The sequence below is a fragment of the Apteryx mantelli genome, chromosome 3 (genome assembly GCF_036417845.1).
Source record: "Apteryx mantelli isolate bAptMan1 chromosome 3, bAptMan1.hap1, whole genome shotgun sequence".
Lineage (NCBI taxonomy): Eukaryota > Metazoa > Chordata > Aves > Apterygiformes > Apterygidae > Apteryx > Apteryx mantelli.
Genome location: NC_089980.1, coordinates 129,201,831 through 129,438,212, shown reverse-complemented (window position 1 = coordinate 129,438,212; position 236,382 = coordinate 129,201,831). Strand labels below are relative to the sequence as shown.

The window sequence follows — 236,382 nt, the reverse complement described above, 5'->3', positions numbered from 1 at the left end:
CTTTGCCAGATCCCTGCAGTTGTCTAGATACACAAGAACATCTCAGACAGCACTAGATGCCCAAGTTTAGGCAGCTGAATGTAGTTTCTGATGACTTGGCAAATATAATGAACAGCATAACTGCGACAACAGCAAAAAAGCTGACAGCTGAATAGCTGTGGTAACAGCCTAACCCTACTTCTATACTATTTCAAAAAATCATTGTGTCTTGTAAATAGCAACTATGTGCAGTACATCAACAAGCCCCTCTCCTCCAAGGTTCCCAAAGACTATAACGGAAAGTACCTTAAAACATGAAAAAGTACTGCTGAAATGGAATTTCCTATTTTTATTATCTCAATATACCTTGTAACTTAACAGGAGTTTCTTTACAGTTCGAAGACTGCAAGCCAAAGACTAGCATTTATGTATTTGTTATGTTTTCCTCTTTTTAAATAAATATGTAACCCAGAGCAAAAAACAATCACTGCCCCGCACACACCTTCCCAAATCAATAAGCCAGAAGGAAAGTCTGCCATCTTTTGACGTTTGTCAAGAAGAATGAGGTGTAATGTTACAGAAAGTAAGGTGGAAAGATGGAGCAACTAATCCTAGAAACCACTTCCAGACACTTGAAGGACAAGAAGGTGATCAGGAGTAGTCAGCATGGATTTACAAAGGGGAAATCATACTTAGGCAACCTGATAGCGTTCTACAATGAGATGACTGTCTCACTGGAGGAGAGGAGAGCAGTGAACGTTGTTTATCTCAGCTTTAGTAAGGCTTTTGACACTGTCTCCCATAACATCCTCATAGACCAGCTGATGAAGTGTGGGCTAGATAAGTGGTCAGTGAGGTGGATTGAAAACTGGCTGACCTGCCAGGCTCAGAGGGTTGTGATCAGTGGCACCAAGTACAGCTGGAGAGCAGTCACTAGCTGTGTTCCCCAGGGGTGGATACAGGGGCCAATACGGTTTAATCTCTTCACTAATGACCAGGATGATGGGACAGAGTGCACCCTCAGCAAGTTTGCTGATGATTAGGAGGAGTGGCTGATACCCCAGATGGTTGTGCCACCATTCAGAGGGACTTTGACAGGCTGGAGAAATGGGCGGAGGGGAACCTCACGAAGTTCAACAAAGGGATATGCAAAGTCCTGCACTAGGGAGGAATAACTCCATGCACCTGCACAAGCTAGGGATTGACTAGCTAGAGACCAGCTTTGCAGAAAAGGACCGGGGGGTCCTGGTGGACAACAAGCTGAACATGAGCCAGCACTGTGCCGTTGTGGCCAAGAAGGCCAACAGCATCCTTGGCTGCATTAGGAAGAGCATTGCCAGGAGGTTGACAGAGGTGATTCTTCCCCTGTAATCATTATTGATGAGGCCACATCTGGAGTGCTGTTTCCAGTTCTGGGCTCCCCAATACAAGAGAGACATGGAACTACTGGAGCGAGCCCAGCAAAAGGCCACAAAGATGATTAAGGGACTGGAGCATCTCTCATATGAGGAAAGACTGAGAGAGCTGGGCCTGTTCAGCCTGGAGAAGAGAAGACTGAGAGGGGATCCTATCAGTGTGTATACATATCTGATGGGAGGGTGTGAAGAAGATGGAGCCAGACTCTTCTCAGCAGTATCCAGTGAAAGGATGAGAGGAAATGGGCAAAACTGACATACAGGAAATTCCACTTAAACATTAAAAAAAACTGTGAGGGTGGTCAAACACTGGAGCAGGTTGCCCGGAGAGGTTGTGGAGCGTCCATCCTTGAAGATATTCAAAAGTGAAAGAAAACATTTTGCTTTGTCTGTCCTGTGCTTAACCGTAAGAGAAAAATGATATCTTTCAATGTACACTTGCCCATACACTATATTTAACTTTTGTGCAACATTCAGAAATGGACAGGTTGACCTACTTTTCATGTGCTTGTCTAAACTTCGTATTTGCTTTGGAACGATGTATCTTTCCTAAATTAAACAAGAAAACAGAAAATCAATGTCACCAACTCTGCCCTATAAAGTACTGAATCAATATAATGGTGGCATGAAAGGGAGAAAGAGGATTTGTAACTTTCTTTCATGTAACACCTTTCAAACTGATATTCTTTAACTGAAAATTATAAGACACCACAAAATTAAACTGCAGTGGCCACAGTATTCCACCAATGAAATACAATTTTAGAGTACGAAGGCCATGTGTTGTAATATGACATCCCTATACAAAAGCAGTATAGGTAAGAAACCTAGTGCAAACTTTTTTGTCTTTCTTTTTGATAAAAGCTACATTTTTATCTTTACTGTGTCTTCTTCATATTTGATTTATTTATAATTATTAATTTAAATATACCAGTTGATATAATTACTGCATTATTACCTACGACAGACACAAAATACATAGCTTCTGCTATGTATCATATGAAGTGATTCCTAGGGCTTAGGCAATGCTTAGGACTAGAGCTGACTTTCTGCACAGAATACATTCAACACCTGAGCTGAAACCTGCACTTTCTGAAACATCAGAAAGTCTCTGATGAAGACTCTTGGCGAAACCCTCATACGATTTATGACTTATGGTTCTCATGGTCAGTTTTAGATAACAACAAGGCGAGGCAAGGAAAAAAATTAATTATTTCACCAGTTCTCAAATGTACTTATAACCGGAATGTATTTTCATGAAATTCAATGTTTTATTTCATATTACAGTTTGCAGCTATTAAATATGAGGCAGTTGATGTGTGAGTTGTTCCAGTACACACAGCTGCATTAACAGCTAACTACAAATACATTTTACACCAGTGGGTACTTTTAAGAACCAAATGTCCCTTCAGGAAGATTTACTAGCAACTTTTTTCATGTATTTACCCAGTTCCAGCTAATTCTGTATGTTACTATCCACATACGTGCACATTTTTTTCTCTCTGCTGTTTGAAAACTAATTTCCACTCATCTGTGGGGCAAGATTAACAAAGACACTACCATCTGTTCATAGACTGGGTTTGCTATCATGTAACTGTTGACATGTAAAGGGTATTTTATATTTTCATTGGACATTAATTGTGCTTTCTTTGGATTAAGTATTTTAAACTGAACTATGAAAATAGAGCTAAATATATAGGTCATAGCAATTATTGCGTTATATACATTACCAAACAAGTACGCAGCAGATGGCCTCCAGGGCCCTGGCCAGAACAACCTATCTCCTGTAGATTTATTTGGTGCTTTGAGATACTACCAACTAACCTCTAAACCCTTTTTGAATGCCATTGTGCCTATGGTTTGTTGCCAGGAATAATATTCCAGGCTTGTTTGTTTCAACACCAATATTTCTCAAGACTTTCCTAGTATCTGGGTATATCAAAATTCCATACTTGGGCCTTGTCACAGTGGCTATGCCTCTACCATTAAATGAAACAGCACCAGGGACCATTAACTAGACAAGAGGCCAAATGACACACAAGGCTAGATCTACACTTCATAGTACTTGGCCCTGGTCTCCTCTTGAATCCACGTTGTACCTCTGTGGCCTTAAAACATAATTATTGTATTGTGTGTGGGGGGGTGGGGGGGTGCTCATTTCAAAGTGCATGAAAAATAGGAAGGCTGTGATGCAGCTCTCCTGTGTAATGTTTTCATTTCATGAAACTGAGGGTGTATGCAGCATGAGAACATGTGATGGTGGTTGAGAGCGCAAAGCCTGCTAGGACAGTTTTGGAAGACTATGTGAAGTGGAGGATGCCAAATTTGGAGCAGTCTTGTCCATACTTCCTGTTGTGGATGATTTTTGGTGCACACTATGCCCTGAACTGTGGCCAGGATCATTTAAGCAAGTGCTTACAGACACAGGCCAAAACCATGCCAAAGAACAGGCTAACAGTTAACTAGTCTGGACAATCAATGGTCAAGTGCTCAAGCTCACCCACTGGTCCTGTTTTATTTAGCAGTAAAAACATAACTAAGGAAGTCATGCAAAATACTCAGGAATACCGGGCCTTATAAAGCACTACCCCAAACTTTCATGACATAAAGTCATATTTTTTCTATCCCGGAGTTAAATAGGTCTTTAAATATATTTGTTCAATTCAGCCCCGATCCAGGAAAACGTTTATGCTTGCAACCCACTTTAAGCTCATTAGTTTCAATGGGGCTGTGTGCATAAGCAAAGTCTATGCATGCTGGGCAGCTTTGGGACCATTGTTCTATGTGAGACTATTCACATGCTCAAAGTTTTGTACATCTGCTGCTCTCTGACTTTATATACTTAGAAAAGAACAAGCACATGAAAACAATACTATCTTTGCCATATATATAAATATACAACCTTCCATTTCAAAATGCTTGCACTTAATTCTTTAGCATACATAAAAAATATTATTGCTGCTACTTGTATGACATGAACATACCCACTCAAATGCATATGCCAGTGCTGTCCTGGGTGCACATGGAAGAGCAGGCTGAGCCAGTCAGCGCTGTGTCAAGTCCATTTTTCTCCGTAGTGATACAGAATACTAAGGCTTTCCTATTTAATGTTTCTCTTCTTACTTGAACTATCTGTAAAGCTAGTTTAGTCCTTGGAAGAATTCTGTTCATTTACAATCTCTGTCTCAGTTGTTTTGGAAACTCATGAAGCAACTATTTTTTGAAACATTTCACTGTCTTTAGGATGTAGTTTTCTAACTCATCATTTCCAAATACATGCATTTCCATCTGTTCTGAAATTAAGAAAAAATAATTTGAAAACTTGCTACTAGGAATTTGTTGCAGACTTCTTAAAATTTTTATTTAGACCAAATTAGCATACAGAAAATAGCTTAACTGTTATTGTGAAATTTACTTCCATGCACAACTAAATATTTATATGATCCATATATACTTTTAAAATCTTAAGATCTTGGTTATACAGAGATTCCAGATATTTAATTCTGAGCATATGAGTAGGTCCACTGAAAGTCTATTCAGGATCAAAATGTTGCAATCTATTGTTTTCCTTCCCTGTGCAATCAAATTAGTCTATTTAGCTAGCGCAGGGTGTGTTCACAGAACAATAGGAAAGATAATCTACTTTTTAAAGAAAACAGTATTGTATATAAATAAAAATTGGCAAGGAAGCTAGACAAAAAGATGCAGAGAAACTTTTTTCTCTACATTGATTAAGCAGGTAGTTTAAAATGTTAGCAACAGTTTGGACACATGGGTTTCTTCAAATAGATTTATATCAGTGTCCTGAAACAGATCCTATTTATGCTTATTGTAACTCTAACTCTAGTAATAATATGAGAAACCTCACAATCCAATAGACGTGATTGTCTCCAAAAGCACTATGCTAAAGCAACATGACGGCTGATGTTTTAACTGTAAAAGAATCACTGAATTCTTTATCTTGTCTCTAGGCTACCTTTACAGCATCACCTTTCTCTCTATCACTCTTAATTTATTTTATTCATTTCTGTGTCTGCATCAAAGAGGAGCCACACACATCAGAAACATCTTCCCATTGCATTCAAGGCACCAGAGAACAGAAGAAACAAACAGCTGTAGAGTAAAGGCATTAATATAATTTGGTGAATATTAAAGCAAAACAGCTTTTTCATATTTACAGATTTACAGAAAATGTACTGAAAATAATAAACCATTATGTGAGCTTTATTGATATGTATGTATGCACATATACTCTTCTACTTTACTACTAAACTTATAAATTAATGAAACAAGGAACAATTTGTGATCTTCTCCTGAGAATACATTCTGCAGATTGAATCCCGATGTCTGACCACTGCAAACAACTGTACATCATACACAGAATTCTGGCCCTGTGGATACGTGGACAACAACTCCCAATTACAGTGCTTAGGTGAGAGCTGAGTGTGAGGATTTGATGGTGGAATTTGACTTAAGAAATAAGTTCACAAATTGAAGAACAGATCCTTTTAAGGGTTTTTCCCCCTTACATGAGGATATAAGTGATGAAAATACATATCTGAGACTCAATTATGAGGAAGAAAGGAATGACTCTCTAATAGCATAGGTGACTATACAGTGGCTAGGCAGGTGATGAGCTGAGATGATGAGCTATTATGCAAAACATATGCTGCCCTCAAAACACCCACTTCACCAGCTTTATTTACTTCTTACATCCTACCACTGGATTATTGATTCTTTAGCGTAGAGACTGTTTTGATTAACTTTTATTTTTGTTATTTGTTTACTACCTATTAAAACACCCAGACCAACTACAGGTCTGTAATCCACAAAGTTAGTGTATTGTAAATAATTGTTAATTCACAAGGAACACCAATCAAAATGGTATATTAAATATCAACACATAAAACAAACCAACAAATAACTGCCCTATACTGAATTACTCTTATTATTAATAATAAGGATAATGATGCATACGAGCAATGCAAATGTTTGGATAAAATGTGTGTTAGAATGCTTTGAGCCGTACCCCTTACTCCTGAGACTCACGCAAAGTGAAGGAGTCATTCATGCAATCCCTTCCCCGGGGGAAGCCACTATGAAAGTTCACGATAATCAGCAATTTTATGGTCTCAATTAAGAAATTAAAGATTACTGAGCACCTGCTCTCTAAAGAGCATACACCAAATCACACATAAAACTATGGATGTACTTCTCCTGTGAGGACAACAACCACCAATTTTCTCAGCTAGTAAAAAAAATTTAAGAAAATGAGCGCAAACAATTTACAACACAGTCACTGATAAACAGAATATTGGTATGGTCATGCTGGCTGTGACCACACAAACCCTTTCCTCCCACTTTCCATCATCTACGCCCATCACAACTAGCAATCAGATTACAAATTGCTGAGCAGAAGCCTAATGCTTATCCCCTCACAGGGAGCAAAAGCCAGCAACCTTGGAATTTACATCTAACCATTATGACTTAGGTTATTTTTATTCCTACTTTTAAGTGGGAAACCTGAATGTCAAAACACTGAAATGAATGGAAATTCAAGAATGGAAATTTCAAGAATGGAAATTCATGTGTAAAATCCAGGACGGGACGGAGGAGTCCTGCTTCCTTTGCAAGCCCATTCAAAACAGACCAGAACAAACTTTGCACATTCTTTTACAAAATTAAAGAAAATAATTTCTGTGACTTCACTGCAGGAACTTATCAATTCCAGTTGCGACAAAATGCAATGTACACTGTCATGTGCTTACCTTCCGCTGACAATCAAGTTTTATAAACATTGTAATAAAATATTGTACTCTGATCAACAGTATCTTAAGCGCCTAGATCGCCCTTTGTTTTTTTAAACACATATTAGATAAACTGAGGTCTGGAATAAAAAATGGCCTGCAAGACTTGATCTGATTTTCCGAAAGAGCAGTGTTACTCACTATTAGTTGTAACTAGGAACACGAAAACAACCCTATCAAATCCAACCAAAAGTCCGTCCTGTCTCTGACTGCATCCAACAGCAGATACCAAGGAAAGGGCAAGTACCCTGGGATATTTCTTTGGTACGCTCAACCTCCAAAAGACTGGTGAGGCTTCCTGAGCCTTCCAGCAGCATCTTCATGTTTAATAGCCCCTGATGGATCTCTCTTCCCCAAATTTGCCTTATCTTTTTTCAAATCTCAGTAAACTTTGGGGATCTATGACATTCCCAAAAAACTCCACAGTTTAAGGAGACGCTAAAATAATTTTTGTTTTGAAACTGTTACTTGTTTAATTTCCTTTCCACAGTTTTTGTATGAGAAAAAACAATAAGCAATAATTGTCTGTCCAACTAAGTTTCACTCCTCATTGTACAGACTTCTGCCATGTTTCCCTAACCTCTTCACCTTGGCTTCAGAAGAGTTTCACTTCATTTAGTGTTCTTTATATGGAAGAATTTCATACTTCTGAAATTTTTTGTCACACCTTTCTATACCTTTTGTAGCTTCATTATATCCTTTTTGAGCGGAGGGGGGCTGGAATTGCACACCACATTCAAGAAGTGAGTATATCACAGTCATATAGAAAGAATGATGGTCTTTGTTTCCAAATGGTTACTACATCTTATTTGTTTTTTGACCACTACTGAGCACAAAGCACTGAGATTTCATAGAGCATCTAATACAATTCCAAGGTCTCTTTCATGAGCTGCAATAATTGCTTAAGGGCCTATTATTCTGTCTAAATATTCAGACTATTTTATCTCATATATCAACATTAATCAGTCATTTTACTGCAGTGCCATTTGAATTCAGAGGTCCTTCTGCACTTCACAATTTTTACTAACCTGAATAACTCAGTATCAACAACAATTTTTGCTACTCCACTATCCACCTCCCTTTTCAGAGTATTGCTGAGTACATTGAACAGCACTGACCTTTGCACAAATTCCTGTAAAACCCTACTGGTTTGGCCATTTCATTGAAAAAAAATGGTAATTTATTCCTACCTTTTGCTTCCTGTCTTTTCATCAGCTACTTATCCATCTGAAGATCTTAACTTTTATCCCACAACAGATTAATCTTTTAAGAGTCTTTGATGGAAACTCTTAAATGTCAAGTGCCTTTTGGAAATTCAGGTAAAGTACATCAACCAGGCTTTCCTTGTCCACTTGGTCATTTGGCTCCTCCAAAAGATTTTACAGGCATGACGTCCCCTTCATAAAAATGATGACTTTTCTCCATCTTTATTCATGTTCCGCTCATTCTAGCCTTTATTATCCTTTCCATCAATTTGTTCAATATATGCATCAAACTTACTGGGTTTTAGTTCTCCAGATTCCTCTGGGAACCACTTAAATTTCTGACACATATGCTACTCTCAGTCTTCCAATACTAAGGCTGTCTTAAGCAAGTGGTTATACAGCATGGTTAGCAGTTCAACTACTTCATATCTGAATTCCTCAATAACTCTTGGATAAACGCCATCCGATATTGCCAATTTCTTTTTATTCTACCACAACTTCAATTTGAGACAGCTCTTCCAACACGTTTCTCAAGAAAAGCAGCATTCTAGCATGAAAACCACCCGGAGTTCATCTTTGACAGACATGGAAGGAAAACCTCATTTAGTCTTTGCGTTACAGCCTTATCTTCTCTGAGCTCCCTTCGCACCTTGAGCATTTACCAGTCTCTGGCAGGATCTTGAGAAAGGATTTATTGCTACTGATGTCTTTTGTAAGCTGATCCTCAAAATCTTTTTTGGGGGGGCTGCTTTACTGTGAATTTACCTCCCAAGTAGCCGGTTTATGTTCCGATTTCCCTCACTTGGATGCAACTTTGAACTTTTCGAGGGGCGCTTCCCTGTTCCCGGCACCCCCTCCCCCGCCTCAGCAGCGTGCCAGCTTAGCCGGCTCTTTCCAACCCCGATTTCTTCCCCAGAACCGCAGACCGGGAAACGGAGGGCGCCGCCCGGGCGGATCCCCAGACCGGAGGACACCCCCCGACTGCTGTAGCGGGCTCCCGCCCGGCTGGCTGCGGGCCGCCGCGGGGTCCTCGGGGCACCTGCGGGCCGCGCCGGGCGGCGGCGGCGGGAGGCGGCGGGCGGCGGGCGGGGCCGGGCTGCCCGCGGCCCGCCCCGCGCGGCCCAGGCGGAAGCCGCGGCGCCCGCCCTCCGCCCCGCCGCCGCGCGGCCTCGCCGCCTGCTTCCGCCCGGCTTCGGCAGACGTTGCGGGCGCCGGCCGTTACCTCCCCGCCGCCGCCGCCGCGATGCTGGGTGCCGGGGAGCCCGCGCGGGCGGAAGGTACGTGCCTCCGCGGGGCGGCGCGGGGCCGCCGCTCCCCTCGCGGGCCGGGTGCTGCCGGCCGAGCCCCGGCGGCGGCGGCGGGTCCCGGGGGGCAGTTTGGTGAAACGAGGCGCGGGGCCCCCTCAGCGCGGCCGCGAGGCGCCGGTTCCTCCCTCTGTAACGCAGCTGTCGGTGACCCGGCGATGGAGCCGACACGGAGCCGCGCTGAGCCGCGGTGTGTCCTTATATAATGGTAGTGCAGGAGCCGTATTTATAGAATCGCGCTGCCGCGAGCGGTGCTGGTAAGTGGTCGTGCATAGGGCTCAGGCTGGATTAGCGCATCCCGTGCACTAGGTAATGCTTCGTGCCCGCTCCCTTTTGTCTTGTCTTGTGGTGAAACTTCAAGAAACAATTCCTAAGCAGCGTTTCGTTTCCATAAAATACCTGCAGTATAGCAGAAGTGCCGCTTGTAGTGTTTTTTTGTGTGTCAGTGCTTGTCCCTGTGAAACATCCCTTGCAGCTGATTAGTACTCCTTATCTAAGCAGCAAGTTATAAAGCAGGTAGGAGGGAAAAGTCTGTGGCCTGAAGGGCCTATAAATGAAGAAAATGAGGTTAAAAATGCTTAAAAACTACAAGCAAGATGAGACTTATGCAGGGAAAGAATATGGTTTGGAAAAGCAGAGAAGCCAGTGAGCGTGCACACACCCTTCTTCAGGAGTCCCCTGTCTGCCAGTGTTGTTCATAGTATCAGTCCCAAAGCAGCATCGCTGTCGGTAATGTAAGCTTGAAGGTAGCTGATGCGAAAGAGAAGAGATGCCTGCGCCGGATGAGGTGAGCAGCAGGTCCAGGAAGCAGTGTAAATGATGATATGGAAATGTAAAAGAAAATGAAGATGGTGATGATGAAGCATTGTTGAGACATGACAATTGTTGAAGGCTTTCTTCCCGCTAACATTTTTGTGGCATCTGCAACAATAATGAAACGGCTTCTTCTTTTGCAATTTAAGTATAATATGGAAGTTATATCACTGAAAGACTTGAACTACTTAAATGATTCAGGCCCTCATTCTTTAAGATGCAACACAATTCTGGCCCTCGGGGACTTTACAATGTGCAATTAAGGTTCGAAGGGCGTCTGCATTGACCTGTTGCAGGGTCTGGATGTGAATTTGTATCTTGTGTGGCTCAGAGACTTGTAAGTCTTCAATTATTAATTAAGATTATTGCAGTTCTTTATTAGCATAGTGTTATTTTCTTGAGGTGCTTGCTTATGGTGCCAGCGAAGGAAGTATGCACATACTTACAGAAGTTGCTAAGTCATAGCACTAACATTTAGTATTTTCCATCATGGAATTACTGCAAAAAATGTATAAAAGCAAACAAAATTAGGCGTCTGTCAAGAATCTTGCCTTTGACAGTGCCCTAAGCAGATCTTTATGAAAGAGGCAAACATACATGTTTTCACTTCACCTACCCCTACCCCCTAAGTATCCGCTCAGCCTCCAATCACCAGCCCAGGAACTTTCTGGAATAGATGTACTAAAGACATCGAATTTCCCAGTAGATTTCTTCTCCGTGAATTTGTTCTTGCCTTGCACCAATGTAAACTAATGTTCACAGCATCCAGTGTCAAGAAGCCCCGTGGGTCAAACACCCGCTGAATAAGGAGGTGCCTCCTTTTGTTTTGAACTCGCCTCCAGCTCGTTGTATTTGGTACTTTCAACTTCCTATATTGGAAGAGCTACTGATCAGTTATTAGCTGCTCATCTACTCCATGTGATTCATGAAGGCAATTAGAAAAACTGCGCATGGGCAATCATAAAACTAAATTTCCAATATGACTGCCAAGCCAAAGGGTTTGCCGATAAAGTTGACAAGATTTACTCTAAAGCTTTCTAGCACTGATCTTGCTATTAGTTTTGTTGATAGCTTTGTGTTTTTTAGTGACTCTTTTCCTGTTGTTATGTTTCATTGTGGGTACCCTGCAAGGAAAAAGTAGGGGTCCCCATTTTGGATAATGTCTCGGTTATATATGCCAAGTATTAGGAATGAAATTTCAGGGTTTGGGTTTTAATCGTATTTTGCATACATTTTTACAGACAACATATATGCAGGATGTGAATGACAGTTAGTATTTGCCTGATATAAATCAGGCATATGCAGTTAGTAGTGGTTTAACGATGTTTTTTCTGCTCTTAAGTCTGCTGTATAATACTGTGAATTTTCATTAAAATGCTTGACCAAATTTGATTCCAGTTTGCACTTCAAATGATAGTGTTTAGGTGTGCAGTAGGGTTCATAAACAGGTTATAGTGGGGGAAGTAAGTCAGTCTGATGAAGGAACTTTTATAATGGAAAACAAATGTGTAACGTGAAAGGACTGACCCTAACAGAACTGTAACCTCGAAACAAATCTGGAATATCACTCTGAAATACTAGCCTGAGTGTACAGTGGACTAGTGAAATGAATGAAAGAATTGTTTATTTACCTAGCTAGGGTTGCACAACCACCTAACATAGCTGTGCCTTGTGCAGTAAGTGCCTTGTTTTTGTTTGTTGGGTAATTCTGATGAGCCAGAACTAGGTTTAACTAGAGATACTACAAATCCAAGTAGGGCAGGATTTCTTCTGAAAGGAAAGTTTGCATAATTTGCATTTGTAATTTAAAATATTACATATGAGCAGCCTGAATGACAAGTCAGCATAAAGCAAAATATAATTTAGCAATATGGTCCTGAATGGAAGGAAATGCAAATTTGGTTACAACAACAACAAAAAAATGAGTAGAGAAGGCGAGAGTAGCTCAAACTGTAGTACATAGACTTCCTTAAGTGTCCTCACTTCCTACTGTTTGGTCTGCTGCTCCTAATAACCCTTCTGTTATTTTGGTCCTTCCCTTTTTCTGTCTTATCTGCTGCCTCTGTTTAGAATCTGTTCCATTTTCTTTTGTTTAGACAGATCCTTCACTCAAGTCTCTTATTAATTTTTTTGTGGAAATACAGTCTCCTCTTCACTTCCATCCCCCCATATTATCTTTCAAGAAATTAGAGCAGTACTTGGAAATAAAACAGTTATCAGATAATGAGAACTGGATCATTATTTCAGCTTCTGAAGAACACAGGCTTCGTATATGTATTTGTATTTAGTCCAGTGCTGTCAGACTTTGACAGGGTTATTTTAGTGGGAGGATCTGGGTCCTTGTGCAAAACAGGGATAGTTCAAGGGTTACTCTTGTTTTGAGGAACAAGTTATTGCTGGAGTTACAGTGCCTCCAGCACGGTGAATTGACTGGAGTCCTCCACTGGTATCAGACCCCTAAGTCTGCACGTCAGGGCACTGGCATGTGCAGGTCTTCCAGTGGCACTGGTGGCATCTTGGAGATGCTGTTCAGTAACTGCCTGGCTTTTTTTCAGACTATCTGTTCAACTCTGGTCTCTGTCCCTTCTACCTGATCAGCAGAATGATGAACTTCACCATCATGTATTACAAGGCCCAGAATCCAAGTCCTTCCCAATATTAACAGTGCAGATAACATTAGATCTCCTTCTGAGCCACTACAATAATATAATTATCTGATATCTTTCTTTGTAGTCTCTTGCTTGTTATGTCTCATGTTCATTGATTCTCCTGTTAGTTCCTCTGTCCTTTGCTTAAAGCTCCCTATGGCCTCTTTGCCTCTGACTGCTTCATAGCCTGTTTAGCTTAATAAATGATCATCAGACTCTACAGCTGCTGCAGTAAACATAGGAAGGAGGTGGTGAGCAGCAAATACAGGCTGAGAGGAAACTGGAAGATGTTGTTGAGACTGGTAGGTTGATCCACTGTAAATAGGAAGTATCTTGACTAATTCTTTATGACTCTGTCAGGAAGCATGGCAACCAGCAGTACCTAGAGAGGGGGCATCAGTGAAGGCAAAGGCCAGATAAGCAGTTAATATAAGAACGCATGCAAGTTGAAACAATAAAACAGGCAGAAAAAGCCTGCAGTGTGAGCTAACTAGAACTGCTTTGATTTAAGAGGCAATGTTGGCCTAAGGGTGAACAATTAATGTGAAAATGTGGAAGAAACATGTAAGGACTGATACGTGTAGAAATATAGGAAGGCTGATAGCACAGCAAAGGTTGAGGGAATCCAATCAAGGAAAGCCTACTGCTAATTGGATGACCGTATGCTCTTTTTGCTTTGGTATCTGCTTCCAGCTAGTATTCCTTACGTTCTTTGAGCTTTGCCTTATTAAACAAGGACAAAGGAAGAATGCTCTGCTCCATTAAACGGTGAACCTCATTCCAATATGTGGTGGAAAAGTAGGTATTTGACATTAGATGAAGCAGCAACTGCTTTTTCTTTTGCCTGTCATTAGTGCTGCCGAAAGATGGAATTTTTTAAAAAAACTTACAACTTTTGGGTGCTATTGTTTACATGCATATGTAGTTTACCAACACTTTTTTTTGTGCTTGAATGTTTTCTGAATTACCTATATAACTTAAACAGCTGTCCAACAAAAATGTGGGTCTTACAAGTTGTTTGATATAGGAAAGCAAATAAAAAGTATAGAGCATACAGTGTAGAGCCAAGTCTTTTCTTTGACTTGATACTGTTTTTTTTAAAAGGCTGTGCGAAGTTCTTTTTTTTTCCCTATATACAGTAGAAATGAAACAACAAAGAAGCACCACTTTTGTTTAGTGAGCAAGCTTTGTTCCCAGACCCTTAGACCACAAGTGTACGTGTTTGCACATTTATTGTCTCTCTCTCTCTCTCTTTCTTGCGCTCTCTGTTGTTCTTAATGCCATTGTCAACTCTTTCTAAAATCTGTGTCCTAAATTTTCTGCTATTTCACTTTTTCTGCAGTATGTTCTGCTATTTCTCTCTCTCTGCTATGGAAGTAATACCCTTTGCTTCAATACTTGGAGAAGGCCCATGCCAAGTCTTCTCCCACATAGTTCACATGCCTCTTCAGCTTCAAACATGCTTTCTTTTGGGTAGTAATATATGCTGGTATTTGAAGGCCATTGACATTTCATTTTTCTACATCCAGAAATGAACTTAATGGGTTTTTGCAACTTCTTTCGTGAATTGTAGCATTCCTACCTCTAACTTCAGTGAGATTTTAAGCCAGTCTGTAATCATGGTGTTATATCTTAGTTTTTCCCTGCAGTTCCCAAAATGTTGATACTCTGTCCAACATGATTGATACAGAAATAAATAATTAAACAAATTACAGGCTTTGGAGATTTTGTCATCTTTGTGATTTTTTTTTTTTCATGCTATCCGCTCTAAAATATGATTTGTTTCCCTTTGGTTTTCTATAGTAGAATTTTGGCTTTTTGCTTGATTTTCTTGCAGGCAGCTGGGAAAGCTCATTTACAACATGCTCTTGACATAAGTCTGCTGTTTCTGTAAAATTTTCTGCTCAGACGAGACCTGGCATAGTTTCCTCCCTAGAAACCTTCTCTGCCGTGAAGACATTGCACTTCAGCTCCAGCTTTTTACATTCTGTTATGAAGAAATACTGTCTTTACTTGACTGAGGTTTTTGCTAAGATTGCAGTCTAATCCCAGATCATATATCTAACATGTATTTACTAGGTCCACCTGTTACTTACCCCTCTACCTTCAGTTTATTCCTTAGTGGGATTTCAGTTTTAAAAGCCAAGATCTTCCTCTGGGTCCAGAATACTCTTAATGCAGTATTCAGAGAGAAAGATACCTTTAAAAGTGACTTCATCTATCCAGTAGATCTCAAAATTACATGCAAGTGAATGACTGGTTCTTCCTTTAGAATTAAATCTAAGAACCTTCCCATTTTCCAGAAATTCTATTTTCCATTCTGGAAAATAAGCCATATTGCACTTTGCAAATTAATGCATTGGTACCTCCTTGTGTGCACTTGTTTCTTTAAGCTACTAACTTATTGTTTGTTTGTTTTTAGGTCATCAACATTCTTAGCTTTAGCATCAGGCTTGCGTAACTGGTAATTGGGGGAGTTGCTAGGAATATAGCTACAGCTTTCTTGCAGTCTTTGGGATTTCCCCCACTTAATGATGCTTATAAAGTAAATACCTCTTTTTAATAAAACAGAAAGAATTTGTGATGTTTTAACACTTTTGAAAAGATATTATCATATGGAGGCTACCATGTGGGTATGAATTAACAAGCTGATAGGGCATCACATGTAGGACCTCGTCCACCATAAATGCATCGGATAAAGCAAGTTCCAGTTTTAGAATGTCATCTTTTTTTTTTTTTTAATAGCTTTGGGTCTGTTTATAGTTGCTGATACTGTATAGGGTCTCAGGGGACCCTCAGCCACACCAGGGATAACATATCATGATTTTCTTGGCAGCTGCCTTGGCTTGCTGGAGTGTTGATGCTTCATGAGACCAACTTGGTGATAAAGTTGCGGTGCTAAATGGAGGGCCATGTGGTCTACCCAGTAACAGGCATAACTGGGTTTTTGAGACCTTTATAAAAGGAATGTCAGCACAAGCAAAAACTGAGGTGTGTGATTACCAAAGGAGAAATGAGATCAGAAGTAAAAATCAATATCTCATTGCCAGAAGTACAAAAAGTGAGATTTCTTTGCCTATTGTGTAGAGTGCTATAGCCCAACAACTGATGCTTTCACGACTATGACTGTTCTTGTAAAGGTTGCAATTGTGCCTGATACTCTCTTCTTTCATTTGCTGTTTCCTCCTCTTGAGAGTAGTGTGGAAATCAAAACTGAGTGTGCTGTAATAGCTGGATTATAATTATTAATGGTAATTAAGAAGAGCTTAATTTGATTTTTCTATAGTCACTATCACATTCTGAACTTTTTTTTTAAGCCAAAGTTATCTGTGAGATCCAAAGGTTGGTTAAAGTTGTGGTAGGCCTTCTAATCCATTTCTGCAGGGTGTTGATCACCCTCTTCATTACTAGCTTTGTATTGGACCAGTGTAGGCTTGCATCATTTTGGGGTCTGAAAATGTTTTCTGATTTCTTGATCACTTGCCCCCAAAACTCTCCTGAACTGTTCATGTCAGTATGCATGAAGTAGCTTGTTGGAACAAGGTTGATGGGGGATGTTAGGGAAGCAGTTTTTCTTTTGCAGTTGCTCTATACCACGACTTTAATCACTGGTACACATTTGCAGCCATTGATCCCCACTTTTCTCATTGCTGCTTGTCAGAATCATTAAACAGATCCATCTATTCCTGATTTAAATTCACAATCTGGATCTTTTCAATCTAAGACTTTTCCAATTCTTGGGTACTGCTCTGCTTTGCTGAAAAGTTATCTCAGTAATTGGTGGTTTATAATTTTTGGCACTGACAAGAGACTGTCCAGTACAAATTAATACCCAGAAATTATTCTCTTCCATGCTACCCTTCCTCCAGGGAGCACACATTTTCTTGGTGTTCATTAAATGGTCATTAGCCATAATGAATTACAAATTTTGTGATGATACTGTAGGTCCAGTTCTAAAACTAGGTTTCATACTACTTAGATCTATCCACGGTCCCCTGTACAGGGTCTCTATACAGGGTTCAGAAATGAAAACGGCTTCCAGTTTTCTTTCTGCATTTCTTCAGCTTTTTTTATCATTACAGTTCTAACCGTGAATAACTTGTGGCCTGTACCCCATTCCCACACATTTCACAGATACTTTTGCTGTCACCAGTGAAACTTCCCTAGCTGTTTTACTGCTCGGGGAGGGGAGGAGACAGGAGCAAAACAGACTGAAAGCGTTAGATTGCTAGATCACTAAGCGATCCCTGACTATGAGGCCTCCCAGTTACTTTGCTCATTTTAGATAAATGCAGCCTACTGTTTTGAGCTGCCTTAGGTATGCAGGGTTGGTTTTTATGGCATTTTAAAAGACTTTTCAGGTAACTACATTTCTTCATTTGATTTTTTGTACAGTGTTAGTTTTGTAGTTTTACTTGTTTTTACAAATAACACTTCACAGTTTTTATTTAATGCTTCAGAACTAGCACAAAATGGACTAGTATGTCCTTTCCATCATACATCTTTGACACAGATTTGTAGTTTAGAGTACGAAGAAATGTTTATATTTTATCTGCTCCTGGCTGCTTTTTTCATGCAGAATGGTTCAAGATTTGTGACCAGTGTCACAACAGCCTGCAGATTCTTAGGCCTACATTTGCTGTTTTTCTGTCAGAAATCTGGCTTCCGCTGTTTGTTGTTTGTCCAAAGAAACCTTAGATGACATCTAGGTAGTTCTTCCTTTCTTTTTTCTTTTTTTTTTTTTCTCCTTCCCTTATTCATCTATGCAGGTTTTCTACCAAGTCAGTCGGTTTCTTCCTTCTGCCTTCTAGTTTTTAGCTATGAACAGATTAGTTCCAGCCTGCAAATCAAAGAGCTTTGCAGGTCTGGATGATTCTGTTCAGGCGATAATATTTCAGAAATTGTTAGAGCTCAGAATCTAGCAGTTAGCTGTAGGGATCTCACTTTCTATATATTTTTCCAGTTATTCTTTTGCATTGGGGTGTTGAATTGAATCAAATAAGCTCACCAGTGTTGTGTGTGTGTGTGTGGTTTTTTTTGTTGGTTTGTGTTTTGTTTTTTTTAAGCTGGTGCAGTTAATCTGTGGAATACAACTACTTTGGTTTCTTGGATTTCTGGTCTGATCTTGATCACATTCCTTTTCTGACCTATGCAGTTATTATTATCTACTGTAGTCCTGAAGACCTCTGCTGCCTTTGCTAAGGTACTAGAAAAATTGCCTGAGATCCTTGTTGCAGCTCACTTCTGATCCTTTCTGGTAATTTAGGGTGTTGGTTTAAAGAAACCTCTAGGGAAAACTTAGTCCAACCTTCTGCTCAGACCAGAACTATTGCTTTGTTGGAGGTTTCCAAGACTCAGCTGGACAATAGAGATTCCACCACCTCTCTGAGATTTGTCTTCCAGAGCTGCTTTACCCTCCTAGCAAAGAAACTTTTCATAATGTCTGAACCTTTCAAGGTACAACTTGCCTCTTATTTTACCATCGGACACTACTGAAGAGAAGTTTGGCTCTGCTGTCTTTGGTTCTCCTTCAAGCAGTTGTATGTTGCTCTTAGATTACCCCTTCTCCTCCTCTTTGTCAGGCTAAAAAAGTGCAGTTCCCACAGCTTTTCCTCAGAGGTTATTTGCTCTAGGCTGCTGACCACCTTGACAGCCCTCTGTTTGACCATTTCCATTGCCCAGTATCCTTCTTGAACTGGGGAGTAGGAGAGAGAGGACAAAACTAGACTCAGTGTAGCAGGTATGTCCTTACCACTACTGAATAGAAAGGAAGGGTAACTTCCCTCAGATTGGCGGCCGTGCTTCTAATTCAGTCCGATATGCAGCTTGCCTTGTTTCTGTTGAGAGCACGTTGTTGTTTTTTATTCAGTTTGGCATCCATCATGATGAATGTGTCTTTTCAGCTGGGCTGCTGCTCAGCCAGTTGCTTCATAGCTGCTACTGAAGCACGATGTTCTCGGCCAGGTGCAGATCTTTGTACTTCTTGCTGTTGAGCTTCATAAGGGATTTGTTGGCCCAGTCCTTAAGTCTCTCGAGGGAACTTAACCCTCTGAATTGAAGCTCTTCTCTGGCCTCATCAACTGTCCCAGTTGATTCAGCGTTGTTTGCTGAGGCTTCATTTTTCTCATTATCCAGGTTTTTGAAGAACGTGTTGAGCTATATAGGCCCCAGTGTTGACGTGAGAGTACTCACGTTTGACATCCGACTGATAGCCAGTAATTGACTACTTTTCAAGCCTGTTGGTTCAGCTAGTTTTCAACCTATGTAAGTCAGTTTATTTAGCCTGCATTTCCTTAACCTACAAATGAGAAGTGGGAAGTGCTGTCAAAAGTCTTAATAAGTCAAGGTATATTGCATCTATTTCTTTCATTCATATAGCCAATCATTTTATCATAAAAGGGAAACATATTGATTGAGCATGATTTGCCATTGGTAAATTTGTTCCTTATTCTGAATTAATGTCTTTTCTGTGATGTGATTAGAAAAATACATGCTCTAATGATCTTTCCCAAGACTAAGCTGAGTCAGATGAGCCTGTAGTGCCTAGGTCCTCCCCCTTGCCTTTCTTGATTGAAACAGGCCATAACTTTAGTTTGTTTTGTTTTGTTTTACTTTTACTTTTTTTCCTAGCCATCAACAGCCTCCCCTGTTTGCCCTGATTCTTTGATAAACAGCAGCCTTGCAATTGCATCAATCAATTTTTTTTTTTTTTGGGGGGGGGGGGCACACTTAAGTGTATCTAGTCCAGTCTAATGAATTTGAATACATCCAGTTTCTATAAGTCATCCCTAAACTGTTGCTCCCGCTGCTGCCTGCCTCTCGCCTCCTCTAGCAATATTAGTGCACATGGAGGTTGGGATGCAAAGACTGCAACAAAAATGGTGCTGATGGCTTTAGCTTTTTGCACATCTTTTGAATGATTGACTCTCCCATTCATCAATGGGCCCACATGTTCTGTAAACATTCTTTTGCTTATAGCAAGTGTAGAATCCCTTTGTGTTACCCTCTGTGTCCCTAGCTAATTGCTCCAGCTGGGCTTCGCCTTCCTGATTTTGTCCCTAATGAGGAGAGTAACAGCACTGCTCATATACTTTGCCTGTGCTTGTTTCTGCATTTTATATGCACTTTTCTTGTATTTAGTTGATTACATTGATTTAGCCCATTGGGATTTCTGCTGATTTTTCGTGATCTTCCAGCCCAACAGGAGAGTTTCTTCTTGAGGATTCAGTATTATTTCTTTAAAAATCAACCAACTCTCCTGGGTACCTTTTCTTCTCTGAAAGCTTCCCAAGGGGATTTTATCTAAATAAGCTAAAGTCCTTTCTCCTTAAGTTCATGATCCTGACTGCTGCTTGTCATCCAAACCTTCTTCTGGATCCTGAACTTGATTATCTGATGGCTGCTGTACCCCAAGTTGTCCTCTGTGACATTTTCACCAAGTTTCACACCTTAATTATCTTTTCCCGGAAACGTCATGTTGTGTCCAAGAAAAAAAAAAACTTTATTAAATCCTTATATCTGTCTTTCATGTGACTGTCTCCTTGTACATTGCCCTGAATAGATATTGTAGATCAGACTAGAGAGCTCAGGTGAATAGAGATGCTATTAAAGATTTGTCGCTGTTAGGTAACACTTAAAATAATCTAGGCTGGAAAGGATCTCTGAAGGTCACTTAGTCCAACCCCTTGCTCAACTAGGTCAGGTTGCTGAAGGCCTTGTCCAGTCAAGCATTGAATATCTCCAAGGCTGGGGGTTCCGTAACCTCTCTGGGCAACTTCTTCCAAGGTTTAATCCCCATCATGAGTGGAAGGGGGAAGAGAAATAGGAATTTCCCTTGTTGCAACTTGTGACTGCTGTTCCTTGTCCTTTTGCTGAATACCTGTAGGAAGAGTGTCTCTGTCTACACATTCCCATTAAGTAGTGGAAGACTGCAGTAGGATCCCCACTGAGCCTTCTCTTCTTAAGCCTGAAGTAATGCTGCTCCCTCAACCTCTCCTCGTGCATCACATGCTCCAGCATTCTGGTCATCTCCTTGACTCTCTCCAGTATGAAAATGTCTTGCTTATACTGGGGAGCCTGAAACTGGACACAGTACTCCAGATGCAGTCCCTCAAATGCCACACCAGAGGGGAATAATCATGTCCTTCAACCTGCTGGCTACTCTCTTGCTAATGCAGCCCAGTATACGGTTAGCCTTCACTGTTGCAAGGGCACACTACTGGCTCTTATTCAACTTGTCTGCCAATGGCTTTTCTGCAAAGCAATTTTTCAGCCAGTCAGCCCCCAGCATATACTGCTACATGGGGTTATTGCATCCCAGGTGCAGGAGTTTCCATTTGCCTTTGAATTTCATGGTTTCCTGTTAGCCTGTTTTTCCAGTCTGTCAAGAACCATTTGAATAGCAGCCCTGCCCTCCAGTGTTTCAGCTGGTGTCTCTTCCTCCTCCTCCCAATTTGGTATCATGCACAAACCTGCTGAGAGGGAACTCTATACTGTTGTCCAGGCCAGACCCGATCCAATGTCGATCCTTGAGGAACACTGCTAGTAAGTTAGATTTTTCCTTTTTCTTTTGAAATTGCTGATCACAACCCTCTGAGCCCAGCAGTCCTGTCAATTTTCCACCCACCATACAGTCTGTTTACGTAGTCCATATCTCAGCAGTTTGGCTATAAGAATACTATGAGAGACAGTGCTGAAAGCCTTGCTCAAATTAAGGTAAATGGCATCTGGTGTTCTCCCTTCATCCACCGAGCCATTCATCTCATCATAGCAGGCAGTAAGGCTATTCAGGCATGATGTGCCCTTGATGAATCTATGCTGGGTGCTCCCAGTCTTTTTCATGTCTTTCATGTGTGTGTGGGTGAAACTTCCAGGAGGATTTCTTTGATACCTTCCTGGGAACTGAGATGAAGCTGACTGGCCTACAGCTTGCTGTATCCTCCATCTTGAACATGTACATGATGTTTGCCTTTTTGCAAATTTCAGGCACTGCCCCCAACTCGTTATGACCTTTCAAAAAAGATAGAGAGTGGCCTTACAATAACATCAGCAAGCTTCCTTGGCACCCCAGAATGCATTTCATATAGTCTTGTGGACTTGCATATGACAGGTTTGCTTCAGTATTCCCTTCTCCTTTATTTTGGTTCCACCACTATTTTCTGTAACTTGTCTTCTCCCTTGTGATACCATTACATCTATCACTTAGGCATCATCCCCCTGACAAGGTGCACCAACCTGTTTGTCCTGTGTTGTGATTGGATTGTTTGTAGGTCAAATCTTAATCCAGCATCTGGAAAGTGTGCCCACGCCTGCTGTATAATATCTCACTCAGGTTACATTATGCAGTGTTAACTAAGTTTGTGATAATTCTTTCATTAAACACTATTTTGGATACATATCAAAAATGTTGTGATTTCTAAATGATCTTTCAAGTTAAGCCTTGAGTCCAAGTAATACTATAGGACAGAGCAGTTGATATGCTGTCAGGACTGCTGCATAAATCATTAAGCACCATGTGTGCAAAGGAAGGTTGGCTTTACTATTACTTTGGACCAGTCTGCAACAAGGATGTATACAAAGAACCTAGTCATATGGCAGAAGTAATCTACTCCTTATGGATAACTCTCTTTCCAGAATATTGTCATCTGAAACAGTGACAGTAGGTGGAATCCAGATCAGTCATAAGACACCTAAGTATCGATGCTGGTGTGTAAATGCCTGTATGTCAGAGGTGTGTGTCTGAGTTCTCCTTATAGGCTTTATCACCAGTGATTTATCTCATCCTGAGGTTGAAACCTAGGGACTGATGCCATGGATTGCTCATTAATCAGGCCATCTACTGTAGCCTAGATCTCTCTATCCTGGAACAGGAGCTTGCCTCTAGGTAGACACCTGCATTAAGGGTGTGTTAATCTAGAGCTAAAGCTGTAACCAGTAACCTGTATTTATGTATTACAGCAAAACTTTGAGCCATGTCTGTCTTTACTAGGCCTTTCTTGTAATATTTTTTTTCATTGTTTAATGAGTTTATGGGAAAGGGCTTGGAGAGAAGGGAGAAAATATTCCATGGGAGGTAAAGGGGCCTGATTTCCTACAGTCATGTCTCTTTCTCTAGCTCTGTTCCCTTCCCCACCCCACCAGAGTGATAACCCTGGTGAAAATCCCACCAGTCATGTCTTCACTGTATTCTCTCCATATTTTTCTCTATTTGTGTTACCAAAGGCAAAAAATATAAATAATTCCTCCACAGTAAATAAATAAATAAAATACCCTTAGCTATTGTGTAGAGTTGATACTGGGAAACTTCTGGGATTATCTCAAGAGGGCAGCTTCTTTCAGAAACTTAGTAGACACGTTTGCGAGTTTTTTTAACTGTTCATCATTTTCTTCTCTAGTGTGCAGTCTTGCTTCCTGTTATTGCAATATCGTGCGTATTAGAAATCAGAAGATATGTTAAAAACTGAAACAGAGCCACTACAAGAGTCAGTGTGAAGCCAAAAAGCCTACCACTCCAATCTAAAATATATTACTTACCTTCTTTTTGTATTATTTAGTTTATGACCTTATCTTGCAAGTGCTACTTATGAATGAAGAATTGTCAGTGGGATTTCCCATTGGAGTTCTTCAGTGAAATCAGTCTCAAATGAAACTTTGTAACTGATTTTATTGGTCCATAATCAGAAACTTCATATGCAACCTACTTTTGTGAATAAGGACTTACAAATTTTGCTTCCTGGATTGTAAACACCTCAGAAAAGGACTGAGAGACTGAATATGTGTATTGGTTGTTGACATAACTGGGTTTTTCTGTCAGAGATGCTCTTAACTTCTTTCAGCTTTAAGTAATGAAGAATTAAATAATGCATTGCAAAATTTACCTTATTTTAGTTTGACAACCTTTGCTTCAATTATTTTTATTCTAGTCACTGTAAATTAAAAAAGGTAACATGGAGAATAATGAAGCAATAAATATGTCTCCTTCGCAATTAAAATAATTTGGGGGGGGGAGAGTAGGGAGGTGGAAAAAAGCTTCATCCAGAGAATTATGCTGTAATTGAAAGTATTTTGAAAGCATTGAACTCCCCTCCCTTCAGAAGCATTCTCTGTTTGCATTGTATTTTTTCTTTTTTTCTTTTCTTTTTTTTTTTTCTTCCTCCAAGTTACTTGAAGCTTTGTTTTAAATTAACAAAATCTGACTCCTCCGTATTGCACGTTGTTTAGCTCCAACCTTTCAAAACTTCAAATGCAAATTGAGGGAAGAAAGGAGATTTTGTTTCTACAAGTGCACTTTTTATGTAGTCAAGCATCATTATATACAGCTTAATTTCAGGTCTGCTCCTGTAGCACTGACAATTTTCCTGCCCTCCTCCCATAGCTGATCCTGGAAACTCTGGCTGTTTGGCTTTGAATTTCTTTGTTTCCTAACAGATGCTTCACCATACAAGTGGTATAGATGCTTTGAGAGTCTCTATTTAGAGTGTAGTGTTTTAGTACAATAGTTGAATAAGCTTGTTATCAGTAACACTTTGTACTACTTATTCTTCAATTTTCCGGCTCAAAACTTCACCAAGCAATTAGGAAATAGAACTTCGATCCTGGTACTCAAAAACGAATGGTTCTTTTTCACTTAGTAAAGAAATTTGAAAGGGTTAATGTTATTCTTAACTAGATATGTTTGATGTTTTAAAGATTATCGTGGTACACAAAAATATTACCCAGTTATTGCAGTATTTTCTGTTGCATGTCATTTGATTGTATGCTTATCTTGTTTGAATTCTGTCTCCTGATTCCATGTGGTGATGCATTGCTCCCGTATAAATCATAAACTAAATAATGGTTTTTGGACTCAGGAAAGATAGCAATCTTCTCCTTAAATAATATTTAGATGGTTGTGCTTCTGTATTCTCATTTCAAAATGAGGCTTACTAATAAGTTGTCTTGCAGTGGCTGCATGTTTGAGGGTTGAAAATTGCTGGTGTATAAGCCTTTTTTTTTTTTTCTGCTTACTATCTTGTTACATTTTTATCTTTATATAGCATGTATATTTCAGTCAACTTTAATGTCTCTACCCAGTACATCCTAAAAGTTAGACACTTTTTATCAGAAACAGATAGTTAAATTGGACAGCCTTTTCCATTATAGATAGTCATCTTTTGGATTAAAATTCATAGCCATTCCCACAAAATTTAACCAAGTTCTTCAGCCCTGCTTAAGACAGACCTGTTGCTGTCAGAAGCCTGAAATACGGCTCTTACCAGATTAGAGGTATTTTATAGACCTTAAACAACCCTCGCAGTTGTTGCGCGGAGCCTTGCTGACTTGCCGAGCACCGGTCTTGGTTGCAAGTGGAGCATGTGTGTAACTGTGCAGAAACAAGGGCAGGCTGCTGACTCTTCATTTGGTAATTGCACCTATTAGCCCCTGGTAAATGCTCATTTTGGCAGATGCTCGTGTGTGTCATAGTTCATCCTGATGACATTTGAATTCATAACTAGTCACTTGATGAGGAGACTGAGGAGACTTTTTTTTTTTTTTTTAAACTAAAGGGGTGATGAGGGAGTGTGGTTAATCAGCCAGTTCCAAAGTGATATTTTAGCAGGACACGAGCACTTTGTGTATGATAAATATTTGAACTGATGAATGTGATGCCTTTTTTTTTTTTTAATGCTGTAGTGTACTGTTTTATTTCCCATCATTACATTTGGGCAACCAAATAATTTGAGAAAAGCTGTGCAGATGGACATAAAAATCTGCTCAAGTTGATCAAATCTTGAATAGCTTTCACCTTCAAAGACTTTTCCTTTAATTCTTTGAAAATTTCTAGAGAAGTGAGTTCTGCTGGAGTTAAGTCAGAGATCCCACCTGCTGCTGAGAGGCATCCTAGTGGCTAGCCCGTCTGCTGTGGCCTCAGACCTTTGCTGCTGCTGTTGTACTTTGAGGCACTATGTTCCCATAGTTGGGGTCTGTACAGCTTCTGAGGACATTCGTGCCACAGTTCTGCTTGTTAGGTGGTTCTTCTTATGTTTGCTTTCCAATAGGTCTCACTTGGATCTTTTCACTAGACAGAATAAACAAATATAAAATTATTTGCCCTTAGATAGAATAAGCATTATAGTCCAGTTCATCACCATATATTTTTATGACAAAATATGAAAGATACTTTCCCTCACACAGTAATGATGTGTATAAACGTCTACAGCCTATTAAAGCCTCAAATATTGAACTGAGCTTCTGTTTACTAGGGGTGACAGCTATTGGGGGAGAGGGTTGTTTTTTTTAATTATTCTATGGTTAAATTGGGGAAGGTGTAATGGTACAGAGCTAGCTAGGTAAATATTTGCTGGTACCTTATAATATTATCTTACTCTGTCTAACAGCAAACATGAGGTCGGAAGAGCCAGTCCCATTACATGAAGAATTTATTTACTGTTGTGGAGCTGCTACGCATGTCTTAAAGTGCGGGCCCTGGAAGGATCTCTCAAAAGATGAAAGTAAAAATCTACCAAGGCTGCTATTCATGATTATTCCTGGTAAGTGTTTTTTTGTGTGTTTTTGTTTGTTTGTTTTTAAGAAGTCTAGAAATGTGATGAAGTGGAATGGGAATGCTCGATTTTAATGTGTTTAAAAAAAAAATCACTAGCTAAATTGTAGAATTTGGCAGATAGGTATGCCTAGAAACTGATAGCCTTGTAATGGTGTAATTTCTTTGTTATATTTGATTACAACTGTTATCCGTACCAGTGCCTTAAGTTAATAAAGCTGAGAAATTAGGATGTCTCATTTGTTTACTGCGTGATGTTTGTTCACTGACAGCATCACTTTTTTTTTTTTCTTGGTCTCTTTCCCTTTATCTCTTGCACATTAAAGTGGTCCTGCGACGTCAGCCTTGTATGCCTACTCGAAGATGAAAGTTGCAATATTTAAGAGACTGTTAGATACAGTAATTTTTTTTAAGTATAGGGAATGATTATTAACTTAAATTTTTGCACTTGAATGTCTATGATAAGCCTCTTTAAATAAATGAGTGTCATATATGTCTCAGTTACATTTAAAGTTTGTCATCTTAAAATGAAAGTTTTACACTTTCTTATACTCTAAGTTGAAATTAATGGGGAAATCCTCAATTCATTGAAGTCGGTAGGAGTTCTGCTATTAGCAAAAGTAGGCTTGAGCCTAGCCAAAGCACAGATACTGAGACTATTTCACTGGTTTAGTAGAGTTTGTAGATTTCTAATGCTTCCGTTCTGGTTCGATGCATTTCCTGCAAAACACTTCTGTGGAGACTTCACGTGATATATTAACTAGATGGATATCCAGAAATAGACATCAGGGCAATGTTCAGAGTGCTTCTGTTTGTTTGTGTGTGGTCCGGAACCTTTAGAATACGGCTGATTTGTGTTTTTACTCTTATTTTCAGAATTATGTTGGTAACAAGTTGGAAGCTCTCTGTTTTGAGAAGACAATTTAAAAAACTCAACAACAACACAACCCTTAGTCTGCTAAGAAACTGAGTTAGGAAATAATGAATGATGGTGAGGGTACTTTCTGGTAGGCAGTAACCAAATAGAGTAGCTGAGGCCTCTTGGCTTTCCCTCCAGCATTTAACAACCATTTAGGTTAAGGGACTAGGAACAGGAGATTATTGTTGCTAGCATAAACCAGAAAGCAGAAAATCAAAGAACTTTTTACATGTAAAAGTAATAAGTTGAATGACACTATTGTGGACACTGTTTTATTTACAGTGCTTGTTATCGTCTAGCAATTACAGATTGACCACAGAACGACCAAGATGTCATTTTAACCCTTCATTTAGTGATTATATAATAAGTAGGTTTTTATTGCTCTTGAGGTGATCATTATATATATTTTTTGACTTGCAGTGCAAATATTGACTGAGGATAAGCTGATATCAATGTTTTCTTTAAGGAGTAATAAATATTGATGTTCAGGAAAGCAAGGGTGTGCTTATGAGTATGCTGACAGAAGGAGAGAGATTTTTTCCCAAGGTACTGCTCAACACATTGTTTCCCTTTCTTTCAGATCTTGTGCATTTTCCTTTTTCTTTTCTGCTCTGATCTGTCTTGTCATACCAGCTCCCTCCTTAATCCTTCTTTCCTATTCACCTCTTCCTTTTGCTCCTGAACAGTTTGTATTTTAATTGTGATTGGCTTCTTGCCCTTGCAGTGTTAGCAAGGGTAATACTGAGGCAGGTCCTGCTCTCCCAAATTCTAGACGTGTTTTTATTTGTGTTCAAGATTTTCTTCCCCACTGAGAGCTAAAAGCTTTTCTTTTAAAGAAAAAGATTTCTGCCTCCAGGAGCTGGATTTGCAAGAACAAAAGAAAACCCCACCAAATAGTATGTGATGCATAAAATCAATAAAAAACTAGTTAAAAACTAGTTTTTGGCAACATTGCCCTAAAATCTGAAATGCCTATAGCTTTCTAGTACAACTGCAAATACTTCCTTTAATGTCATTTTCCCCTTGAAATTGCAGTAATGACCTGGGGTTGTGTTCCTGAAGGGCCTGCCTTCCACTCCAGTATCCTTGCCTGCCACCTTAGGTTCGCTTTGGCATATGATGAATTAGGCAAGATTTTATTCTGTCCCAAGAGAGCATCTTTATGTGGCCTGAACATCACTGAAGGAAGAAGTCCTAAAAGCTACCGAAGCAGGCAGAGCATTTGACTTGACTTCTAACTTGTTTGACTTGTTAGTACTCAAAACCACTCAAAGAGGGTATATGTTGAAGTTTGGAAAAGCTACTGCTATTATTCTGAAGAAAGCTTCTGTTAGTTACCCCATGTAATAGTGCTGGTTTTATTTCTGCTTCCTTGTCTTTTCTGCTTTTTCCCCACTTGCAATTTGTTGAAGGTTCTAGTTGTGTTGCTTCACACTAAGTCATTTTAGGAGAGAGGCTGCATCTTGTGTGTTTGTGTGGTTCCTCTTCCTGATCAGGAAGAACTGAAATAGCACTGGCAACAATAAATAAATGGAAAGTGTTAGGAAAAGAATTTACAGCATTAAATTGTATACCTGGGAACCACATTTCTCTTTTATGCTTTCCTCTGTTTATTCCCTAACAATGTGTAAACACAAAGAAGCTTTTTAACGCTTCTGACAATCTGACTAGGATCTTTAAGGGTTTTTCCCCCCCTCCCTCTTTTTGTATTTTTCCTGTCCTGTAAAAGAAATGTTTCATTTACTGGCATGCTTTTGGGAAAAATCATATCCTGTCTGACATACCTTACCTACAAAAATAAAGTGTATCTAGTAATATATATTATTGCTAGTTGATATTTAATTTTGAAACTGGATCAAGAGAGTTGGCTTTTTATTTTTTAAGGTATTTACCTAGAATGACTTGGTTTAAGCTTTTTGTTCTTATATGTGTTACTGTGAGATGACTGCCAAGTCCCTTACAGTTGCAATGTTGCAGTTTCTTATTAGAAGAGCAAACCTAAACCCCCTCTTACCTCAAAAATGTGGTGAGGATAAAAGCATGATGTTGCAGTTTCCATTGTAGATATCAAAATTCATGAGTGAATCAAGCCAAACATAAGACCTAAGCTCCTTGCTTTGACTTGCAGGGAGTTAACTGGAAACTGGCATAAAATAATGCAATTTTGCTTCTCATAAATCAAATGCTGGTGCCTCTCACTTTCTTTTTTCTGCTTTGGTGTATGCCTCATTTCTAGCCTTTAGGGAAGACTGTTATTGGCTGGACACATAAAATGCAGCCCTGGGAGAGATCTGGACAGATGACCCCATCTGGCAACATATTGTTATACCTAAACTGTAAGAATTAGATAGCATTCCCCTCATGCTTTTGTGACTTCCCGAGTATGAAATGCGGAGCCCTTCTGGAGTCCAGCAATTTTCACGCTTGAAAGGCATGTATTGCTAGTCATGGTTCTTTGTGAAATGAAGGAAAGAAGGGCAAAAGGATAGCTCCATACGGGTCGGTGGCAGAAGAATCCAGGCTAGGACAACTCTCCCTCAAAACGGAGAGTATGGGCAGCCAAGTAATCACTGGTCTGAACTGAGCATGGTTAGTCCTACTGTACCTGATGGATTGTTCTGCTTATTAAAGTGACCTGGTACATGCTTTTCCACTCTTAAGGAAATTCAAGCATATGATTTTCTTTGCTTGTAATCAGATGATACAGTGGTGCTGGGGAGGGTCGAATATAGAACGGAAAGGTAATAAAAGTCTCCCCTCCTGCGGGAATCTAACTGTTGCAAAAGATTTGAGAATATATTCTGCGTCTTTGTGTCCTTTTCACTGTTTAGTCAAATTTTTTCATAATGGGGGAGATTTCTTTTTGCTCTTGTTTATAAAAACAAAAAAAAGTGATGGGGCGGGGAGGAGGAAGCTGTCTCCAAAACTTTCTTTGACTCGGAAACTGATGGCAAAATTTCTATTGACTTTAAATGAGGCAGGATGCTGCCTCCCAAGAACTGATAGCTAACTATGCCTGATGCAACTAAAATACAGGAAGTTCAGTGGAGTTTAATCTCATTTAGTTACAGCAAGCAAACATTTTTATATATGCCTGTCTCTATATACATTTATAGTAAAATTTTACAGTTAAAGTATGCTTAACATGTACTTTTTTGCTCGGTAACCTTTTTTTCCCCTGTGTAAGCAAAATCTGTGTGTTAGGAGTAGTATTGTGTTTACTGAATTAATTACTGTGTAAAAGGCATGATTTGTCCTCAGTCCTGAATACATGTATATACTTGTCTATCTTTACTAATACGAATTCTTTTCTGTTAAAACCAATGAGATTTACTTATGAGAGTAAAATTAAATGTATGCTAGTTGAAGAATCAGGTCCATGGTTTTCTGGAAATGTAAGCGTTATGGAAAGGACAGGTATTGCTTTTTTCCCCTTATGTCATAAAGGTTTATTTTTTTCCTTTTGCAATGTTTGCTAAGTGTAAAATTAGCAATGAAGTATAAAATCTACTACAGCAATATTTAACACTGCTTGGGTTCATTGGAAACCAGGATCCACAGAGCGTAATGGATTTTTTTTGTACTGTTTTAAGAGTATCTGTCTATTTGTGTCTGTGTATTTGTGAAACATTTAACTTTGTAAATAAATACAGTACAAATTTTAAAACCACTGTGCTGTTTAGCTAAACCATCACAAAGTTTTTCTTGCATTTCATTGTGGGAGTACATTGCCATACCATCCTTCCAGACATCATAACTTTTGCTTCTATTGCTGTAAAGTGTGCAATTTTGTTATATGCAGTCTTGTACTCAGGAAACTTAGTTCACGGTTGATAATGTGTAATGTAAATAACTTTTATTTGTGGTAAAGCATGCTACATGAGTTTAGCTCATTAATATAGAGAAATATTTTCAAAATTCAGTTCTTTGGCATGCATGCAGAGTACTCCCTATGCTTGCCAAGTTTTTTGATCTGCCTGCTTGCAGTTTGATTGCAGCTGGGTTATTGGATCATTATACTGTTTTACCAACTCATGCAGTGACTTGGTGTTTCAGTCCTCATAGACTTTAAACACACACTTTTTAAGTACAAAGATTTAATCTTATGAGCTAATCTTCCAAGTCAAGAGTTGCTTATGGCTTCCTGCACAACTGAAACTTGTAGGGCACTGCAGCTGTCTTTTGGGACTTGGATTCTCGTCTTCTCCTAGGAGTAGTTACATGTACTTCAGCAGAACTACTGTCACAAAGACTACTCAGCTATCTTTCAACAGTGAAAATACTGCAAACAATTTACCCAGATTATGAAAAGTGTCTTTAATGTGTTTTCCCTTGAAGTGAGACTTCCTGCTTGCTTTAAAGTCTTCGAAGTTCTGTTTTTGACTGTAATGTAGGGACTCTGAAAAATTTTTGACACATTATCTGGCTTTTTTTTCCACCTGCTGTTTTGATCTTTACCAATCATCTGCATCAGCATATGCACAAGAAAAGCTGAATCACCGTGTAATAATATTTTGCATTAAAACTAATTTCATAGCCCTGAAGCTGAATTCCTTTGTGTTTTGTTTTGTTTTTTCCTCCCACTAAAACAGCTTTTCCTGAAATTACCTCTGCTGAGCAGTCGTTGGAATGAATAGTTCTTCAGAGGTCTACTGAAGGAACTACTACCACCACTAAGACTCAGGGGTTTGCTTATTAATAGAAGGTTTTGTTGCCTGATTCTACAAAGCACACAAAGCATGCATTTACTGTAATTCTTTCTTAAGTAAGACTTTAGGGTATGCTTTAATTTAAACAAAATTCATGTGCTTAAATGTGCTTGTTGATATGTAACCTGTATGTTGTAACTACTCATCAGCAAGGACTGCATTGGATCTAATAAGGGGTCGTAGTATCAGCAAATTGGGTTGCAGTATCTAGCTTCTGCATACCTTGACCAGAATGTAATCCAGAATCCTGTATGTCGAATGTTGGTATCTAATGCATGAGCAAACCAACAAGAAGAAAAAAGAGCAGAACTGTGCGTGTGAAGCGTAATCTGATTTTGGAGTAGAGACCATTTGAGTCACTTGAGGAAGGTTCCCCCATCCTCTTAGACTCTAGTTTTTTAAACCAGGTGCCATCATTTCCTCCCCCAAGGCAGAGCAGTATTCACCATTTGCTTTAAAATACAGCTGGAGGAAGGAGGAACGCTACTGACAATGAACGGAGAGGGTAGGAGGAAATATGACTTTTTAACTCCTAGGCACAGGAGTTCTGGGTGGAGCATAAACTCCTTGGTGTTTGTGTGGTCAGTAGCCAGGGATGGGCACTGCCACAGGGTGATCCTGCCTACGGAGGAGTCGGACTCATGGGCTGGCCTTCCAGGCTTCCTGTCCAGAAGGGACAGGGAGGGCCCTGTCCAGGCAGGGATTCTGATCTGGTGTGGTTTTGGGGTACCCTCAAAAGGTAGTATTAACATGTGGATGATCTTAGGTAAATACTTGAATAGATCTATCCACTGTTTCAAGAGCTGTAATTTAAGCTACCCTTTTTTATTTGACTTCACGGGCCCACTGCACGTTAAGTACCTTAACACTGAAATTACGTTTGAGTTGTCTGGTACCAAATAGAACTAAAAATTGATAAGGAATGAAATATGGTACTTAAACGTAGTATGGAAAGAGTATGCCAGAAGATGGAGCTATTTTAAAGATTAGAATAAATGTTATATTGTCTTGAAGTTTTTTGCTGTAATAGCCAGCTATACGATGTACTAGGCAGGCTTCAGGTATTGTCTGAATGCATATATAAGCATTGACTATTTCTCTACTGTATGTATATCAAATTTTTCTATATGGATGTGTATTTTCAATCATATTAACATTGTGCTCTATATATTTATCTTAACTGATCTCCATTAGTATAAGTTACAGGGAATTGCATGCACATTCCATTAGCTATGCTTATTTTCACCATACCTTTCCCAATAGAGCAGTGCTGCTATTACCAATCCTCAGCTGAGGAAATGAGATGGAGAGGAACAGGAATTTATGTGCTCAGAAATTAAGGTGATGTTATTTAATATACTTGGTGCAGGGAATCAACTGGAGAGCCTTGTCTTGGCTTCTTTGACAAGTCATGTGGAGAATTAAGTACCTCAGAATAGCAGTTACTCAAACTGGCACACTTCAGTTGTGTTCGGGGCTAATCAGCAGGAAACAGAGGAGAATGTCTTAGTCTTGCATCTAGAATTCTGTCCTGAAGGGAAATGTCTATATTCAAAGAACTGAGCAGGATCTCCTCTTGTGTGTGCACGTAGGGTGTGTTGTTGTGTTTTTTTTTTTTTTTTTTTGTTTTGTTTTGTTTTTTGTTTTTTGTCTCAGATAGCTATAGGTTAGGACTTGAAGCAACCACTTGATGCCTGAATGTATTACTTGCCTGCTGGGCTGCTCTTCAGGATGGCTCTGGGAAAGCTAGCTGGTGTACCTAAACCTGTCGAGGTCATCTTTTCCTATATCCCACCTGTCTATGTAATGATCTTGGGTGATAAACATCAAGCAGTCAGATCCTTCTTGGAAAGCTTCTACCATTCCTTGTTGTATTAGCAGGTGAGACTCTTAAGTAGTTGAACCTCCAGTTGGGTTTGGACAGTCTGTAAGGAGAGTGTGGGTGGCAGGACTGGGGTGTTGGCAGAGCTCTTGCTTTCAGGTAACTTTTAGAACAATCAGCTAAGCTTTAAAGCAGACTTGCTGAGTCTAAAGTAGTGTGGAAGTTGAAAACTGTTTGTAGAGTGTGTATTAAGACCCACCAGGCACTGGAAATCTAAGAGTCTAATGCTTGGAGCACTTAGAAAACTTCCTAAGGCCATATTTTCACAATCCAAAATGTTTGTCAACAATACTGGCATAACATATTCCTGTTCCCACCGCGCTGTGCCACTCCACCCCTCAGCTATGCCAGAACAATAGTTTGAGAGATCATGCTGTGAATTAAATAAATACATACATTTATTTCTAGGGTCTTTTTTTTAAGCTGTAGCAGTTCCCTGTTTGTGTTCACAGCGTGGCCCCACAGAGTTGTGCTGGTGTAATTCAGGGGCTGGAGAGCCATGGTAAGGGGGTTGGAATGACAGTCGAGGAAGAAGGTGGGAGTTCCTTCAACTGGACTTACTGCAGAGCTTTCTGTTGTTAAATTATGGTGTCAGTCCGTAATGCACAGAGCATGTATGTGTGTTCATGTGCTCGGTCTTGAGACTTCTCTGGAAGGAGCTGGTACCCCAGCAGTCACACCAGGTGGTAGTGATTCACTGAGAATGCCCCTCCCTTGTGACTTCTGCTTTTGTTTACACACTGACTTCAGATGAAGCTACTAATTCTGTGGCTTTGACCCTGAGTTCTCAGATTTTGACATGGGGAATTTGTATTTCACATTGCTTTGACAACATTTTTTCCTGAATAAAAAGTTGACAGTGGGAAAGAAGGTTTTCTTACCTTCTGGTACCAGATATATGTGGTGAATCACAAACAATGAGAAGAGATGACACTAGATTTCATAGCTCATGTAGTGTAGTGATCTAGGTAAAATCGTCTATATAGAGAGAAAGTTAACATGTTTTTTCCCCTTCCCCACAATAACAGATCAATAAAGCAAATAAGGTGATAAGAACACAGCTTTATTTTACAGTGAGACATAAATACAGCAGAACACTTTGGATTGACATACTTGCATGGGATGTCTATTGCACGTGACTATATTTTATCAATCTGTGCTGTTGAACAGGAGCAAAAACCATCAACCCCCTCACCTTTCTAATGCTTCCAAATCCCCTTCCTCCAGCTTTTCTAGACATTTATCACTAATGTGAATATTCATGCCCATGGACTTAATTATGTGGTCAGTCATTGTTTTCAGCTGCTCGTGTGATGTACTTTCTCAGATGACAATGCATATATGGTACTGTTAACTTTCTATCATTCTAACTTCACCCAGGCCATTTTGGCAGACCTCAATAGGTGGAGTTCCTAGTGGTTTGTGATGCTTTAACTTTCATGCGTAGATTATCTTGTCCGTTCATTATTTCTGCTTTCTGCTTTTTGTAAAATGAGAATAGTGAAATCTTCCTGTGTCTAGTGCTTGAGGATTTGTCGATGAGATGTGCTATTTGGACTTGACTCAAAGTTCCTATTTATTTCAATGAGCTAAATAGTTTGGCTTCTTGAGAAAATTATTCTTGGGAGATAATTCTGATAGGTATGTGCCTATTGGATTTCTACTTTTAATCCCCATAAAACTTTGAACGCATCAGTCAGTATTAACAAAATCTTGCTGAGAGGAGGAGGACTCAAAGACATTAAAAAATAAGAGTTTGGATAGAAGATAGATACCCTGATAGAGTACTTTCTGAAGGAAAGGTATACAGCTATCCCATATGAGATATCAGAAAAATGTACTTTTTAGGATACTGGACTCCGTTATTTTTGTTGCTTATGGGCTACTTGTTTGTGAGTAATATTTTAAAATATGCTGACAGTTGTGCTTTGTTTACTGGGTCATCCCACGAGCTTCCATTGTCTTTAGAAAAGAAAAAAAAAAGTTTCATTAAAAATAAAAAACTTCCTCATGCAAAGAGGAGCCTATATGTCAGATCCAGGCTTGGAATATGCCACTTTTGTTGAATTTTCCAGTGCTCCAGAAGTACCTCTGATGGGGGTTTGGCACACTTGAGATTGTCATGTTTGAGGAGGCAGAGTAATGACAGGGTGGTTGAAGATCCAGCTGTGCTTGACAGTATTTCACTCTACTAAATCTGGGTGGCAGATGTTATAAATGAAGTGACTTACTGAAATTTCTCAATCTGTAGGCTTCTCTCAATGTCCTTTCCCTGTTAATGAGGTGCTCTTTTTATACTGGGAGAATTCTTTGGAAACAGCAGTCCTTTTGGCCAAACTGGGCCACACAGCATAATCAGGAAATAATCCCTCTCCTATAATATTCAAAGCTTGAATTGTCCTGAATTATGGAAATGTTATGTTCTAGGGTATGTAGTTTCATTTGCCTTTTAAAAAAAGGATAAATTTCTAATCATGTGAGGTCTGAAGCAGAAGGGAAGAAGGACCTGCTAAAGGAACTGTCTGTGAGGGAAATTCAGTTTTTCCTTGTGCATCATGTACAGGTAATTCAATTAAAATTTTTAAAGCAGTATATAATGTACTTCCTTCCTTCCTGCTGCTAGTGGAAATGCCTGAGCTGATGGGGATTTGTACTGATATTAAATACTTTGACCTAGTGATCTCTTTAAGGGTTACAAAAGGTCAATCCTGTACCTCCTTTCAGGTCTAGTTAGCATGCAGACTCATTTACATCCAGATAGTAGTCCCTGTGCATCACTGAAGCTATATTGGAGATAAATTTGACCCATTACGTTCAATATCTAGGTTATGACAAAATAGCAGAGGTAGAAACTCAGTGAGTCATAGCTGTTGGTGTATCATTTTCTTGTACGTGTGTGCTGTAGAATTTCACACTGGTTTCCATTATTGAACAGTAATCTCCGGTCATTCTTGGTGGATTTAAAAACTCCCATAATAATAAATATGTGTTTACATAATGCCTTTCTACTGGAGACTGGTCAAATGTCCAGAACCTATAAGGTTCAGATCTTTAATATCTGTTATCACAGCCTTCTCTTGAGGCAGAGGCTCTTTGCAGTAGGTCTTAAATGACTAAACATCCATGCTTGTGAACAATGACATACTTCTCCTGTGTTTGTGAAGGATGAAACAGTGTTTGAGTTGAAAAAGACTTCACAGAACATCTGCTCAGGACCAGTACTAATATCCTTGTTACCAGTTCTTTTTCCTCAATCAAAAATGCAGTGGTGTTAACGCTAAGAATTTTTTTCTGAGTTTTGTGGATTAGTAGATCTTGGGTTTACTGCTTGGTTTATCATATGTTGTCTTACCATTTCTGAAAACTGATAACAAATACAAAATCACCTTAAACCGTTCCTTTCAAATGTTGCATTCTCTTGATGTTCTTTACTCACACAGTAAATTTTTTTCTTTCTGCAAAAGTTGCAGACATTTTCAGACTTTTTTCTGACATTAATTGTGTTCATGTTCTCTGTAGCTTTGTTTCCTGTTTATAAAATATTTTATATTAAAATCTATCTTGAAAATAAAAAAAACCCAAAGTCTCAAACCTATACTTTTCTTTTCTCGTGCCTCTGACCAATGGTACAGGGTAGACAAATCTCTAATACAGATTTGCAGTTGTAACTTTTGGTGCCTTTTGAATTTGTTTGCTGCCTACTTGTATATTATTCAAGAATGATAGAATCTGCAGACCTATTTATCTGCACGAAACAAATAATCTGTGGTTTTCTTATTTTTGAATTGTTGTTCTTCTCTTTGTCTTTCCTGCTGATGTTGTCTCATCAAGGTTTTGTTCTGTTACTCAGATGTGTTTCAGAAGCTTTGCTGTGAACCCATTTGACACCAAGTCCCATGTCCCTCTTCTGCACACTTCCTTTGTTCTGCAGTTTTCTTTCACAAGGAACTTGTTCTCTGTTGGTTCAATTCTGCTTCCACTGAAGTTGACTACAAATTTCCCACTGGGTCTCGCTGCAGCCTCTTCGTGAAGATCAGTCATAGTACCTCTTGGATCAGACAGACCAACCACATCTAGGAGTGTTAAAAACAGTTATATCTGTTTTTATCTGCATAAGCAGATACTTAAGATACTTTGCATATGCAGATGTGCACCAGGAGATCTAATTAAATGTTTTATCTTTTCATCTACTATGGAGAAAATGGAACTTTAATCTTAACTTTCTTCCAAGAACCAGTAATTATAGGAATTATGAAAAAAGTATTAATAAAATTAAATTGTTTATGTATGTGTCTTACCTGGTTGAGACATTAGAGGGTAAATATTGAAATATATCTGTGAATTTCATGGTGCATTACACCATTGCAATACTACTTAACCACAGTCAAAGTCCAGCAGGTCTGCAGTGAGCAAAATCAGGATTTCAGACTTTAATCTGCCTAGATAGATGCTCTTAATCTTTCATATGAGAAAATAGGTATGTACTGTCCTGCTGGGAATTTTTGTTCACAATCCTCCAGCACAATTGTCACTTTGGTGCAAGCAACTGTCCTGTTAGTTTAGTTCAGGTTTATTAGGCTATCCATGGGGTCCCTTTAAAGGTGAACAAACCCACATTTGTCCTAAAGGTAGAACAGTATGAGATAGAGAACAGCAGGAAAGATGATTTGCTCTGTAAAATGTATTTAAAGAATGTGTATAATAAAATCTTATATGCAAGCTTGATAGCTCTATCAAGACTAAAACCTACATATATAAAGGGAAAAAATGAGATCTGTTCTTGGAAAAAACACTGTAATAAGCTATGTTACAGCAGGCACCTGGTTGAATCCTTCTGAGAGTCCCTGTTTTCACAATTCAAGCAAATATATTAAGTCTCTTTCCAGCCAAATTCATTATTCCAAAGTTACAGAGGATCAGACAGCAATTTAACATATGGTTCTGCATAAGGTCCTTGTAATTGTTTGCTCTTTGGCTGATGTTGCTTCTCTGGTGTACAGCCTATAAACAGAATACAGAACGACGAATTTCAGTCTGAGATGTGCAAACAGGTGAAAGTTTAATTGACATGAGTTTATCATGATCATTCAAATGCTATTTGACATGTTTCATTTGAAATTCCTTGACCCTACATGTCATGGAAACCTGCATGTTTCCTTTTAAGGCCTGATCCTCAGCTGCGGTGTCAGTTTCTGCAAGTTTTTCCCAAGGGTGAGAACATCATTGTGTCTTGTGCATGCTCCATTTAAATCCTCCTGACATCTGCGTGGGCTGCTTTCCGTTCATTAACGGAGGAGAGTTGCATCTTCTTCCATGGTGGTTGGTCAGAAGCCAAAGGCAGATTAAGTTTCCTTGAGCAAGGAACTTGTCAATTAGGTTCTCCAAGTTGGAGCTGGAAGCTTTGGCAGCTCTGCGAAGAGGCAGTTAGTGTTATTGCCACAAAAATGATTTTTTTTTTGTGTGGTCCTGCTGTGCACCCCTGGATTTCAAGCTTGATTTATGGCTGCTCATTTAAAAAAAAAAAAAAAAAAAGTCTGCATTTGGTTTTGTTGCAGCAGATTATCATGTAAATACTGTTGCATATGTACTTAATACTGAAACTGTGAATTATTTCTAAAATTACACTCATGGTAATTGCTGGCATATTTTCCAGTTCCTCAAAGTTCTCTGTAAGCCCACTGTTGGCTGGGTATTTCCCTTCTATTCATGTAGCTCCTTCTATTCTTTACGGTCCTGCTGAGGTCCCAAAGGAGACAGCAACTGTTAGAGCCAGGCATGAAGCACCACAGCTGAATGCCAGCTACTGCTGCTGCAGATGGTCAGACTTCTGGAGACACGACTGAAGACCCTGGGGAATGCCTCACAGGACAGTGCACAAAACCCAACAGCTTGATTTGGAAGAAGGTGCAAGAAGCCTTGTAGTTAGCTGTTTTGGATGATTTAGCTACATGTAACTTTTTTTTTCCTTCATTCCCTTCCCCCCTTAGCCTTCACGGTATCCTGCTTAAATCCTTTTCCTTTTAGACATCCTGCCCAGAACTTCTAAGAATTATTTTCATTTTGTGCTTTAGTCTCTGTTTCATTTGATTAAGATACGTGTGTGTGTGTGTGTATATATATATATATATGTATATACATATATGTGTGATCTACCCCTGTCAGGAATGGGGGGCGGTGATTCCTCTGTGTTTTCAGGTTAGAAAACAAGATACACATCAAGAGTTTCACAGTCGTGGTTCACACTGTATGTTCCTCAGTAAATCTGGGGTGGTTTTTTTACTGTAGGATTATCTCATACTAGTGTTCTCTCAGTTAAAGTTTACATTTTACATTAATATTTTCTATTGCAGAAGAATTCACAGTGTTTGAGAACTTGTAAGCCACAAAAGCTGTCATTGCTCTGGGGATTATTTATGGTCTATGACTTTTTAATGAGCATTACATATATGTTTTGCATTAAGAATTAAGCAGTTAGATTGAATTGCATTGATGGCATACTGTATTTAAATTTGCATTTTCTGAGTGTAGATAACTTCTTTTTCTGGAAGTGCAGCAGCTCAGATACTAATATGTATTTCATTTTAAAATGGACTACGTTGGATCTTATGACACTTTTTAGAGGAAATTGTGTGAAATTAGGACAGAAGTTATTATGTATCAACAATATCCTGGGGCAAATGGTTATTTTGTACAAACTGTCATCTCTCCACTGCTGTCTTCATAAGAAAGAAGTGGTGGGTGTTTAAAATCTCAATTTAATGCAGGTAGCCCTAGCAAGAAACTATCTGAAAGTGAAAACTAGGCAAATTCATGTTAATAAGTAATGTTCCTATTTTTAACTGTGCGAGTGATTAGCCACTTGAACAGATCAGCAAAGGAAGAAACGGATTTTCATTTCTTAAGGTCTTCAGACTAAAAGCAGAACGACTTTGGGTTTCATGCAGAAAAACTGCATGAAATGGCTTGTGCTCTTTGGGAAAGAGCAGAGAAGATGAAAGGAGTTCTTTGGATAGTGAAATTTCAAAGTAAAATAAAGTGCCCCAGTGCATTCTAATTCACTGTAGATTCTTCATTGTCCATTTAACTTAATCTTCATGTGAAATGCTTAGAAATCTTTAGCAAATTAACACAATATACAATTTATTGTATTTGTCTTTGGTGTCTTTTTCCATTACATTCTCTACTTACAGCTATTGTTTAAAAGATTCCTGAACAATATAAATGTGCTTAATTTTAAACTGTGTTTGAGGGTAACTGCTTAAGATGTGCTTCTTGGTTCAGGTGACTCAGTGCAACTTGAGATTCGCTGCCGTGCATGAGTGATTCAGGTGCCCTGAGGTGCCTGAGGATTGTTCTGGTATTCAAATAACAGAAGTAGCCTGAAGGTTAACCTTGCGTTTACTTGTGGTTTCCAGTTTTTGACAGTTGCTGAGTGAAAGAATATTGTCTCGTTGTGCTGGGAGGTCCTTAAAAAGCACAAAGCAGCACTGGGTTGGCTCAGAGCCTTTGTGATGAACCTGCTAGTTCTTTTCCTTTAAAAATAAAATAAAATTTTTGAATTGAACAATATTTTGATTGCAATAGACAAGCCCAAAATATTGTTGATCATAGACCACTGTGCATATTAAAATTCAAATAACTCCATTAGTTATTATTGTAATGGTAGGGGGGAAAAAATCCTTTTCCTTTTTTTGTTTGCTGTTTTGGCAGATAACAGCTAAATTAACACCATATAAAACAACTGAATTTGTAGAAATATGTTTGAGCTGTATTAGTAGGTAAGCATTCTCCACATACATATTGTAGAAACAGGCTTTTCAAGAACAGGGACTGTTACTCTGCATTCACTTAAGTCATTTCAAATCTGGAATAACTCCATTGAAATTGGAAGTTCAATAAGAAATGAATTCATAGGTGTTGATAATTTCTCTATAGAAATCTTTGCTTTTAAAACCTTTCTGTTATTTTCCTTTCCATTTGTGTCAGTGGTTCTTGGTCATGCCCCTTCAAGGCATTTTAAAGTATCAGTAGCAGCTCTAGCAGTTGACCCCTCAGAATCACAGAATGGTTGAGGTTGGAAGGGACCTCTGGAGATCATCTAGTCCAACCCCCCTGCTCAAGCAGGGTCACCTAGAGCACGTTGCACAGGATCGCGTCCAGGCGGGTTTTGAATATCTCCAGAGGAGGAGACTCCACAACCTCTCTGGGCAGCCGGTTCCAGTGCTCTGTCACCCTCACAGTAAGGAAGTTTTTCCTCATATTCAGATGGAAGCGTCTGTGTTTCAGTTTGTGCCCATTGCCTCGCGTCCTGTCGCTGGGCACAAATGTCTTTTACCATGATCAGATGCTTATGAAGAGTGAGGAGAGGGAGTTTGTTTTGCATTTATGGATCTCATCTTTTACCTGTTTAAAGTATACATCCCACTTATCAGAGGATAAAAATCCCCTTTTCCTCAAAAAAATATTAGAGCACTTTGAGCTACATATAGTACTTGATACAAAGCTGCACAGGTACTTTATAAGGACTTCTTACTGTCACTGTACTTCATGATTCAGTCATCAGCTGAGAACAGTTATATATTAGGTAAACATGGCTGGAGATGGGAAAGAGAGCACTGAAATGTGGAAGATGGCTGTGGCCATATTATGCCCTGCCCTGTTTTGCGTTATTAAAAAAAAATAGATTGAAATGAATCCAGAAAAAATGTAACAAAAAAAGCCAGTTTTGAGATTAATATGATTCCTTGATCTCAGAACACCTATTTGCATTGCATTTCAGGACTGAATATAGTGCCAAAACATCTTGACCAGATGTACTACAAAAAATGTACTTTATTTTGGGTTGCTGCTACTTCCGTCTTCTACCTTGCTGAAAGACAGGTTTCCTTTATGTAACATCAATTCAAGGAGCTTGACAAATGATGTCTAGAGTTTATTTTACTGTGTGTGGGGATCTGAATGTGATATATTTTTGAGATATGAAAATGAAAAAAACAAAAATGAGAGAGGGAATTTTTTGTGAGTATACCTTAATAAAAAGAGGGGGATGTTATCAATCATACAAATCTATGACCTCTGTTCATTTTAAATTGTTCTTCTGGAAATCAGCTTGCAAAAACTTAATTGTGCATTCTTGTGTTTGTATATACAACAGGTTTATTTTATTCTCCTTTAACTTCAAGAGATGTTTTTAAACATGAAATAACTGATGTTGTTCACTGTTTTTTCTTTTCAAAATCCATGTACTTCAATAACATTGTTTTAAGAACAGGAATTTAAGGTCTAGGAACCATCAGATGCAGCACACTGTTACACATGAGGATGAAGTATGCACAACATATTATCTGGGGAGTGCAAGGCTTACATACTCTTCCCGTGTATTACCATTACTGTCAGGAATGGCATCAGTTTCGGGTTGGAAGGGACCTCTGGAGATCACCTGGTCCAACTCCTCTGCTCTAGCAGGGTCAGCTAGAGCACATTGTCCAGGACTATGTCCAGTTGGGTTTTCAGCATCTCCAAGGATAGAGGTTCCCCAGCCTCTCTGGACAACTTGTTCCAGTGTTTGACTACCCTCACAGTGGAGAAGTGTTTTCTTACATTCAAGGGGAGTTTCCTGTGGTTCAGTTCGTGCCTGTCGCCTCTTGTCCTGTCACTGGGCACTGTTTAGAAGAATCTGGCTCAGGCTTCTTTACACCCTCCCATCAGATATTTATACACACTGATAACATCCCCCTGAGCCTTCTCTTCTCCAGGCTGAACAGTCCCAGCTCTCTCAGCCTCTCCTTGTCTGAGAGATGCTCTAGTCCCTTAATCATCTTTTGTGGTTCTTTGCAGGACTCACTCTGGTAGGTCCATGCTCAACCTCTGTTACTGTTACAATCATACTGATACAAAGGAGCCGAAGGCGTCTACGCAATTTTAGTTTAAAAAAAAAAATATATATATATATATATATACACACCCTTATAGTAATACATCTGTATTCTTTTTGGATGTCCTTGTCCTTAAAAACTGAATACATTTCCACATAATACAGCTCTCGCTTGCTTCTGCTGCTGCTGATACCCAAACTAAGAATTGCCTGGTGTGCAAGTGAAGGACATGAAACTGTGCAATTCTAGTAATGATGGTGGGCTTTTCTGATATCTGTGTGATTACTAAGAAAACAATAGGATTTTTTCCTAAAAAAGAAATAAACAAATAAGAGAGATTCTTTTTTATATGTCTGGGTGGAATTTTTAAGCATTCTGAGGGAATCAGGAACCAAAGTCAGTTTCATCTCCATTGGAATTTATTCTCCAACTTCAAGTCTTTTGGTGTTTTGCCACTTCTGATATCCAAAGGAAAAAAAAAATAGAAGAGAGATTGAAATTTTGCTTGGAAATCTTGGAATTTCTGCCATGTATATATTTTGATCTTTGACCTCTGGTATAATAATTCAGTTTCCACTTCAGCAGTGGCACCCGACTATAAATATTATGGATTTATAGTAAGTTGGCCAACTCTTTTAGGACAAGCCAACTTTGTAGAGGTACCAGCTTCTGTGCTGAGAGGTTCTCAATAAAGCTGATGAGATGCAGTAGGGAAGGCAGATTCTATAATGAATTCTAGAGCAGAAGGGTTGACAGGAAAGAGCATCTAAAGAGGCTTGGAATAGGGAAGAGAGAATACTAACTTGCTTGCAGAAAAACTCAGTTTAGCCTAGTAAGTTTGGTTAAGGAAAAAAAAAAAGCATCCTCTTTTTTGGGTCAGTAAAGACCTTTTATTGACAGTATACCGCATACTGATTTTAAAGTGATGAAACTGATGTGTTCTAGAGGACTGAGTATTTGGAGGACAGATACCTAGCTCAAGTGGGGAACATAATACTCTTTTGGTTTGGGGGTTTTTTTTGTTTTGTTTTTTTTATAAAATTTGTGGCTGTCTTTATATCTAACTAATTTTCATGCATTTGTAATGTGTTACAATTAATATAACTTGATGGAATAGATACGCTTGAGCTTTAATAGGAAAAGCGAATTTCTCTTGTACTGTGCTTCAATTTTAGCTTCTGTAATTTCAAAGTAATTCTGTAGTATGCTTGTCATGGGTGCTATTGATAAATGGAATTAAAACAGTTCAGCAGTACAGCCCCTAAAATTGGGAGAATAAAAATTAGAAGCATATTAGAGAAAAATAAATTTAACAAAGTTATGAATAATGCTGTTTAGTTTGCTTTGAGGTGTATTGCTTCCTGTTGAAAAGTTAATATTGACTGTGCTTATATGTTTCTTTTGGCAGGTAACCCTGGATTGGCAGGTTACTACAGGACCTTTATACAGGCCTTATATTGTGGACTAAATCAGCAGTATCCAGTTTGGGTTGTGAGTCATGCCGGACATTGTAAGCCTCCTAGTGGTATGGAAATGATAGAAGGTACAATACTATAACTTGTAACTCTCAAATATTTGTAAAACTCCCAGTTTCTCAAGCAGAAATTTTGTCTGTTAAAAACAGAATGTCATATTTTTAAATGCCTACAAATATTTCCACAAAATAATTTTATGAGAAGAGAAGGTACTAAGGAAAAGAGCATTTTTTAGGTACGTTAGATTTGCCAGTCAAATAAGGGCTAGTAAGAGAACAGGTGGGTTTGATGATTGGGATCTTGAGAGGCAAGTTATAAAGAAGGTCCTCTGAACTTTGTCAAGTGGTGGAGATGTTGCAGTAAATCAGTACAATTCCTTAAGAGCAAAAGGTTCAGCAATGTGAAGCAACCTGAAGAATTTGAGGAAGAAACCTTTCAGCTGTTCAGCATAATTTTTCTTCCACTAACCTTTGCACCTGAGCTTTTTGAGCTTTTGTATTGGTTTATTTAATTTCCAGGTTGAAACATGAAACATGAAACTTGTATTTTCATGGGTCAAAGTCCTGCCAGTCATTGTAGTCAAGTGTCAAATGGCCCAGTGCTCCCACTTTTTCCCTGAGACATGAGAAATCCCTAGGCTTATAATTTCTGGTACAGTTTTATACACGGGATGCAGGTAGAAGTGCAGCAACTGAGTGGAGCTACTGAGTTTATTGCACTGAATGCTTATCCTGCCCTGGCGTCATGTCTGTATGTGTTTATTCAGTGCAAAGAGCTGCTGATGGTGAGCGGTGTGTTTGGTGGCTTGAGGTGGCTGAAGTAGAGGAGATAAGTAAAATGGAGACATTTATAGATGAGGCCAACAGGGATGTTACAGAACAGTCCCGTTTCCCCTGTGGCGGACCCTGTGCTGCTAAGGAGAGTGTTAATCTGGGGGAAGAAGGACTTCCAGTGGGAAAGAGGGAGCTGATCCTAAATTGAAACCATACCCCCAGCTGACTTCATGGTGTCCTTTCTCACTGAGATATCCCCTCTCCTGTGAGAGAGGGCATTCTCAAGGATGGTTCATTTATTAAACACATAGATATCTGGACTTAAGATGCCTTGAAGACTGCATGTCTGATCAGTGCAAAGGCAGCAGACCTCACAAGGGAATGAAGGATGGGGATCCAGTAGTCCTAGTAAAAACCCCAAGAAACAAACAAAAAAAATCCCCAAACCCAATAGGAGCAGTCCAAAAGGCAAGAAGCCTGCAAGAAGCCTCCAAGCAGCGTGGATGCTGTTTAAAAAAAAAAGAAACAACCCCCCAAACTTATATTAAAAGCACACGTAATACGTTTGCCACAATTCAAAGGAAATCCAGCTTGTCAAAACCAAACCAAAACATGCATGGATCAATAGAAAACCTAAGGAGACTGATAGAGGAAAAAAATGAAAACTTGCCTGGATGAGAAAAACAGGAAAGCCCATAAAAATGGTATATCAGAATAGAACAAGATGTTAAAAGGGCTAATTTGAAGAGTTATTTGGAAAGACAGCCCAAGCTGGTAATACAAAGTTCTTCAGAAACACCCAAAGCTGGGAATCAGTAGTATCAATTCATAACAAAAGTATAAAAGTGGCATTTGCAGTGACAAGGCCGTATTAAGCCCAAAATAGTAATAAAAAACCCATCAAATACATAAAGCACAATAAATTCTTTGCATTGATCTTTACGCCAGAATATTTTGAGGAGATTTCCATACCCAGTGCATTTTTTTGTGGTGGATAGGTCAGAGGAGTCAAATCAGTTTAAAGTAAATACACAGGAAGTGTTTGTGAGTCTGACTTCCATTCTTGGTACAATGATAAGAGACTGTATCACAGAAAGAACACCGAGCACATGGATAAACACAGTCTCTTGGGAAAGAGGCTTCTGCCAAGAGAAATCTGGAGATCTGTAAGACTGTCAGTAAGAACATGAATAAGGGTTCCAGGAAACAAAATATTTGGAGTTTCAAAAAGCTTTTGAGAAGGTTCCTCACCAAAGGCTATTGAAGAAATAAATTGCTGTGAGACTAGAAAAAAAGTCCTTTTATTAACTGAAAGCTAATTACAGGATTGGAAACAAAGAGTAGTGCTTAATGGTAGTGTTTTATGATGCAGAAGTCAGACGTGAAGTACTCCAGGGACTGGTGCTCAGAAAAATTGTATTCCATATCTTCATCTGTGATTTGGAAGATGAGAGTACACAGTGAAGTGTCTCAGTTTGTGGATGATACTGCACAGCATTTGATTACTGGAAAGATATTAGATGGCAAGGAGCTCCAGAAACACCTCACAAAACAGAATGAGCAGGCAAAAAGGTGGCAGAAGAATGTCAGTATAAATAAATATGAGTTAATGCGTCTGGCAAAAAAAATCTCCTCAAACTGTGCCTGCATGATCCTGAACTTGGAACTTGCTTTTAAAATTCAGGAAAGATCTTGATATCATCATTGACAGCTCTCTAACATCATCTCTTATTGCACAGTTGCAGAAAAAATATCAACAAAATGTCGGACATAATTAGTGTTACAAACAAGACATGAGTTATTTTATTACTATATAAAACCATGGTGGACCCACATTTTTAATGTTAGAATTTAGTTCTGGTATTAGAGTGTCTGAATGTTTGAGTGCAGTCTTAAAGACAACATTTCAGAAGTGGAATTAATGAATATGTGGAGAAATGCAGCTAAAACCAAGTGGATGAAGCAGCTTCCTTACTAGGAGAGATTAAAATGGTTGGGACTCTTCTGTTCGGAGAGCAGAATACTGAGAAGGAGCATGACTGAGATTTACAAAATCATGAAGACAGCAGATAAGGTAAATGCAGAATAAAATTCATCAGATTCTATAACAAAACTAATGGACACTTATTGATTGTAGTTGGTTTAAAACAAGTAAAGTATTTCTTTATGCAGCAGGTAACAAACTTCTGGAACTTGCTGCCAAAGTTTTGTAGGCAAATAGTATGAGCAGACTCAAAGCTATTAAATTCATGGACAATTGGTCCATAAACAGGTGCTGAAAGAACTAGATTCTTAGTTTTGTAGATCCCTTGCCCGTATCACTTTGAATGCTCAGGCTCTCCACATTTGCTGCTTCTGGTCCCAGTGCCATCTGGTGGCAGGGTTGTGACCCTGGGAGGTTGAATGCAAGGGGAATAGATGTGGAAAGTGGCTGTTTCTTGTGTTCTCAGTATCATATGCCAGGATCTGTACTTACTGGTGCATCATGGAGCTAAGAAAAGCGTTGGAAGTCACTGATGGATAGTTTAAAAAATAATGAAAGAACATTTATGAGATTTTTTTCATATTTATTTTATTAGGAGTACAGGAGCAGGAAGTTCACAGCCTGTCATTACTATACCTTTAGAGAGTATTTTAAAATAATCTATAGGGAGCCTTTTTCAAACTAGTCTTGTATGGAAACCCTGAAAAGTTTAATGACCTTTGGAAATAATGATATTACTGCAGTGGCCATGGGTAATAAGCTGTGCTTTGCAGTAGTTTTGAATATCGCAAAAGAAATATAGTTCACTTGATACAAATTCAAGGGAAGCCACGAAGTGGCTAGAAGTCCTCATATTATGCCACTTTATAACAATGTGAGTTGAGTGCAGTGGGAGGTTAGATTTTGGGTAATTTATCTTCATTATAACACAAAGTAAATGAAAAGGAACTTTTAGATATCAGAAGCTGATTCACTTTCTCATATTTATGTATTGACAAAAATGTAGTTTTCATAAATTGACAGTAAAGGTGTGATCAGAACCACCAAACTGAAACTTGAGTATCATTTGCAAATTGCCAGATGATTGACTGGAAGGAATAGGGAACCGTGGACCAGTGTTCATGTTCCACCGCTGCTCCAGCTTCCCACAGGAGTTCTTAATTTACATTTTGTAGCATTATAGCAAATAAAAATCCTAAGGACCAACAAAAGTACGTGCATAGGGATAAAGAACGCTGCTCTTTGCAGCTCTTCATTGCCTCCTAGGTTTTGAATTCCTAAGGCAAAGTGCCTGTGTCAAGGACCACTGTATAGGATTGCAAAAACCAGGTCAATGACTAACATGTTGCGCTAAACTGAAATAGGAGTATTTTGCTTCTGATGGGCATTTCATAAGGCTTCATTTGCATTAGTCTTATGCAAATCCTTGGAGGAAGTTCAGTATTTCTTCCTAAGAGGGTTGAAGGCATAAATCTCCAACACCATTCATTCCTGAGGTTTTTCTGATTGGAGCCTAGCAAATCAAAAATGAAAAAAAAGGTTGGGGGAACAAGCTACTACAAAGGAAGAATTTATATTGATTGATTAGCATATGTAAGTATTTAAATAGTACTCTTGACATAAAAGTTGCTGTCTGTGAAGTAATAAGGGGCTTACAATGAAAGAGAATGTGTTGGAATAATTTATGCTTGTTTATATTCACATCCAGTAGATCTTGAAAGTCTCAGACTAAAGCAAGTTTTCCAATGGCAGCCATCAATCATAGACTACTTCCTAATTTACTGGAGGCATGTCATTTAGTGATCTGAAAATCAAACAAAACTAAACCCTTCATTTTTACTTCTGTATGATATCCTTGTATTCAGAGAGCTCTTGCCAACTATGCTCCACAGGGCAGCATTAGTTGAGCATTTCATTAGTATAGTTCTGCTCCTAGCAATCCATTGTGCAAAAATGTTTGAAATTTACTTTTATCTAGTCACTGGAAAAAAAGTTATGTCCTAATTTAGAAGACTTGTTCTTCTTCCTCTTCAACTGTTAGAAAAGTGATTGTGTTTTAAACACAGTTGCAACTGTTAAATATGCCAACTTCAGGCTTCAGGTATAGTTAAAATTACAAAAAGGAGAACAGCTTACTCACCCCCTCTTAGTCATTCTCTTTAAAATCAAAATAATCTATATTTGCTGTGTAAATGTTCACATAATCTTAACAATGTTTTCCTTTTGAGTGCCTAATATTGACACTGACTCACAGTTTTCCTGATGATTAAGACGTTCAAGTCACTTGAACAGATGCTACCTGTGGACAGCTTCTCTTATAATATCAGAAATTCTAGCTACTTACTTATTCTGAGAGTATACTGTGCCAAACATATTATGATTTTATTACTATATGCCTTTTTAAGGTGCAAGTATTTGTACATCATTTGGTTAATTTCAACCTTAAAGACACATTCATAAGAACAAATGGAAAAATGTATGAATACAAATAGATCGTAACTCAGATATAGCAAATAATTCCTTTAATGTAAAGCAAACCAGCATTGTATATCCATAGTTGATTTATTTTTCTAAGTTTCTGGAGCTTCTTTTAATGTGTCACTCTTTAGAAAAATTTGCATTACTCTTCTTTGAGATTTCTGGTCACACCTGATCAGAATAATCTCATACATCCAGCCAAGTAGTATTTTAGACATTGTGAGAGTCTATTTACAGTATAAGTTATTGTTTCCTATACGAATGTATTAAAAGTACCTTATAGCTCAGTGCCCTGCCTAGCAAACAGAGGCTGCTGCCTGAAAACCAGTATCTATAATTTAATATTTTCCTAGGAATTAAATGGATGGTCTTTTGACTTAGTCACAAGACTAAATGCAGGGCATATTTTCATGGTATATAACACCTGTTGAACATTTAATGTTCTAGAATGCAAAATCAATAGCAACAAGAAAATAAATTATGTCTCATTGCCTTCTCTTTTAATACATGATTTCCCTTGAACAGGAACTGAAAATATTTTGAAAGAAAAGAATAAAAGAAGTACTTTGATAGTTTTTAAAGAAATTGAAGTAAATTATTAAAGAATGCCTTGCTAATCTTCAATACTTTGTAAACTTCTTGATTTAGAAAAAATTCCAAGGGTAAAACTGAAAGATAAAATTCACGTTAGAGATACTCTATGTTTATTCAAAGACACATCATTCTATCAAAATGCCAGTATAGCTGCTCAGCTAAGGGGGCACTATAACAAGTTATGAATGGTGGATACTTAGGCTATAAGCTTTGTGTTATGAAATCCAGTTGAGCAGAAATTCTCGAGTACTGCTAAAGGACAAAAGACCCAAGTTTAGGAGTAGTTCCTCTGGTGGTACTGAATAGTAGGCAGTTGGAAACTTTTCAACAACCTTTTGACTTCTTTTGACAGGAAAAAAAATGCTTGTTAAAACTAACACTTGCATATCAGTGAACAATTCCTGAAATTATTCATTGCTAATTTGATATCAATTGTTAATTCAGTGCTATATTACAAATATCCCATTTTAAAATGAGGGCTGAAAGACTGGATCTTGCCCTGAATTTCTTTAAAAGTCCTGGAAAAGGTAAGATTGATATGAAACCTTTGAAACTCAGTCCTCCTAATGTGTGCCTTTTTAGCACTCTGGTCTGCTTTCATTTTAATGCTGATTTTGCCAGTAAAGGCTGTATAGTCATCTGAGGTACATAGCCATATATTAGAACAGGGTAGTTCTGTGACCTTTTGCTATGGTTTGATGAGAAATAAGAAATAGAACATCTCAGACCAGAATAAGAATAGAAGACCACAGGTTTGGATGCGTTTTGTCCTCAGGACCCCCAATATACTTTTCTTTATAGCAATGTAAGACTGAGAAGTAAAGTGAAATTAAATCATCATTAAATGATTTACCAGTTTTTGGTAATATTCTATATATGCCAAGTGCTATAGAAATATGAAATAGTGATTCATAGCTTAATTGATTAAAGCAACACAATCGATGCATAAAAATATCATACACCTCATAAACAAAATGGCTAGTGATCAGCCATGTCTTAATGATATGATATTTGGTCACGGGATAATTTATATTAAAGAGAAATCTGTATGATTTTCTAAACTATACAGTTGAGTATTGAGCTATACAAAATCTTAATACAATTTTTTTTTTGTCAAAGTGCAATTATCCTTTGGAACACATTGTCTAAAGATTTTCTGCCTTTTTGCTTCTGAATCAGTATTAGATAACTTCTGTATGACAGAGAAGCTTGAGTAAAATTCTTAAGACAGAAGTTGTAAGATCAAATTCTAATTGATCTTTTATATTGCATGGGCTGTAGAAGATAATACTGTGTCTTTGTGTCCTTGAAATTGTTAATTTATAGCCTACTGAAAGAATGTTTTCATTGCTTTCTCTTTATGAGGGAGAGTAGGGTCTTTGCAGACCATTCCAAAATTGGGTTATATCCTCAAGAAGCAGTACGGGGAAGAAGCACAGAAAAGATGGAGGGATATTAAATAATCTATGAAGACATTCATTATGCAAAAATGTTAATGTACCACCAATGTGAAGTAGTGATAGTGTTTTGTGTCTAAAAAACGTATTTCTAGTGTCATGGGAAAATTTGGAAGCCATGTACTGCATAATTTATTTGATTAATTGCATCTTAGCTATGTTCTTCTAGGGTTACTTTTCAGCTGAATGGAGCTTGCTTTTCCAGCCCTCTGACTTATAATGAAACTGCAAAATTTACTAAAGTGAGGTTCTCCCTCCAGCTACAATGATATAAATCTACAAAAACAGTGACTGCAATCATTTGGGTACCACCAAATTTATACTTGAGCAAGCTAATCACTTTATTGGTTGTATAATATGCTAGACAGTTGTCTGCCAAATGACAGGCATGATTACCATCGATGAACCATAAATTTCTATAATCATATGATCTGCTGTGCTGGTAGGAAAGAAGCTAAAATAGTAGCCTGAGCAAGACAAGGAACATGGTGTGCCATAATAAGAGGGTTATGTGTTATTTAGGACAGTGATTCCCAAACTGTGGTCTGTGAGCCACTAGTGGTTCCCAGGACACTTGCTTGTGGTCCATGAAAAGCTGGCTGATCAGATGAGTTGGCTCTCTCACCAGTTTCCACTTGCTAAGCTGAATTAATGACAGCTAAGAATACTTTTCTAATAATACGTTTTTTGTGTAAGCATTTGCTATGGTGGTCTTAGAGATTTTATTCCACACTGAATGGGTGGTGATGGGGGAATAGGACTGTGGTCTGCACTGCTGCAAACAGGAGAGGAGGAGATTATCATGCAAGGTAGATTCTCTTAGGAACTGGAGTCCTAAAAATAGTGACTTATCTTTAGCTATTACCTTTTGTCTTTGTTATTGTGTATAAGCCCAGAAGAGAGAATTTTGCACAGTCACAGAATCACAGAATCGCTGAGGTTGGAAGGGACCTCTGGAGATCATCTAGTCCAACCCCCCTGCTCAAGCAGAGTCACCTAGAGCACATTGCACAGGATTGCATCCAGGCGTGTTTTGAATATCTCCAGAGAAGGAGACTCCACAACCTCTCTGGGCAACCTGTTCCAGTGCTCTGTCACCCTCACAGTGAAAAAGTTTTTCCTCATATTCAGATGGAAGCGTCTGTGTTTCAGTTTGTGCCCGTTGCCTCGCGTCCTGTCACTCGGCACCACTGAAAAAGAGTCTGGTCCCATCCTCTCGACACCCTCCCTTCACATACTTGTACACGTTGATAAGATCTCCTCTCAGCCTTCTCTTCTCCAAGCTAAACAGGCCCAGCTCTCTCAGCCTTTCCTCATAAGAGAGATGCTCCAGTCCCCTAATCATCTTTGTGGCCCTTCGCTGGACTTGCTGCAGTAGTGCCACATCCCTCCTGTACTGGGGAGCCCAGAACTGGACGCAGTACTCCAGATGTGGCCTCAGCAGGGCTGAGTAGAGGGGCAGGATCACCTCCCTCGACCTGCTGGCAACACTCTTCCTGATGCAGGAACCCAGGATACCATTGGCCTTCTTGGCCACAAGGGCGCATTGCTGCCTCATGCTTAACTTGGTGTCCACCAGCACTCCCAGGTCCTTCTCGGCAGAGCTGCTTTCCAGCAGGTCAACCCCCAACCTGTACTGGTGCATGGGGTTATTCCTCCCCAGGTGCAGGACCCTGCACTTGCCTTTGTTGAACTTCATGAGGTTCCTCTCCGCCCACCTCTCCAGCCTGTCCAGGTCTCTCTGAATTGCAGCATAGCCCTCTGGTGTATCGGCCACTCCTCCCAGTTTTGTATCATCAGCAAACTTGCTGAGGGTGCACTCTGTCCCTTCATCCAGGTCACTGATGAAGAAGTTGAACAAGACTGGACCCAGTACTGACCCCTGGGGGACACCGCTAGCTACAGGCCTCCAACTAGACTCTGCGCCACTGATCACAGCCCTCTGAGCTCTGCCGTTCAGCCAGTTCTGAATCCACCTCACTGTCCACTCATCTAACCCACACTTCCTGAGCTTGTCTATGAGGATGTTATGGGAGACAGTGTCAAAAGCCTTGCTGAAGTCAAGGTAGACAACATCCACTGCTCTCCCCTCATCTACCCAGCCAGTCATCCCATTGCAGAAGGCTATCAGCTTGGTTAAGCATGATTTCCCCTTGGTGAAGCCACGCTGACTACTCCTGATCACCTTCTTGTCTTCCACATGCTTGGAGATGGCCTCCAGGATGAGCTGCTCCATCACCTTTCCAGGGATGGAGGTGAGGCTGACTGGCCTGTAGTTCCCTGGGTCCTCCTTCTTGCCCTTTTTGAAGACTGGGGTGACATTGGCTTTCTTCCAGTCTTCAGGCACCTCTCCTGTCCTCCATGACCTTTCAAAGATGATGGAGAGTGGCTTAGCAATAATGTCCGCCAGCTCCCTCAGCACTCGTGGGTGCATCCCATCAGGGCCCATGGATTTGTGCGTGTCAAGTCTGCTTAAATGATCTCGATCCTCCTCCACCAAGGGAAAGTCTTCCTTTCTCCAGACTTTCTGTCTTGCCTCCAGGGTCTGGGGTTCCTGAGGGCTGGCCTGAGCAGGAAAGACTGAAGCAAAGGCGGCATTCAGTAACTCTGCCTTCTCTGAATCCTTCATCACCAGGGCACCCACCCCATTCAGCAAAGGGCCCACATTTTCCCTAGTCTTCCTCTTGCTACTGATGTATTTGAAGAAGCCCTCCTTGCTGTCCTTGACATCTCTAGCCAGATTTAATTCCAAACGGGCCTTAGCCTTCCTCGTCGCATCCCTGCATACTCTGACAACGTTCCTATATTCCTCCCAAGTGGCCTGTCCCCCTTTCCACTTTCTGTAGACTTCCTTCTTCTGGTTGAGTTTTGCCAGGAGCTCCTTGCTCATCCATGCAGGTCTCCTGCCTCCTTTGCTTGACTTCCTACTCATAGGGATGCACCGCTCTTGAGCCTGGAGGAAGTGATGTTTGAATATTAACCAGCTCTCTTGAACACTCCTTCCTTCTAGGGCCCTCACCCATGGGATTCCTCCAAGTAGGTCCCTGAAGAGGCCAAAGTTTGCTCTCCTGAAGTCCAGGGTTGCGATCCTACTTGGTGCCCTGCTGCCTCCTCGCAGGATCCTGAACTCCACCATCTCATGGTCACTGCAGCCAAGGCAGCCCCCGACCTTCACATCTTCCACCAGTCCTTCTTTGTTTGTTAGTACGAGGTCCAGCAGCACACCTCTCCTTGTTGGCTCCTCCACCACCTGCGTCAAGAAGTTGTCACCAATGCTCTGCAGGAACCTCCAGGACTGTTTGTGCCTAGCTGTGTTGTCTTTCCAGCAGATATCGGGGTGGTTGAAGTCCCCCATGAGAACCAGGGCCTGGGATCGTGAGGCTACTTCCAGCTGTCTGTAGAAGGCCTCATCGACTTCCTCTTCCACCTCATCGACTTCCTCTTCACAAAGGTGTGGGGAGTCAATATGCGTTTGGTAATTTTAGCTATCTTGTGGCTCTCATTTATTTTAAGTAGTACAGATGTTTTTAATGATTGCTGTATTTGAAGAATACCTATACTGCTTCTTTAAGGTAAATGAGGACTATTGGCAACCTGTTCAGTCAGTATTACCTCAAAGTTAGTGTCTTCAATTAGTGAATCCTTATCTGGAGTTCAGCACTGTTTGGTTAGATATCAAACAGTATTACAATAGTAATCAAACAGTATTACTATGGTAATATTAGGTATCTGGACAGATTCAGAGTTTGAAACAAAGTGTTTTAAGGTACACAGTGATAACTGCTGTGTTTAAAAGACGTTTACATCTTGTATTAGGCAAGCAAAGGGAAAAAAGCAGAGGAAAGGCAATTGAAATGGCATCTTAAACACCTTTCTTTGACATTAATTTATATTTTTAACAATGTTATCTGATTCCTAGGCATATACATTAAAATATCTGGGAATCACTGAAAGCTAGATAAATTTCTTTATACCTTGTTTTTAATATAAGTTGTTTCCAGGTTTAGTCAGTTATGTATAAATATTACTGACCTTGAGGACTCTATAATCGTGTGTGTGTTCCAGAACACTTAGCACTGCTTAACACAGAACTGCGTGGCAAGATATCTCTCTGTCCAAAGGTGTTATGTCGTAGATGCATTAAAAAAAACAAGTTACAACCATGTCATCTAGGTAGAATTAAGCCAGTTGCGTATTAATTGTGGTTTTGAAATTTATAAAGAGGAGAAACCTCCTGTTTATGTAGTTGGCCTCTGCACTGATAAATCCCACTGAGCTCTTCCCATGGTATTCATCAGCAGTGAGGTATCCCAAATCAGGGTGTATGTGGAGGAACGGGTTGTTTTCCCAAAACAGGATAGGAACTGTCAACTCAGTGCAGTGTAGTCCTGCCGCCCCTCCTGATGCAGCAATTGCTGTTGCTCCTTACTCCTTGCTTGTCTTTGGAAGAGGTACCTTAAGGAAGGAAATGTGCATGCGTGTGGATAGGTAAACAGAAGTTATGATGAGGCATTAGTATTGATAGAAATGCTGGCATTTTTCTCGTTGCCTCGTAAGATCTGTATTTCACTGCATGGTTTTGGTGCTGGGTGTCTATTTTAAGTAAACGAATGAATGTTTCATGTTGTGATCCCACTGGAATGTTTTAAATTAAAATGTGTGAAAAGCAAATAGCACTAGAGATGTAGTCTTCTGTTTACTGTAACACTTCTTTCCTTTGAGCCACATTTGGTTCATTATTGATAGAGGCCCCATAATCATCCAAATAGATCCTTTGAGTGAAATCTTGTCATATGCTGTTGAATTTATCAGTACTATTTAATTTTAAGTATGTTTTAAAATCTTGTTTAGTTCAGAATCAGAAGGAAGAAAATAAAATTTTGCCATATGCAAAGTATTTCTAAGTTGCCCTATTATTTTTCTTTTCTGATCATCCAAAAAGTTAGCAATTTTAACAGCTCATAGCATCATACCTTAACAGCCACATATATATTGATAAAGTTCACTTAAACACTATTAAGTTGATTCTGGTACTGCTTAATCCTGAGCTCTCTATTCTGTTGACTTCAATGGAGTTTTGACCAGCTTGTGTTGATGTTACCAAGAATATGATTTTATCTTTACTTTTCTTATAGCTGTATGAAAAATAGGTTCCCTATATTCTCTGTTTCTCTCAAGGATTTTCACTGTCATCATATTATCTATAGGCATATTATGAACAAATGCCTATCGATAGCTTTCTAATCCATTCTACTATTTATTTGACTAATTCCCTTGTTAAAAGAATGAGAATTTTTAATTTCAATCTACAGATAAGGTTAATACAATTCTATTTTTAAAGATATGTTTTAAAGTAATAATTGTTGAAATGTGCTACAGTCTTCTGGATCCTTATTCAGAAAACAAGAGATTTAAAAAAATTTTTGACATTCATCCATTGGAGAGTATAGTGTCTTTGCTGCCTGCATTCCTGGAAATTTTGGTTAGGTTTTAAGATTGTTTATGGATCATTTTCTGCCTTTCACCCCATGACATAGGTATGTTCTCCAACTGATACCATCACTTCTAATTAGATGCAGATGGCTGTTAGTGGGGGGAAAAGTGTTCAAGAATTTGAACCTTATGAAAAGGTAACATTTATATCTTTCGGTGTCTTGACTTTAGAAGGCATGCCACAGTTCACTGAGATGAGCAGCGCTGCGATGTTTCAGTGTAACTTGTTTGAATGTTTACCATACTATTGTATGGAAAGTAAAACTGAAATAATTTAATAAGCAAAATATTGAAATGATTCTGATTATTTTCCCCAGGGAGAATGCTTAAGAATCTTTTAACCCAAGTCAGTTTGAAAAAAACATTTACTTCTGCCAACAGAATGAAAACAGACTACCCCCATAGTAGGGAATAATCCTTTGTGTCTGAAGGTGTAATGGGTCTGGTTTTGTTTTGATGCTTCAATCAAAAAGTTTATTCACTATATAGACTAGCTGTAGGAAGAAAACTGACCAATAAATTTTACTTATTAATAGTAATTTCTTTATTATCTAGACCTTAGATGACTTAATTTTGATGCCAATGTAGTATGCAATAAATGGTACAGATCAGTTCAGCAGTGTTTAATAGTGGTTTTGTTTTTAATTCACTGTGATCTACAGTCATAAGACTGAAAAACCATCAGCTATGCACAGCAGAATTCCAGATTCTAAAAATATCTGGTTTGGAACATACCACCTTTCTATTTGCTTTGTTATTAGTAGTTTCCCTTTCTTTAAGGGACAATATAGGCATATCAAATGGAAAAAGATATAAGAATATGCAGGAGGAAATAACTGCAAGTGGGCTCATTCTTAGATAATCAGTTTCATTAATGAATTGCTCTTCCCTCTAGTGCATCTAACAAGATCTGTTACCAAGATTAAAATTAGGGCTGTCTTCTTTGAGAAATGATAAAGGACAAAATGATAACAGTGATGTGGGCTCAGGCTGAATGAGGGAGTCTCATTGCTGCTTGTTGGATAAAGGGATTTTTCCTTTTTCCTCCTTCTCATATTCCACAGGACTATCCTTTAGATTTAAGTTAGACGCATTCTTATCTTTCTAAAGGTTATGTTTTGTGCTTTAAGACATCTATTAAAATAATCGGAGTTACTACAGCTATTAAATGACTTCTGATGTCAGGTGACTCTGCGTAGCTGACAAATTAACCTGTTGGCTTAAGTGATAGAACAGAAACTATTAAAATTCACTGGAAATGTCATTATAGGGTCATTTTTTTCAGAATAAAACTGTATTTTTGAACATATTACCATTGAGTCTTTGCTGTCTGAGAATCCATTGATTTCTGTAGCAGTGTTTAGGTGATTTGGAGGAAAAAGTTTGATCCTGCAATCAAACACAAAGAGACCAACCTCAGTATTCCTGAATGAAATTTAGGTTATTTTAAATTCTACGTGATCATATTTGGATCTCTTTATGTGCAGGGCACATTAAATTCAGTTGCTGTCTTTCTGTATAAATTGTACTTTTAAGCCACAGACAGTTTCCAAGAGTTCTTAATGAGCTATGACCTGGATGTCTACTGATGTGAATAAATGAAAAAAATCTGCCGTTGCCTGACTGTGACCCTAGCACTGTTTGTGATTCACAGGTGAATTGATTTGTTTTTTGTGTAGCACCTTTCACCTATGTAAAATGAAGACCAAAAAAACCCTTATTAATCTATAATGAAAAATCAGCTTTGCAACAGTAGCACTTTCGTCTCCATTTCAGCTGTAATGCAAAACTCCAAGAAAAATAAATCCATCACAGTATGTTTGGCATGTTGCCATACCTGCTATGCTATATCGTTCAGCAAGATGACTAAGAATGGAGCCTTCAGCATTTTCTTCATCAAAGTTAAGAATGAAACTACAGTCTTGATAACAGGGAAGAAATTGTCCAATTAGTTTTTAAATAACATAATATAATAGTATAGAAGAGAAGATATAAATCATAAGTTAAAGTGGTTAATCTGACAACAGTGTGTTTCTTTCCCAAAAGTATATAGTTTGCACTATTCAATGCATGCACCTAACAGGTGATGCTTCTGTAATAATAGGATAAATAAACCTACAGTATTTAAAGAAAGTACAAGATGAAACTCTAGTCCCTCTCCATAGTTTTGTCACTGATTTTAATAAATTCAGGCTTTTACACATGGTGCTCTGTTCAGTTCTCTTTTGCCTTATGCTGTGTGTTGGTACAAGTAATGAGAAATGGAATATGAAATGCTCCTAAATCAAAATGGTGGTCTTTTCCACTGATTTTGCACCAGTGCAGGTGATGGCAAAGCGTGAAACTCAGTGAAGAGTGTCAGACCAGAGAATTAGATTCTCCAGTCTGCTGAATTCGCTTTACGGCATGTGAGCCGGCAGCAAAACCCCTGGTGCTCTGACTTCCAGTGCAGGAGTCACTGAGTCACGACTGGTTCCATTTGCTGTCAGTTTGCACTGCTTGTGCAAAGAGCAGACCAATCAAAGGCTTATAATCAGACTTTTCAGAAGGGGAATGTTTGGATTCCTGGATTAAGCACTGTGAGGTAGCATTGCAGTACTAAATATATTGCATATGTTTTATGCTCTATAGCCCACGGTGCCGGTAACGTGGGCTCAAATTCTCAGGTGGAATAAACTGCCGTAGCTTTTCTGAAGTTAGTGTTGTGGCACCAGTTTACAGCACCAGGGAATCTAAGATGTATTTTCGAAAACTTCTTAGAATCAATCAGTCTTGAAGGATACAGATTAAAGATGGAAAAATGTTAGGTTTGCATATGTGGGTTGTTTACTCAAAAAAAAAGGATGCTAGACAGTATTGTTGTATAATTTGGATTTGTTTACTGCAGGTAGTTATTCTAAATATTAAATTTAACATTTTTGTGGGCAAATGAAGATGCAAACCTACTCTTTCCTGTACAGTTCTATTGATGTAGTATAGTCCCATATGAATATTTAGGAGAGTAAGGAAAAAAAGCCTTAAGTTTTATTGAATGTTATACTAGTGCCATTATAGTAGCTAGTTAAGTAGGAAATGCCTTAGTGGTTTTTAAGTATCACTCTAAGACTTTCATACTTCCAGTCTTTGTCCGTAACAAAGCTGTAAATATAATTTTGGGCTGGATTTTCAAAGGAAGTCAGCACTCATCTAACAAATTAAAAGTTTTAGCCTGAATTCGGTAGAAGCATCGAGCAATTCAGAAAGTGTCACCCATTGATCTATCCAGCTATCTTCCTGTTTATCGCTAAAGAACAAATTATATCATTACTTGTGCGGTACAGTATACCTGCCTATCTGGATACCCTGTGAGCAGCTTGCTTTTTCCCCTCTCTCCCTCCCTCTCTCCTTTCCTCCCTCCCTCCCTCCGCTGGGGTGCACTCCTTGCCATTTTCTCCTACTGTTTATTATAGTTCTTTTTACTCCTTATCTGTGGAATAACATGGGTTGTCTTCCTTGGCCTGCTGTCGTACTTCCCACTAAATTTGTGCTCTCCTTTGTTTGCTCTCCCTCCCTCCCTCTCCCTACTTATATCTGTTTAAACTTTTCCAGGTTTGGAAGTGCTGTTTTCAACAGGTGAGACGGCTAGCCTTGCCTGCTATGGTACAGTGCCATCTTTAACGTGCAGCTACTGAATTGGTTCCTGTGAGATGACATTCATAGTTTTTTGTTCATTTGAACACAAATGCAATTGCCACTTCCAATTCTTTACCTCTTAATGTCATCTGCCCAGTCTTGATTACGTGCAGAGCATCATAATTTTGTTTTCCTTGCATTGTTGAACTGTACAAACATGAGTCTTGGTTAAAGTGGACTGTTTACTGAAGTTGTTCATTTGCTACTTCATTCAGTAAGAAAGTTCTGTGCCTCAGTTTGAAGGCTGAAATTTCCCCTTGTTTAATTGGGAGATGTTATATCTGGCCAAACATGAAGAGATATTGATGCTAATATACTTTGCACTGAAGAATGTTCATTACGGTAAATGTACTGCGTGCATGGTTCCTGGACAGATTCATACATTATGTGCCTCAGGCTGATGGTGCAAATTTAAATACCAGTGAAACACATTTGCCCTTGTGAAACTGGGTTCAGACCATATGCGAAAATATTATTTCGGACCATATGTGAAATGAGTATTCCTAAGAGAAACTCATAAGGTGGAAATTTGGAGGGGTGCCACCTGCCAGTCAGTCAAAGCAAGGGAAATACGACTTTTTGGAAAGTGCATGTGAGATTTTGGGGACCTACATTCAATGTTGCAGCCTACCCTTTCTGTGGAATAAGTTGATCAAATCAGCAAGGTAGTGGAAATTGCAAGATTTTCTCTGTGTTGGCTGGACATACATTATTGTTACCATGATGGCATCCACAGGCTCAGGCCCTTTTAAGTGTAAATGTAAACACAGTAATAAACTGCCTTTTTCCTGAAAATCTTTTTATTGACTTCATTTTGTCAACCGCCATATTTTCAAGTATACGAGCTCTGCTTTCTATCATTGTCTATGAAGTCTATGCCACTGCAAGGCAGTAGCCTTCATTGCTTTCTTCCAAATCTCTCTTTTTACCTTATTTTTTTCTGAAGTGAACTTCACTTCAGCAGCTGGTGCGGAAAGGCTGGGACCTGTTGTGTTGACGGCAGCTGTCTTGGCGTGTCTTTGCTCCAGAGTTATCCTGGAAAGTCCAGAGGTCTAAGCACCCCAAAAAGGGCAATGTGTTCAGCAGTTCCCTAGAACGCTATATTGGTATCACTGTTTTGTTTTGTACCTGTTTGCCTGTATGTAGTCCTTACTATTTCAGGCTCTGTTTGGTGATTCTTCTGTAATCAACTTCGGTAGAGGTAGTTTTGTGGTAGAGTTTATTTTGGAATTACTGAAAGAGGGGAGAATTGCTGGAAGATTTTGAAAGATTGTCAGCACCAAAATTACTTGTTATCTATTATTTTGCAAGTGTAGATATGCAAACCCAGACTTAACTTCAAAACTGGGTAAAAGTTTACCTTGGTAAATCCCAGATAAAAGCCTAGCTTATGGTAAAGCCAGAACATAATGTTGTTTTCTTGTGCTCCTTCTTGTTATAAGCAGTCTTTAGTAGTCCAAGTTGTGTGCTGCTGTCAAGAGTGCTGCTTTGGAGCAGCCTGGAAGTAAGGAAATTATGAGATAAATAAAATCATGAGTTTTATACTCCTACTCCTGTATATTTAGATATATCTTACTGTGGTGGTCTGCCTTAGCAAGGAAGTCCCTTCCAGTCTTGTTTACGTGGGCAAGTGATGAAGGGAATTCACAGAATTCACTAGAACTGAGAGTATCCAGAAAACAAGAAACTTGCAGGAATGATCAGCTTCTCATTGACTCAGACCTCTTAGCTTTCACTCCTGGAGGTGATTCTACAATGGAAATTTAGATCTGTTTTTCCACAGTGATGGTTCTTTAACCCCTCCCCAGCCAAGTTTTTTCTTTATTATTGCTTTGTTTTACTTTGCCTTTTGTTATGTTATTTTAATTGAAAATTCTTGTAACTTGCACTTTCTGTAGTCATACAGCTTATTTACTGTAAAATACAATCATCTAGATATGGTAAAAATTTTTACCTGTGTTATGTAAAACACCTATATTGGGTTTACTTTATGCATGTAAAAGTGATTATGCTGCATATAGGTTGGCATAGAACTACACCATAAAATCACAATCTAATGGTGCTTGCCTTGCCATAATTGGGCACAACTGCAGAATTTTATCTCAAAGCTTGTACTGTTACCTTATTATACCTTGTTAATAGTTGCCCTGATCTGTTAGGAGGAAGCAAGAATGCACACACGGAATAAAAACAAGTCTCTCTCAGAGGTCTTGATTTAATAAGTTCAGTGTGCTCTTGTATGTTTTTAATCAACAGTTGTTTTTTAGTATTTGTCATGTTTATTAGTTCATTCTGTCAGATTATGCCAGTAATGATTTAATTATAATAGAGCTTCCTTTGAAAAACAGATTAGGTGTTAAAAAAGTGTCCCAGAAATAGGAACATATATAGCAAAGGAAATCAGTAGTTTAATTTGTAAATTAAGGTCTCATGTTAGTTTTCTAATAAAGAAAATAATGCATATGACCACTTCAGTTTCTTGAGTAAATGGTAATTTATTTGTGGAGGATACCTTTACAAAAAGTAATTACTCCAATAAACACTAATGAGTGGTGTGTTTATCTTAAAAGTTGCATGAACAGTTCCTGAGGGTACCAGGGCCAGATTAAGGTCTAAGGGTTAATCTAAAACACAATGCTTTAAGACCTGGTTCCTGGTGTCAGTAGGAGTTCTTCAGTATTTATTGAACATTTTTTCTGGTTTCCATCCCATTACTTTGGCATTTTATTGCTTGCTGATACAAATTATCAAGGGCTCAATAATCAAATCAAAGTTTGGGTGAAGCATTTAGGCTTTAAGCAATATATCTTTAGGGGCTATATTTTCTAAAAGGTTTACCTATCTTAGACATGCGAACCTGAAAGCTCAGTTTTTAATTTTACAGTTCTATTTAAACATTTTCATTTGGCATCATTCAGTGATATGGAATTACGGTGTTTTGCCATACAACAAAAACAAATGGGTTATTTACTTTATAGAATTAAACTTCTGACTCTGCAATCCAGTTTAGCAAGTGTTCCTTCTAAGTAATTTAGTTATGGGGCTGCTTTCTGCCTGCTGCTGTGTGAAAGCAAAGATTAAACTTGATTTAATTTAAGCACAAATTGCCTCATATAGACAGTAGTTACTCAATCACAATTGCTGCTTTTCTCTCCAGTGTTGTATATAGGTAGAGTGGAAAGAAGAGGTGGGGCATAAAGTCTAAAACACTTGGTCCTTTATGCTGGATGCACTTAGAGTCTTTGGTGAGGGCATAGTACACTTAACATGACCTTGGATTAGCTCTCCTGAACTATTCAGTTGGCCTTACTCGATATCTTGTGCCTTACCCACTCCCCCCACACACACATTTTGATACCATGGCTGACCTTTCAGTACCTTCCCCAATTTTGCTTTATTTCCTTTTGATACTTTCTTGTCATGTTATTAGATTTTCATCTGTTAAAACTTTTTTCTTTCCTCACTGTTAGCATAAAGGAGTATGGTGATGTATCATGCAGCTGAAATGAGTGGCATATTGAGAGAAAGAGGTGAGTCTCTTTCCAGTTCCCTGATTCAGTCTCCAGATATTTACTTGTCTTTATCTCATACAGGATTCATTTCTGAAAACTCCTGACCATGAAATTTGTATGCTAGGTTCATTAGAGTTTGTCCTTTGATATCCTGGCACTACCTCCTCAGAATAAATGATTTAGTGAAAGAGAAGATACAGCTCAGGTAGGTTAGGGGATTTTTAATTCCCTTTCCTTCATGGCATATAATTGCAAGTTACCTTTTTACACAGATCGTGATGCCAGATTCATTGATGCTGTTCACATCTTTGATACTGTCTGTCAGCTTCATGTCACAAGGTCACATACAATATTTTCCTCCTGGAAGGGGGATTTTTCTCTTTGCTTGAATTGATTCCTTCATTGTAGACCACAAATCTAGAGGAGCCTAGTTCCAGATCTTGGAATCTTGTTGTGGCTGAGCTGTGAATCTTGTGAGTACTTAGAAGAATCCATGAAGGTTTATCTGCCTCTTAGTAATACGGAAGCTCCTCGGCTTTATTCAAGACAGGCCACATCACATTCTTGTGATCTGCAATGTATTAAGAGCAGCAATACCATTTTGGCATATGGGTTCCATGGTCACAGGCTACATGTCTTTTTCAATATAGTATATCCACAGAAGCAAAGAAAATGACTTTTTTTCAGCAGTCTATTGTTGGCTCCCCCAACTACTTGCTAGCATTCATTGAAACATTAGCATCTGCCTTTCTCATCATTTCTTTTAGGTATTTGTTGTCCCATCTGGGCCATTTCCAGATGTCTTCAGATGTTGTTTCTGAGCAAGATATGGAGACTTATGGTCACCCTCAACAGTCCAATGCAGAAATTCTCATGATCATCTCACTCTTTAATCAGCATCTTGCATCTGCGATCTGTGATCCCTGTTAGTGGTGCCATTTAGAAACGTAGACTCATATGGAAATCTTTTATCTCTTGTCCTCTTACTATGCTCAGGGCAAGGATTCCAGATGTGCACCTTGGTATTTTAGCTTGTTTCTTGTCCCTTCTTGTCCATCAAAATAAGGATTTTGATGTCCATGTTTGTTATCCTTTTTTTTTTTTTTTTTGGAAGAGATTTTGACAATCCTAGTTTCCTAAGAGAACAGAAGCATTTAACAACTGAGCTTATTTGTCTGTTGTCTTGCAAAAGATAGTGGGTAATTACCATACCTCTGTTAAGTTCATTATGGCCGAGGTCGAATTAACTGTCTGACTTTTGTGCTGTATAGTTTTTTACGTATTCCCAGTATAGGTACCAAATATCCTGCAATAATATGACTCTTCCTTTTTTTTTTCTTTTTTTTTTTTTTAAATCTTCTGGTATGTTGTTAATGAGATGAAGACCGCCATGGAGATCCTTTCATTACAGGGTACTAACCCATTTGATTGGAAAACTGATGAGACTGCTTTAAATTCGCAGCTTTGTGCATGTGCTTTGACAGTGGTTAAACCTAAGCCAAGAAGACAGGGAAAGGAGAGATTAATCTCCACTTTCAGTTCTTATGCATCAGGACATTAATACTAGGTTGAGAGAACTTTTGCCCCTTTCTTCTAAGGTGTTAAAACCCCAACACATAGACATTGTTTTACCAGAATTGGAGATGTGACATTAGTTAAAGTTGTGGCCTCATGGATATCCAGATAAGATCCTTGAGACCTTTTTCTCTGTGTGCGCACCTCTTTCTCTTCCCCTTCTGTCTTTGACCTTCCCTTTCTCATCTTTTGAAAATCATTAGCTTTCACTAACATCTGATTCCCTATTTCCTCCAATAAGCAGGTTATCAAAGTGTCTAGTCATGACAATACTGTCCAGTTTTGCCTCTCTGCCTCTCTCTGGCCTCTTTTTTTGCCCTAATCCTTCTCCCAATTCCTTTAAAAAAAAAGGAAGATTTATAAACAGTCTTTTTAGCACTTTACCACGGTTTTGTCTGTAATCATGGCTCATTTCGACAGAAGGAAGTGGGTGGCCTTTACATTTATTTATACAATTGGCTGTTAAGGGACTCCTCAGGTACCCTGTTCATTTAACATCCTGGAGATAACATTCCAGGACCTTTGATTCATTAGGGGTTTCATGATGTTTTGGGACAAGTCCACTCCTAATCTGAATTTATTGTTTTAGACTTTATTTTCCAGGACTAGTTTGCTTCAAAGATCCCACTAGTGGCAAAGGGAAAGCAGTCAAACATCTTATTTTCCTCTCTCTGGATAGGTTAAATAATTTTGGGGAAGAGCAACACAAGTGTACTATTCTCAGTGCAGTTTATGTACATGCAGCTGAGCTCTTAGCCTCTCCAGAACACACTGTAAAGCCTTTAAAGTGGCTTCTGATGTGATTCCTCCTTGAATGTATAAATTAAATTATATAAATTATAAAATTTATATAACTTTTTAAATGTAAATTATTGTTTTGGATACTTTGAATATGATATATATTCATATTGTCACATTTTTATTTCCCATTATAGCATGACGGTATGATCTTTTGCTACCTTTCAAAGTGCTGTATTTCTTCCTAACTCAAGAATACTCTGTAGCATCTGTATTCTGCTAGAACAGATTTCTTAAATAATTGGCATACACGTATGACCACAAGGGATACACTTCATGGAAGCCAGGCTATTGCACTGTAATGATGATACACTATTATAAAGAGAAGTACTGGGCTGTCTTCATAACCTGATGTAAATCCTACCATTTTGTCCCCTTTTCCCATACAGTTTTTATCCATTCTATGATTAATTTGTTATGTAAAAACAAAGCCAAGAAAGTTAAAACTTCTTTTTTGCTTGTTTGATTTTGAGTATGGAGGTAGGAAAGAGACATGAAACAGAGGTGAAATGATCTGTGGTTCAGATAGGTTTTCAGATTCGTAATAACGCAATAAAATGAGTTGGATTGATTATTTCAAATGTAGTTTTAGTTGTAATTGATTTGTAATTAGTTTATTCAGTTTGTTTTAAACAGGAAAGATTTTCTTTCCTGAAGAAGCTACTTGTAGCAGTCCATGTTTATAGTAAGTCAGTGATTCAGTTAGTCTTTGTCGTGCCACAAGAAATGTTAAATAAATACATTTGTGCTGAGGATAAAAAACAGCATTTTCTTTTTTTCTTTTCTGCTCCATAACTTGAAACATGCTTGATCTTCTTTCTTTACTTAAAAAGTAAACCAAAACTATCTTGTGCATTACTTGTTCATGACTAATTTGTAGGCCTTGTAGTATTCCTGTATAAAGGAGTGTATGAGTGGGTGTCCTGGGACAGACTTTTCTGTAACAAATGCACACAAGTGTCTCTACGTATTGAGCTTAAATGTTCAGTCACTCACTGAGAGCAGGGTAGCTGGGAAGCTGGACACACAAGCGTTCTTCTGTGAAATTGGGGAAGGACAAAGGCATGCAGAAATTAGATGCACAAATTTAAGTAGTGTTGGCAAATCTGGCCCTCCAGTATCTTTTTGAATCATCCAGTTAGAAGGAATCTATGATTTTTGCAGAATTTTAATGAAAGGCTAAATCTTCCTCAGTCTAATGTCTGCTCATAGCTGATGTTCTTTTTCTTCTGCCTAAGAATTTCACTTGCGTACACATCAGGAAAAAAAAAAACAAATTTCTCTTGTTATTTCCCTGAACACCAGAGTTGTCTTTCCTAGCAGGATTAACACGTCGACTAATCTTAGAGCAAACACTTTATTTTAATCTATCATTGTTTTCTGACTGTGGGTTTAGCAGAGGTCAGAAAAAGAGATTCATTAAAGTGATTGCACATTTGTTTTTGTGAAAGCACATCAGAAGATTAATGCTTTGCCAAAGAAAATACAGAAATACAATATTTCTTTTAATAGACTTTAGCTAAACAGAGCCTCAAAATCACATGCCTGGGCCCAGATGGGGTGTTTGCAGCATAAGGATACAACTCGTATAATTACTACTATCTGAAAACTGCTTAAATGAGCTCTGTTTCAGCCATGTCATTTATTCCACACCTGAGGTGGAGTAACTCACCCTCTGCTCCCTTCTCTGATGTAGAGCCATTGGAGAGCTAACTGCCAATGTGTTTGTGCAAGTCTATTTGCTTATATAAAGATCTCATTTAAGCTCCTCCACCCAAGAAATTCATGTTGATTTTGGACAATCCCTGGACGATTTTATTCCATAAAATAAATAAATAAATCTTTCAAACCTGTGACACAGCCCTGCTCTCACATATTTCGGACTATTATAAGTGTAACATTTGTGTTGGGGAGACGTGAGCTAACATGAGACATGGACGGTTTTATATTTGTCCAGAAATAAGATAGAATATATATTTCTATATAGAGTTATGTGACATAGGAGTTTCACTTGACCAAAGAGTGCTGGATCAGTCTGTGATGAATAGAAAGCGTATGGATCCCCAAACACTCCACCACTTGCTTATCTTCCAGTGTGGCTTTTCCAGAAGTATAACCAATATGACTTGATTTGGCAACATACCAGCATTTGAGAAGGAAAGGAAAAGCTGCATTAAACTGCTGAAACAATTCTCTTGGGTCAGCATTGGCTGTCAAGAATCGCTTTCAATCTAAGAGAGATTGTATGTGTATATAAAATAGGCCAATAGACTTGGGAATCTAAATAACTAACCATCTTACATGCAATCCTGCGCAGCACCATGGCTTGGCCCAATGCAGTTGAACTGGTGTCTGTAATCATAATCAATCATAATAAAACTGGCTGTTTAAAAAACATTTCTTGCAAGCTCTTTTCTCACTAGCATTGGCAATGCCTGAGAAATAAAGTATGGAAATAATAGCAAATATTTACAAAGGAAAATTGACTTGCTCAGCACAATATATGATAACATACATATGCTCAAGGTGACATACCCTGTAACTTGTTGCTGTATCCACTGAGTCATCATATTTCTGGTATTCTTTGTGTTATGTGGATTATATATACCCCTAATTAGACTTGTGATTTAGACAGCCCACTCCTGCATGACGTTAAGCTGCTGCACAAATAAATAAAAAGTAGGAAAGACAGCTTTTGCTAAAAATAGAAGCTAAGATTAGAAACAATGTTTTGGCCTTAGGCCCTTATTTAGGGTTTTGGAAAACAGAACAGGCTTTTTTTGTTTTCCATTACCTGTAGAAAACCTAATAGGCAAAATATTAATTCTCATCTCATTTTGCATTCTTTGAGTGTGTTTTAATAAACCCCTTTTTCATTTAAAGTAAACTACTGTAAATTACGCTGGAATATGATCATCAGTGCTTTTAGTAGAAATATTGGTTTGGTTGAAAAAAGCTTTTTGTTGTGACCTCTGTGATAAATGCTTAAGGTTCAGAAAAAAGGCATCAGAACACGTTCTTTAGCAATTGTTTTGCTTCAAAACATTTTATTTTATACATTGATCGTTTTATATGATCAAAAAGGTAATATTTTGGCAGCCCACTTAGACTACCAATTAATACTATTGCTGTTATGTTCCTGATAACTTCAGTACCTTAATAATTTTAGCATGTGAAGTTATTGACCCGTTGCCGTCAAATTTACTACCTGCACGTTAAAAGACTAGGTAGCATTAATAATGTGATGAACTATGTTCATAGTTAAAGGGAGAAAGACTCCTTTTAGCACTTTCTCCAAGCAGGCGCAAAACCAGCTATACCTAAAATAGGCCTACATTACTAGCTAACTTTCTCTTAAAGTAGTTTTTGAATGCCTTTGTCTCCTTAAATGTATCTTTACAGTATCTCTGCCTGATGGACACTTTTTCCACCTGTATTTTCCAGGCAGGGAACTGATGCACAGGACCTCAAAAGAAGCTGACGGGGAAATTAAGCACCTAATACTTGGTGGGCCACTTAGGGCTGTGTGTGTGCTACCCCCATTAGCTGTTCCTGAGCCATTAGAGGTGGGTGGCTCTTGTCAGGAACCTACATGCTGTCTGTAGGACCGGAGCTCAGTGATGAGCCAGTCCCCATCAGACGTCTGAATCTTGCTGCCAGGACTTTTGCCTCAGTCCGGATAAAGCTGCATTGCAAGTCATCATGTGAGGAGTGTAGCAGATTAGGGGTTTAAGTCCAAGTATAAAAATGAATTCAGATAATAATATGGATTTAAGCGACCAAGTGATATTAGTGCCAGTACATCTCTTTTAAATAAGCTATAGGAATATGTTGCTTTGTGCTTGATGTCTCTCTTCTTTCATTCTTTTTTTCAGTATTTCTTCTTGCAGTCCTTTCTATACAGTGATCCAGCTTAAAAAGGAGGAATGGTATATCCTTAGTATAGCTTTTAGTTTAGTCGATAGAGCACTTTCCTAGAAGATGAAAGAGGAAATCTTACATTGAGGAACTTTAGAGCCATGTCACCCACTTAATGAGCTAAAGGTGCCCAAGTTCTCCATAAGTTGTGCTTCAGTCACCTGATTGTCCTTGTCTTATTGGTTGGCCAGAGAGAGAGTAGTGAAGTTCTCATCATAAGTTATGCACAGTAATGTGGAACCCTGAAGCTCTAACCTGATCTTTCTCTTTATGGCTGGATTGACAGTGATAAGAACCTGCCTAAATACATGTATTTTATTGAAGTGCTAGTGCTCCATATTGACACATCTGATCTTCATATTTTTCGTCATTCTATGGGACTTCTGTGAGTGTCTTTATTTTAAGACAAGAAATTTTCGATATATGAAGGTCCTCAGTGCACAAGGACATAGGTGACAGTTTGTCTTGAATGAAGGGTCTCTTGTTCCTGTGTAACATTGCTGGTCCTGATCTCACAAGGTAAAGTTGCCTCTTTTGAAGAGGTTGGATTGGTTTAAGTTGATCGAATGCCTTGAGTTTGGTCTTGTATTGAATGAAAGAGAACATAATGCCAGATGATGTGCTGTCAAGCTCCATGTGTTTCTGTATTTTTCCCTGCTTCCCCAATTAAATGTCAGGCTTCACATCCTGAACAGGTGATTCATCAGTCTGTGTTTACCAGTGGTGCTAACATAAAATTAAAATTTTTAGGTCTTTATTTATTTATTTATTTATTTATTCTGGAGTTTTCCAAAGAAGTGAAGAAAAATGAGGTACTTGAAATTTCCAATATTAAAACAAAGGACCTTTTTTCTTTTATGTTTCAGACACAGATATTAAGGAGCTAGAGGATGTTTTTGGACTTAACGGACAAGTAGAGCATAAGCTGAACTTCCTCAAAAAGAATGTGTCAAAAGATATAAAGCTGGTACTGATTGCTCATTCTATTGGTTGCTACATCACACTGGAAATGATGAAGCGAGCATCAGAACTTCAGGTACATCAACCTTACAGCCTGAAAGTTTCATTAATAGCGAAGCAGAGTACGTGCTTAGCCTATGGGTAATGCCATGTCTTTCCTGTGGAAGCTATATTCTGCTATACACAAACTTTTAGTCCCAGTTCTCATTAAAGTAAAATAAAAAAACATTAATGACTAACCCTAATAAAATATAGAAAAGTTGTCTGGTGTAAAGTTCTTATGTTGAATTGAGACCTCTAAATGCCATTGTAATATAAAAGATTAATAATGGTGATGAATATATTTAGGACTTTCTTATTGTCTTCTCATCTTTAAATAATTTATAAACAGTTAGATCACTAGATGTTTGGTAATTATATTATATTATTACATCAAAAGTTAAGACTGGTTATGATTTTAATAGCATCTTCTTAGCTCAAGGCAAGCAGATTATTAACTATACATGGGGAAATATAAGGAAAAGAATAGTAATACAGATTGCAATGAGTAGTAGTATAAAGGATATTGTTTTTAAAATTTAGTACATATGCGTATATCCTTGCTTCTGCAGATCAGCCTTGGTTTGTGTAATTTGAAGAGATGGAAGGTGTTATTGCATGTTCTTGTTATTGTGCCTCAACATTTTTCTTTTCCCCTATGAAGCAATACAAAGGCTGAGGCAGGACAGTGTCCTTGCAACTCTGGAAATAACTACCAAATTCTTAGTGCTCAGTAATAATTCACTCTAGTAGTGGATGATGAATGAAGAATACTGAATTGTTGTTGTTATTTTGTATCCGCTGTCTTTTTATATTCGCTCTTCCTAAATCACTGCCTCTTCTGTTACATTATACAGTCTTCAGTGGAAGGAAGTACAATGTTAGTGTAAGTCTGCATTTAATATATTCTTGAGTAGGTTCTTCCACTTCTTCATAACCATTTCCGCTGCCCATCTAACTTTTTCTGTCCTTTAAAGGAAACAGCAACTAAAAAAATGAAACATGAGGTTAACTTGATATATTACCACAGGCTTATTTTATTTTGTGATTATAAACAAGGGCCTTTTTGAGAGAGCTTTTATTACTGCTTTATCTTTTCAATACAGAAGGTTCTAGAAAATATCATATGCATTAATTTGTCCAAAAACATCAACTTTTCTTTGTTCGACATCCTTACAATCTTTATTATACAAAAGGTTTTATCTGGTTTCAATTAAAATATGAATTGTTGTGTAATTTTTTTACACCCGGTCCACTTGATGCTGGCAGTATGATATTTATCTGTGTGTTGAAATTTAGGTATCTTTGGGACACTCTTAAACTGCATGGTGCACTGTGCACATGAAGTTACCATATGACATGCTACATTTAAGATGCATTTAACAATAGAAAATATTTGTGCAAGCCAGAGTGTTGTGCAACCTTTGTCCCTTTGCCAAAAATAAGTTAACTGTTAGGCTTTATAACATATGAAGTGTGATAATAAGAAACTTGTGTTTCCATCCCTCCCTTTATTTTTACTGGAATATTTGATTCCCACAAGATTTTGAGCACATATGTGTATTTTAGTAGCTAGATCATTTGATTTTATTTTTGTGTAGTTCTTATGTGATATTCTTTTATTATATGAGTTTTGGTTTTGGTCTTAAATTCTCTGCTTTTAAGAGCCTCTCACTGCTTACAGTTTATTATTCTGAGCTAGAGGTTAATGTGATGTATTTATTGTTCAAATAATTCAGTAAACATTTATATTTGGAGTGTATGTTTAGCAGATTTGATTTTTGGTACCCAATTTAAAGCCCTTTCATAATCTAATCAAATATAGACTAGATTGTCCCTCTCATGAGCAGTGATGAAGGAACCTGATAAACTAGACTCACAGGCATGAAATGGAGAAAGTGCTATGTCCTCTTCTGTCCTTCTTGGTTGCTCTTCAGCTGTTGTTTTGAATGCTGCTAATTTCTTGGCCCCTGCTATCTTCTGCAGGTTAATTATGTTCTGCATTTTGTTTTGTTTTTCTTAAAGTTTGTTTTCTACCTTTCTGTTAAATACTGCCTTACTTTTTTATTACAAGAGAAATGAAACCAAAATTGCCAATATACCCCTGGGATAAATTCAATTTTGGACCCCATCCCTATTTTCCTGCTGACTCTCAGGGAGGCTTCTGTTAACGGTTTCCACAGGAGACCCCTTAACACAAACTTAGTGTCTCATGTTGCCACCTTTGATTAAGTCTAATTAGTAGAGAAGTGCCACACGGGGTTACCTGTATACTTTTAACTAGCTGGGGCTACAGCATGAGTTTTAATGCTGGCAAATAGCCAACTACGCAGTTAAACTCTTGGACTAGTCCCTAAGACACTTTTGGCCTCAAACGGGGAGCTGCTCCCAGACAACACCCTGGCATGGTTCTGGGCTTGGCAGAGGCCAGGGACCATTCCCAATGGTCCGTTTGGATGCAAACAACCTGTTTGGAAAGAGGTGGATATTATGAAGGGGGCCACGTGGACACAGGCCATCCCATGCTGTTCTGCTTAATCTTGGGACCAGAAAATAGTCCCTGGCCATTCTATTTGCTGGTACGGATGTAACCTTGGAGACTTCTCAGTTACTGTGGTGGGTATCAAACCTAATTAGATTCACCTGTTCGTGGGAAGTGAAGCATCCAGAGTTTGTCAGACCACTGGGAGACAGAAAAATGCAAAAATTACTCTTCAGCTTACTTGATACTTGTTCTTAACCTCATAATCTTTTTTTGCTATTTATTCAGCTGGTAGAACTGAGAAATGAAGCTAACTGACATAATGATTTTCTCAGTTTTTGGAGCTGGGGCCTAAATCATAAATAGGCTACATTGTCCAGGCACTATCTTCCAAAATATGAATCCTTGCTTGGAGCCCTTCTGTGTGCGTTGCTGGGGACACCACTAAGTATTTCCTAAGGTACTCAGTTTGATCATTAATTTAATGAGAAGATTGACATGTTACCTTGCTAATGAAATTCAGTATGTTACATCATTCATTTGTGGTGGTGCTTTTGAAACGCCAGCACCTTTGTGGGTATCCCAATTAACGCTTGTTAATAAACCCATCATATGATGCAAGAATAGTTGTTCTTGTAAAACTCATTGATGAGTAAGAGTATAAAACCTCTCAGTTTAAGCAAATAACATTTCTGTAATATGTGATTCAAAACCATGCATTGTACCTATATCTCAGTGGTACCAAAGAATAATGGATATTACTAGAACTTGACTGATTTTAGACATAATAGCTAACAATGTATGTGTTGGAATAGTTGTGTATAAGACAAGTTAACATCGTGGAAAGCCCACTACACCATTTCTGTGCATTGTTCTTTTGCATCTACCATATCTCCCCTTCACCATGTTCTCTCTCACAAACAGAATTCCTTTTGGTCTATACCTTCCTTGTGAGAAATACAATGAGCATAACAAAATATTATAGTTCATATTTAATGATTCCAGAAATGTATACAGTGGCATAACCATATATTCATGTTTTTTTTCTTTTGACTATATACAAATTGCATTCAGGTCTTTCTCTTGAGGAGCTACAGCTGTTTCAGAATTCGGTAATGTACATGGCTTAGAAGGTTTTTCAGTGTGTCTTATTCTTCATAAATCAGTAGACTTTCACCCATCACGAGGTTGTCCACTAACTGAGATTTCCTGAGTTAAGCAAACATTTCTTCATTGCTAACTAATCTGAATTATTTTATGCCATATAAAATGTTGGTGCTATTCATTCCCTTTTATAAATAAATTAAAGATGCCTAGGAGGGGTTACTGGGTATTTCTCTGTTAACCTTTTGCCATACTAAAATTTTCTGTTTGTCCCTGCTGTCGGTTTCTGTGTCCTTAACCAGTTTCAAATCCACATGAAAATGTTCCTTTCACCCATTGTTAGTATTACTAATGGTCTCATGAATTAAATGACCACAATGTGAGGCATTTTGTCAGAGCTGATTGAAGCATAAATGCATATTAAATATGTTATTTTAGGTGATGCTCCTATGTGTGCGTGAAAGCTGTTTTTCTTTCTTCTTGTATACATTCTTCAAAATATTTAGTAAAAAAAGAACTTTCCTCTATAAAACACTATTGCCATTATTTCCGATATTAATAAAAAAAAGCAGGAATATGTTTTATCATTCTTTATTAAATTTAGCTGATTCTAGAGTAGTCTTTCTGTCCTGTCATTCCAAAGTTTCTGTTGTTGCATTGGTAATAATACGGTCTTTCACTACCCTTCTTGCTTCCCTAAATCACACCTTTGCTTTGACATGTATTCCTTATTTTCTGGTTTCATGCCTGAACCAAAAGACATTGTTCCATCTGTTATGAACAGCTTGCTTAGAAACGTTAATGGCCTACAGATACACAACAGAATGACAGATATCACAATCCTGTTAGGTTTTTTTTCCCCCCTTAGTCTAAGGGTCTGCTTCTTCATGATTACCTGCAGCCCTTTGCAGCACATCTTAGTGGAAGGAGACATCTCTGCACATGACCCTTCTGACAAAGATATTGGTTGGGATATAAGGTTTCAGAAGCTCTCTACTCTTTGCCATCTCTTAGCCAGGACATTTCTTTTTTTCAGGGTGTGCGAGAAGTTATCTGTATATATAAAGTCAGTTTGTTTAAACTGTGTTTTATTTAAACAGTAAAAATGACAGTAAAAGAAAATAATTTGCATTGTGATGTATCTTTGTATACTATGTAAAATGCAATAAATAATTATTCAGTTACAGAAGAAAGAAAATATAGAGACTATGTTTAAAAAACATTTTGTCCATGATCATCTCCATGCAGCCTCTCTCTCTCTCTTAACGGTGTGTGATGGTCTATTCATGAATACTAATTTGCAGTAAGACAGAAAGTGATGTTTAAAGCAAAATAGTTATTGCTGCATAAGTCGTGTAAAAACCTTCTGGTTCTGAACTGAATGTCTTGTTCTGATATAACTTGATCTATTTTCAAAATATATTAAGGTAGTAGTTTTAAATGTACTCTAGATTCACTCTGGACTAGAGTATTCAGACATGGAGTTATTCTGTAGTATTTCCATGTGTAGATTTTCTTTACTCAGGCTTTCATTTATGAAATCTCTTTGTCAACATCAATTCTGTAAGTTATCAGAGTTTTTCCAAAGTTTATTGGCAAGGATAATCCTTTTCAGTTAAAGTTCCCTGAAGACAAAAGCTTCAAGTAGATGTCTTTTTTCTTTTTTGGAGATGTTCTCCTAAGAGCTGAGCGAGGCAAGGAGAGGTTATTTTGCTGATACTGGCAAATGCATAATTTGCCATCATAGCAAAGATATCCCAGCTGCTAAATGAGCTCTTTTCACATCATTTTGGGTTGGTTAGAATACTAACTTATGGGAGAGAGAGGAGAGAGAGCATGTAAATGGTTTTGCAGTGGTTAAATTCTCACTCAGACAAGTATAAGAATCTCTGCTACCTATATCTTTATGCCTTGAATATGCTTCTTTTGTGTCTGGTTAATACCTAGTTCCTTTCTGTTGAAGTGTGTAGAAAACTCCCCCTAGCTTTAGTGAAAGTAGGATTGCACCATAAGAGAGACAAATATGTCAATTCCTCTGCCAAGTGATTTATTTTGATACAAAATTCACTCTAGTGACCCTTTTAGATTAATGATTTATTTTCAATTGTTTTGAAAGCTTGATCATGAATTTGGGAAACACTTTTTTAATGACAGGAAAGAGGGAAGTAACCATAATTTTAAACAAGTGTCCCCTACAAGAAAACAAAATTCTTTAGTATAGAATTACTGGAAATCCACAGAGACTATGAGATTAAAAGAGGGAGATTTATTAACAGTACAAGAACTGCTAGAACTATCCTTAAGCATTTCTGACCTTTAGATGATAAGAAATGTTTTCAGCAGCATGAACAGATGAGGGAAAAGACTGCATGAAAGCCATGACATTTGTACAATCTCTATTTTGCTGAGATTAGTACCTATATACATTAATCAAGACAGGTGTCATCATTACAGAAAACATGTTTTGAATGGACACTAATTTATCAGATTTGGAAGTCTTTAAAAATTATAGTGCATTTTGGAAATAGCAAATGAAAATCTAAAAGCGCCTGAGATAAACAAAAATACAAATTTTGATTCTTTTTTAGCATTTCATTTAACATTGTATCCTCTAATGCAAATATTGATTATCATTTACCTTAATTACTTCTCATGGTACTTTCAACAAACTTGGTTGATGTTGCTGCTGTCTTGGTAAGATCACTTCTGATGATCACCTGGCTGACAATTTTAAAGTTTAAAATATGCTCAGTGGACAAATATATTTTTTTCCCACCTTGTACTTTTTCTCTTACAAAAGTAATCTTGTCTTAAATCTTTTGAAGAGCACAGTGAGACTTCATAAAATCAGAAAAATAGCCAGAAGATTTATGAAGACAGGTGATATGTACTCTTATGTAGAGGAGTACGCTTTGTAGACCTGTGTACCCATGTGTGTTGTAGCCAACAGTACAGTAGAAATGTGAATAAATGTCCTTGGCTTGTGCAGCCTTGTTTTGATTTGTCCGCACTGGGAACTGCTTGTTCTTAGTTCCTTAATGGATTGCAGGGATGGGTGGGGATATAGATATGTGGTTATGTTTAGCAGTAGCAATCATGATCTGGAGAAGCAGAATGGAAATATAGTATTTTTATATAAATTTTTTGTTACTTGCATGCTTGAATGATAAAGCACAAAAAAACCCTAAAAGAAAATAAAATGGGGAAAAGACTTACAGTAACACAAACCCAATGGCCACATGCACAAAATTATTATGGAGGGAAAAAAAAATACAAGGTTATATTTAGCCTCTCTCACAAAGGAATTGGTACCCATTTCAAATAATTACGTATCTTAGGAAGAAAGCTGTGAATTGTTAGACTATAATGTAAAGCTAAATTAAGTGTGATGTATTTTTCTTCTCCTTCAGTCTATCCACTCCAGGTAACTGAACTTTATATTAAAAAATTAAGCAACTTAGTGTTCAGCTAATGTACACCTATCTTCATCCCCCTTCTACCATTGAGGGCGTAAAAAAAGAAGGAATCTAATACAGTTTTGCACAGATTTAATCAATCTTCCACTGTCTTCATTGAGACTTATATGCTAATTTAACTTTACGCATGTCTTAAGCTGGTCTCTGGATTGGACTCTTTCTATAATATATATTTTTGGCAGTTCTCTTCATCAGTTCTTGGTAAATAGCAGAGCTTTGGGAGCATATAAAAGGAGGCACAGGTGGTCTAAGCCACCAATTAGACTTAGGTTTGCTTTAGTTGACAATATACACATTGCAGGGGCTGCATAATCCACTTTGCAGCAGATGACAAAGTTCTGCAGAGTATCTTCTCTCAGTGAAGCCTCAGGCAATACCAGTAAATCCAGTGGAACAGTCAATAAAGCAAGCAACAGGAGCTTGGTGCATATGCTAAGATTATGCAGGTCTGTCATTTGGAAAAAGCAAGAAATAACATAGATGATTTATTAAACCTGACCAAATAAAATAAATAAGATAGTATGTCTTTGAAGCATCAAGGGAGTTTTTACAAAGATTTTTGGAGAGATTTGGGGGGGAAAAAAAAGAAAAGAAATAAGGGAAAACAATCTTCATATGAAAATCTAAGATAAATATAAAACCTTCCCTCTTTGGGGTGGAGTGGGGGTGAAAAGCAAAGAGCAAGAATGGGTGAGTCTGTGGCAAACAAAGATTTGTTAGAGAGATACTAACTTTTGGCTGAGAGACACTCCTAAAAGCCCACCAGCCTGAGTTAAAAGCTCAACAAAACTTCAGAACCTTATCAGCAAAAGGTCAGTAACTATGTAACTGAGTTGAGAGCGTCAGTTCACCCAAGGGACCCCTAACAACCATTATTTTCACTGGCCTGATGACAAACTCTGTAATCCTAATGGTCCCAGTCATGTTCTTTTCTATCCCTCCCCGCCAAAAAAAAGCTTTAAAAAATGTAAACTCTAAGAAAATGCAGCAATCAACAGGCAGACAGGATTTTTGTATAAACCTCACTGGACACCACCTTTGTGAGTAGAAGCGGACGTTGTCTAGATTGTCAGGTGCTGTGTGTAGGTCTGCCTCAAATTGCTCTTTGCTTCACAGACAAAGAAAAAAAAATTGCAATTTGCAGGACAAAAGAATGTGAATTGTCTCATGTATATGAAAAAAGTGTAGGAGACTTAAAATGACATGTCTTTGAATGTAAAAATGCCTAAGGGCAAATTAAGGAGGCAAATCTGTGTCTTTTGCTTTCACTGGGGAGAGGTGTATACATCTTTCTTTGCAATAAGAATACCATTTTTATAATGGAAAATTGACTTCAAAGCCAAAGTGGCATGATCTGTTAATTATCAGCAAATAGCTAAACCTGTCAATAATTTCAGAATAGTTTTCAGTCATACTCTGTGAAGATAATGAACATTGCATTGTGTCTATTTGCTTTTTTGCTTTCATCTCTTAAGCAGAGAAAATAGGTTTTATTCATACTTTGTGTGGTCTCTTACACATGGTACCAACTTCTGAATCTTATGTTGACCAAATATGTTGTGGTCAACAGGGTATAACTGCCTGCTAGTTAATGTTAGATTTCTTTATTAGACATGCTTTAAAGTTACTAAAAGAAAGAGAGACAGATATTGATTTACTATTTCAGTTGTGGCAAGCTATAGATCAGAGACTTTCAAAAAGAAAAAAAAAAGCATCTCCTTTTCATTTAGTCACACACTTGGTTGCTCTTTGTGGACTTGTCTTCTCTAAGTGGTTGTTTCCAGAGACAACTACTGAGTAGTTCCATCTACCTGCTTCTGGGGAAAGGAATTTTCAAGTTTTTGTCTTTTAATGTTCATCTTTTTAATAAATGCTCTCAGGTTTTCTTCTTCCAGGATTCCAAAGAAAATTAAAATTGATATCTGGTGCAAATGAAAGACTGGTTTGGCAAAACCAGCAGCAGTATGTATATCCATCAGAACATAATTACCTAGCATATGAATATACGTTTCTGTTTAATGTTGATTCACGTTTTTAAGAGATAGGATTCAGAGTCAATAATATCGTTGCTTTAAGGTTAACTCATTTAGATCATAAGCCTGTGATTAGGAGGTCTGAGGAAAAAGGGAAAAATGAGGTCACAGAAGTTTCTAAGGATAATCCTGTTTAGTTCCTAATGTTCGCTAAAACTTACAACTTCTGTCACCTTCCTTAATGGTTTTGGTTTACTGCTTAACTGTATATAGAAACAATATGGTGACCAAGTTTTTTGTCTCTGTGGTAATTCAAAGTAAGGAAACATAGGAACACTAATTTTGATTTGAAGAGGCTCTTGAATTTTTAAAACACATTTGTGTTTATTTCGTTACTAATGAAACATCTGATTTCTTTTCAAATGTATGCAGTCAGAATTCAAATAAACCTATAAAAATTATTTTTTCTAGGAAGTTAAAAGACACTAAAGTAGCCAAATGTACAAACAGCAAAGGAATAAAAATAAACTGAAAACCAGAATCTGTGATCATTCATCAAGAATCCAAAGTAAAACATGAGAATGAAGAGGAAATGAAGGACTAAAAATAAAAAGATGGCTATAATGGTAAATGACAGAATAACAGGATTTATTAAGTACTGTGGATTTTTACAGATTTGTTCATAAAACTTTGTTATTTTGCATCTCCAAAAATTTGGATTCATATTGTAATAGCTAAATTAAATGATTCTATAAAAATGAGAGAATCATAAACACATAACATAACAAGAAGTGAATCTCAAAAACAATTAGGATTTATAGCTGATATTTTCAAAAGAGCTCAACACCCTTTTGAAAGCCAGATTTCCCAAAGAACTTTTTATGCTGGGTGGTGAGGTCTTTTGAAATTCTGGCTGCAGATGTGTATGCGGGGAAATACTTGAAAGTGTTCCCAGCTCCTTTGAAGAGCTGGACCAACTGATCAAAATTCAGTATCAAGATATGTTGCACATACCTTGCACTTGTTTGTTTTTTCTCCTGCATTTAATATGCTGCTACAGAATACAATAGAGCTAGAAATCAGCAGTTTTCACACTAATTTAAAATTGAATAGAGAAAAGGGGAAAGCAGTCAATTAAGGCATTAAAGAATTGTTCTCGAAAGGAGCATGTGAAGGGATTTTGTGGAGACCTTAAACACAGACTGTACAAACATGCAGGTAAACTCTGAGTATGGCCAGTATCTCTAACAGCCAGTGTCTGTTCCTAGAAGCTCTATGTTAAACTATAATTCTGCCTGCAATCCTGAGCCCTTAACAAAGAAGCTGAACTCCTGCTTCAGCTCTTGCATTTCATTGTATGTGATAACAGCTGTTCAGGCTGTGGAGAAGAACTTGGTTTGGGTCTTCTGGTTAGAAGAAATTGCATAGGGTGAGATAGTATTATAATTAAAAATATATCCTACTGTGTTGTACTGTTACTTTTTTTCATTCTTCACAGTTTACAATGAAGTCTTGGGATGCTTACTTTGAAAGCTAAAGAGAAAGTGGAAGAATATATTTCTCTGCCTTAGCTTTTATATTTATTGAGAAAGTTGTGTCCTGTTTGAGGAGTTTATTGCAGGAGTAAAAGGAATCAGTAGCAAGAATAAGTTTTATAGAAATCAGTCAGATTTCACAGAATCACAGAATCACAGAATGGTTGAGGTTGGAAGGGACCTCAGGAGATCATCTAGTCCAACCCCCCTGCTCAAGCAGGGTCACCTAGAGCACATTGCACAGGATCGCGTCCAGGCGAGTTTTGAATATCTCCAGAGAAGGAGACTCCACAACCTCTCTGGGCAACCTGTTCCAGTGCTCTGTCACCCTCACAGTGAAGAAGTATTTCCTCATATTCAGATGGAAGCGTCTGTATTTCAGTTTGTGCCCGTTGCCTCGTGTCCTGTTGCTGGGCACCACTGAAAAGAGTCTGGCTCCATCCTCTTGACACCCTCCCTTCAGATACTTGTACACGTTGATAAGATCTCCTCTCAGCCTTCTCTTCTCCAAGCTAAACAGGCCCAGCTCTCTCAGTCTTTCCTCATAAGAGAGATGCTCCAGTCCCCTAATCATCTTTGTAGCCCTTCGCTGGACTTGCTGCAGTAGTGCCACATCGCTCTTGTACTGGGGAGCCCAGAACTGGACACAGTACTCCAGATGTGGCCTCAGCAGGGCTGAGTAGAGGGGCAGGATCACCTCCCTCGACCTGCTGGCAACACTCTTCCTGATGCAGCCCAGGATACCATTGGCCTTCTTGGCCACAAGGGCACATTGCTGCCTCATGCTTAACTTGGGGTCCATCAGGACCCCCAGGTCCTTCTCGGCAGAGCTGCTTTCCAGCAGGTCAACCCCCAACCTGTACTGCTGCATGGGGTTATTCCTCCCCAGGTGCAGGACCCTGCACTTGCCTTTGTTGAACTTCATGAGGTTCCTCTCCACCCACCTCTCCAGCCTGTCCAGGTCTCTCTGAATTGCAGCACAGCCCTCTGGTGTATCGGCCACTCCTCCCAGTTTTGTATCGTCGGCAAACTTGCTGAGGGTGCACTCTGTCCCTTCATCCAGGTCATTGATGAAGAAGTTGAACAAGACTGGACCCAGTACTGACTCCTGGGGGACACTGCTAGCTACAGGCCTCCAACTAGACTGTGCCACTGATCACAGCCCTCTGAGCTCTGCCATTCAGCCAGTTCTGAATCCACTTCACTGTCCACTCATCTAGCCCACACTTCCTGAGCTTGTCTATGAGGATGTTATGGGAGAGAGCGTCAAAAGCCTTGCTGAAGTCAAGGGAGACAACATCCACTGCTCTCCCCTCATCTACCCAGCCAGTCATCCCATTGCAGAAGGCTATCAGCTTGGTTAAGCATGATTTCCCCTTGGTGAAGCCATGCTGACTACTCCTGATCACCTTCTTGTCTTCCACATGCTTGGAGATGGCCTCCAGGATGAGCTACTCCATCACCTTTCCAGGGATGGAGGTGAGGCTGACTGGCCTGTAGTTGCCTGGGTCCTCCTTCTTGCCCTTTTTGAAGACTGGGGTGACACTGGCTTTCTTCCAGTCCTCAGGCACCTCTCCTGTTCTCCATGACCTTTCAAAGATGATGGAGAGTGGCTTAGCATGCTTAAAGTAGGAGTCTCTGAAGCTGAGTCCAGCCCTTGTATTTTACCCCTAGTTTCTTGAGCCCAGTTTTTCTCAAAGGATTAGAGGGAAGAAGTACAATTTGGGACTGAGATGACTGGTTTTATGCAGGAAGTGTGAATCAGTGGGGCGTTGAGTGTAGACCTCTGTTAGGGGAGTCATCTGGGATTGCAGCTGTGACACTACAGGAGCAGGCAAAGGAAAACAACCAAGTGGCTGGTGTTTCTTAGGAATGTGTTGCTATTTCATTATACTTCTTTGAGATTCCTAGACATTTTTGTCAATAAAAATAAGCAGTAAATGGGGATCTTCTAATTGAAATGCAATAAAGTCCATTTCCTTTTCCAGGAATTTCAGTCTATAAACATTTCAAATCTTGATTTCTATTGTTTGGATGCAAGTCTACCAAACCGTGACATTTTGGAAAAAAATCATTGAAGTTTGCCCTTTTATGTGGAATTCAGTGTTAAATATACATTTAAGTGGAAATCCAGAAACCACAAATGTATTTAATAAACTTGTTACCTTTGGAGTCTTGCAAGAAAGTTCAATTAATATTAATGAAAATGTGCTTCTAATAACTTAGTTGCAACATTTCTAGTCAGTGTAAAATTGTAACAATTCACTCCATTTCAACTTCCAAAATGCAAAATAATTCCTTATAAGAAATAGAATTCACTGAGTCGTAGGTGTTCTTGAAAGCATTAGAGTGAATTTTTCCTCCTCTGGTATGTTTTAAAGAGCCATATGACTACTGTAAGTGTATTTTACTGAAATGAAAAATACAAAATCCAGATCTGAATAAATATAATTTGAATTGTGACCTTTTTAATGGCAGCTGGCAGAGTTTTGACTTTTTATCTGGCATTGGCAATTGGAAGGTATTCTTCAAATTCATGTTCTCTGTTGCGTTAAAACTCTTTCTACCTGCTGACCAGTTTTATTTGCATGATAAATTAAATATGGTGTGTTTGCTCTCTTAGCATATTCCTACCTATATGCCACTTGTCATAGTAGGTAAGGCTAGGAGTAGTTTGTAACGTGAAGTAGTGAAGTTTGCATTTTTCCCATATTATTTAAAATGCTTGCAGTTCTAGGAAAATCAATGGTGAGATGGAAAAAGTAGGTGACTAAGAGAATTCCTTGCTACTTCCTCTCTCTTTTTCTCTCTGATACCATGACAGTACATTGAGGTGTACATTCGGTCTTGAATCTCAAATATACCTTGTTTCTTTTTTTCCTTTGACGAAAATACAAAGCAGAAGGTTCTGCTTTCTACTCTTTTTCTTCCCGATGTGTAGTTCCTGGCTCACCTCTACTGTTTTTCACTGATTTCACAGGTCAGGATTTGTTCTGCTCTTCTTACTCCACAGTACATTATTAAATTATTCATTTAAAATGATAAGAATAGTAGTGGACTTCTTCCAACTTCTTTCAACAGAAAGTTTCAGTTCATCTTTCCTTATCTGCCTGCCATCCTTGCTAGCCAAGCAGAACTGCACATTTGGGGTGAATGCATGCTTTAGTGAGACCTGACTTCAGTACATGGTGAAGTGTACCTTTTCAAAGTTTCTCGAGTGGAACACTAAAAAATAAATTCCAAAAATCTTGAGGGACTTCTGGAAAATTATGGCCTTCCTTTTTCATCAGCAGAATGAGATTAAAATTGTGAGACTGGTTCTCATTCACCTTGTTCATCCGCTTTTCCTTAAGCTGAATACATTGTCACTGAGATTTATTAGTAGGTATTGCTCTATGGTGGTGCCTGTGAAAGCAGTTGGTTCAAGACAACAGATAAACCGATTCTTAATATTTTCATTATGTTGATCCATCTCTCCATAATACACGTTAAGGGCACATTATTGGTTCATTGTATGTGGTAAGCCTCCTAGATAAGGGTTCGCAAGGATCAAATTTACCAGTCCATGAACCGTCAGGGTACCTGCAGATGCAGTGCAGTGATCTCATGGGAGTGCTACACTGAAAAAAATCCCACCCTGTATTTCCAAAATGAAAGTGGAAAGAATTTCTCCTGGAAAGTGGCAGCTGCTTTCTGACATACGTGTAATGGGAGCAACTGAAAGCTTTATGGTGTGTAACTGTGACACTGCATTCCAACATAAGCTTCTCCCTGCCCTTCTTCCAACCAATAAACTATTCTTCCTCTCTTTTCACTCTCACCCCTCCTAATCTTCTTCTGTTTATATGCTTTAATCATAATAGCAACAAATCCATCCCTGCCGGTATTATCACACTGTTGCAAATTTTGGCTGTCTCCTTTGGCACTTCCCTTGTAGATGGAATGATACTGCCCACTTTGATGGGGCTTAATTCTGAATGTAAAATACTGCTCTGTCAATGAACATTTTCTCTCTTAAACTATTTTCAGTCCAACAATAAGATAGAGATTTTTGGGAGAACAGTTTTCTCATTATTACCTTAACCCATAAAAAGGCTTTTCCTTTTTTTTTTTTAAACATTTTGGGCAAGTCTTCAGTTACCCAAATATTTGTAGTACAGAGTAATTTGCATTTCAGTCCTGTGAGACTTGTAAATGTAATGAACAGTCTGTGTGTTTAATATTTTTAATATTTTTAATAATTCACAAATAGTTCAGTATGCAGAACTGACCTGTAAAGAAATATTTTGTAGTATCTGTAGAGCACAATTCTGAGTTCTAGTCTTTTGTATGTCTAGCAGAATTCTGGATTTTGTCTGGAAAAATTTGAGGAGTACTTTTTTTTTGGAAAACAGCAGATTATTTTTTCCTGCGCCATGACCCATTTATAAGATGTTGTAAGGATGATCTCTCTTCTGTTGCCATTAGACAGGTTTTAATGTTGTGAGACTGATGTTATGAAAGATACTGACAGCCTTTTGAAAGGGATCTGCAACCAAGAAACCGTGATATGATTGAAAGCCTGTTGATTTCAAAGGGAATAATCAAAGGTCTCAATTTACTTCTCAATCCAAGACGATATTCTAGAACTACTGTGATAAGTGAGTTGCAGCAGACTTGGTCTTCATCTGTCTGTTCTTTGAGAATAGATGAGGGAAGCTTAGTCTCTAGAGCTGAGAATATTGTGTCTTTGGTGAAATCTACATTGACTGTAAACTTTTAACACATGATAAATAAATCCTTTAATCAGAATTTGTTTGTGGGGCAGAATTAAGCCCCATGACATTGTTGGAAATTGTACCACTAGTTTCAACTGGAGCAAGATCACACGTCCAGCCTTACCATAGGTGGGAACACACAGGACCAGAAGCATTCAGTAGTCTATCAGATATGCTGTACTCTCATTAGGGCTCTTCTTTTCAGTTACTCTGCTGTGACCAGCCACACTGTTAGCAAAAGTAATTTCTTGCTATTAGCAGCTAAAGTTAGATAATACCAAGACTTCCAGCTTCTTTCTTTCTTCCTACCAAAAGATGCATCCTGAGTTATTTTCATTCCATTCTAGATCTTCTGTAATTAAACTCTACAGAACAGGGGTTAGTATACTTTTAATAATACTACGCAGATTCAAAGTTAATACTGTAGAAGCCTGGTGCTGATTCACGTTTTGAAAGGACTCTTCATATGGCTGCTGCAATGAGTTGGGTCTCAGGATCCCAATACAGAGGGCCCAGATTCATACTCAGTCAGTGAAAAGTGGCCTTAAAGCAGACGTAAATTTAGTCACACTTTGGTGCAAATGACACTCAGGCCTACATACTTTAGGATGTAATCATTGTACGCAGTACTGTACTCATCATTACACTGAAGACCACAGTTTGAAATACAAATACATTTAAAAAAATGCTGGTCCTTGAATTCTGTTTCCATCCAGGTGGAACTGCCAGGAAGCACTGGAGGCTTGAGGCATAAAAGACGTACTTCAAATAAAATTGAATAATGTATGTTAAATAAAGAGGGTGCCAGGACGTGGAAAACCTTATGATCACTGTAGTTTAAACAGATGAGAATCTTGCCTGCTATTTATATCATCAGGTAGATTCTGAAAGGAAATAGTACAAAAATAAACTCCAGTTTTGCACTCATTGGAAAAGTGTGTGTATTGTATGTATTTGAATATAATGGGTCAAATTCAGATGTCGAAGGTGGTGTAGTAATTTACATTGTAATGCTGGATATATTGAATGTAAGGGAGCATAAGTTAGTATGAGTAATGCAGTGAAGAACTGGGAGAAAATATAAATTTAAAAGGGGTGTGGAACAGGTACATTAACTTTGAATTTTTAAGACGTCCTACTAATTACTTTTTCTGCTAAATTCTTCTTTTAGCACGTAGAGTAGAACCTAAACTATGCTAGATACACAGCTGAATTAAAGAGAATCTCTACTGCTGACAAAAAGTTATCATAGTCCTGATGATTTATATGGAACTGTGACATTTTCCATCAGCTGGGAAGTTGAATTTGTCTGTTTTTGAAGTCACTGAATAGCATCAGCTAAAGGTTTAGCATCAACTCATACCTTAAATTACTCCTGTTTGCTTTTTCCAGGATAGTGTGTAAAAGTACAGCACAGGTCATCTGCCTACAAGGTACTATGGTGTATTCATTTCGGTTCTGTATTTCATTGCTAAGGAATGGCATAGTTATTCTTAGCTAGTATTTGTATTGCAGCTGAAAGAATGCTTTAGGCTAACTTCTCCCAGAAATGGTGACGTACCTCGGGCAAAGAATATACCAGGGATACAATATGAAAGCTGTTCATGCTTCTTAAGTTTTTTCTAATAATATTTCTTGGATTAAATCATGAAAAGTTAGGAAAAGACTTTGGTGTAGTGAATCAGACTGTAGGGTGGGGAAAGAGAAAAATGGGTTTGTGTAATCCATTGTATTATATTTGACAGCTTCTAAAGGAAGGTTCAAGAAATCTGATGGTTGGGAAAATCATGGGAAAAGCACACTCAAAAAAAGAGATTTTCCCCCTAAATCTCATTAGCTGTTCTTGGTTCACATATGTCAACAAATGTGCCATTTGCAAACAGTGATGTGGTCTAATATCACTGAGGACAATGTTATTCATATAAATGCTTAATCTTTCCTTTAAAAAAAAAAATCTTAATTTGTCCCTGTATTTTACGACAGTTAATTTCACAAGTAGAAGACTGTGAAGTTGTGAAGATTGCACGTGACTTCACAAGACAAATATCAATGTGTCCTGTATCTTTCCCTAGCCTGTCTCCTGAAGGAAGTTAATGCTGATGGAATATTTGAAAATGATGTGTTTTGCATTTTTCAGGAAGATTGGTATGCATACAGTTTCTTAGAGAAACCTTCCAGGGAATGTATAAGTATATGTATATGTGTAGTATTTCCTGAAGAAGCCATACAGCTTGTATTTCAACATGTATATGTTGAAATAGACTTTGCTAAAAAGCTTTGGCTATATGGTTGTTTGAATTTATGTTAGCCTGAATTCAGCCTGTTGTGATAATAGGTTCTCAGGACAAAATACCCCAAAGTTATGAAGTCTCACTTCTGTAACTCAAAGCAGTGGAGACATATCTGATACTAGTTAACCAGCTCCCTGAAGGTCTGTGTGGTTGTGAAGTTTTATAGAGGCGAGAGGGGGACTGCGTGGGTTGTACCTGTGCTCGCAGAGACAAGAGTGGTCTCTGTCTCTCACGCTTTGGTAATTCTCATTGTGCCTGTTTTGTTCAAGTTCAGAATAGGAATTGAATTCAGACTCTAGCCTAATCTATTAGACTATGATAAAAGTAATTTTAACTGTAAAAACATGACATTAAGTATGAACAAAGGAGAATACATCAGATGCCAAGAAGCAGAGACATCCCTGACATCAGACAAAGATAAACGGAAAACAGCACTCAGATAGGAAACAGCCCTTGTCACCCAGCCAACCTGAGCTTAGGATGTGATGCAACACAATATGGAAGCAGTACTGTTTGGTTAAAGTATGTTATGAATTTCTAGTTGCTTTGCTTTGCAGATCTCTAGAGGAGACGTTGATTGGAGCTTGGCTACCGCTTCTCCCCTGACTCAGCTCTTGCCGACTGTGCTCTAGTTTGACCCTTGAGCGACGATCTGGCCAAGGAACAACAGCGCGAGGGTTGTGAAGACAACCGTGTCAGCGTAGCACTAACGGGAGAGCCTAGTCCTTTGTACACATATTATAAAAATCAAAAGTCTGTTATGCAGAAAAGAGACTAAAAAACCTTATATCTGCATATTCTGCGTATTTGCCGCTTCTTACGCATCTATTGAGTCATATCTGCAGTGAGAAGGTTTAAGAAAACCCTGCTTTTCTTGCTGTATCTTTGGAGTAACAGTGTACAGTAGAGGGCTAAGGCTCTTCATCAGTGAGCTTAAAAAGACCAATGCCAAATGTCACCAGGGAGTGAACTCACCCTAATTTTAGTTAGGCATAATACAGTTTATAGGGCAGGAAAGCATTAGTACTATTGTACAAGGGTTTATTAAAGCTTTTCTGGAATAGTAGGTAATTTCTAACCAACCATGCTCAAAAAAGAGGAATTCAGACTGAAACGACTAGAGGGAAAGCCTGGGCAGGTAATGAGCAACAAAAATCAGGGGAAAAGCTTTGGATATCTTGGCTCATTGAACCTCATGAAACAGAGAATGAGTACGAGTCCCTTTTATTAAGGTTACAAGGAGTAAATACCAGGGAAAGAATAGAACAGTTTGGCTTAAAAGTCAATACTTATGCAAGATCGAATGGATATAAATACATTTAGACAGAAATTAGAAACCAGTTGCTAGGCCTGAAAAAATTAAGTCTGGAATAATCCTCCAAATAAGTAGGAACAAGAAAACTACATTGTTTTTAGTGAATTTGAGGAGCTTATGGAGTGGACTGCAAAAAAAAGGTAAGACTGCAAGACAGTATGTTTGAAAGGCTTGCTATAGTTTTTGCACCATGTATAATTGTATGTATGCATATATATATATATATAGTACATTTTGTATATTTTTTTATATATGAAATTTAATTATTAGTACGTAATGTATCTTACATTTTAGTACCCAGGCTCTTGTTTGTGGACTTTCCCATTGTCCAAGAAATATTTCTTTCCCTAACTCAACGTATAACTTCTGCAGCCTTGATCACCTTCCTTCGAAGCAGTAAATATTGACTGCAGGTAGATACGGGACATTGGTAGTGTAGACAGTGTTCCGCATAATACTGAAAACCTTGCAGAAAGCAACTGGGGTGCCTTGCTTACATGTTCCCAATAAACTTAATTGATAGTTTTGAAATCGGGAAGGAATTCACCATCAACATTACATCTCTGTTTTGTTTTGGTAGTGTTTTCTGGTAGCTTAAAAAAAAAAAATCCTTTCCTAAGCTTTTCTGAACATTTTAATTTAATAAATTTCCTGTCAGAAAAGAAAGCCCCTGACAGTGGTAGTGCTGTGGGTCTGCCACGTTCTCATACTGTGCTGATTTGGGGAATTTGGATCTTTTTCCAGTGTATAACAAGTGTGTCAAAGGATGCTGGAGGTTTTCTTACGGCTTGATGGGAAGGAAATGTCAAGTGGTTGTGGAGGTTGTGGAATGGTTTTAGTGATCCTAGTTTTGTGCTGGACTGTTTCAAAAACTCATTCTGTTAACAGAATTCTTTGAATTAGAGCAACTAGTAGCATCCTTTGGTGTTTCATTCTGATTTCTTTTTTTTCAGAAAATCCTTACAAATAAGGTTTGATTGTCTTTTCCCTCCAAAAGGGGTGTAAAGCAGGAAGTAGAAAGCTAGTTTTTCCTCTATGTGTCTGTTTTTGTGCTTTTGTGATTCTCAGCACCATGATCTGAGTTCATCAGACAACAGGCTGAGTTTACTGTGCAGAGAAGATGTGTCAGGAGGCGCACTAATGGTAAACACTGAGCAGCAACATGGCATTTAATGTTTCTTTTCTGGGCATCGCCACGCTGCAAAGATTCTGCCAGCTCGCTGTATAACAAAAACATGCTTTAAAAATTTACTTTATGTGGTAACCTTTTACACAAAAGGAGGGAAGGAAGGAAAAAAAATGCCATTTTAGGTCAACGCATTTACTTTTCATTCTTCCCGACACATTATTTTAGTCAGTGTATGTAATACACTGTTGTCCCAGGACAATGCAGTTCACGAGAAGTTAATGTATAAACAATACTATCAGTCCTTAGTTAACTTTTTCTACAGCTTCCTTAAACAGTGTACTGGTTTTGCAAATCAGAGATTGCTCTGTCACATCCGTATCAGAGTGTGAAGATGGCATCTTCCTCTCTTGTACCATTCCTATTGATGAGGAGTCTGCAGCTGGAACCTGGTAGTTTTGTGCATTGTAAAAGTCAATGTCAGCACAGAATTCGGATGCCTGGTTTCAGATTTGAATTTTTTAATTTCTTTCTGTCACATGTAGTTATGTCACTTGTCCCACCCAAAATATTATGTCTCATCCTTCACTGTACACCCATTAAATATTTGTGTAGTTACAGTTCTCCACCCTGTTCCCTCTTTGCTCCTTTTTTGCCAAGCTATTCATATTCCTCTCTCTATATATAAATTTCTTCACAAATTTAATCATCCAAACCCTTCATTAATTTTATGCTTTATTTGTGGTTGGCTTTTGGTTGAAAACTTTCATTTTAAAATGTAGAGAATAGGATGCAATCTTCATAGTCTCCTAGGGAGACAGAAATTCCTCTGGAATTTGCGATATGTTTCTTTCCTATATGTAACACTAACTTGCAGAATTTTTCTCTCGCTCACTCTCTCCACCGTATCTTATTGCAGACTTGCATATCATTTGCTGTTCACCATCACCTGTGTGTCCTTTCAGCTGTATTACTTTCCAGGTTTTTTCCCCACTCATTCATACTTTAGATTATTTTTCCTGGGCATGTTTAAAGATAATAGTAGCTTCTGAGTTGGTTCCATGGGCTGAGTGATTAAAATACCAAATTTAACTTAACAAAACCTCATTATGGTACTGGTTTTCTTACAGGTTTTTTTTTTAATGTGCTTCCTCTTGGAAAAATTGCCTTAAATTGCCTTGAACCAGATACCCAGGTTGGATCTCAGAAAGCTGGTTTGGCATTTACTGAAGTACTACATTCATTGAAAACTGAAATCTGGCTACAAAAGAGAGGTAGTGACAGCCATTATGAAATTCTTCTATCTTCTATTTTTCTACTCCCTATCCATAATTTGCAGACCATGTCTGCAAACATTGACCAAATGCACAGTATGTTTCTGACTTTTAGGCAGACCAGTGTCAAAGAAGCACTACACAACTTTTTCCATATTTGACAGTGAAGTTCTGATATAGCTACTCTGCTTCAATGGCAGAAGTAGCCTGGAGCTCAGAGACTATGCAGAAATTGAAATAAAATGTAATACAGTTGCAGACATCGTGCACTGATGTTAATAGTACTAACCTGCATTTTTTGTTTTGATGTACACTTTAAATAGACACTGTAGATGTAGTATGAAATGACATTTAATAATTCTGAATCATTCAAGGCCAGATGCTGGGAATTAATTAGTATCTGCCTCTTTTACAGAAGTAATTCTCAATTCAAGTCTCTATACATTGCCGTGTTAAGTTGCATCAGTAAATTTACACAGCATTTTCAGTGCTGTTCCCAGTACAGTATATATACATGTATATATACATGTGCTCCCTGAAGAAGTACCCAGTGAAAAGTGTGCTCCACTGCTTCTGCCATGGAAGGGTCTGACTTTTTTCTGTGCCGTGAAGCACCTAATCAGAATCTCAGGCCCTCTGTCTAGCTAGTGGGAAGCAGAAAACTCTGCTAGAAAGTGATTTCATTTCATCTGACATCTTCTGCGTATCTGTCAGTGACTATCTATGAACTGACGTCAACTGAGAGTCTCAGATGATTTAGGCACCTCAGTTAGGGGCCAGTAGTGAAGCTGAATGAAGCTGAACCAAAATGAACTCTGTAAAGGGGAAAGGTTTATTCTTACTCATTTTCCTAGGGTTTAATGATGGGACTTCAGCAGCTTTCATTAACAGGTATGAATGTAAATACATATGAAGTTAGTGGCTGAATGTTCTTTTCTTGCTGTTCCTCTAATGAAACATCTCTTGATAACAGAAAGTGAGATCTGTATATAATGGCCATACATGTAATCTAGTGTGTTAGAATCTCACTTAGACAAAATCAATTTTTAAATCCTTCTGAACAGTTGGATAGTTGCTGAAAAGTGGAGCCTAAGTCCTAGCCCAGTTTAGTTTACCAGTATTGAGGCTACGATGGAAACTGGGAGCCATAAGCATAGGCAATGAAAAATTTTCCACTAGTTCTACCAGTTTCTTTTTACAGAAAGGGATGCATGGGGAAAAATTATGTGTATACTGAATTCAAAAAGCTCAAAAATTACGTGTATACTCAACTCTGTGTATATGAGCTTACTTAACTGTTTATAATTATAAATTTGAATTTTTACTGTGAGCTGTCATTGATATTCGTGTAACCAGTGTGCTGGATGGCAGTCTCTGGATTTTGGTACATTTATTCAGTGTAGAATTAAAAGCATGTACCTGGGGTTTGTGTGTGTGTGTGTGTGTGTGTGTGTGTGTGTGTGTGTGTTGGAGTTGGCAGATGCACAAGATGATGACTAGGCCTAATGCCTTATAGCAAACAACACAGAAGTTGTCAAGCAAAATTTAGTCCCAAGTTTATTTGGTAAATGGGTCTTGTGGACTGCTTGCAAGGCAATTATGCTTAGTCCTTAAAGTACAGTTGATATTTATATACTAGTGTTTTCTATGTTAGGCACTGCTGTTTGGATTCATCTGTGTATGTATTTAAAAGCAAAAAATCTTGACTTTGTAAATAATGTTTTTGTCTTTGAACACAATCCTCTTTGCTGTTATCCTGTTACACTTATACTACTCTTACCTACGTAAAATTGCTGACTCGGTCATTGTTTTCTTTAAGGATGGCATCTAAATAGTTCTGCTCAGCTGAACCATATGTTCCTCAGATACTGTGCAAGAAATTCTGCCTTTGAGGATCTGTGCATCCTCCATTTGCCTTCAGAGCCATGTATGTGTCTGTTCACCTGAAGAACTTAATCCTCATGAGTATCCTGAGTATGACTATGAAAACCCTACCAGAAGCTCCTCTGATCAAGAATACTGATACAATCTATTCCCAAATTATGAAAACTTGAATACCCCTTACTAAAATGGAGCTGGCAAACGTTGCCATGATGCTGATAATGGTACTCAGAAATTTTGCTTTTTCTAGGGAGCGAGAATTCCTTGAGCCCATCAGAAGAAACTGAAGTGTATCATTTACAGTTTTAACAGCACACTCCCAGAGAGTTGCTTACACTAACTACGCTTTTGTTGGGAAACAAATTATACTCTGCAGGGAGCAAATTATGCTCCTCATATTCCAAGGGTTTTCTTAGAAAATTCAAACAAAATCCTCCTTTCTGTCACTTAGTCATTCACACAGAGTATATGTAACACAATCAGAGATCTGGAAGAAAAGGAATAGAAAAAATTAAATGGATCTGGTGACAAAATGGAAATTTGGGTACTAATAAATAGAAAGTGCAGAAAACTTAAATTGAAAGTATGAAATCAAGTTCATTACACGAGGAGTGCCACTGCCTCACAACAGCATTTTGGAAGGGGACTATGTGTGGTAACAGAAGACTCTTTTGAATCAAGCAGCTACTAAGCCACCGTGGCATTCATGTTAAAAAAAATGCAAACCCTTCTACAAAAGTTTGGTCATTTGCGCATGTTACCCCATTGATTGTTTTACAGAAACAACTTGGTAGCCCAGAAAAGTAAGTTTTTGGTTAGAGCAGAATGAGTTGCTACACAGTTGTTTTACATCATCTTACTTTAACAATATATATTTTTATGTGGAGTCATTTAACTTTCTGAATTTCAGTTTATTCACCCATAAAATAAGTACAGTAAGACTTCTTTGTGGGGCTTAATTTTTATAAAGCACTTCAGAATTTTCAGTGAAAAGATTCTCTATTAACTGTGTATGAGATATTTGTTCTGTTGCACATACAATATTCACCACAAAGCCAAAACATTCATTTAGGGTCAAAGAAGATCCATAGGGGAAAAAGAAGAAAGTGCACATTTTGTATGTTATTCCTGCAGACTAGTGGTGAAAGTATTTTTTGTAACTTGTGTTCATTCTTTTGTTCTTTTCCTCTTACAAAATCTTTGGATTTTGCATATATTGAGTTGTGATAGACAACTAGCGATACAACAAACAATAGCATCTCGCAATGAACAGTTGAGGAGAAAATCATTAGAGACTTTAAAACATACTTCATTATTGATAGTTAATGTGTACAGACAAAAAAAAACCCAAATATTGGAGTGTGTTTAGCATAGTGGCAAAGCAAACAAATGGCAAGCCTAGAAAATCTTGCTTTGGTGAGAGGAAAGCATAAGCAAATGCTGTCTGTTTTGTCATGTGAGTTTTCTTGGAAAACTTCTCGGCACAGCTGTGTTAATAAACCAGGGTATACTTGCATGACCCTAGTTGTTTTGCCTGCAGGTTTCTGCATACTGAGTAAAAGAAATTGTGATTAATGTGGCACTCTGTGTCAAGGGTAGACTGTAGATTACCATTAAGTGCATCATTATGTTATCTTTGAAAAATTTACTAGGTTTCACCTGACAGATAATAGCTTTTTCTCTGCCAACGCAGCAGATGAATAATAAACTAATATATGGGATGAACTAAAATATATCAATATAAGTGTTACTTTTGACAGAAAAACAGCTTTTGCTTTTCAGAGGTTTTTGAAGGAATCAGCGGTCTATTTAAAAGAAAGCTTCCTCATTCATTTTCTTTCCAACCCTGTGATTTGAAATCATGCCTTCTTCCCACAGCCTACTGGTGTTGATATGGATGTAGGATGTGTGTCTGCATGGATCTGCACGTGAGTTTTAGAATTGCGCTCGGATACTTCTTTGCTTAACATGGGTCAGTTTAAGGGATCTCTTATAAAAAGTAATAGATGGCTTCCTGCTTCTGCCAGCTGATTTGATCTCTGGAGCTTGATGTGATGTGTGAGTTATGTAACTGGTATGGAATCCGAATCTTATGTTCTTTTTGGTGGTGTTTATTGTGTTAACGATTTGTACACCTCCAATGATTAAGAACAGATTATTCCGCAAGAGGGAATACTTTCCAAAATATTTCCCACTCAAAAGTGGAAGTGACCCTCCAGCAACCGTTGACTCTGTTACTAGAGCAGAGTGAGCCAGCAGGTTATTTCTGATCCAGTTTTGCTTTCTTACAATGTAGGAGGGATATTTTTATCAATGTCTTAAAGTATTGTTTTACAATTTCAGTAGAAAGATCTAAATGTGCCTGTGAGGTATCATGGGCAGGGACAATCTGTCCACTGAGAGCGAAGGTATGTGACTATAATTAATGAATTCATCTACTTTGTGTCTCTTCTGAAAAAAAAATCTTTAAAATGGCTCCCATTCCTTTCTGTCATTCAGTATCTGTCTTTTCCCTTCCTGCCTGTTTTTTTTTTTCTCCCATTTTGTTTCTCTTAGTAAAATGTCGTTATATATTAAGAGCAAGCAACAAAGCATCACAGCTCCCATCTCTCATTTGAAATGGCGATATAATCTCAGGAAGTTATACCTGAGATGCCTGAATTTGTAACCAGCATTTCTTATGTGTAATCAAAATTCCTGATTTCAAAAGTTTTGAGCTCCTGTAGTTCTCCTTGGCATCACAGAGCTAACACCTCTGAAGATCATGTCACCCTTTTGAAGGCTGATTGTAGGTGGCAACCAAGTTTGTAAGTATGGTGTTATATCCTCAGCATTATGTTTATCAGTTGCTAAAACAAGTAGCAGTACCCACGCAAACTTCAAACTGTAGCTGGTAAACATTTTCAATTCTTCCTGTGGAAGGCATTAGTGAATAACATTAGTGGGTTTTTGTCTTGATCTGATTTTCATACTTTTATGGCTTTTATGTATAAATCATATAAACAAAAATCCTTTGCTAGTGTGGTTGTGCTTAATAAATTGTGCAGTGATAAAAAAGTTTGTTGTAAATTTAATTGGCTTTTTGTTTTTGTGTCTCTGTTTAATCAAAACAAAACTTTTCAACTGTTTCTACTAATCCAAAACCATGTTGAAATAACAGTTATCCAGTCAAGACTTGCACATACTCAGTTGTCACTATAGACGCTGCTTTGGGCAGTGCCCTAAACTTCTGGAGATCCTGACCCAGGTTCCTGTTCTGGATTCCATAAGGAAAAATATATGTTCTGAGTCTAATAGGGCAGTTATCTGAATGTGGGTCTCTTAGCCAGTGCCTCAAGTGCCCAGCTCTACAGTGTGAAAGAATCTGCATGTGGGATTTTTTCCTGATTTGCAAGTGTATGTTGGGATTTCAACTGGTTATCCCAGTGGAGAGAAGTGGAGAAAAGTAGATCTCCTCTGTCTGTGATAGCTGTTAGCTTTCATACTGCCATCTCCTTTTAGATAGATTAAGCTGGATAGAAGCTTGATAGAAAGCCAAGCGATATATGCATTCTTTATGCTTGTAGTTTGTAGGAGGCATTTGTTTAGTGTTTATATGAAGTAGTGGTCACATGAAGTGAATCTTAACATTCATAGTGGTTCATTTAAAGATCCTGCCTAAACAAAGCTCCCTGCTCAGTACCATGCTTCCCGGGAATGGGCATTTCATATTGTTTCCTTCAGGGCTCACTCTTTCTCTTAAGTAAGTAGTTTCTCTTCTCTCTGCCTTGTAAAATTTACTGTGGGGATCATAAATACATGAAGTTGATGAATTGATAACTGTAGACACCAAAGTACATAAACAGTGACAACTGAAACTCTGAAGGTTCCCACACCTCCCTGCTAGTGTGTTTACTGAAGGCATAAACGGTAGAATATATTTGGGTTTTAGGCCAGTTTGTTCTCTGGGCACATGCTAAGGCCAGCATCCTGTTAATCTTTTCGGTGTTATGTAACCACTTGAGCTGCCCTGGGACCAGGACTGCATTATGTGACGAGCTTCCAGATAATGTTAGCTTTTTGTTGTTACCAGGGTCTAAAACACTAAAATGTGCAAGACTCTACGTCCTGTTACAGTCGCTGAACCGTTCAGTTCTTGAGCCCTGTGTAGTTTAAAGAGTTAAAAGTTTCCGATAAAAATACAAGAGGCTGCCCTTGTGACAAAACAAGAGAGAAAATACACTTTAACTTTAACTGGAAATGTATGCATCATCTTGAGTGTTGAAATCTTGCTTTTTAAAGCATGTTAATTAAATAACTGTTAAATTAGTTAAATAAGTGAAATAGCTTTATTACAAATATTGCTGTTGTCACAACAGTTCACTATAACGTAAGAATATTCATACTGTTTTTTAGCAGGTTGACCAAAGCACAGAAAGGGTAAGTGGTATGACCTAAAACACTCAGACAATCGTTAGCATGGGCCATGTTTGCCTTCAGTAGATTCACTGGCCAACATTTGGAAGTCCCCAAATCCTCTTAAGTCTCTGCAGCTAGTGTTTCTAGCTGGCCAGTTCTCTGCCCTCCTCAGTGCTTAACTAATAAGAATCACTAGGCTTTGAATTAGGGGTAATTCAAACCAGGTGAATCTGGATATGACATTTTTGGTTTTTGATTGATTGTTATCACAAGAAATTTCTATCATAAAGTGTGGGAAGGATTTCCATACACAAAGGGGTAATTAAGCTTTACACATTACTTAATAATATATACAGTGGCTTTCATGACGGTGGCAATACCTAGTGCTTTATAATATGTAATGTTGTCCGTCTTCAAACTGACTAGTTCTGAAATATTTCTAAAAGTTGTAGCCTGAATACACTTCTGGGCCATCTAAGTCACTTCAGCTAGTGTAAATTGCATATAGATAGGGCCTTGGCATGCAACAAAGCAAAAAGTATTAACTGATGTTAGCTGTTTGAATCCCATTGATCTCCTTTGTTGTACCTGTGTATTTCTGATTCACTTGTTTCAAGGCACAAATATGACATACTGCTTTAATGAACATGTGTATCATTCTAATAAAATACTTTAAATCTGCTGTATCCACAGTGGTATTGGAAAGATGTTGAACTACATCTTTAAGCAATTCTGCAGGCAAATGCACATTTCAAAATCCTGGCTCTGCAATCTAGCAGTAAACTAAAAAATAGTTGATGAAAGTTTGAAAAATGTGTTTTACATTTCTCTTTTATTGTCTGCAGAAGATTAAATGAAGAAAGAAATTAAACAAAATTATCCCCCATCTTACCACCATCTTTTAAACTTGTGTGCCATGATATTTTAAAAAAATGCAGGAATGCAAGGGACATTATAACAGCTTTCTTGGTTTGTCCTTCTTTTGCCTTCAAGGTTTAGCAACTTCCCCCAGTGGTTAGTACAGCTCTCCAAGCAACTAATCCTGTATCTATAAACTGTAATGTCAAAGGATTAATGTGTGCCTGGGAACGCAGGTCAAATCTGCTTTAGATCACAAGAGTTTGAGTTCAGCTCCTAGCTGAAATATCACAAAACTACCATATAATTTAGTAGAAGTCTTGCATTCCTATACTTCAGCTGGTGGTTGCCTTTAATAAAAAGAGGCCCAGGATTGATTTCTCTGCGAATGAATTTTTCTTTGTCTAAAACCAAAGTAGTATCAGCTGGAAAGCGGAGAGATTTCTTAAAATAGTTCTGTCTTTGATATAAATAGCACTTTCAAAGTCTACTTTTAAACTGTTGTAGAAAATACAGTATGGAAAGTTCCTGATATTTCCTGAATTTCTTCTATGTGCTACATTATAATGCCCAGAGCTTGTAAGCGTCTGTTCATGGCATGCCCAGGTTTCACCTGAATACCTGCTGAGACCAGTGGAGCTACACACAGATGCAGTGGCATTCATTTGCTGAGTCTAATTTGATAATGAAGACAATTATTTTTATTTTATTTTTTTAAGAATTCATTAATCTAAATTAGGCAGTATGTAGAATAATATGTGCAGTAAGCAGCAACTGTAACTATCTCTTTTTTTTCTTTATGCTGAGTTGTCAACAAAGCATAGTAATTTGCACCTAATTATCTGCAAATGTAATATCCAGAATATCTTTCTCTTACTTCGCTTTCTTGATACTTCTGTTAGGTGCTGTAGTCATGTATCTTTGAAGGCTTTTCCTATATGGATTCTTGTAATATGCTTTTAAATTCCAGGAAAAAGTAGCAGATACTCTTTAAGAATGTTTGCCTGTGGGTTTTTTTATTCATTTCATTCTACTATAAAGCTGAAGTGTATGCTGTTATCACATAGTATACACGTGATAACATAAACACTTTATGTTATAACATAAAATAATTACCAGCCTTGAAATATGTCTATTTCATTACAACATATAAAGGGCAATATTAGAGAGCGTTGTACAAATCTTAGTGAATGGGCTATGTGTCTATACTCTTGTTCTGACCAGGTATATCTGCATTGAACTGCAAATTGAAAAACCTGGGTGTCGTAAAATGATACTGACATTTTGGCCGAAATTTCACAATTTGTTTGTTTTACTTAGAGAAAACAGTTTAACAGATAAAATGAAAATGAGTGTACTTTTGCTGACATAAAAAAACCTGCATAGAATTGCAATGACTACTTCTGTATACTGCCCTCTTGTGGGATCACCACCTTCGTGTCGCAGTCAGCTGCTCGTGCATTACTGGGCACGCGTTTCCAAATCCGGCTCTGGTGTCTTACTGATAGAGCTGAACGTTTCGTTATCGGGTTCTTATTAGCTTCCTCTTTTGAAAAATAAAGTAACCGGGGCGTTGCACAAAGCCTGTCTGCACGTGTGCGATGCGATGCCTCTGACGAACCGAACTGGGTTTCGAAAGGAGGCTCCTTGCAAAATCCTGGCTCCCGGGTGGGGATGCTGCGGCGTGGTGCCCTGGGACTTCCCGTGACGCTCCTGTTCTCGTGGCCTCGCAGGTTCTTCGCTCGGTGCTGCTCTTCCCAACCATCGAGCGTATCGCTCAGTCACCCCAAGGAAAACTCATGACGCCTTTGCTCTGCAAACTTCGTTACATTCTCTACATGCCGGTCTACCTGCTGTCCTTTCTACCGGAGGGAGTCAAAGCTTCCTTGGTGCGGTTTGCCCTGCGAGGAATGAAGTCCTGTGATGAATCCTCTATAACAACCTCAGTAAATCTCTTCAGCGTGGATTGCATTGGTGAGCCCATTATTCTTTTTTTTTATTAGACCAACTTTAGTATTGTTTCGTTTGGTAAATGCTGTTGTAATTTTGGAGATAAAAGCTTAATACTAAAGCATGGATACGTTTTTAAGGAGGGACAGGTCTAGTATTTTCTCAACTTCAGACTATAGGTACAGGAAAATTTAAAATCAGTCAATCTTATTAAAAAAATCTTAATGGGAAAATAACAACTAAAATGTTTTCCCAAAGAATATACATTTGTTAACAAAACTCTGACCTGTACTACTAATGGTGTCTCACGTGATTAAAACAGTGTTTTACAATCTAATTGATGTCACTTGTGTTTGTTTACTTTTTGCATTTCCGTCATATTGCATAATGAAAATACATCAGTAATCAGTTTCACCATGCATTCTTCACATCTTTTTCTTTTTCTTTCTGTCTGTGATTTAGCCAGCTCTATAGAGTTCATAACATTGGAATTAGATTAGAATACTGATAAATTTAGAAAAGGGCCAGCAACCTACAAATGCATATAGAAGTTACTTTATGCACAGGAAAAATTTCAGTGGCTCTTTGGGCATACAAAGAAAAGAAGAAGATTAAAGTTCTTCCAGTGATAAGGCATACTGTATGCCTATTTTGCCTATTCTAGCAACAGAAACAACTTTAAGACAGGGAATAATTTCAGATAAATTATACTAGATTTAAAATGAAAACCAGAACAGGGATTGTTCTATACTCCAGGTATTTTACTAAGTTAGCAGTCGAAAACAATGTGGAGTACAAATTGACATGCTAACACAGTAATAACAACAAGAAGGAAGTTTTGATTGCACTAAAAGTGGTAAAAACACATTCCTAGGTTTCCAGTTGTGTTCTGTCTTCTCTCAGTTAATTCTACCTGCTAATCATCCAAGCAGATGTGCCACAGTAACTCTGTGATTGTGATGAGTTCCTTTAATTTCAGTGGGTATCTGTGAATACGTTGGTCCATATTGGAGCCTCACTTGTAGGACTGTGCAGAGACTGTAGGCAGGATGGGCAGTGACTGTTTTTATTATCAGACCTAGACGGTGCTTCATATATTGTACAAACTCACCATAATACTAGTTGTTCCGTTGCAGTACTCTATACCCAGACAAAATCAGGCTCCTGGTTGATAATTTAAGCATCTAATACAAGTCATATTGTCTGCTGCTTGAGTTCCTATTGATTTATTGTAGTTTTATGATGACTGGGAAGAAAACATGCATATAGCCATACATACTTTGACAATTTAGTCTTGGATAAAGCTATGTGAAGGTCTGTGAGGTCACATCTGTACAACCCAAGAATCATTCTTTGGTCCACACAGATAAACTCTTACTTCTCAAAACAGGTTAGCCACATCCAGGCTTGTATTGGAAATGGTCCTTAGTCTGCATTAACCTCCAAAAAAGCACGGCCAGGCATTTTTCCTGAGTGCTGTTTGGCCTGGACCTCGACAGTGCCAGAAATAGTTCAGCAAACAGATTGTGTGTGCTGGTATTCGAGCCTGAGTCTTCAACCTGTTGTTGTAGACCCCTAGTGTAGATACATCTTGTTCGCCTGTGTGTCAGCCTGTTGTAATTTTCTCTGTACACTAGTGTCTGATCTGTGGCCAAGATGTTAAGTAAACTGAAGCAAGAAACCAGGCTGTAGGGTCTCCTATGATGTGATCTCTGTCTACGTTCAATTTATTGACTTAATTCATTTTACAAGAATGAAAATCCATATGAGTCTGTCTTGTAAAACTTTCATAAGGAGGCCGTACCGGTTCCTTCGGGCTTGTGATATCATCTGTCTTGAGCAGAATTCCTCTTCGGTTTCATCTTTGGAAACTGGTGATATTTTACAGCCCCAGTGACTCAGGACCACATGCATGGATTAATAATCTTAGGGCTTTCTGGATGTTGCCTGTTAACCTTCTCTTCTGTTCTTTGTAGACAATAGAAAATGTAACCATTCAGCAAAAGTTGCTAAATCTAGCACAGCAACGGAGGCTGTTTTGTGGAACTGCTCATCTGTGAGCTAGGGGAGCCTATGAATTTGTGGTAAATGTCATTCTGGTTGATTCCTTGTCCCATAATAAACCGCTAGCTATGGTTCAGAAATGTTGAGCAAATGAAGTTGTTCCTCCTCTCCAGGAAGGCTGCATGTCAACTCATTAAAAATACACGTATTGCCTTTGGCATGTACATCTGTTGCATTACTGTAATTGTAATAAAAGCTGTGATTAAGGGCAGAAAAGATGGTAAAAGTTTCCTTAAAACTAATACGTCCGTTAAAACAGACCAACCTGCCAGGGATTTGTTACCACATCCAAAGCTTAGTCACAACAATATGTTTTCTCTCCTCTGAAAGGAAATGAGATTTGAAAACTTAATTATAATGGGTCTGTAAGACCTAGTGCTACTCCCATTGAAATCAAAAGGCTGCACTCAGTGGGAACAGAATCAGGCCCTTAATTAGGAGAGTCAGTCAGAGAGGTTAGTGTGTTGTGAAGGAAGAATTATATTAATTCTCTGTCTCACTGGTCCTTCAAATTTTGTTTGTTCGTGCTTATTACCCAAAATAATCTTTCCATTGTCCTAACATTATAATTGATGCTAGGTGGGAGCCCCAGTCAAGCAGCAGAACCCGTTGTGGTGACATTGTACAAAAAGGTCACAATATAAAATCCTGTTCCTGAGGGGAAGTAGTACAGAAGCCTGAAGAGGGGCAGCAAGGACTAAAGAAAACTGAGGATAAGGAAGGTCAGGAAGACATAGTATTAAAAAAAAAAAAATTGACCTATTAGAAGCAAGCAAAGGGATCTGAAGAGGATTTGATTACCTGAATTAGACTTATAACAAAGATAGCTTTGGGCAGCAAAAGTATTACAGCTAACAAACTGATATTTGGATACTCGTATTCATGAACCTATGAGATGAACAGAGAGCCAAATGAGACACTAGTGACCTTGAATTGTCTAAAACACAGTCATTCTGTTTATTCAGGCTAGCGAGAAAAGATATTCCCATCTAGTACAGTAATGGTTATCCTAAAAATTGTGTATGGTTGTTCAATACGCGAATACTTTGGCACTCCAGCGTGTTAAAATCCGTAAACATTTCTTCAATGACCAATGCCTGTAGCAGCCTTACAGTGACAGTAAACCATTCTATCTACGTAGGACAGGATTTATTGTCCACCAGTTTGACTGGCAAACTTCCTCCATTTGTTTCTGTAAAATTTCCACAAAAGCACAGACATTACATAATAGGTAAACACCGCAAGGCTTTTTTGAGAGGCAAGCTCGTAGGTCAGAGGTTAACATCTGGATGACAGTGAAGATACAGATAAGCACAATAGCAAGAAAAACCTCCATCTGGCCCAACTGCGGCCGTCCTTTGTGATCTTGAACCTGTGACTTCCCTTGAGGAATCTCCCTGTTTGTTTAACCTCTTCACAGAGCAGGGGACTACTGAAGTCTCAGGGGGCCGGGGGAGAAGGTCTGTACTGTGGAATTTAGACAGGTTGGGAAGGGGAGAACTCAGAAACTGGAAAAAGAGGGTTTCAGATGGTTTTAAAACATCGTACAGATGAAAGCTAGAGACAGTAGATTTCCTTTATATTTTAAGAGTCCAAGAGATGTTGTAAGAAAACAAGGAACTAAGCCTGAACTTCAGAACTTGGATTCAAATTTTATCGTGTTCTAAATGTTGAGACATTTGGATTCCATGTTTAGATTTCACTCATTTTGCACAAAAAATGGTATTAAGACCATTTTAGGCATTCTACTCTGATGCCTAAGTTAGGAAACTGTATACAGTCGGCAACAGTGTATAGGATGAGGTAGATTCCCAACTGAGGTATTGGGGATCGTTTCCCAGCAATAGCTACCTCTCTCCATTGGCTGTATGGGATATCAGACTTCATGCCTGAAGTGACGCAGGGAAATAGCACCATCATAGGATAAGATTTTCAGAAGTGTCAAATAGCATTTGGGAGACTAATTTGTACTGAAAGTTGCTGCAACTTAGGCTTGCAGTTGCTGCTGCCCACTATGAAAATGGAACATAAAGTTTTGAGTTAACTAAGTTATTTTAAAATTTTATCTCCAGAGAACCAACTGAAATTTTTCATTCTGCGTTTGAATTTTCCCAGCCTTGGGAGTTACCATGTCCTGAGATGTCTTTCTGTTCCAGTTCTCTCTTCCTGAACAAAGAGATGTTAAATATGACATTATGGGTGGTCTTCATCTGACCGCATACAGACGTCATACTATCCAAATAGCTGGCATCTAAAGCAGGTCAGATGAATCACACTCTGCAGATGACTGTTTCTCTCTCCTGACCACAAAGAGAGCCTATCTCTACTAGATATCTAAAGTTAGCAGCATTAAATCCCTCTGTGTTTATCTACTGGCAGTTCATTTTGCTGCATAACATCAGAAAACAACGTGAACCTGAACTGCCCATGCAGTCTTCAGTCTTGCTGCTAGAAAAACAGCCAGAATATCCCGTGCTTGGAGTGGATTACAATTTACAACTGCTGGTTTCTATAGTTTGGCCTGTCACTTGTTTCCTACTTTATTTGAAAATTCATTTCACACCTCCCCTTTCATTTCCTGATGAGGAAAATGGGAAATTTGGGGGAATTCCTTTTTGGGACTAACATGCTGTAGATGTAACCATCTAACTAAAATACTGGGGTTAGGACAGTGCACAGTGTTGTTTTCATGGCATTCAATATCTGCCCCTTCTATTTGACTGATATTTTTCAGAGTTTAAAATGTTTTTTTAAAATATTAAGTAAGCAATTCATAAAGAAATATACCTGAAATGGTGAAGTAAGAGTGCTTTGCCCTCCTGAAGAATATTTTAAAAAGCTATATAACTACATAGCTAAAATTTAGTTTACTTTTCTTTGTTTTGAAATTAAGATGGTATTCCTTTCTTTCACTGAAATTAAAATCTAACTCCAAAAGGTTAATGTAAGCTATGAAGAGCATCTCTAATTTCAGCACAGAAGGTAGAGTTCTTTCGATATTAGTTACATGGAAGTGAATCCATTTATGCATGTCAGGCTAAAGAGACATTGCACATTATATTCTGATAATATATTTTCATAGTGATTAGGGAACTGTGCTTTTTATTTACTAATAGTTTCTGCAATATTATACAAGTTTATTTGTTTTTATTACATAAGTCTATCAGTCAGCCCTACTCCAGGTCCTATTGGTTCAAGCACTGTAGTAGCTCATTTTGGAAAAAGAACTTAACGTTCAAGACTAGCGATGAGGAGAGGGAACAAAAAACACAGGCATATAAAGTGGATTGCTCATCATCACATAGCTGATCGGTGGCAGAACTGTACATAGACCAACATCCCAGAGCAATAGTTTGTCTGCTGAAACTGCTCAACAGTTCGTTTAGCCTTATATATGTGTGTGTTAGGAGCACCTTCCACAAACCATGTTGGCTAGACAGGCTGAAGCACATTTTTAAGTAGAGACAGGAACTGATACCACAGAGGATTTCAAGTTGCGCTTTGCAAACCCATACCTACATTTTTCTTAGTGGGCATGGGAATAAAAGCTCCCCTCCCTCTTCCCCTGGACAGCTGTGCAGATCATTGAACCTAGACTAGTAAGTTTTCAAGCTGATTTTCCAAGCTCACTCAAATCAAAGCCCTGGAAATTAAAGTTGATTTGCTTTATTTTTTCTGATGATAACTGTAAGTTTTAAATAACTTCTGGCTATAATGCAGAAATCATTCCAAAGGTATTTTTATACCTTTATAACTAAACATATAGGATTTCAGAGATTATATTTAGCTAGACAAAATGACATGGAGAACAGAAATTAACTGCATGGTTAGCAAATTGCCTTTACAGAAACTAAACAATGTTAAATCAAGACAGTGCAGTGTAGGATATCACAGGTGGGCAAAGAGGATGAAGCTCAGCAGGTCTCCTCTCTTTTTCCTGTATGCATCCTTTGATACTCAAGCCAGTATTGTCACATTTATTTATTTATTGCACTACCCAAGACGAACAGGGCATACAGAGGACAAAATGGCCCAGCATCAAATTTCCCTCCCTATCACTAGCTTCTGCTACCTCTCATTAGCTTCTAACCGACTTAGAGAGAAAAAACCTTTCCTGGAGTCAGAGAAGCTCTACAGCTGTCTTTTGCAAGATGGTTTTTGCCTGTCTCCGAATTTGCTACTGCCAGATATTGCTGGGGCCAGCAGGCGACGCTGAGTAGCCCAGTGGTGTGGCCGGGCGTGCTGAGTCCTCGCCTGCTGCAGAGCTTCGCCGCAGGCTCCTGCACGCTCCCGCAGCTCAGTCCTGTCCACTTCTGACATTTTAAGTGATGATCGTAGTATGTATTTCTGCAAAGTGTTTAAGAGCGTGTTTCCTTACCTGTGGAAACACAGTAATATTTTATCACCTGCCTTGCAGGAAAAGGGGCCAAAGAATAACAGCCTTTAATATTTTCGTGTTTCCTCTGCTACTGTTTATTTTCCTGTGTGATGCCTGACTAAAATGTTTGCTTAATGTTGTCGGACAACTCACCTTACCAAGACAGCACTTAAACTGATGGAAAAAACTCACATCTGCTTTATTCTTTTTGAGAGTGAACTAAAGTTTTCCTTATTTAAGAGTAGGATGCTCATATTAAATAACTGGAGGAAGGCAATGACATTTAGATATTTATGTTCCTGTTTATTTTTCAAAGTTAATTTGCTTCATAATTTACCCCATTTCCAAAAGAAAGAAAGAAAAAATTTAACAAGGGCTTTTTATTACTTGCAAAAGCTTTTACTTTCCTGTGAAAACCTTATGAAAATAATAATAATAATGTGGAAATTTCTCAATGAGTTTATGTCTCTTACTTACTCTTTTTTTTCTTGGGGAAAAACCCAACATAAAAGACTCCCATCATAAATATTACTCATAAGGCATGAATGTTTTGATAGTGGACTTGCTGATCATTTCCATGAAATGTGAGGCACACTTGAGATTTGTTTGGAGGTGGGGGGAGGGATTTTTATTCACCTCCGCTGGGGTTTCATCTCCAGGGATATGATTTACTCCCACAAACTTGCAATGAGTCTAACCATACATTGCAAACAGCATGAAAAAGAAAGGAATAACATCAGCAAAGCAGAAAGGATGTTGAAAACAGGTATATGCCAGTTAAATGCTAGCAGCTACAGTTGCATTGCGTGAGCCAGTGTCAGATGTCGTCATCTGCAGGTTGGGACTTTATTTTCCCTGGGCCCAGTACAAAGGCCACTGAATTCGGATTAGGATTCTGCCTTCCATCTAAGGGGTGTCTGTCTCAGCTCCCCTAAGGAGTATCTCAAGTAGAGCTTGTGGCTCTGCCGTAACTTACAGTCACTGATGGAGAATTTAACTTGATTCGTCTAACTCCTTTGTCAACTGAACATAGACCCTCTGCAAATGTTTTTTTCCAAGCAGTTCCAGCAAAGCACTTAAGCAAGTACTATATCAATACCCATGGGTTAGCTACAGGCATTTGTGTCTTGGAATGAAGTTTTTGGAGAGTAACATTTACAAAGGTGCTAACTAATTCAATACTTGTCATTCCATATGACTAGAGGAACACTAGTCTGGGACGTAATACCTGCACTCAGCTAAAATAGTATTTCAACTTGCTTTGCTGCTGCTGCTTTCATGAAAATTTCCACCAGTGTTCAATTTTTTCCTTGCCTAACTCTTTAACCTGATCATATTGATATGGAGAAAAGTCCTATAGAGCCTTTATGCATCTGCAGAGGAAATGCTGGCTTATCTTGAGCAAACCCAGTGGTGCAGAAGATTGCTTAGTGCAATAGTCAGGTGTATTTGAATTCAGCATTAAAAACAGTGGTTTTATGTTTAAGGAAACAGGATAAAAATGGGATTACAGCTGTACAGAACCTAGGAATGGTTTCTGCAATAATGGATGGAGGGAGGTGTAACGTTCACCTTTTGTGCCGATTAAATGCACTCCGCCTGAGAGGGAATTCACCCCAGTCAAAGGAGGTGATGGTCCGGGCGTTGCTTTCCGTCAGGGCTCCTCAAGCAAGGGTCAGCTTTAGGCCCTAATCCAGAAAAGCACTTAAGCTGACTTCAGTAAAGCTACTTACATGCTTAAACACTTGGCTAGAATAGCACATTAATTTACATTAGAGCTCAGGCAGGAACTGCGATGCGGAGATGCTAAATCACTACGCGCAGTACCCACCCCAGCAAATCCCCATGGGGCTGAGCACCACCTCCTTCACATCGGACCCTTCCATGCCACTCCTGCAAAATAGGAGAGCAGATACTTTGCACTACCAAAACCCTGGACCCTACCAGAACTCCCATCATGGCCATCTGCCAGAGTATGTGAAAGCGTAAACCAGAGATGAATTTCTCCAGCTAAGGTCTAACTCTGCCATTTGAAGATAATGGGAGTTACTCCCAAGTAACTTATGGCAGGATTAAGTCCATAGACATTGCAGTTTCCATCACACACCCCACTTCACCTCTGCATGCGTCAACACAATGTAGAGTAGTATTATTCACTCCTCTCAGCAAAGTATCTGTTGTTTCTAAAGCACCCAGAAATAACTATTGAACAACTTTTTCTTTGTTTTTGCCTTCAGCCCATAGTATGCGTTTTCAAGCGCAGCTGACTGATTTTCATGTATAGTTCTGATCTTGCTGAAACCAAGCAGATTGGAGAAGTCCATCATAACAAGTGCAGCTATTTCTGCCTATTTGTGATGATGTTGACTGTATATTAATTAATATCTTTTCGTTCTTAATTCAAGTGTAAATTGGAGCAGAACCCAAAGTCAATGTTTACATCTTGTAAACCCCTAAACAACATCAACATTTTTTCTAATGTGTATGTGCATGTGCATAGCCACATGTTCCTACTTTGGTCATCCATGGTTCTAAACAGTTCCTTCTGTTTGACGTTTTAAACAATAAGTTAGAAGATATTTCCAACATGGCTGTTGGCAATAATTACCAATAGAAAATGTATTTTCCCCATAGGAGATTACACTGCTGTTTGGTATTATTACTTTGTACCACTGTATTCTGAGTGTTTCTGAGGAATGACAGTGATTGCTTCCTCAAGAGCAAAGGATAAACTGGAAAGGAAACTCATACACTCCTCTGAAGAACCTTACAATAAGATGGGCAGCTAACCAGGAAGAAAATGAAATGATAATAGATTCCCTGAGGAAAATACATTTTCAAAAGCAAAATCTACTTTTCTCAGGGCAATTCAATTCAACCTGCGAACTTAACCTAGAAAGGATTAATCACTTTGCAGTTTAAGTAATTTAGCTTTAGAGATGTGGGGACATTTGAAAGAAAGTGGCATTACAGACTGTTAAAGTACAGCTCTGTGGCTTGTGAAAATAGTAGTCTTTTTGGCAATAATATTCCCACTAGAATTAAATTATTTTCTTCTCCTCTACCCTCTGCTTGTGTTCTCCCAAAAGGATGAGCAAAACTCTGCATGCAGATCAGCAAGTTGATGTTGTACAGTCATGGATTTAGAAATAGATTGTAAAACATGGGGCAGAAAAGATGTTTTTCCTGATAGTTTAAATAGCCTCTGGCATGCTGAAGCCAAACTCCTGACCTTTAGCACTCCCATACAGTACAACTAATTCTTGGTAACAAAAAAAATGCAATCGGGCAGTCTGTATGGACTTTTCCCTTTTGTTACATTTACCAGCAAATTGTCAATTTACTTGTATGTTGTCCAGCTTGCCTTTAAGAAGGCCAGGAATGGGAATTAAAACTTGCCAATGTTTTGCATATTTTAAAATATTTCTCAAGTATTTCATAATACCAGATTATTGTGAAACTGTTCTGCTGCCAGCCAGATTTACTAAGCATTCTGGGAGAGGGAGACTAAGAATTTGTGCAGTTTCTGTGGTAATGCCTTGTGTGACATAAGAAAGCATAATTTCAGGCTTTTGTATGCATAGTACTGCCAGTACCTGACAAAATGTGTCCCCAGTCTTTACTGTGGTCCTTAGGCAACACAAATAATAGTCTAAAGTAATAGCAGTAATAGTAATTAAATACCAAATGGTAAGCTAACAGATGCATTCTGAGAAAAAAAATTAACAATAAATGACAGTCTTCCAAAGCAGAGCATCAGAATTGTCCTGGGAAACTGCACTGTCAAGGTGAGACAAAGATGTATGGAAATAAACTGCAGAGAATGAGAGACCCTGTGTCACAGCTAATGACAGCGGAATGAGGTTGCTTCGTTTTGACAGATTGTAAGACATGCTTGTTAAAACACTCTGCTTCCTCATAAGAATATTTCCAGGTATGCATGGGTGTACGAAGATCAGATCACTGTTAGTCAGAGTGACCACATGGGGGCTTTGGCCTCCTCAGCGATGGGAAGATGATTAATGACAAAACATTTAGCAAAGAAGGCTTGAAGCTGAGTTTGCAGGGAAAGATAACAAAATTACCTATATAATTATGAGCTGAAGCGCCCCAGCAAAGGAACTAAAAATAAGGTAGACAGAGAAATTCATAACAGAGCTCAAAGGAATGCTGGAAGAAAGACAGTAGATGAGCTAGATGATGTACAGGTAATGTAATGTAAATGCCAAAAGTATGGAAAATAAAGTGGTGTTGCAAGTCTTTATAAATTACCAAAACTGTTAGTTAATTTGTATAACAGGCAGAGGTGGGATAACTCACAAAACTACAATATCAATATGAAGGGTTGTAATTTGTTCAGGAAAGAAGGGCAAGGAGGAAAGAGGAAGATGCATGGATTTTCTCTGACATCCAGATGTTAAAGACAGGGAGACCTGCTGAATATTATGTCCACCAAATCAGAACAGTCCTATTCATGAACTTTTTCTGAGAAACTTTTGAGTCATCCAAAGTAGAGTATTTGGTCTGCTTGATGTCTGTCGAGGAAGGAATTGAGCAACATATAGACTGTCCAGCTAGTTCTTGTAATGCATTGCCAGCATTATTTTTTGATACAGAAAGTGGTGAAAGCAATTGGCAGACAACAGTTTGATGTAGCGAATTTGAAGGTGAAAGGCAGATTGACTGAATATATTCACAAAAAGGTAGCGTTTGTGCTAACAGAAATACTTTACATGTCTCATCTGGACTAATCCTCTTAAAATCCTTTTATATTCAGTGCATCTGTTTAGTTGACTACTTTAGGGTGAGATGAATTGTGTTGTTTCTGCTGACTGTAAAAGCAGAAAAATTCAGCTTTAGACATCTACATTTAATCAGGTGAATCCCACAACAGAAACCAAGAAATAATGACCTTCAAAGATAAATAAATTAGAATTGTTTAGACTAAAAAAGGGACAGCTGAAGGACGTGGTAATAGTTTTCAAGAAAAAGAGAATAATTTAGTCTACATGTCCATGGTAGGCAAGATAATGCGTAATGGAGTAGATTGCATCAAAGCTGATTGAGATTAGAGTTTAGTTAATGATAAGAAGGGAATTCTTCACTGGATTTCCTGGAAAGATGATGAAAGTTTCATCATCAGAGGTTTTTAAGAGCAAGATGGACAAGTATCTGCTAAAAATGACACAATATCATTGATATTCCTTAAGACAAAAAGACCATCAGAGATCACTTCCAGCCCTGTGATCCCATACATTTTAATTAAAGATTCAAGAGTATCATCCAGAATTTCAGAGTTCTTATAGGGGATAATTTAACACAGTGAGAACCAAGCAAAAGAGATGAACACAGAATGCTACACAGAATGTTGGAGGAAACCAAAATATAGACAAAAATGTCAGGTAATTGTTAAAAGCAGATCTGAGGATAAAGAAAATGTTCGAATGCAGATTTGAGTGAATCTGCATCTGCAGATTGAGTGCAGGATACAGAAATACTACTAGTACTAGGAGCTGCCAAAGGTAGGTATGGTTACCTCTAGCAATATACTAAATGAGTGCAGGACTCACAAGGCAGCATTTTCTTGTATGGTTTTGGCCTCCACCAGCTAGCATCCTCCCAAATATTCAAGCATGGTTCAGGAGTTAGCATTGGGGAAGACCCCAATAAGCAGTTTGGATAGAGGAAATGTTTAGCTCTGCGAATACAAGCCGTGCTATTCCAGTCAGCCTCAGGGCCAGAGAATGGTTCCTGGCTCCATTTAGTGTAACAGGGTGGATATGCATGTGTACCTAGTGGCAGTTTGATTATTGGAAAGCAATTGTGAGAAAACGAACTGTGGAAATTTGACTTCAGATTTATCAAGGGAGAAGCTGAGAAATTGGTCAGACAAAGCAAAAGACAGTACACTGAATGTCTTGGAGAGTAAGAGAGAAGGATACAAAGGTATCATCAGTAAAGAAAGGAAAGGCCATCAATAGCAAGCCAGTGTGGAAGTGTGTTAGTTACAAAGTAGTATTCAGAGAACAGTAGAGCAGATTGTTCTGTGATGAATGAACACTTAGTGATGAAATAGATACAGGCAGACTGCAAATGGTCATTTTCCAAACCATCAAGCCATTTCTGGAAGAACTTGCAGGATCTCAGAATATGCAATAGAAGTACAGGGAATACCCCCAGCCTCACAGTTGCTAGGAGATCACAGATCTCTGTGGACTACATTGTGCTGACACATTTGTTAGTCTATAGACTAGGGAGAAAGGTACAGAGGTAATGAATAAGTGCTTCCAGAAATATCCAGCTGATCCGCCTGAATATCCAGTGCTTCCAGGCACCTGGCAGTCTGGTGGGGCATGCTGTTCCAGCAAAGCTGCAGGTTATTCTGAAGTCTTATACAAATTTACAAACCTCTCCAGTTCTAGATAAAGAAAATTTCTTAATTTCTTGATGAAAGAAAGAAGACCCCCGCATAGTAAGACTGGAAGGTTTTTTCCACTCTGTTCATCTGCTCACAGGGTAGGTCAAAATATAGTAACAGAGCAGTGGCACCAGATTTTCGTTCAGGAAGCCTGATGGAAGGTAAGACTGTAGTCTCCTTTTCCTCTGAATTTGTCCACTCTGGAAGATCATATAATATGTTTTTCCAAGGTTGTTTTAGTGCTATTGGAACTGTGCTGCCTGGACCCTGGTAAAAATTTGGCTTCGTATGTCTCCCTGTACCCATTCCAGAGCACAGCTCCTACTAACTTACAAAATAGAGCAATATTTTCATGTATGGGACTTAATAAATTTACACCTACAGCCACAGTCTTGTTGATAGAGTCAGCATAATCTGAAGCCAACAGCAGTAGGGAAATGAAATGGGCTCAGGTAACCCTTTGTAGTCTTATGTTCATTTTAGTCTGAGGAAGAAGCTATTGAAGAATATGCATGTGCATCCATTAATGGTTCCAGACTGGTGCTGTCTTCATAACCACATATTTTTGTTGGAAAAGAAACTGTTCTGATTATTGCCTTAAATATTTAGCTAATGAGGTTCGAAAGATTTTTCTTTGTATTGTCTCTGTTGTTTCGTTAGTATGGCATTTCTGTCTGTTCTTTCTGTCACAGTAAATTCAGCTCCTTAGCCAAGCAAAGAATACAATATTGTTCTTATGTAATTAAGATATTGACTATAGAGCAAGACCACATAGACAAGGTCTAGTCATGGCACTAGTATAGTCAAAGGAGAGTTGATTTTAATATAATTAAGGGCATGTATGTCTCTCAAAGTTTATCAAGGTTGTCTGAAATACTTAACCCTCTTTATATTTTATGGATATGGTTGACCATGTGTTGGTCACTTTTTTCTGTCCATACAGACATATTTCAAACTCATCTTGAATTTCCAGAGACAGCATAATGTGACCCCTCAGTTTCCAGTGCGAGTTTACAATTAATCTAGCCTTAATCTAATCTTTTTCTTGCAAGCAAGCACATGTTCTTTGGATATTTAGTAATCAAACAAGTTTAAAGACTTTAAGAAAAGCATATATTTCAGCCCAAGTACAGGAAATGTCTGTATTGCTTCAAGAATCTATTAGAAAGTTTAGCTGTCTCAAGTTAGAATCATATTTGTTCCCTGAAATTAGCACAGCTTTCCAAATGCCAACATAGATCTGTTGATATCTGTAGAGCCAACTGACAGCATATCAGTTCAGGATTTAGTTCTAAAATCTTTAAAAAGTAATAATACTGCTAGACATGTGTTTCTTCAAAAAGAGGAAGTCTTCTATTTCATATTTTATTTACTCAACTTCATTGTGGGTACATCAGTATGTTTGAAATTCAGCTCAGTAGACACAGGTATTCATCTAACAACTGGCTAATTGAATCGGTGGTTAAATAACCCTAAGTGCTGAAAAGCTTGATTGATTTCAGTCATTATTGTTTGTGAAAACTAATAATTTAGCTGAAGGATATTAAGTCTTTGCTGTGACACTTTGGGTTAAAGAGCTACCAATGATATAAAGCAGTCTTTTCTTTTCTGGATCCTTGATTTGAGCCCAATCAGGGTTCCTCTATCACAAAACCACCACAAATAAATCAAACACATTTTGGCACAGTTTGTCGTCTCCGCTTAGCAAATGTATGAAACTAAACTGACACTGATCCTTAATCACCTTTAATCCATGGAGGGGGAATGATCCTACCAGGGCAGGAGAAAGGTCATTGGCAGGATCATGGGGAGAAACTAACTTGGCAGTTAATTTCATAAACCTGACCTGGGAATAAATGAAGGGCTTCCATTTTCAGGTTACTCTGGGAAGCAATGTACATAAAAGATCTGCATATAAAAAGTTAGGATATTTTAAGAAGGTATTTTTCTGTTAAAAGCATGATAAACATGGTATTTCTCTGTTAAAACTTCACTTTCATTTTTAAACTGTAAGTTCTTACTGTTTAGGATAATTATATAATTAACAATACATTTTTTTCATGGAGAAACTCTAGTGAGTTGGTTATGAATTACAAGGGTTATCAGCAACTTGAAATGGAATAAAATGTATTAAAAATGATTTGGGGTTCTACAGTTGTCCCTAATTACCTTGGCCAGTTTCTGTGGGTTTGAAACCATATTTAATGTTTTGGGGGGTTTTTTGAGAAATGTTTTTCCTTAGGTTAGAACTTTTTCATAGTTTCTATGTGAAAAAGCCTCATAAAATACTAAAGAGTATATGCAGCGGCCCTAATCCTGCAGAGACTGATGTTACATGCTTTCTGTGCTTCGGATTATCTGACTGACCCAGGCCAACTCTCAATGTCCAGCATATGCATAAGTGCAGACTGAAGGAATGGAATTAGACCGAGAAAATGCAGAAGAAAAGTACTAAAAATGGCTTTCAACTGTTAAACCAGATTAACAAACAGAATAAGCAAAAATACTTTGGCAGGAAAAGCTGAAGACCTGCTATATTTTCCTCTCATAGTAATCCTAGACTGATTCAAGACTAGAGTTTCTAAAATCTTTGGGATCCTGTCTCTGAGAATGGAATCCAGAACTTAGAGGTACCGTGCTTTGGCCATGCGGGCTGAGGGTAAGAAAACAGTGAACTGTGTTCCTTTCTTCCCAAGTATCTTCAGCAAAGGATTGCAGTTTCCATATCCTCAGTGGCTGGAGATACCTTCCTGAATGAATCTCTGTGAGCCAGAATTTAGGATTCAGCCTTGGTCTTGATATTTCAAACTGTCTGTTCTGAGAAAAGTGGTGTCAGTTCATTGTGTTGGTTTCAGAAGAAGGTTCTTAAGTGCCAACTTTCATTTTCATGAGAAATTAGTTCTCTTTTAGGGATCTAAATATCCGGGTTACCAAAGGAACCAGTACATTTGGTGTTCATCTCATTTACAAATCTCACAATAGTAGTGCTATGGTAGGATTTGTTAAGTGTTGAATGTTTTCACAATTTATCACTGGTTAAATTCCTCCATCAGAAAGGAGGTGGAACTGTCTTGCTTTCAGCAGACAAATGGTGTCAGTCGAACAACTTCTAATAAAGCTCATACAAACACTGATTTATATGCCTTTATTTTGTGATAAGATCAGCTTATTTCAGTTGAACCAAATAGCAGTTATGGATTGATTGAAGTTATATCTAGGTCAAATTACAGCAAGGTTCTGATCCTTCAGATATTTAACATTGTCACTTCAAGTTGCTATTAAAAGCAAAGAGGCAGCAGATAATATGCAGAAGGGAATGTGTGTTTGGGATTGTGTCCTCACAGCCTTTTGCATTGGCTTCACTAAGCCAGTTTGGAGTAATATTTTAAGTGTAACAAGTCCAGTTTTTTCACAGAGAAGAGCTCTGACTTTGGATACTTACAGTGTAGCCCTTAGCTCTGTTTCTGATCTATTCTTCACAGGATAACTTTGAAGATTTTGCTATTTGCTTACCGTAAAATGCAGCTTTTAAGGTAATAATGGCCAATTCTAAAGGACTATAGTAAATTTACTGGTCTCTGTAAATTTAATTATTATTAAATATATTTTTCAAGTACTGATTAATAGTTATTATATTTACACAATGCTTTTCATTTCAAGTATTTTTAAAACAATCTACAAGCACTGTGTCATTGTTATAGCAGCCTGAAGGATGTTTTTAAAATGAGGAAATTGAGACATACAGATTTTGTAATTTCCACAGGGTCTCAGGGGAATTCAGTGATAGTTCAGAAAAACTCCAGGCCTCCTGACCTTTCATCCCACATTCAGCCTTATCTTTTGCATGTAATGATTTTTAAGAAGGCTAACTTCATTCTTACTTTGCTTTTACTAACCCCCCAAAACTTCTCTCCTCACTGCTTAGTGAGATGTATGGATGAATATCAAACAGATTGAAGCTAAGTATTCCCTCGTCACTCCTAATTTTGGCATGGACGCCAAGGTCACAGCTCTGGTACAACTTCTGCACAGTCCCGAATGGGGACTCTCTTGTTTGCACTGGGGGGCCAGGGTCCTGGGCATCCTTTACGTTGTGCACTGTGATTTGGATGAGATGATTGCTACATCATTCATGACGCTAAGTATGGGGGCTCTGTGTTGCATTTTGTATTGTACCTGAAATCATGGGAATCCACTACTGAACACTGTTCCAGGTTGTAGGATTCTTGATAACAATTCTGGGAACTTTTTTAGAGGCTTTCAGCTGAAGCGAGCATTAGCACTTGTCCGAAGCCCTTCCAGAGGCTGTAACACCAGGTAACAAGCACTGCTGATGTAGTCTCACAGGACGGACTTCCTCTGCCTAGCATCACAGAAGATTTCAGTGGCCATTCATTTTGTATGTCTCGGCTTCGTGTTGCCCAGTTTGCAGCCTGATTTTCGGAGCTGTTGAAATGCTCAGAGTAGCAGTCCCTGGGAGGCCACTGAAAGCAGCCCTTCTAATTATGCACAAAAAGGAAGCAAATTCTTTCGAGTTACTTTCTTTGAAAAAGCAGCTCAGTATTCATGAAATACTGAAACAGAACAACTTTTTTTTGAAAAGGAAAGAACTAAATATTCAAAAAATGCCAAGGTTACCAGAGTATAGCATTAGGAAATAGCAGAAGGATTTCTCCCTGAACTTGTGACTTAGCTTTTGAGAAAAATATTTTTCCTGAAGAAGCCCAGTTTGGGCTTAACCATAGCAACAAGAGAGAAGAAAGTCACTGTTCCTGGTCTATAATGTATCTCTTTCAGCATAGCTTTCCACATCCATTAAACATTTTACAATGTAATGTGGATTAAAGTGAAGCAGTAGACTTGGGATTTCTTGACTTTAAGTAAGATTCTTACACTGTATCCCATGATATTCTTATGATGAAGTTTGGGAAATATGACATACTTGAAATTAAGTATTGGAGAGAACTGTGACTGTTTGGAAAATGGGATTCAGGGAGATTTTTGAAACTGGAAAGATGTAGCTAGTGGGGTTTTGTAACAGTCTTATCTTCATTCCTTTACCATTCAATAGGTTTGTTACAGATGTGGCTGATGAATACAATGTGTGTTTACCGAGTTTACAGATAATACCATGCTAGAATATGCTGCAAATAGGCTGTAGAGGGGCAGGATCAGAATTCAAAATGACCTTCACAAAATAGAGAAATGGTTGAGGGGGGACAGGCAGGGAGAGAAGAATGCTATCATTCCTTAAAGAGCCATGTTGTTCTGTGCATAAAATTGCTTAAATGCAGGATGGTAAATAACTGGTTACGTAGCAGTTCTGCAGAAAAAGATCCTGGGAATATAGCGGATCACAAGCTGATATGGGTTTAAATGTTGTGCTATAAAGCAACAGGTATGATTTTGATATTTATAAAGATGTGCATGTGGCTGAAAGAGCCCTAGCATTGAAGAGAGAGCCACTCTCCAGTATAAGCTGAAATACTGTGTGAGTAAAATTCAAGAGGTATATGAACCACTGGAAGTATCCAGAGGAAACCAAGCAAGAACAGTAGAGGACCTAGAAAATAGTACTTCTGAGGAGGAATTGTTGGAAGTATAAATTATCTGACCTTCACAGGTATTTGCCCTAAGATTAATTACATTGATTATATTTACTATTAGGGGAGCTTAGGACAATGTGCTTAGATGTGAATGTCTACACGGCAAGTATGTGTGTTTATCAGTTTCCTGTGGCAGTAAAGTTCATAGTTAATTGCATATGACATTTAGAAAGTACTTCCTTTTATTGTTTTGCATTTTAATGTATTGTGATGTAAGACAGGGACAAACAATGTATCATAAAATATCATAAACATGATGGTAGTCATAGCTCTTTAATCCTACTTCTTGGATTGTTTTCACACCATTCTCAATTTTGCAATATCCCACAGAGGTTGTGACTGTTAATATATACAGTACTTCAGATCTTGTCACATTATGTGATTTATATAATGACATTTCAGAATTCTTTATTATCACCCTCATGTTCTTTAAGTTCTGAGTCCCTTCTCTGCATTGATTTAGAAGCTTGTAATGAAAAAGAATTTTTTAATTTTTCCATGTGTATGTTGCTTACCATTTCTTGAATTTGAATTTCATTTGCTAATGCATTGGTTTTTTACCTCTCTGCTTTAGGTCTCTCACATTTCTCACTGCCTAGTCCTCACTAGCCAACTAGCATTGTGTCATGTGCAAATGTTGTTAATTAACTACTCATGCCTTGATCAGATCATTAAGAAATAAATAACCCATGACTTTCATATGAAGCTGGGCAAGAATTTCAGACCAGGATTCATTCCATTTCAGTTCAGGGATGTAATTCAAGTTGGGCTACTTGAAGTCTAAGGGTTCACTGTATTGTCAGTGAAGAGGGAGTCATCTTAAGAGGTGATTTAACTCACCTCAGAGATGACTGAATCGCTAAGTGTGTTCAGTGACTATCTACAGGTTTTAGTAATAACCACTTCTCGCTCAAAAAATATTTGTGATGAATCTAGACGTTATTCCTTGTTATGATGAAAACCAACTAATCTAATCTAATGCTAATCTATTTTCTTTGCTTCCAGATCAGTCATTAATCCATTACAACCTTTCCTTTCATTTTACAACTGTAAACAACAGATTGTCAAAATGTTCTTTTCCTTTGTAAAGTCAATACCAATTAGATAATATTTCCTACTCCCCAAGCCTCTGGAAGGGATGGTTCTTCTGTAGTAAGATTGTTATCAACTCAACAATTCTGTATTTAAGGTTCTTTAAAACTCTTAAATGTACCTTCTAGCCCTGATTCCTCTAGCATATTCTTTATGCTCCAGCATTACTACTACTTAATACCTCACTACCTGAAGATAAAACATTTGCATTACCAGAAAAAGAATGCAGAGGGTAGAAACCTCCTGAATGTTTTGAACAAGAAGGGTGGATGCAAAAAAAAAGGAAAATCATTTGGCTTCCAAACAATGTAATTACCTTCTTTAGCTAGTCTCTTAGCCTGTGGTTATCTGTTAGACTCATCAATTCTATTGTAGGCTTCTTGTTTCTCATAAACTTAAAGAATATTTTGCTGTTTATTTTTAAATCTTTTAATGTATGTTCTTGGAAACTTGTTATTGCTCTTTGCAATTTCCCCTTCTTAACGCCTGCTAAAGTTTAAGTTCCTGTTTATTGGCTTCCCTAGGATCATATTTCCAAAATTCAAAGGATTTCTGTTTGGCTGAAACAGATTCTTGAACCTTGCCATTCATCCAGTTTAGCTTAATCCTGCGTTTCTGGTTCCCTTTCTTGCACAGTACACAGAGGTGGCTCCTTTTAAAGTAGCTTTGTTATTGCCTTCTTATAGTTTTACTTTTAGGGTTTTTGTGGCTATCTAAGTTTACTAAGTCTGTGAATTCCACTTCATTTCTTATTTCATACAACGAAAACCACACCAGCAACTCCAGGCTATGACTAGAACCCACCAAGAACACGAGGTAAGACAGAGAAACTACTGAGATGGGAGAAGGGGAACACAGGACAACTTCCTGTTCATTTTGCCCTGGTCCCATTTTTGTTATATGATTGAACTGTAAATAGAGAGCTACACACAGAATCCCAGTAAAACTGAATAAATAGTTTGTGTCAGGTTCTTCACTGAGGGGCAGCAGTATTTTTGTCTCTGCCTGCTATCTACTGCTGTTGCTGGAAGGTAATGGCTGCAGGTGTGCTATCCACTGTACCCAACTAACAAGAGCCTCATTCTGGACTGGAAATTAAAGGGCCTGGCATGCTAGAATCCACCTATAATGGGTTTGGGGGTACGAGTGCTATTGCTGCATGTGCCATGCCAAATCCAGGCTCTTGCACGTAGTGCTTTGTGGAGTCTTCTCTATACCAGATCTGTCACCTGAAAGACCAGCACCGAGGGTAGCCAGGGCTGGTCTCCATGTACTGTCTTTCCTTCTGACACTGAGCAGAGCTTTTGACAGCCAGATAGCTTCATTTACAGGTGGGATTTTTAAGCATTAAAGTCATACTTTTCACATTAGAAACAGGAATGGATCTGAAATTGATGAAATACCTAGGGAACTCTTTATTATCTTTCATGCCTCTCATTTAAGCTTTCCTAAACAATTTTGAAAGGTGTATTCTTCCTAAGATGTGTCCTCTTCATGTATGAGTAGTGTCTGGAGCTGAACTGAGAAAAAGACCAATGTGAGGACTTGACCTCAGCAATGCTGTAGATGGACAAACCTCTACCAGATGCACCACCTATCCCACAAGATTAGATGAACTGCTTGATAGACACAAAACTGCACTCAGGCCCCTTGGTCCAGTAGGATAGGATCAGACCAGCAGATTTTTGCAGGATTTGCTGAATTGTCCAAATAGTGTTACATCTGCAACCCTTTCTTCTTGTCTAGGAAAGGAAGAACCTTGCACTAGCTGTATTTGATTTTTAATTGAAAAAGACAGAGCTCAGCAGGCATATGACTAACAGAACTGCATCTTCTTTGGCTGGCTCAGAAGTAGATACTACTTTCTAGGATCTTTCCTCACTTGAGAGCACTGGTTTTGTCTTTTAACATTTGCTCTCTGGAGCCATCGCTCATCTCTCCAGTGGCATTCTGTTTCCTTAGAGCACTGCTGGAATTTATCCAGCTTCATGTTTTGGTCACCACCAAAGACCTATGTGATTGCCATTTCCTCCCCTATCACACATTGTGAGAATGTATTACTCTCATCCCATTAGCAATATCAGGTCCAACACCATCATTAACTCTTTGTGTGCAAAACTTCATTGGTTCAAATTTAAAAATTGGCAGAGCCTTTCAGTTTTCTCCTATTTTTCAGGAGAGGAATCAGTATTTTAGAATATTTCAGGCAGTCTAGGACCTGGAAATTTAAATGATTTAAGCAAATGACTATTCATGGTCTCTGCTGATTTTGCAAATTCATGAGAAAGGAGGCACAGAGTTTTGTCCTTCATTCCCAGGTTATGAATATCTCTGTCATCCAGCGCAGAGGTTTCAGATTCTAACGACAGGAGAGGCATGGTCATCTTATTCACACAGTGAGATGACTGGGCAGGAAAGAGGGCAAAGGAATTGCTTATTCTTTGGATCTGCATGTTTCTTCAGCAAAGCAGGATGGATGGATGGCCCCTATTAAAACTGGCTAAGCCTGTGAACACTCTTTGAAGGACCTCTCGCTACCTGTGGACACAGTGCAACATTGATTATCATCTTGCAGCTCTTCATTCTGCAGTTGAACATATGTGGGCCTCATTCTAGCAGTAAGATTTACAACCTAATAGGTATGTCCTAGTTCAAGCCCAAGTTATGGGCTGTGCACTGAAATTTCTAGCTGAGTCTCCATAGGCTTTGCTGTAACAGAAGTCAGGCTAGGTGGACACAGTATGATCCTACTCGGTCAAAATGTCTAAATATATGAATATTTAGGCATCCAGGCAAACTGACCCCCTTTTCAAAAGTGGTTAGTGCCCACTGCTGTCTAATATATGTGGCAGCAGCCAGAGCTCAACACCTCATAAAATCAGACTATTTTTAATTAGGTGCCCAAATGTTGGACTCAGTCATTTATGTTTCTGAGAGGTTATCGTTCAAACCAACTCACAATAAATTGCACTGAACCGTTTGTAATACATTGCATTCCAGCAAGGTAAGACTTACACAACTGTTTTCCAATCCTGTTTGGGTAAGTGTCATCAGTATTATGCAGGACTGCAGGTCTTAATGATTTGTATTTGCCTTTTTTTTATTATTATTTGTCAGGTTCAATGTTTGAAACATTTGCATATTAAAATGTCAGTCATAATTTAGTGATTAATTATATCTTTTAATGAATGCTTGTACTTCAGAGCCCACTCTTGAAAACATTTCGTGTGTGATTTGTCATGGTTATCTTTGCCGTTCTAAAAATATGTGGAATAAGGTAATCACCAAAGTTTCTTCTGTAGTCAGTGGAGAGAGAGAGAGGCAGCACCAGGGCCTGATTCACAGGTGTGCAAGATAGACGGATAAAATCACGTTCCAAAGGTGTCTTTCTCTTTCCATTAACTATGTAAGGAGCGTGGGTGACTTGATTTAGTCTGTCTGACTTTCTGATGATTAAATTAGGTGAGATAAATTCTGCCATTTCTGCCACTGGGATTCTTTTCAGTGGGATTGTCAAGATGACGAGTGCTGTAATTGCATTACCTGTTTGCAAGATTGGGTCCACAGAGGTTGTAAAAGATTTGCTGTGTATTTACATTGTTGCATGTTTTCTTTTTTGCAGCAAATATCTTGTATATGGCAAGCCAAGAAATGATGAAGGTTGTGGAGAGAGACAGTACAACCATAAAGCAAAATTTAAAGAAGGTAACTATTTAATTTTCAGAGTTTTCATGGGAAGCCCAGTTACATGGGGGAAAATATTACATTACTTCTGTGACTGAGAGTGGAATCCAATCCATGGTATTTTCAACCTGACATCAGTTAATCATGGGAATCTGCCAGCCTGATTTTCCTGTTGCGTCAAAACATAATAGAGAGGAGTCAGAAAAATGATTATGGTTCCACAGTTTCAGCCATTAGATCCTAGTATAAGATACAGGTATAGAAAGCATTCCTAGGAGATTGTGTGCTGTACTGGTGAACTAAACAGTTCCAGGGACCTTCCTCCAGCCCTGGACTTGATTGTCTGTACAGGTTTATTGTTGGAGCAGATCCTGGTACAGTTTTGGTGAGGACCAACTAGTATTTTCCCAATCAATTCTCAGACATAGTTCTGGAGTTGGCATAGGCCAGGAACCATTCCTAACTGGAAGCTTTGATGTGGTCACCCTGTTTCAGAGGCAGAGAGAATTTAATAATATGGATGTGGTCAGACCATTCCATATGTACTAAGAGCCAGAAAATGGTCATATTTAGTATACTACTATTGATGTAGCCTCTGTGAATAGATAGTAAGTATAATATGTATGATTCTGTTGTGTTCCCTCCCTTCCCTCCATTCTTTGTATCATCTCTGTCTTTTTACTGGGAGAATGATTCTAGCGCTTTACACTGGCAGGGATTTTCCTTGGAGAACAGAATTTTCTAGGACAGAGGTCCTAGATCTCTGTAAGATTACTTTGTGCCTTTTAAATAGATATGGAGCAAAGTTCACTCAATAAATCATTCATTCTTCTTTTGGCTGAAAATGGATTTATTTTTACTTAACCCATTTGCCTGCCCTGCACTTCTAAAGGTACGTTCAGATGTACCTAGTTTGTGAGGGGATTAAAAAAAAATTAGCCCTCACGATAGGCAGTTCATGGTGTGGGCTCAGGGCTATTTGCCTGTATTTTAGCACAGTTACTCTTCTCAGTTGTTTGGATATTATAAGTTACAACTTTAAATCATAAAAGCATATTTCAGTTCAGATTTTTTAAAAGGACTTAAAATAACAAACATGAGCACTACACAGCACTAGGCATGCATAGTTTTTTACATTTTTGTTTCAGAGTATTCAGAGTTCTCCACTTGAGGAATCTCAGCAAAGCAAATGAAGGGCAGATCTTCTTCTTCTCTTAAATAAAACTTTCCATGCTTTTTGGACTATGAGGATCCAAAGTCCCTCCAGGAGACACAAAGACATGACGGGGGCAAGCTACAACGAGGGGTCCATCCAGGAGACAAGCTGCCTACAGTGTAGGTCTGAGGTCCACCTAGGAGGCAGGGCTGGAGACAGATGCTCCAACAGTGTAGCTCAGGGGGGCTGAAGTGGGGTGCTGGGCCTGGGCAGGGGTGGGAGAGGCCCCAGGGAGGCCCTGGGGAGGGCCAGTAAGTCCTGGTAGTGCCCTCGGGGCGCTGATGCTGAGTGTAAGGCTGCAGGTTACTATGCGATTAGTCAGGGCACTAAAGTGGAGTAACAGTTTGCAGGATCGGGACTTTCTTTTGGAAATTTTACTTTTAATCACAAGCCCATGCACCTAAAGTTAAGCATAAATGCTTCGCTGGATCAGGACAATAGTGCTGGCAATTGGGAATAGCTCCAGTGACTTCAGAAGGACTACTCCGATGCTTTAGGTTACAGACATTGCTTATTTCCTCTGCTGAATTAAGGCAAATAGCCAATTGTAAGAGTTTGCAGGTGTCTTAGTCTGCTTGATCTGTGCTTTTCTTGACTCTGTCAATCTAAGCATGGCCTTGGCGCAAGGGAACTTTTTTAAACCTGTATTAACTTTGTTTGATTGATTCTTCTATGTCCTCATACTTTTAAAGTGGCAAAAGTACTCAAGAAAACAAAAAGCTGAAGCCAGCTTATAAGCAGTTGGCTAACTGAAGAAAAAACAGATATAAAAATGAAGTTAAATGCTTCTCTTTTTTCGTTCTTCTAGTAATTTCTGGGAATGTAAGAATTAAGGAAAAATTTTTGAGTTGGCATTATGTTAAATTTGAAGTGTATCAACAATAAAAATGGGCTTAACCTATAAAGGTTGGAAGTTTATAAAAACAGGAACTATAGTCCAAGTTGCTATAGAACTGGCAAGTTGTCACTTCAAAAAATTTAGACTGTTTAGTAGTCACTGTGATCATATGCTAAAAGCCAATCTTAACACCTGGCTTTGCCAGCTGCTGTGGAATAGAAAAGTTATTTCTGGATCATATTTACGTTCTGTGATCTGAAAAGAAGGAAGAAGAGACAGTAAATTATTCCGATTTTTCCATATCCAGGTTTAACTATATTTAGGGACAAATAGAATTTTGATCTTCAGATCCCAGATTCTTAATGTAACAATACTAATTGCCTAGATTTATCATGAAAGAATGGGAGCTGGAATATAATTTGGATAAATAATTGAGGTTTTTCACTTTTGGCCTTTTAAATACAGAAGTTATGCACATTAAATAGCAATGGAATTGTATGAAGAAAATGGAGACCTATCTTCTGACAAAATAATATGTAATAGAGCATTTAAAATAAGGACTCTAAAGCTATTCATCTAGATCAAGCAGTACATGAATGTAGGCTCCTTATTGTAATAACACAGAGAGTTGTGATAAATCACAAAATCAAAATAAATAAGGTAGGGGATACTGATATAAGACTTTCTCAGCTAATGATGGTTAATTATCATTACCTGATTATATCTAAGCCAGCTGAGCTATGTTCTTTAACTGTAATAACACCAACTCCCTTTCCTAACAGATACTGGAGGCAAAGATATTACTGTACTAGAGGAAGTTTATTGTGATTCTTGCACAAAAGGAAGTGGGTGTTATTCAGTATTCATAAAAGATGTATCAGCATTGAGTATCACAGACAAATGGAATAAAAATAAAAAAGAAAGGGAAAATGGCTATGTGAGGCTTTCACTAGCATACCCATGATGGACAGTGATATTTCCATATAGCAGCTTCATACAGTATTTAACTTTTTAAGTCTGTGTCATGCCACATTCATTGCCTTATTTTAGGACTTAGCTTTACTGACTCCTTTTCTGGCAAGTAAAATTGTAATCCTGTTGTGATCAAGCGATTGTTGCATTAAAGGCTAAAACTAGGGATCTTACAATGAAAATTTTGTAAAAAAAATCACCCCCTTGGATTTTATGTTTATTGCAACATATTTTGTTCATTGCTTCATGTATAATACACAGTAGTCCTGTTTTTAAGTGTAGGATCTGCTCCAAAGCCCGTCTAAATCAATGGGAAAGCTCCCATAGCCTTCAGCAAGGCCTGGATCAGTTTCACAGTGAACTCTCTGTAGTTCTTCATAATTTCTTAAGACCATAAATCATCTCCTCCAAAGACTGAAAATCATTACTGTTTTGGTTAGCATGTTTAAAAAAAAAAGTTTATATGGTTCTTCAGTTTAGTTTTGCCAGTGATCTTGTGTAGCAGGTACATTGATTGTGTAAGGAAAATGATAGGAATTATCTGAAGTAAAGATGCAAAGATGAAGAATATCTATTATCTGAGAAGGATGGTTTTTAACCAAATGGGAAAAAAAATACATACTGGAAGGTTAATGGATACATGAAATTATTTGCTCTTGGATTGAGGAATTCTTTATTGCAGGTGGCTTACAACTTGGGCTGGGTGATGGTTGGGTGAAGAAGAAATTCTCTTTCAAAAAAATATAAATGAATGAACTACATGTTTACCACTTCCTGCTTATTTCAGTGATGAATTTAGAATTTTAAGCAATGTAAGTTTATGTCTTGGCAGTAATACCATAGAAAATGTGTTATCCCATAGCATCAAATAAACAATGTGAAATTTAGAGTAAAAATTGCAGAAGTGAATCTTTTTTTCACAGAAAATGAAGTGCTAGGTTTTTCTTTTTAAAAACTGTTATCTTTACTAAAGAAAATTAAAAAACCTGAGCAACCAAGAACTCTTTTGACCCTGAAACAGCTGTTTTGATGTTGCCCAGTGTTTTTTTGCCAGTATTTGTAGATGTCCACAGGGGTTTAGTAATTATTCCCAATGAGAGGAGCATGATCTGAAGATAACATGGTTAAAAGAATACTACAAATGCTTCACCTGCCCGCAGCCAGAGTGAGTTAGTTGCCTACATTTGTGAAAAACCTTCCAAACACTCTTTCTGAATAGGTGCAAAGTGCTCTCTTGAGCCAAGAACACCTCTTTTTTGGCTGGCCTCACATCCTTTTTGGCCTGCGCTCCCTGGAGGTGCAGAGTTGAAGTTAGGGAAGTTAAACAAGTGCTTGGGGATTCTGGTGCATGTGTCATTTAACCGCAAAAAAACAACCTTCTCTTTGAAGCACCCAGAATCCCTAATCGGGCATCAGCAGTTTCTCTCCTCAGTGGGAAAGGATCCCAGTGACCACTCAAAAGGGTCCGGTGGACCCCATACACTTTCCTGTGATATTTCACTCGTCGTGTAGTTGCAAGGAGCTCCCACCGCTGTGGTTCACGCTGTGTGGTACTCCACTCAGGAAGCAGTTGCATGGATTTCCAGGATTTTCTGGAGGGTATAAGATGTGTGCTGCTCAAAAGGAGCAAAAATAGCAATATTTCCATACCATTCTGAAGAATGCTTATGAAGGAAGTTACCATCCAGCCCTTCCTATCCCTTAACCACCAATCCCTTGATTACTGAGGGAGACACTAAGCTGTGCTGTTACCTTCCCGTGCTCTGCTGCCAAGCTCATTGCACTGAAGTGGGTGGACTTGCCCTCTCCGGGCAGATGCCGACCCTGTTGCTGCAAGAGTGATCTATCTGATTCACCTTAGATAACGCTCCACGGGGGGCAGAGAGTGTCAGACTCGTTTTCAGAGGGCAATACTATTTGCAGTAAATAACAGAATCTCTTAAATAGCGGTTTCAGGTCTGTCTGTTTTTATTTTGATATTTGCACAGACTGCTGAAATACTCATGTTGCTGACACTTCTAAATATATATCCTCAAAATGGTTTTAACTCTTTAAAAGTAACATAGATAATATAAATAGGTTAACCTCCCCGATATGTTAGTAAACCTTGTGCATCTTTTTTAAAAGCACGTTTTACCTTGCATTGAGTTTGACCCTCTGTTGTCAGTGAGAAAGTGGAAATAAAAGTGGCCTTGTTCAGTCTCTCTGGTCTACGTGCAGGGCTGTCAGTAGCATTGCTGGCAGGAATTATGCACGTGGTCAAACTGAAGCAAAGTTAAAGGGAGTCCCTTTTCCCTACCTCTGTTCACTCCGTTTCCAGTTAACACTGACGGAGGCATGGGCATGGAGAGGCTGCACTTGGCCTACTTCATAGGACACCATACGTGACACCAGGGAGAGGACTAACACATTTTGAATCATGTGCAAAGTAGCCCTTCCATCTGGCTGTGTCTCAGGATTTACACCTTAATTGCACTAAAAGCAAGATGTTTCTCCACTCCCTTTCCCGACGGTGAAGCTGGTTTTGTTTATTATTTATGTTGGTTTAACAAGACAGGTCATGTTCCTTGTGTTAAAAAAAAATCCTCACAAATACTTGAACTGCCCTTTGCACCTTTACTACAACCCCTACAGATTAGCATTTAAAAACTGCATTATATACCCCAAATTGTCAACTGCCTCCTCTCAAAATGGCCCAAAGGAAAAAGTTTGGCTTTGTGCTGTGCTCCGAAAGTTGAGAAATCCCAGTTCTGGTAAAACAAGCCAAGAAATAAGTTCCAAAGCCCTGGCCATCAAACTGGCTGCTCTCAACCACGGCAGGGTCACCAGGGGAGAGAGATGGTGTCTCCAAGAAGCAGATCCCAAACCATGTAGGCCTTCATAGGGTAAAGCCAGCGCTGAATTCTTCCCAGGAACCGATTTGTAAAGCCAAAGCACAACTGAAACAAGTCCAAAAACAAAGTTTGTCCCGTACCAGTCTGCTCCCATGTCATTTATACTATTCTTTTGGCAGGGTAAGGTAGAGGCACTTTCATAATTCCAGAGGAGTTAAGTCATTTTTTATAAATCTTGATTGAAACTAAAACTAATTCTGGGCTAATGCCCTTTAAACCAGTTTTCATCCAAGAGCAAAAGAAACTTTGCTAGTTACTGTGGAGAGATGTCACCCAGAGAGAAGCACTCTCTCATCCAGTGAACACAAGCGGGAGTAATAATGAGAAAAGTCAGTGTTTCTGACACAAGTATTTCAGCAAGGACACTGGTACAAACTTGCTTGCCATTGCACATGTGCCATTAGTTTATATCAATCCTTTGCTCTTTGCCATCAGCTGGAGTGGTGCCTGCCTAAGTAATAAGATCCTGAAGTTGTTATAACATTACCAAATTCCAGAGAGATAGAGGAAACTCAATTAATATTTTTTAACTTTTCAGATTTGTTTTTCAGTGTTGACCTATGACAGCCGCAGAAGAGACATAAAAGAAATCTCTCTGTAATTTATATTTCTGTGAACTGTCATACACACTAAAACAAGTGCCAATAGAGTCAAATGCAGGAAATCTTTATTATTTTCTTAGAAACCCTTTAAAATGTAAACATCCTGTTGATACGAATCTCAGATTCTTCTGCTGTTTACACAGCAGCTGCCATCATTGTGCAGTGTCTGAATACGCATACCATATTACATGGTACACGAGCTGACAGAGCTGTACTCTCGCTTGTGCTTTCTTTTAGAGAAGCTAAGGCTGAAAATACTTTTGAGCAATTTGATTGTAAAACAGCTTATGAGAATATTGTTGTTATTTTAAAACTATTTGAAACTTGGGAATTGCGTAACTGTTTAAAACACAGTATTGAAAGGGACAGTAAAGATAACGCACATCACCTTTACTCTGCCCCTTAGTCAGATCCTGAAAGACTGAACATTTTAGTCACTCATAAAAAACAGGATATCACATGAAGATCATATAGAGTCTGTGTCATGCCCAGTGGTAGTAGATGTTTTCTTTTTGAGTCAGGAGTACCTGGAAGTCTCAGCTTTCATTATCACAAAAGAATAAAAAATAATCTTCTCACCCTCATGGCTGAAAAGTTAAAAAATGCACATCTTAAGAACTTCAAGCCAGAAGACAAATGAAAAGAGCCTTTTATTTATTGTCTTGTAAATCTTGATTATTTTTAAGCCAGTCTCATTATTTGGGGGACCTGATTCATCATTTTTGAATGCTTAGGTTGGCAGCAGTTTTTCATTGCTGGTACAGTAGTTGTGCTGACTCAGGATGTCTTTACAGCCATGCACAGTCCACAGGAAAATATGTACTTTACAGATCCATGCAAATCATATAGTGAATGCCAGTGTTTCCTACTCTTAATGAAGATTCCATGTGCCTCTGGTTACACATGGTTCGTTAATTATGTCTGCTTATGGGCTGCAATAGCAAGCTACCAAAGTTAAAATGAAGATGAGAACATTTGGATTCGGGATAAATATTTTTGTTTAAATATGTTTGAAATGAATCATCTCTTAATATATTAGGAAAATAGGTAAATCCTAACACCTGTACATTTCTTGGCTGTGTTTGGTGTAGGCAAAGAATGTAGATGTTTTGTCATTCAAAGAAAAACTTAATGACAAAAATGTCACTTAAGTATCTGTCAGTTTTCATAGGCACTTTACCACCATCTGGATCACTGAAAATTTCCACCCTAATTACTTCCCTGCATTTAGATTTTATAGCATAGTCCATTAATAGGAAAGCATTTTCAAAAGAATTCTGTTTTTTTGGCAGTTACTAATTAAGAAACATGTATACTTAAGTTTTAGATTTGCAGGGAGGCACACATATACACACATAATGCACACACCAACTTCTGCACACAGAATAAGCAGACAAAATAACTGCAGCATCAAATAAAGTTCCCAAACACTTCCTGTTCTAAGACTGTCCTTAGTTAGTTGGCTGTAATGTACCAAAACTTTAATTACACATATGATGCATAAATGCCTCCCTGTAGTCAATATTTACTTTTTTAATTCAGTACAAAAGGCTTTACAATAAGGCCTAGAGAAAAATACATTGTTTTCTCATGCTAAAAATTCTTGGCTTGGGGAAAGAAGCTATTCATTCCAGTGTGGAGAAGATATGTACAGTGCTAGTTATTGAGGGAACTAGTGAGCAAGGAGGTAGAGAAATGAGGAGGAGGAAACAGGAAGAAAACAAAAGCTCGTGTGGCCAAAATGTAGGCTTCTAGCACTACCTGAAATGGTGTATTTGAGATATCCATGCAAGACCGGCAGATGTGACACAGGAGCTTTCTGCAGCAGCAGCAGCTGGAGGCCAAACGGGTTGCCCTACCTTACACATCTTAAAGTGCATGAGATACTGGTGTGTGCGCTCCTGAGTCAAGCCTTATGAGTTTACCTGTAGGAATCTGGAGTTGTGGTAGGTATCAAAGATGACCCCGATTATAGTCAATAGAAATCTAGTAAAGAAGTCAAGCTAGGATTCAGTTGCCTTAAACAAAGACATCTGGTATCATTTTGGGCACCATGGAATATCCCCATCTGGCCTCTAGCTGCTCTTCCAGAAGGGAGCGAGTCTCCTGTAAAAGCTGTGTCATGCCTGCCAGTCTCATGCAGATGTCTTAGATACCTAGAGCATCTCAAATGACACTAGGTACCTACACTTAGACAACTGAGTTCAGCCCTCTGTGGAATGTGGAGTGCTATTTTACCCATTTTACAGTAGACCCCTGCTGTTTCAGCTGAATAGCTTTCTAAGCCCTGTTAACTTTATTCAGTAAATCTTCCCCGTCTGTGATGGAATTTAAGTACCTAGTACACATGTAAACACCACAATATAGTTACCTGCATTTAGATGTTTTTATCTTGAACTGAATTCTCTCCCTGAGACTAAGAGCAACTGGTGGTTTGAGAGAAAATTGAGGAGTAAGGCTGGAAATAGAGGATTTAGACCGACCAAAAAAGCAGAGTGTTACTAGACAAAAAAATAAGGATGGAATTGAGACTCAGAATGGGTTGGAGAGACAAGAAGACTAAAATTTGGACTTTCAGGGCAAGAATTTGGGACTGGAATAAGAAGCTGAAGTTGTGAAAGTTGGAATTGGCCACGTAAGGAGGATAGAACAGCGACAATGAGTCAAAGAGGGGTAGAGCAGTCCTGAGACTAGAAAGGTTGGATGGAACAAGACAGAAAAAGTCCTACTTGGAAAGACTGGACTAAAGACTGGACAACACAGCCTGTAGTTGGTAAATATACTGCCCTTTTTCTGCTTGGAATAGAACATAAGTTTCCAAAGTCTTAGCAGTCCTTTGTTCTCAGCAGATGCCTTTGGCTATGTTTATGTTAAAAACAGGAGCAACACAATGGAAGAGAATTTGTAGAACAGAAGAGTAAGTTTTGAGGACCTGATGTAATATAGGCATCTCAGAGGATTATTACTTCAGCCTAGAGCTGTCTGGTCCCGTGCACTGAATGACTGGAGCTCACTAAAGAGTGAGCTGAATGAGTGAATGACTGGAGAACATCTTTTGACTTAGTTTCAGCAGCAGGAGTTCAATTCATGCACTCCGAGACTACTCTACAATATGAATCAAAGTATGGTAGATGAGGACAGATGAGAGATTTGCTTCAAAAGCACAGGATGGATCCAAACTAAATCACTGACTTCTGTGTTTGAGACACCCTGTGTGACACCCAGCAGGAAGGAGTCCCATGTTCCTCTGGTCCATCTAGAGTCTCACAGTGCTACTTCTTTCAGTTACACCATTTCCTCAAGGGACAGAGGCCTAAAGCAGCAGATCTGGAAGTGCCAATACTGCTGCCAGCACATTTAGATTCCATATGTAAAATATATGTTTTTCAGTTTGCTTGTTTGAATTCTAGCACATTATATACAAAGGCTCTACTAAAAGCAGTTTATATTGCATTACCAAGCATTTCAAAGTTAGGGAGTGCCAACCTTAATTCAGCCTCATTATGCGTAGGCATTAAGACATGGTCTTTCATTAAACATTGCTTTTCCTTTCTTCACAAAATACCTGCCTCTTTCATTAGCCAAAAGAGTTGTGTCATGAAGGAGAGAGCAGTCTGCACAACTCCCACCTCATTTGTGGCACAAGCTGTAAAATGCATGGTGAAAGAAACTGAGAACTATATGAAAAGAATACATAGCTTCACGGTTAAGGCACCCGAATCTTCCAAGAATGGACTGTCAGTGAAGTCATTTATATTTTTTAAAGATACCACAGTTTGTAGGTTCTCACATTTCTGAGTACCTGATTTAAGACCTTGAAATCTCTTTTACAGAAAGATACCCAGTGTTTTCGAGTACCCACGAATGAAGTTCATGGGTGCTATCCTTTAAACATAATAAATGCTATATATTCCTATAAAATGCTATGCACATTGGAAAATCCATTCCTGTATGTTTCAGACTACACGTTCAAATTAATGTAGTTTGACATCAATCTCACTGCTTCCCACCTGCAAAATAGAGATAAAAATGGCCACTAAGGTGTTGCAAAAATAAATTAAGAAATATGAGCATCCAAATACTGTACTGGTGCATGCCAGAGGAATGCACATAAGAAAATTCTGTCTGTAAACTATGAAACATGTAGTAAATAAATCCTCAGACCACACACAGAGTTTTAAAAGAAAATAAACATACCAAATAGCAGCTCATCAACTGAATGTCATCATTTCAGTAGATTGAATGAGTCAAGGATCCTTTGGATCATGTAAAGAAAGATTACACCATCATGCAGATACACCAGAGGCAAGTTAAAAATGCACATAAGTCTTTTGTTTAGGCATTTCCAAATCCGTGAGTTCTCAAGTTTACAATCCCACCTGGAGAATAGCCCATTCCACAGTTCATGCAAACCAAGCCAAGCATTTTATCCACCTTTTTAAGTGTAAATGACTTTTCATCTTTTTCTAAATGGTCATTAAATGAGATTCTAGGACTAGTCTATCAAAATACCTGATCATTTAAAGGACATTAAAGGACCACTCCATTAAACTAGAGTTGCTCCCATTTCTTTTCTTTGTTCTTTTCTTTTCTTTATATTTTGTATCTGTTGGTAACTGAGCCCAGAGTTAAACATAATGCTGTCGAATGTTTGGCTTTCAAAAGACCTAAATGCAGCTGGCCATTTTACATTGACTTTTTTGAACAATTTTTGATAATGTGATATCCTGTGATTTATGTATAGTCACAGTCTAATGCAAAATCAAAGGAAAATTTCTGCTAAAGCAAACTAAATATCTTGTTTCCAGCAATTAATTAGTGATAACCAAACAGTAATGTTTGTTCACATGGATTAGTTTATTTTTTGTGCACATATACTTAGATGTATAACTTGGGTTAGTTTCTGTCCAACTGAGATGTTATATTTTAGATACAGTCAATATTCAAATTATGTCCAAGATTTGGGTGTGCTTCAGTAAGAGAAAAGTAAATAGGACAGAAACTTGTAACATTTTGTGAAATGCAGTCTGGGCTCTTGGCCCACCTCTATCCCAGTGGATGAGTAGGGTGCATTTATTTATATTTTATATGGCTACAAAAAAGGAGAACTTCTTGTCTCCTAATTTATGTTAGTGTTGCTCAATTATGCACTGAGGTTCAGAAATGAAATATGAAACAAATGAGTGTAATGGAATTGGCCAAGGTGTGTGTGTGTTATATGTTGAGCAATCCTTCTGGTACCTGCATTCAAACGTTTTAGTATAAAGAATCCTCATCATTAATCTTGTTCCTGTATAGTTTTAAATCTGTAGGTTTTAACTTTCTCCCAGACAGCCATCCTCCCTTGAATTACATTATGAAACCTGAAAAATATAGCTACAGCGCACAAATTTGAGATGAAGATGGGATAGAATGATGATTCAGGAAAGAGAGATGTTCATTGTCCCTAACAGGGAGAAAAGTCATGATTATGTCATTAGCCTGGAACTTGGGACTTTTGTGTTTATGCAGGTCCTGTAGCACCTCCTTCATGTATGTCTTTGAACAAGGCTGTTAGGGCAAAGTATGAGAAAAGGACTATGGTAGAATTTTAGTTCCACATTACAACCCAGAAGAAAATTGCTCATTCATCTCCAGCAGGTTCCTGTGCTCCACAGGTGCAGCACAAACTTTGCAAAGGTAAAATTCTCCAAGCAAACGAAGCTTTGCTTCTGAGAATGACCGTAAATGCCATTATTCTGAAAAAGCTGAGTGATTCAGCTCTAGTTTGCATCTAACACTGAGGTTAAGAAAATAGGTGTTCCTCCACCTAAGGCGCCAACCAGGCAAGTGTTTTGAGGTCGCACCTAACATGCCAATTAAACTGAGCTGCTCACAAATGCAGAGGAATCTTGTGCTTTCTTTTAGTTTATAACCAGAAAAAAGCAGCGTAATGGTTAGTCCGTTCAGCTAGAACATAGTATCAAGTTAACTGGTAATTTTGTTATTTGATTAAGTAGTTAGAGAGCTAACATAGAAAACATAAGGAATAGCTAGTGAGAACACAACAGCCTGCCTGGGGAGGGGTAGACTCCATGGACAACCAGGCGTTTTGTTCCATAATAATACATTACTTAAGACAGTTGGACTTTTCATCAGCAGATCTGTGTTTACAGAGATAGGCCCTTATTGTGCTCCACTGTTTTACGATTAACAATTTGCTATGCTTTGATTTCTAGCTGATTTTTTACTATGGAACTGGAGACAGCTGGTGTCCACAACACTACTACGATGAGATCAAAACGGATTTTCCAGATGGGGACATTCGACTTTGTGAGAAAGGGCTCCGCCATGCCTTTGTGCTAGATGCCAGCAAGGAGATGGCTTCCATGATTACAGACTGGTTACAGGATGATCTGACCAAATTATAAACAATGATTCAGTGATTAACAAGAAAATGATGTAATTATTTTGTGAACGTGTAATTTTTTGTGAGAGAGTCTGTCGTACTTTTCTTTGTTGATTATGGCTTATTTTCTACCAAGAAGTTTTAGAGAAAGTTAAAGAGAGACTGGCTGGTCCAAAGTATAGTTTTATCAGTTTAATGGTCATGTACTTGCATGCTGTGTCTTCAGGACTCTGCAGGACTTGGCAAAGTAAGGAACATTGATGGTCTTTAGCACTCTAGACAACACTGATACTAGATTCACTGGCTACAAGTGCACCTGAGTTAAGTTACTACCACATCACTTACCTGCTGAAGGGATTGTTTTGGTGCAGCCCAGCTGGTCTGCCTTAGAGAGAAATATCAGGCTACTCTATATGAGATGGATAAAATCCTTCTGTGGCAATGGATCCTGGTCTGCTGTGAAAGGCCTGACCTTCTCCTCCTGTCTCATCTGTCCAGGTAGCCCTGTCACATGAATAATAGACAGCCAGAACAGCCCAAGGCCCCAGGACAACCCTGATGTTGTCAGCTACAGGTCAGATGGGTTTTGGAGGCAATCAGAGGTCAGGCTGAGTTCAGGCTTTTTTACAAAGGGAATGTGAACATGAAGTATGCAGTTTCTCCAAGTCTCAGGAGTTCAGGGCACTGTCAGGACTCCACAGCATAGCAAACATAGCGTAAGGTAAGTGTGGCTACTCAGCTATGGAATACATTTGGAGCACATGTCTGGAACATGGTCAAATATTTCATTTTCAGATTCACTGTAGAGAAGGTAAAGAGCCCTGGTCAAAAGTGCCAATTTTAAAAGGTTAAAATTGATAGCAGAATCCATATTTAACTACCTACAAGTGCCCTAGCTGTCTGAGGTCAGATTCTCCTAATGAAGCCCAGGTGAACACTGTTTGCTCAGCAGCTTTGAAAAATTAAAACAGTTTTGATACCTGCCTAAATTTCAGTTTCTTGTTGTAAGGACTGAAGAATGAAATTTTCTGCCAAGCCACAAGTTAGATAACTCTGTCCTAAGAAAATGGCTATTACTCTTCCATGATTGCACCCATGAAATTGCATGAAATGATAATATTTAGAACCTTACTGTTGCACATTGCTAACAAGTATGCTGCTCCTCACAGTTGTTCATCCATCTCCTTTTTAGATAGGAAAAAAAACAGCAAAAAGAAACAATCTACCAGTTGTGATAACACAAGAACTTATAGCCTAAAGCTAGAAAAAAAAACAATGTAAGTAAGGGGAACAGAGCCAAGTGTAATCAGGAAAGGCTTTCTAGCCATGAACCTGTGAAATAGTCTCCCAGTGGAGACATTTATAAATAAACAAAATGCTACATAATATAGTCAGGGGCAGTCCTGTCCTAGCAAGCAGATGCATTAGCTGATGCATTAGGCACCTAACTTACATAATTTATTGACAGTCGAGGTACTACTGAGAATGATATTGGAGAAAGTTCTCTGTGATGCAGAAAGACTGAATAAGTAATTGTTTCCTCACTTTTCTTACATGATTATATGCACACCTTCCACTTCTCTCTTTAATCTTTCCCTGATATTTAGAGCAATTTGTAATAGAATTCAGTTTCTGCATATTTTTGGACTTGTTTCTGAACCTGCAGACAACCAGTGGGTTTAAGTGACCTTTTTTGCACCATAAACTAGTTTACCTTTTGAGACTAGCCAGTGAATTTTCAGATTATACTGCCGTATAAAGAAACAGATGATGATGCTTGAGGCAGAAATGTTGAGACCCCTGTTGCTGCAGCATAGGGAGGAGCCAGATATGTTCAGAGCAAAGGGACTGTGCCTGTGCAACTAACTGATTTTGTATTGGAGAGCCATGGAAACTTCCTTTTTTTCTACAGGTCCACATTCAGCAGTGATCAAAACAATTGTTGCACTCACTTTTGAAATCCAGAGTTGTGTGTGTGTGTCTGTGTGTGTTCAAACAGCCCCTAGATGTTGATATGCGATTATGGTGGGTGTTCTTTTATGGCAGATGCTAAATGCATCTGTTGGCCTAGGTGCTTCCTGTGATGGAGTAAGGGGGTGGTGCATACATGTGTATATATATATGTATATATATATATGTGTGTGTATATATACCCACATGTAGGCACGTGTGTGTTAGCAGTGCATAAAAACACAGTTCAATTGGTTGTTGTGGTTTACACATTGATACAGTTGAATAAAACATTTGTTCTTTGAAGTTTATGGAATCAGATAATTGAGATGGAATCAGTCTGTAAAAGTTCAGCTGTTAGAGCAGATCTTCTGAGAACAGAGAAAATTTTGCATTAACCAAAGATGACAGGCAACTATAAAAGCTGGAAACTGAAATACTTATGAAAAACAGTTGTTTACAGCACATTATTCGTATACTTTGTATAAGAAATTAATTTAGCAATACTTGTACTTGACTTGTGTATTCCTTTTATACAAATGTTAATCCATTATAATAAATCCTGCCGCCTGCATTAAGACCTAAAGTGAGGTTAGATCTGGTCAGCAACGACCAGATCTACTGCAGGATAATGCCTTATGATTTTCTTAAACAAATTTTCTCTAAAGTTATCAAAAACATAGTGATTCAATTGCTTCCTTCCTTCTAGAAGCTATTACTGTAAGGCTAAGATCTGAAAATTTGTTGCTTTACTCATTGAAAAAAAAAGAAAAGAAAAAAAAAAGGTCTCGTTTTCACAGCTATATTTCCTAAGAGAAGCAGATCTCACACAGTGAAAATCTAGCTCCTCTGAAGCCAGTGATGTTAAACATGACCCAAGGCAAAGAGTGTCAAAAGTGCTTATGGTCCAAACGTACCAACTTACCATAAAACACGGTGTAATCTTGCTGTTTTAGAGTTCTTGGGAAACCTATTGCAAATAACTTGACTGTATGCAGTAGCACCTGATCTCTGTCATTCACATTTGTGCTTAATTCTCACCATGCAAGTAAGTATTCCTCTGCTAGCTTCAATGAGACTTTGGCTCATGCTCAAGTGTTTTGTTAGATCAATACCTTTTATGAAAAAGTGCACAAATAAAATAACAAAAATAAAAGCACTTATTGTAAAATGTAATTTGATGCTTTATTTTGACAACTTGTTTAGTCTGAATTCACCTTCTTCATTACTTGGTGCATGCAAGATTTTCAAAACTGCCTGCTAAGACCCAAATTTCGCATACTATTTAGACATCTACTAAGTTCAGAGAAAGTCTGTGGGATATAGGCATTTTTATCCAGAGCCACTCCAAAATAATCAGTGTTTCCTCTTGCTCTCTCCAGCTAAGTGTTCACTGCTTTGAATGAGCTATAGAGCTTGTAGATTAGCAAGGTTTGTCCTTACAGGAGGTTTGACAAGTACTTGTCCCGTGTTTATGGTGGAAAGTTTGAAGTTGGACTTCAAGCTAAACAATGATTTCTTAAGTCATAGGAGACAGATTACATACATGAGCCACAGCAGATAATCTCCTCTCTGCAGTTGAGGTCATTTACCTATTTATTTTGCAGAAAATCAGTTTATACATGCATCCTTCCCCCTCCCTTTCTTTGGTCTAGTTAGTTGCCAACAAAGACTTTAAACAAGAGATGAAGTGTTATCATTAATATTAAAAAGTTGTTCCAAGTATTACTGGATTTGGATAAACTTGGTAGGCCCAAGAGAATGTTGTTTTACTTTGTGTCACAGGTCACACTCAGACTCTCAACGACAGTAAGTTCCTGAGACTCTTTGCTTGTAGGCAAATATGCTCTTTTTTTGGCACATTTACAAAATAAGAATCCAGAGAGAGTTTGTGAGCAACCAGGAACTATTAAAACAGCATATATTTCTGGAACAGCTGATGGGGCTTTAGTAAAAGTGAGATGCAGCAGTAATAGCACAGTCCAGCTGCCAGAAGTGATCGCTGCTCTCAGTAGCATCATGCAGAAGTTACGAAACAGGACAACACGTGTGCTCAGGTGGGACAGGAGAGGAGAGACTTAATTAGAGACTGTTTTCAAGAGTTTAAGCTGATTGTAAATGGACTAGGCTTTTTCCATTCCATGTATTGCAGGAACACGCGTGCAGAAAAGTAATTTTGGTTTTTGGGTTTTTTTTTCCAACGAGTTTGCAGAAGCTAATACAATGCAGAATGTTGTTTAAAACATCTAACTCACTCTTCAGTGTAGTGCTTGCAAGTCAGATACTTACAGAAGATCTTTTGTCATGAGTGCCCCTCATTTTCCCTATTTATGAACATCTTGATCAAGCTCACTTTAAAGCCCCCAAGCTCTAAAATACGCTGTGCTTCATTTATTAAGAGAAATCCTTGCATATGAAGACCAGATGGCTTTGAACTGGGGAAAACAGGCTTTCCCAATGCCAGGACTCAGCTACCCCTTTTCCCTAACAGGCACCCTTAAAATTTGTTAAGGATACCGCTGTTCCAATCTAACATGTTAGAAAAAGGAATATTGTTTACAGAATAAGCATGTTTTGAAGTGTTAACATCATCTGCTGTCATCATGCAAGGGGTATTGAAGGCCACAGTGAAGAACCTGTGTTTTCACCCACAAAAGATCAAAATTTTAAGCATCCAGGGTGAAATGGACTGTATAACTCCAATTACAGCCCCAGTACAGTCTCAAGGAAGTCAATAGGATTGCACACAGGGTTAGAGGGACCCATGTGATTAAATGAGAATAGGACAATATAGGTGGAATTTTGAAATGCTGATCTCTTAGCTTTAGTCATTGCAGACATGAGCAAAGAGTTTCAGTACAAAGTAAAATGTGGTATTACCCACAAGATGGGAGGGCTTTTTTTAGCCTTATATCCCTACCAGCTTGTACCAAAATAGGACAGTCCAATGTAGGAGGATTCCTGTGGAACTAACACTTTGTGATAATAAGGATATAAGCTTTTGTAGTAATGAAAACATGCCCACATAATATGCAGTTACTGAAAATGAGCTGGTATTGCTGTACTGTAATACCTGGGGACTGCAGCTGAGCCTCACAGCAAACCCCTGTCCCAGTGATCCCCCCAAGGCATCTTCTGAAATGTACTGCATTACAGGCAAGTGCATGCGATGTTATGCGAGATGCTTCAGGTGAGTGTCTAGCAGATGCTAGATCTTGATCCAAAACCTGCTGAAGTTGAAGTGTGCATTAAAATTAACTTCACTGGACTTTGGATCAGGGCCTAAGAGGAAAAGTTGTGCTCCAGGCAAGGTAGATCTAGCTCACCTAACTCAACTCTAATTAATGAAGCAGTGCTTCCAAAATAAATGCCTAAATATCCTGTCTAGTCTAACTTAGATATCTAAACTTTGGTGTACCAGATCTCCCTCTGGAGATCTCCCTCTGGAGGTTCTGGCAGGCACCAGCTTCCTTTTTATCCAAGTAAGAAACTCAGGCATTTCCTTTAGGATTAAGTCATTAGGTGCCCAAGTCAGACTACATCCCATTTCAGGAATGGTCTGCATGCTCTTCCACTGTATCAGTGTGTGACCTTGGGCATCTTACCTGTCTTTGCTGTGCCTTCAATTTCCCTCAACAATGAACTGACCATGACAGTGCTTGGTTTTCAGAGTATATATAAGGATTAATTAGTTAATGTTGTAAATCACCTGAATAGTCTGAAGTGCTAAGTTAGTACTGTGGACTAAAAAAAACCTGTCTCCACTGGGAATCCCACATCTCTCAGGAAAACCATTGCCTTGGGCTCCCTCTGTCACGAGTGAAGGGAGCCAGGTACTCCCAGAGGCCAAGTCAGATGCAAAGTGCTTCAATCCAGGCATTTGAGTCGAGCTTGAAAGTGGAATTTCCAAAAGTGCTGATGGGTGCTGGATGCCCAGCTCTAACTGAACTCAGGCCCTTCTCTTCCTTTCCTCCACCCTTATCCAACCAGCGAAGAGCACAGCTACAGCTCACCTGAAAAAAAACATTCCCGAGCAGCCTATGCTCAAGTCAAAACCATCCCTGAGCAGCCTATGCTTAAGTCAAAACCATCAGGCAGGCTGTCTGTGATCGTAATCATGACTTGAGCAGGCCATATTCTTCACCCCAGCTCTTGTATTTACCCGTCTAATTTAATGTTTCTCTGTTTACCCCTCTAATTTAATGTTTCTGAGCATCTAAGTCTTCCTGTTCAAGTCAATGGAGAAAATCCTGTTTAGTTGGCTGGAGCTGGAGAGCTACAAGTCAAGGCAGGTGAACTATTATCTACAGCACATTCAGAAACATGAAGAAAAGATGTAGCTTTTGTTGCTTATTCCATGGCAAACACTCGCTGTTCTTCAGCCTGTTTTCCTGGAAAAAAACAGGTCAAGGAAGGCAGCGTAAAATGAATGTTTTTTTCATTTTTGCTTTTGACCTCCCTGGTAAACCAGGAAGTGCATATAACTTACAAAAGATGCTCTGAAATGGGCTGTCTGGTTTCAGTACACATGCACAAGTTTTCAAAAGAAAAATCTTGTGGAGAGCTGTTTATCAATAAAATATTTAATAAACTTATCTGTACAAAATATTAAAAAGGTTATTGAAGAGTATACAAGAATACTTATTTAACAAATATATACTGCTATATAATATATTCAAGAAAATATAGATTGCTGTTTACAGTTCATTTACAATCCAATATGTACAATCTATTTAAATTTTAGAATACATACAAACAATGCATTTACACCATCACATACAGAGCTATCTTCTTTAAAGATATTTCACACACTCAGTTCTGAAAAAGCTGAACAAATACATGGATAGTTAAGAGGCACACACAGGGATACGAGTATTGCTTTAAAAAATTAACTACTAGAGATATGGATATTGGAAACATGAGTCATTTTGATATTTTCCTTTCTAATCAAAGAAAAGAACATATAAATAAAACCATGACTGACCAGCAGAGAGGCTTGTTTTGCCAAGAGAGCTCCAGAGAGCCTTGACTTGACTTCAGAAAAAGAACAAGTGATGATAGGATGTGTAGTAATGTAGCAAACTGGCTACATGAACAGGACAGACATTGCTCCTGCCTGCATTGAAAATGGAGAGCCCCGAGAATGGAGCCAGTGTTGCTGGTGGAGAAATGAGTTCAACTCTTGCAAGCAGAAGTTGCTACCAGCTTTTCCAGCGAGCAGCCACCGTGAGACACGTGGCCAGTGACTCCAGATGGACAAGGCTCAAGTTAAGACCCCTGAACCTCTTCAGAGCTGGTAGGAGCTGGACTTTCAAAGGCACTGCAACTCGTGGCTTTGAGGCACACGGGAGCATGGGTTGCTCAGCACTTCAGAAACTCAGACCCTTCTTTTGAGGTGCTATTTAAAAGCCCACAGATTGATCCACCTACAGCAAATGAGTTGAATATAAGCAGTGTCACCCCACAGACACAGGCCTCTGAGAGAGGATTTCATCTCAGTGAACCTAGGCAGAAAAAGGAGAGCCATCCCCTGGGGTGCCCATCCTCCTCCCCACAACGCCCGGCCCACGATGGGATGAACTGCCCTAAACTTAGGCTCTTCTTTTTTCCTCCTGTGCCTCTCCTCTCTCTTCTCCTTTTCTAAGGTATGATGGAGAAAGTGAATGAAACACCTTGGAGACCACCACCATCTTTCCATAGACTGAGACCAAAGCCAATGCCACGGTTCCCAGGGAGGCTGGGCTGTACCCACGCTCTCGTGCTCATCATTCCTCTGTTGGATGGAAACCTGGACAACACTAGTATAGATTTACACCACCGTAAAATGGAGGGGAGGTCAGAACCAAACACGCCAGCCTTCAATCAGAAAAGCACTTCAATTCACCATAAGTGAATCCTTTACTCCCATTGACTTCAAACTAGCTAGGTACATCGCATGTAGTTGGCTGCTTGTGGCCACAGATGGTGCCCTGGACTCACGCTGCTCAGACTTAGCATTTCCTTCCTCTCGCCCTTCCTTCCTCATCAAATGCTAACTGAGTCTAAATGCCCCCTATCGTGAAAACTCGAAATATAGACACAAATAGAAAAGCATAAAAAAGAACTCACAAAACATAAAAATGAACTTATAAGTGGTGATGAAAAAAAATGAAGAGCAAAACCCAGACACTGAAAAATGGCTAGTTTGCACTTCAGACCATTTCTAGGATTAAGCTTTGGTTTAAGATTTTCAATACCATCTACTTGAAAACGCTCTCCTGCCCAACACTGTTCCTAACCTATTCCACTCAGCCAAAAGTTATACATAAGTACGTACAGTCAGCGTGACCGTGATTTCTTCCCACCACCACGGAAATCAGATTTCTCTCCAATACAATAAATTAGGGAGGACTGCTATAACACCGCTGCCAGTAAAAGGAAAAAGCTGTCTCACAACCTACACATGTCTTGAGGTGCAAGGCTGTAAAATATCCTTAGAGATGTAGGGTTGGGTCCTTGGTTGGTGATTTACACCAGCAGAAGTTCCAACTTTTGGTCTTTTTTGTAAGGTCCAGGACACTTGCCGAAACATCATAACTGAATATCAGAGATATCCATGCATTTCTGTGTACCTAGCAACACGCTATATTATGACTAAAGAGCATTAAAAGACTGAATGCAGCTGGTTTGTCAGCGAAGAGAGAAGGCAGCTCATGACAAATTCTGAAGCATCACATACATCGATATGTTAAAATATCCTAATCTTTTACTGGTGATTAATTTGAAGACAGGAAGGCCAGAAGAACGTGGCCCCACCACCCTCGCTCGCTGGCTCCCGTCCATCAATAGCACCCCATCCATGGGAGATTTAGTCCCCACCTCTCCTCCGTGTCGGTTTGCCCAAGGACACAGCCCCGGGCAGTAGGGACGATGCTGCAAGCGCCTCCCCAGGGAGCTGCTCTGCCTGACACACGTGGGACATTTGTGGCCTTTTCATCTTTTCCATCTTGCTGAGCTAAAGAAAAACAGCACTGCTCTCAGGGCAGGAAGTTCAGTTTGCCCATGCACGTTTTTGGTGCCCATGTGCCTTACTAGAGGGTGACGCGCTACTGGAAAGGGAGAAATTCACACTGCAACTGGGACACTCATGACGGTGGGTGGGGATAGCGAGTAATTTGGTGGAATTGCCCATCCGAGGCCCATGCGATAACCCTTGGCATCCGGCAGGCTTTCAAATCCAGCCTGTGCATAGCTTAGCGCAAAGAATCGGTTTAGCAGGCATTCGGCAGCACGGCCCCCTTTAGGGTAATGCTCCGAGGTTAATGCTGTGTGAGAGCCGTCAGACTGTCACTGTCATCCCCACACACAGTCTTTTTTCTCAACACATGGCCATGCCGCCCCAGTGCAGATAAAAGAATAGGCCCCGTTATTTCAGGGCTGCCGACGTGCTCGGCAGCAGGCCAGCACATTTCCCGCAGGGTTCACTCCAACATAAGGCTATATTAGTAAGCTTGTCAGTGGATTGGTATTTCTGACACACACGTATTTTTTGCAATGATATGAATAACTGTAGATGTTGCTGTTGCACACAACAAGCAGGTCAGTCTGAAGTGGACAATAAAACTCTTGCTGAGTTTGGAAAGCGAGGCCACGTGCATCCCCTCGGTGCTCCGGGGTGCTCCAGCTGTAATCCCGCGGTGCCTCAGCCTCCTTCACCAGCTCCCTGTGAGATCTCTGCCCTGCAAAAGCAGCTATGCAGATGTCTGCCCTCGGGTAGGAGCCCACACGGGTGGGTATCACTAAACACACGCTTCAGGGTTCGTGTGATAAGGGCCTAAAATTGTCAACAGTAACAGTAGCTGCTTGTTTTGCAAAGGGAGTGTGACCAATACATCACTGCAGACCTACACAATTTTCTTCAGCAACGAGAGCTGTGTAATCAAGGTGTGAGTTAAAATCCTTACGGTGCAAATATGCACAGAGCTATTTGGCACTCAGAGTTGAGCAGAAGGCTTTGCTGGTTTTGCTTTTAATCTAAAGTGGTACGTTTCCCGTCTTTTCCTTATGGATATGCCAGGCATCACTGAACAGCCGCAAAGGCCACAGCTCCATCCGCCGGTGCTGACGGGTGGTAAGGCCACCAGGATGGATGCGGCTATGTGGGGTAAAGCTGCTGCGAGGCCAAAGCAACCCCTCCTCCCTACAAACACCTTTCTCTGTGCTAGGGAACAGGCATTTCCCTTCTGCCACTGGATTTGAAGTCTTAGCTAAAAAGTTGGGGGGGCGGGAGGGCTATATGACCCCGTTATTTTAAGAGAATTAAAAAAAAAAAAGAAAATAATAAGGTCTCCGTTTCTGGGGAACTGGGTTTTGGGGGGGCCAGAAATCAACATGAGCACCTCGATGATCAGGCAGTGAAATTGGGCCAAAACCCATTTTGCTTTTGACTGTCCCTGCTTTGGGATGCCCCAGGACAGGGGCCCTCCAGGACACAGCGCAGGCGGTGGCTTCAGCGCATGCTTTGGTTTTACAGCCCTCCGTAGGCCTAACGCAGGGCACGTGCACCAGCCTGGTCCCAGCGGTGCGTGCCTCCCCGAATCGCAGCCCTAACGCTTTGGAATCAAGTGGGCTCCCTGCGCGTTTCCCGGCTCCTAAGCAGTCACATTCCCACCTAAGAGAGGACAGAGCCAGCTAAGCACAGATACACAGTCCTTTTCAAATGCTTAATATTCCTAGCTGCACTGTAATTATATGCTGCAGATAAAAATGGTGCTGAAGGTCAAACAAATCCTCCAGGAGAATATTCGCCGCATGGAAACTGTGTTTTTTACTGGAAAGGTTGTATAAATACTGCAGACTGAGAACCTATAATTATCCATTAAAATCACTCTGAATCTACTGAATTCGCATTTGTCCACGGCCGACCTCTAGTCTCCTATTTATAATGCTTAAAGGTGCCCAAGAATCAGCCCGGCAAGAGGCAACCGGTCAGAAACACATTTTGGGGACTGTCGCTGCGGCTTTGGAGGGTGTTGCAGCGAGCGGGGCCAGCCCTGGGGCTGGCCACGGGCGTCCTGCGCGCCCACGGGCACAGCGGTTAGTCTCCCTGCCCCTCTGCTCCGCGTCTGTGAGGCGAGGCGGACGGCACTACGGACAGAGCCATAAAAAAGCCGTGAGCAAAACCCAGCAGCGAGGCTGCCCGGCTCGCCGGGGCTACAAATCCCAGCGGAAAGCCGCTGCGGTACGGGCGCCCCCGGGGCCGCATCCGCGTGGGGAGCTCTCGCGGGGCGATGCCGCAGGGCGGCAGCCCCCGACCTGGGGGGCTCCGCAGCTGCGGGAACCCCTGCGCCGGCTCTGAGCCCGGGCAAGCTTGTCACACCTAACGCCCACCGGCGACTGCTGCCCCAGCTTAATCCCAGCACGGCTGCTGTTTCGGAGCCGGATCTGCCTGGCGATGGAGGAGCGGCCTTGCAGCCGGCACGCAGGCGCTCGGGAGGAAGGACTCGCGGCTTTTGCTCTGGAAATAATCCTCCGGGAGCAATGGGAGCAATGTGGCCTGCGGGGCGCCGCTGGCCAAGACGCCCTCCCCCGAGGGCTGTTGTACAAGCGTACAACCCCGCTTCCCTCCCGCCTGCAGCCTCCTCTTCCTCCTCATACATCCCCCCGGCAGAGCAGGGCTCTGGCCCTGGGGACCTGCCTCTCCCTTGGCCCCCTTACAGCGGGCAAGTGGAAAGCAGGTGACGTGCCACCCCTCGCCCTTCGGTGGCATCAGGAGGGTTTTTGCAGGGTGCAGGAACAGGGGTGCCCTTAAAAGAGCAGGGTGAGCGGCGGCGGCGGCGCTCGGCAGAGCAGGCGCGAATGCCGGGGGAGACCCCCCACCCAGCCGGGGGAGTCTGCACCCGTCCTGCCTCGGGCCCTCTGCCGCTCTCCTGCGCTTGGCAGGCAGCGCGAGGGCGGCGGGGGCTCTCCTCGGCCGGCCGTGCGCCTCGGGCCCCTCCGCCGAAACCACGCGTGCCTCCCTAGAGAGAGGCGCCCGCAGCCGGGAGAGCGGCTCTGCACGGGCGACACCACGGGTGGCATCACAGCCAGCGGTGGCCCCTCTGCCGCCCCTGGAAACCCTCACGCTCCCGTTTGTTTTCATGATCCAGGCTGCCAAACGGCAGCCAGGAAGCCACGTCGAGCCCCCGGGTCCCCGCAGCACGTGCCCGGCTGCCACCGGCATCGGGGGAGCGTCACGAGACCCAGCCCGGCGTCCTGGTCGCCACCGGTCACGTCCAGGCCTGAGGGGACTCCTGTCCCCGGGGCCTGTCCGCTCCCCGCCGCTGCCACCGGCAGCCACGACGGCCGCGGGGGCTCCTGCATTGAGGCCTCCTCCCCCGCGGCCCTTCGCCCCCGCGGACGGGTCACGGGCCACCAGCTTGGCCGAGAGGCTCGCTAACGGCTGCCAGCTGCCAGGAGCTACGTGCCTTGCTTAGACCTGAACCACCCATGAACCTCCACCGCAAATAGCTGGGGGAAGGAGAAGGGGTAAGAGAAAAGAAAACATAAAAAAAAAAATTTGTTTAAGCAGTGAGAAAAACTATCAAGCAACCAACAGTGATTGAAAAATTAGGTACTTAAACAGCTCGGTGATATTATAAATGACACAATATTTCCAGAACAAATTGCTGCGGAGCTGCTCAAGCCAACATCCCTTCGCCTTAAAAGCCTGTTCGCCCTTTTATTTGCGCTAAAGCTGAAAATGGAAACGCAGCTGGGATTGCTGCTGCTGCCCCCGTCTCACCGCTTGCTACACCTCGTCCTCGCGCGGTGCCGGCCCCGGCTGCGCCCCTCGGCAGCCGCCGACCGCAGGGAGCCAGGCGCAACTGGAAAAACCACAGCGGCAAAAATAGAAATACCGAGAGCGAGAAAACCCACTGGCGCGGAGTCGCTCCTTCCTTCCCTCCGCTAACCTCCGGCTCAGAATAGCCCTGCGCGAGGACACGCCACACTTAATACGTATTTACGTTCACGCCGAGCAAGGGAGCCAGACTTTCCTCCCCGATATGCTGACGGGGAGCCAGAGGAGCTCCACGGGAGCCGCAAGGGCTTCGCTGGATTTATCAGCCCCCCGGAGCCGTCGCCTGCCGAAGCGCAAGGGCGCGCAGCGGCCTCAGCGCCGCAAGGACGGGGGAAGCACAGCCCCGGGTCTGCGTCGGCGGTATTAGCGTTACACGGTTTTCTCTCTGCTGACGTATGATCTTCTCGGGGGGGGGGGGTGTCACAGTTGGAGTTGGACCCTCACCAAGACTCTTCTGAGCTTTGAAATCGCTCGGATCTGCGCAGAGCCCTTTGAGGTTACCCTCCCTAATAGCTCGGCTCAGACCCCCACGCCCGAAGCCCCCTGAGCTGGAGAAAGACCAGCTTCGCCGCCAAGCCCAGAGTTTTCCCGCAGCCATTTGTCGCCCCCAAAAGCAAAAACTTCTGTAGCTAGTGATGTTTGTTTGGCAACAGCTTGACTGCCAGTAAAAAACAAGTGACGCTGGGGTGAGGATCTATTAAATCATCAGAAGAAAAGTCTGTGCAAATAAAATCTCTGACCTAAACAAACCACACTACGAACCCAAAGCTCGGCACCAAACGCTGCCTAGGTGAAACAGAGACACCGCTGATTCCCAGAGTCCAAAACACACCTTTGCACCAAGGCAAAGCTACTCTTAATTTAAAGGAGTAATTTATACTCAGCTCCTGAGTTACTAAAAGTCCTTGGTCCTTCCAGCATCGCACAAAACACCCCTGCTTTACTCTTTGGAAACGTGGTTTCCTCACATTAGTCCCCGACAGCGGCGTGCAGCTGTTTGCAAGTGAAATGCCTGTTCTCAGCTGCTCCGGGCTCCCTGAGCAGGGAGCCGGGAGAGGGACGGGCGCTCCAGGGAGCGATGGAGCTGGCTCTGAAATCGGTGCCAAAGGAAGGTAGGGTGGAGCTTAGCAGTTTTATACAGAGATTATTTGGAAAAATAAGAAACTGTGTTAAATGACTCTTCCCTGGGGGACTCAGGAACTCTGCGTCTTTCCAGATAAGCGGAAGACGGATGTTTTCAGTCGCTGGGCCCAACTCTGCGCGGGGGGTTGTGTCCACAGAGGGAAAGTGAGGGGACCTGCGGGATCCTGCAGAGCCCAGGGCAGGGACAGCACCCGGCCGCCTCCCGCCTGGCCGCATCTGCTATCGGCAAGGACCCGACGGCCGCGCTTCGACGGCACGAAGCCCCCAAGCCCTTGCGGTGTTTCGTTACCTCCTCTACCAAGAACGCGAGCTCTGTTTCTGATCTGACTCCAGCTTGAGCCTCCAGTTACAGGACCTTCTGTCCCATCCCCAAGGACAGGCTCAGAAACCTCTCCCGTGAGCTGCAAACAGGCCCTGATCGAATGATTTCAAGCCCCCGCAGCTGAACCAGGCAGACCTTGCTCTGCAAGCCAGGTTGCCCATCCCACAGATCATTTCTGGAGCCCTTTGCAGCATCTTTCCTCAGAAATGCCACTTCCAGCCCCTGGAAAGCTGCTGCCTGGCCCCCTGCGGTAGTGGGATCCGGCCCCGCAGGGAGTCACCAGGAGCGAGATTGGGCTGGAGGGGGAGTTTTTTTCCCCTAATCCTTTGAGCAGGTTCCCAGTGCTCCACATTCCTCCAGGTCTCCCAGGAAGCCAAGAGTTTTGCTCCCGGTTATGTGACAGCTCCCGGGCGGATAACGGAGGTGAGAAGCTGTGGATTCACAGCAAGGGGCTCCCTCAGACGAGTCGCCCTCTCGCTTTCGGGGCCGGTGGCAGATCTGGCTCCGGCTGAGCAGACCATGTGCAGCGCCTCCCCGTTAGCAAACAGGATTTGCAAACAGCCAGAAAAATTTCCCAGTCCTTTTACACTCGGAAAAGAGAGTTGCCACCCACCGCTCCATCCCCTTACACCTTCCCCCCCACCCCCCAGCAGAGACAATTTTGCAAAAATAACCCCAGACCTTTGAGAAAGAAGGGCTCGGCTCGGCTCGGGCAAACCAGGCAGGTCCGACAGAGCAGGGACGCTGAGCGGGCATCCTGTGGCAGGAGCGGGCAAGGCCGGGAGCTCGGGGCAGGGAGCCCGTCTCCCCGCCGCTGCATCGCCCTCGGCCGAGCCCCGGGCAATCTGGCGCGGGTGGCAGGGTCTCTCTTTCTCTGGGAGGAGCCCGTGGGGGCAACCTACAGCATCGCTGCCTGTGGGAAGGGTTCGTGGTGCCCAGATGCTGCTGCTGGCTCTGCTTTTGCTTGAAGGCTGGATGTACTGTATAGAGACAGGGGCAGCGTGGGGCTCTCCCATCCCTCCCGGGCTCGGCCGCATGGCCAGGGCAGCCCTGAGAAGGCAGGGGACACCTGCTCTTAGCTTGGCTTTCGGAAAAGCACACACCAAAATGTGTACGTATATATATATATATTTTATATATATATATTTATATATATAAAATGGGGCTGGGCTGTTAGAGAGGGTTTGTAGGGGGAAGAGCCACAGAAATTGCTACCTGCAGCCACAGGTCTCCACGACCATGTCCTCGTACTGTTTGTAAACCACATTGTTGCCTGAGTCTATGTAGAGGATGCTGATGGGGCTGAGTTTGGAGGGCACGCAGCAGCTGGGGGGGGTGGACTCGGGGTCCATGGAGTTCATCAGCGTCTGGATGATGGCGTGGTTGGTGGGCTCCAGGTGGGAGCGCAGGGGGAAGTCGCACACCCCCTCGCAGTGATATGCCTCGTAATCCAGGGGGGCGATTATCCAGTCGTCCCAGCCCAGCTCCTTGAAATTCACGTGCAGGGGCTTCCTGCTGCAGCGGGTCTTCGCCTTCTTCCCGTGGCCTCTGCCCCCGGAGCGGGCGGCGATGGTGGTTCGTCTCCTCCTCCGCTTGGGGTGCGTCTCCCGGCCGGGATCGGGGGGCTCCAGGAACGGGGGGCTGCCCAGAGCCTTGATCTTATCCCGGATCTCCTTGAAGAGGTTCTCCTTCCTCTGGGTGCGGGAGAAGGCGACGAGCAGGGCTCTCTCGTGGGGCTGCGGCCGGGGCTTGCTGAACCCCAGCTGCCGGGGGCGCAGGAGCCGCCCCGACTGATCCGACACGATCCGCAGCAGGAAGCACAGCAGCTTGCCCGAGGGCGATTTCTCCCTCCGATCCCGCAGGGCTTCCCACACATCAAACACCTCCCATCTGGAGGAGCCGGCGTCCAAAACGTCTGCAGCCCTGGAGTCCAGCAGCCGGGGCTCCTCGCCGTCCCGGCTGGGGCAGGTGGAGAGCAGGAGGTGGTGGAGGGTGCCTTCGGGCGACAGGGCCAAGCTCCTGTTCTCGGGGAGGGCGCGCAGGACCCGCAGCTCCGCGCCCGTCACCTCCTCCGCCTCGGGCAGGCTGGAGATGTCGAAGAGGTACCGCTGCTCGGGCGCGGAGGGGGAGGCATCTGGCAGAGATTAAACAAAAACAACGAAAAGAAAGAAAAGAAGGAATAAAAACCCAGCAAGCTGAAGCCGAGCTCTCGTTACAGAGGCGCGAGGGACACAGAGCTAATGGGGGAGCTCATCGCCTTGCAGCGGGGCACGTCGAGCATCCGAGCAGGGACAGGCAGGCGGCGTGCCCTGCACCCAGGTAGTGTCACCCCGGCTGGAGACATGGGAAAAAAACGAGGAGGGGAAGGGGGGGAACAGTGTGTGGGGGAATCACTCCAAGCAAGTGACTTCTTAGCACTCTGCCCTGTGTCCTGAAGGTGTTTTTTTTGCCTCCTCCCGGGCGTTTCTGTGCCCCCAGCTGCAGGGCACATCGCTCTGCTGCATCGCTGCTCTGGCACAGAAAGCCACAGCCGAAACTGCACTCTGCACTCCCACTGAGCAGGTCGTCACCGATTTCTTCTGCCCTTCGCTTTTCTTCCCCCCCACCTTCCACCAAGTAAAATGCTGCAAAAGATCTTGTACTCCTTTGCAGGCAGATGTGGGCACGCACACTGGGGACGTACATACTGCCCATGGGGTATCTGACAGAGAAACTCTTCAAAGAACTGATCCACTATTTTTGGTTGATTCAAAAGCCCAAACAGAAACATAAGCAGTTTCTGGCACTAATTAAATATACCAGCTGTGAATTAAAACCCAGAAAAAGGGGAGGAGGAGATGAATGAGTTCTGGGAGGGTTATGCTTTATTTTCACCCCCGCAACAAGAAATCTGATCTGGGAATGTTGCAAGTTTTGCTTCTGTGTCCGGGCATGGCATTTACCCCGACGTGCGAACAGCAATAGTCGTTCCCGATGGCCCGAGCCGCAGCCCCTTCCCGGGACGAGCCCTTCCCGCGGGCATCGCCTCCGGTCGCAGAGCCCTCACCGCCTTCCTGCTGCGAAATATTTTTCTCCCTGTCATTTATTATTATTATTATTATTTTTAAAGCAGATCTAAAATTCCTGCGAGGGGCAGATAAGGAGATCCCTTTGAAGAGCTCATCTGGTTTCGTTTTGCGCTCAAACGCCGAGAGCCCGTGCGCAGTTCTTCCCAACGCTCCCAAGCCGGGCAGTGCCCAGCTTCCCGTCGGGGCATCTCCCCACCCCGGGTTTGCCGCGGTCCCGGGCCGTTTTCCACCAGCTGCACCACGGGGCTTTCGGCAGCGACCCCCAACTCCGTGCCCCGGCTGCGCGGCGGGGCCGGGGGCTGCGGGGGGCTCTGCCGCCGGCCGCGGCTCTTCGCTCCGCGGCAGCCGGCGGGGACGGGAGCCTCCTTTCCCTTTGCTTTTTCATTTTATTCGATGGAGTTTTTCTTTTCTTTCTTTTCTTTTCTTTTTTCCCCGCAGCCGAGGGAACTTCGCCGGGAGGATGCAACGTGCATATCGATTTATGTATGCTTATATGCATTTTATCGTTATGTACATATATGGGTATATATGTTTTTTATTATTATTAGGTCCGCGGACATGAAAGGGGAAAAAAGAAGCAGCCGCGGGGCCGCTCTGCTCTGCTGCCGCGGCCGCCCCGGGGCGCCGCAGCGGAGCCAGGCGCGTCCGCGCAGCGCAGCGCACCGCTGTGCCGGGCCGGGCCGGGCCGGGCCGGGCTTCCCCGTGGCCGCTCGCCGCGCTTCTCCCGGCCCCTCTCCGCTCCGGCCCCGGCGGCCAGGGCGATCCGCCGCCCCCCACGTCTCCAAGCGCGGCCGGCAGCGCATCGGGGACGGGGGGATCCGCGCTGCCCGCGCCCCGGCCGCCCCGTCCCGTCCCGCCCCGCCGGGCTGGCTGCGCCTCGCAGCGCAGCCCCAACCTCTGTCCCTATCCCCAACCCCGGCTCCGCGCACGGCCCCATTCCCAGCACCAGCCCCAAGCCCATCCTCATGCTCAGCCCCATCCTCATGTGCAGCCCCAGCCCCAACCCCAACTCCATCCCCAACTCCAGCTCCATCCCCAGCTCCAGCTCCATCCCTAACCCCGTGCACCAGCCCAACCTCAGCCCCCATGGACGGCCCCGACCTCATTCTCATGCACAGCCCCATCCCCATCACTGCCCGTCTCCAAACCCATGTCCATCTCCATGCACAGCCCCAGCCCCATGCCCAAACTCATGCACAGCCCCGTGCTCAAACCCACGCACATCCCATGTCCATGCCCATGTCCATGCACAGCCCCATGTCTATCTCCATGCACAGCCGCATGCCCATGTCCATGCCTGTCTCCATGCACATCCCATGCCCATACCCATGCACAGCCCCATGCCCATGTCCATGCCCAAACCCATGCGCAGCCCCATGCCCCTGTCCATGCCCAAACCCACGCATAGCCCCATGCCCATGTCCATGCACAGCCCCATGCCCATACCCAAACGCACGCACAAACCCGTCGCCGTCCCGTCCGTCCCCTCGCTGCCGCCCGGCCCCGGCGGGGCAGCCCGCCCCGGTTCCCCTGGCCGCCGCGGCCGGCAGCCCTGCGGCCGGGGGCGGCGGGCGGTGCCCGGCGCCGCGCACGGCGCGGTCCGCACTCACCGCTGCGCGACCGCTCCGCGAAGCCCGTCACCGTGTCGGCGCGGCGGCCGGCGCCGCGGCGGGCGGCCAGGCGCTGGTAGAGGGCCACCATGTAGTGGTGCGGCACCACGGTGCCGTTGCGGAGAGCCCCGTCCCTCCGCGGCGGGGAGGAGAAGGGGGAGGCGGCGGAGGAGGAGGAGGAGGAGGCGGAGGAGGAGGAAGGCGCGGCTGCGGAGGGTCGCTGGGGAGCGGCCGCCGGCGGGCCGCGCACGGCGGCGGCCTCCAGCCCGCGGCGGAGGCGGCAGGCGCCGAGGAGGCAGAGGCAGAGGGCGGCGGCGGCGGCGCGGAGGCGCATGGCGGCGGCGCGGTGCTCGGCGCTGTGCTGCGCCGCCCGCTCCCCGCCCGCTTTTGAACATCGTCTTCGCCCGCCGCCGCCGCCGCCGCCGCCGCCGCCGCCGCCGCCGCCCGCCGCCGCCCGCCGCCGCCGCCGCCGCCGCCGCCGCCGCGCAGCGCCCCCTGCCGGCCCTACGCCCCCGCGGAAGCCGCGCGGAGCGGCCCCCCGCCCCCCCCCCCCGCGGCCTTTGTTCCCAGGTGAGCCCCCGCCGCCCCTCGGGGGGGCTCCGTCCCCTGGGGGCGCCCCCGCCCCTAGCCGGGGGACCCCTTTGGGGGGGCACCCCCAGGCCTATTCCGGGGGACGCCTCCGTCCCCCTTGAGGGGGCACCCCAGCCCTATTCCGGGGGACCCCTTTGGGGGGGCACCCCACCCTTATTCCGGGGGGACACCTCCGTCCCCCTTGAGGGGGCACCCCAGCCCTATTCCGGGGGACACCTTTGGGGGGGCACCCCACCCTTATTCTGGGGGACCCCTCCGTCCCCTAGGGGCACCCCACCCCTCTTCCGAGGGACCCCTTTGGGGGGGCACCTCACCCTTATTCCGGGGGGACACCTCCGTCCCCCTTGAGGGGGCACCCCAGCCCTATTCCGGGGGACACCTCCGTCCCCTGGGGGTGCACCTCACCCTTATTCCGGGGGGACACCTCCGTCCCCTTTGGGGGGGCACCTCACCACTCTTCCGAGGGATCACCTCCGTCCCCTGGGGGGGCACCTCACCCCTATTCCGGGGGACCCCTTTGGGGGGGCCCCCCACCCTTATTTCGGGGGACACCTCCGTACCCTTTAGGGGGGCACCCCCACCCCTATTCGGAGAGGGTAGAAGCTCCGTCCGGTATTGGAGGGAGAACCCGCACTGCAGTGGGCACCCCTGCCCTTATTTCAGAAGTGGTGGGGGGCAACTCCCCAGCCCGATTTTGGGAGGGGGGGGGCCTCCTTCTCCTATTGGAAGGGGGAGAGGCCCCCCATCCTTATTTTGGAGGGGGATACCCCCACCCCGGTTTTGGATGGCGGACCCCCAACCCATATTGGAGAGGGGGCACCTCCATCTCTATTTTGGAGGGGAGGGAGCATTATCCCCCTATTGGAGAGGGGAGACCCCCACATCTGATTGGGAGGGGAGACCCCCACCCCATACTCTGGAGAGGGAAACCTTCCACCCCATATTGGAGGAGGAACCCCCACCCCATATTTTGGAGAGGGGAACCCCCCACCCCTAATTTGAGGGGAGACCTCCACCCCGTATTTTGGAGAGGGGGAACCCACCCCTTATTGGGGGGGGACACTCCCACCCCTAATTTGGAGGGGACACCTCCATCCCACAGCGGAAGCGTGAGACCCCGGCCCTTGTTTTTGAGGGGCTCCTCCGCGCCGCTGTTTCGGAGGGCCCCCCCGCACCCCGCCCCGTGTCGGACGGCGAAGCGCCCCCCGCCGGCAGCGGGAGCCGCGGCCCGGAGCGCCCGCGCGGAGCGAGCGGCGCAGCGGGGCGGCGCGGGGGGGCCGGGGGGGCCGCGCAGCCCCGCGCAGCCCCGCGCCGCTATCTGCCCCGGCAATTCCTCCTCGGGAGACCGAAACCGAAGGAAAACAAAGCCCCGGCCGGGCTGCGGGCTAATGTTTTCCCTTGCACGGAGGGTTTCCTTGGTAAAATTCAGATGTTTCCTTGGGTCTCGATTAAAATAACAAAGTGGGGTATTTACTAGGATGTTATTTCAAGTCTCTTAAGTCCCTGGTTATGTCTGTTGCGATTTCTCCGCAAATACAAAAACAAGTGCTGCGATGATTTATTTGAAGGAATGTAGGTGTTTCGCCAAAACAAACACGGCTTTTTTTCCTCTCCCCCCAAACAATCGCTTCTCACGAGCATTTGTCACTGCAGCCTCTCGGATTTCTTTCTGCTGTAATTTTACAGGTGCTTTGTCACAGTATCGCGAGCGGGTTTTTAATGCCAGCCAGCGGATTTGCTCTGTACATACACATAGCACAAAGCAAAGGAGACGGCTCCGTGACAACGTCCCGAGGAAATCGCTGTCCGTGCCTCACGCTGGGCAGGATCGCTTTGCCCTGGGCCATTTGCACGCCTTGCACGGCATTTACGCAGCGTTTGCATGCCTTGCATGGTGTTTGCCCAGCATTTGCATGGGGTTTGCATGGGGTCTTGTGCGAGGCTTTTTGCACTGCCCGTCCGGTAATTCATGACCACTAGGAGCCCTTGCCTGGCCCGGGCAGGAGGCAGAGGAAGGGCAGGCAAAGGAAGGCTTCATTAACTGTTTTTCTTCTGTCAGCCCCTTATTAAATCCAGCCTGATGCTCTTCAGAAGCTAAAGGTCACCTAGAAAAGCATCTGTCAAGACCTCCCACCCCCTGGTGTCCCCATCCCCTCCAGGGCAGGGTGCCGGGACCCCAGCTGGGTGCTGCACAGCACCAGGGCAGGCTGCACCGGGGCTCCGTGCTCCCTTTGTGCTCCACTATAGGCTACAGAAATGCTTCCTTCCCATTGCTCCCGATGGCGGGGGGCGAAAGGGTCCGCGCTGGGAAAGACTGATGGGATGGGAAGGATGCTGGGCTTTAGAAAACGAGCAGACAAGCCCATCCATAAGCCCCTGGGGCTTCTTGCAGAGGTTTCTCCTGATTTGGATGCCTCTGGCACAGCTGCTTTCATGGGGAACAGTCAAAGGAGCAAACTTCAAAGTCAAAGTCAAAGAAGTCACTGCCTGCCCTGCCATGCGGCCACCCGGGTCTCTGTGCAAGTGCATCCTCGCTCATGCTGATGATGTGTGTGTACTTGTTGCAAACGAGGGACCCCACATTTAAGAGGATTGCAAATCAGTCACTGGGTTTATTCCTTATATGTTTTAAAAAATTAAAATGATATGGAAACAACAGACAGCCAGGCTGCACCCAGTTTTCTCTTTTCCCCCAACTTTCTCATCCTCCGATCAGTACCTCCTCTCAGCCCCTGGTTTCAGCAGCAGGCATCAGCGCCAAACCCCCGTGTGGTGCAAACTGACCGAGCTGAGCAATAGGCTCCTCCATGGCGGTTTGCACCACATCGTCCTCTTCCCTGTGCAGCCACCCTCGCAGTGGAGCTGTATGCTGCCACGTAATGAGAGCCAGATCCACGTCCGAACAGTTTTTGTAAGTCGCAAACACAGGCACGCACACGCACACACACACAACCGAAGCAACGTGCACACCCATGTCTCACTGGGCACACATGCCCACACCAGCACATCTCTGCCTTGGCACACACACATGTGCACGCAAACCCAAGAAGCAAATCCTGCCCGGCTGTGCCAAAGGGAGTCGTGAAATCCTGCAGCCCATCCTCTCCCCCACAGGCTATTGAGGTGCGCGAGCGCAGCCTTTCCCATCTGTTCTGCATTGCAGCTTCATCTAAACCCTTTTGGGCTTTCTTGGATTTCCATCAGCCCAGCCCAGTCCAGCTGCAGGACCTTCCCAAGCTGCCATAAACCCGAGGAGCCCAGAGCAATGCCTCCTGCCCCAGGAGCCCTTCCCTGCTCCGAGGACGGGCTCCCTTCTCTCCGAGTGCAAACCTTTTGCGCATAATTTCACATTGGCAAAACGCCACCTTCTACCAGCCCCCTTCCAAAACCAAATTAGCACGCTGCTGCAGCAGCAGAAATTGGAGAGGAAAGGCTGCAGTTTTATTTTACAACTCAATTAGCGAGTTTATACAGAAAAAACACCCATTTAAGCAAGAGAGATTTTATGTCCGTTTGACTTCACCAGCAAAGAGACTTTTTCCACTTGGGGGCACTCCCCATTGCCACGGGTGCAGCCATGTACTCGTGCCCATGGTGGCCCCCTCCCAATGTGGTGACGCTGGCTCTGACCCCACTTACTGACCCCCTCTCTCCTTTCTCTTACATTTGCGAGTCCTCCTGATAACTCTAGCACAGACCGAAAAACACAATCCTGAGACTGTCCCACTGCCCTGTTCACAGTGTATTTAATGAACTGAAAGTCTGCCAGAACCTAAGGTAAAGGGCCACATTTGCCTCTATTTTTTCCCTAAGAACCTGTCCCTAATAACATGAAGCCAATGGTCCTATGCTAGGGATGGATCCTGACTCCATGATTTGGCTCCATTTAACATCCTTGACAGATGACACTGTGTTTAACCATGATCACTTCCTTCAACAAGATGTGCTCTGGCCAGGTTTTTGGAAGGAGGGGGCAGTCAGCTCACTAAGCCTGTATTTTTAGTGGGAACATTTTGGTATGTTGATTCCTTCATCAGGAAGGAATCATCCCCACCGGCTGATGCCCCCTCCGTTGCAGGCTCCCTCCTCTCTGCTGCCTCTCCTGTTCCCCTGAACTGCCCTGCTTAGCAGTCCTCCACTGCTTGTGGCAGGTCATGGAGTGTGGAGCAGATCCCTGTTTCATTTCTAGGGCTCCATGGCTGAATCTTGGGCAGGGTGAACTCTCCTACCATGGCAACATCCCCTTGTACAACAGTGGGCAACTTTTTGGTGGAACAAAAAAAAAACCTACCAGGAAAAAACCTCCATGCTTCAGAAAGTGTAGTGTTTTTGACTCTTTCCATCAGTGGGGCTCAAGTAAATTTGCAAGTCTCCAGAAAGTTCACAGCAGTGAAAGTTTGATGCTAGTGGTTATTTGGAAGAATATGTTTTCATATAGTGACCACACAGGAAGCCTCTTGTGGCTTCACTTAAAAAAAAGTCTTCTAGCTAGATGGCTACAAGTGATGGCAAGGCCAGCTCAGCTAGTAACCAAGCAACAGCATAATTTTCTTTCCAAATCTTCCAGCGGCTCCTTCCAACACTTACTTAAACTGAAGCCAAGCTGAATTCTTTCTGATTGTCTGCATGGGGATAGTCAGGGAAGATAAGACAAACCAAGGTACAAAGTCAAAGCATGTAACATCAGATGCATTCAAAACCTACAGGGCTGCCTTCCTTCAGGCCTGGAGACCTTATATCACTGCAGTGTGGATGTCTAAAGCTATGCTTGTTTCACATCACTTTCTATTTAAACGATGTACTCTAGCTAAGGGACAGGAGACTTATGAAAATGCTTTGCTGAGAGAGTTCAACCCTCCTGGAAACATATAAGCTTCTTAGATTAGACTTTCCAATCCCCTCAGGGATAGTTATCCTATTCAGCAGCTGGTCTACAAGGTCTGGCATGAGCCACCTCAAGATAACAAGTCAAAACACAGTTGAACGCTCAGATAATTTTTAAAAGCCCATCTGCTTTACAGAAAGTGCAGGGTCAGCAGATAATTTGTCAATGCACCAAACCACAGATGCCAAATCAGGGTGAAGTGTCATTATGGTGGTAGACTAGGCTAGCATCAGGTTGGAGGGGGGTGGGATCCACCTTGTTTCATGTTGGCTTCTTCTAACTAATCACCTTCCTCCTGTTTATAGTTAATGGAGAGAGAGCAACACCTCCAGAAAGTGATTCCAGTGTTAACCAAATAGCACAGCCCACAGAGCTGTTATAGCAATTTTGGTCTTCCCATGCAGAAAGCACCTCAACTGCCTCCTCACCTCCAGCTGTCCCAGATGAGACATGCCACTGGGCAAAAGTGCTCTCCTACCACTCCAGTACGAGCACAGGAATGGCCATAGCGGTTCAGACCAGCCCCCCCAGCCCAGTATCACGCAGTAAGAGCCCAGTCCAGCTTGGCAAGCCATTGCACTGGGAGGAGGGAGCTCGGTGGGAAAGACCTGCAGGCAACTGCAGACCTATTCCTGTTCCCTCCTCCTGTTACGTGTCCAGGCAGGACACCACTGGGCAGCATGCCCCAGCTCCCAGGATGCTGTCAGGAGCACTGCATGCTGTTGGGCCTCCTCTGCTCAGTGGTTCCTTATTTTAACTTATTTCACCTTTGACTTCCACCCAGTCCCCTTTTCTGTTTCCTGGTTCCCAAGGTTATTGCATTGCTCTCTGATTTTTGTTTTCCAGCCCCTTGCCCTTTGTGGAGGCTCCTCAGGCTTGTTGAGGGGTATCAGCCAGTCCCAAAGGGGAGACCTGGCTGGAACAGTGTCTACAAGTGAGTACCCAAGGGAGGGTAAGAAAGGGACATTATACACAGTACTTCCCCCCATCTTTCCCAGTTCCCATCTACTTCCACCAGATCTCTGCTGCTCCCTCTCCCCAGCCTTCCCAAGCTAGCAGTGCTCACAGCTGTCATGTTAGTCTCAGTTCTTTGTTCTTGGAGACAGTGAACTTCTCCCCACCAAAATCAAGTCCTTTGCTCTCTGTCCCAATACAAAGTCTGACCAATAAGCCCAGTTCTGCCTCACTCCTAACATTCAAGATAGAGGTATGCATAGCTGTGTACATGGGAGGAAGGTGAACTTTTGCTTTAAGTGTATTTTCCCATCCTTTGGCATTGTTTATTCCTTGTCAGACAGCTACTTTTTCTCTTTCATTCACTCCAATTCTCTTAATCCCGTGCTCTTATTTTCAGCTAAAGACCAGCTGAATAGAGTTACATCGGCTAAACCCTAAAGTCCTCAAGGTCAGCCCCATAATTCTCCACAATGACAGGGGTCTGGCAAAGAAAGCTTTATCCTTGAGAACTGATTTCCCTCCTTTTTGGTAATAACATCCTGGGAGGGGACTGGCAGGTGGATCAACCCTATCTAAGTACAGATAATGAAATGAGGTACCTAGTCAAAGGTATTGAATTTGTTTTCCTCAGTGGTTACTCTGCAGATGTTAAGGAGATGTGAGGGTAAGTTAAGGCACACAGAGAGCCAGAGCAGACCTGCCAATCCCTCTGTCCCTGGCCAGTACTGTTCCCTCCCCTCCTCCCTGCCTGCACCTGTGCTGGGCTCCAATGAGGAGGAGGACATGTGGAAGAAGGTGTGGGTCTGGATGGAAAAAAGGATGTGGTCCAATGTCCTGCTTTCTTGGAGCTTTCCATGGTCTGGACCACTTCTATCAAAGATGATGATTCTCTGACCTTCTTGCAAGAGCAGCATGTCTGAGCAGCTCAGTGAACTACTTTTTGCTGCCATGGCATCTTCTGTCCTCCTGTCCAGTTTTGTATTTTAACCCCGTGACTTCTGCTTTCTTTTTCCATCTTGCCTTCCATCTTTTTTTGTAGACATGTCATGCCCTGGGCCTCTTTCTCCTTCAGCTGTTGAGTAGCATGAGAAGATTAGTTGAGGAGAAAACCTCCCTCCCACAGGGCCATCCTTCCCCACCTCAGCAGACCTGCTGTGTTGCTCTATGGGACCGAGAACCAGCAGAAACCCCCAGAGCACCAGGCAGTGACTGGGCTTGCAGGCAGGGCTAACTCCAGCTAACTCCCAGGGCAGGAGCACCATCTCCTGGTGAAGGGCTTCATAGCAGCCAGCCTCCGGTACACGGTGTCTTTCTCTGGTGCACAGACGAAATGTGGAAGGCATTAGCAAGCTGGAAGATGCTCATATGTTATGTGGGCACGAATCTTTTTGTGGCATACTGTCAGAGGAAGTTTTGAATGTGTAAGGACTGCAGGATCAGCCATTACATAGCTTTCCCTATAGCTATACCAAATGGGTCTCCATATTCTTTTGCATTCCTCTATCTGTCTCAAAGAGCCCTCAAGTTAATAAAAAGATCAACTTACATCCCTCTTAAGGCTTCTTTGGACAGTCAGTTTTACTATATAAGTCAGAAAATTTTTTTTCAGCCCCTATCTCTCTGTCTAGGAAGATGTAATGAATATTATGCAGAGATAATGCATATGCATTGCATATGCATGAATATGCAATGTATTGAATCCTTCCAACTCTGCACATTCAGTGCACCTATCTGTGAGTTAAAGGCAGATCTCTGGGCAGTGACAGCTGTGTGTACAAATCCACAGATACCCATTACTGAATGCAGGGTCAAATGCCCTATTAGCAGTGACCAACCTCTCCCCCAAAAATATAGTAGCATATATTCATAACTGCAAATCAACAGCTCTTTGCAGAGATTGCCAGTTAGTGTCGGCTTTTTTTGACATCAGTATTGAGGTAACATTCATTTCTACCTCTCATATTTGATGCAGGCAAAATGCTCACTTTGGCTTCCCAGCATGCCTGCTCCTACTCATCTGAACGCTCACATACAGGTTCGGACACCTGAGACCAACTCAGCGGCTTAAACATAGGTGTCTGGTGCCACCTGAGAGATCCTGGGTCCTCACTGTAGGTTAATTTCCACCCTTGTACAGGCACATCCAGTGGTTCCTGATCAAGCCTGGGGAAGAGAAAGCACCTTCCAAGTGATCAGTTTTACATGATTCCTGGCTCTCCCTTTGAACTTCCCAGCTAAGCAGAGCCCTGTTCACTTTAGCATGTAATGCTTGGGTAGCATTCATCATTCTGGTTTTGTAATTGCTGCTTTGAACACCCAGCTGCCTGCTTTCAGCAGGGGCTCCAGACATATGAAGGGAGAATGGATACAGCTGGTTGTAGGACCAGCCTGAGTAATGTGGTCCCTCAAGGAAACTTCTTTTCCATTCTTCTTAGTTTGATTGTTTCTCTCACCAGATGGCAGTTGCTTGTCCTTGCACCAGGGAAATCTGAACACTTGGCTCATGAGATAAATATCCAAGGTGTGTAGTATGAGATTTTATCATAAATGGCTACATCTATCTCTAGAGCTGTATTTTTCTCTGTCTTTCTGAAGGACAATCATCCCTTTCTACAAAACCTCTGACACCCATACTGTATCCTTTAGTCGTTACTGTTTTGCAGTGAGTGTGATAAGGAAGCAGTTAGGGTGGATTCATGTCTACAATGTAAGTGTGAGATCTGGTAGACACCACCAGTTGTAACACTCTTAGCTCCAGTGACTGTGCTGACCTGATTTTCAACTATGTACTGTAATAGGTGCTTATATATCTAATGCACACAAGGGCACCAACATGGTGACACCTATGTCTCAGGATAGGAATTGCAATCCTTTTGGCTTGACTCAGTTGCCTACACATAGACATTGTAAACTGAGATGTACTAGGGATCCAGGAAATCAGCCTAGAGATGGCAGGTATGGCACAGGACCAACTGGAGACCCATAGCCCTCTGGGGCAGCAGCAGGTGGGGCACACCAAGGTATGTCCAATGGCACTAGACCATAGGCGAACAGCTGAATTGAGGTCTGAACACCTGAGCTAGTTGCTAGACTCCCTTTATAGCCACTGGAGGAAAATAAGCACTTTTAGGGCATAATTCATCTCCTCTTAAAGTGAGCATCTGAAACAGGTCAGAATAATTGTGTCCCAGAAACACTCTTTTCTCCATCGACTACAAAGCAAGTCTACCTGATCAGCACAGAGGAAGATGCTGAAGGCTCAATATCTAATGTTACGGCAGATTAATCACACCCTCTGTAACTAGATAGGAAAACTGTTATTGCTTTATAACACCTTTACTATTTTAATCAGAAATATCTTCATTGATAATACTGATAACAGAAGCCCACGAGTGTGACCCTCTGTCCCTGGTGGAACCAAGAGTCATTGCCAGCCACTTTCTAAGTGAGAGTCGGAGGGTGGGAGCAGATGTATCTAAAAATATATGTTGTAAAAAATCAGTGGGCAAAACTCAGCCCCTGAATCAAATACTGTTGATGTGGCGAGACATACACCTACCTACTACTGCTGTGTAGGAGAGACTGGTTGACAAAGTGGGCTGCACTGCTTGTGCTGTGATGCAGAGGCATACCTACAGATCTCCATGGACAGCTGGGTAACTCCATCCTGCCTCTCTGTCACCAAGAAACAGTTGGGTGATTGCAATCTCCCCCTCCTAGCATCTACCAAATTAGTCATCTCAAATTCAAAACAGAGCAGCAGAGCTAATGTAACCCAGTTTATCAAAAACCTGTGATCTACATCCCTTATACTTCCCACGACAGTAACCCCAGCCCCGTCTTTGTACCCTTCTCCAGAAATGCCTCAAGCCCTTCCCATGTTCCCTGCTTTCTCCCCCTGCAGCAATGCCTCCACCTTTGTATCCCCTTCCTACGAGCTGGACAACAGGCGGCTCGTGCTGTGTCTGCACGGAGGAGGCACACAACAAGCCACTTGGCCTACCGGAAAGCCAAACCAAAGAGGTATCTGCTGAGTTTATCCTTCAGTCTTTCCCTTAGTGGGGCACAAATGCCGGACTCTCATCTATCCAGCTGCCAGTTTTTACAATAGTTGGAGGAGCTGCAAGTCATTCAGCCTTCTCCCCTTTTGTTGTATTTGGTTAAAATTGGCAAACAGGTTATTTCAACATTATTAGCTGGGGAGTGGACAGACAGACTGACAGACACATGGAATGACAGGCAGACAGAGCAATTGCACAGACCTTCTTTTGTTAGGAAGAGATGCTGAAGAATAACATACAAACACCCTCCCGCCTCTCACCCCCTTCCTCTTTTTCTTGTTAATTCAAAATGTTGAAATTGTTCCATTTGGGAGAATTTCAGTCAGGTCCAGAATCACTCATAAAATGAAGGAAGCATTCCAGAAATCCTGAAAAAGTAACCTAATTTTAAGAAGAAATCCAGGAACAAAATCTGGGGCCAGCTCTAGCCCCAGCTCAAACTGTGCTGGGATGGGTAAGTTCGGGAGCGGAGCCCTGGCCTGCGTGAGCCTGGCTGTTTCCCACTCCCACTCACGCAGGCAGGATCTTTGTAAGGGGGTTCATCTCTACACTTCACACAGGTGACGAGCATCCAGGACTCAGCACCAAAGCCAATCAGCCTGGGGCAGGAGCTCTCCTCCAGCACCACCATACTCATTTTGATCGGTCCACACTGGTGATGTATTTTCCTCCATGTGCCTGGCAGCTTAGCTCCCCGTTCTTCTTGCGGGATGTGTGAGGAGTCTTTCCCAAGCTCTGCCAGCTGCTTATTGGCCCATTGAGAATGACCAAGGGAAGGGTGCTGGGAGGGTCTCTGTGTCTAGGTTGTCCATTCTGCTGTGAAGCTGGTGGGGTTCATTCCCAGTCTAAATAGACCTTGGACTCTTGCTTATCTCTGGCCAAATAAAGTAGTGTGGGCATAAGCACCTCCAGAGTTTATTCAGTGGGAGTGAGGGAAACCAAGGTAAAGCCCTGGGGAACAGTCTAGGTCAGGTGTGCACTTGAAAAACTCGGTGATGTATTTGAGAGTCTACTTGGAAACTTCTGTGGCTGCTGACTGACCCTTCACTTTTCCTTGACCTGGGGAAATTTTCCTTTCACTGTACTCATATAAAGATCCAATTACCCAAGACTATCCTTTGTCTTTGGAAATAAATTCCATCTGTTGTAGGTGTGTTTGTGAATAATATAAATAATTTGTTGTATTGTAAGTCTTGGTTTTATTAAATTGGGGAAAAACATGAAATCTCATTTTTTCTTCTTCACTGGCTACTGTGAAATTTATCCATGATTTACATAGGATCCCCAAACTTAAGAGAGATGTGGCATTTTAATTCTAGGACTACAGCAGGGAAAGAGGCAGGTCTATCTTTCAACAGGGATTACCTATGGTTTCTACTAGATTAATCCTGATATGTGGCTCCTGATATTACGGGGTAATTGTTTAAAGGGGTAAAAAGTATGAAGCATAATGAAGAACAGCAATATAACTCTCCTCCCTTCTCCCCAGAATAAATCTACCCTGAGTTTAGGAGGTGTGTAGATTAAAAGGCTGCCTTGACAGGCTATCAACAGCCTTACCACATCATATAACAAGAGTGAACTTTAAATCTCCCAATTCGGCTACCTTTGAAACTCGCAGAGAAGCCCAGTTCTAATATAAAATCTCCTAGTGGTTCACATCTGGGTTCTGTAATTGTCATCTGAAAACAAATAGGGGTAGAAATGATAAAGTGACTGGTCTTCTCACTGGAATCCTATTACCCTAGCGCAGCCTTTTTCAGTAATTAAATCATATTGTATTTCTCCCAATATGATCTAGGTCTAAAAAAGTCTCATGTTCAGTTTTTAAACTGTGTTTTCATAGCCAGTTTATTTTGTTTTTGAACATGTTCCTATGTCCTTGTGTTGTTTTTTTTTCTATTTTATTTACTATAGCCTAAGTAGGGCTCTGATTTCTCCACATCCCATCATGATTATGAGCAGAGTCCTTTGCCAGGGGTTCAAAATTTGGTGGGCAATCTCCCCTGGGCTTGTGAATTCACTGTTGCTTGCCTGCTAGCTTGGGACAGATGAAAAACAAATCCAAGAGCTGCCAAGAATCACACACAGCCCGTGCCGGACACCGGCATCTTGCCTGCTGCGAGAACTGGCCCCTGCACCACGGCAAGAGATAAACACAACCCATGGGATGCGATCCTGGGGTCAAACCCCTGTCCTGATGGAAAGCCCCCACCTCTGCATGCCCCCACATTGGCCGTTGAGGAACAGAGAGGGATGAAGCTATCGGGCTGCAGTCCGTTTACATTGCGCTGAAGGAACAGACCCAGCCACCAGTCACTCAAGATTTCAATGGGCTTTGGGATACTTTTCTTCCCTGCTTTAGCTCTTTGTGAGAAGGGTTTGTGGGAAGGTCTGTAGTCCTGTGCTACAGCTGCCCCCAACACACTCCTCATGCTGCCCAGGCCTCCCGTTGCCTGCTCACCCAATGGGCACCTGATCTAGCACCAAGCAGTTGCCAAGGAGGCCATACTCCAGTGTTTAGCTATCTCATAGGCCTACGACCATAAGCTCTGCAGCGTACCACCAGCCCCCAAGCCATCTGAGCTTCCCCAAATCCTTGCAAAACTCTATAAAATATTTCTAAGTTGGTGCAGCAAGGGCCAAGGTGAAAGCTTTGGAGTCATTTCTAGCAAGGGAGAGCAAATGGTGTTTGTGTCCCTTTCTGAGTGCTGGGGAGGGGGACAGTTGTGTCTCCATCGTTCCCCTCTGTATCTTCTTCTCTGTCCTGCCCCAGCCTGGTGGTGGAGCATGACCCATTCGCTGGCAGAAACACCCTGCGCTAATACAGGGAGCTATCATGGAGAACAGAAGCTGTAGGCTGCTGATTTCCAAACTTCGGCATGTCTTTCCTCTCGCCCTTTTCCACCCCACTCCCACTTGGTGCCCATCAACCCTTTTCTCATTGAGGCAGGTGGCTGAGAGAACTCCTCTGGGTTATGTTTCACTGAAATGCTCTTAGTTTAACTATTGGGAGTAAAACTGTGTATGAAAAGTAAATACAAACATCAGCTCTAACAGCAAATGCAGTCATATCATTGTCTGGCATCAGCTTTGTAGAAAATCTCAGCATAACTGCAACCAGAACCAGGTTTTGAACGTGAGCTGAGGGTTAGACTGGAGTCAGTGGGATTGTCCGTGCAAGTAAACTGCTCCCAGACATGAGTTCAGGACGGACAGTTGGCTCCCAAAGGGTTAGACACAGCGAGGGGATTGCAATAGTGGCTGTTAGCACCAGCAACCCGTCCCTGGTTTATAGGTTGTATTCGAGTGCTCTCTAGTGGACAGAAAAATTAATCTGGAGGCAAGAACAGCTAATCCTCACTCGCTCTGAGCCAAATCGCCCTTATCAGGGTGTCTAATGCATTCGGGTCTGCAACAGCTACATAACATGGTCCTGTGCTGTGTATTTGGGAATGGGATTTTGGAAAGTGGTTTAAAGCAGGGTCTCCCTGATGTGTGACCCTGCATGCCAGGGCTTTGAAACGTGAGCGGCGCGGGGTCGTGGGGGATGTACACCTCGTCGGACGCCTCTGATAAAGGAACAAAGTGCAGCCTAGCAGCCCGGCCCCTTACTTGCCGCACGGCCCACAGCAGTGCTTCGCTTGGCGCTGAAGGAAACACGTCCAAGCCCTGCTCCTGGTTGTGCAGTCAGGAGGTAGAAAAGCAAATAGGTACTATGGGAGGAGAGTACAAACAATTTTTTAGTCCCTAGGAGGGATTTAATAAAGAGGTGGGGAAGAATGAGGATAACAATTCATTTACCAGCCACTGCTGAGCCTCTGGGACCCCTCTGCTCGGAGACAGCCTGGCCAGAGCCAGACACCGTTGCTCTGAGCCAAAAAGTGCTTGTTTCATAGCATGGTAACCCACTAGGCATATTGGGAACTTAAACTACTTTAATGTGATGAGAAAGTTTTTATCACCTGGAAGTCAGCTCAGGATACAGGTCATCATGCAGTTTCCTTGAAGGTGCACCCAGATCTCCAGAACCATATTACTCAACCCAAATGTTCAAAAACTGTCCCATAATCATTAAATTTATAAAAATACTGTATTGTAATTGGCACATATATATATTAGGGATCTGAGTTTTGAGTTCTAAGAATAACTCATCACATTTTCCTTTTATTTCTATGCAATAATGACAGCTAAAAGATTTTTGATGATGATGACGATGATGACAGCTGACGCAGTCACTTGACTGCTGAAAAGTGCTACACCAGGTATAGAAGTTACATGAATCTCTCCTTAGATTCCTTGTTTAAAACCCGGCTTCTCTGCTACACCCCTGTTCCAGGAAGCTGCTATTTTAGGTTTTCAGGTTGAGTCCATCTGTCAGCAAGATCCCCTTTTATACCGACACTTTCTAATGCTAAGACATCTTGAAACTTCCACAAATGAAGCTCCTTAACCATCTACTGAGCTTAATTTACCTGTCATGCATTCACTCTTCCCTGTCACTTTCTAGAGACATTTGACTGAAATCTTACGGGCCTCCTTTTCTTCGAATGTCTTCTTCAACTTGTCACAGTTCTCTCTGACCCATCTTAGCAAGCATCTGGTCTGACCTCATCTAGTCAGAAATCACTGAGGCTCTAATAAGTACCATGCATCTCTGCATTAAAAATTATGGAATTGTGTCTGGGCACTTATTCCCAGTTATTAAGAGTTTTCTGACAGAGATGCGGCAGCTATGCATAATGTAGGCTACTGAATGGTGACTGCATGAATATATTTCCATTTGTTAAGGGTCCAGAAAGGAAGAGCAAGCAGAAAAAAAAAGGAATGGATCAAAGTAAACAACTTCTTACCCAACATTTGAGAATTAAGAGGCAGAAAGAAGGTCGCTAGTCCCAAAGAAAAGAGCCCAGGGGGGTTAGAGAGTCCTTTTCTCTCTCTTCAGCTCCTACACAACTGGGTTGAGCCAAGAGAGACCCACACAGGTGAAAGAAGCAGCTGAGGGTAACCCAGATATTGGCAGGAAATTTTATTAATGATGTTACACTGTTATTAGTATTAGTTCTTAGACTTGCTGTGCATCCTCCCATGTACCTTCCCCCAGCATATCTCCAAAAGACGATCAGATTTGCGAAGGAGTCCCACTGCCACTGCACCTGATAGTCTGGGCGCAGAGTGTCTGACCAACACTCATGGGCTGTTCTTTCCTATCAGCAAGAAAAAAGGAAAAGAAAATTGGTCCAACGGAAGAAATTTTCCATGTAGCATCCAAAACAACACAGAAATGTTATTTCAAATATTCTGGGGTGTTGCTTTTGGAAAAGGCAAGGCTGTTACTCAGCTGTCGCTGGGTCCGCCAGGCAGCTCTACCTGCATATTACAGTTTGCTTCTGACAGGTTTGATTTTCATGCACCTTTTATGCTGAGATTCAATCAGAAACACTCTTTTCACAACTACCACCTGATCAAAGACCCTGCTCTTACCACACAGATTAGTCAATTCATTATTTTCTGAACTTCAGAAGTTAGCAACACAGAGAGATTCATTTTATTTTCCACATAAGTGATGATTTTGAAATAATTGTATGATGTGGGCTATGGGTTTATAAAAAAAATGCCATGTATGATGAGACAAATGTGATTTTGTGATTTGACAAATGTGATTTGTGAGAAAATCACAAAAACGGGCAACACTGGGACTTCCTCACAGACATACTAACACAGCGCACGTAGTCTTGTGAGGTCAAAGGCAGAGCCTAGCAGCAGTGCTGGAGCTGAGCAGAGACATCGGTGCGGGGAGAAGAGCCCCAGGTTTTGAGGCATCCAGCCCGCGGTCTTCACACGCACCCGAACGAAGGCCGGAGCGGTACAGCTTCGCGACCGCCACAAGAACTGCCTCGGCAGGTGTTTGCAGTTCAAGGATTCAGCCTGCTCCTTTTTGCTGTCTCAGGTGGCAAACTGCCAGCTACTTTTTCCTTGTTACCATCTGAATAGATTGGATTTTTCAGGAAGTCAATCAGGGATAAAAATGCCATCAAAGAAGTAATTTGTCTAGACATATAACTGTTTAGGATATACCCATGCTTTCGGTAACTCCACTCCAAGGCTTTTTAACCCTCGCCACGCAGAGCAGTGGCTACACGAGAATGTTTCACATTTCAAAAGCTGAGTGTTTTCCAGTTGGTGGTGGACCGCGGCATTGCTGGCAATTGTAATTCCTGTGCCAGGAAGGTTGTAGCTAGAGAGGCAGCAGGGTCCTGGTATTTACACTCTGCCTAACAAAAGGCGTCCATCGGCAGTAGCAAATGAGAGGAAACAAGGAGGATTTAGAAAAGAACTCCACCATGTTGTACAAAGTCTCCCCTTTGTGTTTGCTTTGATTCTGAGAAGTCACAAAAATTTGAAGCTCCTCACTTCTTATTCCATGAGAAACAGTGGATAATCGGTTTGGATTCACCACCTTCACACCTCCCATGATTTTATAGACTTCCAGCACGTTCCCAAACCCTTCAGCTGTTTCTTTCTTTCTGGGAGGAAAAGTCCTAATCTAGTTATCGGGTCCTCAGCTGGAAGCTGCCCCAATCCTGGGGCATCGCTGGTAGTCACGGTGCGGGCACAGCACTCACTGGCTTTTGGCAAACATGCAGATACAGCGATAGCTGCTGGTTTGTTTTCTATTCCTTTTCTACTATTTCCCAGCATTTCCTTAGATTTTTGCTTTGATTTCGAGCTGCGAGCAGTAAATAGCAGGAAGCTGTGCCCAGAGTGAAGCTTTTTTTCTCGGTGTGGAAGAACCTGCACCCGCAAGTGCAAAAATGTCACTAGCTCCCCACCGTGGCTGTGGGCGCTGGTCAGGGCAGCAGAGGGAGTAGCTGTGCGCGGAAGGTGCTTTCCTTTCAAAATGAAGGTTTGAGCACGCATCCGCATTTCTGAGTAACCTGATTTCCAGGGATGGGGGGGGTTGTGTTACTTCCGAGTGGAAGTGCAGCCAGGCCAGAGGCAAGGGCGGGCTCCCGCGCAGCTGTGTCCAGTGGCAGCTACTGCCTCAGCAGTGCAGAGGGCAAAGGTCTGCCCTGCGCTTTGCTGGAAAGATACGATGGCTACCGTGATCAAGGCACCCAGCAGTCAGAATGGTACTGGATTATTTTTATTAAAGTTAATGCTATACAGCAGCCTTGCACTAATTATTTAGGGCAAACGCAGCAGGGGAATCGGTGCAGCCTGTTTCCGCATAGGAGGAGAGCATATAGTTTTTACAGAGACTTAGGGGAAACGTTTTTATCTATTAATAATAAAGAAAAATAAAAAAGGAAAAGAAAAAGTTCTGGGGCTTCCTTGCCAGGCTTTTAATTCAGCGGTGTAGTCGTGGCCGAGTGGTTAAGGCGATGGACTAGAAATCCATTGGGGTCTCCCCGCGCAGGTTCGAATCCTGCCGACTACGGCCGAGCTTTCCCTTTTCCTCCTGCTCCCCAGCGATGCTTTTCAGCCCGATCCGCCCCGCAGGCAAACATCCGGCGGACGGGCCGCTGCCAGGCCGGGGGAGGCCGCGCCGCGCCATGCAGCACAGCCCGGCGCCCGCCGTGCTGGTCACCACCAGGTAACGCGGGGGGCGGCCCCGCCGCCCGCCTCAGCTTCTCCGCCTCCCTCCTTCCCGCCGCGGCGCCGGCGGCCCCTCACGGGAGCCCGGGGCGGGGAGGCCGCGGCGGCGGCCCCGGGCCGAGGCCGAGCGACCGCCGAGGCGCCGCCGCCCTGCAGGTCGCCTCGGCCGCCGCCGCCGCCGCGGTCACCCGCCTTTTGGGGCCACGCAGCAAAAAACATATCGGTCACAGCCTTTCCCTGCGCGGTTTTTTCCTCCTCTTAAGTATTCGTAACGCAGCCGTGGGTTTGGGGCTTGCGGGGAAAAGGGGTGGCGGGCCTAAAATGGAGGGTGCCCGGCGCCTGTGCCGGCAGGCCCTCGCCGAGCCGCCCGTGGTGACTCGCAGTCGTTTTCCTTCGGTATGGACTCTGTTCTCCCGAGCTTTGAAAATGCTTCCCCCCCCCCCCTTGTAAATATTTCTAGGTGGGTCAGAACTAATGAAATTCTGCCGTAAGAGTAAGAAGGAATTTTAAAGCGTAGTTTCGCAGGTGCCTTTGGCTGCCCCGAGTTGCGGCTGCGGTTAGGTGCTGCTGTTCCTGCGCTGGCGAGGCTGCGGGAAGCTGCCTTAAAAGCTGGTGAAACTTGACAGGACGAAGAACAGGCTTAAAATCAACGAGGGATGGGCAAAATAAGCTTCTTCTGGTTTCATGTGTTCCTAAAACCATGACCAGCGGTACCGGATGCACCCTGGATGTCTGCTGAAACACCAGTTTCAGTTGTTTTTAAATTCCTGAAACCTGTATTTTCCTAGATGTGGCAAATGAACCCAGTGCCTCTAGAAGAGAATACTTGCGATTTTTATAGAGAAGTGAGTGATAGAGATTTTTTTTTTCCCTCAAGATGTTTGAGACCACGTGATCCCTATCAGATGTAACGTGAAATTCATCAAGGTCTTGAGTCACAGACCTAACTCCTAGGACATAAGTAGAGCAAAAACTATTTCAATCACATTAATGTTCCATTAACTTCAAAGCAATTATTTTCATCCGTAAATACTGTGCTATATCAGGGCCTCTGGAAGAATGGCCCTGAACCTTCAGACATACTGACTTAACTCGCATATGCACTTTGTAGGGCTGACTTTATATTAGGTTCTCGCCCTGGAAATGGAAATCTCTGCTTTACTTTACAATCAGTAAACTTTGCTGCAAGAAGATTGTCTTACCAATATTGGAATGCGTTCAGTGGTAAAATTAGATGTATGTGTGTCTGCAGGTTTAAGGCTTTGGCAAGTGCATGTATTTTTTTTAGATAACTGCATAGTTGTGACCTTTCACACTCTCTATATAGTCTGTACGCTTTCTATCTAGGTTTTGATCTGGGAATGGATTCCTAGCTATTATGGTAATGCAAATAATAATCTATATACTTGCAGTGAGACTCTACAGAGAAATAACTGCTTGGCAGGCTTGAATTACTGCTGGTTGATTTAAGCCTGCCTTTTCCTCTTGTTTTAGGCATACAACTCTTTTCTTTTACCATGACCTGAGTAGTCAGAGTTTGGTTGGCTTTGGTTATCTGAGGTAGGAGGCGAACACGTTGGAAGTGGGCACTCCTGTGGGGCTGTCTTTATCAAGGCAGGGAATAGAGGGACTGTTTTCCTTGCACACACAACAGTGACGCAGTTTCTCTGGTCACTGCACTTGCATCCATTACTTTGTTTTCCCTCTTAGCAATGGCTGCCTTCCATTCATTCCCATCTTGACCAGTCAGGACTGAAAGCACCTTGATTAAAATACAAAGACCCCATGTTATATGCCAGTCAAAAGACAGGATGAAAAACTGTGCGTCTTCCATGAAGTGTGGAAATTGTTCTGTTCAGCTGACCTGTGCATAATCCCCTTTCTGTTTGCCGTGCTGATCCTGCATGAGCTGATTGTGCAAACATGCTTGTTCTTCAGTATAGCTACTGTGAATGGCCTCATTGTGTTCAGGTGCAGCGATTAAAAGAGGAGAGTTACCATGTGCTTTAGTGTCCCTTGAACTGTCTGTGTTGTAGATCAAAGTGTAACTTAGGGATATACAAACTAGATTTAAATGAGGAGTCAGAGCAATAAAACTATGTGTTCAATATCAATAGCCAGCTTTCTATTTTTTTTTCTTTTTTTTAAGCTACAAATGTAAAATAATTGTGCATGGTGTGAAAAGTACAGCAAAATGATATTCTGTCTTGGCATTTGTAGCTGCTGCTTCCATTTGAGTGACAACAATAATAGTGTAGAAAGAATTAAAACTCTGGGGTTTGCTTATTTTGTAACTAAAGCATTACAAGAACTAGAGCATGCTTTGGATATTATACTGTATCTGTCTGAGCTTCCTTGCTGGTTTCTGTTGGTTTAGAATCATAATTTCCTATTAAAACAAAAAAAAAATTGTACTCCTGTTGCTATGGAAGAGATGGGAGTGGCAGACTTGGTGTGAAGGAAATGATAATGAAACCCCTCACGAGGCATAAAGCAAACAAACAAAAATGTAGCTATTCCTCCTCCCTCTATTCTCTTCCCAGTACAGATGTTTTAGCTGAGACTTAGCAACTTTAAAATAAAAAGCCCAGACACAGGTAAGGTACTTAACTTCATGATGTTTTTAGAACTCTGATACAGCAGCACTTACAATAAAGTTGTGTGGTCTCAGTACATTCGCACCTGGTAGATGTTTTAAGCTAAATAAGGCTGTCAAGTTGCTTCATTTCCTCCAAAGCAAATAATCATTTCGTGGAATTGGGAGGCCGGAAAGGATGGCTTACTGGCGTTTTTTCCTTCTGTTTATCTCAGAGGTGAAAAGCAGATGAATTTGTCATTTATACCCTGTCTGTGGCTGTGTTAAGAGGAATGACAGTCACTTCTGACTACCAGCTGACAGACTTGTTCGCTGACTGTCATAGCTGCAGTCGCAAATTTTGAGTGACTAACATCTGGAGAGCATTTTCGCTGCTATAGATATATTCTAAATAACCCCAGATCCAGCTGTCTTACTGGCAGCTGTCCTTTTAGTCTGCATTTTGGCTGCTACTGAAGGACACGACTGTTATTTACTTATGGGTTTGGCAGGCCCTTGTGCAAAACACAGGCAGTATGGCCTATATATTCTAAAGATACCTATGTATTTGTACATATGCACTACTGAGTCTGCTTTTCAATCCTGACAGTGTGTAACTGGGAACAAAATTTGGTCTGTTAGTGCAAAGATAAGTCTGTGGTTGTCCAGAAAATGAGAACCGAATTTGAGCAAGACAGAATGACATTTAGGTGCCTACTAAAAAATCTTGGTGACAGTGAAGCTATTGTTAGAGCCCTAATGTTTTAAACATGGCTTGCGAAGAGGATTGGGTAAAAAATTGGGCCTGTGCCCTTGGTTGTTGCTATTTGATTTATAGAGAACTCTCTAGACATTCTGTTAAAATGACACTTTTTACTTAGTTTTGCATTGAAGATTCAGAGGTTGCCTTCTTGGGAAAACTCGAGTTTCAAAAGAACTTGTCAAGTTTTGACATGATGAGAAATGTCTTTTGAAACTTTGCTTGAAACTAGATTTTTTTTAACCTCTTTGAAGTGTATTTTAAGCCCATATGTTTAATGTACCCTAAGGTGAAAGGATACCTTTGTTAATGATTGTAAACTTCCTAAGGAAGATATGAGAATTCCAAAAGGTACCTGTGATCCACAGAAAGTCCAGGGAAGATGGGATTTGACATTCCCAGTAACTCAAAGGTTAAAAAAAATAAGCAGAAAATAAATGTTTACTGAAAAGGAAATTGATTTTTTTCAACAGTCCCTTCTGATTTCATTAAAAACCGTTCACTCACACATAGGAAGGAAGCACTTAGAGATGTATTCAGAGAATATTTAATGCTCTGGATGATAAACTTCTTTCTACTTCTGGTAGAGTATTTGGCCTCGCTAATAGCACTACTAAATGTGCTGTGGTTTGGCATGGGCGTAGCTCTGGGGAAAACATCACTAATCAGTTTTGGTTTCCAGTGCATTGAAACAGTTTATTTCGTTAAACATATTGTTCTCTTCTGCCACAAAAACAACTGCTCATTCATACTCTTGGTGCATGAATAGTATAATATGATCTTGGCATTCCTCTTTCAAAAATGTCATCAGTAATTCCTTGGGTGGGAATCCAGGGGGAAGGGGATACCACAGCTCGGTGAATCTAAAGGTGGCAGGAGAAGAAAATGCACTGAGAGTATCTCAACAAGCCTGCTCTTTGTGTATGTCTTGTCGACCTTTTAAAGCGGGCTGAAAAAGTGTGTGCGTGTGAAAGAGAGAGAAAGTGTGTATTTTAACTTTCCGCAGGCAGTCCTTGGGAAGCTAGTGAATGAGGTATGGTGCTCTGCTCAGAAACAGTCCACAAGTGTGAGCATTTCCTTGTAACTTATTGCTGTGTGAAGTTTTACTCTCCTAGCTCTTTCACAGGCAGGTTTATAGCTGGATTCTCTCACTACTGTAGAAAATTGAAGTGGTAACCATGCAGCTCAATACAAGAATATTATTATGCTGATTAAGGTTTCTAATTTAAAAAAACAAAACAAAACTATGTCTTAAATGTGCACTAGAAATACAGTCTATATTTAATAGTATCATTTATTTGGCTTTCTTGTACCTGTGAGACGTGATCCTTTTTCTAATAAATTTTTAGTTTGGTAGGTAGAAGTATGCCATTGAATTTGAATTCTAAGAGGTCACTTTGCCACTTTCATGTTTGCTTGGAGATGTTGCTCTCTGTCTAATCCTTTCACTCTCAAGTCTAAAATTTTTTTTGGGGAAAAAAATCCTATTTTTAACCCAGACTTTGGCTACTTATATTGTGTTGGTGCAGGTAGCAGCATTTTGGAAGGTCTGGTGCTTGAAAGCCAGCTTGCAGTACAGGACCCAACTCAAAGCAGATATAAGTCGGTGAAACCTCGCAGGAGTATGATGAGCTGCACCAGTCTGTGCCATATAAGGTTTTGGCCTATCCATGTTTAACAGAGTGCTTGTCTTTACTGATAAAGCAAATGCACTCCTAACCATTCCTTTTTCTCTCTTGCTTCCTTTCCCCTGCTGCAACCCAAACAACACTGTTTTGCAGTTCTCAAAATTGTTGCATGCTGGGCTGCCTGTAGAGACCTGTGAATCTCTTGTGTGTGGGGCAGAGAAGCAGGAGTGCAAGGGTTGATGTGAAGACCGGAAAGTATTGCGTACTGCACTGTTTAAGGTACTTTGCTTTTCAGACCTTTGCTCCTCATTATAATGGAGCACCGCAGAAGAACAGCAAAGCGATATGCAGTGGGCATTGCACTGCTCATGTGAGGATGGCCGGTGATTAAAATACTGCAGTGGGAAGTGGGATGGTCAAGTTCAGTCTCTCGCTCCTTCAGTGTGACTGTGGGCAAGCTGGTTTAGGGCACAGTGGGGTGTAATTGAAAGATAGCCAAAACCAGAGGCAGTATAATTGTATCAGCGTGGTGCCCTGCCTGAACTGATAGGCTCATAAAAAGGGGTGAAACCATTCTGCTCAGGTGCAGCCTGGAGTTGCAGCGTTTGTCCTGCTTTTGGGACCAAGACAGTATTTCTGTGCAGGATTGTGCTTTGTGTTATTTTTTTTAGCTTGAGCGTCTGTACAGTGTCCATTGCATGGAGTAGGCATCATGACTGTACCCGCAGTTCCCACCTGTAAAGCAGAAGTAGCACTAAGAGTGCTCAGGTAAATACACTAAGGTCTATGAGGCGTTTGGTAGTGTGGTCAGTACTTATGGTAGGTAGATTAGGTAGCGGACAATTGTTTAAATTATTTTATTCTCTTTCCTTATGGACAGGATATTAAATCCAATCCTGTATCAAGCCACCAACGTGTATGGTGGCTTAAACAAGAACGGGAAGAATGGTTTTTGACTCAGCACTGTCAGTCTCCTTTTCCTCCATGCACAGGACTGGAGACACTGCAGATGTTCTTGGATGCAGGGTGCAATGCTGGTGTGAAATGGAGCATTTTTTCTGTCTGGAACTGTGACTGTTCCTATTTCCTTTTGAAGTAGTAATAATTTCAACTAGATTTCAGTAGATAATTTGAACTTCACTTGAATATTGTTTCAACTGAATATTGAAGGTGTCAAGAATCATCCCGATTAAGTTTTGAGGAAGTCTTTAGTTTGGCTTTACTATTTTTTTCATCTTGCCTATCCAGTTCACTTCCAACCTCCATCCAGCACTACTCCAGAGATCACAGGGAGCCTTTGAATATTTGAGTATTTGATGTTGGAGAAGGAACTCCTTGGAAAGAACAAGAATCTCACTTCTGGTACTTAAAATAAAGGAAGAGCAATTGCTTGTTTGAAGCATGCTAAGTGGAGTAGTATCCAGTTCTTCTGCAAGCCCAAACTCTGAGTTCCCACCGAGGGTGATAGAATAGCTTTGCCACATGGCAGCCAAGCTTTTGTCTTCATTTCCCCAAAGTTAGGGCTGTTTTACAGGAGCAAAGTAAAGCTCAGTAGCAGTAACCTTGTTGAATTATCCTCTGAGATGAGACATGGATGGTTCTAACTGTTGGCAACTCTCTGAGGTTAATGTTGTGATTCTTTGTTTACTTTGGGAAACCACAGGTAGTATTGTTTTCAGGGGTATTTTCAATGGGAAAGCTGATATACTTTAGTTAGCATACCTTTTCTGCTTTTTAGCAGCAAGATGAAGTTTTACAGTCAAGGCTGGAAGGCAGCTCAAAGAGATCATATAGTCCATTAACCTGCTCAAGTGGCCCAAGTCAAACAGATTTAGGGCCATCCTGGTAGGTGTTTATCTCATTATCCCTAAGGGCCTCCACAGATTGAAACTGTCTGGTTGGCCCAGCAGCCTGCACCGGTGTCTTCCTCTCTTTGCATTTGAAGTTTTTTCTAGTTCCCTGGTTGGCTCTTACAAACCTCAAGTTGTCCCTACCTCCAAGCTGGCTCCTTTCTCCGCTCCTTGCTATTCTCTCTGCCATTCCTGCAGATTTCTTACGACGAAGGAGAGATCAGTGGCGTGAACTGTAGTGAACAGAGCTTTGCTTCATAGAAAGCCATTGAGAGAGATTATTGTGATCTTCTAGTCTACCCTGCTGGGTAGTACAGAATCCTGAACTCTCGCGAATGAATTCCTCCTTTCTTCAAGAAAACCACCCCTTTTTCTGCTCCTGGAGATGGTGAGTTCATGGCATTCTGTCCACCATAGACACAGTTTTGTCCACAGTGGCAGATGCTTTGGAACAGATTATAAGACACAGGCCAAGTCCTTTCCCTTGTTTTATCTTCGTGACCGCCAGCCCTTAGTTCCACTTCCGATGCCTCGGTACCTTTGAAAACATCATCACCAACAAAAGTCTCAGAGCGAGCTTATTTTTGGAGCAGCCATTTTTAAGCCCCTGATTAAAACTGGATTAAGTCTGTTTTTCAGTCTTGATGGCTGAAGTGGATAAGACTTGTAAAATATATGCTTAAACTGAATGTATTCATTGAGACTATAAATGTGCAAAAGCAATACATATTATTTCTTTCATATTGTGGAGGGTGATGTCTGTGCAAACTTGTATCCTCACAGAACAGGAACAGTATCAGGGGTAGGGTCTGTCCGGTGTCCTGTTGAAATGGGAGTCTTTGCGTTGACTTTCTGGAGTTTTGAATTGGATACTCCGAGAGGGTCAGTTAAAAGTCTTTGTGTCAGTGCCTGAACTTTGCATGTCCTTTCCTCCCTAGGCAAATTCAGAATACTCACACGGGGCTGGATTTGTCGGTGCCAGAACACCAGGAAATCCGTGGGAAGATGATGTCTGGCCACGTAGAATATCACATTGTCGTCGTTACCCGACTGGCTGCCTTCAAATCAGCAAAGCACAAGCCTGAGGATGTGGTTCAATTTATGGTAAATGTTTAATCAGTGCTTGTGTTAGAGATCAGGGTTTTTTTCTCTTTCTTAATCAGCTTTGATTATTTTGGTCCTGATGTAACAGATACTTTGTCATCAGCCTCCCTGTTTCAAGGTCCTTGATAGGACAATGCAATCTGTACCATTCCTGCAGTAGCAATATTATACAACTATTAATTGAACTTTTCATTTCAGGAGCTCAAAGCAGCATTGACTGTTTGTTATTGCCTTTGAGGCTTTTTGCATTATGGGTGCAATAAATAGAAACCAATTAAGGTTTTTAGAAGTCCTGCTAGAAAATTAGTTTCTCTAATATGTGTATAAGTAGTAGGACTTGGTACATAAACACGAAACGTGAAATAAATATATAATAGTTTTACTTGAATGGAAAGAAAGTCACGTGGGGTAATAAAAAGAATTAACCTTGCAGTAAATTCATGTGTGAGGCTTGATGTGGTTATTAAACTCATTAATAAGAGTGTTCTACAAGTAAGTGTCCCTGTAAAATATGAGTGAATTGGATTATCTTTTTCATGATACCTGCAGACTAAATGTTTGAAAATGTGGTGCATGAGATTCATTTCACCTGGTTTAAGTCATCTATAGCATGTATGCATCCATTTGAGCTGTCTCACCCTGGACTGTCTTGCATTGATGGGAAGAGGTGCATTCAGAGTGCATTTCATTGATCTGCTTTAGATGTGTGCTCTAGGCTGGAGCTGAATCATTCCCTAGAAGTGCCTTTCTCTGCTGCTGACTGTAAAGGGACTCTAAGGTGCTGGACCATCCTGTACACTGTGAGCTTCTACACTTGTCAGATGTTTTGGTGATAACTGTTATGTTGGAGTGATGAGTGTGGTTACCTGGTAGACCACAGGCTGCTAGCCCTAGTGTAACTCCCAGTCACTAAGATGTAGTTCATAAGCACATATGTAAACAGCCTGATTTGCCAGTAAAGCAACATCTGTCAATCTTGTGAAGAGATGGTCTCCATCCTTGGAGATATTCAAAAGCCATATGGGCACAATCCTGGGCAACATGCTCTAGGTGACCCTGCTTGAGCAGAGAGGTTGGACTAGATGATCTCCAGAGGTCCCTTCCAACCTCAACCATTCTGTGATTCTGTGATGCACAACGAGGAGAGAATCTCTGACATTTTTTGTGCTCCTCAGGCTATAGCTTTATGGCAACAATGCTGGCATAAGAGGCTGTCTTGTTCATCCCCTTGTTCCAGACTGCTTGTTCTTCCCACAGTACTTCCTTCTTTGTGCCCATGCTAGTTGTCATGTGGCCATTCTGTAAAGTGAGCTGAGGAACTGGTCCTGGCTAAAAAAGGGCATTTAAGGGTTTGCTGCTTGTTTTGATTTTTATCTGTTTCTTGAGTCTGCATGTTGCGCAGCCGTGTTAGTTTGCACTGGCACAGGGGATGGGCCAGAGATGGGCAGTTGAGTAGGGAATGTGGAATCACTTTCTTTTGCAGCCCTGCTTGCTTATGTTATGCAACATTTCCATGCAGCTCTGTGGAAGAGAGAACCCAACTGAAAAACAGGTACTTAACTGGCTTACTGTCATCTAACAGAAAAAATAGGTAAAATCATCTCTTCTATAAAGAGGGAAAAGAGATTTCCTACTGTGGCCCGCCTGCGTGCTGAGGCTGTCCATTCCCATGTCTATTTTATCTGTGTAAGGAGATTTTCTGCATTTAATTGCTCTTTTCAAGTGAAATGAACTTTTCTGATTTCTTTTCTGGTCAGACCTCCTGACATTTCACTCTTCCTGAAGAAGCAAATTGTGCTGTAGTCTGACAGGAATAACATTTGTCTCATCAGATATGTTTTGTTCAGCTGACTAAGTCTGATATGCTAAATAGTTTTGGTGTATGAGAGTAATTTAAAACTCTGAACTCAGAGGTTGGAGGATGGATGCTTTGCATCAGTTCATTCCACTGAGTCTTTTCTATATGTATTACTGGGAGGAATGGAGAGGTTCACCTGTCCTAATTTATCTCTGTAAGATGGATATTTTAATCTAAGTCTGCCACTACTTTTATGGTCAATGGGAAGAAAGGGAATGAGGTGACTCATCCTTTGAAAATGCCTCTCTTCTTTGACGGTAAAGGGAGCACCAGTCTGAATTTTAGACAGCTGGGGTGGGGGGGGGCTTCAACTCCAGACTAAAATGCTTAAGGCTCAATCGAGTTGCACAAAGCTAGCTGTCTAGGCTATCTGAGGTGCCCTGGGGTTTTCCACCTAGCTTTCAGAAGGTTGTGGGTGTCCTACAGGTCCTGTGTGATATCTGCCTGCCCCACGCAAGTGCGTTGGATACCCCAAGGCATCTCAAATGATGTCAGATGCCTGTGTTTAGGCAGATCAATCTGGTCTCTGCAATTAGAAGCCTGTGTCTGCTGCAGATGTCTAAGCTCCCATCCCAGTCAGTGCAGTGCTGTTGAGAAGGATGTAGCTGAGCAGCTACAGTGTGGGGGAATTCAGTTTGCTAGATGTGGATGTCTGATATCATTTGAGAAGCCCTAAGTTATCCCAGATGCCTGCACAGGCCTAGCAAATAAGGCACAGGACATAAAGACACTGGCACCATTCTGGAAGAGAACGAGGTGAGATACCCTATGCCATCCTATATACCTCTACGTGCATGTGTTTAGGCAGCTGAATCCCCCAGGTGCCTATTTTGGGGTTAAATCTGACTATAATGAGAGCTGAGATACCTAATGTGTAAGTAGACACGTACGTTTAGGCGGCTGTCTTAACCTGGAGATAAATCCCCACCCTGTGACTACGTGAGGTGAATTTCGCCCATTGCGCTTAGTGTCTGACTTTACGTCGTGTCCCCACTGTGCTGCATGTGGCAGCAGCCCGAACAAGCAGTGAGACCTTCCCCAAAGGGTTTGCTGGGTAAGTATAAGAGAACAAGGCAACGGGAGGAATACCAGAGAGGGATGAGGTAACATTGGCAGCAGGACTAAAATGTGAAATTTGTGCAGGAAAGGTGAGTGAGTGAGATGAGACATCTGAAGGAGGCAAAAGAAGCCCCACTATGGATGTTCTGCCTTCCCAAGCATGTGAACAGAGTGGGAGAGGGCGTGTTTTTTGCTACTGTTGAAACTATAAAATCTGGGAGGTCGGAGGAGGGAGTCAGTGTCACACTGCTGAGATAACAGGTAGGTTAGAGGTGATTGGTAGGTAGGGTAGGATTTTCATTGGCTCTGTGCAGGAGAATCTGATTTTGGTGGCCTCAGGAACCAGATATATGTCTTTTGGGAGTCTCTGCTTTTCTTTTTCTTCCTCCTGCTTTCCCTCTTTCTCTACCAGAAACATTAGCTAAACTCATTTTCCATACCTAGCTGCTCTTTCCCCTGCTACCAGTTGAAGTCGCTGCCTGCCGCACTCTCGTGCCCTAGGTGGCAGCTGTGAAGCTGGCTTTCTGCATGCTCAGCTGTGAGCGACTGCCAGCAGTATTTATTGCTCAAAGAGCTTTTCTGTGTCCCCTAGAAAAAGATGATGAGTGAAACAGGGACATCCTCTAAGCTAGCTCTGATCTCTGGGCTGCCATTTAGACCACACTGGAACAAGATATGTTAAGGGCCTATGACCAAAACTAGATGAACAGCAAAAACAGATTTCACACCTGACTTGTGGAATTACTAGCCTTTACTGTGGGTTTGAGCAATACAGTGATCCTTATTCCACAGCCATAACGGGACTATGCAAAATCAGTATCATAGCATTTACAGTTGAAGTATTTGAGGCATCGACAGAAGAAGAAAATCACCATGATGACCTTCAGATCTAAATTCTTAGAAACTGGAGGGATTTTTTAATTAAAAAATGTCATTTGTAAAATACAGCAGGTGGGCTGTAGAACTGTTTAACCTTGAGGTTATATTTGATAAATTAAAGGAAAACTCAGCTGTGTTTCTTTCAAAGGTCAGAATCCTCTTGCCCTATTGAAACAGTGGAATTGATTTTATCTTTCATACTGGATTAGAGTTACCATTACAAGGTAACATTTAATTATTGCCTGTAGATCTGCCATTTTCTTTGAGAGAGAAAAAAAAAAGGCTTTGTTTATCTTAAATGCATTTCTTCTAGTCACACCTCATGTTTTTAGTAATTAACTTTTCTCTCTTCCCAGCCTTATTAACAATCCACCCATCCTATAGTGCCTTCTCTATGTGTGCCCAATATAATTACTTGTTTTTTTTAAAGTTACATTTGTTAATCAAGCTTTTTCTTTCTCAAAACTGGACAACTACTACTGCTGTTTGACAGTCACAGCAAATTTTTAGGGAGGGTTTACTATGAACCTTTCTTTCTCTCATAAAATTAGGGAGTGTATGTATGTGGCTGCATATACATCTAAGTTTTGATCATTGAATGTTTGCATATGTTTGCCTTCTTTCTTTGGGCCTCAAAATCTGTCTGTGAGTTGGGGTTGCTATTTCCTGGCTGTACAGGTGAAGATAAATTCCTTTTCGTGCCGACCATCCTGTCCTGTACAGGGAGAATAGTCTGTGATGTGAAGGGGGGGAAAAAAAATTCCTGCTCAATGTAGCAGTTGGTTCAGGAGCCGCTAAGAGTTCATGTTAATTAAAAAGAAGTATTAGAGTGTTTGCTCTTCTGCTGGGCAAAACAGGTGGGGAGAACAGCATGTGGTCATGTAATTAAAGTCTACCATAATACATCCCCACAAGGTCACCAAGGAACATTAATTCTGGTAGGGCTTAACTGGGGCGTGTACAAGTGAAAGCTTGGTTCACATTCTCTGTGAGAAGGGATGCTTTTTATTCCTGTGTCCAAAGCTTGGTAGTTGTTTTTAAAGGATAATGCTGCTGTAGCTCCATTTTCTGATGGTGTTAAGAAGTTAAGAAAACCACAATAGCCATCTGTATTTCATGAAATACTATAAAATGAAGAGCACTCTCCACTACTGTGCATTGGCTGGCCAAAGGGGTTGAGTTAGCTTTATCTGAGTCCCCCACTTAATTGAACTCCTTGCTGTAAATAAAAAGCATATGAAGACAAGTTTGAGGTCAGAAATGGGGCACTGAATGGAGGCATTAAATCCCGTTAATGCTGAGTGGGATCAAATTCTCTTATGCACGTTTGAGAGTCCCAGGTTCATATCCTACAGGCATTTTGGTGTGTGTACTTTATTCATGGGGCTTTCATGAAAAAGGATGCAAGGCACATGTATGAGATCTGAGGGATTAACAGCAAACTTCAAGCTTTCACTTTGAACTTCCTGGTGGTTTTCTTAACCTTCTAGCTATTTTTGATCATATTGAACTTACTTATCTTTTCCTACTACAAAAAACCTTCAACCCATCCCTGACTCTCTTTCAATTCCATATTGAATGTTAATTGTTAAAGGCAAATAAGGTCTTGACCTGGCAAATACACACATGCTTTGCTGTATTTGCATGATTAATTCTTTTGAAGTTAAGTAGATGGGGCCTTTGATATTGTGACTTGACAGAACTCCCTTGAAGTCAGTATGCTCAGGCTGACTTGCAGCAGGTGGGGATTTAGCTCAATAGTATTCATGCGAGTTCAGTTAGAGGCATGGGGAGGTGTGAATAATTACAGGATCAAGACCTAGAGGAATTACAGGTAGCATAAGAAAAAAAATTGAATATTAATAAAATGGGATTTTATTTACTTAATAGGACTGATAAAATGTTTTTTTAGAGCAGCAGGGTTGGTTTTTTTCAGCCTGTGGTCTTGGGCCATAGAATCCACAGATTGTTTTCAAAGGATTGTAAATAGTAACCAGAAAAGCAAGGTTTAATTTGCTACGTGCTGATCTGTCTTTCTCCTGGAAAATTGTTAGAGGGCATCAAATTGGAAGTGTCGAAAATTGTCACAGTAGCGCAGTGCTTAATGACTGGAAAGAAGTGAGAATGCTCTGGAGGAGGAGTGGGATAGGACCCAAGAAAATGCACTCTCTGGGACCTGGCTGGCTCTCTGAAGGCCGCTGCAGTGCCTCTGTGTTGCTTCCTTGAAATGGGAAGAGCCCAGTGCATCCAGACTGAGGAACCTGGATTCAACCAGCCTTATTAGCTTGGTTTTGGTACTGGTAATGCAGCAAAAATGGCAGTAGCGCTGCTGAGCAAAGGGGAAGAGAAGCCAGTGGCATCCGGGGGCTGAGGCATAGGGACAGCAGGCAAGCAGCTGGACCCAGCAAGGGTTTGCTCCAGCCAGCTTGGGGCTTAGGTAAGAGGGGAATGGCTTGGTCTGGAGGATTAATATCTCCAGTGGTAGGTTATCCCAGCAGAGGGCATCCCCGCACAGTTGGAAATTAGTTTGCATGGTGTGTCGCAGGGTTTTGCGTAGCGTATTAGTATGATTGGGATATAGTATTAGCACACTTTTTATGCTGTACGGTGTGTTATGGGTGGTGGTTGTTGTTCAAAGCCCACACAGATTCACAATGACTCAATTAGTGATAGGATGTGAGGGTGTGCATTTACTTTAGATTCAATGGTTTAATTGGACGTAAATTGAGACTTATGAATATTTGGCAGCATTTGATAGAGGAGGAATGAAAATTAAGAGGGAAAAGAAGTAAGTTTGTATGTCTCTGTTCAGCATTCCTTTTTGACTATTTTAAAGCTGTTTTGGCATAGTCTTGCTGATTGGCTGCTGACTTGTAATGCTTTCAGACATTAAGTTGTTATTTATTATTGCAATTAATTACACATTAAACATTTTTTGCAAATCAGACTTGATTATTTTTCTGGGCAGAGGGTAATATTGCTTATTCTTTTGAAAAAAAAGCAAGTAGATTCCTCACTACCCTTACAGTTGTGCTCGCTCAGTGTGTCTGGAAGGGGCTCTGGTATCATGGTTCGTGGTGCTATTGGGACCTAGCAAACTAGAAATGTATAGCAGTTCTGAAATTTCAGGATTGCTTTCCTCCGTCTTGTGGGCTTCTCAAAAGGAAGATTGTCTTATTCTGGGAATATCTCTTTATTTCCATCACTTTGGTGCTTGGCTGTTGAATTGCATTTCAGATGCTGCCTGCAGAGCACAGTGTTGCTTACATTTGCCTGTGTTGCTCACAGGAGGCAAGTCTAAAATTCTTGTTCATTCCCCTGTCAACTTGGGTTTGTTTCTGTGCTTCAGATCTTTCTGATAGAGCTGCTTACTGTTCTTTATGGCTATGTCTAGTTTAGTAAACTAGTCTAGGTGTGCATTTTAATGTCAGGACCTGTTCTTTGGCCTGGAGGCCAGTTAGCACAGTCTGGCTGCATCCATACTATTAAACTCTCTTACCATCCACAAGTGGCAGTACCCAAGCTGGCTACTGAGAGGTGTCTGCACCAGCCTAAATCCTGGACTGAAAAGTTACTTAGAAGAGTGCTAGTTGCCTAGAGGCAAAACAGTGCCAGGGACTATCAGGTTCCAGTAGACACTATCAAATTCCAGTGCTTGGAAATATGCCCTGACACTGTTTAGCTTGCTAGTATAGATGTAGCTTATGCATTCTAGATTAATTTGTTTCCCCCTCTGTTTCTGTGCTTTTGGTTCGGTTGACTTTCTTTTATGACTGTGTTGGTGGAAGTGTTCTGCCTTCTTCTGTCCCAAGATCTGGTGCTTGAGTCTATCTTGTGTGTTGTAGTGTTAATTAAGAGTCACTCCACTGAAGTTCACCAACACATGTTACAGGACAGGGGTTGTACCATAGTGAAAGATCTGTCTCAAGCACTCTAAAACACTATTTTTTTTTGTTGTTTAAATAAACACAGAGATCAAAAAACACATTAATAGATTTGAGGGCTGTAAGGGGTCGTGATGAATATAGCCTGTGTATAATACTGTGGTCACAGAGCATGACAGTCACTCTCCATTATGCCTGTAATGTCAATTAGAGATAGTGGGTTTTTTGTGTTTTTTTTCTTCTTTTTTTTTTTTTCTTAAGGTGTCCAGCCTGGAATTCAAAACTTAATGTGGCATAGACTCCACCTCATTTCTAGCCAGTGTTGCCATGGTTATTGCTTTCCCTGTAGTATCTTGGGCCACATTTTTTCTCAGACTTCCCATATTTGTCTGAAAAAGGAATTGCTCTATTCACTGCTGCCATCTTCTCCCTGTATAAGAACCTGTAGGCCACGGCCAAATTGTTGTTTGTTTGTTGTCATTTTTGTTGTTTTTTTTCTCTTCCCCCTCATGGGTAAACTGAAGAGTCAGGGGTCACTTGAGGTCTGTGTCCTGGTTTCTGTATTAGGTGCTACGCAGGACAGCAAATGTGCCCATTGTTCAGGCCTTAAGAGCCGGAAGTGCACGGCAGCCCACCAAGGCTGAGAAATCTACCTTCTGGCACAGTGGTGAAAAGATTCCTGCTGCTTTCTCAATCACATATCTACTTGGCTAGGCTTCTCTTCCCCTCACGTCTTTTGGAGCTAGGCATCAAATAGTTCATTTTTATTGGACAAGAATTTTTGCTGTCAGAGAGAAGTATCTGGAGCTCTGATCTTCCCTGTATTTTATTAGCTGGTGACTTGGACAAATGGACTGTAGGTATCTGGCAATGAAATTCTATTTCATTAGAGGAGCGGATCTTAATAACTGAATTAGAAAACAGGCAACAATACTTGGAGATGGACTGTGTAGATAACAGGCTTTTACCAGGCCATATGTAAAGCTCTTTGGTAATGCGTGTTTTTCCAGTTCAGTGTCTAGGGTTAATGCTTCGCAGTGCTTAAACTGCTGCTTGATGCCTGTGTCTTCCCCTTGCCTGTAAAGAAACTTACCTAGGCAGTGTATTTCATTGCAGGTTTCCAAGAAGTACAGCGAGATAGAAGAGCTTTACCACAGGCTGGCAGCACGATATCCACAGGCTTCTCTTCCACTCTTACCTAGAAAAGTTCTCTTCGTGGGGGAATCTGACATTTGTGAGCGAAGAGCAATGTTCAATGATATAATGAAATCCATCTCGAAAGATGAGGATCTAGCAACAAGTCCTGAGTTACTGGAATTCTTAGGTAACTAAAAGATGTGAGTGTCCCCTCTCCCTTGAGCATGCTTAATAAAAGCATTGTTAAATTCTTGATGCAGGTAGTAAAAAACTAGAGAATGCCAGAATAAAGGCTGTCATTAGAAACAGTCCCTTGTGCATCTGCACAGTCATGGTTGTCAGTATTTTCCCATCCTCCTCAGAGGGCACATGCCTCATTCAGAAGCATCAGTGCCGTGATGCTTGCTTTGAAGGTATCCACCCCACCATCTCTAATTTCTATTAGGCATATAGCTACGCTGTGATTTGGAACACCCAAGTTTAGAAGTCTAAATAATCATCTATCATCAGTGGAGAGATGAACCCTAAATGGACAGTGCAGGAGCTCCCTTAGTGAACAGCTGTTCTGTGTTTGCTTGGTTTTTTTCTTCCTAATAAGATTGCTAGGCATTGCTGAAGAGGGTCCTGAAGCAGATTTTGGACCCAGAAAAAGATTTGAATAACAGACTGATGCTTTACTAATTAAACCCATTCTCTGGCCTCTTATCCTCTTTTTTTCCTTGGCCTCATGTCCAGCTCTTGTTGCATCTTCTAATGATTGTGATAGTTTATTTCTTTGTGTTCCTTGGGCATATCAGGGAGTCACTGAATGAGTGAAACAGATAGGCTCTCTGCTCTTAATTCAGCCGAGAACTGTCAAGCAGGGAATACTCCAGCCTGGCACTGTGCGGGATTTTCAGCACAGTGTTAGTTTTAAGGAGGTGAAGTTGCAAGGTGCTAGCAAGTCACCATGTGCGAAAGTGTCGAGTGCGGCCATACTAGAAGTTTTGTGAAACTGGCAAGGGTACATCCCTTTGACCAAAGCCTTGTCAGACATGAGGCTCACAGTTCAGAGCGGCTTCCTAAAGTCTGAAGGTGGGCAGAATTGCATAACACAAGCAAAAAGATTTTGCCGAATAAAGATAGAGAGTTTGTTGGGTTTTTTTCTTCCCCCTCACAGCATTCTCTTGAAAATAGACCCCTTAAACAGAAAATTCAGAAATTGTCTTGCTTAACCTTTTCTGTATATGGTGTAGATGTCTACAGTTGAATTAGTCTGGACTGTCTGCATAGTCAGTGGACAAACTGGGTACAAATAATGTGACCTGTTCATGAAAATCTGCCATAGAGTAATATGAATCTCGCCCTATAAACCAGGTGGGATTCATCTCACTTAATTACATATGAAAATACATACACTGTAGATCCTCAAGCTAGTTGTGTAGACTTTCCTTACAGATACGGGAGATGTAGTCAATATATTCAGGGGTGTTTATGGAGAATTCATGTTGTAAAATGTAGGTGTCTACATGAGGATAAGATATGAAGTGTCTTAATCTCCACTGCGTAACCTGATCAGCACTCCATGCCTATAAGGGAGCGTAGGCTCACTTGCTCAGTGTAGATGCCCACACTTAGTGAATTCCACCCTAGATGACTAGGCAGATGCAGACATGTAAAACTGTGTGAGATGAGTCTCCCACACAGTGATACCTTAAGATGAAACCATGAATTTTATCTGTCATGGTTTTCACTAGCCTATTTTTAGCTAGTCTTATCATTTTAAATTGCTTTCCTAAACATCCAGAGACACCAAAGCAAGGAATGGTTCTGTGTTCCTTATTCTGCTGGGCTTTGCATATAGCAAGTGTAGTAAGAAGACTTAGTCAAAGTAAATCTTTTCAGCTTGCTCCAAAGTTGATGGATCTTGCATACTGAAGAGAGTTAAAACGTCAGGCTTCATTTGTGAGTGTATATTGAAGAGCTGCCATGGAAACTGCTTTTCATGCTGTCCAGAGCTGTACTTTTAGCTCAAATGAATTAAATCAGTAATGAAAGGTGGATTTTATCTCAGCTACCTGTATAAAGTTAGATACCTACATCTAAGTGTAGTATTTAGGCCCTCTCTGTAGCCAGTGGAGAGAAACAGGCACTTCTAGAGGGAAGTACTCATCTTTGGGTGAGTAACCATCTGGAAATTCTGTTGTTTCCATTGACTATAGAAGGAATGCAAATAAGCAGTTCAGACATATGCTGCTCTGTTTTAGATAAAGTTCATTTCCTCTATCTTTCTCTACTTAAATACTTCAAATTAGCAAACAAATCAGACATACAATGACGCATCAGTGGATGGAAGGGACAGTCAGGAACATTGAATGAGTTTCACAAAAGCTGATCGTATAGTTTATTCCCCCCAAAGAATAATCGGGAACAGGTGCAAGATATTAAGTAAAACGTGGCTGTTATTCTGTGTGCTCAGTTTTGCGTCCATGATTGTATTTTGCAGGAACAAAATCTACTAGTGTCATTGACTTCAAGAGTAAAAACATTCCTGATGACAAGGAGAAAGAAGATGAAGAAAGTGAGGCATTGGATTTCTTCAAAGAGGAGAAGACACCTGACTTAATCTCACAGCTTGCATCAGCGGAAAATGCCAAAAAGGGGCAGAAAAAAGAAGAGGAAGAGGAGGAAGAAGAGGAAGAAGTTTTAGACCCTCTTGGTATAATCAGGTATGGCTGACAGTGCCTTTGTTATTTAGGTTTTAGCTTGTTTTTCTAAATAAACAAGACTGTTCCTTGTCACTGTCCCCTCATCCTGACACTTTCAAACAAAAACCAATTTCACTAAATTTCACAGAGGAGGAAGGACCTCCAATACTATGTTCCTATCCAGTTCATGAAGGAGGTATCTTGGTAGAGGAAAGAGACTTCATAGCAACTCTTTAGGGCATTCATCAGGAAATCCAAAGAGAGGAGCACTGTGAATGTCTCAATAGTCTCAGCTGCAGTATGCGCTTTGCTAGAGACTGAAGGATCCAGTCACAAAACATAAAGCCACTAGGCTTCATTGGATCTGCTGCTCTGGAAGCACACCAGTGTGTGCGCAGTGTCTGAAACTGCTTCTGAGTTAGCTTGCATCTAGAAGGAGGTGAGGTTAAAGCAGCGTAAAGACCAGATGAACAACATTTCAATTATGACATCCACATGTAGCCTTTCCTTTTCTTCTTCCTGTATCTGAAGAGATGACATGCCAGATGCCTTTAAGGCATAAGCAATAATAGTTTAAGAACCAAAATAATTGAATCAAACCTTGGTGAAGTTGGTGTCTGGCTTTGCTCACCTGTCCAATAGTTCTCAGACAATTATTTTCTTCACTTCCTGCCGGAATTTGCCAGTTCGCCAAACCACTTCTAAGTACTGAAGCCTGGAAACAAACTTTCTCAGTGGCTGGGATTGTGAGTAATGACTACACTTTTTTAGGGTCCTAGGCTTAAATGACCAAATAAAACAGGCTTAACTGTTCCTGATCTTCAGCAAGCACTGACTGACTCAGTTGAATTGGTTGTCACCAGCCACTACTGATTTATTTATTTATTTATTTTGTCTTGGACGCCTTCAGTGCTTTTAACATGCTCCTTCATAGTAATAGCCAGTAACTGATAGTAACAAGCCAGAACCCTCTCTTGGAGTTTGCCACTTACCTTGAATCACTTCCGGAGTGATCATTCACTCAAGGTTGTTTCTAAGCCTGAGTCTCCCACACTAAAGTTGGGTCAACCTAGAATGATTAATACTGGAAGCACCATTTGAACTTTGTTTATGCTATTATAATCACATATAATTGTTGACTTCCAGATATCGTTTTTTTTACTTAAGGTATTTCATCCTTTCCATGTCACCAGAAAACTTTAAATATTATTCTTTTGACAAAGCATGTGCTTAATTACTCAACATCAAAATTATTCCTGTGTTGAAGAAGAATTTTAAAAAATTAAGTAACTATTTACAATGAGAAGATAGATAAAGCAGTACTTCCCGCAAAGTGGTCCTTAGTTGGTAAGCTTACAAGAGAAACTGTCCTTTTTTGGATAGGAAAATGATCTATTGGGTTAGAAAATGCAGTGTTGTATTTTCCCACTTACAACAAGTATAAGCTGTAAAGAATTTGCCATGCCAAAGAAAGCAAGAAGTTTGCTTTTCTGCTTTGCACAGTTTGACATAGCATATGAAAGTCTGATTATTTTGGTCTTTTAATGCATTGAAGGATGAAAAGATCTGGTATTTAATCCTCATTTAGTTTATTGCTTCCATTCCTTCTGAGAACACAATTCATACTGAATCAGAATAGTCTGGTTTAAATAAGAAAAAATAGAGTCTTTACTGATACAGAGTTGCAGTCTGATGTGATACAGTCAGATTTTTTCTTCCACTCTAAACCCATGTTTGGCTATGTATTTTAAAAAATACAATGTATTTATAATATTTTTGTAAATCTCACATGTACAGTGTTGAGGCAGAAATGTGAAAGTGGAAATGGGAATTCTGAACCTGATTTTACATTGTCTCTATCATCTCTATCTATATTCATCTAATTCACCCTACTTTCGTGGAAGATATTTGCAATTCCCATCAATGGAGACTGAATAGGACTTAAACATTGTATCCCAGCTTTTTGCTATCTAGTAATAGGTGTTCAGGTAAGAGGCCAAAGATAGGAGCCTAGCTGTTGGTGGATGGGCATCTCTGGGGTGACCATTTTAGGGTGTCTTCCATGCCCATTAAAGTCGTGGGTGCTGACATGTAAGCTCCCTCTTTAGAACAGGACTGACAGATTCAGTGCTTCAGACACGCTTGAAAGTAGTTTGGGATGGGGATGAATAAAAAGGAGTTGCCGCAGGCTAAAGAAAGATGTTTAGTAGTAAATTCCTCTCTAATGCATAGGACCAGGTGTTCCAAGGGTTAGTAGTGTAGCACTCTTTTAAAAAGGTCATTTGGCTAGAGAAAAACAACAACAACAAAAAACCCTTCCACAACCCTTTTTCTCTGTGAAAAACATTTGAAAAGATGTAAAGTCAGCACTGAAACAAGCCAGTCCATTCCAAGCAGCATCAGTGTCTAAGGTGTTTTGAGCAGCAGAGCTCTGACCTAAATTGAATCATGTGTTTGGCAGAATCTTACAGGATTTTTTTCCTTTTGGATGAGGATGAAGACTGCTCCAGTAGCACAGGCCTCCATATGTTGTCAGCACACCTCATCTGGTAACAACTTTTTCTCCTGGGCCAAAAGATGGTGATTTGGATTTGGCCCAGCACTGTCACAGTGCTGCTGAACCACCAGATATAAGTCAAATGTATTGGTTTTAGGAGTAGAATGCTAAACTAGGGTCTTTTTTGTCTTGCTGGTGATCATCCAGGTGGAAGCTCATGATGGCCTGGTGCCTTCTGCCTGGAGGAGATATCCCAGTTGTTCTGATTCCCTTCTTCACATTCAAGGCTATGTCTGAGTTGCTTTTGCATGTCTGGTGGGTGCCTCGCCAGTTCTGTGCTCTTTGGCTTTTGTGGGTATAAATGAAGGTCTGCAAACCCACTGTGTTTCTCTGCTACATGATTCTTATGCTCGAAAGCTTGTTTTCTGTATTTGCAGAGTGATCTTGAGCCATGTCTGAGATTCTTAGCAACAGAAAGGGTTGTTTGTTTGTTTGTTTGTCCCTTGCCCAAATCAGGGACACTTCCAAAGTCACAATATATGTTTGTGATGAACTTTTAAGCTCCCCTGCCTATGTGGGTTGTTTTGTTTTATTTTGTTTTTTTTTGTTTTGTTTTTTGCTTCTCCAAGACATGGTCCTGCCCAGAGTGGAGGGTGCTCAAAATTAGGTCTGTGGGGTGCAGTGATGTAATTCAACTTCAGTATGATTTCTGGGGGTGAGCTTTCTCCTTGTCTCTCACTCCCCATCTTGATAGTTTGGAGTATTGTTATTCTGATGTATTGTTATTCTGATGTACTGTCACCAGTTGCTCTGCAATTTTTCCTGGACATCTGTAGAAATCCTTTCAGCTCTGGACAGAATATACAACTGCTGTAGGAACAATCACTCCTAACACTGAGTAACCTGGTCCTTTGACATCAGCTATGCAATGGAGAATGAATGTAGTATGCTCCTTATTGTAGCAGTGGCACATTTTTAGCTCTGTTTCGTTTTTCTTTGCAGTGTAAGTGTACAGTTACTTGTAAGTTGCAAGGCTCTCTTAGTCAAAGGGGGTTTTTTTGTTTGTTTGTTTTTGAACAGTTGGCATCTCCTCTTTTTCTGGTGAGCCAGAGTCCTTTGAATATCCCTTTGCTAAAAAGTTATAATTCCTTTATGGTGGGAAATCAGTTACATATTTCACCCCACAACACAGGAAAAACATTAGGTATATTGATTCATTTTTTCTCCCCTATTGTACTCCTTAAAGCGAATGCAATATACTGCTGTTTATCAGTCTTTTTAAATCCATGTATCTTAACATTTGCAGATACGTGTTTTTAAGTACCCACCAGGCTACCACAGCACTTTAACAATATACCTGGGTTTTTAGAGGCGCAGTGTCTTTTAATGGCTGCCTCTTAAAGGACTTCCCTGGCAAATTATAAAATATTACAGTGTGGCTAGTCACAATTACAAGGAGTTCTCCAACTGGAATACCCTTAAGGATGAAAGAAGCAAGAGTAGTAGATCCAAAAGAGGCTAACCCACTGAAGGGAAAGGCATCAAAGACAGCCACAAGATAGAGGAGCTATTTTGTCCATAGCCAGGATATTCTTGATGATACTACCAAAAATTCTGCAGCGGAAAAAGGTGTAGTTTGGCAGTAGTTTGAGAAAAGATCTGCATGGAGTGAGGAGAGACGTGTTAAACAAGGTTCTTGAGTGGTATCAGTGCTAGTACACTAACCAGTGCCAGGGCGCATTCTCTGAGGCCAACCAGGCACTATGTGGCCATGTCTAGACCAGTACGTTCCCCTGTCCTCCAGATTAGGTTTGCTGCATCCAGACTGCCCACTGGAACTGGCTGCTGGCCTGTGCTGGCTCCTGGGCTGTGGTTAGGATGATTTAGGAGAAGACTGGCTGGCCTGTCCCAGGAGAGCACCAGCGGCTGTTCTAACAGCTGATCTGTAGAACTAAGCTCCTGTGCTCAGGCCCAGGGTATGAAATAATTGCTAAAATAAATAGTATAGCTAGAGCCCTTCTGTCCACAGGGGCATTCTTTCTCCCTACCACCATGTTTGCTCTCTGTCTGTCCTCAGAGGTCTTTAGGGTTTTACTTTCTGTAGGGAATTCAGACAACCAGATGTGGATGTTTTTCGTTGTTTTTGCTGGTGGTAGGAAGAATGTTTGAGCATGACCAAGTATAACTTTCTAGCTCTGACTCTTATAACAACTTGACTGAAAAACATATCACAGTAACTGAATGAGCTGGGTTTCGTCTCTTCCCTCTGTGGATGAACTATGCAGTTTTCTCATTTGTAGGCTGAAGCCAGGGTCTTCAGCATCTCTCTTCTCTCACTTGGTATGTTAAACCAACTGAATTTAGTACTTGTAATCAGTTTACTCCAATAAACCTCAGGTACCAGCTTCTCTGAACAAAGCAGCATTGATTTTGCAAAAGGAATATGAGTACCTAATGGGTTAAAACATGCAGCAGCCCTCTGCATGCGTTTTTTTAGCTATGATTAAATTTTGAGGTAATTTGCGTTCACCAGCTTGAGAGAACCCACCTTTTCCTGTGCTTCCCTGCATCCATCAGCTCTTAGCACCCATCATAGCAGCTTCTCTACACACACGGTTCCCTCCCTTCGGTCCTTTTTCCTTTGCTGCCCTAAATCTTTTTAGTGACTGCATATCCACCCTCAGTTCCCCCCCCCCTTTTTTTTTTCTTTTCCTGTAAAACTGTACAGAGCGAAGAGGTGGGTATTCCCCAGGCAAGAGCTTTTCTGTCTCCTCATGGATCCTTGACAGTTCTTGCCTCCGCTCTGTACCTTTGCTATTGTTTCAGCGGATTTCCCCTCATGGCTTATCCTCATCCAATTTTGCGCACGTGGGTAGATTGAAGCTTTGCATCTATTGTGGATAAACACAAATGCAGCTAACTCCTAACAACGGTTAGGAAAGGATGAGGCCAGTGAGAGCAGACCTCTTGGGGGCCTGCTGCCAGAAGTATTTTTAAAAGCTGTGTAGCTAGTTGTTGCTGAGGTCATGATCAACCATTCTTGGTGCCAAAGGTTTGCCATTGCTGGGTTTAGTCGTTGAGGAGATTAATAAAGGACTCGGGGCCCCTTCTGGCTGCAAAGCGGGTGATTGCTCTGAGTAACAGAGTGGTGGGGAGGGAGTAGTCAGCCAGTCCTGGCCTTGCCGGAGCCCTACAGAGCCAGGCAGACTGCAGGAGGAGGTATGTCGGGACACGAACCAGTGGTTAGTTCTGGGTAGCTATCCACCGGACAACTGGTCTGGAGCAAACTTGTCAAAATGTGTGTTCAGCAGTGTGCCTTCTGGTCTTTGGTCAGCAGAGTTGTTACTCCTGAGCTGTCACTTCCACTCCTCAGGCATCCTCCTGCTCTTCAGTCACTCATAAATTCACAGCTCTCGGTCTGGCCAGGTAAGCACATGGCTTCTGCTCTGAATCCGGTAGGATTCATGTACAGCAGCAGAAACACTTACCTATCTGTCCTGATCAGATGAGAAAGGGTGGAGGTGCCAAAATAGCAAAGAAGAGAGAAGCTCCAGGTTATATTTTCTTTAAAGAATTTCAATACTTAAAACAATGAACAAGGGGGGAAAAAAAGAAAGAGCCTTGTTTTCCTAGCATGCTGTTTTAAGGCACTCTGTGCATCCATGCTCACAGCTGTGAGGCCTTCAGAGATTTAAACAGGCAGATCTTTATTTTCTGTCAGTTGTTGAGTCACAGTTTTAGGTTGCAAGGCATGCTTGACTGTCGCTTCTGCCAAGTGACACAAATATTTGTCGCAATTCCAGTCCAGCTGCTGTCAGATTGGCAACTTGTGAAACCCCAGTAAACCACCCTGTTGGTCTTCCACTGAAACATTTCTGGTAGTTGAAACTTTTTCTAAAAGCCAAGGGCATAGTCTCTTGTAGTGTTCTTCTCCATCAAAGAGAGGAAAAAGAAGAAAATGCAAATAAAAGTCTGCATTACCCATCCAATTAAAGGATGAACCTTGCTTACTTTCCACAGGAGTGTCTGCTGTCAGCCTTTTTTAGAGGCAACCTTCTAGCCTCTCCTTGGAGATGTCCTAACCTAGTGGATAGGAAATAAAGAAGGACAGCAGGGATACGCTCTCTGCAGGAATTCAGTCCCTCTAGTTTGTCTGTCCTGAACTTTGTTTGTATTTATGGATGCCTTGTGAGTGTTCATCTCCCATACACAGATCCCGCAGGCTTTCCTTTTCCCTCTGTCTGCAGTCCCATTGCCTTAACGCATCTTCCCACATGCTTCTTTACTGTCCCTCCACAGATGGAAGGTTGAAGGTAATTAAAAGCAAACAGTGGAAAATGAAACCATGTTGAGCTAATGAATCTCACAGCATCGTCCGTAGTTGTCTGGTATTGTCTCTTCTGAGTGATTGCTCTGGGGTCTGGCAGGATATTTTCCTTGGGAGGGCTTTGCCGAGGCCTGGGTGACTCAAGGTGATGGAATTGAGAACCTTTGCTAGCTGTGCTTTCCAACCAGGGGTATTGGGATGGATGTGAGAAGAACTCAGCCTTCTTCTCTCTTTTCTGTCCTTTGGTAGTTGCCAACTTAATGTACATGCACTCAAGAAAACTTGGAATTTTCTGGAACTCCTGGGCTTCTGGCTGAAGTGTCCAGGTTACATACATATATGCTCCTTCAGGAGACCATATTTGACAGGTGAATGCAAACAAAACAAAACAAAAAAAACCCTACGGCTATATCCGCTTCCAGCAATCAGCTAGAACTGTAACTGGTGAATCAGAGCTAGGGTGCTCAGACCGACAGACAGGTTTGGAGAGGAGTGGATGCCCTGTGATAACTTAGAGATGCGAAATTGGCTGCTCCCTTTGTTTTCTTTCATTTTGGACCTAGTCACTTCCGTGACCCAAGGAAAACTTGTGAGAATCACTTTCTCCCTCATACCAGCATTGTCCTTATCTGCTTTCCTATTTCCTGATCTAGTGTTGGATTTCTGGTCCTAAAAGATTATGCAGTCATTATTTCCCCCATTATTTACCTTGAAGCAATTGCCTTGCTTAAACTTCAGTTGTGAGTTCCTTTCATGCCTGGCTTGAGTGATTCCAGTACGTACACAGCTGCAACCTGAGGATCCTCTGGGAAGGAATTTAAGTAATTATTTTAATGTGCTTCATTTTCTTTCTGATTAGAACACTGAATATATTTTAATCAGGTTTATGAATAGTGATTTTGTGTTTATACCATCATTCTAAACCCAAAGGATTGTGAATAACTCTGTGTAGTGCTATAGCTATGTATGCCATCCAGCAGTGTTTTCATGCAGAACCCAAACATAACTACACCTAGGGTAAAATGCAGGAAAGACTTCATAGCTTAATGCAACACCTCATTACAGCATCAGACGGTAAGTGAAGAATGTGTAATTCAATTGGTAACACACAGATAATTGCACCAATGTAAATTTAAATACCCAGTTTGGAATTTGACCAGCTCAGTGAAGTAGAGTCTGCTTTTGAGAAAAATGTTGTGGGATTTTTAATGGACCTGCTTCATTGTTTGCAATATATTAAAGCAATAAAACTTGCCACACACTTTTCTGTATATAGAAGAATTGGAAAGCCAAGTAATGTCAGGGAAGTGGAATGAAATAACATTGCCACTAGCTGGCACCAGTTTTCAAATAATTCCCATAGTCCTTTAAGTGAACTCTCTGCTTTTGATTTTCCCATCCTGTTCAACAGCAATGTGCGGTTATTTGTAGCGATGTAGAACTAAACAGTGGTGAAGGCATGCAGAAGCTGCCATGAGGCATTCTGCAGGCACATTAAGTAAGTCCTTAGCTAACCGAGACAGATACATAGGAAGCAGCCGATTCTTAATGGGTACAGGATAAATTTACAACTACACAGAATCAAAAGTTTCTTTTTTTTTTTTTTTTTTCTCCTCCTGCTTTGGAAAAGGGTTGAGCATGAGGTAACTGGGCAGATTTAAACATGCTTTGTTTCATGGACTTTAGAATAATAGGATGACTCAAGTCCTTAATTAGAATGAAAAAGCATTACCTCATCGATTAGCCTGCTCCTTTCACCAAGGCATGGGGAAATCTTTAGTCAGTAGACCCAAAGAACTGTTTGTAGATGAGACAGACTGCTAATGAGGGACGGATTTAGAGCTGCCCTGTTTTTTTTCCTGTTCACTATGTTTAACAGAATTGTTTGCTCTAGAAGAAGCTGTCTGTGGGGGTGAATGTGTGCTCAGTTTAAATCAAGATGGGAGACTTGCTTTTCCTTTCATCTGATGCTGTCAAGTTCCCAACTTAGCAGACTTATTAAAGCCGTTGTTGCCTTTTCCCCATAGACCTGCTGCAGAAGTTTCTGTCTTGGTTTCAAAAGATCAAAGAATTAGCTTTTGGAAAACTGTTTTTGGAAATGAACTATATAACCTTGCCAAAAATGCATGAATTGTCCATTGTAACTGTGGGCTGGTACTAATTAACACACCTGGGGAGGATCAGATCCCCTTGCTACCGCCCCTTGCAGCAATTAGCTGGATCTGGGAAGGTCTAAAGTGCCAGCAGCAGGAGGATTGTTCTGAAGGACAGACATAAAGCTGGGATTCAGCAGATCTTGATGCTGCTCTTGAATTCTCACAAAGGTTGCATTTTGGGTACAGTGTTTAGAAGCTAGATCTCTCTGCTATCTCTTTGGTAAAAGGAATAAAACAGATTTCATAAGTCTGCCTGTGGAAAAGTTCGCTTTTGCTTAGAGATCTGAGGTCTTGTAGGGGAAGATCTATTAGAAATGTGACATTGAGATCGTTGTTAATGACACTTGTCCTTGAAGTTAAAGAAATGCTTTCTATCACCTTCCATAGGTTTTGGACAAGGCTCCAAAGCTTTCTTTTCATATTGCCTGAGATACCTGACATCAACATGTTCTGTCCAGGTCAGAAGGGGTAAGATTTATCATCACAGTGAACTGTGCAGCTGTGGAAGATGATTTGGCTGTGGCTTAACTAGTAAATAAAACTGGACAGGAACTGTAGTCTTGCTGTCTGCCAACTAGGATGATGTAGTTCCTGACCATACTGCTAAACCCTTTTGCTCCCCAGGACAAGCTGACCACATCCAAAGTGGAAAAGGCCCTGAGCTTGTACTGATTCCTAAACTATGTCCAGGCATCGTTTGGGAAAGCAATAATTAGCCTGGGCCAAATACATGCCAGGAAGCATGCTAACAGCTCGCAAGAAGGTCCCTGTGGGCAAGTATCTAAGTTGAGGCCCTGACCATATTTATCTGCAAGTAGAGATGGTGGGCTTTCCATTGTGAACAAAACAGCCTGAAGAAGGAGCACATTTAGGAGTCAGGATTGGGCCCTGTAACAAGGCTTTTCTCTGTGCAGGCTGTGCTGAGTGTATGTCTGGCACTTCAGGATGCTCCGTGAGCATAAAACACCAGGGATATTTTGCAGCTTTTATCATTGTTCAATTTAACTGTTGGCCAGGGAATTGTGAGGCTGGGAGGACTGGGTCCCTTTCACCTCAACCTTACTCAGACCAGATGTATTTGCTGAACACTGCCAAATAAATCAGGGCAATTAAAGGGCTACTTAAAACAACTGTCCAGTTCTTGGAGGATGTTTCTACACAAACAAACTGAACAGGGCCAGGACAAGGCCCCAAGCACTGTCATCCATATAGTTAAATAAGTAACCTGGTTGCAGTGACTTGTTCCAGCCATCAGTCTTTTAGACAGTGATGGGCAAAGTTTGGGAGTTAGCCTGGGACCGGACAGACACAGCCAGCCTGTTTTGGAGCATAACACAAGTTCAGCTGTATGGGTGCGAGCCATGCCGTGTCAGCTGGCATCAGGGCTGGGGAAAGGTTTTGGCCTGGTTTATTTACTAGTATAGTCTATTGCTCTGAGGTCTGTTCTCTGAACCATGATTTTCTGTAATAACTGCTACTGACTTGGCACAATATACAAAGTGGTCAGAGTGGCTGGAATGGAAGATTTCCAAGACTCTTCTCTGGCTTTTTTTTTTTTTGCTTTTTGCCTATAATAGCTTCTTAGGCATTCTTGAAGGCATCATTAAACACACAACACAGCGTCTTGGCCTCAAAACCACCTTACAACATTATCTAGACCCATTTGCTAAAGATGTCTTGTTTTTCACCTCTATGATGGGTTATCTGCCATCTTAGGCTGCTCCTCTGTATAACAGTCTTGTCGTGGAAGCTCTTGTTCCAGAGTCATCCTTGTTTCTTGTCTTGGCTATGAGTGACAGAGCCATGGCCCTGCAGTTCCTGTAATATGATAAAAACAAATATGTTCTTAAGAGGCTCTTAAGGGCTAACCCTCCCTTCCTCCCTCAGGGGCTGTTACAGCAAACCCTCAACTCATTAGGGTTGTTTTTATTTGTTTTAGTGATGGTGCCAGGAGACAAGGGCAGTGCCACACCATTCAGGATGCTCAAACAGGAAGGAGAAGAGCGTGGTCCCGAATTGCTGGCCAGGATCTCTGGGGAATTAGTTTCAGTTCCCTGTTTTAAAGACTTCCTGTTTAGGCTTGTAGGCAAGTCACTTCTGTTTTTCAGGACCTAGTTTAGTTCCCTATCCGTGAAAGTGGGGTATTGGTATTCCCTGCCATGCAGGGGTGCAGTGAGAGTGAATTTGGAAGGGTTATGAGGCATTTGGGAACCATCTAAATACTGCAGTCTGTTGGCAACAAGCATCATTTTTGTTGCATTTTGGGGTGGTGGGAGATGTAACTAGGCCTGTCATATTCCTTGCTCTCCCTGAGGAACTTGCTCAGTGTGCCAGTCCTCTGCCAGCTGTTGGCAGCACAGCACTGTCGTTCAAGGGAGCGGAGGCATCGTTGTGCTGCTGTGCCCTACAAGACAGGCTGTGAGTGTTACTGATGAATGTCAAGATATCCTTAAACCCTTTGGACAAAGGGACAATATGGCTAAGGACACAGTCTCCTTTTCTTAATCACTAACCCTTCTGCTCTCCACTTATCTGTTCCCCTGGGAGGCGCTGGGACTCATGACCACTTGCAGGGGCCTTGCCCAAAAGGCAGCAAGGAGGAGACTGCATCAAGCTTGTCTCTGTAGGCAGTCCTCTGGCAGGATCTCATCAGGCTTTGCACCTTCCAAAACCACCACATGCCTTCCATCCATGCCCAAGGCATGTCACAAGCACCCTCCTTTTCAGGCTGTCACTTTGCTGGGCTCCAGCAGACCCCTCACATTCTTTCAAGCTCTCAACTGAAAATCAGATGCAGAATAATAATTCCAGGAACACTACATGGGGCCAGGGAAAACCTATTTAGTGTGGATATAGCCCTGCTCCAGCACTCTTTCATTCAGCAGCGTAGCCGTATGTGCTGCCTCCTGTTTCTGTGACACCTCTGCTATGGGATTTTGCCGGCCGTGAGAAGATGGGTAGCCTCCAAACCCTTCCCTTCCTTGGCGAGACCACAGGCAGGTAGCAGAGTCCTCACTCTGGGGGTCTAAGGAGGATGAGCGGAGACAGGAGCAAGGTCAGGAGTTGCAGATAGAGGCTGGGTGGGCAGTGCAGAGAGGCACAGAGAGTGGCACAAAGCAGCGGCATGAGTGATAAGAATCAGCACCTGGCATTTTGGCAGTGTTTGATGTGCTGCATGTTTACAGTCACAGTGATCCAGTGGTGTCATTTCTCTTTCCTACCCGCATGGCATGTCTCCTACATTGCACGGCACGGTCTGCTGCAGCGTTTCTCCTTGTGGACTGGGATCCTGAAACACCCGGTGTGTGCATTTTCTTGTGGCACGTGAATCTTCAGAACGTCTAATCCATGCAGCCCCAAGGGGAGCAGCCAGCGATAACAGACAGTAGCACGTCATCAGGTAGCGAAGTGGGAGTGCGGAGCAGGGTCTGTAATGAATCGGCTGGGTAGATCTTCAGACTCGGGTAAAGTAGTAGTTCTCTGGGGTATGAGGCAATAGTTGGAGGCCTGGCTGAGATCATCCATCTGCAGTCTCTGAACAGGGCTGTGGGAATACAAGTGTCGCTCTGGGTGAGCTGCACTTTGAAGGATTTTTGTCAACAGAAGGGGAAGCTATTTTGGTTATGATTTCAGAATGCCACCATGGTTGTTAAATAAAACTACCAGTTCGGATCTCATGTGTGAACCAGGACACTTCTAAAGACTACTTAATATTATTTTTGTCATGTGTTCATGAATTTCTTGTATTTATCAGATTTCTGCGATTTGGTTCTCTTCATTCAGCGCCTGCCCTCACTGAGCTCTCAGTGCTTCCGAAGCTGAACCCTTTCATTCCATGTAGCAGCCAGCTGCTGGGGATATTGAGCTCAGTGCCCAGCCCCTGAAATTACTTGTGTTGAAGAAGCTTGAGAGCTAAGAAGTCAGGCCAGTTAGTGATAAAATGTAAATAGGAATCCAATTGAAAAAAAAAAAAAAAAAGAACTATGTCAGCTATTTTTCTGCTTGCAGCAGAAAGAAGCTCCTTGGCAGCTGCCTCTGCAGAGCCTCGGCGTTTCACACAGGAGGGAGAGTTTTGTCTCTCCGGTGTTCCCTCCTGTGACTGTTCCTACAGTCTGAACTGCAGCAATGTCTGCAACATCAGAAGTAGAATTTGCTTCGTGCAATAGTCATATCCATGGCCTGGGGAATATTTCACCCAGAGCAATTTTAACTTCCGTCTGTAAAAATAAATACCTCGAGGCAGGAAAGTCACATTTTTATTTTTATGGGAGCATGTTTGATCTTGTGATCAGCAGGAGGAGACAGCAGCCAGAGCAGGGGGTGCTGTGCGCAACAGCAGTAGCATTTAGCTCTGACAATGTCTCACTGTGTCCTTCTCTATTTTACTTCCTATGGAGCCATCTCTGTTTTGTGGCGGTAGGTTTATTTTACCCATTTTGTGGCAGGCAGAACAGCAAAGAGGAAAAAGTGACCTCTGAACAGCGAGCTGTGGGGGAAGGACCCTGACTGAGGAAGATGATGGAAAAACAGGCTCAACTGTGTCTTCTTTCCTCAGGCTGTTCCATTAACCAGTCAAGACATGACACTTTTAAAGCAGTCTGTGTCTGAGCACAAATTCTGCTTGGCTACTGCAGGAATCTGCTCACCGCCCTGGTAACCAGCCCTTCTCTGGCTTTTAACAAGCTCTCTAGATGTAGTGTGACAGGTATGTCAGGCAGAATTTTAGATGATTTGTATTTTGCCAGAGGTTTTCCCGGACTGCGCAGGTACCAGGCAAAAAAGGAAGGGCGCTCTTGAGACAGTGTTTTCCACAGAGCCCCTAGAATTAGAGACCAGAGGCTTTTAGAAGCAAACATCCTTTGTTGTTATTTTATGTATTAGAGGCTTCTCTGTTCACAGGCAGCTAAAAACCAAAGCTGTGCTCACAGCCCTTGTTCTTATAGCCGTTCCGCTTTTGGATGCAGTGAGGAGGGAATTCATTTGAGACAGCAGCACCATGGGAATCGTCTCCTGCTGAGGAGCGCAACATGAGTCCAGGAGATGTCAGTGGCCAGTGATGACATTCTGACTGTGAGGAAATGAAGATTAGGTAGAGTGAAATTAAACCTTTGCAAAATAGTTGTAGAACAGTCGCAGGCTGCTCTTCCTTGGGAGGAAGCACCAAGCAGTTGCAGATCCTGTTGATTTGACTTAAGAGCTGTGAGTGTCCACCACTTCCGGAAATGCGACATCGGCTAATCACATGTTCAAATGTATTTATTAATCCAATGTTTTTCCAAAAATTACTCAAACATGTTTAACACGAAATGAAGTTATATGTTCACTGTGTGCGTTTGGCTTTTTTCACCATTTCACTGTTGAAAGAACCAGTCATTTCTCTCCAAAATGGTTGTTGTTTGCATTTGTCACTCATAAGTTCTAGTTGTAAGAATTCTTACTAACACATTTAAGATAATTGTTGCTCTAAGTGCATGCATTTGGAGACCTTTAAATGTCTCATCTGTCTTTTTCCAGAATGTTATGTCTATGGAAGTAAAATGGAAGAGTCTGAATATAAAGATGAATGGAAGATTTGTTAGCTGTGAGCCGGTACCTTAAGGGATGTCATACTGTAGAATGAACGGGTTCCGTATGGGGATTGGTAGATTTCCATTATGACCCCTGGTTATTGCTGACATTTTATACACTTCCATTAGTATAAATTTCTGATTTGTGAAGCCTTCTTTTTTGTGTTTGTTTCTTAGTCTTTTGAGCACGTGGCAGATACGTGTTCAGTAGATAGCTTTTTCACGCTATCTTTATTTTTGCTTGATTGACTGTTTGTAAAGCTGCTCAGACATTTTGTGAAGAATGTTTCATAAAGGGACAATGTTGGTAGGCTGATTTTGTTACAGTTGTCATATTTATATTCTTGTCATGTTCCATGTTTTATTGCTGAGTTATTCGGCATGAAGATGCCACTATACAGATATGCAACACAATCCTTGTCCAAGACGTCACTATCTTAGGAGCTACAGACCAATAGCAATCATTAATCAGTATAAGAGAATGGAATTTTTTTTTCTTGGGAGTGTAATTTTTATAGGGTCAAAACATAAAACTGGGGCTATTCCTGGAAGTAACTCCATTCACATGGCTAGTGACCTTGAAGGAAGTAGATCAAGGATTAACATCTGGTAGAATTAATATTAAGTCTCAACTGTTCTTCCTAATTCTTTCCTGATAAAGCTTCCTTTGCTCAGAAAAATTTTACATTTATTTAAGATTTAACATGTATTTTATTTTTTATCAAAAAGTAACTGTTAAAATCCATGTTTATTTTTGGTGGTCAGCAGTTATAGCTGGTTATCATTTCTGTTTAGGTGCAACCTCTTCTGTTTCTCTTCATTCTCTAACCTGCCTGTTGTTATTTCTGCTCAATTTCATCCTTTTTTCTTCCCCTCCCTTCTCCTTTTTTCCATTTTCCTATTGCAGCTTCCTGTTTCTCCTTCAGTGGCAGCTTGTGGTCTTTTTCAGAAGCATAATAACAATAATAACCTTTAGACTTAAAGGAGGAAAAAAAAAAAGAGTCCAGAATAGAGGTCAGCAGAGGAAAAGATGCATGATGCTGGAGCAGAAAAGAAGAGGGCTGAAGATGACCAAGAGATTTAACTGGTAGTCTGGGGAAGAAGGCAGTACTGCAGATCCTGGAGATCAAGCAAGGAAGTACCTGATATTGGCCAGAAATCTGGGGAAGCAGATTGAGGAGGGATGAGAAGGGGAAAGAGGATGATATGGGAGAGACAAGGACTAGGCACAAGGAGAAGAGAAGGTGCTGCAGAAGAGTGAAGCAAAGCAAAAATCAATGTTTCACTTCTCTTATCAATTTAAAATCCAGTCTTACCAAGCATAAAAATAAAGAAAGAGAGTAATTAGAGATGATATACACCAAGCCCAGATCTTACCATTATCGTTCCTGCCTTGTTGCTGTTTTACTAATCCATAGCCTGTACAGCAAGACATGAGATTCTCTCCTCCTGGTCCCACCACAGCAGCAGAGAAGAATGAAAAAGCGTTCTGGTTTCACCCCTCCTTGCCTGAGGTGTCTAAGGTGCCTAAGGTACAGATACGTCCAGTCTCCCTCTGCAGAGAAACAAATACAGTGAAATCCCTGTCAGCAGGAGACAGGCTATAGGAGTTTCCATTCTCCCAGTCCCATTTTTAAGAAAAAGGTGTACAGTTTCAGGTCTGTTATGTCAACCTTTGGGTAAGTTACCATTATTAACCAAACCTGTAGTCTTATAAATAGAAAAAGGCAGCATGGTTCTAGCAAGACTTTAGTAATGATCAGTCTCTTAATTATTTCCTGATTACATCTGTTATCTGCCTTTCTTTGACTTTACCCAGCATTAGGGCAATGCTCACCAGCCCATGGTTCTTTGTGTTGTACTTTTCTAACACTAGATTTATTTTTAGCTCTCTGGAAGGAAACTTCCCTGAAATTCTAAAATGTGTTGAACAGGTACATCCAGGATGCAGAAAGACACTTGGCCATTTTTTTCTGAAACTCATTAGTGCATGTTATATGGTTTTGTGTATTTGAAAACATGTATTATTAATGTGAGTATCAGGATAAGAACTATTTTGCTGCCATCAGAAACCCCAAAAGTGCCATTCTGCTTCTTTTGTAGGCAACCCCCAAAATACTTGGAAATATTTCTGGCTTTTTCACATCTTATCAGCAATTTTATTATGCCTGTCTTCTTCTGGATCAGTGTCTTTGCTGCGGTTTAACTTAGGCCTGATTATATTTTGAAACTTTTCTTCTTGCCCTTGAGTTGTTTCAGCAAATCTCACATTCTGGTTTAGTCTAGAAAATCGAAAATGATAAAGAATTTTCCTACATGATAATCTTCTTTGCAATCTACTGTGCAAGTCTTGTTCCCTTGCTGAGCATATTAATGTCTGTGCATTTTATTAGGTGTTTAAATGAAAGCTTTTCAGGAAATGTTCCTATATTATGATTATTGCTAATGAGCTGTATACTAAACAAAGGTTGTCAGTCTGTGGTCTTGTTGTCTGTTTTTAAATTACATTGAAGAAGAGTATCATCAGAAAGTTTAAGGTCAGTTTTTAAAACTGTTTAGCTTCTTTTAGGAATAAGAGGTACTCCTGAGTGCTGAGCCCTTTGGAAAAAAGTTTTTCCACTAAAGCAGGTCCTTAGGTGGGAAATGAACTCCTGAAAATCTGGTACTTCATGCTTTCTTTCCATCTGTTGTTCTGTTGAAACAACTAATCTGGAGGTTGCAGCAGCAGAAATTTTCCCTGCAATTTAATGTTCTTATTTTAAATGATTTCTAATAGATTTACTTCATCTCTTATGAGTTATCTTATTTTGGGGTATACCAGGTTCATCTAAAACACTGTAAGCTACTGTGACATCTACCATGGAAAAGCTGACTGTGTGAGGTAAGGTATCCCTGTGGCCAACACTTGTCTCTGGATGCTTAGCAGTCAGGCTGTGTTGAGCTGACTGGCTTAGATTTTTCTATTCTGCATCCCTTGCCCGAAGCAGATGAGAATGACCCCTTTTGTTCTGCCGGTTATTATCAGACAGCTTTGGAAAATGAACAATGTTGAATGAAAAGAAAGCAGCAGATGACATTTTGTTTTCTGCATGAGCTGGTGTATAGGATCCTTGTTTTTCAGAAATGGTTTTCAAGAATATGCGCTAATATTATTGCTATATTAGTAGTAGTTCTTTTGTTCAAGCCAGAACATAGAGGTGTTGTGAGAGTTGGGATGCCTGTTTATATTAGTGAGCTCTTTCCTTGTCAAACTTACAACATTCCTAAAAATATGCGTATGTATATTTTGAATAATTCTTTTCTGTATTAATAGAGCATTCTTTTCCTGGAGCGTTTCCTAGGAAAAAAAGAGATGGTCATATTTTTCGAATAATGAATGCTAAAATACTTGTCTGTCTGTGCTCTGAGATTGCACTTACTCTGAATAATTACATAAACAAAAGTGGATATTTATTACATGTCTTTTAACCCAGTTGTGAGTATGGTTTAGGGACTCCTGCCTTACTGAATATGATGAGTACTGTTACAGAGCCTGGGCTCTTTGCTTTAAGCTATGTGTCAGCATGTGTTAGATCTGGAGGTGCAGTGGTTCAAAACATAGCTATCACACATGCAGATCTGGAAATCTTGTCCTCTCACTTTGGAGTGTGTTAATCCTCCCCACTGCAGTTTTCTACAGCTGATCGAAAAGCTTTGCTGCGTTATTGATGTGCCAGTGAGCTATGGAGACTTCCATACAATTGACCTATATTGTGTCTGCAAGCAGTAACAGGAGAATTGTTTTGCAGAATGGGTTAGTTTTGAAAATGGTTGCTTCTGCATACAGGGTTTTATGGACGTTTTCACAGGTGATTGAGAGTCTTTTGGGAGCCAGGAATTTCTGCTGGATTTCCAAGTGAGTCAGCAGTCTGACTAGGCAAATTCATATTCCCTAATTTTTGGATATTTAGTTTTGATCCATGTCAGTTAGGGGGCTGGTCTTCATTTACAGTCACTGATGGCTCCTTTTGGAATGACTCAGAGCAGAAGACTGTAGTGTTATTGGAGTCATTCTCACAGTGCTTCCTGTATAGAAACCAGTAGATTCAACTGGGTAAATAGATAAGTTTCCAGAAATCTCTTCAGCTGAACAAAGGATACATCAGTTTTAGGGTTAGTATGTTTTTTTGGTAAGATTTTTAAAATTCACTAGAATGGTGCCTGAAAAGCCCACTTGTTTCAGGGCCACAGAAATAGCAATGACATAGGTCATCTTATGCCAGCTGGATGCAGGTAGTTTCAAGATGTCAGATGCCAACATTGTGAGTGTGATGTTAGGAGATCTACTGCATGAAGAAAGTACTAATGGCTTTATGACCAGCTCATTTCAAGCTAAGTCCCTGGTGCTACTGCAAGTGGTTGTCCTTCCCTTTTTTGTCCCCGCATGTGCCTTTTTGCTTTTCCTCTGTGCTGGATCTAGTACTTGTGGGACCTCCTGGCCAGCCAGATTGGTTCCTGGCTGATGAGAAGGTGGCAGGAACATACAGAGAGGATTTGAAGGGACAGACAGAGCTACCTCTTTCAACACAGTCTCAGTCCAACTGAAGCTGATTGTGAAACCGGGACCTCAGACAGACTCCGAAACTTCTTACACGCCCTTTCTCATCTCTTAACCTCTGCTTAGCAGTGCACAGCCTGAACCAGCACAGCTAAATACAGAACCGTGGGAATTCTGTTTCCCAGTTAGAGACTGACCTCAACAGAATCCCTCTATGGATATGCTGGAATTACTTGGCAGTTCAACTATGGCTTCCTTAGACGGTCAGTGAGGGGAAACGACTTGAAGGCAGAAAAACAACTTCTTCATGTTCCTACTGGTAGCAGTCAAACCCTGTGGGTTTGGCCCTATGCCCTGGAACTGCCAATGGAGTCCCCTGGCAAAACAGAAAGCAAATCAGTGTAAGTGGGCTGGTTTGATGGCTAGACTAAACAGAGGTTTATTACCAAGACCTTTCAGTTCAGTTCATTTTGTTTTACATAGTTTGTTACGACATTGTTTTTATGGTTCTCTTCCCTTTGCTTGATGTTTCCCACCATTGTGCTACTCTTCGCAGCAGATATTTTAGCTAATAATACTAATAGTAATAGCTAATAATGCTAATAGTAAACCCCTTGTTAACTTCACTGGGGCGGAGAGCTGTTGCTTGGAGATGTATTGGCTCATGAATAAGTTCCTGTGGTGTAACAAGCCCTTGTGCATCAGGAGAGCTGTTGTAACTCTCTGGATGGATAGGGATCTTGCTGAAGGCCTTGGACACTCTGTAGATGGGCAGTCCTTACCTACACGCTGATTCAGTTCTCCAAAGACTGCTAGTACATTGAAAGGCATGAATTCTGCAAATAAAGGTTGTTCTTTCCCCAGAAGATGTTATTTATTTGTGTCTACTAATTATGTTTTTTAATAAATTTGCCAACTCCATAAGACTCAGCCTTATTGTTCTTTTGTTCCTGTCTTTTAAATAATGGCTTTCATTTATTACCATTTGTTACCTATTCCTTCAATGTTTAGGCTCATTTCAGTGTTAGATTACTTACTGCAGTTAATAAAGCAATAATTTTGAGTTTGTGTTAGAAATCCTTGGTGAAAGCCGTCTAGTTTGTATGTATTGTTACTTTAGATTTTGTCAGTTTGTGGAAGAAGCCTCTTTTATAAATGCCTCAGTTTGAGGTCACTCCTCAGAGCTGACCATGCAAAACTAGCACAAACACAGAAGTCACTCCAGGCATATCCATAATGAGTAAAAACGCGAAAAAACAAAGCCTTGGAAGTTTCTCCTGTTTTAAGAAGGAAGTTGTTTGTATCATAAGTAGCTCAGCAAACTGGTCAGTGAAAACCACAGGTATCATTAGTGTACTGAATAGGGTATGTTTCCGAATAAGGCTGTATTTAAGTTTTGCATGAGGCTCTTAGGCCTCTGAAGTGCAGCATTTCCTGTTGCAAAGAGATGAAGTGTTGGTAGCAAGGTATTATCATCCAGAAGTTCTATTTTGTTGATAATAAACTTGTGAAAATGGAAGTAACAGGTCTCTATTCTCTGTGCACAGCTGTAATTGGAAGAGGTTCTTCAATGTATCTGGAATGTATGTGTAATCTTTTGACCTTAGTTTTTGATGACTACAGCATGTTAAGTGCTGATAATTGGGTTTGCCCTAGGCTGAAACCTGACCTGCTCTCTGCAAAGGAGAACTTCAGATCTTCTATTGTAAGAGGTGCTCAAAGAGGCTGCCTTAGTAATTGCCAAGCTGTGCCTGGTAAGAGTAAAAATCTCTAAAATCTGGAGATTTCTTAGGAAGCACATGCTGTGCTAAGGAATTATTTTCTTTCTATTTAGCTTTAATTGGACTTTTCATCCAAAAGCTTTTGTGCTGTGCTCTAAATTCTTATTTTTTTATGCCACTTTCTGCCTCATAACTCAAGCTACCCTACTGTGAAAGCTGCCTTGTAGCTTCATCTCATGGAACATGACTCTTAGTATGAGAACATGAGATGTGTTTTTCCCTCTGTTCTTGGAAGGAGATTAATCTCTCCTAGTTTAAGCCATCTGCAAATGACCTCTAATCCAAAGCAGTTTTTAGCCTCCTCCTCTAGTCAGCAGAGAGACATACAGAGAAATCTGCAGAGATTTATTGCATCCAGATATCAGTGTTCAAAATAGATGGAATTAATTGTCCTATGGAGATATCTGTCTCTTTCCATTGACTAGAAAAGTCTAAAAATTAACTTTGTTTCACTGTCAAACTTTTAGAAGGCTAAATTTAGAGCAAGTTAATCCTACTCTTGCTGCCAGAAAGTACTGACTTTTGTAAATTCTGCATGCAGTCTGTCCAACGTAGTATCTACCAGTCCCTGCTCACTTCACCTTAAAGGTGCTGTAGACTTCATACCATGTCTCCTTCGGAGCATATGAGGATGTTCTGATAAACTGACTAGCACCTTTATGCAGCAATCAAAAACTGCAGCAGTCACTGGCAAGGGAGTGAAACCGAAGAAACCTTTTAAAACCCATTCAAAGGGATCAGCGCAATGGTTCAGCCTGCACTTTGTTTTTCAAGCCATTCCTTTTCTGTCTGTCTATAACAGTGTTGCTGGAACGACTGTTCTTTCTTATTTTAAGCTTTCTGCGGGGGAGGAGTAAAACTGTTAAAAACAAATGTGATAGGTAGTTTTCACAGTATTGTTAGCACTGCTCCTCCAGTTCCCATTGGATTCCTTTATAGTTCTTAATACAAAATGTGAATACAGTTAGAGTACATCAGACCAAAAGTTCATCCAGCTCAATATCCTGCCAGTGACTGTAACAGATGCCTACGTACTTTTCTCTGATGCTTTCCCAGCATCCTTCTATTTTCAGTTTATGGGACTTTGTGAGCCATAAATCTTTCTTGTTAAATCCAGAATTGCAGCTGACTTTCTTATGTCTTATGTTTTTAGAACTAAAAAAACAAAGAAGGTATCTGCTTCACCAGCCAAGAAAGAGAAGCCCAAGTTAACCATTTTTGAAGAGGAAGTCGATCCAGAGGAAGGACTGTTTGGCCCAGAAAAAGATTTCTCATCACTTGGTCCCAGGAAGAAGATGAAAGAAAGTAAATCTGTTCTCCGTTCATATACACAGATTGTTTTTTCTAAAGCATTTGCATAACTGAGCTTTTAAAGTGTAATGGTACAGGTTGGATGATGACCTGGGAATATTAAGACTAATCTTTCACTGGGGCAGAATCATCTAGAGGGAATAAATATGACCTACAGTTTCCATAGCTGTTCACTATTGAAATTTTGGGCTTAGGTATTCTAGGTCTGTGGGAGCTGTCTATCCCACACTCACTCATGACACTTTAGCAAGAATAAAGTGACCTACTTTTGAGTGCAAGAAGGAAGCAGATTTACCAAGTCCTGAGAGTGCAGTGTATCGCTAATGTGTTTAATGGCACTTTGTGGACTGGAAGTTCTTGTGTAAAAATAATTTTCTGCATCACCTTTTTTTTTTCAGCCCCATCACCAGATTACCTAACTAGTGTTAATGCAGTTACTGTATCATGTAGCATTATTTGACTATAACTTCTTTTGGTTCCCCTTTCTAGATCTGAAATTATTTGAAGACCCAGACCTTGGTGGGGTGGTAAGACTGGGCGACTCACTACTGCTACCAGCTGCCATTGAGAGCAGGGAGTTTGTGCTGAGCAGGAGTCCTCAGGAGGACACTGAGGAACTGTTGAGGTACTCATCTCAAATCTGTCCTGTAGGATGAAGGTCCCTTGCGGAGGGTGTTGTTTAGATCTCAAAATTTGAGGGCAAAGCTTAAATATGGTTGAATGCTAACTGTGGATCAGTACTTATACTTAACAAAGAAAAAGTAATATCTGTGTCACGAAGCTTGGAAATCAAGCACATTAAAAGGGAAAAATAGTGGGACCCTTTGTGAAGGGTAGGGTACAGGATATTATCCTGTGACTCCAAATGAAGGATCTTGTAGGCCCAAGACATGCCATCCAGTCCCAGGTTTCTAACATGGCACTTCTGCTTTCTGCAAGCGATCCACAGGGGGGTAGAGACTGACCTCCGTTAGGAAAAGTGAGAAACTGAGGCAGGGGACTGAAAAAGTCCAGAAAGAAAGATGAATTCTATTTCAATGCTCTGACATCAGGGGCTTTTCTCTCTTGCCACTAGAGGAATGATTTTCTGCTGCTGGCTCACAGAAGTCCATGCCCACTTCCAGGAGGATTTCTGTGCACGTCTCCACAGTCATAAAGGACTTGCATTAAAATCTCCATCACTCTGCATTTAATCTTCAACACAATGAATGGGAGGGCTGGAGCTCACAGTTTCAGAAGAGAATAATATATTTGCTGTCAGACTTAACTTGCCCCCTTGTTAGTGTAGCTCTGGAACATATCATCACATAACATGTTTTATTCTCAATATCAGTCTCACAAGACTGCTTTACCTGCACTGCTAATCCTCATGAGATCAGACAGGGAGCCAGTACTCAGAGACCAGCATCACTAGGGAATCTGTGCTGCAGTGAAGAGTCAAACTTGCACCTTTTGGATCTCAGGCTGATGTTTGAAAGATGAGGCCAACCTGTTTTAAGTGCTGATTCTTGCCAGCCAGCTCCTGTTAGGATGTATGACTTCAACAACTGGTGCTAAACACGAGAGAATCTGTGTGTGGATTCCTCTCCTGAAGCAGGTAGTTTTGCAGCTATTGCTTTCTACCTGTGCAAAAGTGCTAACCTATCTGACTAGTAATACTTGATTTAATTTAAACAGATGTTAAATTGGATTAGGTGTCACCTCCCATTACAACTTGACAGCCCCCCTGATGTTTATAAAAGCCAATGGGGCGGGACATGACTTGATTTAGTGCTGTGGTACAGTGGTAGCAAACACGTATGTGCTTGCAATATTTTCACGTCCGCTTTCTCCTGTGCTAGCAATCTCAGCATAAAGTTCTTGACACAGATTGTTTATATGGCTAGAAAAGAAGTGCCTCTTTTAAAGGAGTCCTTGCATTATTATTCACCAGTGGAGAGAGCTTTTCCATCTGTCATGTTAATGTCCTTTGGATTATATGGTTGCCCTTCCTTCATTGCAGAGAAAGGTCTCTGAAGTCTGCTTTGAGAGCAACAGACCATGCCTTCCGGTCAGTTTGGGGTCATCAGTGTTAGCAGCACACCCAGATGGTAATGGAAAACCATGGGAAAAGATTCCACTTCTTTTAAATTACAATCATTTTCATTTGTTCTTGACTTATTCCAATGCTTTCAGCAGTTGGATATGAATACGTGTAACGAAGCAGAAAATCATGCCTGCAGTTCAATGGGAAAGTTGCTGTCGCAATCTAGAGCCAACTCATGGCTATGCCAGAGGTATGGGCAGATAGGTCAGGATCTGTCCACTTGCTTAGGTGCCTAAGACCCTCTGAAATCCCTGTGATAAACCTAGCCCACAGTGTTATCTGCACATCACTGAGAGCAGATAGACTGAGTCACAAGCAGACTGGGAGTACAGGAAAAACTGTTAAAGGGGAGGAAGGGAAGAGAGAGTTCTGCTTTAACCTAGTAGAATGCTTCTACTCGCCTGTAGGTACATTCATTGCAGTCATCTGAGATCCTGTAGCAGAACTGTCAGGTCTCATAAATATAAAGGCAGCCTTTGAATCAGCTCCCACCTTCCCTTGCCAGCAGGCTGGTATTGCATGTACTTGCATGGCAGTGCCAGTGTCTCTTTCCCAGTCAGTGACCCTTTGTGGTGAGAAGAGCATGAGTTGAGCCTTGCTATCTGTCTGGCACAGGGGCTTGAGCATATCCTGAGGCCTGAGAGTAAATCTAGTCTTTACAATGCAGATGTCGCAGTCCCTCTTGTCTCTTAAAGGGGACTGAAGAACTCTCTCCCCAGCTCTCAGATCAGTGTGAGAGCTCTGACAATCCACTCTTCAGTGGACTAGAGCTGGGTAGGCTACTAGAGAAGGCTAGCAAATGCCTTGGTCCCTGTTTTACCACACACAAAATTTGCCTGGAGATGTGTTGTTGAGACTTAAGACCAGCCCGAGCTATTATGTGCCAACAGGGCTGTGGTAGGTCCAGAAATCTTAGACATGTTCACTGTACATAGATGGATTAGGTGAATAATGCAGATGTGGTAACTCTTGACCTATGTAGTTAGTATACATCAGTGCTACTGCATGTACCACACAGTCTGCTCACATGCATGTGGCAGATCTGAGAAGTGTGTGACTTGCTGGAAACACTACTACACAGCATCTCCACAGATATTCTTTCTAGTGAATCATGAGCAGTGATAAAAGAGCACTGCATAAGACAGAGAAGGGTGGCACCTTCTCCATCCAAAGGGGAGATGGGAGCAAGGTGATGGTCAGAGCAGAATGCAGGAGCAACCAAATCCTTTGTGATCTTTGTGGTAAGCAAGCAGTTGTAGCAGCAGTAGCACCACAGCACTGTTAGCACAGCAGTGAATCTCCTGCAGTGACTTGTAACTCTTGAGGAAGAGACTGTTACGGAGACAAATGAGTCTGCAAAATGTGCGTGGGCTTTGCATGTCACAACATGAGGGAGAAGAGAATATGATAAATGCTCTCATTGCAAACTGTGAAGACTATGCTCTCTCTGGATACCTGCTCAAATGAAATGAGAATTACTATTTTAATACACTTCACATTAGCAAGTGTTGAACTTTGAGAAGGACCAAATGCTTTATCAGAGTAACACAATGTTTCTTTTTATGTCAAAACACCCATGTCCACTCAAACAAGTATCTTTCCTCTGCCAGTCCACTGACCAGCCTCTTACTGGTTCCTAATTTCTTGGCCTATGGCCAAAATCTAGTGGTGGTAATGAAGAAACTGGGTGAGCACCTCGTTCTGACCTCTGGCATTGTAGCTCCAGACACTCTTTCCTACCCTTTGGTCTGCCAAAATACTTCAGTGAGGTGCCTGTAGAGGACAGTACCTGCATGTCCCTACAGAATGTGTGGAAAACAGACATATTGCTGTGGTGGGAGCCAGCCAGGTCAAGTCCCCTCATGTTGCCTTCAGGAAAAAGGAGCATCTCCCTTCGATGGGATGTGCTCTGAGAACAAGAGTGATAAGTAGATTAGTCTTTTGGCTAATCTTTTCACCATAGGGATACCAAGGAGGAACCCAGGTTTCTCCTAGAAATCCTGGGTCCCATTGCGTTCCACTCTTCAGAGGTGCAAGGTGGCTCACTGAAGTGAAATTGAAAAAGGTAACTGATCAACCCTTTCCCAGAGGTTAAGAGAGTAAGCCTAGTCATTTTCCTGTGTGGTGCCACACCTGCAGTGGTTCATTCTGGACCCATTCAGCATTTTACCTCCACTCTTGTTACTCCTCCTTGGCTCTGAGTTCCATTTTAGGCTAATGATAGAAGTCAAACACCGCTGAAATCAGTGCCCTGCAAACTCTCCTGTCGTGGACTCTCATGTCATCTTACTTCCTTGTCTCCATTCACCCAGTGGCCGCAAATTTGTAAATTAAGTTTTCATGCAGCTGGACTGCAGTCAACCTCTTCTGCCTCATTAATCTAAATTGAGCCTGCATGGTGTGATGGATCAGGTTTTTGTGGAAAACCAGTGCTAGAATTGATCCTGTGAATGTCGCAGCAGGTCTGTGGGCCCACAGAATTACAGAAATTACCACACATCCTAGGCTGAAATAATTACCGCGGTTGTGTGAACAGCCTTTCAGGAGAGATTTAATTAGTTTCACCTTTGATAATGAATAGGGAGTTGAGATAGAAGGAAGCAGCTGGCAGCATAAGATTTGTCTTTTTCCAGTGTTGAGAAGAGTGTCAGCAGCAGAGTCTCAGTTGTGCTGCGCTATGATGATAGACCTGGTATTTTCTTACTAAGGCTTACTCTGATCTAAGGCTGCTCTCCTTGAAAAGGACAGTCCAGCTTTTACCTCTCTGCAGCTGCCTCCTGTGCTTCATCCCCTTAACAGATGAATGTTACCTGTATTTACAAGCTGATATGTATTTACAGCTGCAAGCTGTGTCATCAGTGATGCCAGTGATGACCCTTTCAGCAGCACTATGTTATTAGAGAGGCTGAAGCTGTTTGTGAAGCTGCATCCTAACAGTGGCCATTTGTAAGCACTGTTCAGTCCATACAGCTTCCTGAGGGGTTTGCTAGCTTCAGGTTTGCCAAGGGACCGTTGCTACCCTTGAAGTGGAGAAAGTTTGTGTGTTCTTCATTCAGCAGCTGCTGAATTCAGAAAACAACACTTCTGTTTTCAGACTAGTCAGAGTCGTATGGGACAGCACCTCCAGCGCTACATGCTGGGAAGTGCTTTCTCACTGTACTGAGGGCACCAGAGCAGCACCAAGAGTAGGGGAGGAGAAACTCCAGAGGGTTGTTTGGATGATGGGCAGGTGGACTGCAGAGAAGGTTGGAAAAACTAAGTCAGGAATTTCCTGACCACTCCCGGGCAGTTTCTCTAGCATGTTGTGACCTGACTGTGGGGAAGGAGCCTTGATTTGGCTGCAGTAACTTTCAGTAAATGAGTAGCTATTCTTCCTCTGTTTACCTGGGGGGCTTTTTGTTTGTATGTTTTTGTTTTGCTGCCCAAGAGGACTTTCTGTGCTGTTCTTCAAGCATTTATTTTGCTCATTTGATTTTTCCTGTGATGTATAGGGATGCTATTACAAACACCTGAAGAGCTACAAAGTAAACTTGGCCAAGGCTTTTGCTAGGAAGATGGAAAACACAAATTCTTTCCGTGGTCTTAGGAACACGTGTGGGTTGTATGGAATAATGCAGGGAGGTTGCCTAGAGTCCTGGTCTCTCCTGGTCTAGCAAGGGATCCTTTTGCTAGGCTTGAGCATTACCAGATTTCAGCCTTCTTGCCCCAGTTTCTGGCATTTTGGACAGCCCATACTCCATCTTCTGCCTGCTCCCCCCTGCTCCAACTATACCACTGCCTGTTGACTAGGGAACTCTGTGTAGAAGTAGGAGACAGAGGTTTGAACGTACTCAGACTGGGGAAGTGCTCCAGCCAGAAGGCTGTTACCCTCAGAGAGCTTCTTGTGGGCATATGCACCTAGGACTCATCCATACTGATGAACCTGCTCTCTGGCCCTCAGGCTAAACAGCACCATCAGGCTGCATCCATGCTGTTAAACTCTCTTTGGCTCCAGAGCAAGGTGACTGTACCCAGCTGCCTGCTGGGAATAGTCCCTGTCCCATACAAGCGCCTGAATTGTGCCTTGGAGTTTTTTGGCAAAGGGCTAGTCTGACCCAGACCAAAACTGTGCCGGGGCTCTTTAACAGTTTAACAGTACAGACTCTCATCTTTCAGTGTCCAGACATATTTCCTGGCACTGTCTAACATACTAATATGAATTCATCCATAATGGGTTGTAGGGGAAATCAGGGGCAGCAGAGGAGATGCCTCCCACACAGCCCCCTGTGCTTTGTGCTCCCATACAAGCTCCAGCCTGTGTAATTTCCATAGATCCTTGTTAGATATCTAGCTGTCTCTTGTTGACCATTCCAGAAGTAATGGCCAACAGATACTTTGAAGCTTGCTATGCATTTTTAGGCACAAGACTTTTCCCAAGTCATATATGTGATATTACAGCTGTACCCAGCACTTTGCTAAGGTGTCTCTTGCTCTTGGATTCAATACTAGATGAAATAAATGCACTGATAATAAGATAGGGAAAGATAAAAGTCTATTCTACAAGAGCTGGAATGAGTTGCAAAACCTTGCTTCACGCACAATCCTTTTGAATACTTTAATGAATTATGGGTCCCCAGCAAGTAGAGGAAGTGACTGTCTTCATTGTGCTAGGTGCTGTACACACACATAGTTGTTCCTGTCCCAAAGACCTTGTCCAGGTAGACAGGACAGAAGTCAGAGGAGTGACATCTAAAATTTGATATTCTGATGGCTGCTGAGTCTTTTTCTCTGAATAATAAACCTTTCACTCTCTTGAAGTCCATATCCTGGCTGTCGTATCATAGGGCTTTGTGACAGGCTTTCTTTCATAGTAAATAGGTTTTTTGGTTGCTTTCTACGTCTGGAAACAATGAGATTTTCCACCAATATTGAGAGTCCGTGAATCAGCACATTAGTATGGCAGGAATTTTAAGCAACGTGGTGCTGCTTTTCCATTTCAGAAAAAGAAAGAGACTAATTAGAGAATAATTAATTACATGGATTCTGTGCCTGATTGTCTTTAACAAGATGGAGGATGGGGAAGGGAAGGTTCTTCCTTTAATCTCCTTGTTATTTCAGAATAGTTGCTAGATTTTTTTTCCCCTCCTCCTGGCCTAGAGTTAAAAATGGTGGTAGTTATGCACTGTAACAATTCTTTTGCTTCTCAAGAAATAGAAGTCCTTGTTTCCATCTCTGCCTGAGGTGTTTTGCATTTTACCTCTTCAGTTTCCCAAAGACAATTGTGTCTCACATAATCAAACATCAGTGGATCAAACAGCCTTACACCGCAGCAGGAAAAGCAGGTTTTGAGACAAAGACCACGTTATCTGCTGTGTTCTCTGTAAAAGACCTTTCTCTATCCAGCGTCTTTCAAAAATCTAGGACAAAAAAAGGAGCTTTAAATGATCAGTTTCCAGACTTTGAAAAATCAGATCTTCTGTAGAATATTTGTCCTGAATACCCACTGCCAACAAAAAGCAACTACTGGACTGCATCTTTTTTATGACTGTGCTGAGAGTTCTTGTTGCTGGGATTAGCACAGAAATTAATGCAGAACTGGGCAAGTATAGAGAATTCGGGAAGTTGCAGTGTCTGATCAGCTGCCCTCCTCAAGCACTGCACCTAGTTCAAAATCATGCTTCTTTCATACGATCTGTGTGTGTACATATGCCTTGTTCATCTGGTGATTGTTTTTTGTTTTTTATGACCAGAACTCTACTAAATGGCCACTGACTCATCCAGTATTTGTTTATGCCAAGTAGGGAGCCATCAGATCAGCTAAAGAAAGCTAGGCTTCAGAAATACCAGCCCTAACATGTTTTGTTTATTACACAGCAAAGAGAATAAAGAACATGTCCTGACAATGTGATCACAGGTGTGATATCTCTGATTTGGAACTCACAGTTTGCAGCAAACAAAAATACCAAGTTAATTTCTTGTCCGTAGACGAGGTATTCAGAAAGAAGGAACACACTGACAATGTGTTAGGTGGGATATGACACCCACAGGAAATCGTGGAACCAGAAGACATCAGAAATCTTATTATCTAAATAAAAGAAAATATGGTCTCCAGAGTTACTTGGGGGGATGAAATTTAAGATAACAGCGGGAGCTGTCTGCCGGAACACAAAGTCCACAGCGTAGAGTTCAAGGTGCAGAGTTCTGGGACATTGTCCCTGCTCTGTCCATCAGTTGGACTGTTTAGGTATTTCCTACTTTCAGATGTTGGTGTTCAGGCACTTGGTTTTAAAAGATTAGTCTTGGTTAGAACTGACTCTTTTTACATTCCTCATGGAAAGATCTGACTTCAAGCATGGCTTTACCTTAAAGTGTTCTGACCCCCTGTATTGCAGACAATTCAGGTTGATCCTTGGCTGTTCACTTTATGGTCAATTCGGGGTGAGTGTAGTTTGTCTCAGCCCGGGCAGTGCAGTCATAAATTCTTCATGTATTTTAATAAGGGCAAACATAAAAAGAAAACCCTGAAATCATGGAAACCCCTGAAATCATGCAGTTTCTCTTAATAGTAATGGGGTCCTTAACTGAGGAGCCTGGAGCTTTTCAAGCACCTGCTGTTTTAACTTTGATAGAATATACACCAGGGATAGGGTAACAAAGTGTCTCAGAAAACATTGATTCTTCTCTTCTCTTGTTGATCATGTCCACCGTGGTCCTGACCTGTTAACCCAATCAGCTGCTTCCCGAACTATGGAATGGCTAAACTTTGCTTTAACTGTCTGCCTTACTTGAGCTGTCTGTAGAAGGCTCCTCCAACTGCTCTGCCGTGTGGTCTCTCTCCTAAGGGTACCAGTAAACAAAGAGAGGAGGGGAGAAATCAGTCCCTTTTATTCAACAGAAGCTATTCCAGTGACTTCATTGAGATTTGGATGAGCTGCAAAGATGGCCTCATTGGCTGGCACAAAATAAGTTGATGTATTGATGAGGAAGATACGAATTACGAAAGGCAAATGAGAGGAAGGATCAAAAAATACCTGACGTAAATGAGATGAGACTCACTCATGCTCCAAGGACTGCCTACCCATGGGGCTTATAGAAGCACAGACTAGAAAAGCACCTTCCTTAGACCTTCCTCAGACCTTCCCGCATACTTTTCTGTTCCAGTGAGTCGAGTTGCTGGAGAGCTGCTCCGCCAAGTCTCTTTCAGTCACCAGGGGCTGAAATGAGGAGGAGCTTCAGCCATAAACAGCCATTGTCTGTTCCCTGAGTTGTGTCTCCACTTGGTCCTTGCCATTTGCCACGAGATGGTTGCTGCTGCTCTGACTGACAGAGGACATCCAACTCCTCTGCCTGGGTGGAGGAACTTGTGAGGACAGAGGGAGAGGGTGAGCTGCATGTGTGCAGCCAACTGCTTTCTTGTTTAAGAATCACTTGACCAGATTGTCTTATTGTTCCAAGTCCTCTAGAAATGAATTAAGTAAAACTATTAGAAGGGATATTTAGCACAGAAGGTAATTCCAGTCCCCTTGGAATAGCTACTGCACCTTAATTTCATCTCCTAGTTCATTAGTAGCTTTTCTGCCAGGCTACCCTTTGGCTAAAGCAAAGGGAGTTTTACTGCTGACACTGTTACAGCCTAATGTGCTAAATCCAAGCATTCAGCCCTTCTCAGATCAGCTGATACTGAAGTTTATTAAAAACAGTTCTTAGGTCAGTGCTTGTAAACAATTATACAGTTAAATCACCTCAGTGCTTAAGACACCACAGTTGTAGAGCAAGTGGATCCCACCAGAGCTAAGGTCTGGCAAGGAGATAACCCACAGTTATGAAACTGCTGTTCTCCTTGATCTTTGGTTCCTGGTCCCCCATGTAAAAGATTTTGTTCACACTTCTTATGCTTAAACTTTCTTAATTTTTGTATGCTACAATTAGGGGCATGACTCTTGCAAGTCATGTATTTTGTAAGTGTATGTGAGGTATGCATTTTATCAGTTTCTCAACTTTTGAAGGTGGTCATTACATGGCTGATTATCTGCGTGTGTTGCTCTATGGGTTTTGACTACTTAACAAGGATTGATCAACCAAGCCTTTGGCAAGTTAATGGTGTTTACTCCTTATGGTATTTTGTTTGACCACTATGCTCAGAGGACTGAAACAAAAGGCTGTTTTGGTTTAGAACAAAAATTACTGTGGCCTATAAACACTTCTCCAGCTATGCTAATTTTTACTCTGCTATCTCTGCCTTATCTTCAAGAGATGTGATGTGTCACAACCTTCATTCCCTTTCCTTCACATACTCACTTCCCAAAGGCAGCCGCCTCTTGGAGTCACTAGGCAATCTGCTAGAAGGGCACTGCCAAAATCTGTAACAGCTCCAATGGGAGCAGAGTGGGGCACACACAGCATGCTGTGTCTCATGACAAGGTCAGACAATCCAGGCAAAAAACATCCTTTACTTTTTTGGATCTTTTGGGTTATTTCACTAGGAAGTAGGGAAAAAAAAGTCGCCAAAAAAAGAGTTGTTGAATATGCTCACAGATTACAAAGCACCTTCAGTTTCTTGAAGCAAGTGTGAACATATTATTTCTAAAGCCATGACATTTTCCAGTTTCTTATAATTGAGCATGTCTGCTATGGGAGGGGAAGCAGAGGTGAGTGTGAAAAGTTTTGACCATTCCATGAAAATTTCTGGGTTCTTGGAAAAACAAAGCATCCTGTCACAAATCAAAAGCAATTTTTTCCCAAACTAAAATCAAGGTCTTTTTATTTTGATAATTGCAAATTGTTCTTAGTTTAGACATTTGAAAACATGCTGTAAAATACATTCACTTAGATGGTGAATTGAAAAATACCATAAAAAAGCAGTTCTTATTTTGGTAACATTGAAACTTTTTTGGAAAACTCTTCCTAAAAGAAATTCATTGAAGTTGATCCTTTTCTGCAGAAAGTTCTTTTTGCTGAATTGCGTGTTCTTGCAAAATGAAAAGCAATGCAGAAATTCCCAAGCAGCATCACTGAGGAGTTACTGGTGTTTTCCTTTCATTTCAGAGTTGAAGATGATTTAGAGAAACTCTTGAAAGTAACCTCCAAACCAAAACCTAAGGTACCGTCAAAACCGCCATTACCTCGGAAGCCAGTAGTTGCTCCCAGGAACAACACCAATTCATCTCAACTGGCAAAGCCAAAGGAAGACAAAATTCAGACAATGAATGAAGTGGACATTCTCCAGTATATCCAGGAAAATGAATCTATCGACAATGAAGATACAAGTCTCTTCTGAGCATACATATTTTTAAAATGTAGCGATGCCTTCTTGATCCAAACTCCCATTGAGCTCAAGTGATGGTAGCAATAATTGGCCAGATCACTTTACTGTCACAGTGTCCATTTATGTATCATGATTCAGAGACCAGCAAGTTTGACTTCCACAAGAATGACCTGATGCTTTCAAAACAGTGCAGCTGTGGTGTAACATTGCCTTAGATTTTCAGGGCTTTACAGGGGATGTGGACAAGGACATGGCACTGTCGAGTCTAGTCTAGTCTAGTACAGTCACATGGCAAATCATTTTAGTATCAACAGCACAGTTTTGGACAGTTTAGTCCTAACTGAAAATGGCAAGCCTGCAGCACACGTGGCAAGTATGGATAGTGTCCAACAAATGGTCTGAAGCAGGACAGAATGCTGTTTCTGCTATTTTACACAATATATTTCAGCTCACTGGAAAGGTTATATTCATTTTCTCTTATGCATTATCATAGCAACCCTTTCCTCCCTGACTGGTGTTTCAGTAATTTATAACCCATAACTGTTAAGTATAGGTAACAGTTCCTTTGTAGTTCAGAGAAATACTGAAATCCCACATAAGCTTGACTGTTCTGCTGACTTTGTAGTTGCACAACTGCCAACTTGTAGGAGAGGTAGCAGGACTGCAAACACTAGGCGCTATGCATCTGTAGCTTTTGGGGAAAATAGCATATGGCTGAAGATGGCTAAAAGTGCAGCTCCAGACATACATGGAGATTGCTGTGAGTAGGAGATTTGGATGTTGGAGGACTCTTGTACTCAAGATTCACAAAGGCTAACTTTTGCCAGGCAAGTTTTCCTGGACTTCTTCTATAGTCAGTGGAGAGAAAGAGAGTCCTCCAGAAGGTGATTCAGTGCAGACATCCTAATTGAGGAACTCTGAATTGCTCTCTGGAGTCTCTCTCTCTCTCTCTCTCTCTCTCACTCCCTACCTTCTCTAATTTAAAGAAGGAACCATGGTGATTAATTCCACTAAGCCAAAATGAGTCTTTTGATAAAAAAACAGTCTCTTCATTACTGTGGTAATCCTTATAACAAGGCAGGAACAACTTCGGGATTAGCCAGAGGGAAAAAAGAAAAAGGAAGGAAAACTGGAGAAATTTTAATATGCAGGAAAAGTAAGAAACATATGGTAGAACAGGCATCTTGAACTATTCGTCTTCTTCCAGGACTCAGACTCACTGGCTCAACGTGCTGAATTTATATGTGATGTGGGTTGATAACTGCTGTTATATAGAAAGAGACTCCTGAACTCCTGCCACCTGTGATCTATACAAGTGTGGAGAAAAGCTCCCCAGAGGGAAAATACTAATATATATATGCCATATCACTATCCCTAAATCTGCCTTTTTAATATAGAACAGAATGAATAGAAAGCCTTATATATAAGTCTATATTTTTAATAATGAAATTATCTCTCAGTATTTTTGCTTTAAGCCAATGAAAAATATGATAAAGTTATTTTGGGTTGGTGGGACAAGTAAAATAAAACCATTGGCTCTGCTTTATGTAAAGTAGGTTTCAGTATAATAAAACATTTTGCTAACCTGCAGGTATTGTTGTTGTTGTTGCTTTCTAGGTTGTACAGTAGCAGCAGATTGGAGTTAAAGGATGGATCCCATTTAAGACATGAGGAGCATTACATGGTGTTAAAGCGCAAGCTCGGCTAAAACCCTGTGTAAATATGTATTGCACCAGGAACGTGGCTGAGGTCATATTCCCTTTGAGAGCAGCCAGAGGTAAAGCTATATATGGGCAAAGGTGGTACCTGACTTGCTCTCTGTTCTCGGCACGTCCTGGTGCAGTTAGAAGGTTTGTTTATATCCATTCTGCGAAAGGGGAGCAAAGGTACTGAAGGGAAAATAAATGACTGGTCAGAGACCACACAGAGAACAGCAGACAAGGGAGTCAAATTCAGGACAACTTTCCTGTTGCACTACCTGTTGTCATGAACAGCCACAGTATATTTGGAATCTTGATCTCCCCTTTCTTCAGCACTGCTTGGGAGACTGTGTTTTGGTATTTTTGGCCTGCAGCCCAGCACATGGCCTGAGCACTACTAAAACTACCACTCAATGGGTCAACTTGAATTTAATGATTAGTAGGCTGACTGCAGATCTTCACCTTTAAACAGCAAGGGAAAATGATTAAAGTTCCTTGGAATAAATTAGAGAAGTAATAGGACAGAGCTGGAAGGGACCTGGGAAGACCTGTTTGTCCACGGTCCTGCCCTAAGCAGGAACACCTAGTCCATGTCTCGCTGGTGGCAGCTGTCCAGGATGAGGTGTTATTGGTGTGAGCTGGAAGAGTTGGCTGGCGCCAGAGGACTACGCGGTGGCTGAATGCAGTTAGGCTGGAGCAATGCCTGAATATGGAAACTGAATTCATTTTGCAGTGGCTGTAATTATGCCTGCGTTATTTCTCATTGATGTTTTTCTAAGCTGTCCTTAGAAGTTTGGCAGGCTGGGGTGCAGTGCTGCGAATGTCACAACCTCTCTGGGTTTGCTATTACAGTACTTTGCTATCCTGATTATTAGAAATGTTTTTCTAATGTCTGACGTGATTGTTCCGTACTGCAACTTAAGCTCATTACTTCTTGTCCTCACAACCATACACTGAGAACAAAGTTTCCCCTTCCTCTTCACATTAGACTGAGAGCTCTGAGGATCCTTGATATGTTCCTTTCAATCTTTTTCTAGACCAAACAACTCCCTGCAGTGAGACAGGCAGCAAGACAGGTCAGGACATCACTGGGGTATCAGCTTCTCATAGGTTGGTGTCTCCTAGCTGGTTGTTGTCACCTTACATTGGTCTTCTCTGTTTTTAAAAGAATTACTACCTATCCACGTACCAATTTACCTGGGGGAATAAAGGATGCCAGCATCCCACATCCTTTCATTAACACCACTTGGTGCATTGACACAATTTGCAGCCTTTGTACCAGCTGGGCCTATGTTCTTCTTTCCCTGTTCCTCACAGCAATGACATGTGTCTGCCTTCCACTGTCTCTTAAGTGCTCCACTCAGAAATTGTTCATGCTTTCACAGAGCAGGAGGAGGACAGACATTGTATATTACCATCTTAACCATGGGAGCATTCCCAGTTCTGCTGATGTGGCAACAGTAGAGCTGTATCCATTTTGAATGGTCAAGGAATACTTCGCCCTGGCTCTCCCCAGAATTGACAAATTAGCTAAACACAGGGAAGGAAGAACCATTGATTGTTGCCTGAGGTAGATTTTTAAGATGATTTTAAGATCAGTGTTCTACATCAGAAAAATCTATCTTTCCTGTCAAGTAACTAACATAAAAGGACCCTTCATAAATCCCAGCATCACGCATTTGTTTTACAATGCAAATGTCTATCTCCAGTAATATTTATAGGCACTTAGAGGTGAGTAACAGTCCTTGAATAAATTATATGTAATGAATCATTATTATACAACAGGAGAATGTCAGGCAAATGTAGCCCAGAAAAATTGAACATATTATTTGAAATGACATCAGGAAACCACACAACATACTTTGGATCCTGCTAGACCAGAGGGTTTTTTTATACATACATCACTCCTAGCAGCAACTATTTTATTAGCCTGCTCTTGACAAGTCTTGAAATTCAATTATGGACTCTAATGTAGTTCTTGGCTGACAAGCATCACCTTTCAGCATCCGTAATAGCTAGCTCATCAGAAGATTTGAAAAGCAATAGAGTTAAATTTAAATCCTTACAACATATGTTTTCTTTAGTGATTAGAACTCATAATAGGTATCTCTACTGCTTTAGAAGCTGCTTCTTGTTCTGCATAACCTTCCTCTGTTTCTTGTGTGTTACAGGACTAATTAATGAATAATACTATATACTTCACTATCCAGGTCATAGTTTAAAATGGGGATTCTACAAACTGGGTGTAAAAGCTCTCTGTCCTGTGGGTCAGCTGTTCAGATCTGTTCTGTGCTAAATTTTAAGGAAAACTAATTCCCACAGCAGTTATGGCATAGTTCAGCCAGTAACACTTTGAGTGGGTCTAAAAATGCATTAATCAAAACTGATATTTCTGCATCTTAGCTTAGCTTGCTGCAATAGAATACACAGGTCAGCCTGTGATTTAAAGCAATGAAAATCCAGCACGCTTATGGTGCATTTAAGCATTAGCTAATAAGAGGAGACTGTAAATGACCAATGCCCTCTGGTCATTAGATTCAATGTAGAACACAAAAATGCATTGATACGTGATTTAAAAATCTGGACTGTCACTAATTTCACTGAGGATTCTTGGATAGTTCTCTATGCGTGTGTGTGCACATGTGAATCAACTGTGTTTCTTATGGATGAGAACATGCACCTACTTGTGACAGTTAACAAGAAGAGAGAGGGTTTTTATTGTGGTTTTACTGTGGGGTTTTGTCTATATTTTTACATTTCATCTCAACAGCAACAACAGGACTGAATAAAGTCATTTGATTGCTTTCTGTATTGCACCAATTCTTTCCTTCATTTGTCTTTAAACCCTTCTGGTTCAAGTTATTCAGCCCTCACCATATTATTTATTTTTCTTTATAACCCTCCACATACCATACCTACCTAGTATGGGATGCCATATATTGAAGCAAATGAGGAATTCGAAGCACAAATGAAGGGAAATCATGTGCTTTTATGTCTAGAGAATTATCTGTAGGGCACACTGCTTTGAGTAAAAGTACTAGCAAGGAAATGTTATGATGGTAAATTAAATTAATAATCAAATTAAGTTCTGCTGTGGGACTGCAGAAGTCAATGAAGCTGCTTAAAGGATTGATTAGTCATAGATAGTTAGGGACCGAGTTGTTTTTGTACCATGATGCTATTGATGCTAAAAGTTTATATGAGGTCAAGGAGACATTGGCTAGGTTCATGGAAGAGAAATCTATCAAGGGTTGTTAAAGGTGCCACTTAATGTTTGCGAAGTCCTTAATCTGCAAGTTGCTGGAAGCTAGGAGAATATAGCAAGCAAATATTCTCATACTTCCCTGTAGTCATCTGCTTTTGGCCATTGTGATGAATACCATACTGGGCTAGATGGAAGTTGGGGGGTTTGTATGCATTCAAAACTTACTCTGTATGAGCCACCCAGTGAGGATTTGGTGACTGAAAGAACCAAACATCCTCAGCACATTATCAGCTTGCTTCCCAGCACCCTAAGTAAGATCTATCCAGTGGCTATGTAACAACAAATCCATTCCTCATATTTGCTCAGAAGAAATTCCTGAAGTCAATAACAATCTTGATTTGCAGGTTTGGCTTTTTCAAAAGCCACTTTTGACCTATATGTGGTATTTCTACAGTCAGCAGTAAAAGTCTTACTGATATCAGAGGAAGACTTCAGCTGTTCCTGAATGCTCCTCCAGATCCCACCTTTAATAGTAAGATTAGTAGATAGCTTGATTTGTCTAGGAAGACAAATGTAGAAGATTTACCAAGCATGACTTGGCAGCAAACGACATCACCGTAACACCCAGTGAAATTCAGTGGAATAACTCCCAAATAGTGCATCTGATGTTCTGTGATGCTCTTTTTCAGTAATGTGCACAGGAACCTTAGAGTCTGAAATCATCATCAAACACAAAAAGGTGTAACAGCCCACTACCTCCTGCTGCCTTAACAGCCACCATCGTTTGCTACTCTTGAGTATATTGTTTTTATTATCAAGTACATAGGAATCATAGTATCAGATTTTGAGGTTTGGAGCTGTTAAAGCCATGGGGAAATATGTGGTCATTGTACCATCTTGATGTGGTACTTTCAGTCATCCAGCCAAATCAGGACCAGATGAAAACCATCATTTTGTAATTTTTCGGTTAAAAAAATTCAAGCCAGTCTCTTCTTGAACTCATTAAATACTCGCCTAATGTGATTCAGCCATTTTCTGCCAAAGGCACTGGTTCTGTGCTGCTCTTGTCACCAAAGAGTGTTTCCTGTGTCTTCTAGGGGAGTCGTACACAGTCAGTCTAATCTGTCAAAACCCCACTGCAGATCACCACAAGTCTGGTGATGCTGATGCTTGGGGCAGGCTGGAAAGGAATAGGATGTGACACCATTGTCCAAGCCTGATTAGCTTGCAGAGCAGCACTGGGAGTGGGAGAAACATGGGGACAGAATGAAACAAGGTGTCTGCCTGATTTATGCACAGTGCTTCAGTCTTTTACTTCCCTTGAAAGACGAGGAGTGTAGAGCTGAAATGAACAAATCATTTAATGGTTCTTTTGGCAAGATGAACTCCATGGTGTTTCAAATTAACATAAAAGTTAAAAAAAAAAAAAAAAAAAAAAAGTCCTGGTATATTTACTGAGCACTTTTCTTATTTCTCTGCTAATTTCTGTATGCTTTTTAAGTTTGTCCAGGGAATTGGTGCAAATGATCATGAACTTCTCAGATTATTTTGTTTGTAATAATAATTACAGACCACTAATTTCACCTCAGAGGAGCTTATAAAAATGATTCAGCTTAATAATGTCTGGGTATGTTAACAAGCTCTTACTGTGAACAAAAATAATTTCTTTACCTTGAATGGTGAGAATCAAAGCTACCCAGTGCTTTCCCCCCTTAAGCAATCAAATCTGCCAGCTACTATGATTGATTTTCCTGCTTATGCCTTCCTGTGTCTTGACATTTAATAGCTTACACATTTAATCTTGTGTGCAGTCCCTGAAAGGAATTTCTTGTGTCCAGAATTGCTGACTAGTTATAGCTGTAATGCCCAACCTAAAAAGAAAACCAAATTCTACGTGGAATTATCTTTTTCACAAGGAATGAAAAACAAATCTGGGGCTGGTCTTCATCAGTGGTTTAGCTTAGATCAGGGGAGCACTTTCATAGCAGATCTCCTGATAGCTCCACTGACCATGTGTTGGTTTCCATCACATACCCACTGTGGAGCGAACTGGACATCTTTCACATGAAACTCAACTGGCAGCTGTGCTCCAGGAGCGCATCCAATGTGCTCAGACACTAATGGCCATCCAGTCCAGAGGACCTGACAAGAA

General features: G+C 41.1%; 3 protein-coding genes and 1 non-coding gene across 5 annotated transcripts; 3 read left to right on the top strand and 1 right to left on the bottom strand.

Annotated features, from left to right (window-relative positions):
- Positions 1-9,589: 9,589 nt before the first annotated feature.
- On the top strand, positions 9,590-142,499 carry LDAH (lipid droplet associated hydrolase). The gene is made up of 7 exons (XM_067294346.1): positions 9,590-9,680; positions 26,545-26,697; positions 45,502-45,636; positions 72,689-72,858; positions 103,025-103,265; positions 126,422-126,504; positions 139,224-142,499. The coding sequence occupies exons 1-7, from the start codon at positions 9,647-9,649 to the stop codon at positions 139,413-139,415; spliced, it is 1,008 nt and encodes a 335-aa protein (XP_067150447.1). The 5' UTR covers positions 9,590-9,646; the 3' UTR covers positions 139,416-142,499.
- A 12,301-nt stretch (positions 142,500-154,800) lies between these two features.
- On the bottom strand, positions 154,801-158,639 carry GDF7 (growth differentiation factor 7). The gene is made up of 2 exons (XM_067294841.1): positions 158,306-158,639; positions 154,801-155,761 (listed from the first exon to the last, which is right to left on the bottom strand). The coding sequence occupies exons 1-2, from the start codon at positions 158,637-158,639 to the stop codon at positions 154,839-154,841; spliced, it is 1,257 nt and encodes a 418-aa protein (XP_067150942.1). The 3' UTR covers positions 154,801-154,838.
- A 17,519-nt stretch (positions 158,640-176,158) lies between these two features.
- Positions 176,159-176,240, top strand: TRNAS-AGA (transfer RNA serine (anticodon AGA)). Its single transcript has one exon. It is a non-coding gene; the product is annotated as a tRNA-Ser (tRNA).
- Positions 176,241-176,273: 33 nt separating this feature from the next.
- Positions 176,274-230,913, top strand: HS1BP3 (HCLS1 binding protein 3). 2 transcript variants are annotated; one of them, XM_067294344.1, is made up of 7 exons: positions 176,274-176,396; positions 184,150-184,315; positions 193,112-193,319; positions 195,618-195,840; positions 217,838-217,989; positions 218,485-218,620; positions 229,106-230,913. In XM_067294344.1, the coding sequence occupies exons 1-7, from the start codon at positions 176,275-176,277 to the stop codon at positions 229,335-229,337; spliced, it is 1,239 nt and encodes a 412-aa protein (XP_067150445.1). In that variant the 5' UTR covers position 176,274; the 3' UTR covers positions 229,338-230,913. The 2 variants fall into 2 exon arrangements, with proteins under 2 accessions (XP_067150445.1, XP_067150446.1); XM_067294345.1 differs by lacking the exon at positions 176,274-176,396 and adding an exon at positions 183,417-183,599.
- The last annotated feature ends 5,469 nt before the right edge of the window (positions 230,914-236,382 follow it).

Bases quoted from the DNA above. Each gene is read 5' to 3' on its own strand.
- HS1BP3 (XM_067294344.1), top strand. From the start codon at position 176,275: ATGCTTTTCAGCCCGATCCGCCCCGCAGGCAAACATCCGGCGGACGGG. The intron at 195,841-217,837 runs GTATGGCTGACA...TTATGTTTTTAG, and splicing joins GACCCTCTTGGTATAATCAG to AACTAAAAAAACAAAGAAGG. The intron at 218,621-229,105 runs GTACTCATCTCA...CTTTCATTTCAG, and splicing joins GACACTGAGGAACTGTTGAG to AGTTGAAGATGATTTAGAGA.
- GDF7 (XM_067294841.1), bottom strand. From the start codon at position 158,639: ATGCGCCTCCGCGCCGCCGCCGCCGCCCTCTGCCTCTGCCTCCTCGGC. The intron at 155,762-158,305 runs GTGAGTGCGGAC...AATCTCTGCCAG, and splicing joins CGCGGAGCGGTCGCGCAGCG to ATGCCTCCCCCTCCGCGCCC.
- LDAH (XM_067294346.1), top strand. From the start codon at position 9,647: ATGCTGGGTGCCGGGGAGCCCGCGCGGGCGGAAG. The intron at 9,681-26,544 runs GTACGTGCCTCC...TCTGTCTAACAG, and splicing joins GGAGCCCGCGCGGGCGGAAG to CAAACATGAGGTCGGAAGAG. The intron at 126,505-139,223 runs GTAACTATTTAA...TTTGATTTCTAG, and splicing joins TAAAGCAAAATTTAAAGAAG to CTGATTTTTTACTATGGAAC.